The sequence below is a fragment of the Anopheles arabiensis genome, chromosome 3 (genome assembly GCF_016920715.1).
Source record: "Anopheles arabiensis isolate DONGOLA chromosome 3, AaraD3, whole genome shotgun sequence".
In the NCBI taxonomy this organism is placed as follows: domain Eukaryota; kingdom Metazoa; phylum Arthropoda; class Insecta; order Diptera; family Culicidae; genus Anopheles; species Anopheles arabiensis.
In genome coordinates, this window is record NC_053518.1 from 15,607,978 (window position 1) to 15,893,676 (window position 285,699).

Sequence of the window (285,699 nt, forward strand, 5' to 3'; positions counted from 1 at the left end):
TTTGCTTTCTTATCAAAGCTCTGCAAGAACGCTTAAACCCCCTTCCGATCCAATGCTCACATTCCTCACCCATTAACCACACACACACACACACCGGCGAGCAGGCACACGCACATTCTTGACCCACTTGACCACCATCCAAAGCATCACCGGAAGCCCATATCAATGATGCTTTTTTACGCCCATACCACCTGTCGCCTTGTTTTTGTCCCATCGCTCCTCTCCTTCAAATTAATTGTCATCGAACGCGAGAACGCCAGTTTTGCAACGACCGGTGTGGGGTGGAAATCAGCGTCTGCACCTCGTCTCCACGGCTGCAAAATTCCAACTGAACACGATCCCTCGGCCCATTTGCGGGTCATCACTTCCGGCCCATCAGGCGGCACCATCATCTTCATCAGCTTCAAACATTGTTCGGCGTTCTTTCTTCGTGTTTTTTGTGAATGCGTGCGTGCTCAGTTTTTGCGGTTGCGAGGAGGAGGTGCTACCACCGCCGGATGATGATCGGATGGATCGCTCCGTGTAAGGGTCGATGGGATGCGACCCAAATATTTGCACGCATGCTTTTGTCGATGTGATTTGTCGGATGCTCCCCCCCCCCCCCCGGTGAAGGTTTTTGGGGTGTATAAGATCTAATGAAGGCCGTCTCCCGCGGCCGACGAGCTTCAAGTTCCGGTCCCGACGGCAATGAAACCGGTGACCGGCACTGATCGGGAGGCAGTCCCTTGATTTCCTTCCACCACGCTGCTGATAAATCTGCGTGCTTTGTTTGAGTGGAGGGGAAGGAGATCGACGATCGATCGCCAGGGAAAGATCGTGATTGGAAACCGTGAGATTTTCCGCTTGCTCGATTAGACTTTCAAACGGATTTGGGCAGATGATTTGGAGCTGAAGGGGGGTTTATTTTTTAAAGGTGGTACACGTCCGGAACCGGTTTTCGGATACATTAAACGGTGGGGTATGTGTGTGAGCATGTTTACATTTTTGTGAAGCTCAAAGTCACAAGAATAACTGATAAAAACCAACTGAATAATATTAAACAACGAATACAATCGCACCAATGTGTCCTTAATGTGCCGCCAATCGCACGGAATTTGTTTTAATGCGAGCTTCTCCGTACGTCTTTCAATGCTATTGTTTTAAAATCCCATTAACCTAGAGAGTCTTTTACGCCATTTTATATTTTTGAAAAAAAAACAAAAATATTTGGTATGTCCTTTGTTTGATTGAGAATTTCGGGAATATATCACATTTTCCCTTAAATAATCGTACAAACTAACTAATTAGTTTAGCTGAAGTTATGTGTTCAAAATAGAAATTCTGTTCTCAGAACAAGGTGTATGTAATGATGATTTTAATAAATCAACACTCGTTCAACTCAGTCTTACCCACGAACTGTTCTAGAATCTCTAGTAAAGCTTTCAAGTATGAGATGGATATTGAAAACAGGTCATTATTATGTATTGAAGATTAGGGCTCGACTCCTTACGGAATCGAGTCGGACAAAAATTCTCTATAGACTCATTAGAGTATCTCTCTCCACGGAAATCTTTAGTAAAAGGCGAAAGATTTATTCGACAGTTGAAGAGAGATCAGAGTGCAGTGAAACGCTCCGAACCATTGACCGCATGCCACACGAACATGCTTTTCTAGCGATGCATAAAGGATAGCTGATTGTGGTTGACCTTGAGCTTCCTTACGGTGAAACATTCCTTACAAACATTTGAGGGTCGAAATAGCAAGTCAGCGAAGGAACTGTACCCTTATTTATAAGTGAAAAATAGGGCAAGGAGTTCAAAGCACCCCTTTTTAAAGATGCTTGTGCCAATGCCAAAAAGCCCAGCAAACGAAAGATGGAGGAATAATGCAAGTAAAAACTATTCTACATTTGGCGCAGTTTCGCTACGATGCTGTGTCGCTAGCACCTAACACAAAGTGTTTATCTGGGGCAATAGCTAATAATAGCACATTTACATATCTACATACTGATGCTGTGTTCGCTCCTTTCTTTGTCGTAGATTAAATTCCACAATATCACTGGATCGGTAACGCGAGGCAAAAAAAAAGAAGAATGGGAATACTTTGGGATAAAAGAAAAGCTCAATTGTGTGCATGAATTTAAACTCAATTTAGAAAAAGTCATAAGAAAACACGGAGAGAGTGCTATGATTAAAAGTTAAGAAGGCATTCGAAATTGAAATCGTACTTTTTAATTTATGTTTCAAATTTTAAACTTGGAAAAATAATCAAATCCTTATTTGCTGATCGGGCGATGTATCTGTACGAGTATCTGCTGATATTACACGAAGATCTGCACTGCTAAGCAAGAGAACTTGATAGTACACGACGTAGCGACGGTTGAGAAAAGTATACATATTCGTGTATGCTTTAGTTCAATCCTCACATGTGCGCGCATTTTATTTATATATAAAAGTACTCGTTATTTTTATTTATTTGTACATTTGGATTTAAAAAATGTTAGTGCAATAAAACAATGCGGGACGATTAAATGTAAAAGCTTACAAATTGGTGCGGTAAAAGTGGCTCTGGGTTTGTTTGTATCGGTCTGTCCTCATACACCCGTGTTGCGAAATGCTCGCGAAACACGGGTAACACGTTTCTCTCGCATTTTCGATGCTCTCTACCGTTATTCTATTCTCACTTTGCGTTCTATTCATTGAAAGTGTGTTTGAAAGGGTAGGCAAAGAACATGTTTTTATACATCGCTAGAGAAGCATGTTCGTGTGGCATGGGGTCAATGGTTCGGAGCGTTTCCCGGCACTCTGATCTCTCTTCAAATGTCGAATAAATCTTTCGCCTTTTACTAAAGATTTCCGTGGAGAGGGATACTCTAATGAGTCTATAGAGAATTTTTGTCCGTCTCGATTCCGTAAGGAGTCGAGCCCTTATCTTAAACACAAAAAATAAGTAAAGTAAGTATTCTGAAAAGACTTCTTAAACAATATAACTAGCTATAACAGTACTAATCAAATATAGGGAAATAGGGTTATTTCGTGTAGAATGTTCTGTTCATCCATCTGTCTCATTACTTCATACGCAGGTTTAATTCTTCACAATTATATATGGTTAAAAATTAACAACGTAGTTAATACATACAATTTAAACAAACTTATCTAACAAATTTAACCAATGCTGTGATTATTCGAATTTATTGCTATCTTAACGTAACAAAACAAATTAACTAAAAAAGATTATAATAAGAAATGTTATGCAGCTACGATGCACGATAATTATTGTTTTCACAACCTCTATCTAATCTTCGAAATATTAGAAAACACATATGAATTCTAATATTTACACATCTAGCTTATCTCTTTAATTGTAGAAAATATAAACAATATGTAATAATAAGTTTGTCATTACAAACAATAAATAATAACTCTTTTTTATGTAATAACCAATCGGATTTTTTAAAGAAATAATTCATAATTTTCAGAAATCTTTTGTTATTATCATTATAAAAATTATATTTTTTATAATAATTGTCTTATATTAAATAAGATAAATATGTTGAAAACTGGCTATCGTAGAAACTTGTAGCAGAAATAACTTCATAAGAAAGTATTCGAGCTCCCAAATAATTTTGTTAATGCGAGCTAAATTTTAGAAACTTTGATAGGTAGCGATAGGTTTGATAGGTAGCGAAAGCGAATATTGTTGTCTCTGGCATATATGTCCTTAAATTGGTACGTTCGTGAACTTAAACCCATTACACGGACCTCGTTAGTCAACCAACAATAAAGTCATATCGTAGAAGAGTTCATTAATATGAAAAAGTTCACTTATTTATTTAATTTTTAAAATAATTATTTTTTCTTATTGCAATCAAGGCAGAATAAGCCTATTTAACAATTGAATTGAACAATTGAACAATTAATCAATTGAGATTGTTCTTTTGGTTCTACAGCATCCCAACTGTAAGAACACAATAAGGTTAATTGCCAATAGAACAATACTTTATTTGGTTCTTTAAGTTCTCTCTTATCCAAGTTTTGGTTTATAATCAATATAAAAAATAATTCCATAAGCAATTTGATAAAATGAGATGAATGAATGAAAAATTAGAAAAATTTCTTGATGTATTGACCTTGCAATAATGGTCGATTTATAACGGTACAATATTGCTCGGTTTTTTTTCGTAAAAGGTCTTTCGAATCATAAAATTGCGATAAACCCTAGAAATTTAATGTTTCGAACTGATTTATGGACAATTTATGTGGTTATACATGAACATGATCGTTCAACTAGTATATTTTTGATTAGTTTTTTCTATGTATTATTTACTCTATTAAATAATTTCATTCAAACTATGCTTTTTAAATGAAAAATTCAACTATTCCATTGGCTATAAGTACAAAACTTCCCACCCTGCATGTCATTTTAAGCCCGGAAGGGTAACACAGCATTGAAACGCCGATGATGCATCAGCGTAAACCTACTTAATCGACTTCCGACGCTGGCCCTCGTTAAGCATCACCGCCCGAACGGACCCACCACCGGTAAGCACCTAAAGCCCTCTGAACCTAACAAGGGTGCGAATCTCATCAAACACCCCGGATAGCATGATAAGCAGAGGTTTTACTGCCCTCGCTCTAGCTGCACCATAAAAACCCCCGAAACGCTCGTTCACACCCGATCGTACGGGATACGCACCCAAACCGATCGGTTTCGATCCGATATGGGAGACAATTTTCCGGACACTCCGAACTTCAACGGCTGCCGAACCGTGACCGCAAGTGAAAGGCCGCTGCCCGTTGTTTGATGCCGGCATTGCATAAGCACCCAGACACCAAAAACGAAAAGAAACAATCTTCCAGCAGAGACAGAGAAAATAACAGTTAAAACAAAAGTACTATCGATGGAAAAGCAACAGAAGGCGGAGGAAGGATTGTTGAACGGTTGACGGCGCATCATGGCGTATAAACCGTGCCGCCGCCACAAACGGCACGGGGGTTTTTTTTTTTGCCAAAACGAATCCAAAAAGCACCACTTGTCAAGGCCACTTTCGAGCCTGGGGGGTTGGGAGAAAGTGACCATGGGTGGCGGTGATGATGATGGTGATGTTGTCGGCACAATCGTGCCACTCGGGAAAGACAGTGGCGACTGTGGCAGATTTGTCGCGATCGTTTTGTCGGCAACAAAACGGTCACCGGATCGTACCTGAGAAGTGGACCGTGGTAGACACCTTTAGCTCCACTTGTTTTCTGGTGGATGGAAAATAGTCGGCCAGTGGGACAATTTTCATACCCGGTTGAGGTGTCCAAATAGGGACGGATCGAAGCGATCAAAATATTTGCTTGGACACAAACAAATTCAAGTAAGGGTTTGAAAGAGTAAAGGGAAAATGGTCTAGAAGTAGAGCGCGTTGCTTCTTGGACGGCGGAGCCATTGCCCCAATTCTAGAGATCCTATAAACTCGAAGAAGATGACGATTACGGAAGGTGACTTTCGTCTCTACAAGTCTCTTAGAAAACGGATTAGATTCTTCGGCTCTTTTACAGCGTGTAGAGTTGTGTACTCACTGCTGAAGCGTGAAATCACAAGAAAATCTGTATGTATCTTCATGTATGTATTTAACATTGTCGTTAGTTTTCGGCTCCAAAGAACCATTACTTCGTTTCATGCGTAAAATGTATTCCTTTTTAACTTGAGCAATGTGTATTTTCTAGTCCTCTTGTGCCCAAACATGCTTTCCTTCCCTACCTTAACGTTATTTGCTAAGCTAAGTTGTACTAAAAAGGACATTTTCTAAATAATATGAGGGCAAGAGACTGAATCGTTTAACAGAATTTGGTATAATGAGAGATAAACTAAACTGCTGCAACAGCTAGATCTGTATACCCCCCGGCGGTTCCTCTATGCCCACGCCCATTGCTTGCCATCGCCCGTCGCCGAACTAACTATGGATCAGGTGACCCGCTTACTTCCATGTGCGGATCATACAATGAAGTTCACTCGCTGTTCGATTTCAACTACTTATAATCCTTCAAAGACCGGTTGTACTCAAGGCGATACTGGCCTATCTCGTAATTGTTTTATTTGTGTAAACTATGTACACATATTTGTATTAAGATCATTCACCGGGACTTATATTGTCCAGTGAATTAATAAACAAAATGATAATAATAATAAATGAAACAGATTTTTAAGAAATGTTAAAGCTTTCAGCCAATGATCGTTGCACAAAAATAAGGATAAAAAAGAGAATAATCTGATAATGATACGTGAAGTTCTAATAAACGTTATCATCATCAGTTTGGCTCTAGAAACCTGCCACAGAACAGATCTTAACTTTATAATTTGTTACAATTTAAAGTAAAAAATCTAAATTGGCACAATTGCAACTAGTATCAACTACATTTTCCTTACAAATTTCCTCTGCGTATATTGAAATGAATTAAAGAACACCAGATCTTATCAGTGCTAAAGCTGCAATTATGTTCTATTTTTTAATAAAGAAAAACTGCTTCCATACAATTTAATGATAAAATGAAGATCAATCGATTGCAATACTGCTGCAGGTTAGCATTTCTTCCAGTTATACATTTCCACTTCACCATCGCACTTCACACAGTTTTCAAGACAACAATAACCCATAGTTCAAGATCGTCACACTTGGAGCATAATTTGCTACCTGGATACAAAGTAGCTTATCTTGTCATAACTTCAGCTACCTTCCTTTTTTGTAGCACCCTCTCCTCTGCTTTTTGCCACCAAACAAACATGTAAGCTAGCCAAAGCCACTAAAACCAGAATCGTCTTCACCCGTCCGCCAAAGCCCCTGGTGCAAAAACAAATCACCATCGATAAACGGGTGCGACTGACGCGTGCGCGAATATCACAGTGACGTGACGATCGTTCTGGGAAGCACTAAAGAGAGAGAGAGAGAGAAGAAGGTGCAAAAAACATTCCCTATACCACATTCGTTATGTATTTATTCAACGGTCGGCCTGCTAATGGGTCGTCAACAGTTGACAACAGCAAACATTGCCATTGGCTTCGTTGCTGCTTCTGCTGATCTGAGGCGATGGTTGTTGCATTCCGATCGGAATGCGCGGTTTGGGTTTTACCGGCGCTTGCAGTTGGTAAGCTCAGGTGGATCGCGAGGTTGTACGTGAGGTTGGCCTGCAATAGCTACTGAGTGGGGGATCCTGGCGAATAGGTCCGGGGTCGTAACCGGTCTCGCTGGGGAACGTCAAGGTGGCAAAAGCACTGAACAAGTAAGCAGGCAGTGGATGTTTTGTGATCCACATGACACACGCCATTGGCACGCGTTGGACGACGGATAGAGCTTTTCGAGTAAGTGGTAATGTTATTCGGAGAAATATTAACGTCAAACTGATATTTACGATCATTGCGCTATGGATTGAGGTGTTTCACAAGAATTCACCACGAAGTATGATGAAATTAAGTTATGACAACATAGATAATAAAAATGTTCCCCAATATCAAGCAACATGTGCAGTAATTGCTTGTAATTTGAACTATTTTGAAAGGCTTTTTTGGAAGAGATATTAATATGCATAGTTCTCTCTTATATTGATCGCCTTCGGGAATTTAGTTAATGTTGATCTCAATGATGAATAGCTGCAAATAATCAATCTTTTTTGTTGTGTGATCATCTAAACCTCATTATATTAAAGATAACAGTTGCGATGATGCGATCCCTCAATCTCTCAAACTTTGACAAACAAACCTCAGTTCTGATTTACTCATTTGTAGTTCATTTTACTATTGACTTTAGTTTTACAAAATATACTACTTCAAAATAATAAGAATGACTTGAAAGCCATATGAAAGAATCTTTAGATATTCAAATGGAAGGATCTTCACACTGATCAATATTACCTGATCTTCATTACCAACTGACTTCGTAACGCCTTATCTCAGAATTCTCTGATAAATTGTCCTTTCACTTGCTATATACTGCTCCTACAAGGTCGGACGGGAACGATTGTGCTTTGGTCTTTTCTCCCGTCGAAAATATGTGACTATCCGGTAAGGTGGCACTACTCAATAAGTGCTGAGAAAGCATGTACATTAATTATAACGCGTAGTTCGTTAATTTTTACAATCTCTTTCATTCAATCACCAAATGCACGCTACATGCAAATATAGGGTGTAGAGTAAGGAGATATAATATAATAATCCTTCGAGCTTTTACCTTCCGAAACCGTCGCTTGGTGTATTAAGAGGATCCCGGTTGGGTTGGTTAAAATTGAAATAAAAGAATAAATTAATAGTTAAAGGTAGAAGAAACATGTTAAAAACATGAAATGATTTTCTATTCTTATACTTAAAACTACAAAATAAAAGCCATAGTACATAACGCGGTAGAATAGCTTTACAAAATTACTCCAATAAGCGGTTTGGGATGGAGCATTTCTTATTGTAAAGTCAATATTAAGAGTAAGCTTTGATTAACCCAATAATTTCATACAAAAGCATATTAAACTACTGTTACTAAGAAGAAGAATGGAAATTGTCGCCAAACAATCTCAAACAATAAAATGAAATGCACATAGGACAAAATTCAATAAAAAAAAACTTAAAAAGATGGCCAAATAAGTTAAATTAAAGTCAAAACGAATAATAAAAATAAACACTATGCATGAGGCATGAAATTCATAATTTAGTATTAAACGATCATTTTTAAGCAGCTATCCATTCCAACACTTGTAACAAGTAAGATATCGAACCACTTCAGTTCCTCCTTTCTATTGCACCATTCCAAGCTGATCACGCACTCAAATCATGCTCAAAATTCCCGACACCCCACTTAGGTTCGTTAACCACCAGCATATTCGATGGCAAATCGAAGCAATCGAAGCTTCAAGGAAAGCCAGGAGGCAGCAATCAATGCACCCTCCGCCCCGCCCCAAATGCTCACGTGCTCACTGTCCACGGATAGTAACCACGCGATCATTGATCGAGCCAGCCGCTGCCGATCGATGAATGAGACACGACCGGTTTCGGCTGGAAAGGCCACACAAACCCAGCTGCTTTTTACTACGACGGCACACACCTGTCTCGAGCGCACACGCACACAGGGCAAGGTTGTACATTTTTATGAATGAAATCAGGCCCGTCCCTGTAACCCACGCGCTACCTACAACACGCTCAGCCCTGCTTCGGCCATTCTCCGCGGCTGCCCACACAAGATCACCGGCCGCCACTGTCCCTGCGCCGGTTCGGTAATTTGAATTGTGTGGGTAATGGAGCCCTTTAATCGAACGGCAGCAGCTGTGTAGTTGCGTTTTTCTGCATGTGCATCCGTACGTTGCACATTTAATTGCAGCCCTGTGGGTCCGTTTTACTCTCCGCGGCTGCTTTGCCGGATGTTTCCGGTCTTGGCATACCAGCACACGCCCTTTCCATTACATTGCGAAAGTTCCGCTACGGTTCACAGTGCGGTGCATTTGCACCTTCTGTTGCTTAAGCTCACCCTTTTCGCACCTAGCAATTTTCGGCTTTTGGGCAGCATTCAGGTGAAAGTTGGCAGACGGAAGAACATGACAACGTGGTAGGTTGCTTGTAAGACACAAGAACGGGTCTACAATTACCACACAAGGTAAGGTATTCAACAAAAGAGACACGGATGGCGCGATGTAGAAGATCTACCCATTACAATCAATCTTGTAGATGTGTAAAGAGTAATGTACGTGAGGTGATATTAGTATTTTTAATCTTAAATAAGCAAGTAACTAGAATATCTGGTTGATATAGCTTAGATATGGAATTTGTGTTGAATGGAGAACTGGGTCACGACGCCTTGAGACTGTTGCAAAACCGACATGAAACACTTACCGGTCCCCACAAGGCAGCTTTAGCGACACGACCGCGAACACCGTGCGAGAAGGGAAGCTCTTGATCTCAGCCGCTGGAATCATTCTGCTACTGTTTGGAGTTGACGCTCATGAACACCATAATCATTAGTAGCTCCCACACGTAGACATAAATGGTGGCCACTCGAAGCAGTAACTTCTTGGGCAAATTCCGTAGGTGGGACTTGAGGACGTAAAGTAAAGTGGAAATATTTTTAGGGCACACGCTTACCCACACAATGCTGTAGGTACTGGTAACAGTCGATCTCTTGCTTGGAAGTGCTCTTAGGCTTCTACTTACGTAAAAAGACGTTCTATAGATGTACATTTCCTAAAATGATGCCGCTTGCAAGGTTTAAAATAACTGCTAGTTTTCATGGTAAAGAATCATCGAAAATTACTCCAAAATACATCGACCATTCTTGAAGATCATTGCTCCATAGGCCCTAGGATATTGATCGGTAACTTCGAATGATCTTATCGGAGATTGATGATCATCAATAACTCCTCGTTTCATAGTTTCAAAGCGGCTGGAAGTGTCCAACTCAATCCAGTTAGGAATTCCGGAAATTATATTCATTCTAAGGTTCATGTCGTGGTGTATTATTCTGCCATACGCTGATACGAATAACTCATGAGAAGTTCCCATTTCTTTCAGGGCATGTCCAAAGCAAGATCATTTTCTCAGTCTTTTGTAACTTGTTTAAATTTTTCTACGTAAATCGTGGTCTTCAGAGCGGTTTCAAAGAAATATCAAGAAAATTGGCAGGCGATCTTGGGAAAACAGTTCCGCAGTCCCGGGTTTAAAGTTTCAAGCATTATGTACTGCTGTGGATTTGGATTTATGTATTTAAAAGCCCTGTAATGCAGAAAAATAATAAGGATATTAAAAATGCAACAATCTTATTTCATTGGTCTTCATTTCTGTTTGCTTCCTTCATACTTTTCCATTTCCTCTAAGGTCTAATGTGCTTTGTTCCTCTCCGTTGTGTGAAATTAATTCGGATGTTTTTTTTTTTACAGTTTTCATGTATCACAATACGACTTTTAAGAATACTATTACTATAATATCAATGTAACGATGAATTGTTTCGAAGACTTTCATGCTCTTAACCCGTTACTCTATCTTGCATGTATTTTGATCTTGTTGTATCTTCGGAATTGGATTTTGTACGCTTGAGGTCGCTTTTAATTCATCAAGGATCAATGAGATGCGAACGTGATGACTACATTTAGCTTCATTTTACATGCAACGTGTTTGCCAACTGCATCCAGATAACATGAAATGATTTTAAAAACATATCTAATAATTATTACAGTACAATAGCAAATACAATAAACGGATGTTCGCGCCCTACAAGGCATACACAAAACATACTGAAATAAATTCCCATTCCCATTCGAAAATTGAACATACCACGTTTACCTTCACAAACTCTCAATGTGATCGTACTCGTAGCACCAAAACTCGTGCTTACTGTCCACCTCCTTACACTCAAACTGTGGATAGAACCGCCCGGGAAGGATCGGTTTCACGTTCTGGTAGAACACCGTCTCCAGCTTTTGCAGCATATTCGCGGACGACATCGTTACGCGCCGGGCACAGGGCAACACGTGATCGGCCTTGCGCAGCAACATAAACTCATCGAGCTCGAACTCGAGCAGATCGGTCCGACGATTGTACACCTCGCCGTAGCTGTACGGGGCCCTGCCCAGGTACAGCTCACACACACGCCCATAAATCGATGGCACATTGACGGCACTTTCCAGCAGCAGCAAATGCTCCAGCAGCAGATGCACCTGGGCCAGCCGGTTAAGCCGCAGCTTCACCTCGTCCTCGTCGAAGTTGCTCAGCAGGATGGACTTTTCGCGTACCCGCTCGTCGGCCGCCGCCGACTGAAAGAGCAGCGTGGCGCTCCGTTTGCTCGGAGCTCCGTGGTGCGCATCGTGCTGTGGACCGTTGCCGGTTGCGTATCGTGATTTGCGGGTGTTGGTAACCTGCGGTTGGAAGAGCTTCTCAAACTCCAGCTCGTAAATGCCTCCTTCGGTGAAGATGGTGCGGTAGTCGTTCATGAGCTTGCTGAAACCGCACTCCAGCAGCAGTTCGTACGGTTCCGAGCCGGTCAGCAGCGGGATGGCCAGTCGGTCCTGTATCATGGCAAGTATGAGCTGCGCAAAACGGGTACCATTGGTGGGTATGTTCTGTGTGTGTGTGTGTGTGTGTGTGTGCGGGGGTGGAAAGTGGGAAGAAAAATGATTAGCAACATCAAGCCGGAAAACGGGTTTGTGCTGACTACTTTACCACAATATTGGAATGAGTGGATAGATGAAAGATGTAATCGATTGCGGCTTTCAAATCTTCATAGCTGGAACACACTGAAATTGCGAAAATAGGCATTTATCATCAAAATATTAAACAGAACATGATTTTCCGATAGGCACTCACGTGTTAATGCATCGTAAAGTCGCTCCATTACGTCGGTAAGCTTGCGTTTCTGCACTAGCGATACCATGTCGATGATCGTGGAAGCATTATACGTCACCGGTTCAACTTCCAAAAACGACGACAGAATATTGTTCACCTTTTGCTTAATGTACTCGAGATCCATTTCGCTGTAAAATTGAAATGGTTTAACATCAGCATATAATTCAATGCTCACCAGCTACTCACGCTTCGCCGCAGACATCGTTCCGCGCGTAGCCCGACTCCCGGTTGGCCCGGATGTCCATTATCCGCTCCCTCATCATCGCTAACCGTTGCAGCTGCTGCCAGAAGTACTCGGCCGGTGAACTCCGGCTAAACGCACCATTGTTCACCGGGAACTCTTGGCTCAAGCGGACCCGCGCATTCCGCTCGATGGCAAACGTGGACCCCTCGCCCATCGTGTTCCAGCTCAGGCGAAGCGTAATCTGTGCATGCAGCTTGCACCACTGTTGGATTTGAATTTTGGGACTAAACTTCATCCCCTCGCCGGCCCGCTGCCGGTGGATGTCGATCAGCTGACCGAGCGTAATGCTGTTCGATGGCTGCACGCCACTAAACCGCACCACTCCGCGCGTAAATTGACGCTGATTGTTCGAGGCTGCGGTAACCGACAGCTGCAGCAGTACCTTCTGCTCGCTGTCCGTACCACAGCACAGCACCCAGATACTGCCCCGCCCGATACGGCACTCCAGGCTTATGAAGGCCTGCAGCAGCGAGCGAGCCTTTTCCGTGCTGAGCGGTGCGTACGTTTCCTCATCGACCGTCCACAGGTTCTGCACACTGCTCTCCTGGTACTCCTTGGAAAGGTTCATCTCCTCAAACTGCTCGAAGCTTACGTCCCGCAGCGGTGATCCGGTCAGGTCTAGGCTGGCCGAACCGTTGCTGTTCGGCGATTGCTTCGGCCGCACCGCGTCCATCTCCGAGGAAAGGATGTGGTTTTGCACCTGCAGGAGGAATTAAAGTTAATCCTTTATCTTACAGATAGTAAACAACCGTCTTACCTTGCGGAAGGCGAATATGATCTTATCATCACACTCGGTCAGCGAACGAATGTAGGACGGTGGATAGTAGTATTGGAAATCATTGTCCTCGAATTTACTGCGGAACAGCTGATACACGTTGGCTAAGTCGCTCATTTTTGCTTTATTCTGTAATAAGTCTATGCCGCAGCAGGAGAATGAAAATATGTAAACAAAACCTTTCAAAGCGGCTTCGGTTTGATTCAAATCGAACAACTGTCAAAAGCTGCAAAGCGCGCGCGCCTTTTCGCAGGCCCAAATAACATTTTAGTGTTGAACAATTGGGCCCGTCAAAAAAGGCCTTTTTGGTTGATTTGTTTTATTGCAAATTTTACCTACAAAGAAAAATTGATTGACTGCATTTACTAGAATTAATAAATCTTGTTTTTTTTTCAGTGGTTTTATTATAAAGATTATTTTATTGAAACTTTTCCGTTTCTATTTTCTCAAACAGCCCTTTTCTCCCATTCGGTTATCGTTTATCTGTCAACGTGCAGCAGGCCATCAGCTGCCTAGCCTTGTTTTGTAAACAATCGGCAGGGCGGAATTCTCTCGTGGCGGAAACAATACCCTCGTTCAAAAAGTGTCCCACTGCACGTGGATTATGTGCCTAGATTATAAACTTGTATAGCCCTTTTCTCACCATGTTAAAACCTATCCTCAACCAAATCAAAGGAAAGCGTGTGGTACTTGCCAGCGGATCTCCACGGCGGCAGGAGTTGATACAAAATTTGGTACGTGTAATCGTTGCGTGCGAAAGATTGATTTGCTTGATAAAGCATGACCCTTCTCACAATGCCCTACAATCCCATTGCAGGGCATCGCGAACGTTCACCTCTGCTCATCGACGTTCGAGGAAAACCTTGACCCAGCGCAATACTCCTTCAGCGACTATGTAGCCATGACGGCCCTCGGTAAGGTGCGGGAAGTGTACGAACGCCTCTCGAAGGATGATGCAACGCGCCCGGACGTGGTGATCGGGGCTGACACGATGGTTACGATGGATGGGCAGATGTACGGCAAGCCAAAGACACCGGAACATGCGTTTGAGGTGTTGAAAAAGTGCGTAACTAAATGATTGATTGCCAAGACTGCTTCACTAATATAATTTCAATCCACAGGCTCGTTGGGCGTACGCACGTTGTTTATACCGGGGTGGTCATAAAGTATCGCGAGCGGGAGGTCAAGTTTACCGAATCGTGCAATGTACAGTTTGGTAAAGCGACCGATGCTCAAATACAAGCGTATGTCGACACAGGTGAACCACTGTAAGTCCCGGGTGCCTGCACTCCTTGCATCGAGCTTTTTAACGTTTTTTCCTCCTTCCAGGGATAAAGCTGGTGGATACGGCATCCAGGGGTTGGGTGGCAACTTTGTAGAACGAATTGAAGGCGATTATTTCACCGTTGTCGGGTTGCCGATGTACCGACTGTCGGTTGAGCTGTGTAAATTGTTTGACTATCAGGTAGATTGAGCATGATGTTGGCATAAAAGTCTAGACGAAGCTTTAGAGAGGCTCAACACTATTGTTCTTTGTTTAGTTGTCTTATCAATGCCGAAGTTTTAGTCCTATTCCACAGTTGTATCCTAAACACATTGCTTCTAGTTATCAGTGTATCTTGACATTAATTTCTACAATATTAAGAAAAAAAAATTAAGTACTGCTAATCGAAAGCTGTCTATGATGCAAATTTCTAGGTTTGACAACTCACGTCCCAGAGAACCCTTGGAGTGGGAGTCAGGATGCATTTGAATGTTGCAAGAGATTCTGCAAGAGAAATTCTTTCAACAAAAGAAGCAGAAAATGAAGACCAATATTTCTGCCAAAGTAAATTCTCTTGCAGCGCAACTAGTCAAATGATATTGTTTAAATACAAACTTGTATTCTAATCTGAATTTTAACGCTTGTTATCATTCAATGCTGCTGGCTATGACAAGGGCTAGCTTAACAAGTATGTAAGTAAATTCCAAGTCCCTCACTAATTTCAGAACAGATGTAGAACCTGTTCCGAATTGGGAGGAATTGCAGAACCGTAAAATGGTCGAAGCAAGACATAAGATCCAAATAGGTGCCGAAGAAGTACTAGCTTCAGTATTGGTTCAGGATCTACTGCAGGACCAATTACATTACATGCATAGGTATAACACTAGATCATAAACCGGAGTAGGCAAAAGGTCAAAGGTCAGCTAAGACTGGAATATGTTCACGAGTTATTCCAGGACTTAGATCAGTCCAGGATCTGTTCCAGGATCATCCCAGTCACATATTTAGGAAGTGTTGCAGAATCAGAATAGGGTCAGGGAATGTTCTGATATCGGCATCATATCGTCTAATATGTTCTGGAGCCGTTAGATAACTGTTATATGTAGTCCAAGACTCGTACCCGTAGAGCACTACCGGACGAATCAGTGTGCGATATATGGCGCATTTCGTGTGTTGCTGGTGTCTTCTGGATCGCAGGAGCTTGTGGAGCCCGTAGTAGGCACGACTTCCTTGAACAATGCGCCTTCGGATTTCGCTGCTTACGTTGTTGTCCGATCGTACCAAGGTAGCAGAACTCCTCTACCACCTCGAGACTCGTCGCCGTCAACTGCTACTCTGCTTCCAAGTCGGGCTCTATCACGTACAGAGCCCTCGGCAAGCAGGTACTTTGTCTTCGTTGCATTGATCCTCAATCCAATCCTCTCGGCCTCGCGTTAAGGCCGGGCTACATTGATCGTACTCGCACGCGTAATTTTGATTTTCACTAGCGCATCTGGCGGCGGCTGACCGAAGCATTTTGCCAAACAATTTGGAGCCGCTCCAGAAAATACGTTAATTTTCCATGTTTTTTACTTAAATCGGAGGAGAAAAGTTTTGTAAAACGTAGATATACATGTCTTGCACGCATTGCATCCATTTTTGCAATGAAAAACGATGGAAAAACTACTTAATTTTGAGATCCGGCAGGTCCATTCCCTCGATGACCAAAAAAAGCTTCCACCAGCCGCCGCCAGATACGCTAGTGAAAATCAAAATTACGCTTGAGAGTACGATCAATGTAGCCCGGCCTTTACAGTCGGGTGTACGCTTCGCACACCGCCGCAGTTGTACGTCCGATGATGTCGATGTCATCCGCGAAGCCAAGGAATTGGAGAGATCGGGTGAAAATCGTGCCCCGGATGTCGAAGCCCGCGCTTCGCACGACACCTTCCAAAGCGATGTTGAACAGCAAACAGGAGACTCCGTCCCCTTGCCTCAGACCCCGGTGAGATTCGAACGATTCCGAAAGCATGCTCGTCACTCTCACCTTGCACTGCACCTCGTCCATAGCGGACCTCAACAGCCGTATCAGCTTCCCAGGGAATCCGTACTGCTGCATGGTGTTCCATAGCTCATTCCAATCTACAGGCTTAGATCTGTATTCAACTAAAATCAAGTTATTATTTAATAAAAGAAAAGTCCAGAACAGCACATAACAATGAAGACATTGACAGAAACAGAGACACTGATTTGGCATTGCATCTGGACGTTAAAGAAGGACATAACAATTAAAAACATCCCTTGCGGAAGAAGTACAGTGACCGGAAGTCTGTCATCATTCAGAAAACGCCACAGTTGCAGAGCAAGTATAAGATCCACCCGGGAGAGATCGTTGATACAAATCATTCCATAAAATTACAATATCTATTTCAGTATAATATTGTTTTTTGTTTGCCATTCTGGGGTTCCTCTCCTCACCCCCTCCCCCATCCTCCCTCACTCCGCTCTCTGTAGTGCATTGCTTCCTTTCCGTTTCTGTTTTTTTGTTCTTCCATCTCAACCGATCTTTTTAAGTAATTTTCGGGGGTTTGCTGGTTGTTTGTGATTTGAGAGGCTTATTTTCTGTTTTTGTTCATTTAAATTTTGTTTTTATTTTTTCTCTCTCTCTCTTCATGCATCATTCTTCACAGTTATGTTGCTTTAGCTTTAATTTCTATTTCTGTTTTTTTTTTGTTTTTTTTTAACTGGACTTTTCGTCGGTTTTGTTTAGTTTTTCGTTTTTTTTTCTTCTTCTTCTTTTCACATTACTCTCTCTCTCCCTCTCTCTCACTTGCTCGCTCGTGTTATACTACCAAGAGGGGCGCGTTTGTTTTGCATGCGATGGCTATCGTTCGTTCGATCCTTAAGATTGTAAATCCCCCGCTCTTACTGCTCCTTACTGGTTGTTGCGGATCCCTTCAGTACGGTGTTTCGAATATGCCGCCACGTGGTTAGAAGGGTTAGAAGAGGTTTGGTTCGTCAACTTTAGCGCAATTACCTAAACCACCCCAGATTGTGTCCCGGCCGTCTGTGTGCAATTGCAGTTTTGGTATGTGTTCGATGGCGGACAATTCTGTAACACATTTGCCCTCCTTACCGCTTCCTATCAGCGTCCGTGCCGTCCGGTTGCTGTTGGTGGTTGTTGGTCGTGATGATGATGATGGTATTATGTGCATTTGTGCATGATTGGAGATGTAAACCAATGCTTTGCGCCAGACGATTGCTACTATCATCAATGCACACTTACAAAATATTCACACACGCACGCACACACACAAAACAAATTACACATATCTAAGTTACCGCAACAGTTAAAGTGATCATATTATCAGTAAACGGGCTCACAACGATACATCCTCCGTTCGATCGTTTGTTTTACTGGTTCCAACTGCTTTCAAGAGATTTTTTCTTCTTCCAGAGACACACATACTATCTCCCTTGTAAAGACGTTAAGTGATATTTTTCCTTTCTTTTAGTGTTGTTTCCTTTCTTTAGTGTTTTTTCCTTTCTTTTAGTGTTTTTTTTTCCTTTCGTTTAGTGTTTTCTTCCTTTCTTTTAGTGTTTTTTTCCTTTTAGTGTTGTTTTGCTTTCTTTTCGTGTTTTTTTCCATCCGTATGTGTGTTCTTCCGACTTCCTAGCACACACGCCCACTGTACTTTGACTGTATTTTGGTTTTATGATTGCGATTGATTGCGGGGTTGTTATGTTCTCCTCATCTACAATACCATCTCCAGGGAAAGGGGGATTTTGTTGGTTTGTTGATCGGGTTTTGTTTCCGGTTTTGTGTGTGTATAAAATATGAATATCTGCGTACGCCCTCCCCTACACCCGCACACTCCTTTTTCTCCCACCCCGTCTACCCCAACGGAAAACCCCCATTCCAGAGAGAGAGAGAGAGGAGAGAGTGTGAATGTGTTGCTTTATATTATTTATATTTGCGTTTGTTTCTTTTCTTTCTTCTTGTTTCTTCCTTCTATTAAGTGCTTGCTTGTATAGTTTCGTGATTTTAGGTAATATTACTCGCTCTTCTGTATATAGGGCCAGCCATATAGATTATGACTATTTGTGTTATCAATACATGTAGTAGATGCTTGCATTTATACGTCACGTTTTTTTCTTCCTTCTTTTCTCTCTCTTTTTCTCTATTTCTATTAGTTCACCACGTGTATGTGTGTGTTTGTGGGGGGGTTCGTCGTTTCATTTTGCTAATTAAATGTACGCTGTGTAGGGGTGTTAGAGGCGTCGTCGTATGCATTATTATTGCGTGCCTCTTGCTTCTTCCTCACCGTATAAATAGTTACATAGATGATATTCCCGTTTCGTACGAACGCAGATGCAGACATAGAACGGAAAAGGCTTGGGAAATTGAAGACTTAAGACTGTATATCAACAACGAAACAAAGGGTACGGTAAATTAATATGTTGCTTCGAGTGATTTGAAGCGCGATTGCAAACCACCTCCTCCACCTTCGATGATTTTGCACGTGTTTTACTTTGCGTAAGCGGAATGGCGTTTCAATGTGCCCAAGGGATGCATTTTTGTTTTTTTGGCAGTGACTGAGAGTCCCTCTTCACTGCACGGAACAAATGATGATTATTTTTCAAAGAAACATACACTCAAAACCATACCATGAAAAGAGGTCGCACTTGGAAGTAACCAAACTGTTATTTTGTACCTTTAAAACAAATAAGTATCTACTACCACGTAGGCAAATTCTGTTCCGCAGCTTTTAGTAATGGTTGGGGTCGTCTCTTCGTGACAACTCTTTGTCCCTCTCTCTCTCTCACTTTCCCTCTATAATGGTTGTTTTTATAGTATCACAGAAAAATTGTGGCCACATTCACACGCGTTGACTCATTGGTAATAAAGTGGTTTTTGAGCATATTAACCCGAAGGCGACCGGTAAAGTATACGAAAATGAGAAAAGAATTGACAAAAGAAAGGAATGGAAAAGGCTTGATTAGCAAGCAAACGTGTTCAGCCCTATCTGTTCCATTAACACTGTTAGCTTCCTTCTTGGGCACAACGCAAACGCTACACAAACTTTAATAGTTCTTTTTCCGATATTAATTTCACTTGACGTACTTAAAAAGATGTAACAATTGTTTTCCAATAGTGTACAATACAATACAATAATGAATTTTGGCAAGAAATTGCTCCAAAGCAATCGTTCGAAACATAAAACACTGCAAAAGAGCTCGTTAAAATCATCGAAGAGAAGGTTCACTTCTTGCCCAACGTGAGTTTACAACGGAAAGAGATTGCATTGCTAAAGCGGTTTAGAGGATACGTACGGATGCTCATCACAGGCGTTTTTATGAATACAGGGCTTTCCAGGAGTTATCAGTAGCTGTGGGACCCCCCTTTTATTGACTCCTTCTTACGTGAAATGAACTTAATGCAGTGGGAATTGGACTCTATAGCGGCCAAGTCGGACAAATCCAATAGGAATTCCCCTGTCCCAAAACGTTGCTATGAAGTTCACTTCCAATAGAAAAAGAGACAAAGAAGTGTCACACAACTATGAGAACCATTGGAAAACCCTGTAAATGTTGAAAGGAAACAATTGGACCTAACATAGTTCTCTCTTCGGCTATACAAAGCTGTGTTAGGCTGGCTTTTGGTTTTGCATTGGCATGTTTTTAGGGCGACGACACGTACGGCGATTGTGTTTGTGAAACAGAGTTGTGAAATACTTAAAACAAAACAAAAACGTCTAGGAGCTTGAAGATCGTGTGTATCTTGGGCTTAACTTGAGTTACGGGTTGTTTCTATGCTATATAAGGAAAATAAATTATTGATATCTTGCGGGGTTGGAGAGAGGTTGTGGAGGAGCGAACGTCGCGCGCCTGTCCACGCTACCTTATATTGATGATTAGCTAACTAACGAAAACGGTGGAATGGTCGACATAATGCAGTGCGCGCGCACAGTGGCCAATTCTCGGAACGTGCCTCCTCCGGAGCAGTGACGGACGGCCAAACTATAAGGACCAGGCGCCACACGGCAGGAGAACCGTCTATTGTCGGAACGAACAAAATTGAACTAAAGCGCTTATTGGGAAGAAACCCGGACTGCGACCGTGCGCGTTAGGGTATTGACTATTATAATTTAACTAAAAGCTTGTTCTATGTGGGGTGGGGCTCTTGGTGTGGGGATCATATATCGCTACGATCACAGCGTTTCAGAGTTCTTTGCGTGTAGGGGGAGCGCGTCGAAGCTGTTTAGGATGTTGCCCGTCGCAGCTGAATTAAAACTAATGGCAAACGAAAACAGAGACAAATCTGGTGTCCTTGTGCTGTGTTTCACTGCCTGTGAAACCGGACGAGCTAAATCTACAAAAGCCATTATTGCACGATCCTTGTTTTTTTGTTTTGTTTTGTAAGAGCCATTCTAAAAACAAGTTCTAAAAGTAACAAATGTCTTACTATTAAATTTGCTATTGTTGACGCACACACGTTGATGCGTGCTGGTTTGGTATGGTTTGTAATGTAAAGCCTTCGGTTGTTTAAAAAAAAACATTCAACTCTGTCAGTCGCCAGCATGCCGTATACGTGTGTGGATAGCCATAGTTCGGAAAAATGGTATGGTAAATCGGATCCATTCTGCTATTGTAACGCCTGTGACGAATGCAAATTGGTGAGCATGTGTGTGTTTGTAGGATGTAGCGAATATTAGGCCCGTTGTTCGCATTCCCTCCGAGTGCCTTTCCCCAGTGCTATTGTGTTATTTGGTTTTATCTCATCGATTCACAACATTATTCATTGCAGTAAAGTTTGTCGCCGTTGTTCCTTGCTTTCTTGTTTAATAAATAGAGTACGCAAAAATTAGGAAATCGAATTCAATCACATATCGTACAGTGTGTGTCTGTGTTTCACGTTAGCGTTGTTGGTGATCTCTCTCTCGCTTGGAGTTTTTTTGTACAACCCGACAACCAAGAAAAGGACGCGTGTGATAATGGTCGCCTAATCAACTGGATAACACGCACGCACACACTTTGATGGGATCTCAAGCTGATTGTTAGAGTGTTACAGTGCGTCGTTTAGATGGCCACCAAGAGGGGCCTTTTTGTGTAGTACCATTGCTTTCCTCTCCAAGCACGCGTGTCAGCGCTCACAAAATCAACCATTATCCTCCGTTTCACTCTCCTGCTTTCGCCTACTCCCTATCCCCCGTATCTCTTTCTCTAGTTTGAATTATTTAATTTATTACAATATATTAATAATGATCTACGGTCCGACACACAGACACTGGGCGCGTCGGCGAACTATGATCATACAGTGTCGCTGTCCACGTGTACGTGTTTCCCTCCAGTAATAGAGCAAAAACATAAAAGAAGGGCAGCAGGGACACCACGGCTAGTGCGCAGCCCCCTTTTTTTCTAAAACCAATAACCTAAAAAGTACTTGATACAATTTCTATTTCAAAATCCACTCCTTGCTACGAGGGGGGAGGTTAGTAGTCGTGGCTTGTCGTGCTCCAAGTGAATCATGGTACGTGCCGACTGTATCTAACGCCGGCAACCGAACGAACTGCAAGGGGAAAGATGATTTGTTTGCAGATTTACAATTAAGTCTCAATTTCAGAAGTCAAACGATGGAAAGAACCTAATACAGCAATAGTTAAACCGGCAGCAGTAAGCTAACCTTCACTTGCTTCTTGGTGTGTACGATTCTTTTTAAAAGAACAACAGAATGTTTACTTTTTTTTAATTCAATAGCAGTAATGAAAAGTTAACGTTAATTAATAGAGCATTGTTTATGGGCTGTGGTGTGATAAGGAAGCTTTCCAAGTTTTCTTTCCATTGCTTTGCAGTTACTTAACCTGCGATGTTACTTACTCGACCCGCTAGCACAGGATGTTCCATTCGGCATAAAGCTCTCCCGCATTTGCTTTCCCATTTCTCACAGTATTTTTTTTTTTTTTCATCCAATACCCCTGGCAGTTCTGGCCCGCCAACGTTAGATACCGACCTCGGCATGAGCCTTTTTTTTGCTTCGCCTCAATCCACAATTCACACACGCAGCGAACAACCCCTTCGAGGCATGGTTTTGTAAAACATAAAGCCTTGTGTCTCACACTGTTTAAGGTGTATGTATGTGTGTTTGTGTTGTTGAGTAACCTTGTTCCTTGTTTCTTCACTGTTTCATACTGTCTGTCTGTCTGTCTGTCTGTGTCTCTTCTTTTCCCCACGAAATTGTCCCTTCTTTCGCGTTTCGATACTCTGCGCTCCTTCACGCCATATCAAGTTTATATGTTTATATCTCTCACGCTCTCTCTCGCTCTCTCTTGCTGTCACTTGCTTAAAATGAACACTTTAACTGGTGGGAATTTTGATAGTTTTATTGCACGCAGCACGAGTTCTTGTGGCCGTTTTTGTGCTTTAACCGTGACTTGGGCTTATACTTTTCTAGGTAAGATAGTTGTTTGGCATTAATAGCACCTCTTCGTTTACTGCAAAGATAAAGAGGAGAAAGAAAAAAAAACATTAAGATCAGCTCACACAGGCGCGGATAAAGTTGCAGTCACTACTTACTCTCTAATCAATTCTACAGCTGCCTCGTACTTAAGTCCTAGTTCGATCAAAGCCAGTGCCACTAGCACCGGTGCCCGGCCCAGCCCTGCCACACAATGGACCGCCACGCACGCTTCCGGATCTTCCTGGAATCTGTACAGAAAGCTTCGATTTATTGGGGGGGAAATTGCGCTTCTCTACCCTGAGCTGGGTCGCGAGCTACGCGGCCACCGTACGAATCGGTCAAACTTACTTTTGCTTCAGGATCTCGAACCATTCCATCACGATCTCGTTCGGCGGGAAGGTACCATCCTCGAACGCTAGATCGCGCACGATGATACCGTGGTTGGCCAGCTCCTCGATCTTGTAGCTTGGCTCGCACACGCGCACCACAATCGAGACGTTATGTTTCTTCAGCTCCTGTGCGGTGGGTAAAGGGAGATTCGTTAATTGCGGCCCAGGTCGCTCTTTCTGCTGGTAACAGTGATGACTGATACTTACAGCAATGTACGATAGAATGGTTGCATCCGAGGGCCGATCGGTGATCAGGAATTTCATTCCCTTAAACTCGATCCGCGCCGGTGCGGGTCTGATGTCCTTCTGGCGCATGATGACGGTTGTCATAAAAAGCTCTCCTGCACACGACTACGAAAGGTAATAGCCGCTTTTTACAACCGACGGGGTAGACGAGCCGCGAGCTTACGCAGGGAGAGCGTCTGTTCACTGGTGCGGTTTTTCTGAGGGTGGGGTCTTATAGACGGAAACGGGGTGGAAACAAAAAACTAACGACGCCTTACAACACAATCGCACAACAATCGCTCCTTCACAGCGCGTTGCTATCTCAACCTCAACCTCCTCTCTCCGATGCTTCTTCTTCAATGACTGTGGTGCGCGCGCTATACAATGTTACTGCTTCCGAATAGATACAATTTTCATCACAAGTACAAACTAATATACGTTTAAAAAGAAGGCCGAAACCAGAAAGCTTCTGCCCGCACACCGCTTCAATGGGGACGCGGCACACCGGGGGGATGGATGATGTGGTCCACTTAAAACAAAAAACAACTTAAAATTCTCTTATCACAATCTTTTTCGCGTGCCTTTTTTCCTTCCTTTATCTCTTGCGCCCGGTTGGCTTTAACGGTTGATTTTGGGGATGGTTGACACAAAAGATGCAGTGTGCTGCTTTTGCCGATCTGTTTTGCAACTTTTAGCCGCAGAACGAGAGCTTGTTGTATATTCCAGACGCACCACCCGTGTGTGTATTATCTTATCTTTTCACCGGTCTTGTAGTGCTGGGGTAGCTGTGCTTTCTCCGAGATGCCTGATGCCTGACGGGAAGAGGTTGTCACTTGACCAGCAACCAGGATCGAAACGATGGATATTACTTTTTTACGGTAATTTGTGTATGCTCCTGTGCACACAGTCAGCAGAATCACTCGGGCGCTGTGCGGTGTATTGGAAGTATTGCAAGCACAATTTAACGTAGCAACCGTTGCTTTGCTCGGCTTAGGTATGGTATGCTCCGTTATTAAGTCACAACAGCGTTGAACGGAGTAACACAGTAACTTTTACGCAGCAAGCACAGGTAGAATCTGTTTTCGCTGATAACCACCACCACGCTGATGCGAGCACTCTGGAGTCTGTGCCGCCTGGTGCCGGTGAATTATCTTATTTTCTTCCACGACGCTTTAAATACACAGACACACGTGCTTATCTTTTATCTGATCAGGGTTGTGTTGCAGCCGCAGGCGTTCTTCCGAAAACACACACCTGGCTGATTGGCTACGGAGCCGAACGGTGACGGAATTAGCAGGCAGCAGATGCAGCAGCTTGCGCGGGCGCAATCTTTCGACGCGTTAGTAGTAGGTTGGTTATAAAAAAGTGACAAATTTGTCCGCCTCACAGTAAAGCTTGAAACACGTATCTAAAAGTAGTTTTCAATCGAAACATCTGAAACGGAGGAAGAAACATATTGGAAATTGTTAGCGATGGCTTTACATTGTGTTTAGCAATTTGATCACAATCCATCGTAATTGATTAATCAACATTGGAATTAAGATTAAACTACATTTTTACATTTATCAGATAAGGCTAATAAACTAAAGGAGATCACATTGTAAGTGTCATTTTTACAAAAAACGAGCTACAAAACATTCAAGGACACAGCAACAAAGTGCGCCTCAAGTGCACTCGAGCAAAACACAGACGCATTTTGCATTTCCTATACATTCACACAGTGGCAAACAGCACCAGCATCATCCATGCATGTTGCTTCCCCTCTTGTGCACTTGAAGCCACTTGAACCAGCTCACAATGATCAATACCAAACCCGCTCACACACACACACACGCTCTTGTTGGCTTTATGCTAGATTAGTTTACACCAACGCGGAATAGCAAAACAAAAAGCTGTGTTTGATATACGCTACGCTGCACGTACAGCACTGCCAGCAAGCAAACGAGCTCAAAGCAGCCTACACATTGTTTCTGCAGCTGCATTGCGCGAAATGCAATCGATAATGGCTTTAAATGAAATTAGTTTCCATTACGCCATAAGCTGGGCGCGATAGCGGGGGTGTGTGTGTGTTCTGTCACAATCCGCGTGATACAATTTATCGGGTGATCTTTTGTAAGCTTCTCTCGTAGGGTGTGAATATACCCATTTAAAAATGTCAAGAGCCTGGTGCTTTAAGAACTTTAGCAGATGATTCGATTACAAACATAGCACACCAATAATCATCAAATTTAATTAAATTTAAATTCAGAAGCTTATGAGCATAATTGAAAAACAAAATTAGAGCCTCGTTCATTGTATTTTTTACTCCTTGTGTTCATTGAAAGTGTCATTATTCTTAGAACATTCAAAAATCTCATCAGATCTAGTGTTCTGAATCTGATTCAGGCTCATGAATCCGAATGAATCTTTGCAATGATTCAATGAATCTGAATCCCCATTGGAAAGATTCATGAATGTCAAAGATTCTCAAATCTCAAAAGATTCATGAATGTCAAAGATTGATTAAATTTCGAAAGAATTATGACTTTCATAAGATTCATATATCTCGAAAGATTTACGAATCTCTAGGGATTGATAGATCTTCAAAAAATCATAGAGCTTGAGCTTCTTACTATTCTTCTTCTTGGCGTAACAACCTACGTGGGCATGCCAGCCTACAGAGGCTTTCGCGACTTCTTGGCATGTACAACACAGCCGAATAGTTTGTTTTGCTACGGGGAGTCGGTCCTTCCAAGGTTCGAACCAACGGCGGGCATTTTGTTAAATCGTAAATATTTCTAAAATCATACATCTCTAAAGATTCAAGGATCTTGGAAGATTCATGAATCGATAGAGAATCATGAATCTTTGGAGATTCACGAATCTTTGGAGTTTCACGAATCTTTGGAGATTCACGAATCTTTGGAGATTCACGAATCTTTGGAGATTCGCGAATCTTTGGAAATTCACGAAACTTTGGAGATTCGATTCGAGATTTGAATCACTCATCCCTGAAGATTCATATGAATGAATCCCTACAAAAGATGCATAAATCTGATCAAATTCACACAATACTAAAACTAACTAATACACACTGGCAACTTACTTATATTCATCAGAAACCCAGCAGACTGCACGAGTTCAAACGGTTGCTCTCAGGAAGCTGCTACGCTACTGGTTAATCAGTTGTTTCGTTTTGACTATATCGCGACGTCGGCTAAATCGTCGGCCAAAATTTCGGTGGAATAGTGTGTTGTTTCGCTCTCCTTTCCTCCCTCGATAGAAACGGGTCCGATGTAAGGGGGATCACGAGACGAGCAGAAGGGTCGCTTGTTGTTGTGTCTAAGGACTTCGTTTACGTTCACGTTGGTCAGGATGATGTTGGCGCTTGTGTGTTGTTGGGGGATTGTTTTTAGCTGTGTTCTTTTGCCTCCAAAGAATATAATCTTATCCTGTGCGAGTGCGTCTGTATACGAACGATCGCACGACGTCTTTGCGAGGGTAGTACACCGCGTACCGCCCCCTCCTGGCTCAATCACTGCACTTTGTCGCCGGCTGGCTGGATGATAATGGATTGAAGGTTTTTGCTTGTTTGTTTACTATTCTTAATAGATCTATTTTACAATCAGTCTCAATCTGGAAAACAGAGATAAGAGGGAGGGTCGAATTAACGATCAGGTTCAAAAGAATGCTTAGAGAAGTAGCACACACATGGGAGCGCCCTTTGAGCGATCCCACTTCCCTTCCCAGCACACCTACATGTTGTTTTCTGCCGCCGAGTTTTGCTTGCAGTTGTCGAAGATGGTTGTCCACTTGCAGCAGCGTAGTTTGTTCTTGCAGAACGTGCAACGAAACGCCTCGCACACAACGTTGTAAAGAGCCACACACACACACGCAGCAGCAAACGATGGGATTATTTAAAGCACACACACACACACTCACATACACATCGATCATAAAGCGAATCCAGAATCCGGGCAAGTGCACTCTCCACCAGGCGATGAAGGGATGGCACACGTTGGGGATGCGTTTTCGGTTCTCTCCAAACCAACAAAACAGTTCTTTCCGATCGGGAAAAGCGACGCGCAACGTAAGTTGTGAAAACGTATGATGCTCGAATAACGCTAAGCTAATCCCTCACATAGAGGATTGGGGCGATATGGAGGATGCGGGATGGATATAAGAGTTTGGACGATCTCACTCCGTCCACTGACTGACCCAATACTCTCCCTGCCGCACACTGCGCGTTGATGATGGAGGTAATGACGATAATGATCGTGGTGATGATGATGATGACGATGCTTTTGCTCCCGTGGCTTCCTTTCCGATTTTGTGTCTATTTTTGCTTTTCTCCTCTAGCAAGGACCTCTACACGCGTGTCCGTGTGGGAGGAGGGTGTAACCAACACACAGACACACACGCTCACACTTGGTTGGAGGGTGCTTACGGTGTCGGCGGCTACGGCAATGAATAAACACCGCTCGTGTGCAATTCTTCCTTCTGCTGGCGACGATGCTTCGCTACGACGTGCAGCACTTTCTTCTCCAATGTACGCTCCAGCTCGGGGCTTCTCATTCAAAAGCTTCGCTACCCGGGTGGCTTGTGTGTGTGTGTATGTTTCAGATCTTGCGCGAGACCTCCTTCCTTACGCAGCAACCACCATTCGCGCTTTCACGGGAGGATCTCCTCGCCTTGCTCGCTTTCTACCTCCACACACGCCCTCTCGCTCTCTCTATCACACTCTTTCGTCCAGCACACACTCGCTCTCTCGTCCAGCTAAAGCAGCTACAACTTTCTCCAGCTCGATTATCCTTCTTTCCCGGGAGGTATGGGGCGGCGATGGGCGGCGTCGGCGGCGGCGGTGGTGATGGTGATGATGATGGTGGTGGTGGCAGGGAAAAAGCGCGCCTTTCGCTTATTTGTGTTGTGCCTGGCAGTATTCTGCGCTGTCTAGCTGAAACTCCATAGAGGTTGGAACTAGCCGCACCAGCTGCAAAAAGGGGAAAATGGGGGAAAAGAAAAGAAAATACAAACGACACATTAGTGAAGGGCTACTACACGTTTAAATATATTTTGTTGTAAAATTTAAAAAAAGCCAGGACCTGAAAATCAGTCCGAACGTTTTTGTGCGAATTGAGCGAGATGGCCTTGCGTCAAAGATAGCGAAACATAGACGTGACCGAGTTTCTGTGAGCCGATGGCATAATTTAACAATTTGTTGGCATTGCACCAACACTGCCCCCCGGTCCCGCCGTGGGATAAAATGGTGGTATCAAAACAAAAGCGATGTGCCCAATACTGCTGTGCACTGCACTTCCTGCTGCTCGTACCAGAAATGGTGCCAAGGACAATTTAATTGCCTAGGGGGGATGATTTTCGGACAGCTTTTGTAGCATGAAGCAGCAGCTTCTGGGGCATTTCACCAACATCTTAAAGTATTTCACCGGGTTGCATCATGGTACAATTACATTCGGGGAAAAGAGTACAATCGATATGAATGAAATTTTCTCAGGGCTGAATATGTTGTCTAAAATGGACCCAAAAGATTCCCGATAACACATGTGCTTTAAGCTTGTTTTCCTGACCGCTGCTCAAATTGCCAACTGGCGCCAAGCAACTATAACTCACGACCCAGAAGCTAATTTAATGGGATGATGCAACTGCAAGCACGAGCACGAGTTACGTGCTCTCCTTGATGACCCTGACATAAATGGGCGACAGTCTCGAACGATCCTAACTAAAGGGAGCGGAAAGCCACAAACTACCCAACCATTACCGATTTACCATGATCCAGCTCTGCAATGTGTAACGACTTGTTTTTTTTTAAGACCCAAACGTAGTCAAACAGATTTTTTACAAAAGAACCAGCAGTCTTGTTGATAATATTGCCGGCTCCTACAAGGTCGAATTTCCGAAGAGAAAAGGGTACGGTTGATACCATAAAATGAACCTAACAGGAGTTTCTCTAGCTATCTCGACACTACACAAGCAAACACCTGAGGAATACTTGTCAGTGATATCAACGTAAAACATTGGATTGGACTTGGAACCTAAAACCTTTTGAGAGATGTCTAGAGCATCCCTGGATGACCATAGATCGATAGGATATAAAAGTAGTTAGAAAAGTCTTCATAAACCCATTAATTCGATCATTTAGTGCCTTTAAAGTCTTTGCATCCTGAAGTTATTGTAGCCAACCTTAAAGCAAACGAGTTTTATGAGTAACATACGATAAATGTTGTTCGTCTGTAGTTATTTCCACCACTTTGACATTGATTCATTGTAAAAAGTTTCGAGCAGGAAAAGTCTGTTTGTCCAAACATTCACTCTATCTCTTACATCAGGGATATCTGCCACTGACTAGGCCAACCAAAATCCATAGAAGATTGACATTCAAGTTTAAATACGTATTGAGAGCTCGGGAAAGCAGGAAATTCAAGAAAGAGCTATATTGATAACTATGCAGTTATCAAGATGACACAGTTGTATGCTCTAATGAGGGTTTCCAAACATTTTTTTCGAGAACCACTTTAATTGAGGTTCTACATACAGGTATCATTTTCCAAATAATTACAGAATGGAAAGGAATTTCTCCAACAATTACATGGCCACTTCCACACGCAAACACAAATAGGTCCATGAATACAATCTGGGGTTGAATGCCAACCCCACCGAAAGTGCTTCAGTTTACGTCCATTTTTCAAACACGATTCTATCTTATCTCTCCAGCCGTCGCCAACGCCAAGTCCCCAGCACGCCCCAGGAATTGCACACTAGCGATTGCGCAAAACCCAGCGTCGCCCCGTGCATGCACAGTCTAGAAACTTGCGTTAAAAAAAGCTTTGGTCGAATCACGCCACTTGAACATACTGCAAAAAAGCCAAACAACGAAGAAGGCGATTTCTTCCAAAAAGGTTTGGCTTTGGAGGTTCTATACTAGACATTCCAACACACACACAAGCGAGCGCGCGCGGTAGAATTTGATTGTGTACAATTAATTTTAATCGCAACTTACCCCTTACCACTCCCCCCAGAGCCGATAATGTTATGCACAATCTATTAATATGGGTCTGATTGAAGCTGCAAGTGGCGGGAACGGGAATAAACAAAATACTCGCCACCAGCACACAACAGCACACTTTACTCCTTCCATAATTGTCCCCACAATCGGTCTCGGTTTTAATTATCGAACAAACTTGGTGTTGGTGCAGTTCCGATGCGAACAACAAAACAAATCTATATGCGGGTGTGGGATGTGTCAGGTTCAAGAAGGAGGAGGAGAAGTTGGTTCGTTTCGCGCGTTGCTTCTAATCATTCTACCACGACGATGCTTCCAGAGCTCACCCATTTGACGCATGATCGATCAGTGTTTGTATGTGTGGTTCGTGTTTGAGTAACAAAACATACTCTCCACACAACCACCGATTGATGACTAACAAGTAACACGACAATCAGTACTACAGACCCAAGAAGAGGAGACAACCGGAAAGGAAGTAGTTGTGACGTGTGTGTGTGTGTGTGTGTGTGTGTGTGTGTGTGTGTGTGTGTGGCCGTTGATTTTAAATCGAAAGCGAAAAAGTAGAATTTCCGCCACCGAGCACAACAAGCGGAACAAACATAACGTGTGTATAAAAGCACTCTACTTGAACTATTCCGACGGAGGATGGTTTGGCGGTACTACACAGGAGGTAGAGTCAAGCACACGATTGTCCTCCCTGCTAGTGACGCAAATCGTGGAACAGTTGTGCATATACAATACGCAATACAAACGCCTCACAAAACACGCCATTGATGGCGTATTGTACCGTTTGGCACTCGACGCTCACACCACCATCAATGGGACACACACCAGTCTGGGGACACACTGGCACTGAAAGAGAGCCGGGGACGAAGTGAGGAAAGCATCCTGGCAAGAGCTCCCCCGGGAAGTCAATTACAAATGCACCCACGGGCGGAGAACTCCTACTGCTTCGAGGCCACAATCAGCTAGTGGGTGATGGAGAGTTTCAGAGGAGACGATAGTGATGGAATGTTTGCCTTTTTTTTGGAATTTCAACAATTTACAACACTTTGTTGATATTGTAGCAGTGCTACAACCGATAACAAATGAAATACTTTCCTGACAACATTCTCTAGCAATCCTGGTGCTAGGTCCTACATTCTACTTGCCACTGCTTGGATGCTTTCCAGTGGCAGGGATTTACCACTGGAAGTAATGTTATCCTTTCTAGGAACGCGCAATAAAACCTTACATATATCGAATTAAAATTCAATAAACCATTGGTATAGATCACCCCATTCCACACACTTTTCAATCGTGAAGTGTGCAACAGTGTGTTTTCTACCATCGCACCATGACGTCATTGGACGTAGGAACGGGAGATTTCCAATTGGATGCCACACGCTGATAGGACAAAGCTGCACCAAAACAACCCACACAACAGCATCTACGTAACCTACGTAGTAATAGCTAGAATTGCCTTGCTCTAGTGAAAATCCAGCTCTCGGTTGCAACATGATTGCTCTCTCACTCTCTTTTCATTGGGGTTGCAAAATTACAACTTCAGCAGCTCTCGTAGGGGGATATAGGTCACTCGCGAGAGAATGCAGCTGTAATCACGTCCTATTGGAATCACAAGCGGCAGGATAATCGAGCAGAGTGGAGGATGTACTGTACAGTGAAGTCTCTCTAAAGGTGAACCTGGAAGGGCTTAAACGTCGGAGAATGTGATCTTCTTCTTTGAGCACATATTGGAATGTTTATGACCTTCATTCAACGGTTCAACTTATGCTAGCTTAGAGAAAGGTGTCTTAGAGATACATAAACTGTGTCACAAATGACAAGATCTTCAAAAAGGCCTCATTTTACACAAACAAATCAGCTTGAAATGACTATAGATTAGAGAGACTGCACTGTATTTGCATCAGCGCATCCCCTTAGTCATTAGCTATCCGCCCACCATCATCATCATCATCATCATTCTAGTTTGGTCTGTTTCTTTCGCATTGCACACTACACCACAACAATGTCATGTAAGTGGGAAGAAAGCAAAAACAGCAAATCGTTGCGCAACAAAACGGAGAGATGGACGCTATAAAGCAAAGCGGTGAAAGCGATTACGCGCGGATTCACCGTTGATTCACCAGCGCCACACCACACTGTTTGATGGAGAGCTTTTAGTGGTCCGTGTATGAGATGGAGTAGAGGTTGATGCTTCTCACACGATGGTCGGATGGAGGATCCCTGTAACATTTCGTGCGCACAAATGGTGGGCGCTAGATGCATCGGGGTAGAGTGTAAATTGTCTCTATTAAAGGGTGATTGTGAAATGCTAGCGATTACCCCCCCCCCCCCCACTCATGCGGGGTGAAATGAAGTGCATGATTTTATGCTATTATTACACGGCATGTTAGTTCTAGTGATGATAGTTCATTTTGTGGCGAATGTATTGCTGTAATCCTTAGCAAATCCTTTCACATGGCACTTTAAGATCTTTGAATGCTAACATCTCAAATATAATATTTGAACAGATGTTCATGTATTAGTTGAATAGTAAATATATCGCGTAAGTTTACTTTAACATGAAAGAGCCAAACTTCTATTAATTCAAAATCAATGTCTCCAATTCACAACATTAGAGGGTTCCGCTTGAACTTTGAGGAACATTATCCAAAATTAGGACCAATAGAACAAAAACTGAATCGTCCCCTTTATTAGGTCTTAATACTCCAAAATTAACTTGCAGTCAGTTTTAGCTGCATGGAATGTAATGTAGAACTGACAATTAATTGGATTGTGATTGTGGCATGAAGACAATTCAGGGAGGAGCATAAACACAGGAATCTCCAATGTAGAATAACTTGTGTTTTTTCAGTCTTTCGGTTTTCTTATGCCGAAAGTTTTCAGAAGATCTGAAGAATATTTCAGATCCGGATAATCCTTTAGATCAGCTGACTAAAAACGTAGAAATTACTATGCTATAGATAATATCAAGATTTCGGTGCATAGCCATAAATTCGGAATAGGTTATAATGTTTGTTAATTCTAACCCAAACCCAAATGTAGGACCTTATGTACAAGGTTCGTCATCATGTTTTCAATTTTGAAAACCTAAACCGATTTGAACAAATTACTCCATCTTTCCTTCGAAAACGTCAAATCCTATTCAAACGATAGCAGCAAAATCGTAAAAGACATAATGGATCAGATTCTTGTCGGTGTGTTGCCGTTGTTGAATCGTTGATTAAATACAAGCGATCGTAACTGTCGCTTATAATCCATCAGCAACCAGCAGCAGCAGCAGCAAAATGAACCCAGCACGTAAGAGCAATTCTTGCCCCATTACCCCATCAATTATTACTATTGCGCATCTTGCACAGTGGCACCCCCGCGCGCGCGTGAACGTGAAGCAAAATTCCGACCGGCCGCCAATGAATGGTTCGTGCGATGGTTGGCGAAACATATATATAGACCTCAGCTGTGTTACATCGATCGTTTCCCGAGGGAGAAAGGATCGCCTTCCGCGCCCAAGGAACGCCAACAGCGGTTACTCTACTACTCCCGGGGCCCTGGGCGCAGAGTGTCAATGTACTACACACACAGCATTTGCGCACAGACGAAAACAGACACAGACACACACATGAAAGAACCCCGCGCGAGAGAACTCGATCCTCCTTCACGCGCGCTAGTCGATTTGCAAATTCGTTACAAGCGGATCTGTTTTCACATTTGTTTTTTCGCTTGTTCTATACTACCTCCACACAAATGTTCCTTCACAGACACACACACACGGAGGGTGGCCTACGGTCGGCCCGGTTAATATACTACTAGGTCACCTTTAGCGTGAGATACGATCTACTGAAGTCGCCACCGGCACCGCCACTCGATGGGTGTCGATCACCACCACCACGCCGCCATGCTCCGGGGGTCTTTGCGCCACCTTCACGGGCCCCGCATTTTCTCGCGTGTGTTTTGCTCGCGCGTACCACACTGCAACGTGATACGCCCGGACGATCTTCTCGCCGGACCGTTCGCGCGTACTTTGCCTTTGCGCGCTTGTGCGTCGTGGTGGTCAATCAGAACATCCGCGGAGCGCCCCGTGATGCGAACGTGCGAAAATAGATCGCACAAAGCCACGAACAAAACAAAAACAAACCGCAAAACATTCGCCCCCAAAACTGTAGCAAAAAAAAAAAAAGAAAAACACTCCAACCGGCCCCCATTCTGTTTGTTTTCGCGATCGTTCTACGCGATCTTGTTCGCATGATCGATTTATGAAGGATGTTTTTGTGTGTTTTTAATGACGTTCTACGTTCGCATTCGCAGCAATGCTGGAATAATTCTCTGTTCAGCTATAAATCAAACCTGATGATTAACTCGTTTTGTTTTGTTTTCTAGCGCATCACGAACAAAGACGCAAATGTTCGCAAACACACAAAAAAAACGTCCTTTTTAGCAACCCTTATCAAGTGCAACTCAGAAGAAGCACACTATCAACAGCTCGATAGAATTCACACCAAAAGGTGCGATAAAAAACAACCACTTGCCAATCAACAATCACCTGCATGTCTAGTATAGATGCGACCATTCTGGCCCTGGTGACGGCAGAGCAAAGCTTGCAAACTAAAAGACCCCCTCGCATACGTGAGAGCGAGGACCCAGGGGTAAGATAACCAGGACGGAGGCTTAAATCAACCGCAATATGACAAACGCCACCCCCGCAAGGTGAATGAAGGTAGATAACACACCACAAAAATATTGAAACAACCCGAGGGCAACGTGAATCATCACTGTTCGTCTGTTTGTGCCGTCGTCTTCGTTATTGAAAGAGGGCTTTAGGTGAGTAACTGGGTAAATGTTCGCATTGCGCAGGTTGTATGATACAAGATAAATGTAATGTAATTCTGATTACAGTGAGATCACACTGAACACTTACACTAAAGGGCAGGCGTTCGTACGGGCAATGATCGACCCCCTCCGCCTTGTATATGAATATCCTTGAACTCCTTCACGACTTGTTTTTTGACGATTGTACACAGAATTAGGGTACAATAACTGCTTTCGGCACACTTTCAACTGTACACTCAGAATCTCTATGCTTAGGTTCACAGTATCATTCAGATCACAGTATCAGTTCACCAAACACTGCGTATGGACGCTCATGTAACGCTCTCCTTGAAGAACGCTTCCTGTGCACTGACGGTTCGGCGACGAATGGTTGCGTCCTGTTCGCGGTGGCGCGCGGAAAGCAGGACAACCACAACAACGCTCTGCACCACTGCTGCCGGGTGCAAACAGTAGTACGATCGGATGCTGACGATGGTCAAGATGTCGTCGGGACAGTGCCCCTTACTGTCAATCATGTAAAGGAAGAGGAACCTCCGTATGCTTTTTCCCCTTGTTCCCCACACTCTATTGGGACTGTTTCTTTTTCTGGTCCTTCACTTTTGTTGGCAAATGTTTATCTCCCACGGGTGAGTTATTCTTCTCAGTATGGTTCACTTGTTATTCTGCCTATATCTCGCACGATGACGCACGATGAGAAATTATGGAAATGATGGGTAGGAAGAAGGTCGACAAAACCACTCAGTTTGCAACGGTCGATCACACGCTAGCAACACACAACAATAATCACTTCACTTCAGTTTAATCCCCATACAAACACATTGAATCGTTTATTCTTCATTTTAATCAACACCATTCAAAAACAGGGGTAGTACTATGATGTGTCAGGAGGCAAGTAACTTGCCAACAAGAAAAATATCACCACACAAGTTTAGAATTTCGACGGCAAGAGGTTTTGGGAATTCCCCATTCGCTCACTGTCAGGCTGACTTTAGACGTCAACGTCAGAAGCCTACTAAAATGTCGTATGAATTCACGAAAAACCAGTCCTCCCAACGTGTATGAGAGGATCGTTCTATACGGAACAGAGCGATCACAAGATCCGTTAGATTCGCCAAGGCACAATCACTGTTTGGTGCCACTGGTAACAAGATGCTTATCAGCGATACAATTTCCTGCCGTACGATCTCAGCTGTGAACAAGTACTACGCGGGTAAGCCCGGGACGTGTGCTTAGACACTGCGCGCTGTGTGCCCTGCCTACTATCAAACGCTGATCTTGCGGCTAAAGCGCGACTGACGAACCCCCCCTTCCCCCTCCCTCGTTGGTGTGCTTGTGTGTTAGAACCTGTTCGTGGTCGTTCGAGTGGCGCGCGTGGGAGATTTCATGCTTGATGATTGTGACTATGACCACACACACACACATGCACTCACAGTTCACACAGTTCGCGCACCAACTACTATGCGAGCGCTGTGGCAGTAGAAACCTCTCACACATACACACTCACCCGTGTTGCACGTTACTTTCCGGGTTAAAATTAAGCGAACATTATTCGCAGCGCCATCCGTGCGCACTACGGCGGATCGGAAACCCAAACAACTACAGACAGTTCTGGGCGTAGTACGACGATAGATCCGGTTGTGATCGCGAGTGTGTAGTAGAACGCGGAAAGGGACTGTGGTTCTGTGTATGCGAGCGTGGCAGCTGTTCAGTAGTAGTGAGTTCAATGTTTGCGTGCGTAACTGACGGTTGGCTCGTCTACCGTAGAGTACGTCGTGTGCAATAGAACGGAACTAAGGTTCGATCGAATACGGTTAGTCGCGCTGGCGCTTGCAAAGCGTGCGGACGTGCGTGTTGATTGCCCAGTGGCAAGACGGTGAATCTGAAGTAGGTCGTATGCCTAACTTTGTTACTTGGATCTGACAGAATGAAGATCTTGATATTTTATTTAGATAAGAATATCCTAAGAATAGAAATTTCGAGAACATGAGACTGTGTATCTTAGAACCTGAATTAGAAGCAAAAATGTATATATCTTTACATTCTGTTCTCAAGATGTCTCGATACAAGAATGATACTAATATATTCCTGAGGTAGCCAATTCTGACACTCAAATAAAAGTAATCCCTCTAAACACCTTGAAGATCTTTCAGAATTGTTGTTTTGGTTACTATCGCTTTGCAAAAGCTATACAACCACAATCAGCTAACATGCAATATAAATTACCCGGTCACGCTCCACCTCCGTTCAATACAGTAAAGAATCCGGATGTACCTTTCCGCTCCGATCACTTCCACGTTATTCGTCCGTGCAACGTACCACAATCACATACCCACCCAGTCAACAGATAGTACTGGAATGTACGAAGTGGCTATAGCACCACTGTACCAATCTTATCAGCAAACAGCGACAAGAAGATACTTTTTTCTCTGAACCAACGAACTCCAACGAAAGAATTTTTCCATTGCATAGCATTGCAGATAGTGGATGTGCATTGAAACATTAAAAAAAAGAACTGGAAGTTGTCCCAGCGCATCTTAAAGTACGCCACAGTACGCGTTTGCTTTATCAAACAAAACATCTGCCCAACGGTTGATGCCGTTCGAACGATCGAACGTACGACATAGAGGAGTTCGAGAAACTTCCGCCCTTACACGAAGTAGTAAAGTGAAGATCACATGTCAGAAAGAGGGGGGAGCAGATCTGGCGTCTATCTCCAACGACAATTCCCGAAACGATTGCCATATTGGTGGTGTGCATAGCGACGCCTTTGGTTCGTCTTCTCGATCTCAGCAGCTTTAATTTCCCCCACTCGTCAATCATCATGATGGCAAAAGTCGCACCCAAGCCAAAACACCCAAACAACACAAACCGAATGCCGCTAATGACGCGACGAATACTACTCAACGGTGATTCGTGTTGTGTGTTTTGTACGATGGTGCTTCGAAGTCAGCATTCTTTGGCGCTCTGGACCTCGGGTTGTTGTAAGTCAGATGGTTTTGGTTTTGTTTTGTTTGCACTTCTGAGCAACTGTTGAAGCTTTGCCAAAAGATCTTACAAGACAGAATGCGTTGCTGCTTTTGCGTGATATACAGGATTTATTTACAGGGTGAATTTGTGAGTCGTTTGGAATTTAGATGAGCAAAACCGTACTTAAGAACAACATCAAAGTGGGTTATTCCACTCCAAAAGTTTTAAAAAATGTTAATTGAAGCATGAAACTACATGCTTTCTGAAGATCACTTCAACTTTCCAGAGCAACATTACTAATGCATCCTCTAATGCACGGTTGACAGGTTGTTGCGCTTGTCACCACGATTCTAGCCATTTGCCAACCGCAGTACTGCGCTGTGATGTATTCAGAACGTCAACCGCTGATTGATTTGAGGATGTGTCGGTCAGTCTGTTCTAGCTGCGACATCAGACATCAGAAATGATGCAATTCAAAGCGAGCATTTGTCTATTTTTGGAGGCACAGTAAAGGTCTGAATGGAATTCCATTTCATCAAATGATATAATACAGAACCTAACCCAATAAAAATGTTACTTCATGTGACAAACTGTCTATCTACTTCTCCTTTACTTATCTTTATACAAACGGACGTGCAGTTTGTCACACAACCAAGCACGCAAAACTACAATCTTGCATGTTTCCGCTAGGGAAACCCATTCGATCATAAACCTACCCCACATTTGTACCGCAAGTCAGCGCAGGCAGCAATAAAAACACTACCTCCTCGATCACATGATCTTCGCTCCTCGGGGAAGGGGAGAGATGGCACATGCTTTTTATGTTAGTAAACAAATAAACCCTCCGTCGTACCAGCCGTACAGATTGTTGCGCTACTTTTCCTGGCGGTGCTGTTGGCGGTAAGAAATGTTCAAATTGTATGTGTTTTTTCTCGTCTGTATTCTAAAAGCATGCAATATTTTCGCTTGTGAGACACAAACCCCGGGGGCCCAACAACCGGACCGGCCTTGAAATGGGTACGAAATTGGTTTAAAATTAACCACAAACAGAGGAGGAAACGTTTTCTCTCAGAATCTGAGGGTAACAAAATAATAGTGTAAACAAACCACATTTTCTGCAACCGAATGTACATTTTCTCATTGCAGTGGGTTGTGTTGTGCATGGTAAATGATTTTACAACTAAACTAAACATTGTTTAGCTGGCGCATGCCAGCTAGTTTCATTTAGGATTGGATATAAAGTAGGAAAATAAGGCAAACGTGGTTCATAACCACTAGTAGCGATCGGGTTACAACCCTGAAAACCGACCCGCAGACATGTCAGTCAAAACATTTGCAACAAGACACTGACTGGGGGCACGTTGTCTCTTACTATAAAACAAAACAGACAAGCGACCCGTTATGAAGGACTTTGAACCTGCAAACTGTTTGTATTTATTTGTTCTCCGTCGCAGTATTTTATAACTAAGCTACTTTTGAACACTTCAAACTTGCATATGAGTAAGTTGCAAAGTGGACTGCCATATGTTTAATAACATAAACAGCACATGGAAGGTATGATGTTCAATATCACTAACAAGTTAAATATCGTTAAGCCTTCATCTATTGTCCAACCCAATCCACTCTATCTCTTAGAACGCCTGACGGGCGCATGTCATCTAATCTAAGCTACCTGGTCGCGTTGTGAAAGCAATAACTCACTCGAATCCCGGTTCGCCCGCAGTCGATACACACTTGACTTTGACGCTGCAAAACTGCCGACACATGACACAACCACCAACCACCCCCTAGCCCAGCTCGGCCAAGGCGAGAGACGTAATAATCGCAACGGCGTGCAAAAGCAACGTGCTACCCTTACTTCGCACCTGCTTCGCCCCATTTTGCCCCTTTCTACTTGTCTTGCTACACCACAAAACCCATGTCCATGCCCTTGCCGGTGCAATGGAAAAGGTCGCGGACACGAGCATCTATCCAGAGTGTGTTGCGTGGTTCTCGTTTGGCGATCGCACAAAAAAGGTGAACAAAAAAGCCAAACGTCAGGAGAATAAACGTGATTATTACACACAAACCGGATATGCATACATACACGCACACACGCGCGTGGAATAAACGGAAACATTAGAGAATCAGCTCCGTCATGTGGTTTGCCTCGTTAGTCTTCCACGTTCCGGCACCGTTAAGTGATCGATTGCGGTTAGGCCGTGCTCTAATGTGTTGCAACACGAAGGGAAGGAGATAAAAAGGATGTTACGTTGGCTGTTCCTCTTTAAAAGATGCCATATGATTATTAATATTACTATTATTTTTATAGGGTTTTCCAGAAGTTCTCTCCAGAAGCTGTGGGACACATTATTGACATTAAAATGACGTAAAATGAGCTTAATGTAATAGGAATTGGACTTTATACCTTTCTGATTGGACAAATCCGATAGGAATTTCAAAGGAGCTTGTCCAAAAAGAGTCCCTTAGAGTCCAATTTCCACCATATGAAGTTCACTTCTAATAAGAAAGAGTCAAGGAAGCGACCAACAACCATGAGAACATGATTAAAGGACACTATCAATTAGTCAAACAGTAATACTTTTATGACTTGTTTGTGATTTGGCAGAGGATTGACATTCGAAGAGAGTCCTTAGAGTCCTTAGAGTTCAATTTCCACCATATGAAGTTCACTTCTAATAAGAAAGAGTCAAGGAAGCGACCAACAACTATGAGAACATGATTAAAGGACACTATCAATTAGTATCAATCAAACAGTAATACTTTTATGACTTGTTTGTGATTTGGCAGAGGATTGCCATTCGAAAATCCAGAAACGGATTTTATCGTAAATTATTCATTTAACATGCCAAAAGGAAATCACCAAAAGGACACTGTAACAACATGACAATTCTAGTTATAGGTGTACTAGGCATACTTGGAAAGCCTAACAAAAAAAAACCCAACTTTACTCGTTTAAAAAACGTTAAACGTATCAGAAGAAGCAAAATCTACATCCTTCATATAGTCATGAGAGGTTTTATTGCTAATATGGAAGAATGCACAAGTATGTATTGAATTTGTAAAGAGATTCAAACATTATCTTCAAAGTTCGTAACAACTTTTGATTGGTATAATCGTTATCAACACATTCCACACACTTGCTTGGAAGAATGTACTACTTTGAGATAGATTTAGATTTCCGTTCATATTGCGCTAATAAAAAAAAATCACTAGCTTTTAAAAGGAGGTTTAGCTGAGCCTCCTTGAGGCCGAGGCTAACCGATACGGCTCAGTCAGCTAATACGAAAATCCGCCTCAGATTCTACTCCTAAAACCCACATTCCATTTTTGCAACATTCTAAAATATTCCTTCCCAGCACATGATCGGGACTATTCTCTTCCTCTCAAGCTCTCTAACACCTAATCAACACCGAAGCATCCATCATCTCAGTATCAATGATTCATCAGCGAAAGCAATTAGCAGCCCTTTGGTCGGTAGTGCAGACACGAATTAAAACCTAACTGCGCCATCGTGCCGCGCTTTTTGCAAAGGTGCAATTGACATTGAGAGCGTCATTTTCACACCCCCGCCACCATCCCGCGTCCATGCTCACTGTCAATCGATACGACCGGAAAGGGTGAAAAAATAGAACACACAACGACACGGGGTTTAACCTTTCGCTCCCTGGCAGGACTTAACTGCGCGACCCGCCCTTAAAATAAATCACCAATCCTTCCTTCTTCGTGGGAGCAGGAGCTCGTGCGGTTCGTGCAACGGGATGAGGCTTCTTACCGTTGTGGTCACACACAAACACACCACAGGCGCGGGTCTCATATAGGGCTTGCGGAGCCACGGGACACACACGCGCGGCCAAGATTAGCAGCTCCGCGCGCGCGCGCGCGCCATTACCACCTGGAGGTCGGGGTGCATCGGACCGGTGCAGATATTGGCGTGTGCTGCCAGTATATATAGATCGTCAATCATAAGACGAAATAGACGAACACACACATACTGGGGCGATAATTTAAGCATTCGTGTTTGAGCGCGAGAGTTGAAAAGCTGTGTGGCGTTTTAAAATAAAACAACAAGAAAAAACCGCCCTACACAAAACCGATCGATCTTCATTAGTCCCAATTTCGATCCTCTTTTGGCGGGATTTTCTTTTTTCTTTTTTTTGCATGACATGTAGCATCGAACCTTCTATGATTGACAGGTTTTATGGCTTGGGGTGAGAAAAAAGAAAAAAAGCCGACGCTGTAACGCAAAACAATATTCATCTTCGGCGAAAGCATTAATATTTAAATTTACACCGCAAAGAATAATTGTTTCACATGCATCAAAAAAGCAAACTTTTCCCTCCATTTCCCACAGCACAAACTCTACCCCGCTGGATGCAGGGGATGATGAAGAGAAGCGCCTCGCACTTGTAATTACAACCGAATGGGGAGTCCCAATCGAGAAGGTGGAAGTTGTTTTTGTTTGCATACGAGTTTAGAGAACAGAACGCATACATCTCGCGCCCCATTTCCGGTCGCGACACCAATTTGCACTCGCGGATGGCAAAGAAAATACATTACACAACCCCTGGCCCGGGGACCGGACCGCTTGTCAATATTTTCCCAGATAGAAACGACCGAGCGGTAAGCCCGACAGCAAGCAACAAAAGGTCGGCAAATAAATAGAAAACGTAATAGACAACAACGTCCTCCCACTCTCCCACTGGGACGCTAATTTGCCGACACTTTGCGCTTGGGGAAGGTGGTTTTGCGCAACGGTCCCCGGCAGGCTTTGGCGTTTGCAAAATAGACTTCATTTCGATTCCTTACTGTTTATCTCTCATTTGCACAGGAAAATGGTGTATCGGCCGTTGGCCTAGTTTTGCTGACGGAAGTCTTTGTGTGGGTATATGAAAAATCTAACAATTCATTTATCTCTATCTCAAAACCGGCTCGCATTTGCCGTGAAGATAATTGCCACCCACTTTGTTGCTGTTGTTTAACGCACCACACACACACACACAAAGTAAAACCAGGACGCGATGGTCTAAATTTATCATTCGCTTTGCGAGTTGCGAATCGAGTTTTCTCGTCCAAGGCCAAACACACATACACCACCGTAACAGGACGCGCAGCACCGTACCGCCAAGGACAGCGGTTTGGATAAAGGGCAGCTTGAAGAACCAGGAAATGGCACGGGATACGGGAAAACGGAAAATTAGGTTTGCGTGATTCTGCGTCGCATAATTGCCGCACGGGGCGAACTATTTTTAGACTGTTTTGTTGAAAAGCAAGAAGTTTTCTCCTAACAAACAATAGAACAATAAAATACGAGCTTAAGGTCAAGATGAGGAGGACCTGCTTTATATAAACTACTCAGGCAATAAACGATGCATTTTTTTTTTTTTGCTGAGAATAGAGTCTCCTACAAAGTATAAACTTCCATTGTCACAAACTTTGTATTCTATCCCACAAACACCACATGTTTTTGCACATGTTTTTTTGCTTTTCAGCACCGTTTTCTCCATGTGCACCTAGCAAAGCACACACAGCAGCAGCAGCAGCAGCAAACTGTCACCAACCAAAGGTACTGAGTAACTGGCGCCACGTGCCAGCGGGTCCATTTCCTGTCCGCGTGCGAGAAGGTGTTTTTCTTGTCCCCTCACAAACAAGCTAACGCTCAATGGAAACGATCATCAGCACTGGAGCTTTCATGAGGGCGCAATTGTCACGTTACGCCCATTACACGAGACGAAAGTCCAGTGTCGTCCAAAGGTCAAGTCGCTACCGGAAAGCTACCGGAATGGTGTGGAGTTTGCATTCGAAATGGAGGTAAAAACGTGACGGGAATGGTCCGTACCTAGAGATGATAGAGATCTGCTTTCTATTATCTGTCAATTACTTCGAACGTAAAACAGCCGTCCATAATAACGAAGAATAAATGGCTATCTGGTTTGAAGTGATCTAAGCTGAGGTCCTCCTTCGCCGGTCATGCAACGGAAAAAGAGCCTTTCTTTTCCCGGGGGAAGTGTTGGTAATTAAAAGAATCTTCCAATAAATGAAACGATCGATCCATCATTCTAACCGCTCAATGGGACTGTAATACAGGGTTTTCCAGGGGTCTTTATAGTTTTGAGACACTTGCTTGACTCTTTCTTATGGGAAAGATTCTGATTGGCAATTTCTATTGGATTTGTCCAACAACAGTACTATAGAGTCCAATTCCCATTACATTAAGTTCGTTTAATGTAAGAAAGAGTCAATAAAGTGTCCCACAGCTATGAGAACTTCTGGAAAACCCTGTAAAGAAGTTAGGACTAAAAAAATTCCAGGAAAAAAACATTCAAGAAGGAATGTTGTAACATACAATTATTTGTACAGTCCTTCTCGCCCTCTCGCCCCAACATGGTGCATGATGTAACAACAAAATATCAAATGGCACGCGAAATTATTGTCATGCCAAAGGTTGGCCCGGAGGAAGAAAAAGGCCGGCAAAAGGCTCCAGTTTTTCATTCCCCGAGTTGTGATGCAAACACACACACAAATACACTCTTACAGTCATTATGCGTCCTTTTCAATGTTGCTGCTGCCGCCGATTATTGATTTTTTTCACTTGTTTTGTTTTTTTTTTCGCGTTGGATATTTTTATCAGTGCGCTGACGCTCGTCAGCGGAAACGAGTAACCATCCCCCCTCGGCAGTTACACACAGCCCTAGGCGCAGGCACGAAGAAGGAAAGGCTACACGACGTTAAGGAGCGCATTTGACCTTTCCCGATCAGTTCGGTTCCACGAAGGACGAACGCGGCGGCAGCAACCCGAAGCCCGCGTCAAAGTGGGCATTGATAGAATGACCTATTTTAATGGTGCTTGCGGTGTAGCGACGACCGAGAAGCCACCACGGGAAGATGGATGATGAGATGGTCCTTCGTTGCTGTCCACCCGCTACTTCCCCACATTTGCACACGCAACATACATTATCACCATCGATCGTGGGTGGGTGCGTGATGGATTCCCATTAGTCTGTGGCCCCTAGATGGAGGATGATGGAGGCCGGGGCAAGAGATGGTGGAACGGGTTGACACATACACCGCGAGTTCGGCATATTTCGCCATCCAAGAAGATACACTTACCTAAAACGAGAGAAAGGGCAAAAGGAAAACAATCATTATTATGAACGTCAAGTCAGAGTGGCGTGGCGTGACATGGTTACACATCAGGGAGGAAAATAGGAAATGACTTTCGCCGTTAATCTTTGTTTCTTTATCGCCTAATCGGGAAGCGCGTACACACAAGGACACAATTGGAGACGGTAAAAGCCGTGGATCATTATTTGAATGTTAAACGATGAGATGATAGTACGATCAGAACTGTTTTTGCAATACAGTAATTGCTTAATTTAATATTTATGATTGGGAAAAGCACAATTCAATTAATGTAATATGATCTACTTTGCAATCAACAGCTCTGCTTTTGTCACAGTTGCTTTCGTAACAAAGAATCGGTCACAAATACTCGTTGGAATAGTTGTTAGAGTGGTTACAGGTAGCTACAAAAAAGGATGAGGTGAGAGGAGGATTTTTTGTTATTGAAAGATATATTCGATTCAATATATTCAATTTTATTGATTGAATGATTGAATTTAAATCCGCATTGTCAGGAAGAACTTTAACTTGAGAAACTCTAGGAATTGGTTACAAATTTTCCAATTCTTTGTATTTGGAGACTAAATTGTGGTCCTTATTTTATCTGACAAAGTTGATACGTTTTCAGGAACTTCTGCGACATGGTCTTGGACTTTTGCAATATAATACGGCATTATCTCACAACGCGCCAAGCAAGTGTGCCAACAGTTTCTTCAGCCGAGTTTACCCAGACAGTCCTACCCAAAGCAAAGAGTTGCAGGAGTTGCAACCAAAGATTGAAGCGCTGTGGACAGAATTTTTGTCACTTTGCCTAATTACCAAGGAATTATCTCAATTTGTTTCTTAGCCAAACATTAAGAAGCGTATGCCATTTTTTATGGATTTGTTATGGCCCAGAATTCCAGAGGTTTTATCCTACATCACTCCGGCCTTCTAGTCCTCAACAGGCTAGTTTGATATTGTAAAAAAATCCAATATAGGGGGCCTTCACGATTCTAGTTAGTTTTTTGTATGGAGTTTGACAGTTGGAGGCTGAAATCATGTAAACAATCCATACAAAACCACACAAAAAACTAACCTGCAATTTTCAGTCTAGATTATTCTAGCCACAAAGCTAGAATTAGATTCGAGAACCTGTTCAAAAACACGGGTTTGTTTACATTTATCCCAAGGTGCCTTAAAGAAATCAGGTGATCGAATCTGGAATCAAAGTGTATGTAGTCCAGGTGGTCTCATAGCATTTTTTATAACCAATTTTGAACATCACTTTTTGACAGAACGAGTAAAAACTTTTGCTCCAACGAGCTTTCTGGAGACTTGACGAATACTCAAAACACTCTTAAAATCTTCATTCAGAAGCAGAAGCGATAAAAATCAGCCTTCTAAATTCATACACCTTAGGATAAGCCCACCTGTATATTATACTCACTTCGATAGCTGCTCGAAAACTGCTATACAATGCAAACAGCTGACAGGCTGAAATTTAAGCCTACGAGCTTCAAACGGAAAGGGCCCCATAGACTGTAAATGCGAAGTAGTAATTAAGTAGAATGCCGTCAGAAGAAGGCAACCACACCATCTTGACTAAAAAAACAATATAGTATGTTATTGATACATTCAAGATGTACTCAAACCTGATTCTCAACACAAATCCAGGCACACGGCAGAAGTTGAATCCGAATACAAAGATACCTAGAGTTCTCAACACGATATCAAGGTCGAAAAATTACACTAAGTTTAAAAGTACATCAGAAAGTTTAATTCCAAAGTTTGAATAGGCGCTATCAGTTCCATCACTATAAGACATTGCAAATCGAGAAGATTGCGAATAGATATGAGATCTACAAAATTCATCTTTTTCGTAGGTTGAAACAATAGACTCCTGGGCAGAAATACAAGGTTTCCTAAGAATTCTCGACAACTCTCCAAATGTTTTTGAACTCACAGTTTTTTTTTTTGTTACCACTATCCAAATTCCGAAAAATTTGTTCTCCAAAATCGAAAAGAGGATGCTAACACTTGCCTTAGCTCACCTCAATTAGCATCTGTGCGACATCTTCAGATATCTTCATACTCAAAAGTCCCTAATCTTCAGATATCCTGACATTGGATCCGAAAACAAATAGAAACTGATACTGTGCTAAGCAAGGCAGTGAACCTTTAAAAGACAATTGAGATAAAAATGCGGGTTAGTTCATTTTCTTTTCAATTTTTCCACTTTTTATCAGAATCAAATTTAATCGTCCTTTCAATCTCTGCGCCCATCTTTTGTATCCTGCCATAATTGCAGCTCCACTGATCACATGGATCACAAAGTGTATTGACTTTACATGAAAGTTCAATGTACTGCGCCGCCCGGTCCGGGTAAAAGGCCTGCCCCGCTTATGTTGGCCTGACCAGCGACAAAAGCAAAGGGAGCAAGAACGAAAACAAAACACAGAACCAAACGCAGAACCCACACACACACACCCTTGACACATGGCCCACGGTCTGCCATCCCCGCCCCCCCCCCCCCCTTCATCCTATCGGAGTTGCAGGGAGAGATCGTTGAACTTTTCCGTGCAAGATGCAACCAAAAAAAAACAAGAGCTGCAAGGAAAAGTCGGTGCAAAACAACAGGCAGAAACAACACACCGCGCAGTGCAAGACGTTTCGGTTTGGTGCGTCACCAGCACCAACCGGGGCGGGAAGAAGCATTGCATTGCACTCTTTGTCCGCCAATGAGGAAGTGCTGCAGCGTCTGCCTGTGGCCACGAGGGCGGCCGAGAGCGTATCCCAACAGAACGTTAACCCTAAAATGAATGCGAAAAACTGCGCGCGCAAAATGCACTCGTGTGTGGGGCGCGTCACAGAGCCAACGCGTCGGGATGCGTTCCACAAGCGAACGCGCGCACGCAAAAGAACGCATGCATGAAGCGAATTGGAAGATAATTTCGATGCATTTTGTGTGTGTGTGTGTGTGTGTGTGTGTGTGTGTGTGTGTGTGTGTGTGTGTGTGTGTGTGTGTGTGTGTGTGTGCGACGGAGTGCAGTTCTCAAGGGGAAGGTTTGTTTCCGACACTTTGGCAAGGGTCATCGGAATTGGGCAAGTAATGGCAAAAGGTAAGAAGAGCAAATTGGAGAATCGGAGAATGTCTTTTGCCAACAAAACGTGACTTCATAAGGAAAGTTCAATGGCCTGATGTTAAGCACGTGTTGTTGTTATGGAAATTGAAAGAAATATGAGTTGAAACATTCAACATAATTTTAACCTTTCATTCGGCGTACCATTTTGTGTTAGAATTATGCATATTTTTTCATTTAGTTTAATAACAGCGTTCCACAACATATTGAAGAACATTTTGGTGCCTGTTTGAATGATTAAAAATCCTTCTGCTGATAAAATAATAACCCTATACTTGATTAAATGTCTACCAAACTTCCAGCAAATAGCCAACCGCATTGTAAAAAATAATCCATTCCTGCATTCCATTCATAAACCTGACCAAAACAAGCAGGCCGTTGCACTCGTCGGATGCAATACACAAAGGAGGCCCGGTGCAATCAACACCAACCCTCCCCCCCCCCCCCCGTGTGTGTGTGTGTGTGCGTGTGGCTTCCATTGAAATGGGGAACTATCCCACTGTGGCTGGCGCGTTATTCATCCTTTCCCTCCTGATATGCACTCGCTGCACTTTTCCTCTTGCACCTTTGCACCTGTATGGGAAATGGGAACAGAGTATGACTGTTGGACTCATCATACGGGGAAAAAGGTGAATGACTCCTTTTGCAAAGAAAAGAAAAGGAATAAAGGTGCAAAATTACTTCTGTACTGCACTGTTGCCCCAAGCATGGTGCAGCCATTTCTTATTGGAAATCATTCAATGACGAGAATCTGACCATTTGTTTGTTTCGTTTACAGTTTAAGTTGTTATTTTAAACATTAAATGTAAATAATATTTTTAACAAAACTTTCTTTATATGTTTCCTAAAATTTTAAATTAGTTAGGTTTTTATCGAATGAAAAAGCAATTGATAAAAAAAGGATGAAAGCAGCGAAACCAAAAAAAACGATGAATATGACGCAACTTTGGGGCTGTAATTTAATCAAAATTTTCAATCAAAAAACAGGGAACAAACGTACATCAAAGATTACAGCAACAAGGTGGCGAGGGGGAGGGGAGTACTTTGAAGCAGGAGAAGCACATTTGCCTCTCGGCAGGAAGTGTTTTGTTACGCTGCACGCATAACATGGGCAGAAATGGGGGGGGGGAGTGCAATAACCTGGTTCAAGGCCAATGCCGCCGTCTCGTGTTTGCACACTGACGAAATGGTCCTCTTTTCGCTTCCAAAAGACCGTAAGTGTGTTTGTGTGTGTGTGTGTGGTTCCCATTTTCTGCGAGGTTTCCATGCGGAGCTTTGTTCGTATTCTAAGCATGCCAAATATTCTCCCCAACGCCACCATATTAGGAAGAAGTTTTGGAAGATTTAAAGAAACAAACTCCGAAAGGACTCTTTGAAGTCTTTTTTGTGTCTGTGTATGTAAAGTTGCTAATACAAAAGCGGACGAGGAGTTAGATTGTAAGGAAAGGTTTAGGAAGGATTCCCAAAATTACTCTTAACAAGTGTATGCGTGTGTGAGCACGCTACAGTAGGCATGTACTGTGCGGTCGCAATGTAAGATATTAAGTGAAGATAATTTAATTCATTGTCGGCATTGGTTTCATCACTCGCCATCGTCTGCTGAGTAGCACACTTGTCCTTCGACAATAATTTGAGCAGAAGAGCAGGCAAACGGGAAAAGGGGGATAGAGTACTGAAAACAATACTCCGGGGTCTGGTAGGACCAGACAACAGACGACCGAAATTTAATCCTGATTGTGGTTTCTGCCTAGACCACATTACAGTTGTTGCTAAAAATAAATCATCACGTTGGCAAATAGATAATTCAAGTTTTTCTTAAACACTGCAGTTTTTTTTTATAATTTAAAATGGTTCTTCTTGATACCAAAACTGACAAACGAACAATTGTCTAACTACAATATGACATGTAGGTTGTAAATTTTTGGATTTCATATCACAATAACAACCATATTTATACACTATTTACTATGTTATCCTTTATCATACTACGGAATACACAAAAAACCACCATATAAGTGGAAATTGGATTTGCAAAAATTTGCATTATTTATAAATTATGAGGTCCTTTCCGTTTAAAGTTCGTAGGCTGAAATTTCAGCCTGTCAGCTGTTTGCATTGTATAGCAGTTTTCGAGCAGCTATCTAAGTGGGTATATTATACAGGCTTATCTCAAGGTGTATAAATTTAGAAGGCTGATTTTTATCGCTTCTGATTCTGAATGAATATTTTAAGCGTGTTTTGAGTACAGGCGGTCCCCGAGATACACGGTTAATAGGGACCGAAAACGGCCGCAAAAAACCGCGTATCTCGAATTTCCGCGTAAGTCGAATCTCGTGATTTCCAGCTAAAATATCACAAATTTTCGTGTAATTTTGCAAGTAGGGGGCGGTTTTAGTCACTTTATGAATTATTTGATATGATTCTGACTGAATATAACTGTTTTAAACCTTTTGAAACAGTTTTTAACATTCGATCAAAACGGAAATTCTTTGGCAATTTGCAATTGATGTGTCAAATCAGTACAATTTGCTCTAAGAATTGTCAAATTTAGAAAACCGCGTATCTCCGAATCCGCGTATAAGAGGTACCGTGTATCTCGGGGACCGCATGTATTCATCAAGCCTCAAGAAAGATTGTTAAAACATAAGTTTTCACCCATTCTGTTAAAAACTGATATTCGAATTTGGTTTAAAAAAACATGCAATGAGACCACCTGGACTACATACACTTTGGTTCTAGATTCCACCACGCGATCTCTTTAATGCACCTTGGGGTAAATGTAAACAACACCGTGTTTTCGAGCAGGTGCTCGAATCTAATTCTAGCTTTGTGGCTAGAATAATCTAGACTGAAAATTGCAGGCTAGTTTTTTGTGTGGTTTTGTATGGAGTGTTTACATGATTTCTGCCTCCAACTGTCAAACTCCATACAAAAAAACTGACTAGAATCATGAAGGGCCCCTGTATTAGAAAACACTTTTTAAGTATTGATTGACACTTATTTTAACTAGATTTTTTTGTTAATTTTTGTTTTTTAGGTTTTTTGATATTTTAATTATAATGTGTTAGTAAAACACATTATTAATGATTTTGAGAATGGACCTTTTGAAAGCCACACCCCTAATGGTCAATTGATAAAAATCAAAGAACAATAAAAATATCTCCACTCGATTTTTTTTTTTAATCATATAAAATTGGACTGTAGATACTCGAATTGATTAAAATTGAGTAATATCAATTAGAATTATTAGTAAATTAATATGTAGTTCGATATAAATTAATATGAATTGTGTAAAACAAGAAATATATTAGCTTAGGAAACACATAAACCAATTAATTATGCCAAAGTTTTTCTTCCAACGCTTTTAGTAAAGAAATATGCAGAGTAAAAAAAATTAAACAATACATCAAAATTCTCCAATTAAATATTTAAAGCGCATCGCTGCGTACGGCTTCTTTTATGGCACGCACTGTAGCTGTCCAACCGGTTCAGGGATCGTCGACCGGTGCCGAAGCGCTTTGTCAGTTTTTCGGGGAATAAAAGGGGAATTGAATAGTGTCTGAAAGTCAGTGTGTGTATGTGTGTGTGTGCATACAATACTTTTCAGCGGCCAAGGGTAACACACAACAGCACAACTATGCCCCGTTGGCCAAAATTTTGGTAAAGTTCCTGAATTTGAAATTCGACCGAAAGCGGCCCTTCCACAGCCCATTCGCAGCCAAAACAGCAAAAAAAAAGCCTCTCAATGGGAAAAATCAGGGGGAAGAACTCGCAAACACCGAATGACCTACGCGCAACGGGCCGCAAATCGACAGGCGGAAGGAGACGGGAAATTTTGTCTAGACGGATAAAAAATGCTGTAACCTTAACATACTAAAAAAAGAGGCAAAAAAGAGGTCCCCCCCCGATGCAGGAATAAGAGAGAATAGGAGTGTTAAAAGGGAAGCCACGATGAGCAGCAGCAGCAGCAGCAAGACATGCGTGCAGCGGGTGTGAAAAGAGGAACGTGACACAAATAAAGGGACAAAAAAGGAAGGGAAAACACTTCAACCGTGTACCAACCGAAGCCCTGCCCGAACTAAGAGGGAAATAGGGAAAAGAACACCGTCTGGATCGGTTCCGTTCGAGGATTGCGAGAAACCGGTTCGGAGTTTTTTTTTCGAGCATGAGAACATTTTAATCAATTTTTGATGAACATTTTAACGCATTGCCTTTGCAAAGCATTACTAGGGGAAGCCTTCCTAAGCATGGTAAAAATGGATAAAACCACCAGAACCTCTGTAACAATCCTTCTTTATCGAGCTAATAAAACAAACTCGATGACACGAACGAGACAATATCGCGCGAAGACACAATTGCATTTGATCAATCCGCAAGACTTGGCGAGAGAGCAATAGAGTTATTTATGGTCGCATACTGTTTGGTCACGCCATCATCTGTTTGATGTGTGAGAATGTCCTTGGCGAATGATATTTTTATGCTGACCGGGGTAAAATAGCATAAAATGCTATCACACCAAAAGCACCGATTGTTTATCCAGTGTAAACAAACTCAACCACAGCGCGCGCTGGTTTGCTTGTGTGTCCGTGTATAAATAACGGTTGAATATGGAAGTTGATTGCAACTTTAAATCGGTGATAATAGTTTATCATTTCGAAAGACTGTTGCGTGTCCGGAGCCTATTTTGTTTCATTTGGTGCAGAGCATAAAAAGTTTGAAGTTTGTAAGGACGCAAAAATGTCAAACAAAATTGCTAAATTCAACAAGAAGTATGGACAGCATATAGTTAAATGATTTATATTTACAATAAATATTATAAATATCAAGTATGGAGATAATACATTGATAAAATCGACAAAAAATAATGATATACAAAAAATATAAAGCAAAAACAAAAAAGGAACAAAACATCGGAACGAGTTGAAATGAATTCATAATTGATATCGCAAAATGCTGTTTTGCAAACCCAACTTCAAAGCAATCAAAGCGAGCTGTGAACAGTTCAAAAAGATAAAGGAGGGAGGGACAAAACGGTCGATGGAAGCGAGTTACCCTAGGCAACGTAGAAGCCACAATCGTCAAACATTATCCTTCCCTTAAAAAAACCCCGTGCCTGAGATCTCGCCGAACTCATCATCCCTACCCTACCGCAACAACATCAGCGCCACACCATACACCACCCACTTCCCCACCCGTTTCGAATTTTCGCGGTTGAATTCTTGAGAAAGATAGAGAAAGAAACCCACAACTGACGGCGGACCGGGTGTGGGTTGGATAAGTTGGAAATTCGATCCACCAGGGCCCTTCTCCTCCTCCTTCCGTGGTTGCAGAAACGAGGACAGAGACAGAGAGAGAGAGAGAGAGAGAGAGAGAGAGAGAGAGAGAGAGAGAGAGAGAGAGAGAGACAGAGACCATGGAGAGGTCTGCACCGTGCAAACTGTGAGGTGCGGTGGCCAGGAATTTTCTGCTCCACAAATCTAGGACACGGTACGATAGTTTTGCCCCCCCCCCCTCGTTTGCTTGCCCTTTGCCCCCGCTCGGCTGCTCCAGAAAGGGGGACAAGCGTTTCGCGTTTCTCTTCGCGATGCGGGGGGCTCTCTTTGTTCTTGGTGTAAAAGTTGAGGAGTTGAGTGCTTTTCAGTGGATTTGCCACAACTTCTGGTGTGGTTCTAGTGTGTTAGCTACGATTTTAATGGCAAACTGGATAAAAACAGATTGATTATAGATTTCATGAAAATAAGCTCCAACTTTTTAAGCTGATCCCCCCCCCCCCCTTTATCAAAAAGGTCAAGAAAGAGTTCAACGGCTTTTATAGCCTGTAATTTGTGTTCCCAAAAATAACTCCCTGAATAACAGATTTGTTTCGCCCGTCGCGGAGTTACAACGAACCAACCTTAAGTAACCCTGCACTTCTTTGCCCTCTTTACATCCCCAATTCCTCTTCGAAGGTCCTTCCATCTTCTATCTCTCTCTCTCTCTCTTTCTCGAACTCACAACGGTAGTCCGTACAAGCAACAGGGAAGGATCGATAATCCCAACAACGCCCATGGTCGAAGGAGAGAGTTCGCCGCTAGCTGGAGGAGTTCCTCCTCTCGGGTAAACCATTCCGTTTCGGGAAATTTAACCACTTAAAAGGGAAATTGAACGTGATTGGAACGGTTTCCCTCCCCTCACGAATGTGTCATAATCAAATCTGGCGTTGTGTTTTCCCTACACCGCTTTTCCAGCTGGTAAAGCAAACCGGGGGGGGCTTCCTCACATCAAGCACAGTCACAGTCTACTGCGTTCCTGGACACACCGACACACGAGAGTGGGATTTTCACAGTCTGTAACCGGGTTGGCAACAGAGCGAACGCGCGTGTGTGTGTGTGTGTTGCTCAAATGGTTCACGCGCAACCACAAACATCCCCCCGCCAAAAGAGCAATAATTCTACGTTGGGCGAAACATTGTGCGGAATGCTTCAGTGAACTGGTCTGGGAGACCGGGAGGAGAAGGAGGATGATGTTCCGTGGCAAGGAATGCGCGGCAATTGGAGTGGAGCTGGTCCAAACGTCCAGACGTATGGGGCGAGACACACCCACTCGGAGCTTATTATGAATTTATACGAGCACATGCCTCCCCCTCTTCTGCCTTTCATCCGCGTCAAGAATCCCCGAAACACCGGAACGACAGGGGTTGAACGACGCGGTTTCGTGACAATTTGGAAGGGGAGGCTTTTTTGGGGGAGTTTGCGTCACAACAGGCAAAGAGAGGCGGCCATGAGGATGGTTATGATGATGATGGTCAATCGTTACAGCGAGACGCAGGTGTATTCCACCAATAGAAGAGCAACAGTGCGCGTGCATTTTGTTTGGCTTTACTGAGGAATTATTTTACAGAAATAGAACTTTCTGATTTTAATATGAAATAACTAAAATAATTGAGGTCACAAATAATGACATTTTTTTTTATTTGGCATTCTAACCAGAATCGAACTCTAGTTGGCCTATTACGAGCTCATCGCCGACTTATCAGTTATCAGTTATAAAAGTGTTTCATTTGTGGCTTTAAATTTGTGCGAACAGGAATCTTGTTAGAAACGATTAACGATAACCATTTTGTATCTCTTAGTAGACTTGTATTGAAGGTAATTTTGAATTTTAGTAAACGAGCCAGAAAGATACCGATATTAGTCATTAGTAATTAAGTAACAGATGATAAAGGTTTCATAAAAATGAGGATGCGCAAAACATACAGGCATGTCTCCTGCATATCAGCAGATCGATCAGGTGCCAATCTCCAAACAGCGCCTTGCGGATCACTCTTGAGAGCTTGTGAAGATATTTTCTATTTATTATTCTAAGAATTATAAAACCTCGCTTCTTTTAAAATCAGAATTGGAGGTATTGTATGTTTGTATGTATAAAACCTCGCTTCTTTTAAAATCAGAATTGGAGGTATTGTATGTTTACTAAAAGGTTGTTTATTATTACCTTTTAGTAAACATACTTTGTGCCAATGCGGACGGTATACTGAAGACTTTGAAGATCCCTCAGCCTTAGGAATGATCGTGTGAGATCGCGAAAATGATTTTTTTAGTAATTTCCCAAAAAAAAGATCTGACAATTCTTTTGCAACACAAACAGCAACAAAAATGTAAGGCTGTACTTTAGTATTTGCGTTCATATTAGTGGTGCGAGCTCGAAATCGGAATTAGAATTGACTCCAGAATTAGAATTTGCTCCGGAATTAGAATAAGTTGAATTGAAATAAGAAGTTCCAGAAGTGAAATCAGTCCGGGAATCTCTATGAAAATGAATCGTTTACAAGTAAATTTTGATTATTTGCTGGCTTTAATGCCTAGCATAATTCTTATGGTTCAATCGTAATCCAATCGTCTATTCTTATGGAGATGCCGAAACTGATTCCGATTGCGAAGCCGATTCTGATTTAGGAGCCAATTCTGATTTAGGAGCCAATTCTGATTTAGGAGCCAATTCTGATTTAGGAGCCAATTCTGATTCCTGAGTCGATTTCGATTCCGGAACCGATTTAGATTTCGGAGCCCATTTCGATTTCGAAACCGATTTCAATTCTGGAGTCCATTCTGGAGCCGATCCCGGAATCGATTCTGGAAACTGATACCGGAACCTACTATCCGGAATCGATTCCAGAAAACTTCGAAACTAGCCGTAATTGATTCCATAAAACTTTGAAGCTAGCCGGAATCGACGAAAACTTCATTTTCCGCATTACCAGCTCATATCAATTACAACCTGTGGATTGTCCATCTAAATGCTGTGATAAATTAATGTGCAATAATGCCTGTCTCTTGTCAGAAATCTAGGAGCAAATTATACTTTACTGAACTTTACAGAGATATGTTATCATATCATCGAGATATTGTGATTTTATCAATGTAGATTGAGTATTTTTTTAAATGTCGTTGCATATAATTATAATTAGTAAAAAATATATCTTGAATTACAAAGTTCCACTTTTATTACTTTTACCAACATTAGTGTCGGTTTTTTGCAATAAATAGGACAACAATTTCAGACAAAAAAGAATCACACATTTGATCAACATTACGACGGGTCCAAAGACGTAATTTTGATGTACTTTTAAGTCTAAAAAATGTCACAAAAATAGATAAAAATCGGTTCAATTTTCCCATTTACCGAAACAATTCCTCTACTGCACAGCATGAGCAAAGTACAATCGTCCAACGTTCGTCGTAGTTTCCCATGGATACAAGGGGGAGGTGATAACCATTCAAAAAACGATCACTGGCGGCAACGCGCTGTGGATGGGAAGCATGTGACAACACCCTCAACCGCCCAACACCCAACCCAGAACAAACAAAAAAAACTGAAACTGGAATTAAAGTCAATTCCCATTGATTTCGAGATTCAGCACGAACACCAACACCACAACACAACCAAACACCACCACCACCACCACAACCAATCATCGTCATCACTTGCGCCCATCGTGACCGCGAACCGGTGGCAGAAAAAAAGGGGGGGGGAGGCAGAGTTCGATTGCCATTGATTATGGGTTCGAATGGAGGAAGAAACCCGGTCCAATAAGAACAAGAAGAAGACCGTTTTACACGAACACGTTCAGCGTGCCACCCCTCCCAAAAAGCAAACCTTAAACGACTAAACACACACACTTATTCTTATCACGGATTGAATCGTACGCGAGCATCACACAGACGAAAAAAAAAGGTTTAAACACAACTTTGCGCGCTGCGTGCAAAATATGCAACCGCCAATGGAGGGGTGGTGATGGTAGTGGATGTTTCGGCGGGGGTGATATGGCGCCGGGGAACACATTATCACGTCCAATTCGGACTGCCGCACCGCCGCGGAACCGCTTCTGCTGCCTGTCTGCCTGCCTCTCTGTCGGTGTGTTTGTGGACCCGGAGACTGTCGGAATTTTCTAGCAGTTTCTGTACGTGCAATCGAAGTAAGCTGCGTTTTAGGGTAAATGAGGGCCTTCATTTTTTTTGGGTAAACGTTTTCACACAAGGACATTAAACATAGTAGACATAGCAGGAGGGAGAGAGAGACTGATACTCACCACTAAAGCCATACACATTGAATTAGCGATTGCAACGGGATGGAACCGCGTGAGCTGACGTCGAAAGAACCCACACACACACACGCACGCACGCACGTGTCGTCCTTGTTGGTGCTGGTCGGGGGATACCGGGGGGAAGGCGCACTTTAGCTAAATGGCCACCACACCTTACACAGGACCGATCAGAACGGCACGGGGACGAGCTAAGCCGCCGTCCTTAACAACACACCTTGTTAACGCGCACACACACACACGCACTGTCACACGCTGGCGGACACGGCGACACGCTTTTCTTTCCCGTGTTTCGCAATTTTGCCCGATCTAACACACAGCACCACTTTCACCAACTTCTCTCTCTCTCTCTCTATTGCAAAGTGTCGGCGCACAGACACACACACTCACACACGCACGCACACGTTTTGGACACCACCAGCTGCGCGAGAGGCACGGAGGAGTATGGCGCTTAACTTCTTCCTTTCCTTTTCCCTTTCTAATTTCACCACCGACTAGCAGCGGCACAGGAGTGGAGGATCTTCGCAAAACCTTTGGCGACGCTGTCGTGCTCCTGTGAACATTCACGGAAAAAAAGACGACGCAAAAATATAATAGATGCACACTCCTAAAATACAAACACACACACACATACACAGAGGCGCGCGAGCGCAATTTTTCTTCAGGTGATTGAGGGGGAAAATTTGGAAAAATTCCCAAAAAAAAAACTCTCGGGCTGTACTCTCTCTATTACACACTCTGGGCACACTCGTGAACTGACTGACTGACTCTGCACGACAGGATTGTACGCGTTGTCATGCTCTGTGTGTGTGTGTGTGTGTGTGTGTGTGTGCTAGACAGCGCAGATGTCTATAGCGATGCCGTTGCTTCTATCCTTTTCCTTTTTTCTGTCTCTCCCTCTCACTCACTCTCGCGCTCTCTCTCTCTCTCTCTCTCTCTCTCACTCACTCTCTCTTTCACGCACTACATCCAATCAGATGGAGAAGCAGTGTGCGCGGTGGTATGTGCGGTGAGACAAAGGGAAACCTCACACGCGCGCACACACACGCCCAGACGAAATCAGACGCAAGGCGAGACCTTTACGCACACACACACTGGCACACACTGAAACACGCTGAAACTTCTTCGGAAGACAACCTCCCCCTGCCTCTTGCCCCCTCCATATTCCACCTTCCAAACCTTCTCTTTCTTTGGCCAGTGAGAGACACCTACTTGGATTGGAGGAGACAAAAAAAACGGAAAAATGAATGGTGGAATATCCCTGAAAATCCCAAAAAAGGACAAATGGTGTCGCACACACACATAAACGTTTTTTTTCATCCTCAGAATTGATGAACCCAGAGACTTTGGCCTACGAACGAGGTTTTGACAATGGCGGCAATAAAGTGACTACTTTCCCTACTAGCAGCTACCGTGCTGAAAAATCGGTTGGCCTATCTTGACGTTCTCTTTTCTGCGCCTACTTTCACGTACAATTTCCTTGGGAAAGAAGTAGGAATGTGTGTCCCAGGGCACCTTAGAAATTCTTGCACGAGAATGGCGTAAAAATCTTGCCCATAACCCCTGGGGTCTGCTGCCTCGTTGGCGTACAGAGAAACGGCGACGGAGCACACTATTCACCAAAGACAAAATCACAAAACCCGCACACACACACACACACCTTTTTTGCGTGAAAATTTCGTGCCGAGCAACACTTCCGGGGGACCGATTTTTCTTTCCCAATCGCTTGCACAATTGCTTGCTTTCTGTAGATGGAAAGAATGGGGGCGATGGGGAGGGGCGGCTGCACAACACGAGCCTGGAGAGCACGAGACGACGGACGCAAACCACAACCGTTTCCGCACACGGGAAGATTTCGAACACGATTTTCACACACTGCTCGCACGACGCACGCACCCGAAAGTGGAAAATCTTCTATCTCTTCTTCTTCTTCTTCTTCTCGTTGCTGCTGCGAGTGTGTGTGTGTGTGTGTGTGGAATTTTCATGTGAAAGTATGTGTGTTTCGACTACCCCCGTACAACATGGTGAGGGGTTTTGACGTTCGAACATTGCTGCATCTCGCTCATTTTCTCTAGCCGTCCTTTACTCGCTTACAGTGCTCGTTTCGAGGGGTGTCTCCCTCCCTCTCCCACTTCACACCAAACACTTCGTCTACCTTTGACCAAGCCACAATCGGTTTATGACAGTGGATCGAGTGACGGAGTGAGTCGTTTCCTTTGGGCGAATGGTTTGTGTCTGAGGGGTTATAGATGGCGCCACTGTTTTCCACATACTGTGAGCACATAACACAACGCAAGAAGAATGGGCTGCTGCTGAACTGTTGAATTTTCCACGTGTTCCATGCGTTGGTGACTCATTCATGTCCTTTTGTTTGCAGAAGCAACTTCTCCAAGGCCCATTCTACTTGGTTTTGCAACCATTTGTCCACCTGCAACCATTTGTCGATGAATCATCATCGCCAACGATTCTCTCCACCATCGTGTCCAACCAAGTGCCGTATGAGTGTTCGGCTGCGTCCCGGTTTTTCCTTTGAAAAACGATGACGCAATCAAACTTTCCCTCCAATTCCTTTGTCTCCATTCGCCCATCGGTACGGGAAAGGGTGGAAATATCCCCTCGAAAGCCTTAGCCTTAGTTACGTCATGGAAAATCGAAAATTACACCACCATTTTTTTCGAGCTACTGCGCACTGCAGCTCAACGGCGGTGACGACAGAGACGAAGAGCACGTGGCGTTGTGAAAAATCGCTGCAATGTTTAGTGGAAAAACGAACCAACGAAAGGACGGTTTGTTTGTTGTGTTTTTGCTAACCTTTACCCTTATCAATGGTCTTTTCCTGTGGGCGTACCCCGGAATGACGTCGCATGACCTACCTGCTACACAATGCTGCCATGTGATTTGCGTGCGCGTGGCACGGTGCGAATGCAATTAACGTTCTTGCTACGACGTGCTCGGATGCTGCTGTCCATCAACAGGTGGTCTGAAGGGAGAAATAGGAAGATTCGAAGGTTTTTGTGTGTTTTGAAGCATACAGTTAAACTAAACTGCACTTGGTGCATTATACGCGTGCTTCGTATTCCGATAAGCACGTGTTAAATAATGGTTGTCAGTGCAAGAGGAAACGTGTAGGAAAGTGATGAAAGTGATTCTTCTTCTTCTTTTGACTCAACAACCGTTGTCGGTCAAGGCCTGCCTTGTACCCACTAAGTAAGTAAAGTGGACTCGGCTTTCAGTGACTTATTGTTACCATAGCAGGATAGTCAGTCCTACGTATGGGGACTATTCGGGGACTATTCGCACGCACGGACTATTCGGGGCTTGAACCCATGACGTTCATGTTGTTAGTCGTACGAGTTGACGACTGTACTACCAGACCGTACAAAAGACATATATGGAGATTGGTTGAGTAGGTAACTAATCACTAGATAAAAATATAATAATCAAAGTAATAATAACAAAGTTCGTTAAACAAATGAATCACTATTCTAATCAAAAATCCAATTAATAAATACAATAAACAAGAATTATGTCTTGTTAATGCTTCTAGCATTTTTGGCTTAAATTTAGAAGAAAAAAAATCAGTAATTATTTTTACTGATTATTTTGCTGATGTGATTAAATAACGGATGAATTATTGTACAAACAAATACGCAGCCCTTAACAGATAAAACCTCCTAGAAGCTCTCAAAAGGTTGCAATTGTTCTAGGCCACGTGTGTTGTTCCGTTTCTTCTAGGATCAGCACTAAATGCAGCTGCAATGCCACACCGGACGGACTGTGGATAATGCAGTGGAAGAAATGTGCACCGCTCAGATGTCCTTGGGAAGCCTTCTCCGCTAATCTTTGGTAAAATTTCTCGAGAAGCTGTACCGGTTTGGCAAAGAGCAAAGACTCCGAGCATTAATGCTGGTACTTTAATGTTAGTGCCACGATTAATCCCCGACAACCTTTCCTGGAAGGATGAATAAGGCGTATTAAACCTCCTAAAACGAGTACCTTATAAGACGAGTTTCTTCCACGATAAAAACGATTGAATGTCTTTCGATTCCTATCAGGCACCTTCTTCTCGTATGTGGTTGAAGATTGAAAAAATTGGGTATTACACTATCATACGCAAATGTTCAAAAGTTTGCATAACGTTCATATTAAAAACAGGTTATGAAAAATCTATTTTTCATGGTCATGAGCTTATGAGGTTTTGGCTAAGTCAGCAACCAAAATTTGACACCTTTATCAGTCGAACTCTAACCGTGAAGGCCAAACGAGTGAAGCAACTTCGTTTAGAATCGTGCGCGATCAAACAACAGCGCCTCGTAGCGTCTAAAACGAACTCCTTGTGGCAGTTTGTGAACGTCTTATAAGCCTATCCCGGCATCTTCTACAACATCTTGTCAACATCAAATTAGAGGAAGAGGAAGAGCGAGGGAAATGTCCAACAATTATGTCGCAAAAACTGTGGAGAAATTGATAAAAATCGAAGGTAGAACTTAAAAAAATGCCTACACGCATGTCTTGTTCCGCCGTGGCGAAAATTCGGGATATTTGACGAAAGGCAAGGTCGCAAGGTCGTAGATTTATTTTTGCAAGTACGCTTACACAAAGCTTATCTTTTCAGGGAAGTTTTTTTAAATGTGTTTTTGCAAAAAAAAATAAAAAACAAAAATCATCGAAAAAATTAAATGTAAATTATTTAAAATATTCTTCTATATTTCGGACCGCATTAGAACTTTCAAATTTGCTAACTTTTTCTGTAAATTTGCAATCTGTATTTTCATGTTTTATTGTATCACCTTAAAAAAGAAACGAAAAGAATAACACGTTCCTACAGCTTCCGTTGCCGTTTCTACGGCCTACTCCCTTCATCCAAATGCCTCCGAAAACGTTCTCTGTCTGTCTATTGCAAGGAACGGTGCATTACAGCGTGATCGCGCGCGCACCACGTGGGCCTCTTTCTCCTCCTGTGTACGCAATCAGAGCGGATCATAAGCGCGTGTTGTCAGCCGTGCTTCTCGAGCAACGAAAGAGTGTCCAAAGCATTGTCCAGGTTGCACGGGAAACCAGAAAAGCTCGTCAGAAATAATTGACAACGTTCGGGGATGTGATAGCAATGGAAGAAGGTGAAGAGGAAGGCTCTTTTTAACACCACCGCGTGATTGACGCGTGATTTGCGCACAGTTTTGCGCGCCAATTGCGCGTTAGTAGCGCTTTACTACGCTTTCCAGTACTAGGCGGCCGTACAGTGTTAAGGACACGGATTTGTGAAACGGGGTTATTTCTTTTATTTTACTATCTCTCTCCTTCTCTCTCTCATTATCTCTCTCTCCCTCTCTATCTCTGTCTCTCCAATTGCACACACCTGCTGCCGCCTCGCTGGGCGTCAGCTTCACATGATTTATCTTAACTGGTTCTCTCTTCTCTCTCTCCTCTTCTCTGCGTCTGAGACACTAGGCTATGTTGCACGATATGTATGCGGTCTTTGATGAGCAGCTGAGTTTCTAACGAACGGATTTTGGGGGCGGGGAAACAGGGGCTCTGTGTTGTTTTACTACTGTGCCATGCGTCTTTGTTTACTTTACTGTGTTTGTTCCATTTTGTTGTGTTGTTTGTTTGTTTGTTCGTAAGTAAGCAACGGTCAAGAGTGGATTTCTATGTAAATGGTCCTTTGACCATTCATTTCTCGAATGGAGCGGGCAAGCGGCTTTTGTTCCACGATTGAAGGAAAATGTTCAACAGCTACAAAAAAACGAAAGATTTGCAAATGTTTCTACGCAAATTGTCCTGATGCTTGTTTGTGTCTTGTCTCTTTGCGCACTGCCTAAATGCTGCGATGCCGGACTGGGGCCAAGTAATGAATGAGAAACAACTGCACCCTCTGGTTTGTAGTAGTAAAAACTATATCCCACCGTACAAAGCCGTACGCACGGAGCGCTCTAAAAGCAATAAAACTCACTAAAACTAAATGCTCGAAATGCGCACGAGCACGAGCATCCTGTTCTAAGTAACGTTTAAATTCTCTCCCTCTCTCTCTATTGTGTAGCGAGCGCCACTGCCTCTTCTAGAAAGAACTAGAAAGGGATCTCTAGCAAAAACTCTACCAAACACAATGTTGTTTTAGTTTGCTTTTTTTTTTAAATTGTTTTTGTTTGTTAATTGGGTGAGATTAATTTCGTTAACCTATTTACGTTTTTGTCTGGTTTTTGTTTCTCACAATCAAACATTGGAACATTTTTGTTTACCTCCCCCTGGTTAAACGTTATAATTTTTGTTGTTTTAGGAGAGAAAGAATAAGCAATGCACAAAAAATCCAACGAGTCCTGTTTCGGGGTTTGTTTGTTTTCTTCTTTTTTTTGTTTGCTTCATTACACAAAAACTTGTTACGTGTGGTAATTAATGCTACAAATGTTTTGTTTTTTTTTTTAACTCTGCTCGAACAATGAGTCTTCTACCTTTTAATTTATATATGCGAAACTTGCTAATCCAAATCCGAAAGCATACCCACACACACATAAGCTTAGGGTTAAATTTTGCGCTCACGCTTAACTTGTGGACCCCAAACTGTGATATCAAGCCAAACACAGCGGGGAGGGGATTTTTTGTCTTTACAATTTTGGATTATAATTCGAAAGAAACGGGTTTAATAATTACAAACGAAAGAAAGTGGTAAAAGTAACAATTTATAACAAAAAAAGAAGCATTCACTACTACCTTGCTTAGTCGCACTTCCTTCACAATCACATCCTTCTGCTTGCTCATTCCAATTGACCGTCACTTGTTCCATTCTCTCTCTGCTTTGTTCGCCTATTATATTGTAATGCATTTTCTTCTAATTAATGCTCACAGCTCCATTAGTTTCAACCATGTGTTTGTTTGTGTGTGTGTGTGTGCCCATTGCGTCGAAAGGCTCTAAAAATCTGTCCTCTTTCTCCTATTGCACAGCACTTGTTGGCGCGCGCGCCTTGGGTCAAACACGCACACGGAAAGAGCAATCATTTCCACCTACTATTAATAAGATTCGAGCCAGTTTTGTGTTACCATTTGAGTGTTTTTTGAGATTAAAATGTAGTCATTTGTGTGTGTGTGTGTGTGTGTGTGTGTCGCAACAGCACACTTTCTTCTTAAAAAACAATCACTAGGGTATGTGTTACCATTGCCGTAAAAGAAAGGAATAAGAAAGGGTTGGGTTTTCTACGATGTGAGGGCATATTTATGCTTCTGTCGCTTCCGGAGCGCTATTTCACTGCTTGGTGGTGGTGTTTATGTGTTCGTTTTGTGGGGTGTTAGAATATCTTCACATTCTGTTTAGCAAATTGTTCTACTAAGACCTAAATAAACTGCATTCATCTATTCTTTTTTGACACCGTTCCGCACTGGACTGTCTAAAACAACCAACAACCTGCTGCTGCTGCCGTTGTACATTTCCGTTTCACTAAAATTGCTTACATTCCTTTCCCACCTGCACCCTCTCTCTCTCTTTTTCACCACTGCACAACTCTACAGTACCACCACGACGCGAGCCGGCCACATTTTGCTAATAGTTTGATATAAAAAATATGTTTGCTTTAGATTTACCGGATCTCTCTTACTCGATTTGCTATACACAACTACTTGCGCGACGCGTGATTTCTCGAAAACACACATCCTCCCATTCCACTACTTCCCTCTCTTCTCACTCAACTCCCATCCCTCCCGACATCACATTATGTGCTGGACTCTCAACACAACCTCCGCGTGAGAATCAATTGTAGTTGTGTACATATTAATTATAGGATCTAGGTTATATTGCTATTACATCTGTGTTATACCCTACACACTCATCAGTTCATCAGTCCATATGCCGCTTCTCCAGCAACATCCCGCGGGCGGGCGCGTATCTCCTCTTCCTCCTCCTCCTCCCTGTACAAGAAGTCCAGTGTCCCGTATCCAAGGTCCATCGGGAGGATGTTTTGAGGACAGCAATGGGACTTCTTAAAAGCTAAATGCACACACAGCAATCACTTGAACACACGCACGCAACAATTACACGCCAATGCACTCTAATGCGCTTATTAATTTTTTTCTAGTGAGGAGAGGATAATGAAGAATGTCTCCGTTTCATCGTCCAAATATTTACCCAAATGTATTTGGAAATTTGGCGACTAGATGTAACATTCCCATTTTTCCTTTTCCTCAACTGGTAAGACATGTGTTTTTCTGTGTAATCTTTTCTCTCAATTTCCAGACACGTAGCACGCAGCATCACCGTGGTACAGCAGAAAGTGTTGCAAATTCGCTCACTGACCGGGAATTGCGATAGAAACGACCGAAAACGTCGATAATAATGATTATTATTTCCCGTGGAATTGGATTTGTTTTAATCGATTGAAACCATTCCATAGTTCCGATTCTCCGAGACGACGAACCCGCTCTGCGCCGTTTCTCATGGAGATTGGGTTAGGAGAATTAAGCTTAGAAATTGAGGTCCATCATCCCTACAAGCCCCCTTACCAGCATGCAGCAGGCAACGAGGATTTGCTAGAGACGAACAGTACGAATATAAATGCACCACCATCGTTCCTAACTCCCAAGTGGCCCTTCGACATCCTAGCTCCGGCTAAACGTTTGCTCCGGCCGTGGACGACGAGGCGGAAGAGGCGGATGGCGACGAGGACGAGGAGGAGGGGGAGGCAGACGGCGAAGAGCAGCAGGTCGGTTCCTCCTCGGGTAGTACGCTGTTTTTGTCCAGCAGTAGCTGCAACGATTCCGGCTGCACACTGCCCACACAATCGCTGCCCGCAATCGTGGCGAGGCAGGAGGACACCACCGGCGACAGCACGGAAGAGCTGCGCCCCGACGACCCGTCGTGGCCCAGCTCGACCGGTGGCGGCAGCGTAGTGGCGGCTGCCGACGAGAGCTTACGCGCCAGCGCATTCGTACCGACAACGATGGTGGACGCCGCATCGGTGCCGCCACTGCACGGCTGGTACCCGCCGTACTTCAGATCCTTCGAGTTGGTGCGCCGATGGCGCAGTATGCTGTTCGAATCTTCGATCAGTGATTTGATCCCACCGAGGATACCGCTCGGCCCGCTCGGTTCCCCGACCCCCGATCCGGCCAGCGCACCGGGCGCCAGGTTTAGCAGGTTCAGATCGCGCGAACTCGTGCGCGAATGGCCCTTCCCGTACTTCGACTCGAGCTCCTCGTTCAGATCGCTCGAGTGCTTCATGTTGTTCAGCTTCGCACCGGACATACCGCCGCAGCCCGCCACAGCCCCGATGTTGTTGTTCTTCAGCACCGCCACGTCGTGCGAGAAGGAACTTTTCCGTGACGAGCCGCCACCGGTCACCAGGGCGCCGGTGGAGCTGAGGAACTTGTTGGCAATGTCGTTATCGAGCCGGATGATAACATTGTTTGGCAGGAAGGAGAACTCCTGCCCGTAGGAGTAGTTGCGCGTGTGCCGCTTCTTCTTCGTCGGTGCTCCACCGGCACCGCCGCCGCTGCAGCTGCTGCTGTAGCCGAGCTTCACGTGCTCCGAGCCACTGCTCGAGCCCGGCTTCAGATGGTTCAGGATGTAGCGTATGTTGCTCGCGCCGCCCGACGCCAGCGAGGGCGGCTGCTCGCCGGCACTGTTGTGGTGCTGCTGCAGCGCGATCCACCGCCCGAGATGGCCGGAAGAGGACGTTTGCTGCTGCGACTGCTGCTGATGGCGATGGTGGTCGTTGTTGTAGTCGTGCGAGTTGTTGCGCGTGTGGTGCCGCATGAACCGCTTCAGCTTCCAGTCGTGGAAGTCCACCTCCCGGTTGGTGGCCGAGTTGCTGCGCTGGATTTTGATATCACAGGAATTGCTGCGGTAGTGTTTGCGGGTGGCCGCCGCTGCCGGCGGCAAGCGGTACGGTTGATGGACACCGTCGTCGTATCTAAGGAGAAAAATATAATGTTATTGGTTTCATTCTTTCCGACGAATCTTTATCAGACTAGCAGCTAGCCCGTTACCTGTATTCCAACTGTATGGTTTTGGAATCGTTCCGCTGATGGCGGCTAGCGACCAGAATTCGCTTATTGTTCTCTGCCAGTGCGTCCCCAGAAATGCATTCACCATTGAACGGAACCGCAATGTTTTCATCCAATGTACTCTTCTCCTCAAACACTGCCGGATAAAAATGAGTTAAAAATCGATCTATCCTTCGCTAACAAATCTCAAACTCACATTTGTCTAAACTTATAATCGATCCAACCAGCTCGTTCGTCGACAGTGGGTTCATCTTGTCCAGATTTTTTCGCCTTCGCACCAGCCACCAGTCAATGATGAAGATCACCAAGGCAATGATTTTAATTGACGCACATAATCCAACATATCTGGGGGAAAAAGGGGAAATTAAATCCCGTTTCCTGGAAGTGTCCAGTATTGCAACTTACTTGTAGCGGAACTTTTCAATGTCGTAAATCAGGCAGCGGCCTCCCTTTTCGCCGCAGGTCGACTTCCACAGCAGGCAGGAGGAATCGATCAGATTGCCAAACACGATCGGTGCCGGGATGTAGCCAAACAGACGGAAGATAACAAACTGCATGCCGAGCGCAAACGAACGTTCCTCCTCCGACACGGACCTACCGAAAAAAGCAACCCCCCCATCGTGTATTAGTAAATTGTGCAATCGGAACTAGTGGTGGGAGCTCGGGATCGGACCTACCCGATTCCGGTTCCGTGTTCGCAATCTATTCCGGAGTCGATTCCGATGTTGTAATCGATTCCGATTCCGTATTTAACTTCGGACCAAATTCCGGAGTTGACACCGAAGCCGATTTCGGAGTTGACTTCGGAGCCGATTCCGGAGTTGACTCCGGAGCCGATTCCGGAGTTGACTCCGGAGCCGATTCCAGAATTGATACCGAAGCCGATTCCAGAGTTGATACCGAAGCCGATTTCGGAGTTGACTTCGGAATCGATTCCAGAATTGGAATTGGCTCTGAAATCAGAATCAACTCCGGAATCGGAGTTGAACTGGGAATTGCAATATGCTCCGGTAACGGAATCAGAATCGGCTACATAATTGGAATTAGCTCCGAAATAAGAATTAGTATTTTAATTTGAAACAAAAAATTTCATAAATGAAATCAGTCAGGGAATCTCCGTGAGAATGCATCGTTTACAAGTAAATTTGGATTCTTTGCGGCTATCAGTACGCAGCATCATTGCGTCCAAACGTCCAAAATGGATTCCGATTCCGGAGCCGATTTCGGTTCCGTTTTCGGAGCCGATTCCGAATCCGAAGCCGTTTCCGGAGCCAATTCCGAGTCCAGACTCGATTCCGATTCTGCTTCCGGTTTCGAATCCAGAGCCGATTCCAAATCCGGAGCCGATTCCGAAGCCGATTCCAAATCCAAAACCGATTCCGAATCCGGAGCCGAATCCGGTTCCGTTTCCGGCACCAGTTCCTATTCTGGAGCCGATTTCGATTCTGGATTCGATTCCGGAACCGATTCCTAAATCGGCTCCGGAATCGATTCCGGAAACTGATGCCAGACCTACTATCCGGATTCGAACCTACTATCCGGATTCGAACCTACTATCCGGATTCGGATTCTGACGAAAACTTCATTTTTCCCATCACTAATCGGAACCGCAACTTCGCGTGGACCCTCTTCCTTACCTCAACACTATCATCAGCAGAGGCATTTGCGTTGAAGCCACGACGAACGTCATAAAGAACAGCAGTATCAGGAAGGGATAGATCGTCCGGCACGGTGTGTTGCAAACGCCGGCAGTAGCCACCGGCACTACCGTGACCTCGGCGAACGCTTCGTGCGCGTTCAGCGCCTGTGCCTGTGTCCCTTCCGCCCCTCGGTAAAGGCTGTTGTTAGTAACGTTCGCTTGAACGCCTGCAGGGAGAAATTGTTTAATATTCGAACAAAACAAAAATCCAATCACTCCATATACTCACAAGCACAGTTGGTGTAGTTCGAGCTGGACGAGAACGCGGTGCAGCCCGCATGGCACGGGCTGAAATAGGTCAGCCCGTTGTTGCCGCACACCGGCTCCACGTCGTACATGTGACACTCGCAGCCGAAATTGCACGCCGCCGTCAGATTCACCTGGAACGGTTCCACGCTGTGGGCGGAGCTGTTGTAGTACGGTATGGTCGTGCCGGCCATCTTGAGATTCTCGCAGCCCAGGAAGAACAGCAGCCCGTAGCACGACAAACAGATCAGATTCGAGATGAGCACAAACTGTACCGCACCCTTCGGCTTCAGCTGGAAGCGCTTCAGTATGCAGCCACCGATGAAGATGCCGATGCAGGCACCTGGGACGGCAATCGACCCAGTGAAGACGCTCGCCTGGCTCTTCCCCAGGCTGAACTGCGTCTCGAGATACTTCGGCAGGAACACGACAAAGCCGGACACTATCATCAGCTCCATGCAGGCGCCGAGACAGGTAACGATGTACACCGGGTTCGTTACCAGGCGCCACATGGACTGGGGTATATCTGCAGGGAGGGCGAAAAACAGCAGTGACACAGTTAATATTGGTGCATCAACCTGCATCACAAGTGTGGTGCAATATTGGCAAACTTGGAAACGGCCACACATTGAAAACAAAGCACAAAAACAGGGGTTTAATTTCGGAAATTTCGTTTTTGGTGGACCCAATAATCAAAACTTTCCTGGCGTTAGCTTCCGAAAAATCGTGCCCCACCGGAGCAAAACAATAATGTATGTCATTTAAATAAAACACCAATATCATAAATCTACCTTCCCCTGTCCAAACATACCTTTAATGTCCTTTCCATATCCGGTGTCCTCGCCCGTTTTGTTTGCCTGCGGTGCGGCGTTATTGGCACCGTGGCCTGTTTGTTGTTGCTGCTGCTGTGATGGCAGCGGCTGCTGTTGCAGAGTGCCCGTTTGCTGCTGCTGCTGCTGTTGGGCGAGATTCGGCTGCGATCGGGGCAAGCTGCTCGAGTTGTTCGATGTTAATTGCTGCAGCTGGGGTAACCGCTGTTCGGCAATGCGTATTTTCTTCTTCTCGCGTGTCAGTACCTGTAAATCCAATAATCAGTCGGCAGAGGGAGCCGGGGAGCTTAAGTCAATGAATTATTGGGCCGCAATAAAGTGCGACCGGGAGAAATTGGATATTGCCAGGGCGCGCAATATTTTGGTCATTTCGACTCAGACAACGACCGTGAAAAGCTCGTTGGTGTAACACATACCTTGGGAAAGGAGAAAAACGGCACCGCCACAATGATGAGCAGGATGCCGCACACTAAGAAGCCGCCCCACCACATACCGACCCATCGTCGATCGTCAGGATCTGTCGAGAGAGAGAGAGAGAGAGAGACAGAGGGGATGAGAGATCAGGGGCACAATTTATGGCACGTTGTTCCGGAGGAATGTTTCTTTCCGCGTGGAAACGATTCTTTTAATGCGTTTAATGCGGAAATTGGCCCATTCGAAGTAACAACTACTTACCGATATTGATATCGCTGCCGGAAAAGGAATCCATATGGAAGGACAGCAGATAAGCGCCGAGCAGGAAGCCAAGCACGGGACCGAACGCGGCCATACTGTACATAGCACCTGAAAAGGGAGGGGTTCATGGAACATAAAACGTGTTGGTTCCTTCTTCTGGCCGTTTTGTGGGAGCACAGGCACCACGATTAGCTGCAAAACACTTACCGATATACATCGATGAGCTTTCCTTCCGGACGTGATCGTCCACGTACGTCGTGCCGAGCGTGAACAGGGGACTTCCGCCGCCTCCGAGCAGTATTTGCGCAATCACAAACAGTATCACAGGCCCGAAGGTGGACGCTTTACTTTTCAAACAGTTGTCACCTCTGCGCACAGGAAAAAAAAACCCGGTTAAGGTCAAATAACATGTTAGAACCGAGCCCGAATGGGCACTCCCCACCACACTTACCGTAAGTTGTGCGACGTGAGCGGTGGATTGGACAGGCTGTTGGAGAGCCGGCCCAGGCCCATGTCCTGCTCACGTACCGACACCAGCCGGCAGATGTTGTCGGACGTTTTATTGTCAATCAGTATGCCCGGGTTGGGCTCGCCGGTAAAGTGGGGCAGCATGAACACGAGCGACCCGATGCCCATGATGACGGCACCTTGAGGGAGGAAAGGAAGAAGGGGGTAAGAGGTTTGTGTGCTTGGAGTAGTGATGGGAAAAGTGAAGTTTTCGTTGGAGTCGATTCCGGTTAGCTCCGAAGTTTCTTGGAATCGATTCTGGATAGTATGGAACTCCGGATTCCGGATAGGAATCGGAATCGGCTCCGGAATAAGAATCGTTCCACGAAAATCGTTCCGGAATCGGCTCAGGAATAGTAGGTCCGGAATCAGAATCGGCTCCGGAATAAAAATCGGTTCCAGAATTTGTTCCGGAATCGGCTCCGAATTTGTTTAGAAATCGGCTCAGGAATTGGCTCCGGAATAGACTCAGGAATTGGCTCCGGAATCGGTTCCGGAATTGGAATCGGATCCGGCATTGGAATTGGCTCCAAAATCAGAATCGGCTTTGAAATCGTAGTCGGTTTTGGCACCTCTATAAGAAAAGACGTTTGGGACCAATAATGCTATGTATTGATAGCCATAAAGAATCACTTACTTGTAAACGATCTTTTCTCACGGAGATTCCTGGACTGATTCGCTTTCAAAATTCTTATTTCAATTCAAGAACTGATTCTCATTCCGGAGCTAAATCCAATTCTGGAATCAATCCTGATTCCGTTACCGGAGCAAATTGCAATTTCCAGGACAATTTCGATTCCGGAACCGATTCCGATTCCGGAACCGATTCAGATTCTGGAGCCGATTACGATTCCGGAATTGATTTCAGAGCCAACTCCGGAATCGGCTCCAAAATCGGATTCAATTCCGGAGCCACTTCCGGAATCGGCTCCGGAATCGGATTCGATTCCAGCATCGAAATCGGCTCCAGAATTCATTCCTAACACGGAATCGGGTAGGTCCGATTCGTAGCTCCCACCACTAGTTTGGAGACACATCTGGTGCGGTCAATCCCCCCAATTACTTACCAATACCGATCCACACGGGGATGTGGCGCCGGCTGCCAAGGTAGCTGACGAAAATGACCGTTATAACGTTGCCAATTTCGTAGCTGGACGCTATCAGCCCGGACAGGCTGGACGGTATTTCGAACCGCTTCTCTATTGTCGTTATCACTGAGTTAATGTAGCCGGAGCTGAGCGCCTGCTGTAGCGTCACGAGAATGGAAAGGAGCAGGACAAACACCTGGAAGGGAAGGAGGCAGAGCGATTACAGCTTTGTTGGCTTAATTAATTTCCTAACACAAAGCAAATAGCATGGAAAAGATTTGTTAGAACTTTTATTACACGGTCATGCCACTTTGTCACAAGCTAAAGAAGAGGAATTTAATTTAAACAAATGATATTAAAATAAGGATCAATGTAGGAAAAATTCCAACATTTTTGCCATTTTACACCGGCTGACTGTCCTTAATCGATTCCAAGAAATGGTGGCATCAACCCTTTATCCTTCCCAGAAATACCTTTCTCTGCCATTTGATACAGCAACAATCTGTAACAATCTGTAGCATCATTCTGCGCTTTTGCCCTTTGACCCAAAAGCGTACCTTTATCCGGGCGAAATGTTGTACCGCCGATGGTCGGCAGTTTAGGATGCCACAGTCGCGCATGTAGTCGTCGTTGATCAGCAGCACGTTCGGTAGCGGTTTGTCCCGGTCCATCATCACGCTGCTCGACGGCTGCCGGCTGTGGCACTTGATGACGGTGTCGGCGGTCGCCGTGGCCGATGTTGCCGTAGTGCTGGCGGTCGTGGTCGCTGTGTTGACCGACATGGGCAGCGATTCGGACTCGGTGTCCTGCGGTATGTCGGCACTGCTGTCGTCGGTCTGTGCCTCCGAGTACAGCCCGGTCATGGCGTACATGGACTCGTTGCGCCTGCAACGAAACGGTAGAAGTTGTAGAAGAGTTGTAACACGCGGACATGGGTATCGATTACAAGCTTTGACATTACACCCACGGCCACCACGAAGAGGAGTACTGTGCGGCAAGTTTTGGAATTGCGCAGCGAAATTGGACACATTTTTCATCGTTGAGACACATTTTACATTTGAGACATCGTTGAGACACATTTCTCTTAGATTTGGGGCGGAAGTGACCCTTGTAAAATAGTCATTTCAACTTTTTTTTAACGCAACATTGATCGAATGATATCTCATCATGCCCGAGAGCTTCTTCTCACTCACCTATGACCTTTGCGTTGGCTGTTGCCACCGTCGATTGTTCCACCGGACGTTGTCATTTTCATCCAACGGAAAGAGTTAGTGCTCCGCGAAGAATAAACCGTATTTTAAAAGCTCCACACAACTGCACACACCGGCTCCACAAAAGTGCAGCTGCAACGGAGGAGACGGGGAGGAGGAGCGCAGGATGATGGATAGGTAATAGATGTGCACACTTCCGGCTCAAGGAAGGCGACTCTTGCCGCTCTGCAAGCCCGTCCGATACTGCCAATGGTCGACAAGGGCCGTCGGATGAGCCGCTATCATGTCTTCTGCTTCGAGGTCGTATGTTCCTAGGCCTAGAAACACACACTGTAGCAGCAGCAGCAGCAGCAGCAGCTTGGCCGTCCTATTGTTGCAGTACTTCCGGCGGGTTTGACATGAAGAAGGAGGCGACACACCGTGTGCCGGTCGGTAGATGGATTAATTATTTCCTGCAAAGAGAAACAAAGCAAAAGCTGTATAGACACGATGTTACAAAAGGCTTTGGAATACAAAAAAGGGCTTATTAAGGGATATTGCAGCAGCAGCTAATTATTTTACCAAGAAGAATTTGTTGGAGAATATTGGAAGGAACATCAGCTACGGAAATTATTTTCCAATCGACATAAATTGCCATGTCGCTGTCGGGCTTTTGGCGCACCTGCGCGCGTAGCAATATGAAGAGACTCTATTTTTAAAATGAGGAAACATGGCACCGCGAAACTAGCTTCTATTAAATTCCCATCCCGGTAAGGGACACGCGACACCTAAACGGTAAACGATTGTCCACAGCTCCAGCTCCCAGTTGGCAACATCTCTATCACTGTGGAGTTGGCCATGACGACCAGGTATGTCGTTGCCACGTGAACGTCATCTCTGGGGGATTTTGAAAGGCTCGCCGCCGCGCGCGCTTGCTTAAACGAATCCAGGTTAACGACCATTTAATAAGCAATTTGGTGTAATCGCAACCTGGGCTCCACAACACCGGTGTCCGGTACATTTTTCATCACCACGCGCTGTAATATATAGAAAAGCCAAGTTCTAAAAGTAGTAGTACGCCGCCTCTCTTCGTCCAGGTTACATAAACAAACCTTTTGACATGCACACACACGGATCAATATGGCGGAAAGCAATGCTAACGTGACTTTAATTTGGTGCACAACACCCTTGACGTGTTCTAGTGGGGACCTACCTACCCGAAAAGCGCATGCTGTCAAAAATGGATGATAAGTGACTTTCACCCGATACTGCACTGGCGCGGTTTTTCGCGCATCGTGTGGTGTGTTTGTGCCAACAAAATCGAAGGTGTTGATGCTAATAAGCGCTCAAGCGCTGTGACCTAATTGTAAGTCTGATGAATTCACACCGACCGACACTTTTGGGGATGGGAGGGTGGTGCCAAAACATCCAACATCCGGTTACACGTAGCAGCAGCAGCAGCACATGTGCTCGCCACATTTGGTGGCATAGAGAACGTGCCTTTGGTACTGAGGGCAATCGATGCCCTACGTCGCCTAGTCATCCTCCCTCTAGACACATTTCCCCCAATGTTGCAGTGAATTTCCGGACGCAACCACAACCGGATTGGAATGCTGCTCAACGATGTGCTATTTTGCGGAACAACAACAACAACATGTACTGTTGGATGTGGTCCATGTCCCCCCAAAAAAAAAACCGTAAAGCGTTCTGGTCTACCTGCAGCCACGCTCTGTTTTGACCGATGGGGATCAATTTAGTGCCAACACGGTTCCGCGTTCGGTCGGTGCCGCAATCGTAAATGGGAAAATGTGACGAGGTAAAGGGAGGGAGCGGGGTGGTCTTGATGCACCCATCGATGATGTGGGCATATATTGCGAATCACAAAGTTTCGCAATTAATTATCGTGGCGAGTGAGTACTGCTGCTATCGAAACACATTTGCAGAGATGTCACTCTTATCGGTTTGGCGCTGTGTGTTCGATTCGATTGAAATGATTAATTGAATGCGACCGGCAGACATGTAATGGAAGTGCATGGAGCTGCAAGATAGACATGGCAGTAAATTGAGCCCTGCGTCATTTTTGTTCGCATAATTCGCATCATTATTTCTACTCTCGTATTATTAAAAGATCCGGATCTGTAAGCTGTTTTAGCAGCCGAATCTATGGTATGAAAGCTCCCTCTTTCTGGGAAAAATATAGGGCTAGTACAGTGATCTACAATATCCGACTCGCTTGTCTCATGCGGCTCTTTGCTGTCTAGATGGCTGCTCTGGCTGCCGTTAGTATATTTCATAGTACTTTTAAACATTTTTACTCTTGCGTTATCTATTTGGCTCTGCACGAACGAGCATTTTTGTAGAATTAGGCACTCCATAGCCTAGTACATCAATGGAAGACGTGTACTTCCCCAAGCGGTCCCGTGGTACATTCGTCAACTCGAACGACCTAGTAACTGCCTGCCATGGGTTCAGGCCTCATATGGACCGTTCCCCCGTAGCAGGGACTGACTATCCTGATGCGGTAGTACTGAATATGTCTCGTTACGACACGTTACATAGTGTAGTAGGACGTTACGCAAAATAGGAGAATAATAATAATAATAATAATAATAATAATAATAATAATAATAAGGGGACCCTTTCCGTTGTAAGTTCGTAGACTGAAATTTCAGCCTGTCAGCTGTTTGCATTGTATAGCAGTTTTCGAGCAGCTATCTAATTGACTATAATATACAAGTGGGCTTATCCCAAGGTGTATGAATTTATAAGACTGATTTGTATCGCTTCTGCTTCTGAATGAAGATTGTAAGAATGTTTTGAGTATTCGTCAAGCCTTCAGAAAGTTCGTTGGAGCAAAAGTTTTCACTCGTTCTGTCAAAAAGTGATGTTCAAAATTGGTTATGAAAAAATGCTATGAGACCACCTGGACTACATACACTTTGATTCCAGATTCGATCACCTGATTTCTTTAATGCACCTTGGGATAAATGTAAACAAAACCGTGTTTTCAAGCAGGTACTCGAATCTAATTCTAGCTTTTAGGCTAAAATTTTCTAGACTGAAAATCGCAGGCTAGTTTTGTGTGTGGTTTTGTATGGAGTGTTTACATGATTTCAGCCTCCAACTGTCAAACTCCATACAAAAAACTAACTAGAAACATGAAGGCCCCCAAGAACAGAATAAAGACATACCCATATAATTAGATTGAAGAAAGGAAAGCCTTTTTTAATACTGTACAGTTCTTGAAAGAATTTGTGAAATCATATGAAAATTTATAAATTTAGTTGGACCTTTCTCATTGAATAGTATGTAAGTCAGTAAGAAAAACTAAACCACAAGAGGTTTCTTACTATCAAATAAAGCAATAGTTAGTATGAAATATCAAATTTTCAATTATAGCGTTCTCAAAACTAACATACACGCACTTTTATTGCCTCAGTATGTTTGTTTTGTTTTGTTTTGAAAAGTACGCCCTAAGGTAAATAATACAAACTTCAAAAACTTGTTCATTCCAGGATTACAACATTATCAGTTTCGAAAAGGATGTACAATAATTGTATAAACAAAATATAAAAAAATAGACACAAAACATACGGAGTTTGTATTAGTCTGTACTTACAGGCTAGCTAAAAAGCGAAATTGTAATATTTGATTATACGCTAATCTATTTCCCTACGTAAATTACCATAATCGTCACCAGCAACATCCGTAACGTAATCAACATTTGCGGCGTTAATTAAATCACTCCCAAAAAAAAAAACTTATCTACCTTAAACTCTACTTCATCTCATAAAAATTAACCATCGAAAAACTCGCTCTCCCTCTTCCAAGAAAAGTGCAATGAAAGCCCGTGGGCAGAAACGCTTCCTACTTACGCTACAAATACACGCTTTCCTATCAACGAACAGATAATCCGATTCCAATTTCCATCAGTACACGGCGCACAGGACTATGGCGCGAACTGTCGTAAGTATACTAACTGTTGGGGAAGAATGTAAGATCTCTCGTCTTTCTCCTCCTCCACGACGACGGCATTGTACGTGACACACCCGTCCGTCGCATACTGTCCACAGTTCTTCCTCCATTGGAACGTGTACCACTAACTCGCCCTTGCTACTTGGTAGGTTAAAGGGCATACATTAATGAAGCTCGTTGTGGCGGGCGGGCAGAATATCTGCACGCTCATCTGCAGTCCTTGGCTCCTTGCATTCGCGTGTGTGGGGTGTTGTGGAGCCAAAGGAACACAAACAAGTGCTCCCGGACAGAATTGGGGTGGTTTAGTAGGAGTGTGTGTGTCTGTTTTTTCCTACTTCCTGCTTCTGCTCTCACAGAAACAAGAGAGACAGAGAGAAGGCAAGTTCAATGACCTGGCGGCTAAAGAGAAAAGAGACCAATATCCGGAACCAGACACATTTGCCGTCGCGTGCCAGGAGAGGGGGGATGATGATGATTCTTTCATTTGATTGCATACGATGGTGTGGAAGGTTTGTGGGCGGGGGAGGTGGGAGCGGTCAAACGAGCGTAAAACGAAGCATATAACTTACGTTGCTAGCGAGCAGCAGAGGCAGAGAAGTAGTACAACGATGGCGAAATGGTCGCGGTGGAAATGGAACGTAATGTTCCCCAAAGGTATTTTCGTCCCCAAAGTGTATCTCAATTCTATTTCTCTGATGAGGGCAGAACAGACACATGGGTACACACACACACACATAAAACTTCCGTATACTGCTTGCTGTTCGGGCAGATCCCGGAACTACTACAAGGTACTAAAAGCCAACTCCATCAAACACTGGTGGAATCGATTGTTTGCCATTCCAGACACTAAAGCTCTTTTACTGTCAAATAGACCAAATGATGGTGTTTGGGTGCATTTCGGATCCACCAAATGGCCTCAGGTAAAACTCCCATAACTCCAATTCAATCTCGTGAAGGGGATATGTCCTTTTGATAAGGTTTTTCTTAAAACAATTTCAAAAATAAAACAATTTCTAAAACTGAACTTACTATCAGAGCACCGCCTAACCTGTCGATATGCGCGCACAGAGCTCGGCTCTCTGTTAGTAAAACAGTTTACAATTGCAAAAAACGACTCCCACCTTCCTCTCTCCCATTTTTCTCCCCCAAGCAATCGGGGAGACAGATGTGCAAATGTTGATTTAACGACATCCCATCATGCGACACAATTTGCCGTAAAACTTCAGCGATAGACCACCACCAACACACCAATAGCTACTAGCATCGTTTGCTGGGGCATGTGCAAGAGCTTTTACAGTAGAGCTTTCGCAGTTTTTCAAAGGCGAACGAGCAACGCAAAAAGATTTTTAAAGCACGCCAAAAATCTAAACCATTTTTAGGACACGCGTGTCAATCCGTTTTGCCACTTTTCTACAAAGCCCAATAGTACCCGTTCTTCGCCCCAAAAATGTAGATGACCGAAAACGTCAAACTTTTGCTCACTCAACCCATCCTCCGCGATGCGGATAAAGCGTGCCTTATCTTGCTAATCGGTGATGGTCGTAAACCGGATCGAGGGCTGTGTGTGTGTTTGTGTATTTAATTAACAATTTTCTCAACCTTACATGTGCTCCGAACGATCGGTTGTAAGAAAATTTAAATGGAAATGCTTGCCAAACGGTTCAACGCAGTGACAGGTTTTTGGACGATGCAAAGTTGTTGCTGTTGTGTGTAAAAACGGGTTACTTTTAGAACGATTCCCTTGTCCGGCAAGGTGTTGCACACAGTTTGCAAAGTTTGGAATGAAAATTGGCGATGAAATCAACACGGTAAGAACATTGAATGTTTGTAACTTTTTTTACTCCTTTTTTTGTTAGCATAAAAAGAAACAATCTGCAAAGCGCCAAGTGAACGAATTTAAATAAATTTATTGTGCCTGCACACGCATCGCGTGCTTCAGCGAGCAGCAAAACAGCACTTCTGTGACAAAATAGTTGCGCGCTTCCGCTTTTTGCTAAATGTGACTTACTACTGCCCTACTGTTCACACACCGTTGAGCTAGTTTTGACCTACCGCAACCACAGTTTTCGTATTATAAATTGCAAAAGTTCTCTTCCTCTCTCTCTCTCTCTCAGGGGGTGCGTGTGCATTCGGACCTGGGCAAAGAAAATATTCCTTGCCCGATTTTGCTGGGATTGTGTGGAATAATTTAAAACAGACTTGCTTCCCCTTCCCCGTTTGGCCTACATCATGGGCAAAAGGTAGCAAGAGCCAATCCGGAGAGGTTTTGGATAGGTCGTCGTACGCCGGAATCGTGATGTCCTCGGGGAGTCTCTTTGTGACTCCGCCAAAAAGGAAGAAATTAAATAGAGCGACAGAGAATGATGCAAAAAATTGAGGTTATGACCTGAGCATTCAGCTTAGCAGCACATTCACTTACTTACAGTGGAATCCGGAAAACGGGGAAAAACCGTGCGAGGAAGTTGCATTACGAAAAAGCTCACGGAATATGGCAAACAGGAAGCGTTTTAATCTTTTAGGGTAGAGTGTGCAATAAAAAAATTTTGTTTTGCAATGTTTTAGATTTATGTTTATAGATGTTTCGCCAGTTTTCTTTGATTTGTAGCTTAGTTATGTGTTTGTGAATTCTTTTATTTATTTATTTATTTATTTATTTATTTATTTATTTATTTATTTATTTATTTATTTATTTATTTATTTATTTATTTATTTATTTATTTATTTATTTATTTATTTATTTATTTATTTATTTATTTATTTATTTATTTATTTATTTATTTATTCATTTATTTATTTATTTATTTCTTTATTTCATTTTTAGAATGACAGTTTTTCACTAGCCGTATTGTTAATTCTTTCATTTATGATTTACGTTTTATAAATGATTTATTTATCTCTTGGTCAACTAATAATTTTGTTTATCTTTTATTTGTTCATTTGTGTATGTGGTTGTTTGTTTCTTCTTCTTCTTCTTCTTCTTCTTCTTTAATTTACGTCCTTATTGATGTTTTTCTCTTCTTTTCCCAACAATGCACATATTTTATGAACTTTTGCATAATGTTTATAAGTTATAAACTTATTTAATCCAATGTAAAGCAAACATAGTTTTTCGAGCTATTTCGAATTTGGATGAAAATTAAGTGAGGCACACAACTCAATCGATCGCATCATTTAATGCATTACATTCTCTTTTTTCCGAATTTGCCCCCCCCCCCCCCTCACATAATCACCAAGCGACCGTTCAAAAAGCGTAAACATAAACATTTCACCGCGGCCGAACGAACTCGATTAACAACAGACGACGAACATCTGTTTTGGACAAGCTGAGCATTTCCCTTTTTTGTTCGCAAACAACAAAGCGTATATAATCTCGTAAAATTGCCGGTAGGTTTAATCGGGAATAGCGCTTGGTTGCTTGGTTGTTTATATTGCCGCCGATGGATCTGATCGGGATCGAATATCCATCCGTCCAGCCCCGCGTTTGCGAACGATAAAGCATTGCGCATACTTCGGACACATCGGAGAGGTGTTTGTGTGCGCGTACCAAACCGTATACACGGTCTATCAGCGTCAATAAATTTGACTCTAGTTTTTGCGCAATACTCGTTTCGTTCAGCACCTCCAGCAGCCCCCGACAGCCAAACGCTGCCAATTAGTTTACCGTTCGTTTGTGTGTGTGTGTTTATATATAGAGCTCTTGAGCCGGTGAAAGGGCATTGGGGGAAAATTGGTAAAGGAAACAAACTGTGTCAAGCTCTGGAGAAGGAAATTAAGACATGTTCATTAGTATTTCAGCACCGCGAAACCGCGAAGTTCCGGCTCTATAAAGTTCATCGATTAAAATTGTAAACAACATTCAATTTGCAAAGACATACCGTTTCCAGCACTGTAAATTCATTGAAATAAATAAAGCGATTGATTATTTATGCATTCGTTAACGAGTAAAAGATCTGGACGAATGGGTTAATCACCTTTCGAACATTTTTTGGATTTCTTTTCTCCTCCTTTTTCCCGTTGATTGTTACTTGCTTGAGCAAGCTGCAACATCGTTAAATCCGTCGGACGAATGCATGATTATCGACGGGAGAAATTACGCATATTGTGAAATTCGCAAGCGCAAACAACTCTCCCCAATGCGACAAAAAAAACGTGAAGATGATAAGCGAAAGGAACGGGTAAAATCAGCCGAGGGAATACATTTGTTGATTTATATTCAGTCCTCGTCAGATGCTATTAATTAGTGATGGTCCTCGATGATAGAGCTGTTTACATATTATTTAGACATTTAAAATCTCAATAATTTAGTTGCATAACCCCTTATTTGCAATGCTTCTAATCTTGTTTATGTATTGCACGAGTAATGTTCATAGTTGGCGACTTCTAAATGTCGTTTTTACATTGTAACAGAGTTTTTTCAGGGGTTCTCATACTTTTGGGACACTTTTTTGACACTTTCCTGTGTGAAGTGAACTTGTTTTGATGTGAATTCGACTCTATGACACTCTTATTGGACAAACACACTGGAATTTCCTATTGTATTCCACATAAGCCTGACACAAAAGGGATACCATAGAGTCCTTCTCAATTCACATTAAGTTTTCCATCCGTAAAAAAGAATCAAGAAAGTGTCCCAACTCGTAATAAACACAACGTAAGAAAGAGTCAAGAATTTAAAACAGTGTAAATAAAATAAGTATACAATCAAGATATATAAATCATATTCAACGCAACAGAACTATGAAACAAAATGAATCAAATAACGTTACCTCAAACAACCGAAGTCTAGCTTATCCCTATTATCATCAACAGATTATGACAAAAGAACATGGAGGCCACAATGAATAACGGTACGGAATCAGGCAAGAATTACAATATTATTGCCACAAAAATTGCTTCGAAAACTGTGCTTGGACTTCATAAAACATGAACCATACTTACAGTCACGACCGGTTCTTTATTTAACAAATTGAACGGAACTCCCCTCTGACCGACCCTGCCTGTCTCCCTCTCATAGCAACTTTCTTCGTGACTTTCATCTCATTTTCCAAACCATCGTGACCTTCGGTAGCCACACGATATCGCTCCACAATACTAACCTTTCCCATCCTTTGACTTTGCGTGAGCACGCAATACACAAACACACACAAAAAAGGAAGTTAAACTGCACTTGGCCAACACAACCGACGGCCAACCAATCAAGCAAAATAACTGACCAGGGACAACACCATGGGACCCATGGGTGTGTGGGAAACAAAATGCATCAAACGCAACGGCACAGTTTTGCAAAGCGCATGCATTTATACATGCAACAAGAGGCAACAGAGAGGAAGAAAGAAGTTATGGAGAAATAAAATTAATTTTCATTCGTCGCCCCCGATGGGGGTGTAGCGAGGGAAAGGTCAGTAGGTATTTGGTACGATTGGTCTCCAGTTTCTCCTGACGCTTTCAGACGGATCCCGGTGAGTGAAGTCCGCTGCACACGCACACAAAAGGCAATCGTCGCACACCAAGGTTCGTTCGTTTAGTAACGGTAGTTAATTAAATTTGCATAGCGACACACACACACACACAAATGTGTAACAAATACCCACAGACACAACAATAACAACACTTTCTGGAGGGAAGCTGCCAACGAGGGAAGACATTGGAAAGTGCATCCGGGAAATGGATCCTGCTTAGCCTTCTTTGACTGTACCTAGGGGCGACCGGCAATCCATCGTACCTCTCGTGAGATTGTACACACTGACACACACACACTGTCCCGATGGCGATTACACTGCAGCTGAGCAAACCGGCGTGGAGCGTAATTGGAGCAAAAGTAATGCGGAACTATAATGCAGTGCAAGCGAAATAATCGTCGGCGGCACACCAGTAGTCACGACTGGTGGTGTGGCGCCCTTGAAAAGCCTCCTCCCCCCCCCCCCCCCCTTAGCTCGTGCGGGTCGTTATGAATGCACAAACAGTGAGCTCTCAGCCACACACACACACACGCCCCAAAAGGTCAACACGGTCGGATTTGAAACAAATGGTTCAAGAAAATGGATGCTTCCCAAGCATCCCTCTCTTGTGCAAGGGCGCACTTACTCCTAGAGTGCGGCGCAGTTGCAACAGGTCGTCGCTTCGACCTACCAGTGCCTTCCGTTCGTTCGGTTGGTTTGTGTGTGTGTGTGTATGCTGCACAGCCGGGAGAGAGGTCGATCAATCAATCCCTGTCGATTGTGTGGTGTCGAGCGAACGTGAACTTTTCTGTTTTGCGTGACATTTTACAGCGCGCGACCAGCGTTAGAAAGAAGAGAGGAAAAAAAAAAAGATGTACTGCCTTGGCTCTGCACCACTTGAGGAAGGAAATGGCGGGCACAGAATAAACGATCGATTGCAATGCAGCTTTCTTTCGAAGCTTCGCTACATCATGCGCTAGCAGCCCCCAGCTGCTGCTGCTGCCTGCAGAAGACTAGTCTTGCATGAGTAATGCATTTTTAATGCCACTCCAATCCACCGCCGTGTGGAGACGAGTACGGAAGAGAAGGGGCTGCTCTCGGGGCTGCACACCGGTAGAACTAGATTGCGTTGTCTTTGACGGTTTGCCACTATGTTTCGGGCGGAGTTCTGACGGTCGAAATTCCTAGCACGAGAGCAGATGCACACAAGGTTGCTGCTGGGCATGTAAATGTGACCTAGCAGTTTGGTTTTGGGTTGACGGTTCGTAAGTTTACTCACGTCCAGTTTTTTTCTCGGTTTTTGGAGCGGAACATTCTCTGAAAGGTGTGTATGATTTTTACCCTGGAGCTTTTTTCTTTTTGGCAGCAGAAACGGGTAATGCATGTGGGCAGAATTCATAACACACCACTACATGCTTTTGGATAGCAATTTAAGGTTCGTTTGAAATTATTTTGAGAAGGTTCGAAAAAAGCAGGGGACCTTGTTGAATAAAACATTAAAAAGGGTATTTTTTAACAATAAAACTCTAAAAAAATACTGGAAAATGACAAACAGTTTTTAACGATTCATTGTGAAAAAATCCACATGGTATAAAAACCATAGGCGGAAACCGTTAAACGCTATTAGAAAATAAAAAAAATACAACTTGTGAACTTTTATCATACACCATGGTGATTTTCTTCAGAACAGGCAAGAACAGTTAATAAGTAAATTAGTATAAAACAACGATAGACCACAATAACTCATACAGCAATACTAAAGTTATAAAATAATACAAAAGAAAACACAAAAAAATAAAATATTATTTCAAAAATTATGAAACCAACAGGAAACTAGATAAATTACAGGAAAAATGGCATCACTAAACAACTTCAAAATTGTGTCAATATTTGTCCCAAAGAGTATATTTTCTTTATACATACAAGTTTTACAATAATTTAAGTAATATTTTACATCGTTGATTTGCATTTAGTTGACCTGCGAAGATTATTACAAAAAAATAGATTTATTCATTCCATTACAACAGCACACCTTGATATACTGGTATATGAGAAATATTTATAAAACACAAATATACTCGAAAAATGAGCTATATTTGAGTTTAATCTTATTAGCACACAAATTAAGGTTAAAAAACAAGGCTTCCAACATGATTTTATTACAATTCTTACAGAATCATATTTTCCCACTAAAAAAAACTGTTACGATGAGTTTACACGTTTCTCGCAAAAATTGCACTCTAATTTTTATTTATCACTTCCCATAAATATTATCCCGTCCCACTCCCGGGGCATTCCTTGCCTTCATCCCAGTCAAGCTCATACCAACCTCGATTGCTCAGCTTCCGAGAAACCCTTAAGCCCTGCTGAATACTTTGCAGCACAGCTGGGGTCTTTTCCTTTCCCTTGCGCTCAACCAAGCCCATGAACAAGGCAGTCCAGGGCCAGTGCGTGTGCTTGGGTAGTGCATGCCACAAAAATAAATCGAATTGACATCCCGCTGCGCAAGACGATGACCATTTTACGCAATTTATCAGAACAAGGCTTCACTCTGTCCAAAGTTCCCGAAGCAAAGAAAAAAGCTCATCGAAATCGAAATATGCAACAAATCACCAAAAAACCACAGCTCCAGCCAATAATTCAGCATGGATTCGGTTTTTGTTTGGTGCACAAACAAATTCCCATTTCATACGCACGAAGCATTCCTTTCCTTTGTACTCTTGTTGCTTTTAAAATTTATATAAAAAACGACATCCTGTGCTCGGGAGATTTTAAGTGTGCACCGGCGGCTTCGGGGAGCTATAATTTGCTTTATCGTTGTAAGGATTAAATTGTCTCCCTCATTTTCTCTGTGGGGCTGTCTATATCGAGACACACACACAGCTGATGGCAAGGGATAACTCGAAGGATTCGCCATAATGATAATGCGGTGGTGGAATAAAGCCTCCAGGGAAGGTTCTCTCCGGGGGCTCGTACTAATTAAAACTTTTAATCGTGACATTGCTTCATTAGTGCTTTCAAGTCAGACGGCAATAGTGAGAGAGAGAGAGAGAGCCCAAGCACTGCGGCTTTCATAAATATTTTATGCTTGTATGCCTCCTCCTCTGCAATGCTCAACTGTTGCTAATTTTTTGATGTTGCAAAGAACAAAAAGGTTCTAAACAAAATTATTGATTTTTAGCGCAACTCACACTGGGAAGGGCTGGGCACAGAAATTCTTATTTTATATACACACAAAATAAAATCATTTTACGTCCATCTGAATTCTTCCTTACTAACCGCACGAGCATAAATGTAGAGCTCACAGCATTTAATCTCATTTCATAGCAACGTATCGTCGCATCGGTCTACAGCTGGCTGCACTCAGCTGTATATGAGCTTACTGCACACGAGAATCATTGCACCCGTAGTGCAACGACACCGAGAACCGCTGCAACACTCCTCTCTATCAGCGTCCTCTGTAAGTGTGCGTGCGCGTGCATTCATTATCGCGCTCGTAGCCTTTTGTTCAGCTGGAACGCTGAACACCACCTCATGATGCATATGCTTCTCTGATTCCATGCGAAAAGGCCTGAGGAAGGTGTCTGAGAGTGAAGGCAGAGAGACCATGCGTCACTCTTTGCACCACGAATCTGCTAGTCGTCCGAACACAGTCCGATGCTGGTTGACGGGAGAAGTTTGACCTCGAACGATTCTCGTACGGTATGCGAGTGGTATATTGGTAACGGTTTGATGATTAACATACAACGGAACCGTTGTCCGAAGGCTAATCAGATTACTATTCCGAACAAAGAAAGAATCGTAACAAAGAATAGTATGTGTGTGTGATTGTATAGGATGGAAAGTATATGATGGGAGGAGAGATTTTGCAGTAGAAATATTACTCAGATTTATTGGAAGTCGGTTGAAATGTAATAAAAACACCTATGAAATTGTCAAATTAACTTGATATTAAATCAAATTAAAATCTAATCCCCATATACAGTATGGTACCGTGGGATAAATACCTTTTTATTCGGTATTTATTTTTTGGGGTTTTACCGACTTTCGATTTTCAGTTTGGGCAAATACATGATCTCTTTACCTAAATATCTAATAAATTGTATTATACTCCTAACGAGAAAATGATTCAACAACTTCATTGAGGTCCTACAATCAGATGTTGGAAGGACTAGATTTCCACATCTTCAATCATTGAGAGCAAATATGTTTTTCCCAAATTAATAACTCGAAGATTTTTATGGATTCTTGAAAGGAAGTCTTATAAATAGGTTGAAAACGCGATTAATCCAGCGCCTACTATATTTGGCAACCTCCAAATTAAATCTAAAAGATTGAGATACGCTACTACTAAGTAGTAGTCAAAAAGGGAATTGACAACTATTGAAGGATCTCTTAAAAGCATGTTTGGGTGGCTGGCAGGATACGATTGCTGGGGCATGTTATGAGGATGAGAGTTATGAGCATGAGTCCGGCCCAACACCAAAAAGGTGTTCGACAGCGATTCCCAGTTAGGCATAAGGCGAAGGAGAGCACAGCGAACTCGATGAATGGATCAGGTGAAGCGAGACCTGTAGGAGCTGCACCAAGGGACCGAGCATCCTGGAGAATCATTGTTTACCGGGCCATGTCACAATAACGTGCTCTATCGTGAGTAGGCCAACAAGAGATAGAGATAGAGATAGAGAGAGAGTCATACAGTAAGGACATATTTTCCCCTAATGTAATGTGTTTCCTTTCCAACGGCCAAGCAAAGCCAAGCCGTATTGCTAATGGCTTTAAACAAGGATGAGCAACTTTTTCGATCTGCCGGTCACATTTGTAACACAATCATCTTGGCAGGCCACATTACAATGATTCTCGACACGATGTAATGATGTTTTCTATATTCTACATTACAGCTATATCGACACAGCTTCTACTGGGATCACTTAAACCCCAATTTACCTGGGAATTACCCATAGAATGTTTCCCAAAATTGAAATTACTCGATTTGGTACATCCCTGGTTATATATCGAGCAAATCAACTCAATTCCCTTACAATACAAAACAAAATTGGAAAAATGAATTAATTAGGCACGGACAGAACAACAAAAAAAAATGAAAATAGCATTCGACGAGTGATGAGTTAAGTGGTACCATAAATCATATTCCACCCAAACTGCACCATCCCCAAGGGTTTCCAAGGACCCCCCCCCTCTCCCATCCCCTCTTGTCGTAACAGCGCTTTTGGCACACGATGAAATTGAGGCGACATCAATTCGGACCTGAAGTTTTCCTAAAGGTTTCTCTCGTCGGTGCACAATTAAATTGCTTCGTTTCAAATTTTGACAGGCCCAAATTTAATTTCTTAATTCCGCTCCGTTGCTAGGGCGAGGTAATTAATTAGCACCGCTGAGGTATCGCCGCCGCTGAGGCGAAGGAGCAAGACTGTGAGCAGGAGTAGGGCGGCGGGATGCGAAAGTAATTGGCAGAAATGTAAGTCCAAATATAAGTAGCATAAAAATAGCAAAATGGTACATTTATGACTAAAGGCCCAGAAGTGACACAAGGATTAGAATTGGAGCGGTGTAGTTTTATAGTGTAGGATTGTAGAGGTATTTGCTGTGTTAATTTATTACTTTTTAGAATCTCTAAAAGCTTTCAATTATGTTTAATGTAAAATGCAATAAGAATGTGGTAAACTATTAATGCACTAATTTCTAACATTTATCTTGATCTTCATAAACGAAATAATAAAAAAATAATGCAACGAATAAACAATAATCTACTCCCTTTTCGAAGAGAAAGTAACAGGTGAACTGAACACCAAATTTATGGCCACCAAACAGAAATTAAGTCGATCGTTCAGATTTCACAGGCATTTTGCACGAATTTACCCATCCCATCGCATCGCACGGGTTGAGTCGGGTGGTCGGGATCGTAAAACGAACGACACACGCAAATTTTTTAACGACTCAACAACTATGCGGGCCCATTTGCATTCCACCTTATCGTGCCCCCCCATCGGGCGCACGATAGCTCACAAACCAAAGCGCGCAGCAACTGTCCTTCAAGGTAAGCAAACGTGAAATAAAAGCTGAAGTAAATGCTGCCTTCGCAAGGTAATTCATGCTGAGAATATTGTTCAAAGCTCATTTTGTATAATCTGATCGTAACAATATGGTCTGTACTACTCGTTTTTTTTGGGGGGAAATAAATGGGATATTTAGAGCAAATAAGGGCAAGCCACGTGTTACAGCAGCCATAAACAATTGCAGGATTTCAGTTAATTTGTAAGCTTATTTCACCCGCAATGACTCATCTCATAACACACCACACAGCCACCCATTCATTTATTCACAGCTTATGTTTATTTATCTAACGGTCTCCCGGCAAATAGGCTAACACACACACAGAGGCGTATTTCATCTTCTGCAGTGACATAAATGCTTCTTCCTTATCGTAGCTCTTTTAAAAACAGATTTTTATAATCTTCTTGAGACATTGTCCCACCCGGCCGCCGTCACAACAGCAAAACCACCTTCTTCACTTCTGGTTTATGGTTTCATTTTAAGCCTCTAAAACAAAGAACCACCCCACCGAGCGTAGTGCATCAGGCGGTCTGTGGTGGTGGCCCCTTTCTGTCCCCATCAACTGACTGACGGACGGACGGACGGACGGTGTGTTTCTTGTGTCAGGGAGCGGGTGGCAAGGAAAATAAATCCCGCGACGTTACTGCTGAAACTGAAAACCTGGCGCCACTCGTCAGGGAGTTTGTGGCAAAGCAGCCGAAAGGCAACGGCTAAATTAGCTTAGAGCTTCCTTTTCATGTGTGCGTGTCGGTGTGTGTTTGAACCTTACACCCCGCATGACCTCATAAAACGGGGCGCGCGCAAGTGGTTCGTGTGCCGGCGCACAAATTAATGCAAATAAACAACGATTGCCACACACACACACTGGTAGGGGGTTAAAACTGCAGGCCAAAATTTTACCTTTCTTTTGTTTTTAAAGGGTAATTTCCGTTTTAAAAGAAGACGATTACATTGAGGCTCTTATGCATTATTTGCATCAATAGTTGCAAGTACTAAAATGCATTACAGAGTTTTTCAAGTGACTTTCGAATGTGCACATAATTGTTCACCGCATCCAAGATGTTTTTCAACGGCTGTCAAATGGTGTATTCGCTTCGAAATGGAATATCAGTTTTGCATGATTTTCAACACATAACAAAGAGCTGTCAAACTCAATCCAGCTGCAGTTATGTTGAAAATCATGCTGAAGAAATTGAAAATTATTATGATGGAAATGAAATGTCAGATCGAAGTGAATCAACATCTTACACGCGGTTAATAACAATGTTTACATTGGAAATTGACTTCGAACCCCATTTATTGTAAAATTTTTTTAATGTAATTTACCACAAAAAAGATATAAAAGTGAATACTAGAGTAATTTGCCAATTGTTGCAGATTTACACTGTTTCCGGGTCATTTTCTAAAGAGAAAAGCATTTTTCAACATTCGCAAGAGGTTTTTTTTGAAGCCCAGCTGTCAGATAATGACAGCTGTTGAAAATCATCTTGTAAGTTTTTAAAAGTGCCGTTCAAATTGAAAACTGAGCCGCAAGACATGTCATGTGTGCCTTGTAAACATCATCGCTATTAAATAAAAAAGTGTATGTATACTTATTGTTAGGCATAAAAATAATAAATAATGTCAAGAACTACTGATTTTAAAAATCTATTCAAAAATCCAATTGTAGCACACTTACAAGTATGTACTCCATATTCTAGTATTGCACATTTTCAACCCAATTATTGCACCCTTTCCAATAAATCCATTCGTTTTGATCGAATTCAGTCGAAATATTTTAATTTGTGTTAAAAAAAGTGCTCTTATCAAAAATTCAATAGTGGAATATGCGGCAGAAATGTTCAACATTAAAGGAAACATGCTAGTTTTCATCAATGTTTTATAATTATTTGGAAAAACCTTATGAAAGTTTCATATCTATGTACACCTGAAGAAGTTTTAAATAAATTGATAACATTAACTGATAATTATGAAAAGGTATTTTTTAAGACTAGAAAATTGTTTAAAATACTTGAAAAGCCCAGGAATCAATGAGAATAATGCCATTAACCTAATGATTCATGACCAAGGTAACTAAATACCACAAAAAAAATGTGTAATTATTGAAACACCGAAGATTATAGTTAAATAGTATAAAAATAAGTAAAAAAGTAAAACGCAAAATATATAAAATCAAAACACACAATTACGAAACAATCTAGAAAAATGTAAATTAGCCCAACTAAAGAAGAGTGTGTGTACATTTAGGTTAGGCACGACAATTTATTGCTTCCATTTCCATGCTTCCTCTCCTAAAAAAGACCGGTGGTTTTAATGCTCTCGAGACGATGACTAATCCATCCATCCAAGTGCACATTACATGCTTCCGTAATTGATAGCACACACACACACACTCAGCAACGTGTGTTTGGCGCCGACTTTGTGGAACCCTTTTTGCCTGCACGCAGTAAACCCGGTGGAACGTTGCCTGCATTGTAAACTCTTCAGCATGACTGGTTTAAACAAACTGCAGACAAAACCCATAGGGGAAGGTAGGTAAAGACGGACACGTTAAGGGAAATGGTCAAAATCTAAGGATATATAGGTGCAACGACCATGAAAATATGCATACATTATCTTACACTCATGTTTTATCAGAAAATGTGTTGAAACTTTTAAGTTTCCATTGATTTTTGCGTTTTTTTCATGAATGAAAAACATGTTTTTTTTTGTGAAGTTTTGAAATGTTCGGGTAAGACGGACAGCTGATATAGGAAAGATGGACACCACGAAGGGTAAGATGGACACCTTTAGAAAACGTTGGACATTGAAAAGTTTTACAGTATTTTAACAAATTCTATCGCTTTCCACGTCCTGGTACGTTTATAAACCAATTCTAGGCCAATTGCAACGACGATTCATTCAGCCGTGGTTTTAGAAATTGTAAGCACCGCTTGTAATATATCGTAGAATGCAGCATCTAAAATGTATTGAAATATCGCGCACTTACAGCTGACGTTGCTTCAGCTTATAGAACAACAGTCTAGAACTACCTTTAAGGAAATTACTACGCGAAAAGACCACGACCCCAGTATTTTTTGAAGGACTTAATAGTTTAATCCATTTTCCACCATGTCAAAATTCAACATTTAATATTTGTAATCCCATAGAATTTCTCATCTTTTCCTAAACAATGTCGTATAAATGCATTATCTTTTTATTGCTTAAAGTTGTCCAAGTCGTGAGAAGATATTGGATTTCATGAAACGCCTCATCAGCGTCGAGCGAGTAATAGCATAACGAGTGGCTACTATTTTAACCGGTGTTTCATTTCTCGCTTATTTCAATACTTTCTCTAGTTACTGATTGATTTATAGCATCGGAATACCCTTATTTAAGGTATTTGAAGAAATCTATTCATCACCAATTGATATAAGAAGTAAAATAAATCAATAAATTCGGTGTCCATCTTTCCCTACAGCAAAGTGTCCGTCTTTCCCGTTTTGGTGTCAGGATGTTTAAACCACCAGAAAACAAGATATTGTATTGCTTTCATTCTCGTTCTTTCGCCAGTTTTTTCATTAATGATCGCGACAACCCATTCATGAAATAAAACTTCCGGAAATATAGACAATACAAGTTGTAGAGCTTAAGATCGGCAGTAATCAAATTAGATCAACAAAGGTGAAAATGATTGAAAATTTGTTTTGTTCGTGGATTTAACCAATTTTATATATATTATGCCAAAAATGTTCTCAAATGTGTTGTTGTACCTTCAGTTTGGATTCTACATGTTTGAAATACTCGAAAATTACATTTTTCATGCATTTACGAGAAGTGTCCATCTTACCCGCAGTGTCCGTCTTTACCTACATTCCCCTACACTTACTGCTGGTGAACTGCATTTTGCGGTGTGCAGTGCGACATGATTTTTTGTTCTAAAGCAATCCGCCTTACAGCCCTTGGTAACTGAATATGCGCTATTCTTGTAAAGTTATTTGAGATCTTTTTGAGAACATGTTTAAATCCGTCTAGATTTACTTTTGCACTTTTGCCAAAAAAAACATCCCCCCCCCCTTTTCCGATATACTCGAAGGCGTCAAACGATGACGAACGAACGCGAAAAGGTGAATGAGCCCACACAATGTTTTATTTTCGCTTGCCGCTCGCGGCCCCACCAGCGCATACTGAGGCGGATTGAGTCGTTGGCGGTGAAGATTGTTGGATGCAGTGTGTAGGTAGTGGGAGGAAGTTTCTTTTGGGAAAGCAACCCAACACCCGCTTCTCTCGGTGTTCACCTTGACTATTGTGTGAAGTTAAAGCCGGTTTTTACCTGTGTTTTAATGTTTCGAAAGGCCGCTCAAGGTTGAACAGAAGAGAAGGAGGAGGAAAAAAACTGTCGTCGTCGTCGTCGTCGTCGTGTAATGCCGGATCCGTTGTGTGTGTAAGACGATTCCTGCAAGAAGGGAAAGAGAGTGTAAAAAGAAAAGCTTTTTTTAGTCGCACAATCGTAAGCGGAAAGTATAAAGAATAGTTTGTTTAAATCTTAAAATGCTTATTGCTGGAATAGATTCGCTTTACATCAGCTGCTAGACGGAGCAGAAAAAATGAAACATTAAAGCGTCTCGATGTTCCAACACCACCACCACCACCACTTTTGCTTCCCCAATCCTCCTCCCTCCGAGGCTCTTGATCTATTTCCCGCGGTTCGGGACAGGAGATGATGAGAAAATGTCACGATTGTCGGCGAGTGTCATATTTTCTAAAGCTGTAACAGACACCGAACCACCGATCGTGAACTCAATAGAATGGGAAGCTGTGCACGCACACTCTCTTTGTAGCGGCGGCAATGGCAAGAGCTCACACCGTTCCGATGGCACACGGGCACAGACGGGACACGGCCACACAATGCCCCGGGACAAGGTGCCATTTTACACCTCGGAATTTTAAAAACAGGTGGTTCCAACAAATGATACCTCGGCCCGATCTTTCCCCACGTTCCGCTAACCCAGTTCGATGCAGAACGACGGCAGGTGAGACTTGACTTTTGTGGTGCAGCGCCGCAGTGGTTAATTTTCACCGTTAAGCTTCGTATTGCGAAAATTGCCAATAAGACAGTTTTTATGACATCTATTACGTTTCTTCTTCTTCTTTTTTTTCTTTCTTGCGGCATGTGCTGCACAAAAATTGGGTCACACCATTCCCATTTCTTTCTCAACTGTATCTGTTTTTACGGGCGATAACACGAATCTGATTGGAAGGAAAAAAATAGTGATCTTTTTTCCAACTGTAACTTTCTGGATACGATTGGAGTTACGACGTTGGCAAAAGGACTCTTTATTTCGCCCAAAGCTGCTGAAAATCAAACTATTGCAAGTGTTTTATAAGCAGTCGGTTTTATCATTCATGGCGCTAAAAAATCCGTCACTTGTCGTGGCGGCTTTTGTTGAAAGAGTGACCTTTTATCGTTCACTTAGCTTCGATCGGGATCCTTCGGTACTGCTCGTCCCGATCAGTGGTAGACGCTGACCACACTAAACCTTTTCTGTGTCGCCCTCTTTTGGGAATTACAGGAATTAACGCGGTGCCAGCGAATCGACCGTTAATAATTATTAACAATTGGTGTTTAGTTTGATTGAAAATGAATGTAGCTAATGGCTGCCAAAAGCAGCTGAGGGTCGTTCCTAGGATAAGAATTTCAAAAGGGTTTAACTTCAGAGTGCCAGAACTATCATACGACAAATGCTAATTATCAAAACCTTTGAACCACCAGAGAATCATGAACTCCAAACAAGCAGCGTGTATGAAATACGGTAAAAAAAATCAGTCGTTGCTGCTAAATTTTGGCTTTAACGCATCAATTTTGGACAGTGGACATACATTTTTGTCTCCAAGGCATTTATTTATGCCTCTAACGCACCTACTATTTTTGTCCTTAAGTTAACGAAAGTTCTGCAATTGACACTTGTTGAACTTATGATAAATTTACAAGGTATTTGAGCAAATTTATAACAATTGTATTTTTACATTACAAAAACACTACAAAAAACGTGTAATTTGATTGTTTTTATGAAAAAATTAAAAAGATTTAACATATTCTCAAACAGATAATTTTAAAATGCTCCTAAAAATGCATGCCAAAATTTTTCACTACATTAACAATATATAATTGTATTTGTTTTGTAGACAGATTTGCCAGATAACCTATACCTAAATAAAATTTCTGACATAGGGATAGCAATTTTAATATTTTAAATTCTATAAATTAAATTACTATTGCTTAACTTAAATTGAATAATTTTGGAACACACAGTGTGGAGCACAAGGTTATTTTTTGTTTGCAAAACAATTGACCTACAGTAAAAAATTTATGCCTTAGAGGCAAAAGTTCTAACAATCCGTCAAAATTTTGCGCTCTAAAGACAAAAATAGGTGAGTCAAAAAATTAAAATTTAGCGTTGCGCTCTAACCAACTAAGAAATCAAACAAAAAATGAATTCTGTTGACTGTTTTGTTATTTTTGATGTGTTCTTTTATTGGTGTTACGTGTGGGCGCTTTTCTTTTTTGACTATTGTTCAGTACCTTTTTTTAGTATTTAAATCTTCTACTTGATTCAACGTCCTAAGCGAGCATGCCTTCCTATACATGCTTTCGTAATTTCATCAGTACCGCGCAGTCGTAGTCAGTTCTTGCTACGAAGGGGCGAATCATTGTGGGTTCAAGACCCACAAGCATTTAATTAAATTTCATAAATAAAAATTATCCTTTTAAATTTTTTAGTGATTATCCCATGTTCATTTCTAAGTTTATTTCATTTCATTAAGTTTGATTACAAAAGGTCGAGTTAGTTTTACTTTTAAATTTACTTGATTTACCACTGAGATACAAGCAAAACATAATTACAAAATGGTAAGACATATCGAAACAAAAGAAAACTTTAAGCATTAATTTCAACGTTTAAATGTTTGACAGCATACACTGAATGAAACCGTGAAATGGCTTTAACAGAACTTACGATCTAATCGATCTTAAGCTTTTAATGAAAAATCCCATTGCCATATCATTGCCATCGCCACGATATCACCACTTCTGCACCACCATGCTCTAATTTGGATCCGAATTGGATCCGTGTAAGATTAAGTGATACCATTACGAAGAAGAAAAATAACAACCTCGGCTAGCCGAAATTTGGCTGAATCGCTTTTCTCTTCAAGGTTACTAAGCAGCAATCCTAATGAGTAAGGCGGGTGGGCGGCTGAATAATGAATACGCTCATTCATTTTCAATGACAGACGTTTCATGTACCGCGCGCGCGGAATCAATAAAACCGATTGCCGCCGCTGCGCGCTGCACAAGGTTTACGCCTTTATTTATTCGCCCAGTTCTAGTAGCAAATAGTAAGTAAGTGGATTACCCACCTCTTACCTCGTTGTCGAGAGGGTGAAGTAGAGGGGAATTGGTATTGATTTGTACCAATTTACTGTGTCGTCCTTAGCCTGTGTGCGCCTTTCACCCTAGGTGCTGCAACTTACTTGCACAAAGAGAGTGGAGGGCACACCAGCGTTCCAAACGATGCGCTTCTGTATGGAAATTTAGCCAAGGGTATGAAATTACAGCTCGAAATTGTTACAGCACTGTCGGTTCCGTCAAAAGTGAAACATTGATGGACGCCACCACCATATAGCATTCGAAATTTGATCCATCCTTCAATTGGAAATGACAAACAACGCGCTCGGTCGAGCTTACTCCACACCACTTTGTAGAGAAAGTGCAAGTCGGGACTTATTTGTAAAAAAAATGTTATCGAACGGTCGTATGGGCGCGCGTACCAAAATATGTTTCACCTGTGCAGTTACAGTGCCCTACCGAAGACACTCACCCATCAACAGATTGCTCGTTTTGGGTGGGAAAGCTAGCGAAATTAAGACACTTGATAGGTGGTGTTTGGAATTTCTAAAACCATGCCAAACCAGGTTGCTAACATTGTCGATGTGAATAAATTATTTAAAACGCATTTTTTTAAAGCAACGTCATGATTGCACACAATCGCTTCATTATCAAGCACAACAGTCCAAAAGTAGAGTAGATGCGTGCCATTTAATTATCATTGTATCACTTAATAATTGCGACAGATCCAATTTGAAAATATGCGTCGTAAAAAAAATTAACATTTCAACCATTCCCTCCTTAAACACCTGTCACAGCCTAAGCTCCATCGATTGCTCTAGCTGATTGATAATGGTTTATTTATATTTGAAATATGAACACAGAACGCACCTAAACAACTCCCTTAAGCAACATCGTTCGCCATATGCTTCGGGGAGTGTAGAGCCGTTCCGTTACCAATGTCGACCATAGTCTTCAGTGTTATTGGATCATGCTTTTCATGCTACAATCTGCTTGATGGTGCATCTGCGATGCGTGACAGTGGCTCTCTTATGATTTCATTTCTTATTCATAGTCAACCGAAAATACGACCCTGGCTTGCAGTAAAGAGAGCGCAAAACACACATCAAAATGTCGAAAACACAACGGACCGAAAGGGTCATCACTGGTTGACAATTGAGAGGCATCATGTAAATTCTAGCACTGCGTAGTTTACTCGCACGTGCTCATGTTGCGTAGTTTAAGAGTTTCAATGCACGGAAGTGTTTCCGTATTCACGCACTGTTACAAGAATTTGATAAGCGCTTTACGCGTTTGTTTATGGTTTCTTGGTTATTGTATGACATTTCGACCACAGGACTGAAGCGTAAAGTTAGACATAGGCCTAGAAAACGGTTTGCAAACCAAAGTGAGTATAAAAATGCAACCCAGGAAAATAAGGAACGTCGTAGCTTCAAATTTTTGTAGGATATCAACTATGGACAAGTTCTTTTTTTATAATACTATTTAATATAAAACAATGATTTAAACATGACATGAGTTGTCGATAATTTTCCATTAGGTTGCTTATTAAACGGTAGAAAATTTGAAATAGTAATCACAACTCTTAATTATAGTACATACTAAGTATCTATCAATTTCCTCGTATTTTTTCGATTCTACGAATCTTACACAATTCAAATCAAAAATATTACCTGCATTGGTTTAAAATCTAGTACAATCATAAACGAGAAGTTTAAGTTAGCCTACAGGGCAGTCTTTCGAAGCTGCACTTGAAGGCAGGCGATAAGAATGACAACAAACAACGAAACATGAAAAGTCCTTTTAGGCTATCAAAATGCTTAAAAAAGGGCCTTTAACTTTACGCTGATGGTAAGACCCGGTGTTACCAAGTATACAAGGGTTTTCAGGGGTTGCCATAGCTTTGGGACACATTTTTGATTATTTCTGATAGGAAATGAACTTTATGTGATGGGATTTGGACTCCATTACACCATTTTTGGACAGTCATATTGGAAATTCCTATTAGCATAGAATCCCATCATATAAAGTTCTTTTCCAAGAAGAAGCCAAGAAACTGTCCCACAACTATGAAAACCGCTGAAAAACCCTGTAACATCATTTTAGAAAAAAGGAACTGTACGTTTTTCTCCCATTGCCATAATAGCTACGTGCGCTCTATGTCATCTGTTTTCTACAACCGACAAACTTTCTGCAATAATAAAACGGAAAATTCGTGTAATTCAATCGCCAAAGCATAAGAAAGCAATCAGGCAATAACTCACTCTCGCGGAAACATTCCATTCCAGCACAACAGAATGTCATAATCGTACGGTTAGAGAAGGCCCACTTTTGTCGTCTTCTCACACCGCTCGGCCCCCCGATCGTGGAAGACACTTCAATCGGAATTTTTATGACCACCAAAATGCGTGTACGCACCACCACGAATCCAGGTCTGCCATTAACAATAAAAAACTCCACTCACCCACCCCCGACGAATGATTCACGTAACCACCACCTTCACCAACACCAGAGCAAGGAGGGAGGAAAAGCCGAACGTATGAAATGATTGCGCGGCAGTACAATTCAACTCAATCCCCATCTGGCCCCATCATCATGGGGAAAACTCACGGAAAAAATAGATACGACAAAAGGTACCCAAACCAACTCCCACCCCTGTTAGCGTCGGTGCATATGGACGCGGTTGTCAATCAGTGCTGCCTGCTGCTGCGCACACCAGCAGAGCGAACAGTAGAGGCGGCGGCGAATGGAAATGGTTGATGCTTTGACGCAATACATCAATCCAATAAACGTGCCACCCATGGTGGAGGTGGTAGAGGCCAGAAGAAAACCCACCAATTCTCTGGCCTCTACCACCTCCACCACCACACGGGTGTCGCAAGGATGTTTAATATTGTGCGAAAAATTCCACCAAAAAATTGGCCCATTTCGGGGTGAGGTAGCCGAATTGTTCGACACGCTCGAAAGAAATGCAAAAACGGGCGGGCAGTACACACGCAAACGCTACACATCAAACTACGGACAAATGTATCTTGATGTTTCGCTCCGACCAACTCAAAAAAAAAAACAAGAAAGATAAAAATGGAAGTTAATAAAACAGGATCTATTTATGAACAATTATTGACAGCATGGCGCATTTACCGCCCGGCCGCGTCTGGCAGAAACACACGCTAATGGCACGTGTTTTTATTTTTTTGCTACGTTAAATAAGAATTTTCCTTCCCATTTCGCCCATCGCTGTCTTACGACAGGCAAAAGGAAAAGTTTCTCCTGCGCTGCTGCGCTTCTATTTTCATACGTCCTTCGAAAGTCCTTCCAAAGAGGGAGAGCGGGCAGCGTCGTGATGCTCACACAGGTGGCATACCACCACCGCGCAGCTTCTTTGTGCGTTCGACAGCTGTGGAGATTGGGAGATGGGTCTTGCCACAAGTCTAATAAAAAAAACTAGACTACAAAATGTCGTGTGAACGTTTGTAACAATTCATGCCAAACATAGCAAAATAATTTTGTCATTAGTTTAGGGACAAAGAAAATTCGTACAAATGAAAAATAACTGGTAAATAATAAAGCTTACGTGGTACCACTATTTGTTTACACCAGGGTGATCAGCAATATTCCATTTTGTCAAAGCGTTGTTTTATTTCATCTAGAGAAGATTAGCGACACATTGGTTTGTTGCTTATATGTTCTCACACATCAAAGGACACTTGTTGCCACAAAGCTGCGCTTAGAATCGAGATACGCACACTGAGTCATAATGAGTGGAATGAGACAAATCTTTCCAGTGAATGAGTTTAATTCAACAAGTTAATTGTAACTCATTTGTGATTGAATTATTTGCAACAGCTAACTCTTTCAATAACTCTTTCAATAGCTCAATAACAGCGTTCGTTTCCAGCGGTCGTAATTCAATCGTGTGTCAATAAGTTGTCCGGGGGATAGTTCTGGATTAGAGATGAGACTCCTATACATGGAAGTAGGTCATTTGAAAGGTAACAACTATTTCGAGAGCTCGATGAAGGAATGGAAGGAACTCTCCATACGGAATTGCAACTCATTTACAGATTTTTTGAATGATTCTGCATGAGAGCGAGTTAAAGATTTAACTCACCATTTTAACATTCGTTCTGAATTGACACACTGAGAATTACTCCTATCACTAGTTTATGTTACCAGGATGATAAAATAAGTTCTGCAAAATCATTCTTACCACACTCTCTTAACTACAAAAGAGATATAGACAATATTCTTTGAACTAAACAAATGTACAGGTAGTCCCCGAGATGAGCGGGACCTCTTATACGAAGATTCGGAGATACGCGGTTTCTACAGGCGTTTTCTTTTTCCATCCCAGTGTGGTTCATCATATTTGATTACAGCAATTTTGTAAAATTGTTATTGTGTTAACGGGGTTGATAACACGAAAATGAGTGATTTTTTAGCTCGAAACCGCGTGATTCGACTTACGCAGAAATTCCAGATACGCTATTTCTTCTCGGTTCGCAGTAAGAGCGTACCTCGAGGGACAACCTGTACCTTCAACACTGAAAATCGACTCAAAAAGCCCTTCGTTCAAATATGGCCCCCTTTCTACACTTCTACAAAAAGACCTTAAACCCAATCTAAATTGACCACAACATAAGTATGCATTTACTTAAGCAAAACATAATCTAATCTAGGTCAATAGCAATTTCCATCTCAACCCCTTCCTCTCCAGGACTTGATCGTTTCTGCCGCATTTACTGATCGTTTTCTGCCGCACATTCTCCTTCCCCTTGTTCAATTGGCGGCCTGCATGAAGCGGTCTGCCTCAAGAGATCCCAAGACATCCCGACCGTGATCTGCTAACTCGATAACGCAACGGACGACGGTGGTGATGTGGAAAACGATGTACCAAGCAATTAGTTTTAATTAAAGTATGCCGCAAGAAGGGAGAGAGCAACATCGACGACCAGCATCCAAGTGGGGCTAGCCCTCCCATTAAGCATTGAGAGTGCATCTACAATAGCAATAGCCGTACGTACCCCGTACCCCTTCAGTCTGCCACACTAAAGTAAGCTAGATTAATGTGACCTCTCTATTGAAGAGGAAGAAAAATGTGGTTTTAAGTCAACGAGAGAGACAGAGAGAGAGAGAGAGAGAAAGTTGAGTTTCTGATGTAGATCCCAAAAACATAGAAAATTATGATAAGAGGTGTATTTTATGATGTTAATTAAAACATCTACAATGATTCACTGCCCACTGCATTGCACGTCCCGTCCCAATCACTTTGCTCAACATGAAGTACTTTAAAATACCAAGAATGCTGAACATACTGTGATACCAGCTGTCCAAATGTACTGCCCGAATACCAACCATATGACATAACATTGGAGGTGTGTGTGCCTGCTCTATAGAAACAAACATTTCATAATACTCCAACCATGTTATCAACAACAAAAAAGAGGCTACATTACCTGCCCTAAACACTCACACACTACACCACGTCAGAGCTCAGTGGGGCACTTTTTTGCTGTTGTTATTGGTTTGACGTAATTAATTGCTATTTTTCCAACACTGTTTTCCAGTACCGAGGAAGACAAATTGAATCACGTATAAATTAATCGAAACGCACAGTTCCGAAACGATGGCAATTAGCTATTAACAATTTACGGGCGCGCGCGCGCAAAACCCTTGCCTCTCTGCTTTGTGTGTGCGGGACACCATGGAAGGTTTGGAGCTCGCAGGTCCTACGTAACCGTTTCTACAGATACGCGCCGCTGCATCGCCCAAAGAGCAACGGTTGAATGAATTACAAAAGCAACAAAACGCGTACAAACGTAAATAAAAGGGAACTGACACCGCCCACCAACCCCACACGCGCCCAGAAGATATTTCGAGTTTATGCGTAAATTTTCGCTGTACTCTCCACTTTCAATCAGCAGAAACATGCCCAGGGAAATAAAGGTTAATTCAGCTGCGAAGATGAAAGAACGCGCATCCTTTCCGAAAAGGATCGAGAACAACCCACTTGCGGGGTGTTGACGGGTGCGGGGGCTCTAAAAATATTCTCATCATCCGAGAACTTTTCCAGGCCTTCGTCGTTCAAGTTTTTCCCCGTGCTTGATTGAAAGAAAAGCTCCAACTTTGCATTTGTTGGGCGAAGTTCGTTGAACTGGCTTAGAAGTGTGTGCGTGATTGATATTGTGTTAGAAGTGTGTGTTGGAAACTTTCGTAATGTTACACCATCAAAATAAACTTAAATCAATTTTTCACTTGAGAGGAGAATTAAAGCTCTATGTGCTGATTTACATCAAAATATAAGGGCATGTATGAAGAATTGGCAGAGAAATACTTTCACAAATAAACTCAAAATATCGTACTGAAACAAGTTCTTTAGAAACTCCAATACGATTAATGTTCTAACACCTAAATAAGATTGATTTTAGCTACCCTTTTTTGCGTACCCAATCCATTAGCGTTCATGTATGGGCGAACCTTAAGATTAACATCCACTCCCAGAGAGCAAGCGATGGAATTTGCTTTTCAACACCACTTCAACCTGTCAACCCGGTACACAACACAGGGTGGCCGGGAAGGTCAAACTAGAAGTGTGGTTCTTGAATGCTGCTATTCTCGTACGGCCATCGCAACCCGAACGATGTACCAATCTAAGGATACAAATGGAAAATAAAAAGAACATTGCTACATTCATCAGGATTATTGCTGACGTTGACCTGCCCTAACACACTCTGGAAAATTAAGATTTTTCGCACAAACAGTCGATTGATTTTACAAATTATAGTGAACGAGTCAACTTAGTCCAATGATTTATATACTCTATACAATTCTAAACTAGTTCGAGTTTGCTATTGGACAGATTCTATAGCCTTTCGCGTACGAAATGCCCAGCACGACAACTTTCCGGGAGAAAACGTCAGCTCACGACTTAAGTTCTCCGGCATTAAGAAAAGGTCAGCCCGAGGGTGCTTCATCAAACAGGCCACATTGTTGACTAATGATTTCCGCCTTCTTGATCGAAAGTCATGATTTCGTGCGCAGTCGTAACGCAAGTCGTGGGGCACCCTCACTGCACGTCCATTTCCGTCAGGCTCAGAGTGATTGCCAGGCACAGTTTTATAGTTCAAAGTGTATCCTTCTCCTTCGTTTTTTATCATTTATTTGTAACATTAAAAATAATCTACTACACTAAAACGAACCGATCATATGATAGTAGTACACAGATTGAAGAAAGATATCATTAAACAGCGCTAAAGGTGATTGCATTCCAATACAAATCACAGCTTTCTTCATTGTTACCTAACGCTGATCTAAATCCATCTCATTTCATTTCACTCGAAACACCTCCTTTCCTCTCTCAGCGAACACTATCCCTTTTTCCAACCCATAACTCATTATCAACCGACGTCCAGCAGTGAGGAGGGCCCATTACTACTCACCAGCCGGAACCAGACGTCATAAGCACGAGCGATTCGGCACACAGCAGCAGCACTAGATGTGGGCCTATCGCGTTGAACTTGTTTTGGAATTGACGATCACGAGCAGCTCGCGCTCGTGATTTCGTCACTTGAGAAAGCAACAGAGCAACTGGGTTGGATGGCTGGTTGGATGGATCGTTGGCCAGATATATCGGCCGGCGGCGTTCGGCAACATTGCGCACGGGCCCGCCGCATTACGGCAAAAGGTTCGTCGCCGGATGGTACCGTACAGTAGAGCAGCAGCAGCAGCAGGAGTGGGTGGAGAAAGCACGGAGTTTTACATAATGGAAAGAAAAATTAAAATTCAAACCGACAGCGCGGCTTACGAGGAAAAAAAAAAAGACGGCCAAGTCGGCCAAGACGAAAGGCAAGACTTTTTGAGGTTTCATCCGGTTTATGTCGCGCTATCGACGTTCGAGTTCGAAAACAAAAATGCGGTGCGGGGTCCGATTGAGTGTCGATTGAAGGAAGTGGTATCGTTTGTCGTTAGATTGGATAGATTGTAGGATTTTGTTTTATTTTTGTATCAACGTTCAGACCGTATAGGAATAATTGAGATTGATATTGAAAATTGGATTTAAAACACAAAAAAAGCTTGTAATGCTTGAAGATCCAGTATGAAGGACGAGCATTAAACGTTTTTTTTTATTTTACTTGTCAGAGGCTTCGATCTATTTGAAAACAAGTCCAAATATGACATTACACCCGAAAATGTATTTGCTTGACATGAGATTTGAACTCACTATCTATGATGCACTAAACCGTCAATACCGTCACTACACCATCGGGCTCACCTCGTTCAGGCGTGGTAAAAATCGTACTGTTTATTCAGTGGAAGAAAGGCAAACGTTGTCAAGCAACCTTTAAACACATTTACACACAAAAGAGTAAATGTAATTTTAATTATAACGCCCGAGCAACCCACCGAGGCGAGAAGGTGGTATCACAATTTTATGGAATGCTTAATACTCATCTCCATTTGATTTCATAACTCAGAGAACGGCACCAACCGATGGAGATTAAAAAGAGAAACATTTTTATATAAACAAACTAAACCTTGCAAACATTTCAACCATATCGCCATATTGTTCCAGCTGGCGATGAAATCATTGATGGAACGGTGTAGTAGCGTCCTTCACGACAGCATAACTATTCGGACGGTTAATGTCAGTCCATATTGACTCGTCACTATTTTAAACATCCGATTCATAAATATGTGAATAGATGTGTTTGCTTGTGGGTGCGGTTTTTTCACAAATTAAATAACGAAAGGAGAAAGTTGTGTTCATCGCGCCACAGTTTTAAATGTGTAAGATACGTTTCAAAGGTGTTAAAACGTTTCATCTTAAGCGTGGATTTATTAAGCAAAATACTTAAAATGCTGAATGAAGATAGCATTTACTTGTGTGTGCCATTGGAATACAGCAAACGACAAATTAGGTTATACTGACCACCAGTTTACGGAGTGCGCACTAAATAAATCTGTAAAACAATGAAAACACAGTAAACCCACACAAGTACCCACACACGGACATGATGTACCAACCGCAGAAAACAATCATTGCCTATGTTCGAGTGGTATGTTTACAAAATAATTTCATCATGTTTCCTCCTCCTCAGTGCCTACACTAAAGCACGAGACGCTAATTACCCACGGAGAAATCTAACGGCCCGCGGGTGTGAGTGAGTCACGTCCAGGTAGTAGCCAACCACCACAACCGAATGGAACTAACTACACACCAACTCCCAAGCAGATAATCACAAACATACACACCATCAACAAAAAAGGGCAGAAAACACAATCAAACCCGTTTCCTTGCACAATCAGCACAAGAAAGAAAGACCAGCGGCAGCTCTAGCGCTGTACTTGGTATGAGCATTGACGGCACACAGTTCTCGGGCTGTGTAATGCTCAGTGGGCATAGACGCTAAGTGCGTACACCTCTCCCGGCCGATCTTCCCTCAATCAGTCGCGGATCTTTTTTTTTTTTTGGTTTTCCCGATGTCATGAAATATTTGAACAACGCGTCGCACACGCTGTGCTTGAGCTGTCTTTTTGCAGTTCATTCAACTACGAGGTGTTTTGTCAACAGCTTCGTACAATGGATGTTGTTTGTTTTTATTTTTCAATTTGACCGTGGATCGTTTGCACAAGTCATCGTTCACAAATGGAGGTGCAAAACATTGGTAGAAGGCAGTAGCGGAGATTAATTCCAGCCTGAACGGAGGTCTTGAGATGAGAAAGATTTCGAGAAAATTTCGATTCAATTCGTACTGTAACATCTAGGATTTTAGCAAACAAACCATAGATCAATAATTAAAATATTTTTATCTCATTTATTTCATTTGATTAGTATCCAGCAGGTTCTGAATGGTAAAATTACGGCTAAACATGTGACATACAAATGCATTAAAAATAAGGTTCTTAATGGAAATATTGCTCTTCTAGTGTACAAAAGAATGTAATTCTAAAACTTTGCTAACTATGGGGCCCTTTCCGTTTTAAGTTCGTAGGCTGAAATTTCAGCCTGTCAGCTGTTTGCATTGTATATCAGTTTTCGAGCAGCTATCTAAGTGAGTATAATATACAGGTGGGCTTATCCCAAGGTGTATGAATTTAGAAGGCTGATTTTTATCGCTTCTGCTTCTGAATGAAGATTTTAAGAGTGTTTTGAGTATTCAAGCCTCCAGAAAGCTCGTTTGAACAAAAAAATTTCACCCGTCCTGTGAAAAAGTGATATTAAAATTAGGTTATAAAAAACATGCTATGAGACCACCTGGACTACATACTCTTTGACTCAATATTGCATCACCTGATCTCTTTAATGCACCTTGGGATAAATGTAAACAAACCTGTGTTTTCGAACAGGTACTCGAATCTAATTCTAGCTTTGTGGCTAGAATAATCTAGACTGAAAATTGCAAGCTAGTTTTTTGTGTGGTTTTGTATGGAGTGTTTACATGATTTTAGCCTCCAACTGTCAAACTCCATACAAAAAACTAACTAGAATCGTGGAGGCCCCCTACATTTAAGTTAATAAAAATTTAAGATAATGTAAAAAACAAGAATTCATTTTCAGTAAATTTGTCATTTTTTCGTCTTATCTATCGCTATTTTAAGCTTTGTACCTCTTGTAAAAGATCAAAAACGAGGTTTGAGTTCTACTTGATTAGGTTTCACTCACTTAAGACAAGTGACGTCATAAGAGACATGAATGCACACTAGACTGGAATCTGGAATCGCTACGATACTAAGCCGAGCATTTAACAGCTTTACCAGAAAACCTACACGATCAAGAATAAACCTTATAAAAGGAAAAAAAAACCAAAAGGTAGTATTAAATAATCTAGCGCAAATATGTAATCGGTTTGATGTGTTGGTTCGAAGCAACAAAATGACGAAATTAAATGAGACGATGATGATTGTGTTTGAAAAAAAATCCATAAACTCAGTATTTTTGACTCAAAAGAAATTCAAATTAACATAAATATTCAAATAGGAAATAAAAACGAATTGTTACTACTTAGACGTCTCTAAACGCCGCTGTCACAAATAACACATTAGTGAACCGGAAAGAACAACATAATAGTGATGAGAACAGAAGGTGCAATACAAACTCTATCTATCTTTCGTTTTTCAGCTTTACAAACTAAAACACCAAAAGCACCAACCAACAGCAACAAGCCTTAACGTTGCAGGAGCAAAAAAAAAAACATAGTAAATAACTTTTTTTATTCCAAAACGGGAACTTTTACATGGCTTAAGTGTAGCGCCAGCATTACCAGCAGCTGCTCATTCATGCCAGGCCAGTGTGCTCAGTGTCTGCAGCTCGTCGTGGAAAAAATGCCAGCCAGCGTTTGGGTTAAGAATGGCAAATGCTGCCAGAACGACGACCACGAAAGAATATCGTCATTTCCATTCATACACTGGTGCTCGCGCTTTCGCGTGATCGCGTACGAATTACGTGGCACACGGAGAGGAACAACTTCTATCGTTTACAGTGTGTGCGTTTACTGCCCAGCGATGGCGATAGATGGTGGCGCGCTTTAGCAGCAGCTTCAGCTCATTCTCAGCTGCGATTGGAGAGATGAAAGGAGTTTTTTTTTGCACCAAACTCCATGCCTAAAGTGCTATTCAGTGTTAGTTTAAGTGAGGGGAGGCTACATTTTTCTACTGAAATCAGTTCCAGACATTGAAGACATTTTCTTCAGACGGCTGTAAGTGAGAGATAGAACGCTCAGACGTCTGTTAAAAAGTACAAAAAATAAAAGGTTTTTAAGTCTTTTGTGCAAATTTTTGGCAATCAGCTGCTATGTGTTTCGGAAATGCTTCCAAATCAATATTATTTGAAATAATGCGTTCAAAAACTGCCAAGACAAATGAATAATGAATGTATAATCCCCACCACTGCTCATCATCTGGGGATTGCCAGTTCCACAACATTCCAAAGGGGCCACCCCGCATTTGTGGGAGTCACTCCAAAAAAAAAGGACATTGCGGATGGTCCTTCAAGAATAAATGACTCTCGCGCATTTCCCATTATAATGCGAGATTTTTCGGATCCAAGATGATGCGCTACATCTTCATCGTTATTTCGACTCCACTCCACTCGAGAAGGAGCACACAGACACACACACACACCCACAAAAAAGATCATTGTTCGAGGACCGTTCACCGTTTTGGTACGATTCCCACCGACACACACACACCAAAATCCATCGAACCATGATGATGACGCACTAAACCTGCAAAAGCATTTGCTTACGCTCTCTGTCTGCCCATACTCCCATACACGCCAGTGTCCAGTCTCCAGAGAATCAATCGGTGAAAGGGAAATGTTTATTATCTCTACATTCTAGGAGAGAAGGTCCCCCGGGGGAGGGGCTTGGAGGTAGTATAGATGGTTCTCATCAGTCATCCGGCTCCGGTAGCTGGTAGTCCAAATGCCACATCGACATGGAGTGGAGTTCATTTCGCCTTCTAATGGTTCCACCACGAGCGCCACTTGAGAAGAAGGATCTCAATAGTATACACACACACACACACACATGTACCAGGCTCGTCTCGTTAGTGGACAAATCCGGCCACAGCCGGGCGACGGCCAGATTGTTATAATTATTGAACCAGTGACGCATTCATAACGAGGGTTTGACAGTGGAGCGCGGAGAGAGTTGGAGGGTTTTTGGGATGAAATCAATAATCTAGAAAACCCTCCACTTTTATTGCCATGCTCGGTAGTACCTGCTTATCGAAAACCACAGCCACCACCATCACCATCACAAGGACACACAGGCGTTCCAAAAATAAAACCTACAAGGATGAGGGAAAAAGAACACGGTGGAGCCCACTAATCGTAATAACCGGAAGGTGACTTTGTGTGGCATAAATCGAGAAAAAAAAGGTTGTACACCAATCGTGGGACGTAAATATTGATTCTAAAAATGTCAACCTTGCCTTTCAGATGCTTACAGGATCCTTGTACAGTGAGGCTGTATATGATATGTTATGCTGTCGACAATATTGCGGTGGTGAACATGCCTTCAACGGTGCTTTATTGTTGGAACAGAACCGGCCCCAAAAATTCTAGTAATGTATCGTCAATATAGACGTGTTGTTGTATGTATTCTATAGGACGTGTGGCTGTTTTATTTTTAGGAAAGAAGCATGATACAGTGATGGAAATGATTTTAAGCGTATCCTTGTTTCTTGGTTTTCATTTTGAGTAGTCGATATATTAGTCAATATTGGGACCCTTATCGATTCTAGTCAGCTTTTTGTATGGAGTTTGACAGTTGGAGGCTGAAATCATGTAAACAATCCATACAAAACCACACATAAAAATAGCCTACAATTTTCAGTCTAGATTATTCTAGCCTCAAAGCTAGAATTCGATTCTAGTACCTGCTCGAAAAAATTACAAAACAAGGTTTTGGGCCCCAAGGCATTTATCCCAAGGCACTTTAAAGAGATCAGGTGATGGAATCTAGAATCAAAGTGTATGTAGTCCAGGTGGTCTCATAGCATGTTTTTATAACCAAATTTGAACATCACTTTTTGACAGGACGAATGAAAACTTTTGCTCAAACAAGCTTTCTAGAGGCTTGACGAATACGCAAAACACGCTTAAAATCTTTATTCAGAAGCAGAAGCAATCAGCGTTCTAAATTCATACACCTTTGGATAAGCCCACCTGTATATTATACTCACTTAGATAGCTGTTCGAAAACTGCTATACAATGCAAACAGCTGACAGGCTGAAATTTCATCCTAGGAAAACGGAAAGGGTCCCAATATCATATTTACATTTTGATTCAAATATACTTCAGATATTTTTAAAAATTAAAATTTTAAACACCTAACCGTGTGTTTTTGAATGAATAATTAGTTCTTGACTAAAAAAAGGAGTTTGTGGTGGATAATTATAAATCTTGCTATTGTAATAATGTTATGATAATGACATTTTTATTAATAATAATAACTGAGATGTCTGATAACTAACTCTGATAATAACTGATCTTTTGGAGCATTCAAATTAATGTAACGTGCCATAAAATCATGCATTGAGCTTCAATCATCATTAACACTCTGGGCGCTGGCATTTTGCATCAGCTTTCTGCAGAGAAAACAGAACAAGATAAGAGAGCGATGAGAGCGTTTCATTGGCTTACGATCGTTCACTCTCTTTCCGATCCTCACATACGATGCCACTTCTGCAATATGCGCTCTCTCTTTCTTCCCGCTGCAATGCGCTCTGCTGAGAGTTGCTGAGAGACCAATCACAGAGAAGAGGAGTGAACAAAGCTGTGATTCCAAAGCGAGCCATACAGCGCCCAGAGTGTTAAATCCAAAATAAGACCGCTGAGAGGGAGAAGCTCAATAAACCTCCAATGAAGTACCTCCATCAAAAAACTAGACAAATCTAGTTCTGAGTTCAATAAAGTACCGATCAGAATAAAACCACCTCCTTATGAATAATGGTTGCGCTTATACAAATTTCCTGCACTGTATTTGATGAAATGCTTGCAATGCAAATCATAAACTACAAATACTGCGTCAGACGTTGCCACCAAAAATATGTGTGATATCTTACGCAGACGACGAAATGATAGCATTCATAGCACAATCTCCCCTTCTTACATCTACCAACACGCCCTATTAAAAGTATATAATTAATTTATAAAAAAATCACATAATTCAAAACTTACAGGATATGAAAAACGCGGAAGAAAAAAGCGCTTCATTTCCCAGCGTGCGTTTGATACATGTACGTCAAAATACCTTCACCCCAAGAGCACCGCAGTTTTCATTTTCATCACCGCAGAAAACTTTCCTCACCACCAGTAATGCCCACTGCCCCCATCCAACCCTACTCCGCGGCCGCATGGAAGGGTGATCTATTATTCATTTGCAGCAACCCTCGGTGCGGCGGTGTTTCGATGAATTTTCATTTTCCCGGCAGCTAATACGAACGAAATTTTCCGAAAAATAAGCCCCCTGCTGCCACTGCTCGTCGCCCGTGGGCTTTTGCGGGCATTGATGTACAATTTAACATCATTCGTCGTCATCGTCATGCTGATTGGCGCCGCAACAGAAGGGCCCCTGCGGAGAGAGCGAAGGCTCGAGTTTTGGAACCGTCGCCATCATATGCGACCAAGGGATTTTGCCACTCAGCAACAGTCTGCGGGCGGGTACGGGCATTCCAGTGAAAGGTATGCACCGTCCCCCCCATCAAATCCAACCCTCCCACGCAGCAGGGCAGGGCTGCGAAAAACCGATCCCATCCTCCCACACCTACTATTTCTTCAGGTGGAGGCAATGAATACCTTTTGACATGGCACATTTTCATGCCACGCTATGAGTTTGCAGAAAAAAAAGTTGGGTTTTCCTCAAAATTTTCACGCCCAACACGGCAAATTACAGGGTAGCGCGATATTCGCTGGAGATTACTGTTAGCCCTAACAGGGGAGGTGTGCTTCTGTATCCCACTCCGAGTCGAATAGTTAACACTGCCAATCTACGTTCTTACTGTCATCGTGTTATCGTGTCACGCGCATGATATGAACTTTTTGCCGATGAAGGTACAAATTACCTAAATACTCTGTTATTTTTACTACAAACAAACAACCAAACCTCGACTATCTTCCACAACAACCAACGACAATGGAAAAAGCAAAGCAAGTAAACCAATTTAAGCTTCAAATTACACAGCCACAACGCAAAGATCACAAAGTTAGCCTTCGTTGGGAAACGCGCTTTTAACGTATTGCGCCGTTAAAGCTGACATTTAAATTAATCTTTCACCTTAAAATGTCATTTTGCTGGTAGCCTACCTTAGCTAAGCAGCTGGTAAAGGGCACTACCACACTGTCGTGTTGCTGGACCCAACCGCGGACAAGGTTGTGACCGGTTGTTCAACTAAATCCCGTCGAGCAGTGTAGCAGAGCAGATAAGGGCTGTGAAAACAACCCTTAGCGTACAAAGCACAGTTGGAGTTGATGCTGGCGCGGTTGATAAGACGAAACCACAACACAGCTCACCAGCAAGAAGTAAAATCTTCTGGATTGACAGTCCTTGCAGCATGTAACCTTGCGCCGTTGATAAGGCGACACATGTCACGGGTGGTGACCGAGGGACCGAAACCGGACAAGAATGTTGTCGCGAGACACACCGTGCATGGCATAAGCAAACTGTTCTACTTTCTAGCATCCGCCAGAAGCGGTACAATTTATGGCCATATCTAATCGTTCTAACTAAAATGTGTCAAGCAAACAAATCAGCTTCGGGAGGGTGAGAGTTAGAGAGATTCACCATTATCGATTGCTATCTGGAAGAGCTACCACTACTATGAAGCGGATCAAGTGCCCGGAAATTGACAACAGTGAATTATTGCACCATTTTGTACTACTCGCATTTACCCTCTTTCTAATATTCATGGGCACTGCAAGTTACATCGGATCCATCAGTCGAAAGAGTTGCTGCAGGAAGTGAGGCTTGATTTAGACAAGTGCGTGGTTGGATGGGGGGGTCCATTTCACTACAATCAAGCAAATCATCGTTGTTTTGGGGTGGTTTAATGTAGTTGTGGCTGTTAAGTGGGCATTAACATTCACCATGGCGCTATTCGCTTACAGTGGTGATGGTAGTGGTGTGATCATAAATAGTACGCAACAGTATGTAATAGTCAAAGCATCTATCTCGAGAGCACATGTACTGGGACGTAAACATTACACAGATGGTACTTTCACGGTATCATAAGTGAGTCCAAGTTATCACAACCGTGCGTTCTTCCTTAGAACGTTTCCGACCGACGGATTGAACACAAAAACATAGTACTGATAACGGATGTAAATGTATCAGAATTTTTAAGAAGAAAAAAAACTTTGAAAATATTAAAATATTAAATAAAAATTACAAACTTCTAATTCGCGTACTCAACCTGATCGAGTTTATGCTTCTTTGGAGTATTGTTTTATCTAGAAAAGTTAAACACAGTAATTTTGCGTATTGATTGTATTATAATGATTTTCCAGCCACAATAACAACCTAAAATCGATTGACAGGGTTGATCAGAATAACAATTTCGGTAACACTTTCTTGGTCTATTTCTTACGGGAACTTTATGTGATGGAACTTGGACTCTGCGGCACCTTTTTCCAGGTGGATTCTAAATGAGCATGTAGAAAAAAGGGTTCCGTAGAGTCCACTCTACTCAAGCCGGTCTCGTGGACTTAACAACATGCCTGTCATGGGTTCAAGCCCCGAATTGACCGTGCCCCCATACGTAGGACTGACTATCCTGCTATGGAGGCTAATCCATAAGTCATTGAAAGCCAAGCCTACAAGTAGTGGTTCAAGACCGGCCTTGACCGACAACGAATAGAATAATAGAAGAATAGAAGAAAAAGAAGAAGAGTCTTTTTCTAAAGTCCTAAAACTTTAGGACTAAAGTCCTCCACAAGAGTCGCAACATTTTGAGAATCCATGCAAGACACTGTAATGCAGCATCAGTTATAAAAATCCAATATGGCAGAACGCAACGATCAATAAGGTGTAAAGAATTCAACGCGGTTTATACGATACATAATATAAGAATATAATGCAGCATGTCAAAAATGTCTATTTAGTCTATATATATATAAATCTCGTGTCACGGTGTTTGTTGTGAGCAAACTCCGAAACGGCTGGATCATTTTCAACGAAACTTTGCACACACCTAATGGTGGTATGAGAATAGGTTTTAAGACTTAAAAATCGTTCAGATGTTACACTAAACTTAATTTAATAATGATTTTCTAACTCCCATACAAAGAGCAGGATTGTTGTTGTTACAGCACTTTGACACTTGGTGTATGGTGCCTGACGGTTTACACTCGATGATCGGATCCTGAGGGGATACGGGCACGATATAACTATCCCAAGTAAAAAAGCAATAATGGAATATTTTAGTTTTTTTCGTAATAACTCAGTTTCTCGGGCCAGCTAGTAGTTTCTATAATTTGAACTTAATTTCTATAACTTTGATGAATTATAAAATCCACATTTAAGAATTCAAAATAGTGCCCTTACCATTCATAAGGTTATGTAACAAATCAGGGTATTAGATAAGTCATAGATCATTAGATCATTGATATAATACCATGTTTAATTTTTAAAATTGTACAGAATAGGAACAAATAAATTCAAATCGCTTTGGATTAAAGCAGAATGATTCGTATGGCTTAATACATACATTTTCTTTCCTTTTGAACGTTGTCGTCACCACTATGTAATCCAGTGCAACGTTACAAAACCTCTCAAAGAGAACAAGAGCTTTCAAACGCATTGTAGAAGAAAAAACACATATTTATAATGCTTCCACAGGTATTTCCGTTCCATTTTCAACTCAACTAACCAACAAAAGACAGCACAACAGTCTCACACTATCTGTACCCGGTCGCCTTTACTAAAACCCTGATTGACACACCAAAAAAAATCTACTTCTTGTTACCTGGGGTTTTTATTGCCAAAAAAAAAGAACAGATCGTTGGCACATACTCCAGAGCAATTGCTGTTTACAGACCATTTGTTTTATGGTAATTGTATGCCATCTTCATTATACCCGAAAGGATGCCCATATCCTTAGCCCCTTTTCTTTTGTTGATTTTACGTGCTTGCAAGCGCGCTATAATGTGTGTGTGTGTGTGTATGTGTACATGTGTCCAAAATAATCATACTTTACTCAGCTTCGGAATCGTGTAATTTCACTCTCTAACAATAACTGCAAGGTAAGATACACACGTAGAAGATCCGACCGTAACGAGCGGTAAAGTTTGAGAAAAAAACACACTAGCTAACCGCTTCTCTATCGCGTCTCTAATCACAGCACACCAGTGGTAGCGTTTGATTTTATTTACCTGAAATTAAATTATGAAACACCACGAAATGGGAAGTAAATGTAAAGCAACCAACCACTACCACCACCACCACCACCGCACAACACAACAACGAACACCCCCGCTCATCGCTGGCGTAACGCATCTGATAAGCCAGCAAGAGACCAGCAGCAGCTAAACAAATAAACAAACACACACAGCGTGTGCTCCAACAGCATAACGCGCAGTAGGCTGGAAATATGAAGAAAAAAAACGCATTCACCGAAAACTTTGAAAATCACACCCCTAACCGCGTCGATTGAGAGTGGAAAATGCCATTACGCAATGATGTGCCGGTGGTGAGTGGGGGGTGATGATGCAGCGTGTTGTGTTGGCAGGGCAGCCCCAAAGAAAGTGCGTATTCCGTGCGTCTTTACGACGTAGTAAGACGCTCACACACATACACAGAAACATGGTTGGTTAGACAGTGCGCGCACACACGATTCACGGTTCAGCGGGCAAAATGATAAGACAAAACTATCAAACCAACAAACACCAACTACACTATCCGTTCACAATCCGTTACGGGACAGCATGCGGAAGCGATGCTCCGTCAAATCCGTTTCGAAGCCGTGCGCACCCCGGGGGGGAAGAGGGTTCGTCGGTTAAAGGGATTCGATGGAGCGAGCAGCCGCTTGCCATAAACCATCCATAATGCCATACGCACTACACATGGTGACACAATATCACAACACCACCAGTTGTTGTCCACAGGGCCTCGATTGTGTTGTTTACTACTATTGTGTGTTGCCCAACAGCAGCAGCAGCAGCACACGATCGAGCTTAAACGGCTCGATGATTGACGGTCTCGACTACGCCTACTCAATTACCGGCGGTGGTGATGGTAGTAGGTTGTTGGGAGGCGAGACTTGCGAAGGCTTGTCGTTTGAAATATCATACGTGTTGCGATCTCTGCTGCCTTTCCACAACAAGCTTTTCAAACGCTTGTTGTTGATAGTCATCTTTCAACTAGTGATGGTTTATTTCCTTTTACTAATCAACAGCTGGGGCTTTACACCGCTATTAACACACATTGCAATGGTATTAGAAGAAAATGTTTCTGGAAATTCATTATAATGTGCTTTTGTGTGATATAAATCATAGTAAATGACGTGAAATACAGGAACAAAAAACAGGAAGAATAAAAGAGACTATACTACAGCATGGATGCGTTTATGCTGCTAATTAAGGTCTTGGACTTATTTCAACTTCAGCTAGCAAAAATTATAACTGAACGATTCTGCATCAGAAACAGCTTTTCGCAACAACAACAAAAAATTTATTGGTATATATTTGTAAAGAATAACAATTTCTATACATACGAAATCAAAAATTCTACTCCAACGGGGTGCAATCATCATTTATGAATGTTCTAAAATACAATTTAGAGAAGAATCATACTCCTTACGAGTACACACGCACACCGCTTACAGTCGGCACGTGACTTTTTTGGCCAAAACAACACCATAAACCAACAGCGCTCTATTGGCTCGCAGACCCTTTTTCCGGGTTTCTTAAATATGAAAACAAAATCAAACAACTAAAAACATTTACCCATAAACGGTGATGGCGATGTGCCACAACCGCGTGTGAGTTACAGTATGTGCCCAAAATGCAACCTAAATGCCAAAGCAGCACTGTGCAGCCTGTGTTATAAGCAGTGCTGCAGAATGTGATGAGCATCACGAGATGTTCACCAACGAAAACAATGAGCATATCTGTGGTAACTTGATGCTCATTGCTGATACTCAATGAAAGTGCGTCATGACATGTCAGTGAACAGTGCTGCCAAATGCCATTGTTTCAGTCACCATGACTATAACTGAAACGAAGCTCAAATCAGCACACGAACACAATTGAGATGATCAGTGATGAGACTCAAACAGTTGGAGGACATGCTTGATGACATTTTGTTTAGCTCCCAACTCTTGATAACTCACTTGGTCACGACATTTTGTGTCGGTGATAATCACGACATTCTTGGAATATAGTTGGCGTTTGGTCCTAAGCAACAAAATGGGCATTCTGTTTCGCTCTGGCTGCTTTGATTGTCTGTCGGGTCAAACAGAGTCAGAAACCATGCTCATTTTGTTGCTTGGAACCACTCATACGCACCACATATCTCCCATGACTATCGTGATAATCATCGACATAAAATGTCGAGACCAAGTGACTGACCAAGAGTTGGTTGCAAAAAATGTCACCATGCATGTGATAGTCTCGCAACAACTGTTTGAGTCTCACCTCTGATCATCACACAGTAGAGCACGTGACGCTGACATTATTTTGTTTCAGCCAGAATTTGTCATGAATATGTCAGTGACATTTTGCAAAACTGATCACAGTAAAAAAAAAAAAGTCATGACGTAGAGGCTGACCAAGCGTTGGTCAAAAAAATGTCACAAAACATGCATTAATCACACCAATTGTTTTGAGTATCACTTCTGAATATCAAAATTGAGTACGTGATGCTGATATGGATTTTGTTTCAGTAAGATTTTGTATGACATTGAAAGTGACATTTTGCAGCTGGTTAGAAGTGGCATGAGGTTTGGGATTACAAAAAAAATGTTGTTGAAAAAAAAACGAGTTTTAAATCCAGCTTTCAAAATAATACATTTCTATCGAGCTTATAAACTCTTTTTCGCTCCGTTTACTTTTCACTTCACAATAAACCCATTTTGCTACCCTACATTTTAATCTAACCGTGGAGTGGCCGCCAGAACAATCTCCTCTAACGAACCTGTCCAGTTTGTGATTTCACCCAACTCCATCATGTGACGATGGCCGCGTGTAATATTTTTTACCCACGACCCAGTGACCACGGGGAAAGGCAAGCCATGTCAATGACAGGTTTCCGGTGCGAAAGTCAACCTCCTTCGATCGTGCAACCCCCCCGCGTTTTGGTGCGCCATCACCATTTTCTAGTGCGCAATGTTTTTACTACAATATTATCAACTTACCTCTCAATTCTTTGCTCCAACTAAATGATGAAACCTTTCCCCACCGGACACGATTCTTGCTGAGACAAATCGCTTTAATTTTACACTTTTTACACTTCTCGCCTCTTCTGGGCCGCCTGACGACAACAGGACAATGAGAATTCACAAATTTCACCGATATTTCTTCCTACTGCACTTTGTTCACACTTCGCAAGCACTGTGAGACCGATAGAGACAAGAGCAAAAGAGAAATGAAACCTTTTTGCCACGCAGATTAGAAGCATACTACATTTGCATGCCCCCAGCACTGGCAGCCTTCTCTCTTTGTGCGCGCAATTCATTCACCTTTCTCAGCGCAACAACAATCTCGTCAGGCGAAAAAGATTATAAATACAAAATCACACACTTTGTGGGGGGATGTTGGTTGAACCAGCGATGGGCGCGTGTAGCCCTCTACCAGCGAACAATCACGGCACTTGTTTAGAGCACACAAACACACACACACACACATGGGGGCCCACCACTACTACTGCAGCGCGTTACGCGGGCACGTATGTGCAGCATCAGCAAAGTAGCCTTTGGCATGCTTTGATGCTCACACTCTCTTGTGCGGATGATGATCATCTAAACAACGAACCGCAGCAACAGCAGCAGCAGCAGCAGCCACGTTGCCATTGGATTCACATAGTACAGACAAACGCCAACACACCAACACCAACAGTTGCAATCAAACATGCGATAGATGGAACCGAACAAAAAACTAACATAAAAGCAAACCCAACACCACAAAGCTAATCCTTTTTGGGTGTGCTATGTTTAATTGCTCGCGATAAAACAGGTCCCATAAAGAGTCTTGCATTGATTGTTGTTCCGTTTTTAGTTTTGTTAGATATCAAATAAATTTTATGTTATTTAATCGACTTTTTGGGATTTTTCTCTTCATAACACTACATTACATTAAAACGTTTCTAAATTTCTTTTACATAAAACTAAAATTATTTGCATACTCTCCTAGCTTCTGTTACAACCACCACTAGCAAAACTGCATTGCCCCCACGGCACACATCCAACTCGGTCTTACTCGGTGGTGTCCCGGGACAACAATCAGCTGTGCTGTGTGCTATGGCTACCGGTGTTGGGGTGCTGCTGCTGTGATTATGAAACATGACCGTGGCGGCCCTCCCATTCCTTTCGCCCTTGTCACCCCGATAGAGCACATGCACAGAACGACCAAAATAGACGACGATGGCTGTGGTGTGTGCACACCACACTAGTCCTTGGTGACATATTCGAAGAAAATCGATCATCGATGGAATCAGGTATAGAAAAACAAAAGGCACGAATGAAACTACAAAAGGTGTAAAACGCAGCGGCACACTTTGTTGCTCTCGCGGGAGCATATGCTCCTGACTGCGCCAACCAGTCGGAAAGGTGCATTTTCGTCTTGCTTGAGTGCCTAGTTGTTGGACACTATGTTGGGAAAGAGTGAGGAAGCTTTAGGAATAGCGTGGTGTGCGACACAACAAACAAGGCTCACAAGCAGATAAAGAACAACAAATACAGGGGACAAGATAAAAGGGGTTAAGATACTTGTGTGTTTGTGTGGTGTTTGGTGGTGAGCAGAATTTGTATTATTTCTCGTATTTTTTTTCTACAATTTTAATTTCTGAACAAAAACCTTCCAGCTTTCGTTCAATTTTAGAAAGCAGTAAATTATTGATGAACATCACTTGCATTGCTGTTGCATTTCTTCTCTTCTATGCACTGTGCAGTTGGCCAAAAACGGAGAAAAAAATAGATTTTCTCACAACATTGCACCAATATCGTCAGTTATCTTAAAACGCAGCATAAGAAATCATATTCGACGGAAAAAAGGAGACACACACACACACAGACATTTCACCAGCATTCGCTAAACAAAACATTCACACACTCATGGCGACACATCTTTCCTGCTTTGGTTGGTCTGCAGCAGCTCCGAAATAGCAGAACTGTTTCACCTCAATATTTGCCACTTTTGATCGATTAGATTGCAATATTTTCGCCATTTCAATACGACAACACACTTACACACAAGTTACGTAACGTAAATTAAGTACATTTTTGATGATTTCGTAGAAAATTTTCACTTTGCTCTCAACACGGGAGCGCACAGACACGTCCGACCGTCGCAGAGGAAACCCGATTTTTGACAGCGATCCTGACGTACACGTACACACAAGCTCTGCACGCTGTGTGGTCAATTTCTTTCAGCATAGAAAGCTGAAGGCACGCACACACCGATACGGTTGACGGAACGCGCGCGTTCCCCTGTAACAAATGTAAAGCAGCGTTTATACGGGGTGACAGTCTGCTTTCCATCGGCTGCTAGTCTAGTTTGCAGGTTTGTGTGTTTCAAAGGTACAGTTGGAAGTTAAAAGGTTGGAAATTAGAACAGATGATTGTTAAATGAGCAATTTTGTTTTTCGTTAAATGTTCGTTTAGGAAAAGAAAGGAATAAAACAGAGCTTTATGCTATTATTGTTAACATATAATTCGAAATAAAAATAAAGAACGTTAGAGAGCAATAGTATGGCATAAAATTTGTTTACGCAAAACGCACAAAATTTGTCATTATACGCATGCGCTATCGTACGGGATCGAGCACAGTAGCGTTTTCGCGTGTAGCGGATTGTTTCTTTCAGCCATAGCTACCTCGTAAACAACTCAATTATTAACGTGCCAACTAGTGAACTACCCAACTAGAAAAGACTCAACCAGGTTGGTTATACTGTATTTGCATGTGTCGCTTATGATGATTTGGTGGCCTGTGTTTTATGTTACTGAATACACTTTCATTTATGACCGAATAAACAAATTAAAGGAACTCTGTTCTTAGAAATACCTTGGAAGTTTTTTTTATTTAACAAGTTTCTCTTTTATGCGACCGTTCTCGTCAATGGATGATTTGAGACTAACTAAATGAATCGATCGTTCCTACATATATTAAACTCTACTTCGATCACACAGCTACTTCGTTTACACAAATTTTCATTAAATTTATAATAGTTTCTACGTCTGTATTTCTCTCTGGATTTCCCTTTCATTAGCTCTCTCTCTCTCTCTCTCTCTCTCTCTCTCTCTCTATCTCTCTCTCTTTCTCTCTCTTATTCTTTGCTCTCTATTTCTTTGCTGTCCAACTCACAGTTGAGCACGTCGTAGATACATGTCCTCGTCAATAAGTATTCTCCAGAATGCTCGTTCCTTGGCTACAGCATCCCTACCAAGAAGACACCTGATTTCCCACATGATGTAGTCTCTGATTTCACTGCTGGCCTCGTAGTTTGAATGAACGACCATTCAAATATGTATTTATGAATATATAGATAAATAATAATAATATCAATTTCTCTACCGCCTCAACTCATCAGCTTGGGGGAAAAGAACTTTAACCCCTTCAAAGTTCTACCCGAGCAGTGCTTGGGCTGTCCTTATAGGATTCCTAAAAAATGTTCAAATTTCGTTTATGTTCAAACACGTTCAAGCTCAAAAATTCAAATAAATTTTAAAAACTATTAACGTATTTGCTCATAAAAGTGCTTTAAAATCAAGAAGTGATTATTTGTTATGAGGTTTGCTATGTGAACTCGTCGCAAAATGTTACAGTAACAAGGAAACGTGACTTCTAATTTGTGGCTACATAAAATTTGTATTGAACAAATAAACTTAAATAAATAAAACGACTTCAGATAAAATAAAAAAAATCTCGACTATTCTGGCAGGAATAGTTCCAGCGATACAGTCTCGTGTATGCGCACCTTTATCATACACACAAAGCGCCATCTATTGTACGCTAGCAAAAGCTATAAGTATTCAAATTCGGTAAATCGGTTTGGTAAAAAGGCTATCGCACGTGTTTCTTTTGTTTTGGCATAAACGTTGAGATTCTAGAACTGTCGTTTCGGATTACTGTTTCCAAATACAATTTCGAATTAGCTTTCAATAACCTACCGTCCACAAAATATTAAAATACCATCGGAAAGTCATCGATTCAACATTGTACATTTATACAACATTTCAACCAATTTCCTAGTTCAAGGGTTTCAGTTTATTCAAATGACCTCTTACACACTATATAGAGTCTACAAGTTTGGTTTTTTGGCAGTACATACATATCCATTATTCCTATAAAACTGGTCATTATCAGTGCAGGGTTATGACATATCGAAGACAAAATGACTAAATACAAAAAAAAACTGAGCGGCAACGGCTCTTAATACAGCTTCAGTCACAATCCTGAGAATCATTGGACGATACAGAGAAAGAGAACACAACAAAAGGAAAAGCTACTACGCTACGACTGTGAAACAACATCAACGATTCTGGAATCGATCCCACCGAGCCGGCTACTAAACTGCTACACCTTTTCTAACTGACTGGAACTTACTTTAAACCGCTGCACGAAGCGCGCTCTACGCTATATGATTATTAATGTTAATTTTACATGATATTTTGTGTGTGTGAATGTGAGAACCATTTGCCTTAAATATCAATTAATGGGAATGCGCGGGAAAACGTACAAACAAACACGACTATTATGACACTTAAGAGTACTGTTTGTTGTATGACTTTAGAGCAATGGTGTTGCACAAAAAAGCTGCATGTTGAGATTGAGCATATCTGGTCGGTCATCGTTTGATTACGCGCTCAATACTTTTCCATCGCGGCAGGATTAATATGCCCGTTCGATGGCACCTTCTGTTGGCTTGTCGTGTTGTCCGTCTGCTTTTGATGCGTCGCCGTATCGCCGTTGGTGATCGTTTTGGGCGGGATGTAGTAGAACCAGGCGCCGAAGAAGAACAGTATCGAGCACGCCTTACCGATCAGTGCCAGCAGTAGCATGTATCTGCGTAGAAAATAGAGAGAAGAAAGTTTGCTTAGCAATGGGCTGATAACACGGCTGGCGCGACACCGCGCACACACACACTGCTTACTTGCTCATGAACGCGTTATCGTAAACCAAACACGCGCCGTGATCATCACAGCTCGACTCCTGCCACAAGATGCACGTTTCGTCGATCAGCCGGCCAAAGATCATCGGCGCAGGGATGGTACCAAGCACGCGCACCTTAATCCACTGTATCCCCAGCGCGAACGAGCGCTGATCGTCGTGCACGCACCGGAGCGTCGCCGACAGGGCCGGCATCGTCGCCAGGAAGGTGAAAAACATCACCAAAAAGCAAAGCATCACAAAGATCCACAGATGGTCGCACCGCGATTGGCACATCGTGTTGACGGCATCGTAGCTGCCGCCACCGTACAGCGCACTCTGCTCGCCGTGGAACGTCGCGTTGATGCACGTGCAGTCCCGGTACACTTTGGCGTTCTCGAGATTGATCTCCTCGCTGCACCCGGCATGGCACGGGGAGTAGTACATGATGCCGTCCGCTCCACAGATCGGTTCGTAGTTCCGTCGGCTGCAGGCACAGCGGTCGTTGCACGCGTTGTCTAGATTTTTCGGCAGATAGTAGAGATCGCGCGGTTCCGTCGAGCGGGCGTACGGGGTGTCGAGGTTTTCGTGCGGAAAGTAGGGAGCGGTAACGCCGGCAAACGTGAGGTTTGGACAGGAGAGGAAAAAGCATACGGTAAATAGGGCGGCGAAAATCGTCGCAAAGAGACAGAATTTGATGATGCCCGAGCAGGAGAGGTGTAGCTTTTTCACCAGATAGCCGCCCAGGAACGTTCCACCACCGCCTGCGGGTACGGTAATGATGCCTGGAAAATTGGAAGCAAAAAGAGATAGAGCGAGTTAGATTGGACTAAGACAATTATTGGATATTAGGTTTCGATGAAGAAGTCCCTAAATCCCCAACAGCTTCTAGTTTCAGCAACAAACAGCTCGACATAGTCAACGTATCATTAAAATCTGCTTAATTTATAACGCTGTTTAGTGCAGTGGAATTTCTTCTTTCTATGTAGTCAAATCATTCACAGCATATTGAAATAGATCTTACGTGAAAATAATTTTTTGGAAGATCGTTCTATCGTACGAACTTGTGTTGAAATCCAAAGCAAAAGAGGTGTAAACGTACAATGACCACCATTTTCAGTTATCCCTATTGAACTTTATGTCAGTTTAGAGTTACAAAAAAACTATTACTACACTGCAATATCAGGAAACAGTACAAGAGATGAATTTATGAAGATTAATGCAGATAAGATGAAATTTTGGATTGTATCAGAACAAGGACCAGTTGGTCGAATGTGAATAAACAAAAGTCAGCGCTCAATAAGTAAAGTAAATAAATAGAAATTAAGTTCAACGAGTTAAACGACCCTAATATGAATGTATTTCAAACAAAAATTAACTCCCAACTTCATAAAAAAATTGTGAATCAGCGAATGCTAGGTAATGTTAAGTAAGGACTCTAGATCAGTGGTCTCTAACCTGTGGTCTGTGGACCACTTTTGGACAGTGGCGTCAATAGACGTGGTCCGCGAAATAATTTATTTTTGAAAAAGAAAAGCTTATTACTTTACATTTCGTACATTTTTTTCCTCACAATCAAGATTAAATTTTCAATAGGCTGTCTAGAATAAGATATAAACATATCAAAAACATTGAACTAATTTAAAAAAAAGGTCCTCAATGGATAAGGGCCGCGGCAAATGTATTTTCAAAGCCAAGTGGTCCACGATCCTAAAAAGGTTGAAAAGAATGGAAGAAACTCGTGAGACTAATTTATTAATATATGATAAAAATTGAAAAAGTGTAAAAGCACACCTCATATTGCACACAATTACACGAATCTTGTACTTCTTCTAAAAATCATTGGAGCTTTCAAAATTTGCTGAATTAATCTGACGATTTTATCGTGTTTTTACATGTACACTATATTTTAATGAGTCACATGGTATAAGTCGAACGTTACTATTTGGTATTATTTAAAAATCTTTTACTTCTAACAAGCTCGAAGAATACACATAAAGTTAGTGAGTCATATTCAGTCAAAACATTGTAAGAGGTCCTCAAGAAATCTAATAAAAGCAAATATAAATTCTACAAAAACAAAAAAAGCCAAATTCTCATGAGAAACTCTGTATTGAAAAAGAAATTCAAATGAGCAATTTGAAGGTTACAATTTTGAAAACAAATACTGGTAAAATAATACAGAGTTTTCCAAGCCACTTTCGAATGTGCACATAATAAGTCACCGCCTCCAGGATATTTTTCAACAGCGTGTATTTGCTTCATAGCGAATTTTCAGTTTTTACACATGATTTTCTACACATCACAAAGAACTGTGTCAAACTCAATCCAGCTTACATGGTTTTCCAAGTCACTTTCGAATGTGCACATAATTATTCAACACATCCAAGATGTTTTTCAACAGCTATCAAATAGTTTATGTGCTTCAAAAAGAAATTTCACTTTTAACATGTGATTTTCAACACATCAAAAAGAACTGCCAAACTCAATCCAGCTTGAGGCGTGTTGAATTTCATGCTGAAGAAATTAAAAATTATGATGATGAAAATGAAATATCAGATAGGTACAGATTAACATGTTGCACGCGGAGAATAACAACGTTTACATTCGACACTGGCTTGGATAACCCTGTAAGCTACATCAATTCAACAGGCTTCTTCAATATTAACAAGCATTCGTATGTAACGTTATCATCTAACATTATGATATTTGCTTGATTAACTTAATAAACGACTAATTTTACTCTTAATAAACCAACAGGTAGAACACGCATAACACAAAACTACAAATGATTCAATAGATATCTCCCCTCAATGTAATAAATCATAAATACATTCCGACGTACAATAAGAAATGAATCCTCCCTACTAAATACTATTGACATTCCAAACCGATCACACTTACCCATCAGCAGCGCGGACCAGACCGCCGTCACGCTGAACTGGTTCTCGATCAGCTTCGGCAGAAACACGGCAAACCCGGATATGACCAGCCCCTCCGATGCCCCGGCCAGATTCAGGAAGAAAAACGTCGGATTGCGTAGCAACGCGAGCAGCGCCCGCGGAATCTGCTTGATCTTGGTGAACGTTTCCTGGCTCCGCTCACCGTCCCCGTCGTCACCGCCCCGGTGAGCTTCCGACACTTTCTGCAGCTTCTCCGAGCCGGGCAGGGCGGGCGGATAGGCTAGGATCGGGACGGCCAGCAGCAAACAGAACGCTGCCATGAAAACGAACCCAATCCACCAGGCCCCCACCCATACCTTGCTGTGGGGCGTTAGACCGAGCCTGTCCGAAAGAGAGAGCAAGAAGAGGGAGTTAGTACGAGAGAAATTTACAGCGGAAGCCACAAAAAATAACAGGGAAAAGGTTAATAAATAGAATAATATAGTACTACATCCACCACGTGATCCTGCAGGTTGGGGTGGTTGGGTGTGAGAAAAACTAACGGTGCGGGCAGGCATCGGTACAAGTGCGTGTTTTTCCGTCGGTTAGGTTGTGCAGATACGGATAAAAACTCCATTTTAATGGCGGATATCCTCAATGGTGGCGTTCTACTACACCTTCAACCCAGGGACACATTGTTCCGGACATTCCAGAGCTGTCTCTCTCTCTCCCTAGTAGTCACGTTGTTGTCAGGGGTTTCTTTTTTCACACCCACAGTTACGATGGTTACAATCGTAGTTACCGTTGCAATTGTTCGGGAGCGAGCGCGCGTAACACGGACACAACACAAGGACGATGCCACAAGGACAATGCTTCAGCACGGTTCTAAATGGCAATATTGGAACCGTGTGGGTGTGTGTGTGTGTGTGTGTGTGTGTGTGCGTGTGTAAGTGGGAGTTGTTCGGCCCGTTCCGAGTCGCTGGACCCTGGGCCCCGTTCGTTTATAAGCTTAGTTTTGTTCTCTCTACTGCACAAAATGACCGTATGGGACTTTTTACCAAATCTCACCGGCATCCCAAACTATCTACCAACAGTACGTCATCTACTGAAAAAGGGCGAAAAAATGGAAAACTCACAGGAGAAAAGACAATTAAAAAATGATAAATGCACACACTCAGCGCACAAACGGACAAACGCGGGACTGTGTTGTTGTTCTATGCAGGGTGCCATAGAAATGGCTTCCCCGTGTCTGCTAGGATCAACTGACTGGTTTTGTCCTTTACCCAATCCATTCCTCTTGCTCACACACGCGCGGCAGTGTGCATTCACGCGCGAAACAAACCCATTCGCGCGCGGTTTCGGTGACGTTTTCCATTCATTAAAATCAACTTTTCCCATGGATTACAAATGGGATTTTGGTTTGCTGTGGGGTTGGCCGCGCTGCCTGCTTTTTTGGGGTTCATTTATCGATCAATTGTTTCAGCTTGCAGCAAGTGCACACGAAACGCAGCGTTTAAAATGCAGCGTACTGGCAACATTCGACCGAGTAATGCGGAGGAGTGAGTAAGGGGCCCCCTTTGCAATATAGTATCAGGGGGATGCATTTGTGTGTGTGTGTGTGTGTGTGTGTGTGTATTTTTTTTTTTCATTTCTCAAGTGTCGAGCGTTAATTAAGACCACAGGTGATCATCAATCATTCGCGGGGAGAATCGATCGCAGCCAGGCAATTTATCTTCTAACGCGCGGAAAAACGATTAAAATCCGTTTAACAAATGTATTTGCAGTGGAATTGTGTCATTGGCTGTGGCGTATGGGCAGGAGAGACACACAGTTCATTTAAAAATTAGCCACGTCAATTCAACACGTTTCGGAAAACGGATTTTAAAATGCGATATTTGTTAAAGTAAAGGCAGTTTCAATGCTGCATTCTATTTTGGATTTATTTTACCTTCAAATGCATTGTAAATTACATTTTTATTCATTTTTATCATATGATTGGTTGTTTTTTATTATTTAAAGCAGACAAAATCTCTGTAAATATAAAAAAGTTGAGTTAAGCTCTTTCAAACATGATTTGGCATACAAAATAGTTCATTGATGAATTAAAACGTTGAAAATATTTTTTTACAAATTTTCAATTTTTTGCGTTTCAAAGTTTTGTCGAATACAATAACTTAAAAATGAAAAACCGATTATTAGAATATAATATTAAAATAAGGTATCAAAGAGTATGTTATAAGAGTTATCAAAAAATAAGGTAAGGTAAATAAGGTATAAAAGAGTATGTTATAAGAGTTATCAAAAAATTATTATAAATAATATTAATAAAAATAATAATAACAATAATAATAATCATAATAATAATAATTAAAATAATAATAATAATAATAATAATAATAATAATAATAATAACAATAATAATAATCATAATAATAATAATTAAAATAATAATAATAATAATAATAATAATAATAATAATAATAATAATAATAATAATAATAATAATAATAATAATAATAATAATAATAATAATAAAAATAATAATAATAATAATAATAACAAAAATAATAATAATGATAACAATAAACATAATAAAAATAATAATAAGAATAATAAAAAATTTAAAGAAACAATAATAAAACATAATAATACAATTTATACTCATAATGATCAAAAAGCGAATAAAAAATAATAAAGTTAAAAAAATATTAAATAAAGTTTTGTAAACATTATATAAAAATAAACATTCGCACACTTACAAACATTTTTTGAACATAACAATATACTGAATCTATGCAAGCAAACTAGAAATTTCAATAAAATATACGAACACATGTTAGCCAAATCAAAATTCCGTCTTTTGAAAAAGATGAGAAATTATATTTAATCTAAATAAAAGGGACTAAATATAATAAAACATGTCAAAGCTTAAATCTAGAAATAAACAATTAAAGATGAGCATTAATGTAAATAAAAGAATAAAATAATATTTTAAAAGAATTGTAAAATACAATAACAACATATATAATAAAAAGTAGTACAATATTTAAAGAAAATGCAACAGCGCAAACATTTGCAATATGTAGAACATAAAAAAATCCTAGCTAGTTTTTTTGCATGTCCTTTCTGCATGCTCTCAGTATATCGCCCCTAAACAGAGTAACAGACTATGCAAAAATGCTTATTACCTTTTCCGCAGCATAACGAATTGCTTATAATGGAAATGCTGCGAGAAAAGTATCTAGAGCTGAGCTGTACGAACACTCGGGCGGGCCTCACACCTGTAACATCACCACCAACGGCTATATAGTTTGTGGTGGAAGGTTGATATATTTTCCCGGAACAACATACACCGCACAACAGCAACAGCGTTGTCGACCGTAACACAATTTACTCGCAAACGCCAATGCACTGGCATGAACCTGGAACCTGGTGGAAGATCGATCATTCCATCCCGTGGTTGGTGTATGTGGCAGCCAGTCGATTTTTTTCGTTGCCTCGAGCCAACTGGTGCTGTGCTATGACACGAACAGGAAGCAACAGGATGAGGGATTCTTCTTAGCTTATACCCCCGTTGGCAGTTTAGATATAAGAAGGTGAGAGAAAGGTTTTGAATGTTTGTATATTTTTTTAGAGTAAAATTGTTGATTTTATCATAAAGCAATGCACTGATCTTGACATCTTATTTTATTTTGCTATATTTTGTGCATCATTAAAGACCTAAATTGTTAAGAGGCAAAAAACGGCATTTTTCTATTCGCCACATTTTATCACCACATTCGTAAAGCGTGTCAGACGTAGTATAGCTGCCGATTCGCTGGCCCAAATTTCATTCTTTCCGTCCCTACTCGCTCACTAACGTTCGACGAGCAGGATGACGCCAGTCATTATGATTTCTGAAGGAAATGAACCATTTCCCCCCATGCAACGCCCGTAATGAGTCCAATGAGCTCCGCTGCCGGCATATTACCCTTCGTCTCTTCGCATCTGCACCACCAGCATCACTATTCGGGGTTCGTGCTTTATTGCGACGCACTAGCATCACACTGCATTTTTCGATGTGCCGTGTTGCGCGTTACAGATTCCTGGCAATTTTTCGGACGATAAAGCCTCCGAACAATCTCCATGGTCTTCTCAGACAGGGAGGAAAATAACGTGCGACGATACGGATCAACTGCAAGATGTTACCTTGTCTGTGGTAAGGTGTTAGGTGTAGACTAGGTGGTGCTTTAATAAATCTGTCATGCCTTCCCCAAAGAGGTCGCACATGTCTGGCCAAACAATGGGTTTTGCACCCTGCACCAACTATCTTTTTTGGACCGCGTACGTGCAAGACAACAACCCAAAAATGCTCATATCACCACACTAAACGGACGATAAATGCGGTACGATCCAAGGGATGAATTTTCCACGTAATTTGAATTTATTAATATTAGATGCAACACGTTGAGCATGTGCTATGTTTGTGGTTGTTTTTTTTCTTGCAGGGGGAAAAAGGGAAAATTCATAGCACATTTGTGGCTGTGAACTATTAGGGAAAGAGGGAACACCGGGATGTGAATGTGCATATCGATAATGATGGATGAGCTTGCAAACAAGCAGATTAAAAGCAGATCAGTCTTTCGATCCGTATGAATATTTTTACTCGCTTTAAAGAAAAACGCTTAGCGCCGGAATGGTGAGAAACTTACGTGGTAGCATCGACGACGAACATATCGGTGTAGAAGAGCAGCAGCTGGCCTCCGATGACATAGCCGGCAGCCGGTCCAACCACCGCCATCGTGTAGTAAATGCCTGTAAATGGGAAAGATGACACGTTAGAAGGAAACATCGTTTTTGCGAGGGTGGAAAAAGGGGAGTTATTATTTAAATTATTCATAAGCAGGCTTGGAAGATGGGAAAATAATGATAAACACTTTTTTAAAAGGACAGGATGTTAAAATTTATTAACAAAAACTATATTATCAATTTTTTTAAAGTAAGTAAAAAATAATCCCCATTTCAATTCATAAAATACGGTCACCTTTTGCTCCATTTTCTGGCCCATCCGATTTTTCCCAACCCTCACCAATCATATTTCGAAGTTGAAAGGGACACACAATTGTTCTTCAATTTCGGGCGGAGCCTTCAAAACCTTCAATCAAAAATCAATCAAACTCCACTGGCACTATGAGAGCGCGCATAATGCACGTTGTTATTGTTCCTTTTATCTCTCCGCCCTGACTCACTTTGTCACTAACCAGATTTACGCCAGCCAAGCGACACCGTAGTAGTGAGATGAAAAAATAGCTGCAAAGACAAATCTAATCAATCGACAAACGGTCCTACAACCAAGTGCACAAATTATAGCCAGTATCCACCCCACCACTACTACTTAAGCATCGGGATATGGTTTCAGCAGAAAAATCACAACCCAATCCATCAGCGGGAGATGCCAGCCTGTTTTACCCAATCATTCACCCAATGCATACGATTGAAATTCGATCTATTCGTACGTACAAAAGCCAACCTCAATTGGTTGGGTTCCGTTGATAATGGGCCCCCAGGTCCGAACAGTCCGTTGGAGGTGAGGAAAAAAATTGATGTGAAATTTTCCACCCCAAAGCACAAGTGCAGCTGCGTCAAATAGGACATTTAAAGAGTTGAGCGCCTCTATGTTGCGGTGCAACTCAGGGAAAAAATCATTGTGCCGATTGAAGATTAAAGATAGTGTTGTGTTGTGAGCAATTGGACGGGCGATACAAATATGGAAATTGAAAGTTTTATATGAAAGAAGTTGTTTGTTTTGATAATTTTAAATATTATAGAACATGATTGCAGGGATTTTTGTTTGTTTGCCATAAGTCTAAATTACTAAAAAAAAAAGAGAAATAATACAAAGGATCCTGGCTTCGTAATTAACCATCTTGAGGCTACATAATAGAGCTAGATGAGCATGAACACCAAAAATCTTCTTCTTCTTAGGCACTACACAACCTTTGTCGATGAAGGTCTGCCTGTATCACTAGTAAGGTTGGCTTTCAGTGACTTATTGATTTACCCATAGCACAATAGTCAGTCCGACGTACGGGAGCATGGACCATTTGGGCCTTGAAACCATTACAGGCATGTTGTAAAGTCGTACGAGTTGACGACAGTACCACCAGACCGGCCCCACTAACATTCAAAACGTTTAAAACGACTTTCTTGGATGGTTGGTATACGACCTAACTGTAGTTGTCACACAACCGTCTTCAAAAGATCTGCCTAGTGATCTATTGTTTCATGTCGAACAGTAAAGAAAGAAAATAATACCATTGTTGGGTTTACTAAACCTTCTTTTTAAACTTCTGTAAAAACTACGGTGAAGAACAAATGCCAAGTCTGATAAGCGCATTAAGCTACAACGTGACACTAAGAAACAATATCCTGTAGTGGTCATTGCCGTAGAATATGAACAGTAAAATACGAGAGACAACATCAGTTCTTGTCCTGTGTAAAGTTAGATTTATCAATGCTTATTACAATCGTTGCCACCTAATTTTGGCTCTAAGGCATCATTTTTTGACAGTGCGTATCAATTTTTGCCTCTAAGACATCAATTTTTGACAGTACGCATCAATTTTGACTCTAACGCTCCTATTCTTGTCTGTAAGCCATCAATTTTTGACTCTTGTAGGAATCATGATAATTTTACAAGGTGTTTTAGCACATTATTAACAAATGTAATTTTAAATCACATAAACAATACAAAAACCGTGTAGTTTCTTTTTTTTTGAGAAAAAATAATGAAATTTTATAAATTCTAGAACCGTTGTTTACACCTACATGCCAAATTCTTCACTCTGTTAAACCTTCCACTATAGTTTCCACAGTAAAAAACGTTAAATTTTGTAAATAGAGCGATTGACTCACAATAAAAAATTGATGCCTTAGAGACAAAAATTGATGCGCACTGTCAACAATTGATGCCTTCGAGGCAAAAATTGTGATATGCTGTCAAAAATTGGTGCTTTTGTGACAAAAATAGGTGAGTTAGAGTCAAAATTTAGCGGATACGACTTTAACGTTAGATTCCGAGATAGATTTAATGTCGATAACCATGCCAAATGGTCCGGATCAGGTGAAGCGAGACCTGTCGGAAATCGGGTGGCTACATGGCTGAATTGAACAAAGTTCTCTATTTTTGGTTACAACGTTTTCTTTTGAAAATGATCGGTCTTTATGACGTATTGAATCTCTTTACTAGGAGAATCTAATCATGATGAGACTTAGTTTCTAGTACATAAATGAATTCTCCGTAGAACTACGTAGTTGGTATTGGTCATTATCGGGACAAGGAATCTTATTGTTTACTCCAAAATATTATGTGATCTTGACTGTCGATAGTTTATTAATATTCCATTAATTTGCAAATCAGGAATTGAGTTTTACATGTAATATATTTCTTAGGGCAGTCACGAAGTTTTCTTTAATCGTTATAATTTCCTCAATTAGTCTATGCGTTGGGAAAAAGTTCTTGATACGTGAACGAATCAATACAGCTTTAATTTTTCCAATAAATAAAAGCCGTATTACTTACCCAAAGTTGTATGATAACAAAAATCCGTAGTCTATAGTACCTTCGAGCCTTTCTCTTCTCTGTTGTTTAGCTTCTACAGTGAAATTTGTTTTGATACTCATTTTATGCAAAAACTTTGCTGTGTTATGTTTTTTTTTTCTCTGGGTTATCTTCTTTATGTCAATCTTGTTCCATAAAACTGCATCACGATATGCTTTCTTTGCCCTTCTTTCGTACTTCCAGCGGGGGTTACAGGAAACCGTTTTGACGCACCATTTCACACAGGGTTAATAAAAGGATGCTAATAAAATTATGATGAAGATGTACGCATTTTTATCACCCTTCAGATCACGATGACCCCCTTTTTCACTACCAATATTCCCAAACGTTTGCCCAGTTCGCAAGTGTGTGCTGTTCCACGCCAAACACAAAGACTCGAGCTCAGGGAAACCCTCCTACTGTCTTCGAGAAAGTAGAATCCACAATAATATGGAGGGTTTGGTCCTTCGCTGCGACAATAGCCACCCACCTCGATCCCGGATGATGTTAGAGGAAGGAGGAATTTCTTCCCTACCGCTTCCCGAAAAATAAGAAGGCATGATTTTATTTGTACGCCCTCTGCCACCCTTCCATATTCTCAGCGTGTCCCTCTCCCTTAGATCGTCGTTTAATTTCACAATCAGATGATTTATTTTGACAGAAGTGATTGCAAAATATTTTGATCCTCCTTCAACGGTGGCTGCTACTGCTGCTGCACCTCAGAGAAGGGGCGACAGCAGAAGTGTGTCGCAAAGATTATACGGTGAGTAATTTATGGTGTTCATTTGCGAATAGCTTACAACAGTGGTTGGCCTCCGACACCGACCACCTCCCGGGGAAGGTTGCCCAATGTAGGCCACCGTTGCGATGGAAAAGCACAAACAAAGAGAAAGAAGCCTCTAAGGAGAGAGGGGCGCAGACCGATGCATGGTGTGGCATATTTTAAACTGCGTATGCAACCATTTGCCCGCCTTTGCATTGGTTTGGCGCTTTGTACTTATATTTATGGGCCGTATATGGGACATACAGCTACACATATTCATCTAATTTACACCACCAGAACAATACTCACCCAAATACACGGAAGACATCTTCTTCGAGACGTTCTCGTCGATGTAGGTAACGCCGAGGGTGTAGAGTGGCGATGCACCCGCACCGAGCAGCAGCTGGGCGGTAAAGAAGAACCACACATTCCACGACAAGTTTTCACTGTCCGATGTCGGGCCTTGTCCACCGTTTGCCAGCGGCGATACTGTGTCATGGTTGCAACCGACCAGCTAAAAGGGAAGGGATTAAACAGGAAGGGAAAAGCAGGAAGTCAGATACATGCCAACAAGCAGCACAGTTAAAGAGAAAAAGGAACTTATTCCTTCATACATCCGGTAACAGTACATTGCCAGGGTGTACCAGGTGAATAGAGCCAGTCGGATCTGCCCGGCAGGGAAACATGTCGACAAAGTGTGCTTTTTTGCTACCTAATTACTGAATGCTTTTGAGTTACTATTCTTGTCAATAGTCTTAAAATGAGATGAAGAACACTATTGGATTTGTGTACGGAAATGGTAGTTAAGACAATAATAGTACATATTGATGAAAACAATGATATTTATAAAACACATGCGATTGTAAATCAAAACTTATAATTTTAATGTGAGAAAAACAATCAAGGAAAAATAAATAAATAAAGTAAAATAATTGTGGTCAAATGTATCAAGAAATGAAGAAACGAAGTTATAAAAATAATCCTTGCAAGTAAACCACTTAAAAAACACAACAACATACTTCCAAACTGTACGCTTTAGAAGAGAAAACATGAAAATAATTGAAATGATAGCATTTACAGTACGAAAATAATGAAGAAAAGATAAACACTAGTAATAACAATGAAACATAAAGAGAGTAATATTTTCAATAACAAAACTGAAAATAAAAATGATATTGCTGAAGCTTTGTTGATACAATTGATAAGTTGAATTAAAGTTTTTTTATGAGTTAATTGTTGTTTGGCCTAACTTTGCTGCTTATTTACTTTGCAAGCTCTTTGCCTTTATGTCTTTAATTCTAATTGTCCCTCCTGAGAAGCTATTGGATATCATGCTCAATGTGGCATTTTATATATTGTTAACATCTAGCTGCGTCCAATATTATTCTACTCTTTACCTGTTGAACTAAACTCACACCATGATTAGCGGCATACATTAAAACACCATTCTCCATTACATTCTTTGCAATCACGCTACCTACCTCCGTTAGTGCCTCCACGGATGCGCCCGTACCGTTGGTCACTAGTGCGGTTGCCAGCGTGCACACGTTCTGATCCGAATTCGTCGCCCGATACTGGCCCACGAGAAAGTGTGGCAAAGCGAAGACGAACGCACCGAGTCCCATCACCGCTACGCCCCATCCGATCCAGCGCGGTTTCGAGGCACCAAGCCGGCCGCCAAAGTACGATACTGGCACGAGGCACAGGAAGGACGCAATGTCGTAGCCACTGGCCACCAGGCCAGTTTGGGTCGAGCGTAAGCCGAACCGCCGCTCGATCGTTGTGATGACAACGTTTATGAAACCATTGACTACCAATCCTGAGAAAGAGAGGGAGAGAGAAAAATACAAAGAATAGAGAAATACATGAAAAAAAGGAATCTTGAGTGTTAAAGTTGGTGATGTTAGGGTGTCCGAGAATTATGGGAGTCTTGGGTAGGGAAGCACATTGTTATGTGGAGCAGCATTAACACACAGGTTGTTCGTGTGCTATCATGAGTGCGAAAATGTAAAGATTGTAAACATCCGGATAGGTCAATGGTCGCTCAAGGTTTGCGGAAGAGTAAGATTCCTTCAAAATACCGTTAAAATTCCATGTAATATAGAAGAATACGACGTTAAATTGTATGATTATTGTACTAATCATGATGTTCCAAACCTACGTTCTAGCCCAAAAGTCATTGGATTCCTGCTTGGTCATTGAAAGCTTAAAAAATACTGTTTTAAGAATTAACGTTACATCAGGGCCTTAGTTTGAAGGTAACAGTATAGTTGTTTCTAATTATTTTGATTTCATAAGAAAGGTGATTAGACAAGAAAGGTTATTAAAAAAATAAATTATTTTAATGCTGATTGAGAAAAAAACAACGTAATGATCGATTTATATTTTCCTTATGCAGGATTTACATTACTTCCCTTAAGAACTGAGTTTTGTTCACTTACATTAATGGCAGATATTACATTGGCAGATACATATTTTTAAACTAAAAACCTACGCTAAACGAATATATTTCCTTCAAAACCTCACGTCACCACATATCATGAAAGAACTTAATATCATCGCGGTTTGTCGTATCGAAAGATACGTCGACTAAACTCTTTGTCCCTTTGCAACAAGGACTCTACTAACAAATGCAGATCTACGAACAGGCGAACGCATTGTTGCAGCCGTTTAAAATTTAAATTAAAGCAGGTCAAAGGTCTGCACCGACAATAACTTACAAATTCAGTTGCGCACAAGGCTGCTATTCGATCTATGGTCTGAGAAAGCAGCTCAACTCAAAAACCCAGTCGCGATGGACGAAGATGAGACTTTTAAATGTGAGTTCCTATATACGTCTCTTAAACGTTGCGCGTTTCAGCCCTAAGATTGGCGATGGAAAGTAAATGCTACAGGCACAAGGTTTAGGTAAAACAATATCAGCCTCTGAGGACGGTTTTCATACACTGCTCTGTCTTTTCATTCCTCTATAACGCAAATTAAACACCTTTTTTAAACAATTAAAAATATAGGTTATGTATATATTTGAAGGAGCACTTACATTAATTAACAAATTTTCATTAATGCATATTTTAACTTCTAATCCTAAAATAAGCTAAATCCTACTCATCTACTACAAAGAAACGGTGTACATTAAAATCTATTGCCTTTTTGTACTTAGATAATTATATTGTGTTGATACTTTTACTTGCAGCCGTTCTCTAGCTATCTGCAGACCTGGATAATTTGAGAAGTCCTGTGACATCATCTCGCACGACTCAACATGTTCGATCCGGATTCAAGCCTCATATGAACCGGCTCCAGCAGCAAAAACTGACTATCCTAGGGCTACGTGGTACTAATATTGAAAGCCTGTGTTGGACGACATGGCAGCTTAGGTTGTTACACGTAAGTCCTCGCGTCAAAAATAAGAAGATCCGGATTAACGTAGTAAGAAGCTTCAGTCAATCTTAACGTTATGCTCCGGACATACTGAAACAAAAACAGAACATGATGATTTACTTGTAATTAGTGCGCTATCCATTCCTTCATACTTACAATACAGTTGATCCTTCTGTTCTTATGATCAGCATGGAAGAAAGAACGATCAGGTAAGGTTTTCCCGATTGTTATCGGGATAAATCAATGCGATTCAAATTTATAGTTTTAACGTCAGTCGTTCAAGGCTGTCAACTGAGTAGCTCGTGTTCTTGTTTTATTGCTGCGATGGTCAGTCCGATCGATGCGCTTTTTCATTATTGGCTGGTATAATTGATAATGGATCAGATCAGGATCTCCTTATGTGTCGTTGCCCATTGGTATGGAAATTTGTTCCCTTCTACGAAGCAAGCACACAGTTTCCTGGTTATCAATGTATTAGGCCCATTTCGGCTTGACTTTCAACTCTCGTTAATATTTTGCTAGCCCATAATCCTGCAGCGATGTACGGTAACACAACAAGAACTAGGATGTTATGTGCAAAGTATTATTAAATAGTGTCAAGCAACTTGCTTTAACGTGTTTTCCAGCTGAAAGCAGCACTTCCAACTTTAGATCATGTGTTTGATCCTCTCTCAATGGTGTCACAGGATGATACGTTGGGTTGGATATGCGCGTATAATTGCATTCGGGCGAAGAGGAACTGTTACAAAAAAAATGACAATGTCACTCCATTTCCTTAACAGGAAACTAAAAATTGTAACTATACTTACATATTGATATATGCTTTTCTAGTTTCCAAAAGTTGAACATACTCGTCAGTGTCTGAGTTCCGTGATAAAGTATGATGTAGATTACAGCTAGTACTTTTCCTTTTTGACCTTGCTCTTAACCTTGACTTAGACAAAAAATTCAGCTGATAACAATTATAACTGATAACAATAATCTCTCTCCGTGTTTTCCTGAGTGAGTATTGATTGCGTTGATTTATGAATGATTTAGTAATCTTTCTGTGAGCTTTTCACAATAAAACTAGATATAAATTTCTACGTTGAAGTTAGACACTAATGTTAACGCTTTATTCTACACTGAGTTTGTACGCTGCACCATTACGCTGAATTTGTTGCATTTGGTTCATCGATCGCATCGTACAGAATCGGTTGCTGAACCGAATCAGGTTTGCTATCCCTCTTCGTTCCCTACACAGTTTCAAGGTACAGTTTTTGAGCCATAATAGAAATGGAATCCATTGCTTCCTCCAAAAATAAAATAATTGGAATCCATTTCGACATAGGCTGATGTGCACCGGTGTAGGCCCAGGATCAGTTGCTGGATCGGGACAGTTTTGGGATAAACTGAAATAGATTTTAGTACAGTTTCTTTTGGCGTGCAGTCTGAAGCTAAGTTACAGTATGAAATTCCGTTACGTATCTCTATAATCAGGATAATTAGCTAATTGGAATAATCTTGTCTGCAATATTATTTTTGTCTTGTTTTCCTTTTGAATTTTCTTTAATTCAGAGCGTAAGTTACTCTTGAGTGTAATGCTATGAGGTAAAAGTTATCAGAATTATCTTTATCAAGGATTTTGAATTTTATATATAAATTATTTTTTCCACATGTTTGTGATTATCTGCATAGATGGTAAATTAATCGCAATGCATCTCTATTCCTCTCTAACCGGGCTGTCCATTCTACGTTTCTTTCGTATGTCCTGGATACGGTTGGCATAGCCCTCCTTTGCATAACGATACATTTCTTCGATCGTAGTATTAAGTATATAATTTTTAGCACATTCCAGTACCTTAACATCTTCATCGTACTTTAACCGTTTTTGCCAGTGGTTTGATTCATCAGCATGTTCAGTTTTGAGTTTCGCAATGTTCTTTTCATATAGTTTCAAAGTGTCGTTTTTAATATCGGAAATTATTTTCCTAGATCGTGAGTTTAAACGTTTAGTATAGTCTATAGTTGCAAGATTCACTAACCATCGATGCTGACTTCTATCTATATCCCCACCAATTTTATGAAATACATTAACAGACTTATCAGTTAACTGTGTGTGACCAGCGTGTGTGGTTATGCTATCGTATACATCTGGGTTTGTGGTTTTCAGCTCTTCATCGACAGAAACTCGCACAACATGCGCTTGTTGTAGGCCAGTGAAAGGTTTAACCTTTCGAAACGCCTTGTAGTTACTAGCTCCATATTTGATAATCTTATCAACAGGCAAACGAGTAACTTCAACTCCTTTTCTCACCTCGCCGCCAAACCGAAACGTGTGTTGAAAGCGTGAAAACAAATGATATATAGCAGATCTTTCATCTTCTGTAAAGGGGTTTCCCTCTTTATCAATGGACGCTTCATAATTAGTATAATTCATCTTTTTTTTGGCACCTCCAACCACATCATGGTTTAACCCAAAACGGTGCCAACCATATCTAATATAAAGTTGCGTGTTGTCATCATGCTTAATCCAATTACTTAACATATATCTGAAAGTTGTCGGTGCCAAAGCTCTCAGTTCTGGTATAGCCGTAGCTAGTGCTCCGTATAGACAATTGTTGTTAAACGTGTCTACCTGTGTTTCTTCCTCTTGTGACACAGTGAAATGGTTATCTTTCAGTTCCAGATGCACCTCGGGACCGCCTTTCCCAGATTGAAACGATTGCTTTATTCCCTTTTCACCATGAACGGTGATTGTGAGACCCGTTATCGCAGGATTTTGCGCTTGCAACAGTTTATGTATCATTGGGGTACAGGCCCCGACACAAGTCAAATCCATTGGGACATTCTCCCGGATGATGGTGGCAAACAATGATGGATTGCGGGTTTTGTGCATAATCTTCAGCAACTGTCCGTGATATTGATCGGTCAGCTGACGCTTTGTTTCAGTTTTCATATCTGGCCGATTTATCTTCTGTTCGTGTTCCTTCTTTAGACGGTGCACTTTTTTGGCTCTATTTGACTCTGCCATGCTGCGTGTAATGTCTTTCAACTCTTTTGACACAAATGATGTGGCCATTTTAACACCCATTTGCAGCACTGGATTGACAACATGCTGCGCAATCAGTTGTCCAACGTGTTTACTCAATGTAGTTTTCCATTGATCGATCATTTTACTCTGAAAGCGCTCAAAATCTTTCTGATTGTCCTTTTTTTCCTTCGATGGAGCTGAGTGCTTCTCAATATTTAAGAGCTTTTGCTTTAGTTCGGTGTTAATACCATTCAACAGGTTATGTGTTGCATTGCACATTTTACTGATTTGTGCAGCACTTTCTACAAATTGCAGTACCCGGCTTAGCTGACTGATGAATACCATTGCGCTGCTAGTTGTACCAGTTTTTTTACTCGCATTGATGATGCCTTTCATCACACTTTGGCACAGTTCCTTACTATAAGATAGAAATATATGCCCCATATTCTGTTCCATCATATATATTTTTGTCAAATCATCTACAAGAGCTCTAGCACTGTTCTCACCGAGGAGATCATAAGCTTTGCGTAGGTTTTGGATTAGCTCTACAGAATGATTTTTCACCGTATCCTCAATACCTGACAAAATATTCAATGCCAAAGAATTCAGCATATTTTGTAGATGATCTTCAACGATCTTATCTACGGCCATATTTGCCAGAGCAAACGAAACACCTTCAGCCGTTTTGATCGCGACACGTTTCGCTGTCTCCTTTACGACTGTCCAACCACCAACCGCTTTGATGAGCTGCTTTCCTGTCAGCTCAGCTACCTTTTTACCACCATACTCAAGAGTTGGACCGGCAATTTTATAGCCTATGCGGCACATCTTAGCCCCACTGGAAAGGTACATTCCCACACCAGCTGTAGCGATTGTAAAAGCCAGACTCTGCAGCTTATGCTTGCCATAGTCTTGCCAGCTAAAGTAACCGGACATGCCGGCAGTAACGGCGAACATGATGTCGCTGACTCCTTCACTAATCAATGCGCTCCCAACGTGCGTCATAAAACCGGATGAGCAAACCGTTATTATCGCACCAATGACTATTTGTGCTACACCAAGGGCTGCTACTAGAAAGGTTTTTAATTTCATTTCTAAGGTCCATTTTTTCTCCACCAGTTGTAAAACATGTTCTAAGCCGTTCGTGATAAAAATGCGCATCTCATCGATGTTTCCAAAATTATTTTGGCCATAAAACTCCACGATGGATTTAAGTTCACCGGAAGGTACATTTAACGTTGCTAGTAAGGACTTCGACTTACTAAGCACATCCTCGATATGTTTAGTAGTTCCTTTTTCAATTAATAGTAATTTATTGTTAAACCATTTTTCAATCGCGATACCTACGTCATAAGATTCGACAAAGCCATGCTTTACGTCGATTGATTCAATAGATAATTTTAAATCAGCAAGACTTTGTCGTTTTTGTTTAAAAGATAGATTATAATATATTTTCGTCACGTCATAGAAAGGATTTATTGCAGAAACGGTTGATTTTAAATCAAAAATATTCATGTAAGAGTTTTCATTAATTTTACGAGGCAAACCCTTTACATCAATTGACCATTCAGTTTGTAAAATAGGGTCACTAGATCTTAGAAGCAGTTCCGATAAGAATACCGGGACAATCCACTGATTCTTAAGCAACGCATCCAACAAAACCTCGGTATATTCTACGGACAAACCAATATCCTTAGAAAGCTCGCTCTTCAATTCCTCCTCTGACCACGTTTCACCGTGGATTGCTTTAATTGCACTTTCATCGATCATACGCGTAAGCATAGGGTGTCTAACTATCTTTTGCTCGTATAGATCGTCAAATAACACTTGATAAGGATCAGGGTGCAACTTTATACGAATGTCACTACAATCCTCTTTTTCTAGTTGAGTTGATATGTTTCTCAGAGTTAGCCTGTAGGCGAAACACGAAGCAAGGACGTTTCTTATGACATTTTCATACACTGGGCAACTAGGAAGAAAAATTGCCTGTTCATAATTAACTGTTAAAGCTAATGTATTGCCCCTTTTTTCCAGAACATTTTGCTTAAGAAGTTCAGCAACAATGTTATTTGCTTCACTAGTTGTAATTCGTGTCTTGTTGGTAATATCCTGCACTGTAATAGAATCGAAGACAGAGAACACACAATCGTCTATTCTACTCTTATCTATAGTCGCTTTTTCGTTGAATGATAGCACACCATTTTCTACCAGGGAGGTATACTTCCTTTCACCAATCGTACGGATGAGTTTCTCTTTCTCAAAGTAATGCTGCGTTTGTCGTTCGTGTTTGATCAACAACATCTGATGCTTATCTAGCTTAATGACTTCTTTTACCAGCTCACCTATCTCTACCTTTTGCTTTATGACGTTCATTAGTGCGGGATCTATCGTTTCCAGTCGTTCTTCATTTACTCTCACATAATGTTTGACACTATGAAGCACATTTTGTGCGATAAGTGCATTCCAAAATTCACTTCTGTTTGGAAATGAAAATGATCTACGAATATCTGTGAGTAATTTTTTCTCATCGATAGCGCCCCTTCGGTGGTGTAAGAAAGTTTTCAATTTGTCTACGGGTATCCCATACTCGGTGTGAAGTTTCTGAATCCGAGCAATCGGTATGTTACCAACTAATTCAGCCTTCTTTATCACGCCGATTCGGACAAGGTTTTTAAAGATTATTTCAGATAGATCTTCCTTGATTTCGTAATTTATAAACGATGCAGGACTTATGGCCTGACCCAACATGTCGTCTATAGATTCTAAGAACAATGAGTACAGATTTACCAGACTTTCTTTTTGCGCTTTATAACCCTCATACTCTTTAGTCATAGTTTTTTGCTTTTCTACGACACCTAATGCATGCATTGTGTTCTTAATATGCTCATCGAAAAGCGTACCAGCAGAAGTTAAGTCGTTTTGAAACTCCGTCATGTTTATCTTGCCGAGTGACCGCGCATATGCACGATAGTAATAAGCGGCTTCGCAGAAATAAGGTTCATTCGAGATAACTTTTCCAAACAGCTGCAAAGCTGTATCCCGATGATCTGATTCATGTTGAGAAATGTATTTTCCCAATTTAATCATTTGTATGGGATTTTCTTCGACCCAAGCTGACCAATTTTTTGCGCTACTAGCTTGTAGATTTTTAAATTGTATCAAGAAATTATCTAATAGCAGGTTTAATACCTGTTTATCCGCCTCAACTGATGCTTTTCCTATCAGGGCATTGTTTTCATCCAACCAAAACGACCATTTGTCCAAACAACTTTGCAGCAGAATCGCTTTTACCTGATCTGGCGTTTTATCTAAACTATTCCGTAACTGTTCGTACAGATTTTTGAATGATTTAAAACAGTTCTCTTCCGTTTTAATCGTTGTTTCGTAGTAAGTCTTTATAGCTGCTAAGCGTAATAACTCGTCTGCGTTTCGCTTTAGCTTGAGGCTATATATCTTAAAATTACTGTGTGATTTCCCGTCCGCCACCATTATTATCATCCGTCCCGATCCCTTTTCACCCTTTCTTGCTGCTCTTCCGAAAGCTTGTTCTTCAATTCGAATATTTGCAGGAAGGTATGTTAGTACCACATGCAAACCACCAGCCTTCTCAAGTTCATTGGATATTTTTATATCCGTGCCGCGACCTGCCAAATTGGTGGCAATAATAATGTGTCCAGATTGCAATCCATCCTTTGGAATAGTCAACTTCTCATAATCTCGCTTATAGATGTGAAGATTTTTATGCTCCTCGGAACCTAATGTCAGCTGTAATGCTTCAACATCCTGGACAGTTTCACATATCATAAGAACGGATCTTTTTTCAGTTTTGATTTGTTTAGTAACCTCCTGGCGTATCTGTTGTTTCCAGTCCTCACTACTTGAACATATTATAGATCCATATTCTTCAAACTGTTTCATTTTAAAAGTGGGAACAGTGACAAAATCCACATCATGTATCTTCTTGAGGAGGTCTCTTTCTTCGTTTGTTCCTAGCGTACCTGTTAAACCGTAGAGCAGTTCGTACTCTTTAAAATATGTAACATTTGAAATGAAAACCGCCTTTAGGCTCAGAGTGGACAGCTTACATCCATGTTTAAGCTGCAAGAATTGATGCATCGCTTCATCCCACTGCGAGCTAACCTGATCGGTGCCCGTATCTCTGTCGAGAATAATTACATTTGCATTACGGTCGGTACCTGTCCCAGATCTGTCGACGTCCACCACGTAGTATTGACCCGGCACCATGTACAGTGCTGTTATGGCACTAGATATCCAACCGTCCAAATGTCGCTCCACGAATGCTTTTAGATAATTGGGAACTGTGACATAAGTTTCACGTTCGATCCGCGACCAAAGTAAGAAACTTAAACGATCTTTGAGTTTTGTAAAGTCTGGTGAAAGTACTTTATCTAGCTTTTTGCAATCGACAGCTTCGACTAACAATCTTCCTGAATCATTTATTATTTCAGATTGTATCAACCTTTCCCATATAGTTAATGCATCGGATACGCTCAAAACATTGTCTAGACTTTGGATATCCTCTTTCTGGATGAGGGCGTACATGTCACACAGCACCGACTGTTTGATATCTTTCATAAGTACATCTTCCGTTTGATCTGTTGGATTGTTGACAATTTGCCAGATGAATACGAATACCGATTCTAGCTTATCCATACCGGCAATATCATGCGATAAATATAAGATATTGTTTCCCTTATCGAGCAACATGCTGTCCACCTCATCAACAATTACATTCTGGAAACTGCGGTCTCCCAATACATTTTTCCCGTAAACTCTATCTAACAGATAGTCACGCTGAAAATTTCCCAAATCTCCATAAATAATCTGATTCGAAGAGTAGGCTTCTTTTCGCTCTTCTATCACTTCGCTACAGTTGTGGGAGGCGCTAAATCCAAACAGTTCATAGATGTCCTTGTTCTCATCTGCGTCTCGCTTGGCAAGTACCGAGGAGCTAGTGATAATGTCTACCTTCTCCGCAAGGAGAACTTTTATAATTGTAATCGCTACTACGATAATCGTTTTTCCTTCACCGGTAGATATCTGGGCTAATGTGCTCTTATCGTTTGCCAGCAATGCCAACACTGTCAATCGCTGGGTGTCTCGTAATCTGAACCCCCGCTTAAGCTCGATTGCCCTATCAATTACAGCGAGCATTTCCTCAAAAACGTATGCATTTGGTTTTTTTATTTTATCCTGGAACTGTTTAGTCCATTGCTCTATGTCTTCCGGCAAGAAACTGGATACTTTTTTCGTATTGAATGTTGTCTCGTTATAATGAATATTTGCCACCGAATTTTCAATTCGTGACAAATGCCTCACTATATTACTTGATGTGTTAGAATTGCCTTTTATTATAGCTACTATCTGAGAAACGGTAAGTTGCCTTGAGTTTATTGTGTATTTTCTATCCATATTTTGAACCCATTCTTTCACGCTACAACGCTTAAAAACGTTTAATTCCTCAATGCACAAGTTCCACTTTTGGGTATGGAAACAATTTAAGATTTTGTTCAACTCAGCATGGGTAAGCTCGTTGCGCTTTCCTTCCAACGATTCAAACAACATGCTCATCAGTTTATCACCGAACGTGTTTTCGATGGATAGCGCGTAAAAGGTAGCAGAGGATAAGCTTGCCAACTCCTTATCCCACGGCATCAGAGATTTAAACTTACAGGTCCAATAGTATTCTTTGAGAACATATGGCCACTCTGATAGTTCGAACTGATCAAGATTAACTGATTCTATCGGAATACTACTCAACAAGTGCAAGATTTCTTCGACACACTGCTCAGAGCATGGACTTTGATCAAACTGAGCTGCAAATACTAGTAAAACACCCTTATTGTCTATGTTTGACATGTACTTACGCCATTTTGACTTGTCCTGCAGCTGTCTTTTGAAAAAGTTCTCCAACTGCAACAGTAACAACTCGTCTGTCCAATTACTTTGATTGTATGCAGCAACAATCCATGAAAACGTGTACCGTTCCTGTCTTGAATGGGCACTGTGTGCTAGTATAGAATTGATCAAGAAACACAATTCGTTCGATGACACATGTCTTCCTTCGAAAGAAAAACGCTGCAAAATGTTTTCGAACACTCCATGCTGGCCAGTATATTTGGGAGAAATGTTTTGCAAACGTTGAGCAATTTGGTTCCTCTCCTCATCTAAAAAGAATTCAGAAATCTTTCTAATTACTGCCTCATCGTCCGATTCGTCGAATGCTTCCTGTTTAGAGGAACTGTTTTGGTACAACAACTTTCGCTTAAAATTAGGTACAAAGACGTACTCAATCTGCATTGTGCTTACTTCTGTTAGAATTTGTCTATAAATACTATCCTTGTGTAGACGCTCTTCTTCTAGCAGACGGTAAGCTTGGTTGATTTTCAGTTGAATGAATTTGTTAACCTCCAGTAAGACATGTATCACAGTCGTAGATTCATGATTATGATTTTCTATCAGCTCAATTTCATTGTTCTCGGCTCTAGCATAGACCCGAATGTTCACGTTGAAAACATATGCCAAAAGCACTCTATAACTTTTGCTCATTATTCCTTCCTTCTCTAGACTGATCTTGAATATTTCTTGTATTTTTCCATCGGCACAACATCTCTCCCAGTTATATTCTGCATTTCTCTCTACAGTAAGTTTATCGTACAGAGAGCTTAATGCCTTGTCGTTTCTGATCATCATCTTAAGATCTTCCGGCAATGTATCGTCATCAACGCTTTCATACCACAGGCGAAGTACTTCATCATTTTGTTGCTTTTTAAGTTCGGCTTCTAATGATTCAATGATAGTGTCAATGTTTTTTTGCTGATTATCTAAATAATCATAGTATTCATCGTAAAACTGGTTCACACGCTCATCTGCAGCTTTTGAGCTGTATGTTTCCAAAATGAATGTTTCTACAGCACGTTTGATCGCGTTGTCACTACATTTCGATACCTTTACACCAAATTCTATGATTGTATCTCGTTGTTCTGTAGAGTTGTCAAAAATGTATTTATTCAAGGAACCAAGCATAGGATGATAGATAGTCTCATTTTTTTCCTCCGTTTCTTCCAGATATCTCGATACATTATCTGCTGTCAATGCGATACGATTCACCTTTGTATGGTATGAAGGTAATTCTTGTGAAGTGTCTCTTAAAATTGTAAACATATCCTTAGCCTTTAACATAGCTGCAACAGCTTCGAGCTCAACATTTCTATTTTTATCAGGCAGAGTAGTAAAATTTGGTTTTAATGTTTCAAAAAGTTTAATTAATGATATCAGCTCTGGAGCACTAACGATGCTTGTCTGAAGCTGTAACCAATCATCTAGATTTGAATTTTGGTTCAGAATATCAAATATCTGCTTTTGATTAGCATTATGTCTTGAGGTACTAGGCTTAACTAAATCGAATTGAATCTGTTTAAACGAGCCTTGAGATATTTTTTTATGGTGTTTTATGTCTAGCTTGGCGACTCGATCAAGATTTGTATGTTGGCTATCATCAACTTGCTGTAAAGTGTCGTATTTTATATACTCAAGCTTCTGCTGTACCGATTCTTGCTTTTCGTTCTCGATCCGCTGTTCTTCCAATCGTTGCTTTTCTTTCTCGGATTGCTGTTGTGCTAGTTGTTCGTATTCTTGCACGATGCGCTGTTGCTTCAACTGCTGTTGCATTTCCAATTCCTGCCTTTCTTTTTCGATCTCTTGTAAGTATTCAGAAAATGCCGCAACAATGCGAATTCTAGGAATAGATTTCTTTCCGATAGCTTTGGAATGATGTTGTCTTTCCCTTCGAGCCTGGGTGTTATTCCTATCCCTGTGTTTTTCCTGCCAGGTTTGGACGTTTCTTGACGCTCCTATTTCTGCATAAATATCATTGCCGAAATTTTCCTTATATGGACAATAGATTCTGTTCGACGAACTGTCGGGATAATAATGCACTTGAAGTTTGCTATTTAAGTCTGTTCCATAAATCGTTGGTTCGGTCAATAACCATCCCAAAAAGCCTATATCCCATCCATTCTTGCCGTGCCTACCATACGGTCCACCGGTGCCGTTATTACCATTATTGCCGTAATTTTTGCTCGTGTTGATGTCAAACGTACGTCCATCGTTTAAACACTGAACAATTATTTCCCCAGGAAACCCTCCCTGACCACCCATGCCATATCCTCCACCTGGTTTTCCATGCTGCCCAGGTGCTCCCTTGTACACTAGAAACGAATGACATTTAAAATCTGTTTCCCAAAACGAAAATATTATTTCACCACCGTCTTGCCTGACAACTTTTATGAAAATATCAAAAAACAATCCATAATCAAACTCTATATAATCCAATAGATGGCCTGTGTGAGTCGTACCTCTGGCTTTATCGTGCATCCACTCTACCGGAATGTGCTGCGCCAAGTCAAACATGTTAGTTACAATTCTGTGTACTAAGTCGATTCGTTCCCGTCTGCCCCACATCAAACAATGGGGAAACATTTTCTTAAATTCTGCCACTGTAAGACCTTTTCCATCGGCCCCATCGTTTCCCTCACCTCCATTTTGACCACCACTGCCATTTCCACCATTTGATATTATCGTCAATCGATCAGGATCTTGGATTGAGTTCGCCTGCAGTAAGATGTTACCTCCACTTTCTCCAGGATATCCATCGTTCCCACCTTTTCCGTGACCGTTTCCTTCTTTGCCGGCATCGTTTGTGTAAGTGTGATAGTTATCTTTTCCAGATACATTCCAAGTAACTACATTGATCACTTTGATTTCGTTTGCCAAAACTACTAAATTTAGCCCACGCCATACATCACCGGAAAGATCAGCATCGATCTTAAGATTGATTCCAGCAAAGATACGAACCTCTTCTATGGCTGAGTTAGCCAAGAGAGCTTCTACGCGAGGTTTAATTTCGCTGAGCACAATGTGCTTGCCTTTCACTTCGATAACCGTTCGGTTATCAACACCCTTCACTTGAATCGTCACCTCTTCAGGTTTCTCCATCATGAAATTAAAGTATAAGACTCACCACCCAATATACTGTGTTTCAAATGTTGGATTTGGAAGAAAAGTGATATGCAAAAATAAAATAATTTACTTTTATAATTAGCCCTAAATTATCTCTTGATTTGATGTTGATTTAATGAAACCTTGGTTTAAATATCAGCCTTGAGATGAAATTAGGACGATATTTGACGTTTGGCACAATAAACCTTCAGACCAACGAAATATATTTGGTACAATATGGGATGTTAGGTAAAAACATATAACTATACATGCATATTTACAAAACAGAAATAGTAAAGATCTTGATTTTGTCAGGTGTTAATTAATCAAATGATAAGCGGTTTAGGACACTCCTGAGGAAGGCCAAGACCGCAAAGCGGTTGTAGCGCCGGATAAGTAATTAATCAAACAATTTTCACTCTTCACTATGAATTATCTGATTTCAAACAATGCACACATACAACTTTTTTGCGTAATGTATAAAAAAGATTGCAATCGTTGAACCTCTTAACGATCACCGGTTCCTCGTGGAACGGATCACCCCGATAACACGTACGTTAATGTTAACACTAACAGCCGTATCGTCAGCAGCAGTCAACAGAATGATAGTTGTAAAATAAAAGAGACAAACACCATACACGCAATATGTACGGCAAAGGATAACGATTTGAAAACTGCGTACGTTTCCGCATACAACGAGCTCTTCACGATGTGACACTACGTTAACAATATAACACAATGCTTAAACTGTGACTCAACGGCTGTCTATTTATACACAACTCGGAAACGTTAGTTTCTGCGAACAATGCTGACGGTGACTTCTTATCTGCTTGATGTTGCGGTTTGTCGTACGACTACTAGCTAATGTTATAGGTTTTGGTCGTAGGTTCAATGTTGTGGAGGGCAGTATTGAGGTTTACAAGTTTTACGGATTTGGGTGCTAGTGCCATTTTTTCTGTGACCATATTTTTTTTTCTTAAATTTTTCTTAATTTTATTTAATTATTAAATTTTACATTTTATTAACAAAATAATTACAATTACAATTAATTTTAAAACATTCCACAAATAAATTCGTTCGAATTGTAATTAGCATGCCGTGCTTAGAAACAACTTATTATTTCATTTCATTTGATAGAAGAAAACTCAACACCGTGGATAGTTTTGATTATCAAGGGTATCATTGGAACAAACTAAGCTCCACCGTTATCTTTTTCTTTTGTTTTATCAATAATTTGCCCCAAGTCTGATTTGCAATACGACTTGATCATTTATTGTAAATAAAAATAATTAAAAAAAACAACAATACCACAATCATTGCGGAAGAGTCAAACGGTTAAACGGTCGCTATGCCCAATTCAATCTAATCCGAAATTAAACCACAAACATCACTAACCGAGTTATAGACAATGATAACGACGTACATAATTTAAGATCCCTTAGTGTCTTTACGACTTAAATAGAAAGATCAGCATGCTGTGGTAATGTGGTCAATCTCATCATACGCACAATTTAGACAATTATCATCAAAGTCCTGGTGCCATTTTTTCGACGACCACTTAAACCTCAAGATAAAAATAATGAAACTCACGCTTCAATTCAGTGACCTAAACAACGAGTTAGTTCACATTAATCTTCACACTTTTACCAACATTAACCCAGTGAGTGATTATTTTGATGTAACCTTTTTAACTATCTATCGACCAAATTATGCATCTTTATTGTATTTGTCAAATTAAAGAGATTGAAAGTGAAAGAAAAGTTCATACAAGCTAGAAAAAGATAGCACACCAAGTATGCACTGTTGCTATAGGAAACTGCGAACACGATTGAAGATCAAGGCAACACCATACACAAATACAGGGGGTTTCAAAAGAATAAATATCATTTGCCATTGATCTCAACACCTTTGATTTCGATGTCAATATTGTCCACGTCCTACTACATACATGCATCCAAAACCCCTGTAAGAGGGTAACAGATTTTATAGGTTGTGTACATAAACAGGACAAACACATAGCGGAATTTTGGGCAAGTGTGCCATACGGGGCAAGAGTGCCAATTAGCATTTTTCTTAAAAACTTTAGTTTAATGATCAATTGTGTATACAGTTGGTTGCTTTCCAATGACTAGGTATACTGAGCCGAATTTCATATAGACCAATCGATATTTCACATTGTTTTGAACTGATTTATATTGAGTTTCATAATTGAGCAGAATATTATAATTTTTAAATCCAACCAAATAAGTTCTCAAAATTTATGCGAACAATCAACCGAGAAAATATTTACACCACCGTATAGCTGAGAAAACGTGAAATTTTTTGTGGGGTTAGTTGAAAAAAACTTTCTTTTTGTCACTGAAAAATTCAATTTCAAAAAAGTTACAACTTTTGGGGCAAAAGAGCCATCTCTATTAGGGACAAGTGTGCCACCATCTTTCATAGGCGCGAGCTGTAAAAAATGTAAACATTGTTGTAGCGTTCACCGGTATGGTGCGCTTGTACGAGCGGATTCTACTCCGGAAAAACAGACCAGCAACAACCCATATTGCGATACAGTTTGTGATGAAAAGGGGTTCATTGGTGACTCAAGACATGTAGGAATACATACACTAGTGGTATAAACGTAATAATTTCCAATTATCTAAGAAATACGGTTATTTTAATCAGGTGGCCGCCTTGCCCCATACGAGTGGCACTCTTGCCCCATAGCCCAAAAAACAACGTCTTTTTGTACCCTTTTTAAAACGCTTGAAAAACTATTTTGTTTGCACTTTTTTCAAGCGAAACTCATTTATAAGTAAGGAAATAGATGTAAAATGGTTATGAGACTTAAATCGGCTTTTGAAAAACACGTTTTAATGAGTTATAACTTGAAATGCTTAAGGTGGCACACTTGCCCCAAATTCCGCTACAGAAAAAAATGAAGGGACTATCAAAAATATTCTAAAAAGTTTTTCAAGTTAGAGAGGTTCTCTGTATATTGTTTTCACCTGCAATTCAACTGTTACCTTATTCTACGTCACATTTAGTGCCACAAATAGGGTCGGTTTAGGTCATTGGTCGGCAAATTTTGCGGCACAAAGAGCAAAATTCAATTAAAAATTGCCAAAATGTGTTATAGATCTTAGGTGAGAAAAAAAAACAGTTAGAAAGCAAGGAACTACAAGAGACATGCGAACCGAACTTTACTGATCACCTGGATAGATAAATGATAAACTGTAGGGTTCGGGTCAATGCATCTTCTCAGGGGATGCCTTTTAGTATCTCCTAAAGAAAGGGAACATTCTCGAACAAAGAATTTCGTAGGTGACAACTATTGTTGGCATTGTAGTTATGTTTTTTTGCTTCGTTTTTTGCTAGCGAAAGGACAAGGAATGTTTCCTTTTACAAACTGTCGGTGATTGTGCGTGGTTATTGTAGATTAAATTGAAATCTTGTTCAACCGTAAGTGTGTGGCTCTTCCAGTAGCTGATCTAGGATGCCGGAGGCCCTGAGCGATAATAATAACGGCATCGCTTTCACTAAAATAAATGGAATTGTTACAACCTTTGGTGCTTAGTGCGCGTTCGTGTTAAAGCCGCCAGTATATCCACCAAAGAGACAGTGCATACGCAATGAAAAATAACAAAACATACATTTTCAAGAACGTTTTATGTTAGACGCAGTGTAACAAAAACTTAAAAAATCGACCTATGATCTGAGGAATTATAAGCTAAACTTGAGTAAACAAACAAACACATATAAGAGAAAATACTCATTCAATTTGCACGATATTTAAATCTATTAAAAAAAGGTAATTTGTTTAGCATTTTAGTAGAATATGTAGAATATGTAATAGTTAGAACATCAGAAAAGTAAAAGCAGAGAGAATATTTATTTTAAAAAAATTGTATCATATCATTACAACCTATGCTAAACGTAAATATAACTTTTATCAATTCTCAATTAGATTGAAAAACTGATTTATAATTTTCGTTTAATTTGGTTTTGTTTTTTTTTTGCATGCAACGATATCTCTATCATAAATATTGTTATGCGTGCAAACTTGAATGATTATATCTCCAGAACGCTATGGAAACTGTCCCTTAATTTACTTAATGCCTTTCATTAGGTTTATAAATTATAGTAGGGAAACACATATGAATCTAATTCCGATACCTATTGACAACCAAATTCTTTCTCAATAGATGTCACACACCCGAATCGAAATACGAAACACTAGACATATAATTCACTTCCACGTGTAATGTTGTGTATTGCACGGGGACCTTACTTTCACCACAAAAGCAGTCAATCATTTGACGTTTAACGAAAAGCAAAGAACAAAACATTGAACAGAGAAAAAAACTGGTTGAGAAAAATTGCCATTTTAGTACACTTCAGCTGCACTCAATGTTTGCGGTTGGAGGTGAACCGAGAGCAACATTCTGCAAAGCTATTACTCTAGCTGCATAGAAAAAGGGGCCAATTTTACTCCATAAAAAATAGGCAAGCAGCCGTACTATCGAGCGTATCTAACCGAACAGTTTAACCTCCTATTCTCGGCAATCGGCTGGGCTTGGTTGCCAACATGCTTTCCCCTTTTTCCTGGTTGACAATTTTTCTACACGCTTTTTCTGCTACACACCACACTACACTTGGTCATATTTTACGCATTTTCCTTGCCCACGAATTGAACGAAATGGAACGAAGTATTTTGTCATGAGAGAGCTGGCAAAGAAGATTTGTTTGTCCATGACGATGTTTTCAGATCGCTGATTCGTACAATTTGGCAAAACTAAATTTTCCTCTTATCTGGACGTGTGTGGCCTGCTGGCTTGCTGGCTTGCTATGTAGTGCAATGGAGGGTGCACTGGTGTTTGTTTATTTTCCCTACTACTGTACTACGTCATGCAAAAGTATCCAGAACAATCATCAGATTGTCTTTGATCTGATAGGGTGAATTGTTTAGTCACATGTTTGGAGGTTTATTTGCGAGCAATAGCAACAACTCGAGGTCAATGATTCAATGCTTACACGAAGTCGTGTTTGAAAACCCTTTTTGATTTTAACATAAGTTTGTGCGTTACTCACTGTTTGCACAACAACTTTTTGTTTGCTCAACTTTCAATAGAATAGTAATTTGCATAGTTCATCGTCACGTATACAATTACATAAATTAGAAAAATCGATGGATTAGTTTGTTTGTAAGCAGCACTTGCCTAAGACCTAGAATGAACGCATGTAAAGTATTGAAATTGACCATTGAAATTATGCTGATGAATATTCCACAACAACAAAAATGTATCAAAACGTGCTTAAGTATTGAGATAAAACAGACAAACATCAACAAACATCGAACAATACAACATCGAGTACAACTTGCGCTAAGCCCGTAAACCCATCCACACAAGTGTTATCCTTTTAAAACACAATCCGTACCACCTGCGTACCTCCTCCATTTGTGGCGTTTTAAAGCGTGCTTCAACATATAATAAGAATATTAACCAAACAAGCTCACCTTTCAGTGGCACGTGCCACAGTGTGCAGTGTGCAATAATAAATAGGCCTCATATTTCATTCCGCTTATGAACGATTGAACAGAAATGCAATTTCGTGCCAAACCCACACACGCGCGCCCTCCCGCGGCAACTTCTGTCTATCAAGTAACACCCGTCATCCATACGGAAAACCAAAGCAGGGCGGGATGTATTTTCGCACGGGCAAACATGGTGAAAAGTGGAAAGCCATTTATGTGCTAAACGGAAAATTTAATTTCCTGTGTATCGCTAAATTGTGCGATTTTTATACCAGCAGCACACGCTAGGGGTAGGGCCGAAGGTAGCGCGCCCTTACACTCACACGCCCGATGCACTCGAGCTGACCTGCAAAACAAAATAAATCCATCAACCGGCCACGTGGCAAGCGCGAAACACAAAGATCAACAAACCAGACCGGTGAGCGAGCAATAGAAAAGGAAACAAAATAATGCAAACTTTGATATCACTTGAAGGTATTCATGGGAAACCCAAGGAATGGGGAGAAAAGAAAGATATCAGTTCCAAAGTGGCATGAATGCGGCCAAACATTAAGTGCGTAAAAAAGGGAGACGAAAGTGCAACTCAACAAGCACGCGTAACGTTCAAACTTATTTTGTGTTCTTGCCAAACAACCAATGAAGAAAGGAAGCCTCCACGCCCCCCAATATCTAAGATCAATTCTTCAATCTTCATTCTAGTGAAACGTCCAATCAAAAGCCATTTGCATCACACTGTGTTGGTGTAATAATTCAATATTTTCGTGTCCTTTTACCAAGACGACATCAGCGCGCTAAGTAACAGACCGATTCCTTCTCCGAATCGATGCCTGAACCGTTCAATGTGCTGCTATGTCAACGTACCGTCGTCGACCACCCCACACACCCCGGTCACCGAAAAATATGCTTTTCCTTCCCGTTTCCGTTCAAGTGTAACAACAACACAGAGCAGTGATGGAAGCCGTTGATCGCTTGTTGACATGTTTTCTTCGCCCTTCCGTTGCGAGGGTGCGTCCGACCCGAGGTTCTAACCTGTGTTTACAATGTGATTACTTTCGCGACGGAAAGCGGGACGGGACCGGCAAGGGTGCCGATTAGCGTTTTAGCAACGGCTATTTGGAAATTTGAGTGGCTTCGCTTTGCTTGATAGCAATTTAAATGGAAAAGTTTGATTAGCGTGTCGATACTGTGACGAATAGAGGTTCAGAAAGGGGGAGAAAGTGTGTCGTTTTCAATACAAATAAGAAGTTTAGCAAAAAAACATTCATATTTGTAGACAAAAATGCACATACATAATAAGGGCTAAGAATAATTTAAAATTTATACATAGTTTGTAATATTTTTTATTGATACCAATGGTTTCCTGTTTCAACCTAATATAATAAACTTAATCGAGGGTTTATCGAAACTCTGAGATAAAGTTCCTGTATACTACCACCCAATTGGAGTTAATACATTTTGTAAAAGTAGTTTACCAATATTGGGGCTCTTCACGATTCTAGTCAGCTTTTTTATATGGAGTTTGACAGTTGAAGGCTGAAATCATGTAAACACTCCTTGCAAATACACACACAAAACTAGCCTGCGATTTTCAGTCTAGATTAGATTCGAGTACCTGCTCGAAAACATGGCAAAAAGGTAATGTTTTCATTTATCCTAAGGTGCATTACAGAAACCAGGAGGTGGATTATAGAATCAATGTGTATGTAGACCAGGTAGTGCTCAAACAACCTTTCTGGAGGCTTGACGAATACTAAAAACATTCTTAAAATATTCATTTAGAAGCAGAAGCGATAAATATCAGCCTTCCTTGGGATAAGCCAACCTGTATACTAAACCCACTTAGGCGGCGCTCTGGGACCAATCGAACGAGACAAACAAACACGACTCTGTTCGATAGGTGCTCTGTCAGCTGTTCGATGTCTTATAGACCTGTCATGATGCACTGCAATACGCCTTTCTTTTCGTCTCGAAAATGAAGCATTTTCATTGTTTAAATGAATATCCACCTACAGGGGGAAGATTCAACTCATAATTTACTAGTTATTCACATCTATAATAATATAGAAATCATTCAATTTTAATATTGAAAAATGTAAACAAACGTCCATGCCAAAACACATACAGTGCATACACATGGATTATGTACACACAATAGTTTAATACGTTTCAATCCTTTATATTTGATGTTATAATTGATTGAAAAGTTTAACAATAATTATTGATAGCTATTTTAAATATTTTGCACGCAATTTTAAGAAGAAAAAGAGACAAACTACGCAAACAAACTTAAAAATGTCCCGAATTGAATTCTATCTACTGTAGCTGTGAAGCGTTTGACAGCCAAGGTACTCACAGCACAGGTGGGTATCGAACATCACAGACAGAATCAACTGACATGTTCGACTCGACGTTTGTCTTGTTTGTTTGTTTGTGTCTGACAGTGCACCTCCATATGATTATATGGGTTTGTTCGTGTCGGATGTCGTGTTCGATTACTGCTAGAGCACCGCCTTAGATAGCTGCTCGAATATTGCTATACAATGCAAACAGCTTACAGGCAGAAATGTCAGCCTACGATTTCAAAACGAAAGGGGCCCAATAATAGATAACTAATAAGATAACATGTAGGTGAAATCCCATGTGTATTGGTAAAAAATTTCTTAAAACTGTTTGATTTAGATCAGCAAATGTATCTAGATCGTTAATCATCACGGACTCCCTCATTATCTTTGATCCGAATCGGTTAGGACTCCAGAACATATGATGGGAATGGTTTTTAGATAAGTTCCAAGAATCATTTACCTATTCTGGATTCTAACCCTGACCTCTTGTATAAATAAAATGTTTTAATGAACTCAGGATTGGTCCGCTATCTCTTGTCGCTTATTTAGTGATCAAAAAATTAATCATATTATTATTAGTATTGACTTATTGCCATATTTATTAACTTGCTAAGAAGTACCAAACAATTGGCTTGGCAAAACATTATGAAACACCAACTGATGGAAGTGTTTCCAGTATTTTTTTTCCAAAAAAGGCTTCAAAATAAATGCTTTATTCCGAAACATCTATACCTCATTTATTCCTCCAAAACTCAGCCATGCCGAACTGCAATAAATGGTGAATCAAAGAAAAGTATGTCACTATCCCTTAGGCCGTCCAGTGCGCCTTTTTGTTATTTAAATTACTAGCAGCATCAAACCACCAGCGATGACCTCCTTCCAAAGCCGTAGGTGTGTAATGTACCGCAGAAATTAATAATATTCCCACAAACCGTGCCCGGCAAACCACCATTCACACAACTCCATCCATCATTGCCGTGAGCCTTTCCTTGATACCAACGAACCAATTCCTACCATACTTGGGATGGCAGGTTCACTAACCGGCCGCCGTGTAAAAGTCGTCGCAAATTGTCGTCACGCTCTACCGCTTCCGTGGTCGGCTGCTGCTAGAAAATCGCCGCAAGGAAGGAAATCTCGAATAGCACTCCTTCTTTTTTTGCTGCAGAAACGTGTACGACGAACGCAAGGTACACATTCTTCTGGCTGGCAGGGAAGGGGTTCGGCAAACTGTTGCATCGTTACCGACGAACGCAGCAGAAATGTTTGTCCCGAAATGTCGATCGTACCGAGTGGTTGGTCGGGCTTTCTTCCTTTCATGCTATCGTCAAAGGGATCAACGAGTAAAGGCAAAATGTGTGTCAACTACCGGAGGCTACTTCTGTTGTCCGTTACGCTATCCACCGTCTAGGGTTGTGTCCTTTCCTTCCTTCCCTTGGATTGAGTAATCCCTTCGACATGACACTAAGCTGCGTTTGTGCTCGTTTCTTCTCGATCCCCTCTCGCTCCCTTTTACTATTATGAAATACAGACAGTTTTGAATGGATGGAAAAACATACTGAAACTGTTCTCCGTTTTCCATTGGAGTACACTTTTACAATTCGTTGGTATTTCCATTTTTTTTAAAGTCCTGCAACAACAAATCATAACAAATGCCTCAATTTCGAAGGATTGTGGTCGATTTTTCACGCCATTTGTTTAAAAAACAGTCACACACACACATAGAGAAACCCCGTCCAGCCAAGAAAGATTTCTTTCTCACTCTTCTCGGACGAAGCATGTTTTTCTGCCAACAGATCAAGCGTGGCGCTCAAACTGGCTTTCGTCTGGTTGCAGCACGAAGCAACAACCGAAGTGTACGAACGGCCCGGGAAAAAAACAGAAAGGTACACCACCGGAAATCTCACGTTGCACAATAAGTTTGAGGATTTCATGCAATCTTTTAAATGTACGCGTGTTACTTTATCGTTCGTTACTCTGGCAGGGATGAATCGGGCATGCCGTTCGAACACCTTTGGAATCTCAATTACAGTCATTTTTATACAGGTTTCTTGCTTTCCCTGTGGTACATTTTACATTTGGATCGTTTTTTTCTTCTACCAAATTTGGAGCAGGGGCAAGAGCTTTTTTCTCCATGTCATTACAATTTCAAGCTCGTGTCTCGACATTTGCACAGTGGGAAAATTGTGTTAGTACAATTTTACAAAAAAAAATCACAAGATTTTTTCAAGAAGGCAAGAAGAACTTTTGTAAATACACACAGATGATAGAATTCTTTTTGGATTTTATCATTGAATTAGTATAATTTTGATATACTTATGGTTTGTTTTTGAGTCATTCAAAACTCAACTTCATTTGCATATTTTTCAGGTTTAAGTTAATTTACTATTAAATTTGCTGCAATAAATTTTCATTTCTCCATTTAATGTATTTGCTACTTTAACCGTTTGATAGTTAGTCTTCGTATTCATTTCTACACTTACTTACTCAAGTTTTTATATCTCTTTTGTATGTAAATATTTGTTTTTGCTTAAGCAATACGGCAAAGCCGTCCCTACTGAATAAAAAAAAATGTTTTTGCTTTCTTATTGTGTTATTCTTATATGTTTCTTAGTAATTAGTAGTTTCGTCAGTATCTTGTAACTACTACAAATACTAATTGAGTTATGTTATACTAAGTACGGTTCCAATGCACAGCTTTAGTAAAACAGAATGTACCTTTTTTCTTCATTTAGTTTCGTATATTTTCCAATTAAATGTTTTTATTTGTCATTAGCTACTGAGGTTTGCGTATTCATATTTCATTTCATTCACTATCACTATTATTTTTTTAATATTTTAGTTCTTTTGACGTATTGTCTATTGTCTGTAACGCTATATTAAACTGTTATGCCTTGGGCAGTTAATAGAAACACTCGTAATTTATGCTGTTAAAGGTCACAAAAGTATTGAAGTATTTAATTGAATAAAAAGAAAATAAATTTAAATAACGATAATGTTTCTAAAATCATCTGCTTATCAAACACAATATCACATGTCTGCAACATACTACATCATTTAATTTCGCCTAGCACTGCGTCGCCCGAATCTCACAGTGCAGTCATCAATACTTTGAACCAAAGTAATGTAACGCTCAAGCAACAGAATCATAAGTTAATGCTTTTAGATTTCCTTCTCCAAAATAAGAAGGTGCTGCTGCGAGGGGTGCATGAACAAAAAGGAAAACCGATTGCCGATAAAACGAAGCTTATGTACATTGCGATCCACAATTTAGCACGACATTAGCGCGAACATAATGCGGCCGCACTCATGCGCTGGCAGGTGTGTGTGTGTGTGGATGCATTAAAAGCCCTTCCAACCTCCCAAACTAGGCGAGAGAGGGTTGACAGGACTCTCCCACCCTTTGGCACGAGTTTTTTTTCCTCCAGGCACCCTCGAACGGCACACGGCGGATTGAATTTAAGCGTGTGTGTATCGGCGTCAATACACAGTCAATCCTGGCACTTTACAAATGACATAAACGTGACTCGACGTAAAATCGAAGCATTCCGCGTGAGGGTTTGCCTGCGCCAAACGCCAGAGAAAAGCGATTTTACGATCCCACTCCTATGCCACCCAATACCCGATTGGTGGCATCGATTTTCTTCCCCATCGAGATGGGACGAAGAAAGCGCTACCATCTGCCCTGCTGGTGTCTCAAGAATCTGCAGCGCTGCGATGCTGTTAGAATGGGGACATATAAAATCGCAGTGCTTTGGGAAAAAAGGGCAGTGGCGGACGCCTGTATCTTGAGACTCGCGCTGGCGAGCTCATTGTTTTTATAGCTCCTCCCGTCCCGTCCCGTCCCGCTGTTTCACCGGCAAGGCAAGGAAAGTGTCCTCTTCCCCGTTTGACAAGGAGGTTAATTTTTACGCCGCAAATAAACCGCACTAACCCGTTGGCGTCCTCAACCAGGAGCAGCCGTCGTGCCCGCTTGCTGTCGAGTGGTTCGCATATAATGGACGGCACGCGTCTTATCAGTCGGTTGCGATCACTTCGCTTTAATAAGACTCATCCTACTGCGAGTAAAAAGGAGCCCAGGCCCTGGGAAGTGCATCTCTGGACGGAGATATGCCCCTCGTCTTTACTGCCATCGCGATAAGAGCTTATAATAACACGAAACAGCAGTAGCAGCAGAGGCAGCTAGAATGAAACTCCATAAATAGAACCACAGTGTCCGATTTGGGGTGTGCGGGAGCTCGGCGGGAGCTGCTTCATGCAACTGGCTCGATGACGCATCTGAATTTGCTGGCGAAAAGTGCTGGAAAATCCAGGACTCACACACTTCGCAATCGCACAATCTGCAAGCAAAGTGTTCCTTCCTCCCTTGCGTGCAATATTCATCCGCATACTACGGCGGCACGGAAGGATAAATCACGGAGCGAAGATGTCGCCCGATGGCATAAATCAGATACGGGCGGCCACTTTCACTGCGCTTTACCAGACCGCTCGGGGAAAACCCTGAGATTCGGTGATGACAGTCGTAAAAAAAGGGCAAGGCGGAAGCAAACGCCGCTGTTGTGTCCGCGCTTCCGTTACGGAGGTTAAATCGTGGCCACGGGTAACACTGCAAGTGAGATGAGTGAGCTGGGAGCGGTTCATTCCACACACTAGGGTGTGTGTGTATGGTTGGGTGGAAGTAAATAAAAGAGAAAAATCGGCCACAGTTTGAGAGCAAGATTGGAAAGTAAATATGAAAAAAATGGAAAAATCGTGAGAGTGTTTTATCAAGGAAGTTTTAATGAAGAATTAGATGAAACAAAAAATGAAACGATATGAACCGGAATCTCGTTTCGCTGTATCAATAAGTGTTGATAAAATTTGACAACCAACTCACGGATAAAGTGTTTGAGTATTTGTTTTACTTCCTCGGTTTTATCTCAATTTTTCTTTTTGATTAAAAGGTCGTATAGTTCAAGTTTAAACCTTAGCGAACTTAAACAAATAATTTCGTTTCATTTCACTGGTAAAAGGACGTGAATGTATCCGATATCGGGAAGACAGATCCAGACAGAGTTGCAGAGCCGGGGTGAAATGAAAAGCAATTCCAGAATCGGTATGGATTTAATATAAGTTCCAGAACCAGCATGGGTTTAGTATCAGTTCTAGATCCATTATGGATTAAGTATCAATCCTAGAGCCGATATGGGTTCAGATCCGGTTAAGAGTCAAAATTCACACTAAGGATCAGCATCGGTTAAACTTCCAGAATGGCCATCAACCAAAAGTAATCAAAAAGAGTCTTAGCTCAGCAACGTAGATGGGAAAGATGAATAAAAAAAGCAAGTAAATATCACTAATTAAGCAATGAAAACAACGAAACGCAATAGTCAATAGATGTCGCAACAAATTCGTCTTGTCATCTCCACATTGGACCTTGTGGATATTCTCCAACTATTTGAAAGTTGGACTATTTCAAACTATTTCAAGTTTGAAACGCATGGTCAAATCAACAAAGTTTTGCATGGTTAGTGAGATCATCGTGCAGCTCACCATAGTAAGTTGACTCCTCCACTGGTTTTCCATACATATGGAGACACACAAAGATCTCTACATCTTTCTCTCGAATGTGGTAAAGAGAGTTTGATGGGATTTGCACAGGCTTTAAGTCTTAGAAGAATATATACATTCTTGTACCAAACAAGGTCTACCTCCCTATCATGTTTTTTTTTTATATAAAGGCTTTGAGCCTATTGCATTCACCTCTTCTTATCCTTCTATATCCTGCTTACAGCCCCTCAGTTTTCTAATACAAGGCATTTCCTCCATGTATTCCGTTCTTGTAGGAACAGAAATTACTAACCAGTAGCCTACCGGGCGGCCCCATATTCCAGTATCGAACCCATATATTTACCAATAAGAATTAAGACGCGTGAAACTCAACGAAACTTCACGAAAACTTGACGAGAATTTTCATGTAAACATTACGTATATTAGCTTTCTTTCTATATTTGTAACGTGCTTTAATGTTGTTTTCAAACATTCATCACAATTGGAAGCAAAATACATTTGATATATCCTCGAAGTTTACCAGTATCTGAAGTACAGATCATGCTTTTTCCCAAAGTATTTGTAAAAATGTAAACAAAAGCCCAAAAATAAAATAAAAAAGATAGCTTTTACCTGACATTCCACTTGACATATTTAATTCTCATTAAATTAGCCAGCTAATGGGTGACCAAAAGAGCCAATGAAGTGGAACAGTGCAGTACCCTTGTGCACGCACATTCGAGTGCCATCGGTTTCCCGCCATTCGTAACAACGTCTCCCTGTCCTACAGCTCTACTAATCCCATCCCCCTCAAAGCACCAACGTGATCGAAGGTAGGCTCGCAACATTTACCGCTCTTACGCATAACACTCTGTAGTCCATGATTTATGACAGCTCCCAATTCATTAAATTTGTCATTTAAAATGCAATAACAATCAGGATGACAATGACGTAACGGGCTCTGGTGTAGTTGGCTTGTTTACAGCATCCCACTCAACCCCACCAACGGAGGCTGCAATTGAAAGCCACGCACACGCCATGACTAACAACGGATTACCGGGTGTATGTGTACTGTTTGAATGTTTTTTTTTATTCTCCTCATGCTCCATTGCAAAGCCCTCGTCGTTGGCGCTTTTGTTCTGACACACTGTCACTTGAAGTGCGAGTCACAACAGCGGCCCAGCGTGAAATGATAAATGGACTCGGTGACTCCCATCATCTCAGCTCAAAAACACTGCTGCAGCCCCCTTTCGGGTAGTAGTGGTGCTTGATCAGATGGAACTGGTATCACCCGCCCGCCCAGCATACCTCTATCTTTTCCTTTACTGATTGATACTGGTCAGTCGCTCCGACCCATCCGCCCCCCCCCCCCCCCCCCCCCTGGCGCACCAGGAAAAGTGATAAATAAGCCGATCACAACGGACACCACGTGCAGCCCCGAGTGCAGCCTCATTTAAATGGTGCTTCCAAACGGATGCACTTTTCAACCTGAGTGTTAGTATAGGCTGGAGTGCAACAGCCGAATTGCCAATCCGAAGACCGAACCGGGTCAACAGGCTGCACCAGAGACCGCAGGGCTAACGGAGTGTCATTAAAAACACTAAATGGTCCATTATTCGAACCCGCGTCAGCGTTTGGCGGGGATGAGTACGTTTTTATTAGCCGGGTGTGCTTTCAAAACCTGTACGTCCAGCTGTAATCCATGGTCGTGATTTTCCGTACCTTAAAGCCTCATAAATGTCGCATCAATTTATGATCATCATTCATCAACTGATTACCCATTATTGGGCTACGAGTGGTCCGTAGAGAGAACCATAAAGCTGGACTCTAGTTTGCGTGTAGTGTTGTGGTGGGGGAAAAGCCTACGTACGATTATTTTTATATCGCTTTCAAACTCGACCACTTCCACCAGTCCAACACGCGTAGAAACACTTGTTGCTTGTGGATACTGTGCGCGTAGAGAGGAATAGAGTCCGAGTCAGTGTATTAAAGTGACTTCCCCTCAGTACTGTCGCAACCGCAAAAACCCTTTCTATCGTCTAATGACGCGCTGTAACACTGCACCACCGTTTAAATCCGGGGGGTGCATCATATGGTCGTAAAATCGGGTCGTAAAATAGGGGCTAATCGAACGAGATGAGTGAACGCTTAGACAAGCACTGTTTTCGGAATAATTCTTATTGCACGCGCGCGTGTGTCATTTCAGTGCGCTGCGCGGTACGGCACAATTCTCTCCTGTAAGTGTTAGTAATTGAGATTTATGTGATTTTAACCAAATTATTCAACGTATTGAAACGAATAAAATGCATAATAAAGCATGAATGCGTTTTTTTTTCTTTCGAGTTCCTATGATACGAGCTCAAACCTTTTGGATGGTGATAAAGTGAGACCAGCCCACATTTATTAGCATTAAGGTTTGGTGGGGATGGATCCGTTATGGAGTCCAGCCCATAAACAGAGGCTCATAAATCATGCTGAACGCCGCCAAACGGGTGGCCGGTTGCGATTATGTTAACGTCCCAATTGGGCAATAATGGGATGTTTTAAAGTAGTAAAGCTACGTACTAACAAAACCACCCGCGTCTGAGCTAAAGATACGTTTAGCTGTGACTAAACAATTACCGTGGAAGTTCTTCGTGAACAAACAGACAAAATTAAGCATGACACTTGAGGCTTTTGTAAAAGAGATTTGTACTGATTCACATCCTGGTAGGACATTTGCTTGTTATTTCCGACAAACGAATGATGCAAAAACATGCTTGTCCAACTTTAGAATCTCAACCGTTTAATAATATCCATATAAATCGTAGTATGATCTTGGTTGGCTCATTGTATATCCAGGCCAGACAATCTACACATCAATTTAGACTGTTGAGTTTCGTTTTGAAACATTTTTGATAGCACAAAAATCGGTAATGTTGGTTGTATTTACACTTATTTCTGCACATCAGTCCATCAATGTCTCTTTTAAATACGTTACATATGCCATAGATTGCAATGATTTCACTTAAATTAAATCTATCGCGAAGTACAGTGGTGGTCATCAAAAGTCAGACACCTCATATTTGAACTTGCCATCTCATATGAGGACAGTTTTTTAGACAACTTCTATGTATCCTTTTTTTCTAGGAAAATACACGTCGTTGGTCACACTCTTTAGCTATATTCCCACAAAAAAAATCGATACTTTCTTTCGAACGATATCTTTAAAAATCTTGAAAAAAAACACGCTTAAATGAGAAAACATATGTACAATTTATGAGTTCTACAGTAAGCCGAACTATCTAGACATTTTTTTCAAACATAATTCAGTTTTATCAAAATTAAACATGTATTGTTGTAAATATTCATCAGCAGGAATCAAGTATTTCAAAATTTAGATAAGTTCCTTGGCACACAACACACTTCCGCTACACATATGTGGTCACATTCTTACTATCGAAACTCTCTTTTCTCTGAGCAATAATTAAAGTAAATTAAATGTTCAATGTTAACCGATCGTTATTGGGAGTTCCAGTGCCGTCCAATTCTAGAGCGTCAATCTAAGCACTTTTCTCTGCTCTTTAAGAAGATATCAGTAAGAAGTCATAAAGCGTCTTGCTGTCTATGTCAACAGGCACATAGGTTTTTGAACCTATACGAGACTTCTACTACTAGAATACAGATTGCCCTACTTTCCTGCAGTATGAAAATAACCTATTATACAGCATCATACAATTTAAATGCCAATTAGGTAGTTGATAGTCAGTTTCAACGCGAGTGAATTTCTTTAGAAGAAATCTTCAGAATATTCCTATCCAAGTTTTGGACAGTTTTCATATCTAAACCATTTTATGATAATTGTTCACCTATCTCCCGAGCTGAATTCTTCACTCCCGCTTATCACGATGCACCCCAAAAGGGACATTTCGATTGGAAACTTTGCCATATGTCACAGCCACACGCTCGACGTCGAATTGACCGGACGAACGATTAGATAGTGAAAAACTAGCGTAGCAACTTTCGGAACGCCCTCATCTCATAGTCCTGGAACGGAGCGTGCCGGGACACTTCTGCATAGTCTGCAACATGTACGTAAAAATAGCCCACCACCACGTCTCCGGTCACCCGCTCTTTCACCCGAGATGAAATAAACGGGATAAGAATCCTGCTTCACCGCTGGAGCTTCTGTCCAGGACAGGCTAATTTTGGGTCACTTTTGTAAGCCGATCGAATCGGTCCAAACTAAATGGAAGAGGGAAGTGAAATGCGACCTGAATTACCGTGGTTGAGAGATTAGTTTTGGGCCTGCTGTACAAACCGACACAAGCAATCACCATGAAAAGCATCGATTTATGACTGCTTATTTCCGTGTTTTTTTTCCTACACTTCTAACCTAACCTACTAAACCCCCTCGGAACTGGTTGTTGCGTCCGCATTTGTCGACAGCAAACAGCTGACGGGAAAGCGGGAGGAAAATTGCCTCTCGACAAACCGTGCAACCGAGGGAGCCTTGGTGGAAAAACGCAGATGTTCCAGATACCTGAAAAAGCCCGACCGTAAAAGTCACAAAGCATTCACAATTTAATTTCTTCCCCTCGCGTAAATTCCCTTTCTTGATGCCCGCAAGCGGACATTTCCTCCCTTCGCGCGTTGAAAATGGTTTGTTTACACGCATAAACAGCATATGATTATCACCTCGTAATGTTTGAGTGTTAATAACGTTGATCGGTGTGGCGGGGGTGAGCCGACGTAGGAACTAGTGTCAACCGAAACTCCCCTCCAGCGTTGGTTTCAAAAGTGAAAGCGAAAATATGTCCTGTTCTTGTAGCTCCCCCAATGCAATAGGTGCGATGGTATCTTCCCAGGAGCAGTTGCTCCTTGAGGGATTAAATTCAATTTCATTCCTTTATGCGTAAGAAGAAGTGGTGAAATGAGTTCGTATTAGAAGGTATTGTTGGTGTTGTCATTTGCAGTACCTCGTGCGATAATTGCGGTTACGATTGGTTGTATGGTTGAATTGATGAATGTAGCGATGAAAACGCATATCCAAACCATTGATAAGTTTGTTGAACTTTGGGAAGTGATTGGGCTATTAAATACTATAATGGAGGTGTAGAAGTACTGAATAGATTGTACAACTTCTTATTGAATTGGCTCGATGTTTCTATCAATCTAAGAAAAGTTGATTCTTTTTGTAATTCTAGCTGTAGAACATAATGGTTCATCCAATGAAAATTTACACAACAATAAGTATAAGTAAGTATGCAATTAGAGAGCATCAAGCGTACATTTTATAAGAAATATGATTGTCAGTCGGGACAAATAAACGGTAGAGACGCTATTCAAACAGCTTCATGTACTTATAAAGTTGGTCCCAAATTACCAACTACGCAGCTCCAGTATACATGATAAGGTCGGAATTTCTTTGTTGAATACCTTACAGTTACAGGATATAGTTTTTAAGTTCAATTAAGGATATACAATGAAATCTCTCTAAGATGTAGTTTCTTGAAGATGAATCGTTTCTTTAAGATCAATATTTTAACGGTCCCGTCATATTCCACACATTTGATGTCTCTTAAAGTTGTAGATCTCTCTAAGGTGAACATTCTATAAGGTTCATATGAGATTTGGCAGCCGAAATTCTCTAAGATAATTTTTGAACAACAGTTCACAAAAATATTGATCCAAGGAGGCCAGGTTTTTTCGGTGGTTTCTTGGAAACTTCCTAGCAACAACTTCATTAGTTTTCCTTAACATGAATATAAAGATTCGCCTTAGATAGATTTGACTGTAGTGCATTAATTCAATTAATAAGTACGATTTTGGATGAGCGGGGTCCGGTGACAAAAGCGTCAACTCGCACGACTTAACAACATGACCACCGTGGGTTGAAGCCTCGTGTGGACCGTCCTCCGCAGCAAAGACTGTCTTATCCGACAACGTGGTATTTCGCATGTTTCGAGAGCCTTGAAACCATGATATAGTAAAAAAGGCCGGAAATAGGTAACTTTTCTCGATTTCGCGTTGCCATGGAAAACGGTGATTTTGACAGGAATTTTCAAGCAGCAATCGTTTCAATGGAAATAAGGCTAAACAGGGCTAATGGAAGATGAAAGTGGTATGGAAAAATCATGCCAATTAATAGACACAAACCCAATGGATGCAAGATAATCGAGTTCAATTAGGTAGTTTGGACTCTATTCACATCCCGAGGTGGCTAAACTGTGTGAACGATTCCGCATTAAATAAATACACTCGAAAGGAAAATAAAACAGTCAACTATTCGAACAAATGCATTACCAGACCATTAGTACCAAATAAGAAAATAAGTACATACGTAATTGCAAGTACTAGAGAACGCAAAAGATTTCACCAAACACACTTAACCAACTGCTAAACATAGTTTATCACTGCACTTTTGTAACCGGCGATATGAGACGCACTAAACTGAATGAAGACACGCGGATCGGTTAACGAAATCAAAGCCTACTTCACTTTCTTTTTTGTAGAATAAATCACAACCGTAGCTTGATAGCCGCACAGTGTTTAATTAAATATTGCTAAACAAACAGGTAAATTAATTCCCTTTATTAAAAAATAAATGATTCGTATCTTGCAAAGCAAATACGTTCACAAAGATACACCTTACCTTTCGCAATTATATCACGCCCAAGGTAGTAACCGATTTAAAATCCCATACGCTTCCCCATTCCCCGCTCGAACCTGAGCCGACACACTTTTTCGGTGCTGCGACACTTTAAAACGTGCACAAAATATTCGCCCGCACGCATTGCTTAAACACTGCACATCTCCTTCCATCTCACACTTACCTTGCACGGCACCGGCCCAGCACAGCCAAAACAGGGCCCACTTGGGCGTCATGAACCGCTCCATCCACTTGGGGCGCAGCGCAAACCACCCGCAATGGTAGGCGCGGGGTGGCGGCGTCGGAGGCCTTTGCAATGCCGGCTCCTCGTCGCCCGCCGCGACCTTGATCGGCGGACAGCCGCCTTCCTCCAGGGCGATCGGCGAGGACGGCGCACCATAACTGCCGCCGCATTTGGTCGACTCGGTCTGTACGGTGGTGCCGCCGGTTGACGGTGTGGTGGCGGCCGAGTTTGGCGCGTTGTTGCTGCTCATCTTCACACTGTCGTCCCAGCTGGACGTGGTGGACATGTTGATGAAATGAGGTGAAGGGAGAGAGCGCTCCGAAACTCCGAAACTACGTACGCGTCACAACACACCAAGCGTACGGACTGGACGGAGTATTACGAAATGGACACACCACTCTTTTTCTGGAACGCTCGAAAACCTTACTTGCTTTTTGATTAACACTGTTTATCCTTTCCTGGTGGTGATTAATGGAAAGGACGGAACGGTTTTAATTAACTAGTTAATCCTCAACTCACGGCCAAGGTCAATTACAACCAGTGGACACCGTGCAAAAGTGCGTTTTATCACTTTCACCAACTTCAAACTTGAAAAGGCGCATCAAAAACTACCTCAAAACGGACAAAGAGGAAACTCAGGTTATTGGGGAGATGGGTCTTATCACACTTTGCACACCGGACGCGGATTGTTTTTGAGGGCCTCCGTTGCGTTCCGGATTGTTTGTGTAAAATTATGCAAAATCCCTACACTATTTCGAACATTGACTGACCAAACCTTGGACACCGAAAGCCATGCACACCGTAGGGGAGTGAGAGACCTAGCTCCCTAGCAACGTGGTCCACACAGTTCGCTGTGCTCAGTTTCCGATATCAATAGACAGCTTACGGAAAACTTAGCAACCTGCGGCGACGTTTCGTGTCACCTTAGCAGGGAAATGAAAATATTTGCTTTAAACCCTTCTTATCGCACTTCTCCAATGATTGGGGTTGCGTTGAATAAGTTGCACTTTGTCGTTGGCCGTATGGAGCCACTCCACATTACACACTTCAGCAATCAATTCCGACCACCAAGGATCCTCACGATGATCCTCCAATAAACCCAACACACACACACTCTATCCGATAGACGGTCCGTTCCTATGCTCCGTCAGCCAGGACGTTCCAGCGCGAACTGACGAACCGACGCGTTTGGCATTGCCTTGGCGGAGCATACAAGTCACTTGTTTGGTTTGTGGTGCGCAATCGTCGCAGCAATGCCAGCACACGCGGTCCGTGGCCGATGCTAGGCAACCGGGAAGACGACGACTTCGTTGTCCACCAAAACCCGAAACACATGCGTACACGACCCGACCACGGTCTCGGCGTACCGGTCGAGATGAAGGTTGAACGGAAACTAATCGGAAGCTGGCTTGTTGCGGGCGTTTTGAGTGCGATGCAATGTAGGGGCCGTGCGAGCGCGTGTGCCAGTGAGTGCACTCCAGCAAGTGCAACCACACTGAGGAAAAGTGGAAGACGTACACGAAGTGGAAGGTGTGAATCATTGGTGTCTTATCGATTTGAAAATTTATTATTATTTTTTTGCCAGCAGTGTTGGAGTATAATAATTAAAAAGTTAAACTAATTTATTTTAATAATTAAACAAAACTAATAATTCTCGCAAATTATTTTCTCTCTTTTAATTATTAATGATTTAAAACAAATATTACAAACATTTTGAATAACATTTTTAATCATTGCAAAAGTTGTAGGATTTTCCAAACTTTTTAAGCTGTGGCTCTTACTTTCTTTAAAGTTGACTTTAGTATTTGTAATTAATCAGAACAACTATGTTTTCTGGTGCAATTTTCCGAAAAAAAAGATATTATAATTCTCTCTATATAGGAATGAATATTGCAGGATTTATCAATGCTCTCGAATTTCTTTACCATTGCTAAAAAAAATACTTTTTTTGATATCATACATGTTTATTTAATTATTTATTTATTTATTTATTTATTTGTTTATTTATTTATTTATTTATTTATTTATTTATTTATTTATTTATTTATTTATTTATTTATTTATTTATTTATTTATTTATTTATTTATTTATTTATTTATTTATTTATTTATTTAGTTATTTATTTAGTTATTTATTTAGTTATTTATTAAGTTATTTATTTAGTCATTTATTTATTTATTTATTCATTTAAAATTTTCCGCCAAAGTGGCTTAACGAAGTATGTGCTTAATGCTAGTTTACGAGAGGACGGGTGCAGATTACACGGACGGGAGGGAGGAAAAATCACGAAGACGAGAACGGAAACGGGACACAGGGACATTGAAGTCAAACAAATGGTAGAAGTTGTTGAAAGCCGATAGAGCTCAGAGAGAAAGATCGTACGAACCGTAGCGGGTCTGGCGGGATGGGATAGATAGGGGAGGTCTGTCACAAAGCCGACGAGAGGGGGTATAGAGAGGAATGGCGGATGGGAGGGATGGGACATTAAGTTCATTTAACAGTAGAGCTGAGATAAACGTTGCACTGATGTGAGCATGTCTTTCTTCTTAGAAGGCGACAACGGATAGGATATGAAGAAAGGGATTGATGGGAACCGGGAAGGAAGCGTCGAACAGCTACTCGATTGAACTTACGCCTGGAGGAGACCAAACAACAGCGGCGTATCCAAGGATAATTCGGACCCAGCAGCAGTACAGGGACTTAAGGATTGCGGATTTCGGAAGCGAGTCTGTGCCATAAATGCCCGGGATAGTGACCGTTCGTGTAATGCTGGCTTACTAGAGGCCACTACGGGGGCTAAAGACTACGGTTTATTCCTTTACTTTTTCGCGAAGACTGCAAAGAGTTTTTATTTTTATTTATTGAACAATTACGTACAACATAAGGACAAATATTAAATTCTGAGCCAATTTTCCCCGAAAAAAATGTTTTTTGCATCTTCTTAACGGTTCTAAGAGTTTACACGTACCATTTATTTCCACAGAGCTGTTTGAAAAGCCTGATATTTCTTAGTATCTCTCCAGTAGATGCTGATTAATTGTATAGATGACTGAGGAAATAAAACCCCTTTGCTTCAAACATATCGTCTACAGAACCATATTTGATTAACCAACTGTTTGAGTTCGATCAATGTGTATCCATCACCCCTTAATTTAATCCACATATGCAAAAAAGTGCCCTCGTGCGCTCCTTGTTTGATAATGTTAATTCACACCTGTAGGTCATAAAATAATAATGAAGTTATTAACAATCAAAGCTCAAATTCATCCACAAGGGAAACATTAGAGTGCCGTACCGACTTTTATTCCACTCAGTGTGCCCGGTGTTAAGCTGCCTTTGTGAGTGCAAAGAGTACTTCATGTGAGTGGGTCACTCACTTGTACGTTCAACGGTTTTTAAAATGCAAAAAAATCAGCATCATCAGCATTTCTGAAGACTAAAATAATCACCATTTCGACAACACATTTCAACACGTACTAACTACACATATTTTTGGGATTACACGGCGTGAGCTTCAATTTACTTGCTTACTTATCCGGCGCTACAACCGCGTTGCGGTCTTGCCCTATCTCAGGAGTGTCTGAAACCGCTGTTGTCTCATGTTTTAAGTCGTAATAAATAGATAACGCATGACCGTTTTTAAATGTCTCTTCATAAATAGAAGACAGATTTTACCAGAAGCATGAGCGCCATTAATAAATCTGCAAAATATTGATGATGTGCTTACTGATCTACATAATTTATTCATTTCTCCAATTGCACCCAGGTAAAAGTGTTCAGTTTTAGGTAGCGCTATTACACAAATTTTGTAGAGATTTTACCATTCAAAAATAAAGCGAAACCAAACACTTAACGGAGGTATTGCTTAACTGCCTAATATACTGTTAAAATATTAAAAATAAGTGCACACAATCGAGCTCCTCTAATTGTACGCATTGCAAAGCGATCCCAAACACACCGAACAGCTGTTATGTCCTCCATTGGTGGCCTGAGAGCACGTCTGTGGCACACTGGCCATCAATCGTGCGCAACCCTTAGTGATGACCGATCGATTGTTGTTGTTAACTGTAATTAGACAGTAAGTAGATGTTAGTAAACTGTACACTAAACGTCCCGTTCGCCCTACTACTTACCATCAACGCGTTTCACAGACAGACAGGCGTACTGTGCATTATTGGGTGGAATCGGAATAGCGATCCCGAACCCGATCGGTGCCCCTGGCAGTGGCGTCGGATGGGTTGGTGGTGTTAGTATGGGGGAAGCGGACGTGCTGGACGCTGGTGGACCGGGAGAAAAGGTGGGATGGGTCGGTGGTGTTAAGATCGGCCCGCCAGGTGTGGTGCTGCCGATCGTCGTTGTTTCCGTTGGAGGAGTCGGTGGTGTAATGGTTGTCGTGTCGGGCTCAACTGTGGGTAGTGTCGGTGGCGTTATGGTTGTCGTACCAGGTTCAACTGTGGGTAGTGTCGGTGGCGTAATGGTTGTCGTGTCGGGCTCAACCGTCGGTACACTTGGTGGCAATAGGGTGGTTGTTTCCGGTTCCAGTGTTGGCGGTGCGACGGTAGTAGTGATCTCTGGGGCGATCGTTGTAGATGTCGGTGGGTTCGTTGTGGTAATGGTGGACGGTGGACAGCTTGTCGTCGTCTCCGGCACTATGGTAGGTATCGATGGTGGTGTAATGGTTGTAGGTTCCGGTGTTGTTGTTGTTGTTGTTGTTGTCGTCGTTGCAGGAGTCACGGTTGTTGTGGTAGAATCACCAGGGAATGGTAGCATCGGTCGGTTTGGTCCACATTGCACAATCTCCATCTGCGTGGTGTCACAATCTTCACAATGAAAGCACATCAGCTGCCCATTGGAGACTTAAACAAAGGATAAGGAAGAGATACACACTTAACACAACCATCCATTTATTGGCACTTACTTAACAAACTTACTGCCCACAAAGCACCCAACGAGCTGAACAACCAATAACACCTTATACAAGTCACCCATATCGCAACGGAGCAACACGCTAAAACACGATAGCACACAACACGTTATCCAAAACTGCAGCTCCGACGAGCGTTCACTGTCTGTTTTATCATAAATTCTTCGATCCCTGGATGGACCCTGATCCGGATTAGCATTTATTCGCACGCGGATAGGGTTTGTCCTTTTTTTATCACATATGCGCGCACATCACACGATAAGAGCTGCGATTGAATCAGTAATTATTTTTAAATCTCATCGATTCCTATCTGCACGGCTCAGGTGAATCACGCGCTCCCCGCCGGGACTACGTGCAGTGTTGCAATAGTGAAGAGGTGTCGCATTCGCGTACCACAATGTATCTGTATTTGGCAGCTAAAAATTGAAATTTCCAGCATTGATAAGTAGATAGACAGTTTAAGGCTTGTTTATCTACGTTCAGCTTATCCAAACTATTAGAAGATTAGTTTCGGTATTTTGTCAACAGGTCTCTTCGGACACACGTGTCGTCTGTACTTTAATTGGAGGCGAAGATAACGGTATATCCAGAATGTACCGAGTTTTTTTGTAAACACGACCCAAGGTTACCTTTCAGTTCCGATACATAGTTAAGGATTAAAGGCATCGGTTTTGTCTTGTTTTGGCACCTCAACATCATTGTTTCACACGCATCAACCTGAATCATGCCTGAATAGCACCCATGAGAGTTTAAGGATTTCGTGATATGTGTTTATCAACTTCTGATAAGACGGTGGTGTATCTGTGGTTACAATTACAGCACACCATCGATCATCAGAGCGGGTTATGACAGGGTTTATTTTAATCTATGAGTAATAGAACCCCTAGGAAGTTGCAGTCGTTTAGTCAGTCGTTTCGGGCGGAATTCCGAGCAAATGGCATGCACTTGGTTCTAGAAGCAAAGGTCAAAGGTTAACCTAAAAACAATATTTTATTCATCAAACTTTAACTCAATGAATTCCCAATTGAACCAGAATTTTCCATTCATTTAAACCGTTTTTATTTTCTCTTATTATTGTTTATTAGTTTTTCTACGATCATTTGCGTAAACTTATCGGAATATGGGCCTGCGATTTGTTATTACCAACAATTATACGCAATGAACAGACGTTCATCGATCTGGAGCGTATACCACGCGTGGATCCAGTCTTTTTAGATATTTAAGTATCTTTAGGTGTACAGGCTTGGTCATGAAATGGCCTCTTGAACACCAAGCGATCCCAGCAAGGGAAACTAGTATCGCCTGGAAGATCAAGTGTCGATTAGTCCGACTCGAAACAGTATCCATGCCTCAGTTCTGCCTATCCATTTCGGCAAAACCATGAACTTCTTAAACGATGTTTTGAAGGCCACAGCGCCAGTCCAAAGTTACTACATGGCGACCTAACCCAAAATCAAACTTATTGCAGAATAACAATAATGATAATAAAAGGATTCATTTAATAGAAAATAAAACTGATCCGTTATTATATGCAGTAACCTTTCCTTCTCCTATCCAGGGGCGGTACTGTGGTACAGTCGTCAACTCGAACGACTCAATAACTTGCCCGTCATGGGATCATGGATTCAATCCTAGAATGGACCGTCCCCCCGTAGCAAAGGATTGACTTATCCGGCTACGTGGTAATGAATTAAATCTCGAAAGCCTGTATAGGCATAGGCCGGCATGTCCGCGTTGGACGTTACGCCAAATAGAAGAAGTAGAAGATCTATCTCCTATTCAATTAGATTCTTAGAATAGCCTTTTTGTCATTTTCCAGTACCAAGGATGATCATGGAATCTGGGAGGAACAATTTTGAAAGTTATACAAGATTAAAATTATTAATAATATCAATCACTTGATGCATCAAACGTCATGCTTCAAAATAATGTTTACTGCTACCTCATAACCTTGATTTAGCTCCAATCGTTCCCTATCATACCTGCCAACGTTCATTCACGATGGAATCAACGCTATAAAAGGACTACCGTTTCCGGTGCGGAAAAAGCAACACGTGAGAGCAAAAACCCGAACCCAACTTCCGGCCTTGCGAGAAAGGGAAATTAGAAGCACGGCTACAACATCACATCGCATGCGCTGCGTTTGGGTGACCCAACCATCACGGTTTCAAGATCATCACGGCAGTTTATTGCCCGCGAGATAAGAGCGTCGCACTCTGGCGGCTTTCTGCTCGTGTACAAATTAACCCGAATCAGAGTACAATGAGGTTCATTTATCCCGGCCCCCGGTCGCCCTAAGCCGTATTTAGCTGCATCTTCACGGGATCTTGGAACTGTTTGGGCGTTTGGAAGAGGTTGATCAAAGAAATAAAGAGAGTAAAGAGAGAGAGAGAGAGAGAGAGAGAGAGAGATAGAGAGAGAGACATTAGACAGCAGTCCGCGAGCATGTCATCGGTTAATCGCTAAAGAATGCATCCCGTTGTACCACCACCATCATCACACACGGAGGTGGAGGGCGTTGGTTGATTGAAGGGATTTGGACAAACTGGGCAAACGTATGTACATCTCACCGGGCAGAACGAGCCCATTGCATTGGTGTGATTATGCGTCGCTGCTGCTGCGTTTGTCGATGCGTTTAATAACTTAATTATATGCACAGCGGTGCCCCGTGGAGGCCTGAACCAGGGTTTCCTTCAGACCGTTTCTAACACCAACTTGGTTTAGATGTTTAGCAGCGTGTTCGGTTGGAAAGTTGTTGATTTTTCTGTTCCCTTATGCTTGTTCCCGATGTTGTTACGGTACGGATTGTACGTGTGCAGCATACGGTGCAGTAAAATGGCTTAATTAAACTCTATCCCACGCACAATTTATTTGAATGCGTAATCGTTCCATTTACTGTGGGATGGAGGAGAGCGACTGAGACGGTCAATGGGGCGCACACAAAAAAGAATTAAATTGTTGTTAATGTGTGGGAATTTGAGGATGCAAATTTCAACACAAATTCAATCCTTTTTCAGATAGTTGATTTTTTAAATTGTTGAACAAATCAAATTCATTGACAGAATGATTGCTGATGTTTAGCGTAGTCGTGGTGCTAACCATTTTTTTCTAATTTTCGAATCCATTTGTCCGAACTCCTCCTCCATGTATGCATCTCCGTTAGAATCGATAACGACCCTTGAATAATGCTCAAGTTGAACTAAAACATATGCGTGATATTGTCTGATGTAGATCTTTTATAGAGGAGCGAACGACCAGTGCTGCAAAATGCCATGAGCATCACGAGATGTTCACCAACGAAAACAATGAGCATATCCGTGGTAGCTTGATGCTCATTGCTGATACTCATTGAAAGTGCGTCATGACATGCCGAACGTGACGTGCGGGCGCTTGAGTCAAACGTGAAACTGTTTCAGTCCGCAACACTCATGACTGAAACGAAGCTCAAATCAGCTCACGTACACAACTGAGATGATCATAGATGAGACTCAAATAGCTGTTAGATGAATCACATGCTTGATGACATTTTGTTTAGCGCCCATCTCTTGATCACTCACATGGTCACGATATTTTCTGTCGGTGATAATCACGACATTCTTGAAATATGCTTGGCGTGTGGTCCAAAGCAACAAAATGAGCATGCTTTCTCGCGCTGTCTGGTTTGATGGTCTGTCAGGTCAAACAGAGCGAGAAAACATGCTCATTTTGTTTCTTAGAACCACTCACACGCACCACACATCTCCCATGATTATCGTGATGATCATCGACAGAAAATGTCGCGACCAAGTGACTGACCAAGAGTTGGTTGCACACAATGTCACCAAGCATGTGATGGTCGCACCAACTGTTTGAGTCTCACCTCTGATCATCACAGTAGAGACATGACATTTTGTTTCAGCCGGAATTTGTCATGACTATGTCAGTGACATTTTGCGGAACTGATCACAGTAAAAAAAGTCATGACAAAGTGACTGACCAAGCGATGGCCGCAGAAATGTCACGAAGCCTGCATTGATCACACGAATCGTTTTGAGTATCACCATTGGTTATCACAATGGAGTACGTGACGCTGACATGGATTTTGTTTCAGTCAGATTTTTTTTATGGCATTGACAGTTTGCACATTTTGCAGCACTGAGAACGCCAGCAATTGCAAGAAAAGAGCGCCATGTAACCCCGTGCGTTCCAATCGAACGGCGTACGCTCTCTTGCAACGCTCCATGCGCATGTTTGGGGCGTATGTTCAGGGCGCTCTGTAGCTGTTTGGCTGTGGTTGCTACAATAACTCAGCACATTGGCGCCAACTTCTCTACGCGTTGCCGATTTGAAACATTTGATTTTTTTAAATTTGTACCGCTCAATTATTAAAATTTGACCTGATAAAAACCATTACGGAAAAAGGTTGAAGCTAGCAATGTAATTAGTTCGAGGATTAGATTACAATACAGACTGGATTGAAGGGTTTTGTGAAACCAATTAGGATTTGGCTGGCACATACTTTGCTTTGCTGAACTCATTTAAACTACTGAATCTACTTCAAAATAACTAAACAGGTCCATTGCTTGACCAACCTGATGATTAAACACCCGTTGTCATTTAGATGGCTTATTCACCATAAATACGATTAGCGGAAGATCTCCTATAACGTAGAAGCGTATACACAAATAACAACGCCAATAATTACAACAGTTCTCCGTTTAAAAGTGGTCCTTAAATATTCATCTCCCCTATTGGTTTTAGACTTCCAAACGTCCTCAGATTCGACCAATAAGTTTGATTAACTCCAAAGTTAAAAAAAACAACAATGTGCTAATCAAGTCCTATTCAAGCAATCAAATGATAATAACAATTTACCCCTAATTGAATGTTATATACATACCAATGTCTCATTATTTTACCTTTTCCATAAGCCAACTAAACTCTATAATCAAACAGCCTTATCGTGTAAGTAAGACTGTTGCTGAATACTAACCTATATTTGAAAAATCGTAAATTGTCAAGCAATTTGAACCAATGAACTGCTCAACTAGCAAATAGTTCACTTTATGGTTAAATGTACTTCACTAAATTTATTAACCAATCTTCATCACCCTCATCACAGCTCAACTGTGTTCACTGGTCTGTCGTTGCCCTTTCGATTGCTCCATTTGAAAAATGTAGTTTGCCATCGCTTCCGATTCGGCCCGCTCTCGTCGGGTAATAAACGGACGATACACAGCGCGGTACGTGTAGAGCAGCGATCCCGTCACCAGAATGGTTCCACCGACGACTGCCACCGGAGATCCTTTCAGCATTTGGAACATGCGCGAAATAGCGGGCATCGACATGCTGCAAGTAAATGGCGCACATTAACATTCTTTAACGTGTATTTTGATATCAAACACAACTTACATTGCTGATTTGTTTTGTTGTTTACGTTCCTTTGGAGGTAGTAGTCGCTGACTCGGTGGCGGTAGTACCGGTGCGTTGTTGTTGCAGCTGCCGGAAGGTTGGTTGAAACACGTAAAATCCACCGCCGATTCCGAATACCGAGATAATCAGCAGTTCCGGTATGCGCGATCGACCGTATCTCATCCTAAAATGGCAAAACAAATGTTAGTTTAACACAATTGTTGCTTAATTTACGAGCGAAACGAACCTGCTGCCACGGGAGAAGAAACAGTTTGTTTTGATGTCTCTTGCATAACAACAACCGGTCCGTGTGGATGTGAAGGACACACCGAGCACGTTCTCCGGTCACTGCGTTGACAGTTGAAAAGTGTATGGAATAATTTAAAAAATGACCGTTTCATCGAAAAAGGAAAATCGCATAACGTACGAAATGATTTTAATTTTTTTTTGTATTTTAAATTAATGAAATAGTATCATAATTGGTGAAAATCATTTAAAAGCCGTTTCTTTGGTTAATTTTTGGATCAAAACTCACATATAGAAATCGCTCTCTCTTTCACAAAACATAATACAAAGAGCAAATCATAGTTAACTGTGCAAAACAAAGTAAAGCACATGCTCATCGAAAGACACGGCGCTTTTCAAAAGAATGTACTTTCTAGCATTCTCACAAAGAGATCCAACATTTCCCAGATTTCCACTTCAAGGCTACTGGTTGAATATTGTAATCTTTGCTCAAATGGAAACATCACATCACAAAGGGTATGTATGCAAATACAACTTGAAATAAAGTACGTTACATTTGCAATAATCCACAATTCAGTTCCCTTGCAGCGATGAGAGATGCCAAAGCAGAAGAACAAACAAATCTTCCTACTCCCGGGATGCTTTGTTTCCTGCCGGACGCTGACACTCAACATGCCAATTCGGCGGACAAGATCCAACAAGAGAATATTGCATTGGCTGCTGTAACCGTTTCCGCCGAAACGAGTTCCTACTCATCTGCATCCGAGCGCAGCAGCAACAGCAACGGGGAAACCGGCGATAGCGATATCACGCTCAACGACATTGATTCGTACACACGTTTCGAAAACGATCTCATATCAATCAGCTCAGACATGGCGCAAAGCAGCCAGCCGCTAAGAAAACGTTTACCGCCGGCCAAAAAGCGAAAGTACGATTACGTTGAATCCAAGGTGAAGCAGTACTTTAAACCACCAACAAAATGCCGCTCCAAGCAGGCACAGTCGCAATAGGAGAACGCAAGGGAAGTGTGTGTGTTTATCGGGCGATAGTTTATTCTAATATTATATTTCATTTATAACATCTTTCCTCATTATAAATCGTATTATTAAATATAAAAAAGTAGTTCCAATTTCCACTTCTCTGTCCATTATCAGTGGTAGCGTTTGGCGTCTTTCAGCACGCGGACGGACACATCATTCGACAGGACGGACAGATCGACCAAACTGTCGTCGGTGAGGGCGCTAATGTTGTGCGCCAGTGTGCGCTGCTGACCATCGGCCGCTCGTTCGGCGTACTTAATACGCCCCTCGTGGCGAATGACCATCGTGGGTGAGTTGTTGATAAGCTTCTGCATCTTTTCGCCGCCCGGGATGCGCACCACGTTTCGCTCATCCAGCACATGGGCCCGGTTCGAGCTGATCACACCCTTGCCCGGCAGCGTAGACGTGTATCCTTTCAGATTGACGCCATGATTCTCCTTGCTGCTGCTGCCGTTGCTACTGCCAGTGCTAATGGCACTGTCCCGATTTTCGCTGTGCAGCACATCGATTAGGTTCATGTTGTTGTGGCGGTTGATCTTGGTCTGCAGCATGCTCTGGGGCGTTTGCTTGATGTAAGCGCCGATGGGCGATACGATGTGATCAAACTTGCGGCCCGCCGGTACCCGCAGCTGTGGCAAACGGCTGACCGGTTTCTTGAACGATCCCGACGAAGTGACCGCCCCGCTGGGAGTTGGATGCTTTGGAGCGGCCGTTTTTCCCACGCTAGAAAACAGTGTCTGCTTTGCGCCGCTGTGTGAACCGTGGGCCATTTTGGCACCGAAGCTTCCGGTAGGTGTCAGATACGACATGTGCGATGTTCCTGACGGTGTTGTAGCTCCCTTTGCAGCATACTTATCCTTCGGTGTGTGCAGCATTGGACGGGCACCGTCCTCCGAGTCGGAGTTGGTACGAGACTTTCCCAACTGGCTGCTGCTTTCCAGCTGCTCACGATACAGGTACGAATGTTGCGACTCCTCCCTGCGACGTTCCTCCTCCTCTTGCTGTTGCTTCTTCAGTGCCATCAGCTTCATGCCCTGCTTCAGCATAAAGTCCGTCTCCTCGAGTGTGTCGTTGAAGCGGTCAGGCATTTCATCCATCACGGACATTTCGTCCGGGTAGTTTTCGGTCGTCTCTCCATGCTCATCGTAGTACGAGGGTGATCCTTCCTGTTCCAGAAGGCTTTCCTCGCGCTCGCTGACCATCGACTCTAAGGGGTCTGCATTATCCAGCGTTTCGTACCCCGCAGGTCCATGTTCATCTACCCGCTCTTCCTCACAATCGCTCGTGCTGCTGTCCAAAATGATAACGTGTGGCTGCTGCTGCTGCTGATGCTGCTCCATGTCGTCCAGCAGCGACTCTCCTGCCTCTCTGGTAGAGTCCTTACTGTACCCGGATTCTTCCTCCTCCCGTTCGTGACGGGTACGATTATCGACCGCCGTGATGTCGCTCGTCACACCCGAATCCATATCCAGTATGCTGCTACGAGCGTAAGAATCCGTCCCGAACGTATCTTGTGCCGTCCGGTACACTTCGCTGCCACTGATCGCCGAGTTTCTATTGTCCGAATCCTCCACCGCCTGTTTGGCCGAGATGAACGTATCGAGGGACGAGTTTTTGGACGCTTCCGCCGAGGATGTTGTTGTTTCCTCCAGAATTGTGGACGGTCGAAGCAGATGCATGCGCTTGACGGGTGAAAGTTCAACCGCACCACCACCACCACCACCGGGCAGTATTGTGTTTTCCCACAGTCCGGACGGTTCGTCGATTTCCTCCAGCTGCGTTACATCGCCCAGCAGCGTTACCGACCCTGGCATGGTGGCGGTTGCCGGTTTGTGTCTCTCCTCCTTCACACTCGTGTCGAACCCGTTCACCTTGTCCAGCACGGCACATATTTTCTCCATCTCCTCGAAACTTGTGTCGGATATGTTGCTTATCGAGTCCCGCTCGAGAAACGTTGAATCGTTACCGGACTGCGACACCGGCGCCGACCGGGCAGCGTCGCGAGAGCCACCCTCGGCGGCAAGGAAATGTTCTTCGCACGCCTTTTCCTGCATTTCCTGTCGTTTGCGCTGCAGCAGCGCTTTGAAGCTTTCCTCCAGCTCGAAGGAAGATTCGGATGAGGATGAATCCCGCGCTGCCATCGTTTGCTGAGTAGGAAGTTGTCTGCCAAAAAAGAAAAAAAAGGCACAACAATGTCCGCCATGAAGCTAACAATGCTACCTTGCCACCTTCGATTGTTTTGCGATACTTACTGCAAGTTTCGTAAATATAGCTTCCAGTCGTTCAGTGTGGGCGTTCCGTACGTTGGCGAGGTTTGGGTCTGTTTCTCACTCGGCTGAGACATACTACGGATGCACGGCTAAATTCACTTCCAAGAACGGTACAAATAATTATCTGCACAGCACACAGGGACAGGTACACGGCGTACGCTTGGTGTTGTTGTTTGGCTGGACGGTTATTTTTGAATGCATTACAACGAGCGACGCCGTTGACAGATGCCCGACAGTGGGATGTTACGTTGGGTTATTAACATTTGACAGATTTGTAAAATTAATTATTTTTAATTCAAACTTTATGGAAAGTTTTAGGAATTCAAAGATAAGAAATGAAATGTACTGGTAAAAATCGCACTGCACTTATTTTACAAACGATATTTAAAAAATAAATATTTCAAATGGTATTGTTCCATGCGGACTACCCACTGTGTTGTCGGGATGTTGACAAAAACGCTGTTTTTGTCATCATAACTTATTAAAAAAAATGTAAAAAAGCACACAAATTGTAAATGATAAAAATTGCCCCTCGAAAAACCAGAATTTGATTTGCAATATTTATGCGTAATTAATTCTTTTAGAAATAAAATCCGGCATAGAAAACGGACCGTTGAACCATGACAGCTGTATGTTTTTTTTTTTCTATTTGTTTACGTTCACGTCAATTACCGCGAGTCGACAACAAAGATCGCAAACGATCTTGACGAAATTTCTAAACATTCCCGTGTAAATCGTTCCTTTTCCTCCCCGTTCTTCCAAAATGATGCGCTTTACCCGATTTATGCCATCGCTCGCACGCCATCGCCATTACACGACCGTAAGTTTCACACCGACCAAACTCAAATTCAATCGAATTCGCCTCTCGCCAACCTTTGTTATCGTTATTATCGCTTACATCACTCCGTAGAACATCTCCCAGCCCGTTGCGGTGCGTATCGTGGAGGTGGGCCCGCGGGATGGTTTGCAAAACGAGCCCACGATTCTGCCGGCCGCTGTCAAGATTGAGCTCATCAATCAACTGTCCGAAACGGGGCTGCGTACGATTGAGGCAACCAGCTTCGTTAGCGCCAAATGGGTACCGCAGATGGGGGATAATGCGGAGGTGCTGAAGGGCATCAACAAGCTGCCGGGCATCTCGTACCCCGTGCTAACGCCGAACCTGAAAGGATTCCAGGCTGCGGTAAGGCTTTAATGCTCCGATACGGATCGCAGATTCAAACAATAAAAGCTAAAATTGCCATTTACATTTACAGATGGCAGCCGGTGCCGAAGAGGTGGCCGTCTTTGGAGCCGCTTCGGAAAGTTTCTCGCGCAAAAATGTAAACTGCTCGGTTGATGAGAGTATTGCCCGGTTCCAGGACGTTATGGAGGCAGCGAAAAAGGCGAACGTTAAAGTACGCGGATACGTCTCGACGGTAGTCGGTAAGTGTGGCCTTGCCTTCATGGCAATGCTTTCCCACTATTTTGCAATCAAACCTGCTCACTTTTCGATCTCGCAGGATGCCCATACGAAGGTAAAATCAAACCGTCCGCCGTGGTGCGCGTGGTCGAGAAGCTGATCGAGATGGGCTGCTACGAGGTGTCGCTCGGCGATACGATCGGCGTCGGTACGCCCGGTTCCTTTACCGAGATGTTGCGCGAGGTGACCAAGATCGCGCCGGTCAACATGCTGGCTGTGCACTGTCACGATACGTACGGGCAGGCGCTGCCGAACATTCTCACCTCGCTGGACTTTGGTATCGCGGTGGTGGATGCTTCCGTCTCGGGACTGGGCGGATGCCCGTACGCAAGGGGCGCCTCGGGGAATGCGGCAACGGAGGATGTGGTTTACATGCTGCACGGGCTGGGTATCGAGACGGGCATCGATCTGCCGAAGCTGGTGAACGTGGGCAAGTTCATTTGTGAGAAGCTTCAGCGCCAATCGGAATCGAAGGTGAACCGTGCCATGAGGAAGAGCAATCCGAACGCTTGCTAGAAACCGTGCAACCTTAAAGGCTCTGCACAGGCGGGTTAAAGTGCATTTACTAGCGTGTAAGATTTTTAAATCCATCTGATGGATGTAACGGTCTAAAACGAACATCAAAGTTCAATCAAACATTTATACAAAATATTATTTTTCTACAAACCATTTTTAATGTAAAAAAGGAACGAATAAATTAAACCGTAATAGTCAAACCACAACCAAAACGCATCGCAGTGACGCATTGTGACACTACAAACTAGTGATGTGCTCTTTGAAGTGCACCCACGACTCCGGCAAAATCCGAACCACTGATTCCGCTCGGAATTGGAGTCATCCGGAGTCGTCCGTAGTCGTCCGAAATAATCCGGAGTCGTCCGAAATTATCCTGAGTCGTCCGAAGTCGTTCTGAGTCGTTCGGAGACTCTCGGAGTCGTCCGGAATCATTCGGAGTCGCTCGGAGTCGTCCGGAGTCGTCTGGAAGCGGAGTCATCGGGAATCTTCCAGAGTCATCCGGAGTCCTCCGGAGTCCGACTTCGGGCAATTCCGGCCATCTCGGAACGATTCCGAACGACTCAGAACTACTTCGGACGACTAATTCCGCCCTGAATTGGAGTCATTCTGAGTCAGTCGTTCGGAGACGTTCGGAGTCGTCCGGAGTCTTCCGGATTCGTCCAAAGTCGACCAGAGTCGTCTGTAGGCGGAGTCATCTGGAATCTTCCAGAGTCATCTGGAGTCTTCCGGAGTCCGACTCCGGGCAACTCCGGACAACTCGGAACGACTCTGGACGACTCCGGGTGGCTCTGCTGGGCGGACCTACCTTCCGGAGTCGGTTCCGAAATTGTCGGAGTATGATCGGAGTCGATTCCGGATTTTTGCCTCCCATCACCCATCACTACTACCAACTCGAGACGCTCAACATGACGTTCTGGCCTAGGGCGTCTGCGCAGACTCGAACTCGCGCGCACACGGGGCCGCCGCACGGGGTTTGCTGTCGCCGTCCGACTCGTGCTTAAATTTAGTTGAGTTTCGGTACCGCATCGGGCTACACTCGTGACCGCGCAACACCAATCCTGCACCGATCGAACAGCGCGCGAGTGGCCAAGAATCCCCAATCCATCCTTCCGAGCCGACCGAGTATGCACCTAACGACATAAAAGAAAAGTCCCCCCCACCGAAAAAAGAAGAAAACGAGAGAGAGAGAGAGCGAGGAATCCGAAAGCAATCCGAGACGATCGAGAGCCGAGTTCGAAGGGAGTTACAGTGTAAGCAGGCAGTAGTTAGTAGTAACCCCCCGCCCTGTCTATCGATCATCTGCGCAAGCAAAAGTAGTAGCAGCAGTGAGCTGAGTGTGAGATAGTGTGCGTTTGCAGCACAGCGTGAAGAAAAAAGGATACCCACTATTCTCGAATTTCACAAATTAGCGCACAATCCCAAATTTTGCGCAACAACCCAGTGGTGCGTGTGGCGTCGTGGTGGTGCGTCAAGGGATCTCATGTTCCATGCGTCGAAGATCCGAAAATCTTGCCAGTGAATCTCACGCGCGACGATCACGAACGGGGTGACACGACGAGGAGTGGTAGTGGTAGTGGTCAAACCCTCCTCTTCCTCCCAAGAAAAAGAGAAGAGAAGAAGATATTGGGAGCTTAGTTTATTTTTGCCCGCATTATGACTCGTTGTTCCGCCGCCGAGGAAAGGAAAACCAACAGAAAATAAAGGGGTGTGTGTGCGTGATTGTGTGTCTGTGTGTGTGTGCTGCTACTACGAGAATGTTCCGCCCGCAGAAAGAGAAATCGTTGTAAAACAGCACGGAAAGCAAGTGATTTTTCATTTTACAAGATATATTACACCTAAATCGGGCGGAAAACCGTGTCTACCCCAAAAACGAGCGTATGTGTACGCGTGAGTGTGAGTGAGTGAAACTTGAAATGTCTGTCCATTATTGGTGCGCTGCTAAATCATTATCGTGCTGCCATAGCGCCGCCGCCATCATCGTGTAAAGGCTGCAAACCCAACAACCAGTGTGGCCAACCAGCCAGCCAGCCAGTGAGAGTGAGAGAAAAGCTGGAGCTATAATTATAAAAGGTGATAAAGAAAAGATCGCGCTTTCCTGGAATTGATCATTACACTTATTACACTACAGCTACAGCTAAAAATGGGGGCCAAAATGGGAGAGGGAAAGGCCAACATGCACCGAAGACATCCCCAAAAAAAAGGGGAGCAAGACACAGCGAAGGAAAGATGATCTTGCGGCGGGATAGGATGGTTCAAGTTTTTCCGCCAGAGAATCTTACAAGTGTATGTGTAGACTGGTGTGTGTGTGTGTGTGATCATGTATTGTGCTAGTGCCCGTTTTTCCCATACCACAGCTACGCAACAACGTGTGTTTGTGTGTGTGCGTGTGTGTTGCAGCGGCACAGCCCCTTAAAGATCTTCACGCGACAACGGGAGATTCTGCTGAAGATCAGTAAATTATACGCAAACGCACGGGAGTTGGGTGGTAGTGGTGATGGACTAGTGAACGCACGGTTGGTGGGCAAAATCCGCTTCTCAGAACCAAACGATGCGCGCGCGAAAGAGAGAAAGTATTAGCGGAAGATATTTTTAAATCATAGGCATACCGATCCCCCATGCGAAAATAAAAAGGGAGTAGTAGTAGCAGCGGCCGCCCGCTCTTCTCTTTGGGGGCCGTATTAAACGTTACGCAATCCAAGGCGAGCGTCGTGGCCTTCGATGTGTTGGTGTGTGTTTGTGTGTGTGTTCGTTAGATTTCAAAATGAACCAGAGAAGTTTCTTATTTAAAAAAAAAAACACACACACACACAAACGCTCTGATCCTGATCGTGGAAAATGATCTCCACCACTTCGTCGCCGTCTTACGCCGTTGGGGCAGGCGCGCGTTAATAGCATAATCGATTTTCTCGAAACAGCAAGCAGGTGGAAAGAGGAATAGCTGCGTGAGGAATGGGTGGTGCGGAGCAAACATGCGGTTCTCCAATAAATGTAGAGTGTTGATGGAAACCTGTTAAGCCGCAAGCGGTATTGCAGTAAAGTAGCGCACACGCACACTGCTGGAAAATGGGAACACATCTGTCGTTCGAGCGCGCACGCGGGGGCCAATGTCAGCGTGAGACGACACACTAATGGAACGCACGTGGCAACGATCGGTCGCTCTTTGTGGAGCGTTTGACAAACGCTGGTTGAGGAGGTTGAGGTTTCACACGTTTGTCTCCTTGAATATAGTTTGTGTTTTTTTGGGCTAAATTAAAGAAAATACCAGTTTCCAGTTTCCAGTATTTTTCATACTTGTGGGACGCTTCCTTGACTTTTTCTCATTGGGAAGTTAACTTCATATGATGGAAATTGAACTCTATGGGACCGTTTTGGAACGGGCAACTTGGAAATTCTTATTGCATTTGTCCAACCAGAATGCTATAGAGTCCAATTCCCATTACATTAAGTTCATTTCACGCAAGAAGGAGTCAATCAAGTGTCCCACATCTATGAGAACTCCTGGAAAACCCTGTGTATAAGCTGTGATTTTCATGATGAGTTCAATATCTTTAAGATACATTAAATGCAGATATTTTGGGAATTTATTTAGTAAGAAATGGACCCCCGCTAAAGACGCCATAATGTTAATTTCGTGTTAATTTTCTCTACCATCGTCCTGTGCTGCCTGTGACGTACGAACCTCCGTAGGAATGTGCATTTACATCTCGTCCCGATCAATCGTAGCACTTGTAAAACATCTCCGCGCTCTCGATCTCGTGCAAAATTACTAAGTGTTACACACACAGACACCCTAATATGTGTGTGGATGCATGCCAAAGTTAATACAAAGCCGGGAGAGGCGGCAAACATCGACCAAACGACGAGGAAGTTCTTTGTCACTTTTTGTTTGCATTGTTCACCGCGATCATCATATCGGCCGCTGACCGTTGCGGTCTGTGTGCATGTGTGTGTGAGTGTGTGCAGGAAAAGTGATGGTGGTGAGCCTTTTATCTATTTTTAAAGCCCGATCACGCGTTGACGTTTTGCAAGAAGAGATGTGTTGGCTTTTGGACAGTGGCTGACGCTGCCGCTCGGTTAGCTACCCTTCACCGTCTGTCACGTGTACGGTAGATGAGAGACATGGGGAGGGGGTTTCGAAAAAAAACAGTGGAGCAAATGATGTGGTAGAGCAAACCACAGCTAACAAGTTTGCTATTGCGATAGCTTCTACATGACTTACATACTGAGAAGTCAAGTGTTTTAAACAAAGGAAATTCGTTTTGAATTGCAGTTTTTTTCACACGAAATAAAAAATTCAAATTCAAAAGCATTCCATTGAAAAGTTTGAATTAATTCGAGGAACATACATGTAGTAAATTTAAGCCCTGCTCATAATACAACACTGTGCCGTTCAAACTGATCGATGCATTGCGAAGTCAATGGAGGCGCATGGTGCCTCGTGCGTGCGGACTTGATAAACAAATAGATTGGGTCAACAATAGTTAACACAGTTTAGTTATAATCGAGAACGGGTGGTTCCCCCACATACAGTTGTGATTTTTGAATTGAAAAAGGGGTATGCCATTCCTGGAACGAGCCACTGTTATTGTTCCAAGGAAGAAGATAAATAATACCATAAAAATTACTTACATTTGTGTATGTGATTCCGGACTAGAACGATAATGCCCATCGAATGATCACTGTTTTTCATGTAATGATCTCATATGAACCGTGCCTCTCGTACATAAGGTTTATTCTGTCTATGATCAATAAGTAGCCAAATCCATCAGTGGCACAGACAGCCCTTTACCAATAACGGTTGTTGCGCCAAAATAAAAAAAAAATACAAAGAGAAGAAACAAAAGGAGCTTCTGTAATAATCCTCATACGGTTTGATATTCAAAAACATAAACTATTAATGTAATAGCGACAACATTGAAAAATAATCAGCTTTTACGCTAAAGCAATAGCAAAATTGTGGAGAAGAGCATCGAAAAGACCCCTGGTTTTGCCCACTTGTTTTGTCTAGGAAAAAAAACCTAGAAGTCTGTAAAAAGGCCAAGACCCTAGTTTTGGCCACTTGGAAAAGGCTAGTAGTTTGTGCAGAAGATTCAGCAACATATAAAAACACTCAAATTGTAATTGCCTAATACACCAATTCTGATAAGATTTGAACGGATAAAATCGATTCCCATCAGAACTTAAAAGCAGCGCTCGCTGGTTAAATTACAGGGTTTCACACTTTATCTCAAGACCACGGAACCCCTTCCCGAATCTGTCTTAGCCAAAGCCAAGACTGCGGTATGATGCTTGAAAACGTTGATGATACCTGAAAACGTTGATGATACCTGAATTCATCGGATGCAATGCTGAATCTGCGGCACATTTCTCGAACACACTGGTCCGCGCCGAGCGTACTGAAAACAGTCAATAATTTTTTCGTGTTTTACCAAAAAAGATTATTTACACAGCTTAAACTACTTTCTTAACACTTGTAAATATTTTAATTAAAGAAATATGCATTCACTCATTTTATTAAATTGTCTTTTTTTGGTAAAAAAAACGAAAAGGATAATTGAGTGTTTCTAAAACACTGATGTACACAAAGGTTATCCGTGTAAAAAAATATTCGACCGCATGTCCTCGGCGCGGACCAGTGTGTTCGAGAAATGTGCCGCAGATTCAGCATTGCATCCGATGAATTCAGGTATCATCAACGTTTTCAGGTATCATCAACGTTTTCAAGCATCATACCGCAGTCTTGGCTTTGGCTAAGACAGATTCGGGAAGGGGTCCCGCGGTCTTGAAATAAAGTGTGAAACCCTGTAAAGACACAAACATGAACTTTTGATACCAAAAAATAAAAACAAAAGATTTAGTTGAAAAAGTAACCCGTTGAGTTATGTTATATGTTACACGTGAGATGAAATCTCGTTAAAATAGTAAAAGTTTTGCCCGATATACGCTATTAATGGGGACCGAAGGCAATAGCGTATCGCTAATATTAACGTAAGTCGAATTTCACGGGTTTAAGTCAAATTATAGCTATTTTTTTTAATAATTTTGCTCTAAGTGGTACGGTTTAGCCACACAATCAGTTAATTTATTTGAATTCAGCTGAAGAAAAAATAGATTTTTAAAATCAACCAAAATGGAATTGATTCTGAATTTGACGATTGATCAGTACAATCAGAAATCAGTACAATTTGCTAAAATAACTTTCAATTTTAACAAAATCGCATATATCGCCTATAGCGTATAGATAAAACTGTTTTTAATACATGTACAGTACATATTGGATAATTTATGCACTTTACATTTATTTATAAATTGTAATATGCATGAATAGTGAAATAGTGATCGATCAAATGCGAATAAATAGAAAATAATATTAATATTATTTGATCAAACCTAACTTGATAGCGTAGAATATTTGTGAAAAAATCATCATCAAAACAATGAAAAACTAGGAGGTTTTAAATATAAACATTGGAATAATTAAACCGCATTCAAAACAAACCAAAAAAGCGAATAATCCGACGACAAATCCCATAAGTAAATATCCAAACATTAAATTACAAAAAAGCAGGTCCCATTGGAAAACAGTTACAGCCTAAAAAAGGCTAATATGCCAGTAAAAATAATTGTTAATAAGTACTTACAAGCAATTGGGTTACACAGAGGGCAGAGCCAACGAAATGAAACATATGATCAATCGATTTCCCCCCAGCCAAGCCCTCTACCGGGCGTTGCGCGACGGCATGGGCGATAAAAATAGTGAACAGAATTTAGTGCACAAGGTCCCGCCAAAAGCACGTGGGTGTGGCGACGGCGTCGTCGTCGGATGACTATTTATAGCCTGGCGCTAACGATGTATGTTTGTAATCAAACGCGCGCCCACACACACCGTACTACCGATGCTCTCTCCACCGACACCGATCACTGATCGCCATCGATACATCGGTGGTAGTACACAGAATTGGGAAATTTACCCGGTTTTTGCTCTTCTCTCTCCTTCTCTTTTTGTTTCCTCCTTTTGCCATCCAGCGTTTAGGAGTTACCGTTGAATGAGCCGCTACCACCATGTCGCACCTCTTCCCAAGCGCCAAGGGTGATCAGTTGTGTCCGCTTGGTTTCCATCCGCAAGTGCGCTGGCCGACGCGATGTAAGCGCTGCTTTCGCGACTACAAAGAGCACGGCAACAAGCGGAATGGGGACGATATAGCCGCTTCCACGCCGGTGCTGCCCGGCTCAACACAGTCACGGTAAGTGGTGATCTCGCGCGTGTGTGTGTGATGGAGTGTTTTCACGTCAAATTTCCCCCCATTTTGTTAGTAATCGTGACAGTGGCAGTAGCACCACACTGGACAAACCGGTCCGAAGCTGGACCTCGACACAGAACCTGCTCAGCCCGGGCGGTAGCAATGGCGGCAGTGGTGCCAGTGGTTCCCAGAGCTTCCAGCAGCGTCCTGCCTCGTGGGCCTCAACGCCCGACCTGGACAACATTCTGCAGACGGTGAAGGCCGACTTTACGGTCAACTTGCCGCTGCCCAGACGGCGACACACGACAACATTCGACAATGTTAGTAGAGATTTGTAGAGAAGTGTGAAAATGAAACCGAAATGATCTTAACGATGCTCCCTTTTTACAATGCTTAGCTGGATGAAGTTGATTCGACAACGGTGACCATTAAACGGCCCCCGCTGCCACCAATTCTGAAGGTGGAAAGTGTGAAAAAGGAGGACAAGGTCGAGCTGCAAAAGCGCGAAGACAGTGTGGCGGATATTGTGATCGAGAAGGGCGACTCGTTGGCGGAGCGGGTGCGCAAGCTGAATCTCATAAAGCGGCAGGGCAGTATAGAGCGGGAAACGAGCAGAGAGCGCTCCGTGCCACCAAAACAGGAGAAGTAAGTGTCCATTTTGTACTTAAGAAACAAAAAACACTCCATAATATTTCTTAAATCTCATTCACAACAGGGAAGAGCCACCAGTCGTTACGGCGAAGGTGGTCCTAAAGCCATCCCTCAAAGCAGAGCCGGAAACGGTAGAGAAGATCGAACGACGAAGACGTAGACCCATTCCAGACACACCCGATTCCAGTGTCACCAGTTCCTCATCCTCATCCTCTTCCTCCTCCTCCGCGAATACCTCCTCCAAGGTAAGCGCAAGCAGTGCTGCCAAACCCTCGGTAACGTTCGCCAGCACAACACAGCCAAGTGCCGCCTCGTCAGGCAAGGAATCGCACACAAGTGAGTCAACTGCCACGACCCCAACTAAAACCATCATCCGAAGGCGACGCACCGACGAATCCTCCACACCGTCAGCGTCATCATCGTCTTCCACGTCCACCTCCACTTCAACGTCAACCTCAAAGGCGACGCTAACCCAGTCAAGCCCCACGATATCGTCCTTCCAACCCAAGAGCACCATTCGCCCCGCCAGCGAACCGCAGGTCCCGAGTACCAGCAGCGATGACGTCAAGTTTCTCATCTCGATCAAAGACAAGAAAGCAAAAGCGGACGACGAGCGGTCGATCACGACCGAAACGACCGAAACGACGGAAGCGACCATCGTGGACCACACCGATCTGCGCGAGCTGCAGGAGGAGAACGAAAGTCTGAGGCGCGAGCTGGACACGGTCAAGGCACGGGCGGAGCGAGCCGAGCGGGACAAGAGCGACATACTGCTGCGGCGGCTCGCCTCGATCGACACCGTGTCGAACAAGACGGCCGCGTCGGAGGCGCTGAAGCTGCAGCAGAAGGTGAACGAGCAGAAGCAGCTGATCGACGATCTGCAGGACGAGAAGAAGTTCCTCACCACCAAGCTGAAGGAGCTGTCGGCGGACATGAGCGCCCGGGGCGGCCGGGGCATCGAGGAGCAGCTGCGCCAGAAGCTCGAGCAGGCGGAAACGCTCTGCGAGGAGCTGATGGACGAGAATGAGGAGATCAAGCGCGAGCTGCGCAACATGGAGACGGAGATCGAGGAGATGCACGACAACTTCCGGGAGGAGCAGGCGGACGAGTACGCGTCGCTGAAGAAGGAGCTCGACCAGACGACCAAGAACTGCCGGATACTGTCGTTTAAGCTGAAGAAGTCGGACCGCCGGATCGAGCAGCTCGAGTCGGAGAAGGCGGCGCTGGGGGCGAGCGGTGATCTGGCGGCCAAGATTAAGCAGCTCGAGGACGAGCTGAAGGTGTCGAACGAGGTGGCCCGCCGGCTGCAGGCGGAGCTGGAAAGCTCGGGCACGGCGCCTACCTCGCCGACGAAGCGTACGCCAAGCCTGGGCAACATTGGCAAGTCGACGTCGGCGGACAGTAAGATGTCGCGGGCTTCCCTTACGCGCGGCGGCTCGCAGGAAGATCCGACCCAGCTGCTGCGCGATCTGCAGGACTCGCTCGAGCGGGAGGCGGACCTGCGGGAGCAGCTGAAGTACGCGGAAGAGGAGGCGGAAAATCTGCGCCGCAAATCGTCGCGCGTCGAGGACGAGAACGATTCGCTGGTGATGCAGCTGAAAAAGATGGCAACGAAGGCGAAGAGTAAGTGATTTTTTAAAGGAGGCTATAATCAATCGCAAGGGACTAATATTTGGCCTCTCTTCATTACAGCAAAGAGCAGCATCTTCTCGAAGGCAAGAAAGCTGAGCCCCGCTCCCACGTCACGCTCCAACGCCGATCCAGCTCCGGTTGAAAAGGACGAAGGCATCTCCGACGAGGAGGATCCGGCAGAGTTACGCCTTCAGCTGGAGCTGAACGAGCAGGAAATGGCAGTGTTGCGGCGCAAGATGGAGGAGCTGGAGCACGAGAACAAACACGCCCGGGAGCAAATCAAGGATCTGCAGGAGAATCTCGCCACGAAAACGAAGGAGCTGGGCCGTAAGGTGCCATCCGCGCTGGGCAGCAAGTCCGGTGTGAAGGATCCGTTGGAGGAGAAGAAGATCACCGTGATGGAGGACGAGATCAGCGAGCTGCGCAAGAAGTTGATCGAGAAGGATCGTGAGTTTGAGCGGTTGCAGGCGGAGATGGCGCTGGCCAAATCGAAGGGCGGTAAATCGCTGTCCAAAACGAAGTAAGTATGCCCTCGATGTCACGATTTCTCGGACTCTGCACTACAATGTACCTTACCTCACTTGCAGATCACTTGACGCACTCACCGAACAACAGGTACAGGACCTGAAGCGACAGTTGCAGGTGATCGAGCAGGAGGCGACGGTACTGCGCGCCAAAACGCAAAGCCTCGAGCAGGACAATGAAAAGTATCAGGCCGAGATCAAGAAGCTACAGGCCAAGGCTAAGCCAGCCGGGGCAACATCGGCGGCAGACACGAAGAAGCTGACCGACTCCATCGAGCAGCTGGAGAAGGAGAAGCAGGAGCTCGAGGGACGACTGAAGCGCATTGTGCAGGAGTCTACCAGCCAATTGCCGATGCGTCTGGCGAAGAGCCCGAACGATATGCATACTAAGCTGCAGCTGAGGGTAAGTTTTAAACTAGTTAGAATTGATTACTACAGGTTATTCAATCATATTTAGTGCAGTTATCCAACTCAAGGGGGGATTACGACAAAAGTCGTAAATAAATTCATGAATTTTTCTTTAGAAAAATTTCAGAAATGTCGTCTGCTCAATCATTGGACCGACTTGAAGGGATATTTTAATCGCATTTAACGATAACTCTCACTTAAAAACTGTTCAAAATTAGGCGCTGGCGTTAGCATCCGGCTCTGGTTTTGATCAAAACCTCATTTATAGTTACTATAGCACACAACTAACAAACGATTGTCCTCTTGTTTTAGAGCGTTTTCTTAAACAATCAATAAGTTTTCAAAGTGAATCAAATTCTAATTATAATCAACATTTTTTTAAGTTGTGTTTCTTTTTTATTAAACTTCAATGTCCAATGTCCTTCTTTTTAACTGTCTTAGCACGACTGGGACGAGAAGGGCTTGATTGATAGCAAGATCACGATCATTTAGTTCAGTGATCGATAAGCTTTGCGCTATTGAGAGTCAAATTCTTGATAAATACTGATAGAGATCCAGGGAAAACACCGAATTCATGTACTCAACATGTGCAAACTGCAGTAATGTATGATGGTTCTAAGAAGGCAAAAGAGTTGCCATATAGAAAGCAAAAAGCCACATGAGATTTACGAGCAATACATTACATTCCTGGCCTACACCTTCCAGAGCTGCCTCTGCGTAAGACTCAGCCATGTCTCATCAAGGCTGCGATAATTCTAGGCTAGAATCGAACGAACGTCTATACCGTGCTGCCTATAATGATTTATCCCTGAGCATGTCTATTCTCGCTGCCAAACACTTGATTCTTTGGTCAAATGGCGAAAAAAAGTGTAGAATTATACCGACGTAGGTCTTAAAAAAAGGTTTTCACTTGAAACCTTCTACCACGTTCATATTTTGAAATAGATCATTTCTTATTAGCGTACAATACGCTTCTTTTGTAATATTACTTGTATCTTCTTTCAATATGTACTCAACTAGTTTGATTTTAACCATTCCATGTAAAAATCTAAGGGTAAGGGTGATGTTACCCTCTAACTTCCTATGAAATGCCTCCTTATACTACATCTAATAATAATAATAATAATCGTTCTCAGTCAAATATTCTTAATGATGTGTTGTTTTGTAGTGCCTCTTACAGTTTAAGAGCTATTTTTAATGGTTTATTTAAAAACGTATTTATTTATGTCTTTTTATTCTAGAAAATGGTTGAAGACAGTGAATTGGAAATCGACGAGCTGAGAGCGTTGGTTGGTAAAGCCGGTGCAATGAACATAGCCACGCTCGAGAAGGAAAAGAAGCGACTCGAAGCGGAGCTAACCGAAACAAAGCAACAGCAAGAGAAACTAACCACCGAACTAAGTAACTGAAGGAAAATTGGACGAAAGCGTTTAACAGAAAAGTAATTTTTGTATATTTTCCATCCCAATTTTAGGCACACTGAAGAAGGAAACGCTTGAGCAGCAAACATCAAAGCTGAACGAGGCACAGCGAACGGTGGAGAGGTTGGAGGATGAAAACCGAAAGCAGAATGACAAGATCAAAACTCTCGAAGATAAAATCACCAGAATAAATACAACAGTATGTGTAGGAAGGGTAGAAGTTGTATGTTCTAAGTAAACTGAATGTTCCCTTATCACAGATGAAAACGGCAGAATCGAGCAAATCGTTGCTCGAGATACAGTTGAAGGCCGAAAAGGAGAAGCACACGGGCACCGAGCGTGATCTCGAGAAGTTGCGCAAGGAAAAGACTAAGCTGGACAATCGCATCAACGACCTGGAGAAGGAGCTGCAGCTTTCCAAGAAGAATGCCGAACTCATCAAGGAAAGCCTCGAGCGGGAAATGGCGGCACTGAAGAGCAAATCGGCCACCGGAGCAGAGGATAGTGAATCGTCCAAGATTCTGCAGGATCTTAAGAAACAAAATGAAGGTAAAGAGAGTGTTTGACATTACACAAATCCAGAATTGTTTCATTTTTACATCATGCCATCGCATTTGCAGAACTAACAACCGAGATCCACCAGCAGAGCAGAAAATTCGAAGAGCTGCTACAAAAGCACGAAACCATGGAGGAGGAACATCTCGTCACACAGGCACAGCTAGCGGCGGAGCGTGAAAAGTTGCAGGAGCTGGACAAGCTGAAGAACAAGCTGCTCCAGGCGGAGGCGATCGAAACGAGGCTGGTGAAGGAAAACACCAACATGAGCCGCCGGTTGGTGGAGGTGCAGAAGAAGCTGACCACTGCCGAAACGAACAACGACAGCCGGTATGCCAGCATCGAGCTGGAGAAGAATCGCATGAAGACAGCGCTGGAGGACAAGCAGCATGACTACGAGAAGCTGGCGAAGGAAAACGAGATGAACGCGTACCAAGTGAACCAGCTGAAAAAAGACGTAAGTCGATGGGATGGGATGGTGGTTCCATTTCCTTTGATAATTCATTTTCCGTACATTTTAATTCCAGAACGAAGATCTGCGTGGCAAACTGGATGACTATGAGCGCATTAACAAGGCTCAGAGGACGCTTAGCGAGCATAACGCTCACTTGGAGCAGGAGCTGAAGAGTGTCTACACGAAGTGAGTTTTAGAGTCCTTATTCCATTTGATCTTTTTTGATCATATGCTCCCCATCTTCATAGGCTGGAAGCATCGGAGATGAACGTAAAATCCGAGGTGGCAGCGACTCGGCTCCGCTACGAGCAGCAGGTCACCAATCTGCACAACGAGCTGACCGCAATGCAGCGACAGTGCGAACGGTTTAAGCGCGATCGCGACACGTTCAAGCAGCTGGTCGAGGCTGCCCAGAAGCAGATCGGCGACATGAAGGCAAACCGGCGCAGTCTCGCATCCGTCACGAGCAGCAGCGGGGACGATGATGACAAGACGAAGATAGTAGCACTGGAGCAACAGATCGGCTGTCTCGAGGACGAGCTGAGCGAGGCACGTCTCGAAGCGAGCAAGGTACGCACCGAGCTCGTGTCGGAGCTGAGCGCATCCGAGATCAAGATTTCGGAGATGCAGTCCAAGATTAACGAGCTGGAGGAGGAGAAGATTATGGGTAGCGGCAAATCGAAGGTCCCGGGTACCAAGACCCGCCTCGAGCTGTCCTGGCAGAAGGAACGCGAAGAGCTGCAGCGACTGGTGCAGGAAACGTCCACGCTGGCACGCGATCTTCGCCAAACGCTGTTCGAGGTGGAGCGCGAGCGGGACAAGGAGAAGCTCGAATCGAAGCGCAAGATCGAGCAAATCAAAAAGACAACCGAGGAGGAGATCGAGGAGGGCCGCCGCAAGGTGACGGAGCTGCAGAGCGATCTGCTCGAGCTGCGCGATGCGCACGCGAAGTTGCGCACCGCGAACGAGAAGCTGCGCCGGGATCGTGATCGTTACGAGCGCGAGCGGCAGGACGCGACCCGCAAGCGGCTGGAGGCGGAGGGTGACCGACGGATAGGGGCGCTGCTGCAGACGGTGGACGAGCTGGTGAAGCTGGCACCGGAGCTGCAGAAGGTTGCGCCAGCCAAGGATTCCCACACGACAAGCACTGGAAAGGTAAGTGCAGGAGATCACTACACTATTTGGAGGAATTTCAAACGCCATTTTTCTTCTCGCCATCTCACAGACCATCACAGCTAATGCACCCATTCCAACGCCGCCGATGCGTCACAAGAGCCCCTCGCCGGGGCCGGGTGGAGCCGCGCAGCCGCCACAGCAGTCGATTTCTACAGTATTAGCCAGGCTGGCCGATGCGTCCGAAGATCTGCGGCGTTACCAGCGCATGTGCGACGAGGAAAAAGACAGGGAGCGGGCACGCCGCGGTGGAATGCGACGGTAGGAACTCACGCACGCCTGTATTTTCCCAGGAATTCCAGTAAATTGCAATTCCACTTCTTTCCACTTTCCAGTGCTGCATCGCAGGAGAACGACGCAATGCATGAGAACGTCCCTGGGCGGCCAGTGATGCGGGTGAACCGTAACGGTGGCAGCCTATACAGGAAGAGTCTTTCGTTGGATCAATCCATGCAAGCTGAGCAGCAGGGGGTAACAACGGACACTGACTCTTAAAACTTCTCCAATGGATTACACTAATTCCATTTCGGTATTTCCCTCTTGCAGCTTATCTGGAAGGAAGGTGACGATAGTATGTCGTCGCTGCAATCGATCGACTCCGACTATGGCATGATGCGCCGGGACTCCAGTCTGGACTCGCGCCTATCGACCGGTTCCACCCAGAGCGACATGCCACGCATGCGCAAGAAGAAGCGCGGCATTATGGGGACGCTGCGCAGCCTCAGCCTTACCCGTAGCAAGGGCACGGAGAGTGACTATTCGGTAGGATCTAAAACCTTTATATGGAAAGATTGAATTTCTAAAGCCTCTTTCTACTCCCCGATAGCATCAAGGATCCGATTCCGACCTGAGTCTGGCGGGTGATATTCGGTCGAGCAAAAGCAATCTGAAGGGAAAAATATCGGGCATGTTCCGTCGGGCGGGGTCATCTTCCCGCACCAACAGTGCCGAGGCGATCGATCGCGAAGTACAACGACCGGTTGCAATCCAGACGCTCGGCAATGGTCCTACATCGACCGTGCCGCCAAGGCCCGTGTCTGCTAGTACACCGCATTTAGCTAGAGTAAGTAGCATACAATCAGTTGGTTATGGATGGGGAGAAGATCTGCATTGTACGATCGTTCTACATCTTATTAGGCTGGCAAACCTCCCACACCGTCCATGGCAACGGCGCAACGAAAGCGGCTCAGTGCTAACCTTCCACCAACGGGACAGTCGTCGGGCGGTGGAGGTTAAGGAAGGCAACATGCACGGCAACATGCGGCTCTACTAGCTGAGGCTGAGGAAATCAAGACGGACAATGTTTTATGACATAAATTCGCTTCGAATCATTGTCGATCTCTCCATCATATCCGTACACGTTCACACACACACACACACACTCACTCACACTCTCACACAATAACGAATTAAATGCAAACGTCCGTGTCTATCGTTTAATAGGGGAGTAAAAGTGCACTTTTTTAAATTGTTCATCGTGATACTGTTGATAGCGAGAATGAAACAACCGAGAGCAATTGTTTAAATAAAAAATAAAAATAATGTTCCACTTGCTGTTTTACGGTGGGTTGTTTCTTAATGTGTATAAGTTTGTGGTAAAAATAAAAGGCACGTTATTGAAGAAAAATGGTTTCGATGTGGAATTTCGTGGAAAATTATTACTAAACACAATAGAAAAGTAAATGGATGAACAGTTGAGAAAGAAATGTTTTTACCCGAAAATCTACAACTGGCTCCTCATCGAATGATGAAGAAGAGTCATGACTTGATCATGATCAAGCTGATACAGCTAACAACAAATGGACCACATATAAGAAACGAAATACGTAACCAACAAACGACTTCACCAGTAAGATGGCCTTGCTTGTCTTCTAGCCAACCCAACACTAGACTGGACCCTCCGAGGCTCGATGGTGAAGATTTCGGGAATGAGCTTAGACTCCAAGTCTCTTCAGATTGACATCCATCAGCAGAGACACTTCCAAATTGATTGCTACTATCAATTGCTACCACGTTCCGTTAATTTTCGGTAACTACAAGAAGTACAGACACACATGTGAAACCAAATGGGAATTGAGTAGGGGCTGGAAATGCTGTCTAGCAACCAGTAGAGGTATACTGCGATATAAGACCCTAAACGGTCAACTGATACAAGGTCTACTAAAGCACCGAGCGGAGGTCGGTGACTCGAGAATTAAGGCTGAATCTGCAACAATTTACTCACGAGCGGGAATTCTGATCTTGGGACCTCCGTTGGTAACAGGGCCCCACGCCGCCGCTTAGTCCGCGTAGTGTTTGATTCGCTAGCGCTGGTAACCTAGGACTTCAGGAGTTACACCCTCCATCTGAGACATGGACTACAAAGATCGTCGGAAGGAAAAGCTAAACAAGTTCGCCCGGATCCTGACGAGCATAGGACGATCCACAAAGTAAAGCCCAAGCTGAGGTGTCAGAGGAAGTACCCTAAACGCGTCCTACGAGATTCCAACAACATGCAAAAGAACGGAGCGCTTGTGGCTCGCTAAGTTAATAGAATGGTGATGTAAACAAACCTACCTTTACATTTTTCTTGATGGTCGCATTATGCAACGGAAGTTTCTTGATGTAAAACACAAGTTCAACTGGTAAAACTACACTTCCAAGCAGCAAAATTACGTCGCACATAAAAAACTTCCATGATCCATGAAACCACCAGTGCTACTACTAGCTTACTATGTGGAAAGCTACGGTCATCTAAAATGACACATTGCAAAACAAAAGTGAAATAAAAAGATATTCAAATAAAAAAAAAATAAAGATATCAGAAAAAAGCTAGAAAATTGCGAAACATGTACAAAAAACTAGAAACAAAATTACGTTTCAAAAATTGTTTATTTTTTTCGAGCGCCATGCACTGCTCGAACACATTGTCATCGTGCGTTCGAGCAGCAGCAACCAACTGTCAAACTACTGGCTGTCATAACAAAAGACGAAAGAAAAAAAATCAATTCCATAATCAACAAAACGAAGTGGAAGAGCAGTCCACAACGGAATAACAAAGGCGAGAAGAGCAGCAGCGGCTGACGGTGTGCTTTTCTGCGTTGGCCCCGGGGTTTTCCCCCAATTCCGTGTAGTTCACTCTCGAGAAGAATCGCGAGAAAAGTAAAATCGAACCCGCAACCATCCAGCTCCCTGCCGTCACCGTACACCGTTCGCAGTAGCTAGTCGATACCAAGTGTCTCGGTCCGCCGCCTGTCCGGGGGATCCACACGGGGAGCCTGTTCCGATCCGGGCCAACATAGCCCCACCGGGCGAGGGTACAGCAATGTTTAGGCGGCGTGCGGCGAAATCGGCCCCCAGCCACCAGCAGCGCTCCCGGTACCGGTTCCTGCCCGCCGTGGTGCTGCTGGTGCTCGCCCAATGGTGCCTGCTGGATGCGGTCGTTACGGCCGAATCGACCGACATCGAGCTCGATGCGAAGGCAAACAAAATCCATCAGATCGATTCGCTCAATCTGTTGCTTTACACCTTCCTGCTAACTTTGACGGTGCTAACGATATGGCTGTTCAAACATCGGCGCGTCTCCTGGCTCCATGAGACGGGGCTGGCCGTGATTTACGGTAAGTGAAAAGTGTCTCCCAACATGCCTTTTCCTTTTTTTCCTCTCTTCCCAATTCTGTCCTAGCTTCAGTGAGTGGCGTGAAATGTTACGGTGCAGTGTTATCAAAACCACACGAAAAAACCAACGAAACTAAACAGGAAGGAGAGCGAACCGGAAAGAAAATCGGATTATTCCAATATTAACGCGCGGTCTGTAATCAATAGTACGGCTGTGCGTCGCCCAGCGCGTTCCCATATGGTACGGCTGTACGGGGACGGATCATTTTACAGTGCTGATAGTGGAAGGGGACATACAAAGCGGCGGCAGCGAGGCTTGAATGACTAATGCGTTTTGCGCAACGGCAGTACACACTGTATGGTAGTGCGATGTGTGTTCCTCCCCTGCATGGCCTTCTAATGGTCATGTACGTACTTGCTATATTTACTTTTCGTCGCCAGCTGCAGTTCACGGGAAACCGGCTGTGATAATATAACCACCACAATGTGCACTCATATGTAATTACTTACGAAGAAAAAAAAAGGTTTTATACAAATTGGTGTAACTGTTTGATAACAACGGTTTTTTGTTTGTTTTTTTTTCCTTCTTTTCTTCCCTTCCTCCACCACCAGGCCTCATCGTGGGAGCCATCATCCGCTACGCCGGCACCACCACGCCAATCATACACGTTTCGGTGGAAGCGGAACCGGATGCCAAGTTCAACCAGAGCCTCCCACCGGACACGCTGTGGCTCAAGTTTCCGGGCAATCTTCCGCACGGTTCCGACCAGCCGGTAAAGGCGAACAAAACGTACACGTACAGCTTTCGGGGCGAGCTGGGCAATGTGGAGGAGAACGAGATCGACCTGAAAGCCACCTTTGACCCGGAAGTGTTCTTCAACATCATCCTGCCGCCGATCATTTTCCACGCCGGGTACAGCTTGAAGCGTGTACGGTTTAGAGATGTTTTTTGCAGGATTTGGCCGCGGATTACTGATTGAATTACAATTTTCTTTTTCTTTTTTAGAAATACTTTTTCCGCAACCTTGGTGCTATTTTAATGTTTGCCATCATCGGCACCACACTGTCGGCGTTTTTGATCGGTGCGCTGATGTATGGTTTCGTACAGCTGATGCCGAAGCTCAAGTCGAGCTTCACCTTTCTGGATACGCTTTACTTCGGGGCACTGATTTCACCGACCGATCCGCTTACGATATTGGCCATCTTTAGCGATATGCATGTGGACGTGAATCTGTACGCGCTCGTGTTCGGCGAGAGTGTACTGAACGATGCCGTTGCGATCGTGCTAAGTGGGTGAGTAGAATAAGGATTATTGTTAATTAATCAAATTTGACTAATTATTGTATCTTTTGCGTGTGCAGCGCTATCCAAAACTATGGCGAACATTACTCGAGCAACGGCGAGTTTGAAGGGCACGCGTTTCTCCGCTCGCTGGGCGATTTCTTCAGCGTGTTTGCCTTCTCGCTGCTGATCGGCGCCTCGATGGGTTGCGTGACGGCAATGATGACCAAGTTCACGCGGATACGAGACTTTCCGCTGCTCGAGTCGGCCCTGTTTGTGCTGATGTCGTACAGTACGTTTTTAATCGCGGAAGCGGCCGAGCTAACAGGTAAGTGAAGCGATAGGGGATTATTTGGACGTCTAGAGTTACCTTTTATTATATGTTTTAATTCGCAGGAGTGGTCGCGGTACTGTTCTGCGGCATCTGCCAAGCGCACTACACGTACAACAATCTGTCCGATGATTCCCGTACGCGCACGAAGCAGATATTTGAGCTGCTTAACTTCCTGGCCGAAAACTTCATCTTCTCGTACATCGGCGTGTCCATGTTCACCTTCCCGAAGCACCACTTTGATCCGCTGTTTATCTTTACCGGTTTTGTAAGTGTTTCAGCTTCATGAGTGCTTCTATACAATATTAATGTGTGCCTCCCTTCCACAGATGTGTGCGGCTATAGGGCGTGCTGTAAATATTTATCCCCTTTCAGCCCTACTAAATATAGCTAGAAAGCCAAAGATTTCGTGGAACTTCCAGCACATGCTGTTCTTTGCCGGTACGTTGCCAGCACGTTCACGTACACTAAGCGGTGAAATGTCTTTAATGTCTTTATTTTATGTTCCTTCCTCACAGGCCTACGAGGTGCCATGTCCTTTGCACTGGCGATTCGCAACACGGTCTCCGATGCAAGGCAGGCAATGTTAACGACCACGTCGCTCATTGTCATTACGACCGTGATCATCCAGGGTGGGGCAGCAAACTTTCTGCTCAACTGGTTAAATATTCCGTAAGCAATAGTGTTGCAGTAGGGTCAAGCGAACCATTCATTTCTAATGTCTCGACGACTCTTTTCAGTGTTGGTGTTGATGATGAAACAGAAGTTCTACCCTACCAAGGCGTCCGAAGTGTAAGTAAAGCAAAATTATGTTTTAATTATCGGTTTTTTTTATATCTTCCATTGCACTTTAGTGTTGCACTGTGATAACAAACGGTCATAAAGCCACGCTGGCTTAAATAATGCATCTCTTTTAAAATATTGGTTGTGCTAACCCTATTTTAATTTTACAAAAAAACCTCACCGAATCAAAACGAACGCTCTGCTTGATACAATTCGTGAGGAAAAAAAAACTACTCTCGAAAATAATTCTAAATCGTTATTATTTCCATAAACAATGTACACCACTGGCGCACTGTTCTCTCACCACCACCCCCCTTACCAACACTCACAACCCAAAAAAGGTGTACAATTCTATGGAGAACACAGCTGGGGTATGTGTAACGAAAACAGAGAAGAAGCATGTCCTAACGCATTAGGATTGTTGTTCGTTGTTTGATCATTAGCTAGTGGAGTTGATGAATGATATTCTAGTATATGTGCATGCCTGTCTTCCTCGCCTAAATACTGTTGTATGCGTGCGTGCGTATGTGTTAGCTTCATTCGTTAATCGATCCGATCGGCCGATTTTCTTCCAGTTGCTTGCCTCAAAATCCTACTCCTATGCGTGTTTGCGTTTCCATGGTTTCGTCGCTTCTTTCGAATGTTCCTTTCCATCTTTATCGATTAAGCGTTGCTTAGCTAGTGTCACTCGTCGCATACAGCAGTCGGTGTAGATCATTACGCTTTCCCCTTTCACCTTTCACCTGCCATTTATTTGTTTTGAAATAGCGTATTTGCACCATTCCCTAACAGCAACAACAACAAAAACTAATCCAACACAAATGTTTCTTCATCATTGCTTTTGCGCACATTTCGGCACACAAATCCTGTTCGGTCGGTTTAATTTTAAAGTCGATCGACGTTGGTTTAAACCTTAGCCAACTGCAAGTTAATAGGAGGGCAAGTTCTCTGGTAAGAGGCGTTTATTAAATTTTTACCTTCAAAATTGTGCTAGTTAAATTGAAAAGTAGTATGCAATAGGTTTAAATTAGTATTATTTATTAGATTAGTTTGGTAGGTTGTATTGGAAAGAACATTTAGTTAAAAAAGACTTAGTGAAGACGATTCTTTAGTATTATTTTGTGCTTTCGGAGAACTTAGACCCCGACTCGTGATCTACCCCGCCAACACACGTTATCATGCATTTTCCTATTGTTTTATCATACTCATCACTGCTAAAGTCACGTTCCTTATATGTTTGATTTGTTATTCATTCCTCCCCCAAACCCGTTAGCCTTGGGCTTTTATTTAGAATTGTTACGCTACTTTGCTGTTTAACTGTTTGAGAGCTTAAACGCCTGTCTCCAGCTATCTTTAATAGTAATGTTTCTGTTTTACTTTATGCGCGAAGGATTTGGAAAATCCGGACAGTGAGGGTGCCACCACACCGGGAGGCACAAGGAGAGGCCACGAAAAGGCCGTTTTAGCTCGGCTGTGGGGCAATTTCGACTCAAGGTAGGAATGTAGTGTTTTAGTGGTTGATTCTTACTATTACTAATTCTAATTTTATGCCCATTTTCAGGTACATGAAACCCCTGCTAACCCACTCCCGTCCAACATTGCTCGAGACGCTACCCGTTTGCTTGAGCCCGCTGGCTCGTCTGCTTACCACCACCGAACAACTAACACAGGTGTGTACAGAAAAGCTTTCCTCCATTGCTGCATTATTGCTAAACATTTCATCCACAACATTCGTTCATTCAATTGTAGGACGGGCCAACGCGTCGCTCGGACTCCGATTCCGATCTGTGCATCGACGACGATGATCGTGCGTCGCGCGGCGGTCCCGCCGACGGTACCGGCCGAAGGAATTCAATCAATCGCGTAAGTATACGCCTCGTTTCGGACGATCGCAGCACGATATTTGCAAGCTATAAAAACCGCGACTAAAAAGCATCCGTTGCGCCATTGTAGTGTGCGCATAAGAGCAGATGAGCTTGTGAAAACTAAACCCCCACTCACACTCGTAGGGAACAATTGCATTTTAGTGTTTTTGTAGTAAAGGAAGAAAGGAGGGGGTTAAGTAAGGAATTTTAACATAGCATCTCCTGCTCTCTCTCTCTCTCTTTCTATTTAACTGCGGTTGGCAAACGTAAAAGAAAATGCATGAAATAGTTCTACTAGTACTAATACTAACTCATAAATACACATAAATACACTCACATTCACACTCCCTCATCGCCCAATGGTAGGCATATAAGCATTAGAAGGAAGAAGCGTACAGTAATTAAAAATTATGCGGTCGTGCCTCGCTTGCGGTGTGCGCATTTGCCCGTAAGCGTATTTGTTTTTCTTGTTTTGTTTGGTGAGTGTCTCGGGATTATTGTTACAAAAAAGGTGTATTAATGGGTAGTTAACCCCTACTATACTATAACGGTGGTATTTATCTTTGTCTAGTCAAATGGAAACGTTTAGTTTAAAAAGGAAAACGGTGTAGCAAGTTGCTTTTTCTTAGCAGGAACATAAAATAAGCGAAATAATTGTATAATTGTGCATAAAACAGAAGCGTATGTGTAGTGTAGATGAGGCTACCCTCAAGTGAGGTGCCCCTAAAGTAAAGACTGGCCGTTTAAGGAATGAATGGCGATAGAAATTTTCTGCCAGTTTTTATACCGCTAGGGGCCTATATATTGGGTCGCATTATATTGAATTATTGAACCTTACACAGAGAGAGAGAGAGTTGAAGTAGTATCATCCAGTGGGTAGACGCATAGATTACATTCTATGTAAATGAATAATGTGAATTGTTGGTGCAGCATTAGCGTGTGTACGTCCAGAGAAAGGCCACCAGTAGAAGAGTAACGATTATTTTTCTTAACCTGAATGATCTACTTACCATTAACCGTTGATTTCGTTGATTGTGATCTAAATAATGTATCCCTATTTTTTGCATGCATGCGCTTACCTACGTAACCTACGACCCCTTTTTTCACGACCCCCAATTTTGACCCAAACTCCCGCGTCTGTGCACTGTCGTGTGCGTGATTCAACTGTGTATAATTGTTCTTACTATTGGGTGTCACGTCGTCCCGTATGTATGCGTCCAAACAAATCATAATTTCAACTCGCAACAATAACAACAACTTAAACAAAACCAACAAATCAATACACTCGCACATACTCTCTTCCGCCTTGTGCTATAATTTCCCCACAATCTACTACTATCGACAACAATTGCCACCGACAACTCTCCAACTACTACAACTGCTACTACTACTACTACCACTACTTCTACTACTTTCTCGTCTGGCGAACTCCCGTTTCGGCCATCGATTTCACACACGAACCTAAACTAATCACTAAACCACCAATACTACAACACAACCCGTGCAGCGACAGCAACATTCCGATGCGGCACACGAAGCTAACGATGCGATCAACATACTAAGTAGTTTGGGATCTAATTTTATGTGAAATAGTAAACCACCATCCGGTTATTTGGCTGGTATTTGGCGTATGTTTGCAAACAAAATGGCGTTTTATATATATGGGGTTATGCTTTTTGTTTAGCTAATTTTCTTTTTTACTATATTTAGTTTTGTTTCGGTTGCATGTTCTCTTTCTTTTTCTAAATTGCATTTTCATTTCACTGTTTGCAACAACATTTTATACACTCTTATCCTTTTGTTTCGTATATTAATTGGCCTTGTAACGTTTATTCTTACGATTGTTTTTCTTTTGTTTCTTCCCATTTTTACATGACTCTTATTTCGTCTCTTTTCGGTGCGTTCGTTGGTGTGCAGCAGAAACGTGCTGTTTAAGCTGATTTTTGACCCTGTTCCCTAGTTTTCCCTCCCTCTCTCTCTCCCACCACCCCCACGAATTGATTTGCTCAACAGATGTGTGAATGCAGATGTGAACTTCAAAAGTGAAACGAGCAAAACTCGATCAAAAAACGTGTTAATGTTTTGCCATAGGGTTTTATTGTGTTTTTTTCTTCTTTGGTATTATTTAGCATAATTTTAAGTTTACAAAATTACACTATCCTGTTATTTAGTGTTTTAGATTCGATAGTTTTTTTTTTCATTATTGGGGTTTATGGGTTTTTTTCTGGTTGATTGTTTGGTCAGCGAGGAACGACAACAATACAACGACCCTTCTGTTTATATTCTGTTAAAGTCTTTCATCTAAAACATTCATTTATTGTTTAACAAGGTTTTCCAGGTCAGTTTCGAATGTACACATCATTATTCACCACCTTCAAGATGTTTTTCAACTGCTGTCAAATTGTGTATTTGCTTCAAAATTAAATATCAGTTCTTACACATGATTTTCAACACACCACAAAGAACTGCATCAAACTCAATCCAGCTTGAGACGTGTTGAAAATCATGTGGAAGAATTGAAACATTATTATGATGCAAATACAACATGCAAGTAAGCAACTGAAAAACATTTCGCAATCAATGAAAAATGTTGTAGATATTGAAAATTGACTCGAAAACCCTTGTATAACTGAATTGGTAACGAATTATGTTTAATTTTGTAGTATTCAGGTATCATTTGTGGAAGGAAGAAATATGAAACCAATTTTAAAGTAATAATTATGAATGGTACAAATAGAAAACATGTTATTTTAAAACCGATCTGGCGGGTTCTGTTTTAAGAAGTTAATCAGTCCACTTTTTGTTCCGCAATTCGAGACGATTTTGTGCAGTATTTGATCCAACCAAACTGTTTTTAACAATAATCATACGATGCAGCTATTCAGCTCTCTTGCAGCGAGTTTTCTCCCCATTTTTCGTTCTGATTTTGATGATTATTTATCGCTACTACTTTTGTTTGTATTTACCCGCCTGTTTTTTTTTATTTACAAAGAATCCGTTTTTATAGTTACCCCACACGATTAGTGAGTAGTAGATTGTAACTTGAAGAAGAAAAAAAAAGATATACAAAACTCCCCTCTGTGATTGGTCATTGCTTTGAAGAGGCAGCAAAGCAGCAGCAGCAGCAGCAGGAGCAGTAAAATGTTTCGACTTTGGTAGATTGGATTTAAGAAAGAGAGATAAACAAAAACAACATAAAATCGTACACTGTACTTAGTGCGTGAGTAATACACACAGGTTTGAACGTTCGTTGATTGTAAAGCTCAAACGTATAAATTGTTAACGCTTGCCAATGTGTCAAAGAATGTAATGCAACACAAATATTGATACAATATTCCCGTTGAAAAAAGAAAACCTCCCCAAAAAAAAAAAAAACAAACGAATACGCTCCACTAAAACGCTGCGTCGAGAGAGTGTGTGTGTGTGCAGACATATTGGTTTTAATGCATTATGAGTTCCTTAAGTGATCTTGCTACTAAAGCAGAGGCGCATTGCGTTAGTGTACTATCCGGTTAGCAGTAATTCAAGATAATTAGATATGGTGAGTAGATGGGAAAATACAGATACTAAAGGTAGATTTGTATAGCAATGTGCTACGTTAAGAGTTTCGTCGAGCTGTACGTAAGTCACCACCAGCTTCACCGTAACCTCGATCGTGATCGATACTAAGCCGACAGTTTGACAGGAATAGTAAACGAAGGTGCTAGCTAGACGGATACGATGGCGGAATTAGTCAGTCATCAGCAGTACTCGATGCAGCTGCAGATTGTTTAGTTAATTCGTACGGAAAAAAGGAAGAATCCAAACAACCAACTATTATGTGCATTAAATACACTGATATTAAATGAGACCTGTATTTGTTACTACTTTGTATTTCCTAGTTGCGCTATCATAACCTTTTCTCTTTCTCTCTTTCTCTCTCTTTCTCCCTCTCTTTCTCTTTTTAACGTTTGTAACGTCCGGATGTGTGGTGTTACTACTTTAATCCGAAAATTGAAATGCTTCTCCGACGGACGTTTTTTTTAATGTGTTATTGGTTTTCTGACTAAAAATATCGTCGTTTTTTTAACGATTTAGCTAGAAATCATGGACGACAGTGATCTTGGGACGTTCCGTGTCTCTTCCTCTAGCAACATTGCTAACCGCATCATACAGCAGGGAAGAAGAGCTAGTGGAAAAATATTCCATTTTTAAATTAGATCATCCATTAGATATTGATATTAAACTGCCATCTTAACAATGAGATACTTAGCTCCTAATATTAGTTAGCTGTACTGCTGCATACGTGAAGTTCTTGTTTGTGACTGTGATATTTTAGGGACAAAAATGTTGCTGTTCTCAATTGTTTAGGCCTCTTTTTTCAAATTTTGCTGTTAAGTAAGTATTTTATTCTATTGCTGAATTTTTAATTTCATAAAATTTATCTAATACGCTAAACAATGAAGGTTGTTTTGTTGCAAATACAAAGCATGCAATGTGTATTTCACTTCTACATGAAAATAAATGTAACACAGCATTAAAGTGCTTAATCAAATGAAATGATTCGTAGTAGAATTTCAATAAGTTTCAAATTATCAACAATCGATCTCCAATTTCGATCCATGATAGTATAACCGTCTCGAATATCCGTCAGTTCAAAATCGATCTAAAAATCTTGCCCTCTAATTTCGAAATCCTCTGTGTTCTACTGCTGTCAAAAGTGACATCTGAGCCTATTATGGCCCAACCCGTTTTCTGCTAGTTTTGAAGCTCCATTTCGTCTCGTAGAGCGCTTCAGCATAAACACGCAGAAAATTTTCCTACCAGCGCGTTTTACGGTAAGTAATTTAGGGTTTTTCGCTAGTTTTCTTTGCTTACTGGAATGCTCCAGCCATTGCACTTCCATTGAAAGTAAAAATTGGCTAGGAATTCCGCGCATCGCGTGCCAAAAACGTGCGCTAACATTTCCTTGTTTTTCGCTCTTTGTGTATTTTTAGAGTGCTTCCTAGGAATCGATAATCTCGCCCAAACACACACACACATACAAAAACATACATCCAAGATGCCTACCATCAAGCTGCAGTCGTCGGACGGGGAGATTTTCGACACGGACGTACAGATCGCCAAATGCTCCGGCACCATCAAAACGATGCTGGAGGATCTGGGCATGGACGAGGGGGACGATGAGGTCGTGCCGCTGCCGAACGTCAACTCGGCCATCCTGCGCAAGGTGCTACAGTGGGCCACCTTCCACAAGGATGATCCGATCCCGGTCGAGGACGACGACAGCAAGGAAAAGCGCACCGATGACATCAGCTCGTGGGATGCCGACTTCCTGAAGGTGGACCAGGGCACCCTGTTCGAGCTGATCCTGGCCGCGAACTATCTGGACATCAAGGGGCTGCTGGACGTGACCTGCAAAACGGTGGCGAACATGATCAAGGGCAAAACCCCGGAAGAGATTCGCAAAACGTTCAACATCAAGAACGACTTCACGCCGGCCGAGGAGGAGCAGGTCCGCAAGGAGAACGAGTGGTGTGAGGAGAAGTAGTAGTGTGGCGGCGGCGGCGTTTCTTTTGCTTGTTCTGTGCAGGATTTGCAGCTATATCTATGCGCTCCGGGGTCGGGTGATTGTGTTTCGTGTCCAATAAGCATACGTTATACCTTCATGTAGATCGATAATCCATCTGATTGGTTAACTAATTTTTTTGTACCACCATACTTGAATTTTTATTTTACTCGGTTCTATGAAGTGGAACATGAATAAACGCGTTTCTGCTACATAAAACACAAGCAAAGCGGTTTATTTTCCTTTTTGATGTTGTAGTGTTAAAAGAAATTTCCCCTATAGGAGTGAGCAGCATAATATAACTTTTCAAAAGGAATCGATCGTGAATAAACAAATCAATCCAAAAAAGGTAAGTAATGGACTAGCTTTAGGTTGCTTATTACAACTTTATATTAATTATTGTCATTTCTTCCTCATAAAGGTGCTTGTGTCTCTCCAGTATGAACAAAATTGTCGAACAGCTGGATATATTTGCTATAATAAGTTGAAACAGAAAAGAATATGACGCATGTAAGTAAACAAACCTGTACTTTTTCCAACATTCTTTATTAACACTGAGTTAAATTGTTTGCAACCATTTTTTCACTTTTTCTGAATGTTTTCCCTGAATTACACATTTTAGGCCCAAATTAGGCCCTTTCTCTATTTATGTCATGACATCATTACTTCTAACGATAATTCGTAATTAAAAAAACTAAAAATATCATTTACTTCCATTCTTCCAGTTATGTTGGTAGTAAAATGTACGAAAGTGATAACGAATCATAACATGAAACAGCTACACTCGCAATTTGCATTAAACTATTCTACAAAAATGTACATCAATCGATGTAGAATACTTTTTCAAATTTACAAAACATAACTCAATTCAATCAATAGTTTAATACTTTCGCAAGTAGAGTGAAAATTCTGATAAGCAGATTATAAATTGGAGTGTATATAACCATTAAAAGAGATACAAATTCCTGCTTATATGACCATTTCAATATTCCCTTAATTAATAAGCTAAATATACAACTTTCCTAACAAGTTGAAAATGGTCAAAATGGAAGAGAAATGCATACTCCAACACAGGGTTTTCCAAGTCAGTTTCGAATATAAACGTTGTTATTCACCAACGTGCAAGATGTTATTCCACGTCGATCTCTCATTTAATTTCCTTCATAATATTTTTTAATTTCTTAAGCATGATTTTCAACACTTCAGCGGGCTGCTGCCATCGTTTTTTCACCGAGGTTTGCCGGTATGATCGCATCATTCGTGGACAATTTAAGTGTTGAAAATCATGCTGAAGAAATTAAAAATTATTTCACTGTGTTTCGGGTCAGTTTCTAATGTAAACGGCGTTACAGGGTTTTCCAAGTCAGTTTCGAATGTAAACGTTGCCATTCACCATGTGCAAGTTGCTAATCCACATCAATCTGATATTTCATTTCCATCGTCATAATTTTTAATTTCTTCAGCATGATTTTCAACACGGCTCAAGCTGGATTGAGTTTGACACAGTTCTTTGTGGTATGTTGAAAATCATGTTTAAGAATTTAAATTCTTTTTTGATGCAAATACATCATTTGACAGCTGTTGAAAAACATCTTGGAGGCGGTGAATAATTATGTGCACTTTCGAAAGTGATTTGCTGTTAATAGTAACACCCCGATGGGGGGAAAAATAACTAAACAACCTTTACTTACCCTGCTAACACGTGCGGGCGATGTATTTAGATAAGCATGAAAATTTATCAATATTCAATTACCATTTAAAAGATAGATTAGATTACGCAAAAAAAAAAAAAAACACCCAAACAAACGGTCACAGTTTTGTGATAGATTCGAATTTTCTTTATCTTTGTAAACTGGGATGGATTGCATATATTTTGTTTCCCACTCGGTTTTGTTTTGTTTTGTTGTAGATATAGTAAGTAAACCTCCCGTTGTCGTCTTTAGAATGGTTTGGAGTACCGCAGAGGGTTTCGCAGGCAGTGTGGTGTGGTGTGGTCTCGTTGATATACCTCTTTATCACGCCTCCCCCCCTTCCCCCAACTAACGTGCCCCGTTTTAATTCGACCGGCAGCAGCTACACCGGCAGGTGGTGGTGGAGCTTCATAAGTGAAATGCGTGTCGCCTTTTTTTTTGTTCAACAATTAAAAGCGAAAAAAGGAAACAAATCGCACATAATCTTTAATGTACCGGTGCCTTATCACAGTTCATGGTTCCATTGAGTTGTTCATTTTGTGTGTGTTTTGCTTTTTAGAAGAAGTGTTTGGTTCGGTGGGGAGATGTTCGGCAGTTGCCAGTTCCGCACCTTCCCCATTTCAATGCAAAACGACCCTTAGGCAGCTTCGTTCGCTTTCAGCATCGTTTTCATCTCCACTTCCTGCTTGCTGTCCGGTGACGAGTGCTTTTTGCCCCGGAAATGGCTTTCAATGTCTTCCAGCGTGCGGCCCTTTGTTTCCGGCAGGAAGAAGTACACGAACGCAATGCCGAGCATGGACAGGCAGCCGAACAGGATGAACACGTTCGAGTTACCGACCGTTTCCACCAGCGAGGGGTAGATCTTGAGGATGATGAACGACATGGTGTAGCCGAAGAAGATCGTCAGCCCGGACGCAAAGCCACGAATCTTGGTCGGATACACTTCCGCATTCATCGAGAAGGGTAGCGTAAGGAAGCCAAGCGTCGCAGTGAAGATGAACGCCACCAGCAGCACGGTCGGGATCCAGCTAAGCGACGTTCCCTTCACCGGATGGATGGCACAGACCGCCAGCCCGAACATGCACGTCGCCATTCCGAACCCGGAGAACAGGGCCGGCGGTCGGCGACCGAACTTGTCCGAAATGAACGACATCAGCACGGTGGTGACGACACGCGTCAGCCCCACAAACACCGCGCTCAGGAACGGGTCGATCGCAACGCCCGCCTCGATCGAGAAGCTGGCCGCGTACACGATAATGACAAAGATGCCGGTAAACTGCTGGAAAAAGAAGAACGTGCACATGATCGCGAGCGGTTTGTACACTTCCGGCTTCTTCAGCTGATCGAGCTTCGACTTTTTGCCATCCTGCGCCGACCGGAACCGGGCAATGTTGTCCTCGAGCGCCTCCAGCTCGGCCCGTATCTCCGGATGATTCTCCTCCTTGATGGCGCGCACCACCTTGAGGCAGCGTTCCGCCTTCGGCATGCGCTTCTTGCTCACCAGCCAGCTCGGGGACTCGGGCAGCGGTATGACGGTGAGCAGCGACACGACGGTAAAGATGCCACAGATCATACAGACGAACCGCCAATCATTCTGGCAAACGGTACACGGGAATGCACAAGAGAGGGATTAGTGAACAATTGCATTGCTATTGTGCCCGGTGCGGTTCTCAATCAATTCCGAGCGGGCTGATAAGCTCGATTGGCGTCGTACACCGCCACCCCTCACCTACCTTGAACACATAGCCGAGCGTGTAGATACTAAGCATGCCGATCGCGGTACAGAAGGCGGTCAGCAGCGTGAGTCGTCCGCGAAGATTTGGATGGGCGACCTCGGCCGCGTACACCGATGCTGGAGTGCTAGATAAGCCTATCGCAATGCCTGTCCGATTGGGGTAGGGGGAAGAAGAGGCAAACAACAACAACAAAAACACCGTATCATTAGTGATGGCCATTATGTTTTTTTTGGGGTGTCAAGAGGCAATAGATACTGCGACGGACGGCAAAAAAAAAAAAAACAGATAAAACTGCCGACGGTTGTGACACACACAAAGGTACGTACCTATAATTATACGGGCCACGATTAGCTGGATAAAGAGGGTCGCACTATCGGTGCGGCTCGCGAACGACATGATGGCCCAGGAAACGATCGATATGATGTTGATAAAGTAGAGCGTTTTTTTGCGCCCGACCTTGTCGAGCAGGTAGCCGGAAAGCAGCCCCCCGAACGGGCACATAATCGACGTGATGGATGCTGTGTTTTTTTTTTTTTCAAAAAGAATAGAAACGCAACAAAAAGTGTAAATTGGTTGAGCCTTCCAAGCGCTTCCAGAAGAAAGCACGTGCTCCCGCGTACACCTACCGAACCACGTGGCGTCCGATTCCGTCAGCACCACCGAGGTGGTCGAGTTCGTTAGCTCGATCATGGCGATGGACGGGAAGCCGATGCCCATGCCGGACGAGATGATCGTAATGTTGGCGACGACGGCCGTCACGATCTGCACGATGGCGGCACGGCGCGTCAGCTGCGTCAGGACGGCATGCGTGGGGCTTTTCGAGGGCGATTGCGGCTGCTTTCCGGTCAGGGCGGCCTCCACCTCGGCCGTATCTTTGCCGCTCATGGTGTGGTGTGTATGATGTCCTGGGTAGATGGAGGAAGAAGAAAAACAGACCGATTAGGTGAAGAATATTTTTGAAACGCGAATTCGTACGTAGTGTGCGGTTGCTAGGGTGGTTACAAGATGGCTAGTACCGATACCGGGGCTTGCTACCTGTTGTTTGCTTGTGACGGTTTAAGAAGCACACGGCCCTGGCTCTTGTTTTTAGCACATCGGAACAAAACTCCACCGAACACCACGAAACACCGAACGCGAATAAGGCAAAAGTGATGCTGTGTGCCCTGCCACACTGAGGGTTCGTTTGTGTGTGTGTGTTTTTTTTAATGAACCGATTATTCCAATCTGCGAGGTAGAGCGATTAAAGCTGGACGCAGCATAATTCGTGCGATCCGTTTTGGGGCGCTGTTCGAAAGGGAAGCATTTCGCTTGGGTTGTTACTTTTCCTCAAAATCAAAGGCGATAAAAATCGCCACCATAAATTGCGCGAATATATTGACGAAACCGGTCCCGCGGGAATGATATTTGAGCAGAAGAAGCGCTTGCCACTGGAGCACACTTGTCTCGTTGTGCTGTTTGCCAATCAACAAGCGCAAGATACGGCGCATTCTCGTCTCTTCGTCCATCTTCTTCGCTGCTACGCTATTTCGCGCAAGATTAGGGCACCTTGGACCTTGGAGGGGAGACTTTTCGTTAATCACGCTGTCCGCTTCGGGACGGCACACGTTCCAGTTGGAACCGGTATCGAGGGTTTTGATTGCTGCTGCGGTGAATATCTTTGCCTCCCGCAAGAACCTCCTACCGGTGGGCCTGTGCGGCTTGCTGAGTTGCCTTTGAAAATAATTGACCTCAATCAATGAGCTCTGCGGGAGGGGGCTGGTTGCCGAATGGGTCGAACGGGGGCTTGTTTTGCACACGTCGGCCGTATTTGTGCGTGTCCGTAAACATTGTTGTTCCGCCCCATGCAAAGCCCCGCGTACACGGGAACCGCAAACTTACCACCCAGGCTGCTGGCGCGGGGCTTGAGGCTTGGCAATGTGTTTATTGCTCCGTTCAGGCTTGGCTGGTTTCCAGCAACAGACACACACATACACGGTCGGCGCAAAATACGATCGGTGGATCTATTTTTCCCCGTCCGCTAATTTGTGATAGATTTAACACGTCTTTTTTGTTAATTTTCGTGTCACGTTTACTCTGCTCCTGATGAGTCAGCCGCCGGCGGCAGGGCCTACTGAGGATGATCAGCTGTCAACAAAAGCACCGAAATCGACTCACACACACTCAAACACACGCAAGTACGAGCATAAATGTTTACCAATAATACCCCGCACGGTGATGTTGTATGTTCCGGAAGGTTTCGTTCGCTTCTTTTTGCGTTTTGCGCGCGCTCCCCGAGAACCGTCAGTTGCGCGAAGCATGCGCAGAGAAAGCAAAACGTAACCGCGAATTGGCGGATTTGAACAACAAAAAAGAAAAAAAGAAAAAGAAGGTCACACGGCGTACGGTTTTGACAGCCGCTTGGTGCTTGGTGGAGTTTGCAGCGGCCAGAACCGCATTGGGGCCGCTTTTTCAAATCGAACGATATTGCCGTTGGTCGAGCGATATTTGAATACATCAGCATTTTGAAGTTTAAAAATAATCAACGGTTTATTTGGTAATTTTTGATTTTTAAAGCTATTTCAACAAACTAGAATTTTCCGTACGCAAAACGTAATTGCTACGTAATACCACCCAGCACAAGCAGTTGAAGGGAAAGATTTACGCAAACAGGTGGCGCTTAATAGTGGACGGAGCGGAGGACGCGACAAACAAAAACCCTCTTCTACCCAGGCTGCTAAGATGAATTATGATCAACTTCTGCAAAACGCTGCTGTGGCGCCATTATTGTTTAACACGTTTAGTCACGTGGGTGAACCAACCCGACGCGTTGGTGCTGAAAACCCTTCAAAATTATGAGCCAATTAATAACGGTACAGGAGCAGGTCCCTTTCCTGGAGCCGTTAGTGGAAGTTGAGGAGCACTGGAGGAGCTCTCCGCATAAGCAGTCCCCTACAGAACGGGGTCTTGTATGTACGACTACCATCCAACGAACCGGTACCGTGTAACGCGTCACAGTTGTCCACCCGAAGGTCACTCCATGCTGTTGACCCAATCTAATGCCGCAACAACAACAAGAAGACAGGGCCAGCTCTGTGTACGAATGCGAATCAATTACGTTTTATGAGCTGCGGCGGCGGGAGCGGTAGTAGGAGACAACCGTTATTAGCTTCGGTCCTCTGCAAAGCCTGAAGTGGGCAGCCGGTTTAACCTTCATTGGGCCGACTCTTTTTTTTTTTCTTAATCGATTGGTTAGAGATGATTGGCCTCAAAATGAGACAATTGTTGAGGCGTCAAGTGTACCCAACCCTCACCTCATTTTATCTGAGTTCTTGCTGAGTACTTGCTATATAAACGATGAAGTTGGAGCAAAGTTCTTTAGCACTAGAATTAAGCCCGAATGTGTAACAGACAAACAAAAAGTGCCACTTTTCCCGCTCTATTCTTCTCCGGCATCCGGCTTTTTTTTGCTCTTCTTTTTTCGAACATTGTTGATAACAAAACCACTCATCATCATCATCCACATTTTGCTGCTCTTACGTCATTAGCTCAGGGCGTGCTGGGGTTTGGGGTTGTGCTCCACTATCATTAGCAGGTCGTCGCCGATGATTGTGAGGATCAGCTCTCAGCGGGCCCTGTTCGTCCATTCTTTGACTTTATTCTACCTCAAATGTAGCTTCGGCCATATTTTTCAGCTTGCTGAACTGAACCATCTTCCTCTCCAGTTCGGCCTGTGCCCATAGTATCAGCTTGAAGAGATGTTCCATCCGTGCGGAGGGCAGTTCCCGGTTGTCCCAGAGCAGTAGTGCCTCGTTGACTGTTCGTGCGACCTGATCTCGATGCTGCTGCTCCAGTAACGTACTAAACGAACTTGATGAGTCCGTATTACGAGTCTGTGGCACCATCAACAGTAGTGCCATGGTGCGCTCAATCTCACTGGCCACTTGCTGCGTACGTCCTGGACATTCCCATCGCACCGTTTGTGCGTAGTGGAGCGCATCTTCGACCGAACCAGCCCGTATCAGCTCGATCAGCTGGAGTTGTTGAAGGCGGAACAACATCCAACGGTCACTTTCCGCCAATCCTGGTGCGAAACTGTCCACCAAATCCATTGCTTCCAGTGCGTTGCCTTGTCGGATGGTTTCGATTATCCGGGAGCGGAAGCCTATCGAACACTCATTTACCGTTGGTGTGGTGTTGGATTCTTGGATGAATTTCTCAGCCGCCTCTTTGAAACCCGCACCGATGCAATAGTTCACAATTAGTTGGTTCAGAGATCCCTTCATCGGTGGATATCCTTGAAGCCGTTTGTTCCACTCTTCCACCGGTTGCGTCTCAGGTTTCGGTTTGGTTGGATTCATTTTTTGAGGTTCTTCTCTCTCTGGATATCACTGTTTTTAGGGGGCAATCTAATAATTTTCTAATTGACAGCAGATGTGTTTTATGGCAAAGAACCCCTTTTCCCTGAAAGCGATCGAAGAAATGTCCAACAACCTTCCAACGGCTACTAGACACGCCGGAAAGCGAAATCGTCTACCCAACGGGCTGGGCGAGAAATTGTTAACACGTTTTTAACTTCCTTTTTTTGGTTTTGGCTAATGCATCACTTTCACTTTTATATTTCCCGTTTGTTCCCGCGCGGTTGCTTCCCTGACTGGCTTCAAAAAATTCACTCGCCAAAGTGCTGAAATGCACAGACATTTTCCGAAACAAGATTGAGGGACCCACGAAATACACACGATCGAGTTGCCCTTGACCGAAACTACGGGCGACCGGCCGAACATTCTTATGGTGACACTGGCGGATGCGCATCTGCTATTAATAACCGGGACGGTCAAACAGCACTTGCGATTCGGTTGCTGTTTTTCTTTTACAACGATTAACATTTTTTACATTAGATTTTACATACTAAATCTCTGTTTCTGTATCGATGTTGTCTTTTTTTCGTTTTTTTTTTCTTCCTGTTGCCAGGTTCGAAGTTTTCGCGAGCTCGTCTCGTTCTTGTCGCCTTGCGCCGAAAGCGAAGGCGGATTTTGCACATCGGGTACAACACTCTCTGGGGCAACGCATTGTGCGGAGGTTTATCAAAACAGTGAGCAGAAGTACTTAACACCACACCGAACCCCCAACCATCTCACCCCCTTCTTGAGCCCGCACACCGGGTTACACTTACGCTTTGAGAGAGAGAGAGAGAGGGACACAGCACGCAAAAAACTTTCTGCGTTGATTTCGAACCACGCGACGGTCAGTTCGGCGATTTGGCAACTGCTCGGCTCACTATCTCGGTTGCGTGCGTGCCCTACACGGGGAGCGATCAAACACTAAAGTTCGTTCGCATCATCCGGCTAGACTAAATACGCGGCATTATCATCCGCGTGTGTTGTGCGCGCGCTCGGTCGCGCACTCGATTCCCGAAGCACCGAAACGCACACTATAGTGATGGGTTATCTGGAATCGCTTCCGAGCATTGGTACTCCGGCTCCGATTCCGGCTAAATCAAATCGACGATTCCACTCGGAGCCGTTGAGAACTGTCCGGAACCGTACGGAACCGCTAGTCGGCAGCAGGAGTCGTCGGAGCCGTAGGAGCCATTCGGGGCCGACCGGACACGGGTAGTTTTCTGAAGCACTTCAAACATAAGCGGTGTAAGTAATACAATTTAATACAGTCTTTAACCCCGAGTTACGCGAATAATGCGTTCCAGGGACATTCGCGTAACTCGTAACTCGAATTTCCGCGTAAGTCGAATCTCGTGATTAATTATTAGATATGAATTAATTAATTAATTAATTAATTAATTAATTAATTATTAGATATTATTTTGACTGATGTTTGACAATTGATGTGTGAAATCAGTACAATTTGCTCGAAGAACTGTCAAATTTAGAAAACCGCATATCTTCAAAACCGCGTATAAGAGGTACTATGTATCTCGGAGACTACCTGTATACAGCGATTTCAAACTTTTAGCAAAACTGCAGTTTATTTAGAATTTGGCAATTGTTCGAGGAAATTGTACCAATTTGACGTATGAACTGTCAAAACTAAAAATTCGCGTAACTTGAGTGTTGCATAACAAAGTCTATTAAATACAGAAGTCGATGTATAGCTCGATTTTGGTCCACCATTTTCAAAGCTAAAAGAGTGTTCACAAACGATTCCACACAACCAAACACTTTTTAGGGCCAATTGTGCATTTTCTGCACAAAACCTAGTGTAACTCTACTTTTCTTTCTCATGTCATTGTCATTGAGTAGTTTTCTTTCAGTAATTCATTACTTAAAAAAGACCACAATCACGAATCTCTTTAGCTGCACATGATTTGGTCCCAATTTTGGGCACTGATCTTGTTACAATCGATAATTGCACTATAATTGTATTTTTTTTTATATTCGTCAACTTTTTTAAGTACAAAATTATGAACAAACGTTGTAAAAATTACCGAAAATGCAGTCAGACCACAGCATGCACCATAACTAAAACCTCAATGCATGCTACGATGAAGCTATTGAAGCTTTTTCATCTAACTGTCAAAACTTTCCCACGTTTTTTGATCAAATGTTCTGGATGACTCGATAGCTGTATTAAATAGACTTTTATATAGACTTTGATTGATGTATTGCACCTACCTTCCGGAACCGCTCCCGATTTTGCCACAGTCTTTCGGACGCTATTCCTATTTTTTGTTGGATTTACCCATCACTAACGCACACACGAATGGCCGCAGCTGGCCGTGTGTGGCTTCGTGCGCCGGCGGGGACACACACACGATCGATCCCCGGTTCTCACCATCACCAGCAACGGGGCGCGCAAAACTGTGAGTGTGTGTATGCGGTTTTTTTTTCTTCTTCTCTCTGTTCCCTCTATCATCACCATCCGTGCCCGGATGAATGAATGTTAGTGACGGCACGGCAGAATTGCGTGCGTGTGTTTGACACCCGGGCGAGGGTTGGCGGCAAAACAAACATTCAAACGGGCGCCTAAAGCACGTGCTACGCGCGTTCGCTCAGGGCAGCATAGTTGCGCCCGGGGATCCGCTAATGTTGACCATCCTTGAACTTGATGGATTTATGGAGCGGAGAAGCAGGAGCACGGTGCCTCACAGACACACACGGAAGCTTTGTTTTCCCTGTGTCATGTCGTAATACGCATATTTTGCGGTGTAAAATGTTTGAAGTTGATGCCGGTAGCACACTGCCAATGTGAGCCAGACTATACTTCATTCATACTTCATCGGAGGCGGCTCAATCACAGAGGGATGGGTGGGACGGGAGATTAAATGGCATATGGCTAATTACAATAATTACGGTCATATCGGGGAGGGCACAGTGATTAAACCACTCGTCACTTTGTCAGCGACGATAATAATGCCTTATCGTGTGTGGTTCGGTACAATTAGCGAGCATAAATTCAGTAGCTTAGCTCCCCGAGACGCACGCTGCCTGCGGGTTGGGTTGGGTTGGGTAATTTATTGTACTAATTAAACGATTAAACGAGTTACAGGGTTTTTTTTAATCTTCTCATTCTTTATTTGCTCTCTATATCTCAATCATACACACTCGGTCGGTGATGCTGGTAAAGGAGTTGATGGGAACTAAACAGTCCTATTCCGTCGACAAGATATGGATGTTTGTGTGTTTGTGTGTTTCTATTTCCTTTATCGGACACTATTAATGCTATATTAAACTATCAAAAACGTATGCGTTGAGATACTATTGACCACATAGTACTATTTCTAGGGTTAAGGGGGTAGAGGTGGACATTTAAGTTTTCCTTGACGGATCACAGATCTATCGTTGATCACAGAGCGCGGGCTAAATTAATATTAACGATCTACTTCTCTTACTATTCCCAGCAGTGCCGGTTTCAATTCGAAATCCAACCGCCAAACGAGTAAACCGCCCGGCCTCTTTCTGCTATGCTATTTTGCTGAGTGTGTGCGTTTCTCCTGGCGCAAGATTAACCACAACGACGCATTCCAAGTAAACCTAATCAGCGCATTCCTTCCAAATTAGGGTGTATGTGTGTATGGTAGTGTCTATGCGTGTGGCGCTTGACTCCAAACGCCACCAGCCAAAGGATGGTCACCACGGTTGCGTACTTCCAACTGATTGACATCAATTGAACCCAATAATGGTAAGCGAAACTCCGGAGCAGCAAGGGGACGCATCTGCGTAAGCCGCCGCCATCGCACGCTGTGGCGGCGTGCCAGTAAGCCGGCCTCTAAATTGGCGTCAACAAAAGCGCGTTCGCACGCGTTCTCGTTCGCAAGGCGCGCGTGCCGCCCGGGCGTTCACACGCTCTCCGACGACAGATTGCTCACCTCGTCCTCCTCCACCTCCTGCGAGGGCGTGGAACCGTGCGACATGCCGCGGAAGTAATCCTCAATCTCCTGCAACGATTTGCCCTTCGTCTCGGGCACGATGTAGATGACGTACAGGACGCCGAGAAGCGAGACGGCACCGTAGATGAGGAACACGTTCGCGCTGCCGAGCAGCTCCACCATCGTCGGGTAGAGCTTGATCGTGCAGAACGACATCAGGTAGGTGAAGAACACGGTCACACCGGAGGCAGGCCCACGCACCGCTTGCGGGAACAGCTCCGCCAGCATCGAGAACGGCATGGTCAGAAAGCCGAGTGTGCTGGTAAAGATGTACGTCAGGATCAGCACGGTCGGGATCCAGTTGAGCGATTCGATCGGTGGGAAGTAGCTGCACAGTGCCAGCCCAAACATGCACACCAGCATGCCGACGCCGGAAAAGATGGACGGTGGTTTGCGGCCGAGCGTGTCCAGGATGTACGCGACCAGCATGGTCGCGACGACGCGCGTTATCCCGATCAGCACCGTGCAGAGGAACGGGTCCATCGAGACGCTCGCTTCCGAGGACACCTTTGCCGCGTACACCACGATCACGAAGATGCCGGAAAACTGCTGGAAGCCGAAAAAGCCGATAATGATGCCGAGCGGTTTGTACACCTGCGGTTGCTTCAGCAGGCGCAGGAAGCTTTCCTGCCCGGCACGGCGCTGAGCGAGCACGTTGTCGCGCATGCGCATCAGCTCCTTCTCCACCTCGGGGATGCGCTGGCTGTACGCACCGTAGCCGCGGATCTTCTTGAGCGATCGTTCCGCTTCCTCCTCGCGATCCTTCGACATTAGCCAGGCGGGCGATTCGGGCATGAAGAGCAGCAGGGCGAGCGACAGTACGCAGATGCCGGCCGCCAGTCCGGCCACCAGCCGGAAATCGTCCGGCACGGCGTAGCCCATCGAGTAGATGAGCAGGATGCCGACGGCAATGCTGAGCGACGTTAGCACGGTTAGCCGTCCGCGCATCTTCGGCGTCGCGATTTCGGCCGAGTAGATCGAGGCCGGTGCGCTTACCAAACCGATGACAATGCCTGTTTGGAAGGGAAGGAAGGAGGTGAAGCGTCAGATTAGTCACAAAATGAAGTAAAGCCGGCTGGGGGAAATTACACGCCACTTACCGATGATGACACGCGCGATCAAGATCTGGGTGTACATCAGATCAAAGTTGGTCGTGCTGCAGACGGCGATCAGCGCCCAGGACACGATCGAGAGTACGTTGATAAGCATGAGCGTCTTCTTGCGCCCGATGCGATCCAGCAGGTACCCGGAAACGAGCCCGCCCAGGGGGCACGCGAACGAGCTGATGGATGCTGTAATGAGAGAGTAAAGTAAAGAAAGTTGTTTGTTTGTTAGAGCTTGTTGGGTAAACTGTTTGCAACGGCTGCGTATGATCTTATCTAACCACCGGTAGACGTTGGATTCGTTCTCCTTTTATTGCGGTGCGCTACGTCTCCATTGTCCATTGACCCGACCGGGGTGAGTAAGTGTACGCTTTTACTTGTATTTAACTACTATCAGCTTGGAATTGCTAAAAAACCTAGGATTTTTACTTTTCTGGTGTACAAGAACTCTTTTCAGTTTTGCTTATTGAAATGTATATATCCTAGATTTTAATTTTCGCATTTATATCTATACATCTATACAGTATATAGACTCTTGTACTATTTCAATCTAATCTTCTATTTATTCCTATATTTTGCAAACACGTTGAATAGTTTTATTTCTATCTGACTTCTTTTTTTAAATTTATCCTTATTGGTTAATTATTTACTCCAGTTGTTACTTAGTTGTCTTTTTTATTTATTTGTTTGGCACATTGCTAATTGCTCTAGATGTGTTGGTTTCAATATAAGAAGAACTACGGTCTCTGTTATGTTAAAGATAAAAGATTGTTTAAAAATTAACTTTGTGATGTTTCGGTTATTTTTTTTTTTCATTGTTTTTCTATGTTTTTCTATCAAATTCCAATTATCTTTTAATCATCTGTATTGTAATTCCCTGATAATTTAAAGCACAACTCCTTAGAAAACTTCTGGAATGTTAATTAATCAAATTAAAGGAGTTAAATTTGATTAAAAATTATGTTTATCTGTTGATAAAATCGTATTGCATGCCAGTTAATGTATTTAACTTTCAATTTAAGCCTGTTTTTGTTACAAATATAATCAAATTCTCAAATTTTAATTTGAAACATGAATATCCAGAAAGTGAACATACAATATTGTGTGTCTATGATATAATATCACAGAATACAATACAAAGTACAGTGAACCCTCTCTTATTTGAGAGGCGATGGGACTGTCGAATAAGAGGGGTTTTCAAATTACAGAGGTGGAAAGTGAATGAAAGGTCAATCCAAAGAAGAAAGAGACAGAACATTTAGTATGCAGCCTTAACTGTTGCTATAGGAAACTGCGAACAGGATTGCCAATTTGAGCATACATCATTCAATAACCATGGCAACACCATACACAAATAAGAGGAACACAGATTTCAGAGGTTTTCCAAATTAGAGGAACAAAAATGTACTGGAAATCAAGGGACTGTGCAAAATGTTCAAATAAGAGAGGTTTCTCAAATTGGAGAGGTGTCAAATAAGAGAGGGTTCACTGTATATACTTGCGGAAGTATCTAGTTCGCTAGTACCGTCGTACCAGCTGTGTAATATCAAGTGATACAATTGTGCTAACATCTGCGACGCTTGTCATAATAGTTGATACTTTTGTTCTATCAAATGAAAAACCCTGTATCGTGTACAGGGTTTCAAACGATTTATTGGTCAGTTCCCATGATTTTTTGGTGCGTTCCCACGATTTTTTGATCGTATCCCGTAGATTTTTGGTTCGTTCCCATAATTTATTGGTATTTTCCGATTGGATATCAATACAATTGGACCAAAAAATTCTGGGAAACGGCCAAAAACTCGTAGGAACGCACAAAAAAAATATATGGGAACCTATCATGGGTTCTATCAAATGAAAACCCCTGTATCGTATAACATACCAAACCAAAGGAGCCTCTCTCAACCAATGATCATTTTGCAGATCAACAGTTCAAATATAACTAACGTGCTAGAACCATACAAATTATGACTTGAAGAGTTGTACAGTTGTACAATGTAACTGATGTGAAAAAAACCATTGAAATATCTACAAATGTTTTGTTACTTTAAAATGAGTTACAATTATGAGTTTCATGTCCTCACTCGTGGAGATGGAACCCTTTCTAAGTCATCCAATTAACCATCATGCCACAACTCGAAACACGCCTATCCTGCTCACTCGGTCTTGCGATATTTTTGGACATTGACAAGAATGCTTAATTGACAATGCGATTGATGAATAAGTCCTTCAACGATTGCCAAAAATTGATTCGTTTGCTCTTCTCCACGCAATTGATTTGTTTCAATCAAGACGCCCAAAACAAAACAAAAAAAGAAAACCATGCTTACCGAACCATGATGCCTGGCTGGAGTTCATACGCATCGGATTGTCCTCGCTGGTAAGCGCGTGCAGCGTAATGGCCGAATATCCCAGCCCCATACCGGACGACAGTACGGTCAGGTTCGCCAGTATGCTCATGATCAGCTGCATGCGGGCCCCGTTCGTGTGCGCTTCCTGCGTCAGTATCGTCGTGGCCATCGTGGTCCTTCCGTACACCGGCACGTCCTGCTGCCTTTCCACGTCCGGTTTCCATTGCTTTTCACTTATGAGCGAAATGAAGCTCGGCTGAATGTAGTGCAGATTGGAGGGGGCGGTCAGCTGCTCGCGTTCCTCCTCCTCCACAGTGGACGCTAGATCGGCCCGATCCTCTTCCGGCTGCCGTTGCTGGGTGGCTTTCGTCCCGTTGCCCATTATCTCGCTCTGTGGGTCACTGTGCAAAAAAAACACACATTGAAAACAAAGAATAATGCGGGGGGAAAGATTACATCAGCTCACGCACTGGCTTCGTCACCACGTTTGTGACCGTGTGAGTTTTCTGTCATCTAAACGAAGTCCCTCATCCCACCCTCCCTGATGGGAATAGGGAAGATGGGGCCAAGACTCCCCTTATCGCGTTATCAACCATGGGTGATCGATGCTGAATGAAGCACAAACAACAAATGGGAGATTTGTATGGGACAGCATAACCCCCCGGCAGGGCTTGTCCCTGTTGTGACCAATAACATAACACAATAATAATAATCGATCAACAAACCAATGATAATGTATGGTGCGATTGGCGATGATGATGATGATGGTGATGGTGTTGTAGGAATCTCGCGATTCTCTGTCCTGATAACGGGGACCGGGGACCTACGCGCGCAAAGTTAGCAACGACCAAAGGGCCCGCAAACACATCCTTCGCACAGCACACAGCCTGCGCTCGAGAGGTGTGGTCGCTGAAGGCAATCTGAAGTTCCCAGTGGGGTACGGCAATCACAAAAAAACACCGCGGGGCGATAATGGATTGTTACCGTGCGCAGTTGATGAACGGTAATCAACGCCAATCGGCATTAATGAGGTGCCCATCATGCGGTCGTGCATGATGGTGAGTGCCGTTTAGTGCATATGACGCTGCTGCGATTGCAGTTAACCAGGGCACATGGAGATGCAATGCATCCTGGAGCGTAGCGGGAGAGCGTGAGAAGGCGCAGAGGGAATAACATTTGCATGTGCGCACGATCGCATGCGGTGGACTGCTGCGTTGGACTTGGTTCTTCAAATAGGAATGGGATGCACATTAAAACGAGTTTCAAGCGACTGCACGCTTAAACGTATTCATACAAAGAGCTTAAAAAACTAGAAATTCCAGCCATAAATTCTCCCAAACTCCCTATCGGAACTCAACGCAGATCATCGTAGACTTCAAAATGACGTGGACGGCGGAATTCCGGACATTCGATTCTCTGGACTTTGGTACATCGATAGCACTTATCTTACCAGGTAGATTAAAATGCAATTATTCGTCCCACTGATTGTGTGTGTATGTGTGTGATGTGAACCGTAGAAGCATTCCACATTCCCCAAGCAAAGCTTTTTAATCTCACTTCCCTCATGGTTTCTTCATCGTTTTGAAACATTGATCTTCGTGCCCTCTTCGTCTCGAGGACTATTCAATTTTTTTTGGTTAACTGTTGCCCCCTCATCTTATATTTGTTTATATTTACAGTAACACATGCAATCGTGTTTCATCATCTAATCATCAAAATGCTGCTTGCGGCTGACTCCACAATCCCCCAAAAGGGCAAAAACGTGGCCGATGATCCTGTTACAACACCAGCTGAACATCAGCTGAGCTCAGGGGCCGCGTCTTCGCGTGTGGTGATAATGACCTGATAGGTTTGCCGTAGCGCACCACCGGGTATGTAGTACATCAGATAGGATTCAGCGGTCAATTCTACAGACAGTTTGCAGCCGGCCTTTGCTGGCTGAGCTAAATTTCTTCCAACTGATCCGAAACCTGCTCTCTATCAGCAGCTGCCTCTATCAGTGTGTTAATTTATGGGCCTAACTAATTGGCTGGCTAAAAAAGGGAACAAAAGCGCGTTCGCAGTACAAAAGATCAACGAGGTGATCTTGCACTCACGTAGGAGTTGCATGGAAACAGGGGATGTTTTTTTGTTTCTGGAAGGAAGATCTCTTACAAAAAATTGTTAAGACCGATGGTCTTCATTTCCTTACGACTAGATTGTTTCGAAAATGTTGACTGGAATCCCATCCAGAAGGCTGGTGGGCTAAAACAAGCATCGAGAGCACTTACATACAAGATCAACAAGCGTGATCACGCAGCAATTTCATGGGAACAGAGGATCTTCTATTACTTGGAAGAAAGATCCCCCCCGAACACGATTCATACCAGTGCTCTCCAGGTCCTAACGGCTCTGTACACTGTCTCGAAACAGTTCCGAAGGAATTCCTTCCAGAAGGTAGATTGCGTCAAAAATGACGTCGTATTTCCTGATAGCTTAATCATCGCACGCCGCTTCCACACGCAAAATCCATCAGGCATCCTGCTTCTGTGGCTGCAAAAGGTTAAAGACATCACCGGTCCGCCGTAATCTCCACCAGCATTGTTCTCGCCGGTTCTAATGCCCCATCCTCGAGGGATCGCGGAATGCATGTGCGTCGTAGTTCTTTCTCTCTCTCTCTCTCACTCTCTCTAATCCGTTCCACCTATGCCGCCAGGACGCGGACTTAGAACTCTCCCGGAACCCAACGGGGAGAACTTTCCAGAACCTTGCCGCTTTCGTAGGTCGAACTTTCGAGAAGGACTTTTTTGCCACGCGCAAGCGTGTTGTACCGTAAACAAACCGTGTTTCTGGAACTGGCATGCGCATCAGACCAACCAACCAAAAAAAAAAAAAAGGCAAAGACGCGTTCCAGTGCGATTGATTAGCGGGATGCGATGCGTGAATGCCAAGGCCGTAAAAGGCGGCGCTGGGCGCGACCGGGATAAGGAACACGGAACATCTCACGGAACACAGAGGATCCGGACGGAAAAAGGTACACTAATGGCAGGGCTCGGTGCTGTTATCAGGAGAATGCCGGCTACGGGTTCTGCCGTGGCTTCCTTTTACGCCATTAGTTAACATTATGAAATAGTACTTATCTACTATTTCGGGAGTGATGTCTGGGGTCTTCTTGTACTTCTTTTTGTTCATACTTTTGCTTTGTTTTGTCGCGGATGAGTTCTCCCGTGTCATCGTCCCCCGGGCTTGAGGCCCAGCTGTGTGATGTCCCTGTGATCAGAAACGTAAACAGAGCGCCCACCACAATGGAGCGGAAGAGGCAAGAAAAAGTAAGGCCCCGTCCACATCAAATTAAAGCATTCAACCATGCCAAGCAAAGCACAAACAAACATGCTGACGTTATAAATCAGAAAAATAACGTAAATCTCGGAAGACAAACCCCGGGGATGGGCGAAGCGTGTCTGTCTGTCTGGTACGGACCGGGTTCTGAGTGCGTGCTGTAAATTAGTGGATACGGGTGGATCACGTGAAAGATATGGATCACACAAGGTCGCGAAAAAGACAAGCCACTGTGGTAGTAGCGTTTGGGTGATCCTTAATCTCATACAGTGATTAACGGCTTAACTCGGACACCCAATTTTTGTTCATACATTATACGAAATGTGTGCTAATTTTACTGTTTTCTGTATATTATCTTAAATAATGTGTCAGAATATCGTCTTGACATATCGATGAGGCTACTACTTTGGTATTTTGGTGCAAAAAAGCATTTATAAACTAGTGGAATTTGTGGCACTGATGCTCTTAACATAGGTTACATTATTCGCACAAGAAGTACCAATACAGCCTTTTGACTAAAATTATTGACTAATAACTAGATTTATCCCATTTCAGCATCAAATTCTCAATTATTAGCTAGCTTCATGTCTGTCCGACCTTCAGTGGACTTCATTCATTTAACCCTTTTGACTTTTGTACATGGTTTGCCAGATTGTTTAAGATATTGATTGATTGTTTAAGATATATCTGATTTTTGACAGAATCATAGTTGAAGACAGTCCGCATAGATGTGTGAAGACAGTCAGCCACTTTCCCAAACTCGATCGAATAGGAACGATAGTTGCCGTTGCCTAGATACAACGGTTGCTTTAATTTATTCCATGAGTATCCTGCTCAGTTATACGTACAATATGGCACTACACATCCAAGGAAACCACCATTTAATGCCATTTTGACAATTGCTACGATCGTTCCCGAGTTCGATCGAGTTTGCGAAGGTGGCTGAGTATGTGCATAAGTGTGTAAGTGTTATTAATCAACAACTATTCCGGAACTATTCCGGACAAGGAACTATTCCGAATGCCTCAAATTCTGAATATATTTGAAAATCTAAGATGTCCGACTTTAGGGTGCCATCACTGTACATGAGTTGGGCGCATGGGATCACGAGATCATCACTACAGTAATCCGGGCTAAAGTTACGAGTAATGGGAGAATGGGCCAGCATGCCCGTCTCACCTGCAATTTGAGGCGTATTCCACGTCTTCTGGTACGTCTCGCCCGGACACTTATCGGAGAAGGTACAGCACAAGTCCCAGTGTTGATAAAGTACGATAAAACAATAACACACACAAACGAACGATATCGTGAATTTCAAAAGGGTGTGATGTTTTGGTTCATTCATTTACCCATGCCGCTTCAAGTAATTTCATTCCGATCCCCTTTAATTGAGCGTCTCCGAAATTGAACCGGATGCTCGTGTCTGCTCAGAAGGATGTGGGATTTCAACGTTTGGAATGGAATGCTTCCAACAGGCCAAAAATATATCTTTTCCCCCCTCCGAGCGGCTGGGCTGGGTCGGCTGGGCTGGGTCGGCTGGGCTGGGTCGGCTGGGCTGAGGGCCAATTTGTTAGAATGAATGCATGTCCACACATTCCCCAGATCACCTCCTCGCCATCTCTTTTTCGATCAATCCCGGACAAGTTTATTTAAATAGTCACCAGTAGTGTGTATACACTCCCCGCTTGCCACCGCGTTCCGTTGTCTGACGAAGGTGACATTGCGGAGAAAATACGTCGCTCGATCGATGCAGTGATCATCCCACCAAAGCAGCCTAGCCCAGCACCGATCGGTTAGTAGTAGTGGGTTGCCTTTGCGCTTGCATTTCAAGATCAACCACACACACGGACACGGACACGGACACATACACCCCACCGCAACTCGATGCACTTCCCAAACCCCCCCAGAAGTGAACAGGTTTTGTTTTGCTCGGGTTGTGTTTTGCCCGCGCAGTCCGTTTCACTCCAAAACTAGTTACTGAAGGGCTTTTTGGCGGCTTGAAACCTACCTTCAGAAGGGTTTGCTGCATTCACTGGTCGAAACTGGTCACTAAACACGCCAAACCAAGGCGATTCGGGTATTACTACACTCTACACAGCTATCTTTTAAGTGTTTTTTGTTTGTTTCGTGGTTCACTTTACTTGGTGTACTTAGACACTTCAGACTTTACTAACTTTTAGTACTGCTGGAATGGAAGCTTTTATACACTGGCACTATTTGTAGCTTCTAGTATCGCGGTGGCGGGGGTAGCACTTCGAGCTGGAAAGGAGTTGTCCACTCTGCGATGGCCTACCTCCGTTTGGGTCCCTGTCCGATCGTAGACTGTGCTCGCAACGGTCGCCGGTCCTGCCTAGTTAGTACCGCGGTGCCGGGTCTGTCTGATGCGCGCACACTCCACCACCATAACTCTGCTATCGCGCAACCGTCCTCACTCGCGTCGCACTCTTGGCGTGCTGTTCGGCGGCACTGGTATCAGCTGCGATGGACAAGTACTCTCTCTGTCTCCCTATCTGCCTCTCTTTCTCTGTGAATGCTCTGCTACGTATGTGTCATCATCATGAAAACACTTGCAAAAGTGCAAATCGTTTCAGGACAACGACGACGACGTTGATGATGAGTGTGGATTTGTTTGGCTAACGGTTAGATGAGATTAGCCACGGTTGGTGCATTTCCTGGCCGTTCTTGCTTTCTTTCTGCCACCTCCCCCTACTTTTTTTTTTGTTGCTGCAATTTGTCACTTGAACAAACGCTGCATTTAAGGCGTGAAATGCTCTCTCAAACACATGACTGATCATCAGCGCACTATAAACACACAATCGCTTGTGTAAAGAGGTAATAATCATACCGTTCCAATCGCACCGCATACCTTTTTTTCCGCCGCAACTGCTCTGTGATGTGAGTGGACAACTGTGCCCTGTTCTGAGGGTGTGTGTCTTCTGCGAGGGGTACTGGGGTGTGCTGTAATGTCCAAGTGTTTCTTTTTTAAAACACGACGTAGTGCTTTATACACACCTTCCTGTTTTGTTTTTTGGTTTTTAATGGACAACCGAACGTTGTCCAAAAATATTCAAACCATTTTATCTTATCCGAAACTGGACGCCCCCGCGTGGCTGTGTATTCATTCAGGACAAACACACTCACTTCCTCATTGTTTCATTTGGGTTGAATGATTTTGCATGTTGTCTTCGGGCGGAGGAGTGGGGCAATGATAGGCATACTACCGAGTTGCAGGGTAGGTCGCGTCGGCAACACACCATCACCTGGGCAGATAGCATAACAATAACAAAACAGGTGATGCTGCACGAGCCGCCCATTTTATCAACATGTTTCTTAGATCGTCACTTTGTTTTTTCTGGCATTCTTATCGATCTGGTTTTTTCTAAGGGAGCAAATGTCCTTATTGTTCTGTTGTTTACTGTCATCGCTGAATTTTGTTGCTAATTGGGTCATAATTAATGGGCTTATACATTAACAGGTAACGAGCATGTTTGCGTAGCGATGAGAGCATTGAAAACTATCCGTTCCTTATATGTCGTAGCATTTGCGTAAAAAATCGATTTATGAATGTTTCAACTTAAATGATTCAATGTTTCAAAAAGATTGAACAAAAATTAAATTAATTTCCTGTATAAGGTAAATTATTGATTTGTTCTTCAGTAGTGACGGCCGTATTTTTATGTGCATTTTGGTAAGCTCAAGAGAAACAAATCGTTTTGTTTCATATTTAACTGCTTCGTGTACATTTTTGGACGTGTTTGCCTACCATAACGGATGGAAATGATCCCTACTTAATTGTGAAGCAGTTTTAAGGATCAATACGAGTATAGTTTTTTTGCAATAAATAAAAATAATCCGAACTTGTTGCCATAGTCGCAACTAGCATCATAGACATCGGCTTCTATCTTTAGCTTTAACGGACGTCGCACGTGGCACCTCGCGCTGATTTGAATTTAACGACAGAAATGTTAGCGCCATCTGCTGGAATCAGCTAAAAGTAAATTAGCGCCATCTGGTTGTCAGTTTAACTGAAGCGTGCATTTTGAAATGTTCGTTTCAGACCGTTGTCGTGTATTTTTTTTTTTACAAACTTTTAAGTAAGTATTTAAATGATGAAAAGGTAATCTGAACTATGTGTAAAGCTCACACTAGTATGCTGAAAGGAAATAACTTTTCAACGTCAATGATAAATGATGTTCAAACGACGAAAGAAGACTATCTATTGCATATTGGTTTACTCTTCTTTTTTGACGGGGGTTAGGGCTTCACTACGGCGATCCTATCCGCGTGTTGCTGCTGGTTTGTTAGCTTCCATGGTGGTGAAGCTCAGATACATTCCTCAAACCGGATAGCAGTTTTTAGGCAGGTCCTTGCTTACCGCCACCAGACAAGCTGCATCTTTTAACGAAAATTATTAGAAGAAGATGAATCGTAAGGAGAAAGGCTGGGGATAACAAAATGAACAAAAGCAGGAAAGCTAAGAGGTAAGCTGACCAGACAGAGTAATAAAAAAAACGGAACACATTGTAAAAAATGGGATATTGGATTTTCTAAAAAAGAGCAGAATTCAGCTAACATTTGGCTTCACTTTGAAACAATACAAATTTATATTGAATTTATTTTTTCTTCTATTTTTTCTTCTTCTTCTTCTTTGGCTCAACAACCGATGTCGGTCAAGGCCTGCCTGTACCCACTTGTGGGCTTGGCTTTCAGTGACTAATTGATTCCCCCCCCATAGCAGGATAGTCAGTCCTACGTATGGCGGCGCGGTCTATTTGGGGATTGAACCCATGACGGGCATGTTGTTAAGTCGTACGAGTTGCTACGAGACCGGCCTTCTATTTTTTATTTTAAACAAAAAGTTTAATTCAGTATTTATTTCACTTTATTTTGTTTAGGACAATGGTCCGACTTTTAAACTAAATTAGAGATTGAGGGTTGTTTTTAGAACACTTCCTTAAGGCGTTTGGGGCATGTAATATTGCCTTTCTAATACAAATTTCTCACTCACTCACTTCTCTCTCTCTCTCTCTCTCTCTCTCTCTCTCTCTCTCTCTTTCTCTCTCTCTCTCTTGTTGGCCTGCTCACGATAAAGCACGTTTGTGTGACATCGTCCGGTCAACAATTATTCTCCAGGATGCTCGATCCCTAGCTGCAGCCGCCCATCCATGTAGACACCCGATCTCCGACAGGTGATCGCTTCACCTGATCCAGCCATCAAGCTCGGTGTGCTGTCCAAAACATTGTTGTTGTCCGTCATCTTCATGACATGCCGCTACCATCGTATCCTGCCAGCCTTCGCCACCGTCAGAAGATGCTCGGTTCGCCAGTCAGCTCAGCAAGCTCGTGGCTCATCCTTCTCCTCCACGCGTACAATATGGCACATGTTGACGGCGGAACACGGGCCAGGCCACGCGAAGGAAAGGCCTTCATTGTCCTAAGTTTCAACCGGAAACAAGATTATTGGAAAGGATGGGTTTCTGCCCTAAAGGAGTTATTATCATCAATTCTGCATTAAACTTTCCGCTAGTATTCACGGTTCGTGGGAATCTATGCTGCAAAAGTGGCACAATTGATACAATAACTTTTCGGATGGGGCAGAGTGACCCGGATGAGACCTAAAGCAAATCCTAGGAAAGGCCGTGACGTTCAAAAAAAATCGAGACGTTCTCCGTTCAGGTTCTGAAATAGATCTAACGTTTATTTAACAAAAATTGGTTCTTATATACTAACATGTTTGATGGTGTTGAAATGTGTCCGTACACGTTGTTTGAATGTATTGGTGCCAGTGCGTGTGAAAATATTGTGCCTTTTTTCGGAAATCCATGTTCCTTATTCCATGTTATTTTCCTTATGTGTTCGTATGCAGCTATGTTTATGCTTCAGTTCCACGCATTCTAGATTGATCCTAAACAAACTTGAAATTTTATGACCTCCTCGCTTTTGATTGGTAACTGAAAGGATTCATTACCTGCTGCATATGCACGTTTCGTCCTCGCGCGCATTTTTTCCTAATTTCTTTCCACCCGCCGGATGTACCAGCTCTAAAAACATTTTTTATTACCCTACGCCTTGTCCGTGTTGCTTACGCTTATCGAACAACTCAAGAGCGGGCCGTTCCCAAAAATGTATGTTTATTTAGGCCAGCGATCTTGTTCTCATACGATAAGTTACAATAGTTTCCAATTCTACCCAAACTTAACCGTGGCAAATGAAACATTTCGTTGCAAATTTAAAAATCTCCAAAAAACCTACCCGTTGCTACCGCAACAGCACAAGTGTTCATAAAACATCCAAGGAAACCACTATTTTATGTCATTTTGACAATCGCTTCGATCGTCGCCGAATTCGATCGAGTTAGGGAAAGTGGCTGCTTGTCTTTTTTGAAAATCCGATATCCCATTTTTATCAACTCTATCTGGTCAGCCTAATACAGTTCCATACTCAAAATGATGAAATATCCTGATTTCCGAATTTTAGGGTTTTAATTATTATAAACACATTTACAACGATAAGGTCATCAAAAACCAATGGGAGCCAAATGATAAGCTTTTTCTCTCGATTTAATTATTGTTTTTATCCCACAGAGTCTGATAAATCTCTTATCAAATCCGGGGTTTTCTCATTTTCTTGCAGCCAAGTATTGCTAGCATGAATCATATGAAATCCACCAATCTTCTATCTATTGATCGCGTTTTATCTTAACACGAAAGTCTCCCCCTTACACACGTGTACGCGAAATTGATAATTAAACGGATAAAGATTCATTTACTCCACAGATCACATGCGTATTTTCTCAGCCTTGGACCAGTTAGGATGGGCCTCGGACCTCGGGCCATTCTTCGCGTTGCGACAAAGTTGCGAACGATACGATCACGTTCCAGCCCAGCGTCCCACATGGTGGCGCAGTTAATTGCTACTAACAAAGACACAACCACACACATGTGGGGTAGGAAATAATATCCGCGAAAGGTAGACAAGGCAACACCATCAATCTACGCCGGTGGTATGAATGGTGCCAATTATTTAGCTGAAGGTGGTAGATCATAAAACCAAAACTTTCCTGTTCGATAAGGGAAAGGGAATTGAATGTTTACCGGGCAGCCGTGTATTAATACGAGGAAGTGGACGGGGAGGGGAGGGAGATGTATGATCAGGTGTTTCGGTTAGCGCCTCACGGTATCCAAATCGGTAGCTTCGGGCCGTCCCGGGCCTGCTGGTGGGCTCGGTTGTAATATATCTATACAGCGGCTAGTGGTGAATCATCATCGGCGCTATCATTCGGCACACAGTGTGTCGAGCGACATTGGCGCTCCAATAAACAAATGACACTTTTCGAGCAATTATCACCGGCATGATACCCCGCTGCGGATACGCATAAAAATAAATCGTAGCGCAAAGGTTTGAGCGAAGATTAACACTTTCGCGATAATTTCTGCTAATCGCACGCAATCAGAATTAGGAACACCTTAACGTTAGCCTACACACTTTGGCCGCAGTGAGTCATTTGCTGGGCGATCAAAGATTGATTGATTGGAAAGTGTGTTATTCGAATCGAAATCGAAAAGAAAAACAAAAATCATAAATTAAGAAAAAGCAATGCTATTTCTGGAATAGGTACTTGATAAAACGCGACGGATCAACAACACAGCTTTTGGGGACAAATGTTTACCATCACAGATTACTTCCAGAGGGGTAGAATTATGTTTTTAACGCAACCAACTGTGTCTTATCAGCCCGACACGGTGACAGAAAACCGGGGTGTGTCTGTATTGTTGCCCTGGTCATGGGATGCAGATAATTGTCGGAAGATCTTTGATAATTACAATATCTAGTGTGTCATACTTTTTTTTATCTGGCTTGCTTGTGGAAAGATAAATATTTCCATTTTCACCGTGTTGCCATGTGCCACGGGGACTTTTGGTTGGACCGGGTAAATAAGGGAACTGCATTTGCATAACATGGTCTATGTTTGGCAGAGGCTTTATGCGTTTTTGAAGTTGTTTTATTTAGTGTAAATAATGAACTAAAAGGGATTTTAATCAATTTCTTTGGGAATCAAACATTAAATCAACTAATTAGATAACAAAAAAGAATGAGAATCACTTTAAGATCACTAAAGAAATTGAGTTAAATTCTGACGGTAATTCCCTCGATAGATTTGTACGCTGAATATTGGAATTAGTTACTGCATAAGAATAGACATTGTGTCGGTTCAAGGACCGGAGCACGTTCACGAATCGTTGCAGAACCGGAACAAGACCTGAGACAGTTACGGATTGTTTTAGATCATCTGTTCAGAAGCATATGGGACTAGAAGTAGATTGGTGTGGGTTCTAGATCGGATCTAGGAACAATAACGATTCAGGAACGGTTCTAGGTTCAGTTGCATGACCTGAATTATGAATTCAGTATCAGTTCAAGGACCGATATGAGTTTACATTCAGTTCCATGACCTGCATCGGTTCGTGATCGGTTCCAGGACTGAAAAAGGACCAGTAACAATTACAAGACTGGTATGGGTTCAGTATCAGCTACAGGACTGTTGGATGGATTCAGTGTCAGTTACAGGACCGGTATGTATTCATGATCGTTTCAAGAACTGGTATGAGTTTCAGTATCTGTCATAGGGTTCCTATGAAACTGGATATGTTCCAGAGATATTTCTACAGGATATTCTGGTTTGGGTCAAATAGAAATAGAATGAGCCTAGTTTCAGTTCCAAAATAGGTATTAGGCGTCATCCATCAATTACGTAACGCAAAAATCTCCCCCGGTCAAACTTCGTTTACATGTTTTTTATTGGTTTATTTAATTTTTCTGCCACATTTTTTCGATTAAATTAACTTTAAAAATATATGTTGGGCTTTGCGAGTTCTTGTTTAACATTAAAACATGGGTTGTAGATGAGATTTTGTGAATTTATGGCATAATTATTTGTGTTTTCGACATGTATAAGGATAAACACTAAGAAATCATTTATTTTTCCTATTTTCACATTTAATCCTCATTATCTATGAGACACATGTACAATTTAAGTGAGATTAGGGCTCTTACTTACATCATTTCAAATTTCAAATTCAACCCTCGTATGAACCGTATGGCCCCCTGGCGATGACGAACTATTCGGCTGCGTGGTACATGTCTAGCGAAATCCTTTTTAGGCCGGCATAATGGCAGAGGTTGTTTAGTCACGAAGAAGAATGCTCGTTTACTACTCGTTTGTCATTAGATAAAAATAAAATAAAATATTTTATTTTGCGTTACGGAAGAACAGTTTAACTACCTTTCTGCTCTATGTAACAAATCGTAACGTGTAACCTCTATCAGCGTTACATAGTTGATGGATGACGCCTTAGATCTTGATGTGCGCCCTGTAACCGGATTTTATTACCGTGACACTACAAACCATATCCCAGCGTTATTTAGTAATTATACAAACACTCTTAAACCTCCACTATCTCACTTATCATTAATAAAGCAGACTTATCTCTTTCCAAGAAAGCTCATTCATCATTTGTTCTGCCGAATGGTTTAGTCTTGGACTAACTGGTACAATAACAATTTACAAAGAGCTCAATGTAAAGCCATTTCCTCGAACAGTAGTCTGACTTCGACTTGGACTGTGTTTAAGCCTAACAAGAACGTGTGAATAACTACTTAGCTTATACTTAAGCCACCACCAGCCAATTTTACACCCAGTAACGCTAAACAAACAGCCCACAATGTAACCGGGCTCAACCATGTCATCACGTCATCGTTAACAAACGGAACCACCCACTCAACCATTCCTTTTACTAAACGCGCCTTCAACACGCCTACAACACTTTATTTCCATTTCTTCCTTAAATACAGTGGCGTTAGTGAGATTGTAAAATGCTTATCGATCTAAAATGTCAACAGTATTTTTTTGTCTCCGAATTAAGCCGCACCCGTTCCGAAAAGAACCGCACTCCTCCTATCACAGACTAGTGGTTTCGCTTATCTAAAACTCCCTCGGTGTTTCCCAGGTGCCCCCCGCTGTCGGGACCGTTACGCCTTCGAGGCCTGCTTGTCTACTTCGGACGCATTTGCCTCCTTGCCGCCACGGAAGTAATCCTCAATGTCCTGCAGCGTTCGGCCCTTCGTTTCTGGCAGGAAGAAGTACACGAACACGATGCCCAGCAGGGCGACCAGTCCGAAGAACAGGAACACATTCTCATTACCGATCGCACTGACCATCGTCGGGTAGCTCTTCAGTATGATGAACGACATGGTGTAGCCGAAGAAGATCGTCAGCCCGGACGCGAAGCCACGGATCTTGGTCGGATAAACTTCAGCGTTCATCGAGAAGGGTAGCGTGAGAAAGCCAAGCGTAGCGGTAAAGATAAACGCCACCAGCAGTGCGGTCGGGATCCAGTTGTACTGCGTGTCGGCCACCGGGAACACGGCACACGCCGCCAGCCCAAACATACAGCACGCCATACCGAACCCGGAGAACAGGGCCGGCGGTCGGCGACCGAACTTGTCCGAAATGAACGACATCAGGATGGTGGTGACGACACGAGTCAGCCCTACCAGCACCGCGCTCAGGAACGGATCGATCGCAACGCCTGCCTCCACGGAGAAGCTGGCCGCGTACACGATAATGACAAAGATGCCGGAGAATTGTTGAAACAGGAAGAAGATGCACATGATCGAGAGCGGTTTGTACACTTCCGGCTTCTTCAGCTGCACCAGCTTGGAGGACTTTTTCGTCTCGGACGACCGGAACCGGGCCACATTCTCTTCGAGCGACTTGATCTCGGCCTTTATCTCCGGATGATTATCCTCCTTGATGGCGCGTATCACCTTCAGGTAGCGTTCTGCGTCCTGGGGTCGCCGCTTGCCCACCAGCCAGCTCGGTGACTCCGGCAGGGGAATAACGGTGATCAGCGACACGCCAGTAAACACGCCGCAGATCGTACAGACGTAGCGCCAGTCCTCCTGTGAAAGATATGGTTCAGTTTCAAGGGGGCTTACAATGGGCGTGGCTGTTGCGTTGGCGCCTACCTTGAACATGTAGCCTAAAGAGTACACCAGCAGCATTCCAATGCCGGTACAGCCGGCCGTGAGCAGCGTCAGACGGCCTCGCAGCCGTGGGTGTGCAACTTCGGCGGCATACACCGAGGCCGGCGTGCTCGAAAGCCCGATAGCAATACCTGGAAAGAGAAAGGAGGCGCCACCCCGTTAGTTATCTTGCTCTCAGTCGTTATCAAGATCGCGGCTTGTTCCCTGCATTGCAGGCACATATTGAACTTTATCATTCCGGAACATTGAAAGAATGCATTGAAAGAAGCGTCTCGATAGAGTACAAAGATGTGCATTTACACCACCCGAAAAGAAACAAAAAACCCCGAACAACACTACCTACCGATGATGACACGTGCAACGATCAGCTCCACAAACAGTACGGATGCGTCCGTACGGCTGGCGAACGACATGATGGCCCACGAGATGACCGAGATGATGTTGATGCAGTAGAGCGTGCGCTTGCGGCCGACCTTATCCAGCAGATAGCCGGACAGTAGCCCACCGAACGGGCACATGATCGAGGTGATGGATGCTGAATGGAACGCAACAGAACACACATTAGGAATCTGCTGACACGGAGAAGGGTGCTTTTTCTTCTTTCACTTACCAAACCAGCTCGCTTCCGACTCGGTCAGCACCACGGACGTGGTGGAGTTGGTCAGCTCCATCATAGCGATCGACGGAAAACCGATGCCCATGCCGGACGATATGATCGTAATGTTAGCGACGACCGCGGCTATAATCTGCGTGATGGCGGCACGCTTCGTCAGCTTCGCAATGCCCGAGGAAGCCGACGCTTCGGCCGCCTTGTTCGCCGATGGATCGGCCGGCATGTTGGAAGGGGTTTCGCGTGCTTTATCCATACTATCGCTCCTGCAAAATGTGGATAACGGGGAAAGGGAAATTGTAAGATAAAAACGCATCAAAACACTGTTGCAGTGAAATAATGTGTGTATATTTGTTTGACCCAGCAAGTCCATTTTGCTTCACAATGCTTCAAAACGATTCTAACTGTGCTATTACGGTGGATCGTAAAACTATATTCCGACTTTACGACTAACACAACACGACGAGAAAAATGGGAACAGTAATAATACATCCCCTGGTTGGCCGTTTACGAAGCGGATGTTGAAAATGAAGTCGTTTACATCGAAACTGTGGACACTGCAATGTTTCTTATCTCCAGTGTACAATCGACAAAGGAAATTGTGTTTGTTATATCAGTGTTTTAAATCATCTGTAACGTGTAAGATCGTTTCATTTCATTTAAGTGCTTACAAAAGGGACTATATAAGCCTATTACAGGACTGGAATAGCACAGCAGCAAAACTACGATAGGATTAAGAGTAGATCCCAGGATGAAGATGTATTTCCAGGACCTATTATAGGACGTAAAGTGTATCAAGATCATTGCTAGAACCGGTATTGATTCGAGATCGGTTTCAAAACGGGATAGAATCACTTTCTAATACAGGATCGATTCGTAAATGATTCTAAGACCCAGAGAGGATTGGTACCAGTTACGACAGATCCGATACCTGTTCTTAGACCAGGATATACTTCAGATGGATTCCACGATCGAGGATAGATTCAATATTTCTTCAAAGATCGGGATAAGTGCAAGTTGCAGTACAGGAACGAATCCACGATCGAGAGAACATAGGCTCAAGATCACCATCGTGATCAGAATAAGTTCAGAATTAGTTGCCTATAGCATATGACATATAGCCTCAGTAGCTGGTCTGAAACCGGGGTACCGGGGTATAACCTCAGAAAGAGGAGTAGAAGTAGTTGTAGGACCTATTTCAGAACATAAAAATGATCAAGATCCAGTTCGTAGGACTGTCCCGACAGTTGCAGGATCATTAATACGTCTTTTACAGCACTGTATCGAGCAGCAGGCATCGAGGAACTGTTTCAAAACGATAAGATCGAGTTCAGTTTGCTTGAGCGGTATTGGATTTGTGATCACTTGGTGAATCGTTAACGTGTTGCAATTAATTGCATGATCCTCTTATACTCAGAGTATATTGATGGGTCTGACTAAGGTATTTATTAATTATTATTAATTATTTACACGACCAGAACAGTGCAATAAACGTGAGAAACCATCAAGTTTTGACTAATTATCTTTAAAAAGGCCATCCCAAGAAAGCCTAGATCAGGAAAGGATAACATGATCACCTACCAAATTTGGAAGTAATTTAACTTTGAATATTTAATTTATCATTTAATGTTAAATTAAAGTTTATTCAACAAGTTTCTTCCTAAACAAGAATACAATCATCCTGCTCTATTTCTGCGTCCAGATGTCTAGGTCGTCGCTGCACGTTATTGACCACCAGCAAAAAGGACCATGATTCAGGTTGATCCCCCCGCTCACCCGGAGGCATCCAAAGCCGGCAATTGCTATAGACATGCTAATTGCTGAAAATATGCACCACCCACCATGTGTCACCATGTGTTCCCGTAGCGTAAACTGCGTAAATCCGATTCGTCGCACTCAGTCTGTTTGCCCCAACAATTAGCTACTCATCGAAAGTCTTCCAAGAAAAGATACCACAAAACGGAAGGAGCACTGGCTTCCAACGACACAACCTTGTGGTACTAGAATGTACTGTGTTGGTGGTACTGATTGATAGTTAAATTGATCCAAAGCATTAGCATCGTCGCACTTTCGTTGTGCAATGGTCTCAGGAGCAGAAAACGGGAAAAAGGCAGATCTTAGAATCTGTCCCACGTGCCCCATTATCACCGGAGGATCGAGCCGCCTTCAGAGAGATTGACCAACCCCGGGTTGAACCAGTTTCGAGTGCTATCGAGTGCGGAGAAACAGGGTACAAGTAAACAGGGCGAGTTGCACATACCGATATGGTGAGATGTGGAATGTTTTCTTTGCCATCCCGAGCTGTCCGAGTTCCGAGAGATTACCCGCGCGCTCTCTTGTATAATCTACTAGGCCAGGTGTAATGCACGATCAAACATTAAAGGGATGAGGTACGAGGAAAGTGTGTGCGATGCCAAAAGGGGGACCTTACACGGGTCAGGTTCAGGCGCTAAAGGTTCTGTTCCCAAGTCCCCAAGCCGCTCAGGGTGGGTTCACTTTATCTTGGCCCGATCGTGCGTTGTTATCTGAAGGCTCGCGCCGGTGTTCGCAGGGGCAACAGCTGTTGCTATCACAGCTATCGCAAGATCGTCCGTCAACGTCACAGCGTTGTTTTTCCAAACCGTTCTTTTTTATGGCCGATGGGCGCGTTATTTTTAGCCCACTCGGCTCGGGTGGCTTTTGCATACCTTTTGCCCCAGGGCAGCTTTCTTTCGATGCACTTTCCTTGCCCTTCGCGGAAGATCGCACCCGTGACATAGTTTTAAGCCCTAACGCAGCGCAACCCTGCGTTTCCAGTGTCGCGCAAACAACGGGGAAACGGGCAAATATTTATGTCCTCCACCGAGGTTGAACAAGCTGTGTGGGGGTGTGGTAAAAGGGGGGGAGGGCACCTTCACCCTCACTATCGGTAGTTAAAGGAGCGACTAGCAAATAAAGATAGATACCGGTTTGCCATAAGCTCAAGATTGTCTGGCGAGAAGATAGATAGAGAAGACGAGATGGGAAGGTTTAATTGGAAGGTTCTGATTGTACAGATGCATTTTTCAATGCCATTAACCTCCTTCCCCCCAGTCGTCGAACCGTCGGAATCGGTTTTATGGCGCCCCCTTCTTCGGTACCGTGAAGGGTGTCCTGGTGCCGGATCTCGTTGGGCGCAGTGGCGTTGTTTTGTTAATCGTGTTGCTCTCGCCTCGACCATCGGATGATGATCAAACTGGTATCTTCCCTTTTAGCCTCTTTTGATGAGTGTGGGAACTTGAAGGGGGGTCTTCTTCAAAAGGGGGAGATGCTCTGCATAATGAAGCAGAGTCTCGCAGTGTCTCGGAAAAAAAATCGCTCAATCATTATTGACTGGTTAAATCCCGTTTTGTTTGCTTTTGTTGGGGGAAGAAAGAAAGATCAACTTGCAAAACCACCTTTCGATAACCTTCGTGGGGTGTGGTTTGAGTGGGGAAGTCCTTAATTTGTTTTTCTGTTTTCTGGGACACCTTCCGAACACCTTAAAAACAAGTGTTTTTAAGAGGTAAAACGTTAAATTTGAAATTCAACAAAAAATGCTCTTAAATTTACAAATTAAAGCAACATATTATTAAATGTAAATTATGCTGAATGGCACACAATATTCTCTAACTAATTGTGGCAAACTGTATTGCACAAACACACACACACGGCCACATTTACAATGGCACACAAACACTGTGTGGCAAATACGAAACAAACAATAACCATATTTCCTCGAACAGTTTTCGGGGAGGAAACTGCCAGACATTTCTTTTTCCCCCAATTTTCTATTTAATCAGTTGGTGCGTGTAGCCAATCTTGCGTCTGATCTGATCCATTCGAAACAGTGAAAGAAGATGCACATCAGATTTGTGGAGCTGGAAATGATGGCTTTATCATCTAAAATAATTCATTTTAATTAAAAAAAAAGCTTTTTAAAATATTTTAATTAATTAAAACTTTCAATTAATTTCCATAATAAATCAAACCATAATATATCATATCTTCAAAAGGACAAACGATTAAAGGTTACGACCAAACACATAAACCACACACCCTCCAACGCACACAAGTGGTTAAAAATTTAACCATAAATTGGCCTTTCTGAATACAAAAACCCCTTTTTTACAATCCTCGAACGATCCTCGAATCCGCCGAACCCATCTCCATTTTTGCCCCCCCCCCCCCCCCCCCCTCAGGCTGCTTGTTGCCATTTATAATTGCCCGATGCGATCGCATCACCGAACGTTCCAGCTTGATTATAACAAATCACCTGCGCGATAAATTTTGCAAAAAACCCTTTCACCCTCCCCGTTGATGTTCCCTGGTAGGGGTCGAGGGAGAGTTTAGGCGCAATCCCGCTTACTTGTGCTTACCGCTTGGTCCGTCCGTGGTGTCCCCTACACGAAAAGTGGTCCTATATTATGCGCCACACCGGTTTCTCTCTGCACGGTGAAAACTGGCCACTACACGACTACCGTGCGAAATCGACTCGCTCGACGCAGCTTTGCTTCGGTGCTGTTGCCAACCTGCCTGCTCGGCCTGTTTGCCCAAAGCGTGCGGGCCGATACGCGTCACGACACCACGTTCACGAGGCGCCCAAAAACGCACACAAACACACACACACACAAGCACACACCGAAACTTGGGCCGGTTTTAGTTTTTTGTTGTCGTTGTTGGTTGGTTGGATGGTTGGGTGTGGGGTTGGAAAGGCCTAGACACACGCGAAACAGCACACCACGCAATCAGAGGCAAAGGCACCAACACCGAAAACCACCAGAAGGAGGAGAAGGAGCACTTGCAGACTTCCTTTCGCGACGATCTGCTCAACACGACTGGGATGGCTTCGATGGGCCGCCGATCGTATTATGCTCGGGCTCGGGCTGTAACCCGCCCGCGCTTCAACCACCCGCAAACCCTCAGTCGATCGTCATCAACAGCATCATCATCATCGTCAACCACCGTCGTCATAGTCATGTTTGCCCGCGATCTTCCTGCCATGCCTTGCACACACTCTCTCAGCAGGCGCTGATGGAGACGCACCACCTTCCAACGCGCAACAGCCCCAGCGCGTCCCGGTGCGTTATATGCCCGTTTGTCTCTCTCTCTCTCTCTGTCGACCCCCACTACCCTTATTTGCGGGCTGCTGCACTCGATGGGTGTTTGGGTGTGGAATATATTGGGCTGCGCCGGTGTTATTTACCCCGCTGTGAGGGCTGCGCGAATCACCTGCGGCTGCGCGTGTGTCCGCGAGAGGAAAGATAAGAGAAGCGGCAGCAGACGGTGCGAGCGCACGGTTTGCAGGGCAAGGTCTACGGTTACGTTGGTGACGTATCGAAAGTGCACTACCCCCACGTTCCCCCCCCCCCCCCACAGAGTCAGCTGTTCTAATTTTGTACTAAAAATTTAAATCCCCTTTGCGCATAAAAAAAACCACGTGCGGTTACAGTCGTTTAAAAATCAAAATTACACCTTACAGGGGGTAAACACACATCGAAAATCTGCATCTGAAACATTCTAGAAATGTTCTAGAAGCCACTACCCACCCAAGCTTATGTGTGCCATTTATTGTTGTTTTCTTCTGTGGTTTGGTGTTTGGCGCGCATGTATGTACAGATAGAGAGCAAAAAAAAGGTGTTTATTTGTTTTTTTAAAGCCACCAACATCATCTGCCTTACCCGCTTAGTACACAATTTCTAGCAAATTTCCCCACCTGCCAAAGCCCGAAAACAAGCACACACACACAATCGACACAAACACAACGATTCAGAACGGTTTGCTGTTTTTCGTGTTTCCCGGCCAACCCGGTAACGCGAGCGATGAAGATCATTCTAGTTCCTGCGGCGGCAGACGTACAACAATGTGGCTCAATTCATTGCCGGTAGCCCAATCGACGCCGATCTCCAGGGGAGATACCTTTCTTTTTCGTGCCTTTGTGGGCCTGTTTGAGCGCATATTTTGAATCAAAAAGGGTGGTAATTTATAACGAATTAATCTGCAAAAAAATGTGTTTTTTTTTTTTCTCGCTTTCGTTTGAAAATAACACACAGAAAAATAACAATGACTCACGGGTAATGATAATGGATCGGTAGCACAACAAACGGGACGGTACCATTTAGTACCAAACCTGGTAGATTATCCCCGTGGTAGCGATCGTGTGCTCGGCAGTTTTAGTTTAACCAGCAGCACGTACGATTGTAACGATTGTGCAATGGCTTGCAACGTATGATAAGAAGAGCAGACTAAACGTATGCTTCCAACGTTCATCTCGCAGCGGGCCGTGCTATACTAATGCTGGCAGTAATTAAAATACACACATTTATGTCTTGCCTACCCGCTGCCCGGACAGAACCTTGCGCGTTGTTCTAGTTTCGCGTTATTAAAGCAACGCGCATCAAAAAAGGGACCGATTATCGACGCGTATGCGCGTCCTTGATCCGTATCAACTCCCCTAGAAGGAATGGGGTTTAACACGATCGGGCAATGGTGCCAGAACAAAAGTGGTGCCAGTGGTATCAATAAATGGGAACATAAACCGTTTTGTACGCGCGTTTATGCAGGCCCATGGCGATATGATATCCTTCGAAATCGGTCGCAACCGAAAGCAACCGGTTTTGAAGCTGTCCGCATGTTCGGTGTACATCATCCGGTAGGTGCCGTCCGGTTTGGCGTGACGATTTGGGTCAACCTTGGGCGGAAGAAGGTCAGCAGGGCAGAACGCGCAAAACATTTGCTTGTGAGCAGGCGACATAAAAAAGCGAATCTTTTAAATGTTACACATCATGACGAGATCGTTGCCCTCGCGGCTGTAGATTGCTGTTTCTTATTTCCGTGTTAGCAAATTGGTTTAAATGCACATTTTATGTTAATTAGACATAATTAAGCAGAACAAATCAAACCACCAGCGTGGATGAAGGGGAATTTTATATGATCACAAGATTAAATGACTAAATTGACAGGTATCAACAGGGGTGCCCGCTCATGTCGCGTTGATAAGGCCAGCTTGGTAACCTGTCCTCCAGGATACTCGGTTTATGGTTGTTGCTCTCCTTTGTTGGTTCTACTCCATTTCCGATTGGTATTGTTGCACTAGATCTGGTTGAGACACTGTTTTAGTTCGGAGGATGTATAATCCCCAGAACTACTCAACCAATAGAGTAGGAGTAGTAGTATCAGTCTGGATCAGTCCGAATCAATCCGGATCTGTCCAGTAATGTCCGGATCAGTCCGTATGAGTCTGGATGAGTCTGAACGACTCCGGTAGCGTCCGGGCGAGTAGTTTAGGTTGGCATAAAATTGTTCCGATAGAGCGTTTTTGTTATTTACATTGCTGCTCTTCGACCTCAGCTCTTGTCGAAAGGCTCTAAACGCAACATATTCATGCAGCGCAATACATGAGTCATACAGTGAACCCAAAACTGCAAAGGTTTTGGACGCCTCTGAGAAAGAGGCGCTCCATACATTTATGATAAATAATTCCTATCATTCCAATCAACTTCGGCATCGTTCCTCTCTTGAATTCTTGATTAGTACGTTCCTTACAGTACATAAATCCTTACAAATCCTTTTCAAGGAGAGGAATGATGCAGAAGTTGATTGGAATGATATGAATAATTTATCATAAATGTCTGGAGCGTCTCCTTCTAAGAAGCGTCCAAAACCTTTGCAGTTATGGGCTAAAGAGCAGCAATGGCAATACAAACAACCCTATCGGATCAGTTGTATGTGACCCACGCGAGATCGATTGATAATAATAAACACTGACTTACCTGATAACTGTTTGCTGAATGCCCACTCCCCCTGTTTGCGCATCCTCGCTGTACGTGACCATCCAATTGCCGTTTGGTGCTAAACTTACTAGAACATTTCGCACATGCAAATAGCTGCTCATTCGTATGCAGCAGCTCGTGATGTTTTAATCCCTTTTTACTGTACAGCATCTTTGGACAGTACGAACACTGTATCTGTGGTCCGCCCGTGTGTGCTTTCCGATGAGTTGTTAGATATGATCTGTGAATACAACAAGGACTTTATAGACCAAATGTACTATATCGCAGATATTTATACCAATTCCAGCAACTTACCTAGTTACGAACGATTTTCCACACTCCTCACAACCGAACGCTTTGCCGCGCGTGTGCAAATGCAGTCGGTGTGTGCTTAGTTCCAGCTTTGATTTGTATGCTTTCCCACACTCCTGACAGAGAAACATTTGCCCACTGTGCCGATAGTAGCTATGGCGGCGTAGTCCATGTCGACAGGAAAACGTTTTGCTACAGCCAGGCGCGACACAGGCGAAAGGTTTAAGCCCATTGTGTTCGTTCAGATGGCCCTGGTAGTAGGTGGGTAGCATTGTTTTACCACATATCTCACATATTACCACGTTTGATTGTGCTTTGCTGGGCTCCCCTTGCGCTTTTGTATCGCTGGAGTCGTCTGTTACTTCATGACTGCAACTATTAGTGGTTTCGTCGTCTTTTTCCATGACATTTTTGGTGGTGGAATGTCCATTATGTGAATCACCCCTATCTTCGCCGTTCAAAACATTCAGCAACATATTATGTACATCCCAACACGATTCACGATATTTGTGAAATTCTCTCACCTTTTTAGCACAGCTGCCGCAGATACGGCATGGCCATGATTTATTCGTGGGATTTATCTGCAAGGTAAAAATTAGGAATTGGTCAATTGGACAGGAAAGCAAAGGGGAACCGGAGCAACTGGTTTTACTTACAACCAAACCAAGACAAAGGTTTATTTGCTGGTAAATCTGATCGTCCTCAACGTTTGAAGCGGTGGGATTAATGCACAATCGACAAACAGTTGAAAAATCGTTCATTTTCAAGACTTTTGAAGAGAGTTTTCCCGGCCCGGGTGAAACTGTGCCGATTTGTTTGGATTTTCACAGCACAACAACAACAAACTCAAGGTAGCTGTAGAGTAGCGTCAAGGTTGCTACAGCGAGATGTGCGCGATGCGTTCCGTCGATGAAAATTGATAAAATCTTTGAAGAAAATAATTAAAACGAATTGATTTGCTCAAGAACGTATCAAATTGTAAATAATAGAAGGGCTGTTTGCACTAAATATGCTCTAATCATGCTCTAAATAGAAAAAATCAATCCCAATATATTTGAAGCGTTTCATCGACAAGTTATGTCGACTTGAACGGAAGCGTTTGCTGTCAATCCCCTTCTCTGAATGTCAGCTGGTGGTAGAAAGGCGGGAAAGACCGTAAACAAAACAGGTCACATTTTCCCAGTCCAGTAAAAGTAATTTATTTAATAGCTTATTCAATTAGGTTCTCTTCTACCAGCGTGCACGAAAAATGTCCGAAAACATTGACGATTTGGATGTGGACGAGCTGGAACAGTTGCTGTTAGAAAATTACAAAGAAAACGAAGCGGAACATGAACGGGAACAGTTAAATCGCTCCTCCTCCACCGGTAGCGGCGATGATGGTGGTGTTCCGCAACGGAAACTAACTCTCGAAGGATCCAACTTTCTCGTGGGTGATACGGACAGCAACATTAGCCCGGAAACACCTTCAGCAGCGAAAGCCGAAGCGCCCGTGACTGGTGACGCTGATCTCGATTCGTCCGATGATGAAGAAACGAGAAACTTTCTCGAGCGCAAGTACAACCAGTACGGACGACAGATCAACGATTTGCTGAAAACGAAGGAGGCGGAAAAAACGGACCAAGCCCTGTCGACATGGGTCGATCGGAAGCTGTGGCAAATCAATCGCAGCTCGCCACAAACACCTTCGGCAGGGACTGGTGGTGCAGCGGAACAATCAAACACCCCCGTTACGAAGGCAACTGGACAGCTTGGCACCAGCAAGCCTACCAGCACAGCAACACAGTCCCCTGTCGGCAATGGCAGCATCCCGACCGTGTTTCAGGCAACCGTTCACACCGATCCCATCTTCGGGCTGCGCATAGTACATCCGCTCATATCCAGCCAAACGCTCCAGGAGCGGATGGAAGGTAAGCGGGCGGTCCCGTTCATGCGGCTGCGCAACTTTATCGAAACGGTCGATCTGCAGCAGGACTGGGCAATTGGCGGGGTGCTGATTAGCAAATCGCCCACCAAAACCACCTCCAAAGGCAAACAGTTTTCCATCTGGAAGCTGAGCGATCTGCACGGCGACATCAAGATGGTGACGCTGTTCATGTTCGGGCAGGCGTTTAAGGATCTGTGGAAAACGGCCGAAGGTACGGCACTGGCCGTACTGAACCCGAACGTGCTGAACAATAACAATGAAAAAAGCATCGAGGCCACGCTGTCGATCGATCGCGCTACGAAGGTGATGGTGCTGGGACAGTCGCGCGATTTGGGCACCTGCCGGAGTCGCAAGAAGAATGGCGATCGCTGTACCTCCATCGTAAACTTGGGCAAGTGTGAGTACTGTGTGTACCATATAAAGCAGGAGTACAACAAGGCAAGCAATCGGGGCGGTCTGCTAACGTCGACCGGTGGGCGAGGGTTGAACGAGCTGCGGAACAAGGTGCTCGGCAAGAACGAGGTGTTTTACGCCGGGCAAAGCTTTAGCGCGGTAAAAGCGGTCAAACATCCGAAGCAGATCGAGAAGGATCGTAACCGCATGATGACGCTGTCCGATTACTTCCGCTCGCCGTTTGAGGGTGCAAGTGGGGGAAGTGGTACGTCCGGGGCTGCCTCCCCATCATCATCATCATCGTCCTCGTTGCCGTCTTATCGTGCCGCTGCGCTCGTCGCCGCCAAACCGCCCAAATCGTCTGCCTCTCGGGTGGAGTTGAACGTTGAGCAGCGGAAGAAAGATTTCCAACGGCTGCAAAGTCTGGGCGTATCGACCGAATCGCTTCAAGCACTGAAGTCCTCCACCCCAGCAACGACGCCATCGCAACCGACAACCGTCTCCCAAAGCGGAGGAACGCCATCCTCCAACTCGTTAGCAACTCGAAAGTTCAGCCTCGAAACGGTACCGAAACTGAGCCGCGATTCGTTCGACATCGATTTCACCGCCAAGAAGGTGTCGCTCAAGCAAGCGCTCCAATCGCGGGCCCGTGCGGCGGCCATCATCAAGCAAAAGCCGCTCGAAAAGGCGAACCCGAACTTTATCAAGTACCGCGGGACGGAACAGGGCAAGAAGCGGGTGCTGGAGGAGCTGTCGAAGTCGAATGTGGCCACACCGGACGGGGAGGAAAATGCGGCCAAGCGCCCGAAGCTGCAGCCCTCCGAGGAGGACGAAAAGGAGCGGGCGCGGAAGGAGCACATGGCACGGATCATTGCGGCGTCCTCCTCCCACCAGGATCTGGTGGTGGCGAGGGAAAACGAACACCAGGAGGAGTACTTCAAGTCGCTGGAGCGCAAGGAAGCGATGGAGGAGAAAATGCTCAACACGTTCAAGATGGCGTGCAAGGCGGTCAGCTGTGCGCAGTGCAAGTACATTGCGTTTTCGGCCGCCGACCGGTGCAAGACGGAGGGCCATCAGCTGCGGGTACACGATGCGGAGAAGCGTTTCTTCCGCTGTGCCGATTGTGGCAATCGGACGGTCAGCTTGTTCCGGATACCGAAGGTAAGTTGCAAGGCTTGCCAAAGCTCGCGCTGGGAACGGTGCGCCATGATGCGGGAGAAGCGTGGCATACAGGTAGGGGATGTGCTGTCGATACGCGGCGACGAGGAGAAGTATTTGGGCAGTTTGGCGGGCGCTAGTGCAAGTTTGAATCTGCTCGTGCCGGAGGAGAGCTGAGGTTGGTGCACCTAGGAAGAGAGACTTTGTGTAAATTAAGGCAAGATAAATTGATTGAAATAAATGTAAAACATGTTGACTGATACATAAACTCACCTTCTTGGAGCCTCTTTTACAGGGCACTACGTTCTCATTGTTTCCATTTAGCCCTCTTGTAACCGCTTTTTTATGTATGAATGATGCTTTTATTGACTCTTCTTCCTACGAGAGCACTGAATACAGTTTTGTATACCAAAAACGATGCGAAATGTCTGAGTGTTTGCTGGAGCTATTATCGGTTATCATTAACTTGTCAGTTTTCTCTGTTCGAATATCATCACTAGGCGCTAAACATGGGTGTGTTTGTGTTTCTTTTGTTTTCGTGTTGATGAAGATGAGGTATTACCGTTATTACTGATATTTCGCTGAATGATTGTTGGTTTAATTTAGTTGTAAAAATGATGTTGCTTGCGAATAAATATATGTGTGGCCCCCCGTTTCCAACCATTAGGGAAAGCGTGGCCAAAAATGAGCGATGAATGAGAATAGAAAGTAGTTGAGAGCAGTGCTGCAAAATGTCACTGTCAATGTCATGAAAAAATCTGACTGCAACAAAATCCATGTCAGCGTCACGTACTCAATGGTGATAATCAGAGGTGATACTCAAAACGAATGGTGTGATAAATGCATGCTTCGTGACATTAATGCGACCATCGCTTGGTCAGCTTCTAGGTCATGACTTTTTTTACTGTGATCAGTTCCGCAAAATGTCATAGTTATGACAAATTTTGGCCGAAACAAAATGTCATGTCAGCGTCACGAGCTCTACTGTGATGATCAGAGGCGAGACTCAAACAGTTGGTGCGACCGTCACATGCTTGGTGACATTTTGTACAACCAACTCTTGGTCAATCACTTGGTCGCGATATTTTCAGTCGGTGATCATCGCGATAGTCATGGGAGATATGTGGGGCGTGTGAGTGGTTCCAAGAAACAAAATGAGCATGTCTTCTCGCTCTGTTTGACCCTACAGACAATCAACAGATCGACAAAAAATGTCATGACCAAGTGAGTAATCAAGAGTTGGGTGCTAAATAAAATGTCACCAAGTATGTTGATTGATCCACCAACTGTTTGAGTCTCACCTCTGATCATCTCAGATGTTTACGTGAGCTGATTTGAGCTTCGTTTCAGTCGTGAGTAGTGGTGACTGAAACAGATGCATTTGGCAGCACTGTTCACAGCCGGAAAAAAGTCATGATTATGCTTGTGGCGACATTAAGCTCAGCTTGTGAGTCAGAGATTCCCATTTGACTCAAGCACTCGCATGTCGCTTTCCGCATGTCATGACTTACTTTCATTGAGTATCAGCAATGACCATCAAGCTACCACGGATGTGTTCATTGTTTTCATTGGTGAACACCTCGTGATGCTCATGACATTTTGCAGCACTAGTTTAGAGTACATATATTAGTAATGGCCAGCAACTCTTCTGAAGGGAGTGTGGCCTAATTTTTTTGTATATTGCCCTTATACCTAATTCCTAAACGATGAATAATAATGGCCTTAAAATGATGCGCAGGGAGCCAAAATTCCGTCCAACTTGGACGGAAGGCTACTATGATTTGGTTGAATAGAGTAGGGGACAGTAGTAAATTCTTTGTCGCTTTTGGTTTCAATGCCAAACCCCCCTGGTGGTTTCCTCTAAGCCAGATGGGGTGTGTGTGTGCCTACAAAGGAAGGACAATTTAGTCTTGTTTTTCTACTACGCGCTACGCCACCGCTTCTACTGCCGTGAGGTTACAAACGTTCTGTTATGGAGCATGATGTGAGATTACAATCAGTCTGTTCTGGAATTGTTTGATATTTGTTCATTTCGTTCTCTCGTGTTTGAGTATTTCATAAGGTGAGTGGGTTGAGTCCTAAGTAGAGAGGTCCTAATAGCGAGCAAACAGCTAATGCGTCCTCTGCTCCAGAGAAGCAGTGCTCTAGCTAACTGCAGACTAAGAAAAAGGCTTTTTAATCGCCAGTGCTTTGGTGCGATTTGCAAGGAAACACGGGAAAGAATAAGAATATTTTACAGCCCTGCACTGTCCTGAAACCTATCCTTTCACCATGGGATGGGGCGCAGCAGACAGAACTAAAGCGACTAGCAGAGCGCTCATGCGTCATGAGACTTGGTGTGTTGTGCCTGTGCTACCGTTACTGCTAAGGCAAGAGGGAAGCTTTCTTTTGTTACGTTTTGTTTTGTCCTTTACTTTACCAGTTGTTGAGAAAATCAAACCCTTTACTGTTGCCAAGCAGGCTGTTCAGCTCGTCGTAGTTCTTGTCGTCCTCCTCCACGGACGAGGACTGCGCACGGTGAAGGCACTCGTTTTTGGCGCTCTTGGTGAACAGGTTCACCTTGTCGTTGTCCGCATCGAACTCGTCCTGCTCGAGCGCTCCGCCATCGAGCTCGTCACTGCCATTGATCGAAGCAGCCGATGCGGCTGTCGTCATCTCCAGTGCGGTCGACTGGTTGAAGATGAGATTGTTAAACTTGCTCAGGAAGCCGGCCCCGGTTGCCTTGGTACCGTACGCCTCCTCCGTCAGGATGATGTTCTGCTCGCTGTCGTACGCCGGCAGTTCCTTCGCCTTCGTCGCTGCCGCCCCGTCGCGCCCCTTCGCCAGCGGACCGCCGTTCGCGTCGTCCGGTTTCGGTGATTTGAGCAGCAGCTTCTTGGCCAGCAGCCCGGCCGCCGCCTTCACGCTGACGTCGTGCGGCTTCTTCGCGTCCGGTTCGGCCCGGTCCGGTGGGAAGAGGGTGAGATTGATTTGGCTTTTGGTTTTGTGCGAGAACGGCGCCGAATGTTCGTCCCGGTACAGGCCCACACTGTCGTCCGTGATCACCTTACGGCCGGTGCGCACGTACTGGAACGTTTGCAGCCGTTTGCCATCGTACCGGTTGGCGTTGCGGTCTTCCTCCCCGCCTCCCCCGGTGGTGGGATCGTCATCATCCGTGCCCAGGATTCGCTGCAGCGAATCGGTCGATGTGGAAAAGTTGTCAAAGTACTTCAGTGCCAGCTCCGGCTTGATGATGGTTTCGTTCACTATCTCCATCTGCTCCTCGCGGCTCAGATCCTCCCAGATGTGCTCGTACGCGCCGCGTATTTCGTCGATGTCGAGGGCGATCTTTTTCGAGATTTCGTTCAGATTCGCAAAGTAATCCGACACGTACGTGCGGTCCAGTGTGGAGTCCATCGTGCGCCAAGGCTAACTGCGGAATGGGCGGTGGCGAAATTGTTTAGCGGGGCTGTGCCTTACATTAGCGCCCGAAAGAAAGAGGGCCCTTTCGATGCGGTTTCGCAAGCGATGGGCGCTCGCGTTCACCAGATGCCAATAGCCTCTTACGCTTATATAGATGGCAATCAGAGCGTGTCCGACACTGGGCTATGGTGCTGCTGCTGCTGCTGGGGAGGAGAGCTGCCCTTTGGTATGTGATCGGGTGCCCCGTCGATTACCCCCGCTTTAGCCGAACCGTGCGCGAGTGTTCTCGCTCAATTAATTGACCGTTTCATCGCTAATACCCAGCCCAGCAGATACAGAAGCGACTCAATCCCCCCACATACACAGGCACACACTACACTCTAGCCTAAATTAAAGAACGCGTTTGAGAAGTGGAACGCCTTTTTGTTGGGTGAAAAACTATTTTGTTATGACACTGTTTGACGTCGCCGTCACGGTAGGGAAGAAAAGGTAAATATTATGGCCGACTTGAGGGTTTGCGTTTATGCTGCATGGTGGAGAAGCTCATTGGCCGGATTGGCCTCGTGACGATACGTGGGGACAGGGAAAAGAATGAAAAAATCTTCATCTTTCAACGAATTTATAAGATTTTGGATTAGAAAAACTAACAAACGATTAACTTGGGATTAAATCCTATTTTAGCGTGTAATTAATCATCATTCTCGATGTAAATAAACAGAGTAAGCCATCCTCCGCATGCTGCACCGAAAGTAATATGCAGAGCAAAACGCATGTTAGCTTTCAATAAAATTATTTGTTTTATTGGATAACACTAAATTGGTTTTGCTATCGTGAATTTGCTGTAGGGCGTATCGTTTTGTTGCTGTAGCCAATTAGAACAAACACACTCATGGGTAAGTATCTTGCAAGAAGCGGGTATTTTGCTCCTCTAGTCCTCATTAACCTGTAGATGGACACACCAGCGATGTTCTATTGATTTGTCCTCTTTTTAGAGACGGAAAAAGCTGTATAACCAATAGTTATGGCAGATCGGAACGCACACACCTGGATGTAGATGCATGAATGCATATCCTCCCGTTCGAGAAGCTTGATGAACTTTTTCTTCCCTTTACCACCAATGCCAAACTATGATCCCAGGTGGTGTGGTGTGTCTGTATTGTAGTTGGATTTGTTTTGTTTTTTTTTTTCAACGGTCTGGATTTCTCTTTATTTCGCGAAGGGTAATGCTCTCCAGGGGTTTTAAATATTATTTAGTTTGCTTTTCATTTCTACAGCAGGGTGGCAGGTGTGGGATGATATGCCACCGTTTAGACTGGAGCCTTCTCGACCAGTTTGAACCAGTGTCCGCATTCGCAACGCTTCGGCTGGCCCTAAAATGGAACAAAAATAGAACACAAAGGTGTTATTTATATGTGCGATGGGTTGCACTAAAACGTTGATTTGATGTTGAATTTGATTCTTCCACCCACCTGGTGCAGCCACATCCACTGGACATAGGTCTGGTCTTCCTCGCCTGGAGAAGACAAAGGAAAAAGGAACGTTCAGGTGAGATCAATCGATCATGCACGATCCGACATAAGGGAGGGGCGTTAGTCAACACTTACAAACACAGCCGACTAGACGAGCATCGAATGCCGATGGAATCAGGTTCGGGCTATCCTTGGTGCCCGGTCCGCGCTTGAACACACGCATATCGAACGGATCTGGGTTGCCTGCCTGCTTCGCCAGCAGCTCACGCTTCTCGATACCGGTGGCATGCTCGATCGGGTCGTTCATCACTGCAAGAGAAAAGGTGCATCAGCCGAATGCAAACCAAAGGGTCAGAGAAACGTTTTTCTTCCGCTGTGCCGGATCCTGCGGCTGATAAAAAAACACCATCACGTCGCCTCCAGCACAGCCAGACAAGTGTCAAGTGTTGCTGAAGAGCGGGGGATGGGTCGCCGTACAGCGGGAAGGTGTTTTAGTGACCTTCCGGACATTTTTTCGGTCCAAGCTGGTCTCGATTGATGGCGATCGTACTTCCGGCACTGCATATTCACGCCTTTCATCCTTTTCCGATGCGAAGGATGCGGATTTTTGCCCTTCCAAATTACGTAAGCACACATACACAGGGCCCGCCGCTGTCTCTCACTTCGGTCAGACAGAAGTTTTCGATCGCTCCATCCGTCTCACACACACGCACGCGGAACGACGATGTGTGTTGTGCAATATATTTCGGGGGGCACCGAGAAGAACTTACTTTTGCAAAATCGAACGGGCGTGTAGGTCACGTTTCGCTTGGCCGCAGCCAGCACAATTCTTCCGCACAGCGACGCCATTGGTGTGGATGCTTTTGCACGCGACGGGGAAACGATGTGAAAAAGTGTGCCTTTTCGTCGTCGGCCTGGGATTGCACTTTTCGTAAAGAGTTTTCTCACCGACTGCGATTGCTTTGACGTGCCGTGAGAGCGCGCCCAAGGTTGCTGGCGGGCTGACGGATGAAGGTGGCGTGACCGCGTGTGACGTTACGCTGGATGACAGAACGGCTCAGCTCAAAATGGCAGTTGTTTGCATGGGGGTTAAAAGAAAATAAAGGAGAAAAGGAGAAACAATTAAAAAGTTTGATATATTTAAAAAAAGATTGTTTGTGCTATAGAATATTGAAAATTATTTGATGAATCAACAATTCTTTATTTTACAAAATTGTCCCACTGGTTGATTTAAATGATAATGTAATTATATTGATCGAAAAATGAAATTTACACTGTAGGGTTGAGGGATCATGTAAACAATTCGTTGAATTTGAGAATCGATTTGTTGTTCTAGAAATTCCCATTTTGGTAGTGTTTTTGTGTGTAATATCAAGTGTATGTTTTATCGGTAGTTTCAATTATCTCAATGGATGTTACAAACAATTCGATTCGTAAGTATAGACACTTGTAAGATATGCTTTTCCACTCGTTTTGCCACAAAAAAAAACATCAAGCATACACAATTACCAGAACAAAACAAAGGTTTTATTCATGTTGTGCATTAAATCCCCCATCTCTAGTCCTTGTCCAGCTTTTTGTAGTGCGCAATCTTGACGCTGATCGCGTTCAGTATCTCCTTCGGCGACATCTTCTGATCGTCCTGGCAAACCTTCAGTATGCGCCCGCACTCCTGTATGAAGTAGCCCAGCTCCTTCTCGTCCACCGTCCGCTGGTGGGTGCCCTCGTGTGCCGGCGACAGGCATTTGTTGGTCAGCTGCGTGATCTGCACCTTTTCCGAGCTGAACGCTTCGTCCAAATCGAACAGCTCGAGTGGTGGCGCCGCCAGATCGCTAAAGATCGGCTGAAACACCTGTGCGAAAAAGGGCAGAATTCCCCATACGGGATGAGACATCGCCACCACCAAAACGGCACGTTGACCCGCGAAGGTCAAACGGCAGCCGCGCTCGGTACTTACCGCAAGCTGCAGCGGCGGCAGCGGTATCTCGAACTGCGGTTTGATGATCTTGAGCGGTTCATATTGCACGTCCAGCTTCTCGTACGTGCCGATAACATCGCGCAGCAGATCGTTGTTGATCGAGTAGAGCGACATATCGAATAGCTTCTTGAAGTCGGCCGGTATGTCGTAATCGAGCGAATCCATTAGGCAGATCTTGGGCTGCTCGGCCAGATAGATCGTGTCGGGTATGACGGCGTAGTCATTTATCTGTGAGGGCGAGAGAGGGAAGATATCGAAAAGAGCCCTATTTAATCATTTTTAACGCGACGGTACCGTAATACCGCGACGCCCGTACCTCCAGGTCGTTAAAGTCGGACGGTTTGAATTTAAACTCATCCTGCAGCACCATCGCCAGCAGACTGTCCCACAGCGCTGTGTTGACCTCGTTGCTGATGTACTTGTCCTGGAACATGTGTCCCGAACCGATGGCGACCAGCTTGCCGTTGTTTTCGTTCTGATAGTAGCCGGCCAGCGGCCGGTTGAACGGGTACACTACCGGACCGGTCGTGAGCAGCACGTTTGCCGGGCTAATAACGTTCATTGTCGCACCGAACGGATACACAAACTGTGCGGCACAGGAGAGTAAAAAGAACGAAAGCGATGAGAGAGAAAGAAAAAACCAGATCCGATGTCCAGGAACCACGTGGCACGATCATTAATTCTCCCGCCCTCCGAGATCGTGATCGGTTTAAAAATCGATTTGCCCACCTCGACTTTGTATTTATCGTCCATGAAATCAAACGACGTGAGAATGCTTTTGCTCCCTTCCAGCAGCAGATTGTTCATCGTGTCGCAGCTCACGCCGCCACTGATGAGGGCCTCCTTTGGGTGGAAATATTTGTAGTACTGCGGCCGCACAACGACATCTGCAGAGAGGGCAAAAGAAGGGTTGGGAGATGTGAGGATACTTTCTGAGCAGGAAAGCAGGAATAAGGACAGCGTTCTGTTCATACCGTTGTTAATGGTCATGCCATAGTCCTCCAGCAGGAAGTTTACGTTGGTGTTGAACTGCACTTCACCGCCCTCGCCCAGCAGCAGCAATAATCGTCCTCCATCATTAATATAGTCCTTAATTAGTGAGACGAGGAAAATTACTTGTTTTTTTTTTTACGTATTGCAACAGCTCAAATGACACGGCCCACGGCAAACGCTTACCTTCAGATGCTGAAACTCGGTCTCGGTAAATTTCTCCTGCGGTCCCGCCAGCACAAACACGGTGGCGGATTTTAGGATTTCGGGCGTGATCTCACTTTTGTTACTACCGGCGGGGCGGAAAAGGGAATGTTAGGATCCCTCTTAGCATACTCCCGCGGATGTGTGCTTCCCTCAACACATACCTTTCAACGCGATGGTTCACCTTCAGCTTTCTGTGCAGTGTCTTGTAGTTGTCGGCCAGCTTAAAGAGCTCGTTCTTCGAAACGTTGAACAGAATCGTTGCACTGCTCATCGTGCTGCGGGAAGTTTGTGTCTTGCCGCAGGTAATCCAGGTACTTCTTAATCACACACACACACACACACGCCGGTAGAGCTAAAATTCTATACCGTTGTAGGTTTATTCCAACATTCGGACGCTTTAGAACCAGCGCTTCTTGCTGCTTGCAAGAAAAACGCACATAAACAACAACGTCACGTGCCGAACGCTTCGAAAAACGTCCTACACGCAGAAAATCGCCGATTGTTTGGCAAAGGTGGGTTGCTATGGCAATGGTATTACGACGCCTGGCGGGTTAATAATATGAGCTGCTCCGTCCGTACGGGCGTTACGGCGAAGCGTTACGTGACAACCAACCAGCTGCGCCACGTGTGCCGCCACCGGGGGGTGCGTATCACTGCCATGGTGCGATACGGTAGCGTATCGAGCACATCTATCATTTGCGTAATTTTCTCGGAAGGTAACACATAGTGACTCGAGTTACTATCGTAGGTGTAACAAAAAAAAGAAGTTGCTCCATGCTGGAAATTTCCAAAATCATTTAAATGTCCTTTGGGAGCCATTATCGATTAAACGATGATTAACAAGCACAGCTGCGTGAACGAAACGCACGTGGTGTGTGTGTGTGCGTGTGTGAAGCACAGCTACAAAAAAAAAGATAAAAAAGGTCCCGCAAGGAGCTATTTTAAAAAATGGTTCCTTTTTTAACGGTCGTATTTTGCTCGCAACATTTCCTTCCAGTGCCTGGAGTCTTGTTAGCCATTTTTATCCGCTCCGCGATGGAGCTAAATTTGTGTACGGCTGCTGCAGCTTGCTTACTTGGTTTGTGACAGCGGTTCAAGAGGCAGCAAGTAAGTAAGTATTAAATGAAAGTGTTAAGCAATTTACGACTCTGTCAGCTTGGTTACGATTCATTTATCTTGCCCGTAGGATCGCTTACACGAGCTCTCTCTCCTTTTCTCTTGCTGCTTCGTCTTAAGACGCGGGTCAACACCAGCCCTGACACCATCCCTCGAGAACGTTACGCGAATCGTACGTACCACTGGCCAAAGTAAATGCAGATGGTACGGAAATACGGAGGGCTTGACCGATCGACCGGCGAACGACCACGACGTCGTTCACACTTGGCCGGGGTGGTCCACCACGTTTCCCGGGGCTCTGCAGTTCTTAGTGGTCTTAGCATCTGTGGTACGATAAAATCATGTTTAACATCTTGTATTACTGGCCCGCACTCGCGCTCTCCTCACTTCTGCCGCCTGTGGTGCAAATTCTATCGCACCTTTGGCTTTGGCAGTCCCCGACATGGATGGTCGTTTGCTCGGGCTGCACCAGGAACTTCACGCTCGATCGAGCTGTTTTTGGGTGCACATTTTAGGCATTCCCCTTTGCCAGTCCCCCGCAAAAGCTCTAATCGGTGTATCGAAAACCGATTCAGATAGTGCTAATTGGTAAGGGGTGGGGTAGATACTCCAACCCGTTTCTGGTGCTTCCGCTGGAAGCTGGACGAGCTCAGACGGGAAGAGGGTGGGTGGGAACGAGGGAAATCCGAAACCAATCGGTGGGTTCACGGTGGGTCGGCGGCGCCGAAATTCGGCCAGGAAACGCATCGGTTGGTGTGAATTTTATTATTTTGCAACCATTCGCCTTATCGCGTTTGGCTTATCTTCGATTTATGGCACCCGGTATCGATGGGTGACAGTGTACGCGCCTGGTTCTCGCGCGGTAGGTATCGCGGCCCCTGCGTCTTCCGCGCCGTTACAAATGCACGCCCTCGTACAAGGCTTCGTACAGGAGAGGGGCGGTTGAGAATGGGCGCGATTTTGCGAGCTGTCTGTGTGTGTGTGTGTGTGTGCGCCGTTGTGTTGTGTATGGTGGAATGAAATGTAAATGTCTTTCGCATCGCGTTTTAACATTTGGCTCCCAATTAACCCTTGAAGGTGTATGTGTGCAAATCGTCTTTTGGGGCAGATTTTTGTAAAGATAATTAGTGTTCTGCTTTGAAGGATGCATTTTGGAGGATATTGAGTATAGCATGCAGTGCTGTGATAGACAAGACCAAAAGAATGTTAGGTCAAAACGCGAAATATGCCAGACTTTAAAGATCCAGTGTGTATGCAAGCTATCTGTTGTTCGCTGGTGCGCTCTATATTAGAATTCAACTCCGTAACTTGGACGTCTACTAGAGCTGTTCGGATCAATAGACTAGAGTCGATCCAGCGTGGGTTTAGTAGATGTTCGGATCCTTTCACGATTATCGCTTCACCACTTCGACAGCTAGAGACAACATTTTGTCGGCATGGAGATTAGTGGAGAATTAAGACTAATTTCAAGTTTAGATATAATAATTTAATATCCGTTGAATAATTGCCAATAAAATGCAATATTGTTAAACTCTTTTATTGGTTTTGACCCAGTCTCAGGTGAATTGTTTGAGTCATGGTGAAGCCATCGGACGATAACGGCCATAAGGAATCGATAGCAGGAGATCGATTGAACATTTGTTATCATGTATCAATGTATTGTCTTGTTATGAGCGTTTAAAAACGCCCCTGAGTAGTGTAGTATATCAATGTATATTGACATAAACTACCAGAAATAAGACAATGGTTGTAAAAAGGTAGTAAAAATGTTTGGAAAAAGAATCTTGAATTCACATGAGTCGATATCTGACATGATCCGATGCTTAAATATTTGTTATTTGAGCTGAATTAGCAGAAATTGCATAATTGTTTGCAATAGTTTGTGTTTATTTTGATGTACTTGGCTAATTATTTATTCAGTGGTTTTAAAATAATTTCTATATGGGAGAAAATTCATACACCAAACGTACTAAAAAGCAATGACAAAATCAATGGTATAGAAATGTAAACACAACAGGAATAGTAGAATGGTAATATAAGGGAGCAATATAAAATATTGTTTCGTTTTTTGCACCATAATAAGTGTAAGTCTTTGTTCTTGATATTCGCGATCATTTTGTGCAAACCTCGACACATACCGTTCCAAAATTATGTTCAATAGCTTACGTTTCATCACTTTTCGAAATCCGGAAGATCGTTGGAATTGGTTTTGGATGATTACAATTGCCGAAGTTTTCAAGTAATAAAAATAAATTTTATTTTCTAAAAAATCTTAAATTTTCATTTTAAGTAAAATGAAACTAATACAATACTATCCACTTTCACCTCAAGAGTTAACGAGCCTCTTTACACCCCTTTAGCACGGTTCACTTCGCTTCGGTCAGTGGGGTAGATAGTGTGAACTTATTTATGCTGGTACTAGCGTAAGTATCGGCCACAACCATTCCAACCGGCATTTCGACGTTTAGTACACAAAGAAGAACAAAACCACCGTTCCGTTCCGTACACCTTTTTGCACAAGGAAATGCACTGCCACGGCCACCAAGAAACATGGGCCCTAGTGTGTATCTTTCTTAAATGTATATTTGTTCGAGCCTGTTACCAATTGTTGTTACAAGCGACAGCGAATTTGACAGTTTACATCGGCCCTGGTACATGGATTCGATTTGTAAGCTTTGTTGTAGCTTCGTTGCGTTACATTTGGCACTTTTTGAAAGCTTTAGCAAAGGCAAATAAAAGCAAAAACGAAAGCGCAATAAGTACCTACTGCTGCACGGACACGATCCACCAGCGGTCCTGTTGCGCCCAGTGATCGCGATGCCACGCGGTGGTAAGGGGTACGCATAAATATTCCACCCCGGTGGCACATGCTGAGCGTTGGGGGAGAGCCTGCCGATCGTGTGTGTGGATGGTGGCGTATGGTAGGTAAAGATCGGTGCTATACAGCTCGATCACCAAGCTAATGCTGTTCCCAGCTCTTTGGTTCTGTGTCCAGCACCTGGTGATGGTGTTGGTGTGTGGGATGTGAATCTTGTGCCACCAGGATCGGCTAGAGAATATGGAGCGATCAAGAACGATCTGCCCTAGCTGCAGATAGGCGCCGTTAGAATAGAAAATAGGGTAAAGGGAAGCACGAAATGAAACGAAACAAATTCTCCTTGGGGAGCCGTTTGGTTTGTTTCTCTTCTTTCTTCTCCTACATCCTCTATTCGCTCTGTGGCCCATTGTCCCCGTGGTTTAGTCGTTCCCTTGCTTGTCTCTTCGAGGGGTTATTTATTCCCAACAATTATGCTGCTCATGTTGTGACATAAATTTTCGTTAGTACTATGCTTCTCCTCTTCCGGGAACTCGGCTGGAGCTGCATGGGGAGGAGGGGACTGTTTTTGGTTCCCCCAAGGGGATGCCCATGCTCTCCTACTCACCGTGTAGGGAAAGTGCTGAAGTGAGTTATGGCTATTTGAACTGATTTGATTTTTATCACCATCGAAGATCTGGCGATCGTTTGCCTTCTTTGTACCATGCTGAGGCATTTTTTTGGGTTTTGGGAACGATTCGGTGGACAACAAGTGTGATCTATTGTGATTTGTTACAGTTATTTGCAATTTAAGCAGCAGCACGTCTGTACATTTTTTATCAGTTTGATGGATGAGATAAGTTGATTGCTTGCTTGCTCGTAAAGATTTAGCGAGACCTTGGGATATTACATTGACCTTGATTGGATAGGGGCTAATTCTGATTCCTTTGCTTGCTAATGCGGATGGAGCTGCTGACATTCCGAAGCAAAAGAAGGGACACTTCTTCAGGCTTTATTTTCAAAAGAAAATATGGCCTCTATGTTTGTGAAATAGGAGTAACTTAGTGGGACGCTTTGAGAGAAAAAGCCTTCCAGCGTATGCGTCGTTAGGCAAATATGAAAATAGCAAATGCAGTAGTGTCCCACAGGATTGTTGCAAAGTAAGCAACACAGCAAAAAAAAAAAAAAAACAAAACAAACGCTGGCACTCGAAAGAAAGCAACAGGAGATGCTCCTTGTCCATGTTACTTTCTATGGTGCTGCGAAATCATATGCCGCTGCCTGGGTCCAACTCAACCAACCGACCGACCGACGATGGATCCAATGGATCACAATCCGACGCGAATGTTGTTTAACCGTAATCGGATCCCCAACAAACTAATTATACTCAATAGAACGCTCAGCTATGCCGTGTTGTGCTCGGCTCGGGCGGGCCGTGGATCGTTGAAACACGGGTGGAAGCTGAAGCGGTCGATTCAGCAGCGTCCGTGTGGGTGACAAACGCGTGGCTTATCGCGAGATGCACATCGACAGCAAATTAATTTATGCACTCGTCCCAACGTCCACATCCACTCCCCCTGCATTTCCTAGCTGGGGTGACGCTTGGCCACTGTAAACAAATGGTTTGAGCGTGAGAATGTTTTGGAAAAAAGGGGGGCGGATTAGCGCTTGTGTGCTGACTTGCGGAGCTGGTTGGATCATGTACGATCGTACGAAATCGTGGCATTTCTTTTCAGTAAGAATTACATCATCTTTCAATTGGAATATTGTTGGAAGTGCTATTAGAACATGCCATTTATCATAGCTGTTGAGTGCCTTTTTATATTGAGTAGCTTGTTGTTCTATTGAGTGCCTAATATCATCAGATGGCACATGAACGAGTTACTGGGTTTAACATTTCGTCATGTTTCATAAATCGTATTAGTACAGGGCAGATGTGTCAAACTCATTTGTACGGCGAGCCTCCCCTTGTTCACACAAAAATCTATTTGTGGGCCGCAATATGTACATCGAATATCGATGATAAAGATGTCCCATTGCAAATATAGATTGCGTTAATCATAACTTCGTAGCGTCGCAGGACGCATACAGAACCCTCCGGGGCCTGCTTCAGGGTTTCCCGGGTTTCTGATACTTCTTGAACAACTTCTGGCGAAAACTGGATGATGACTTGATGGCTCTCTTGTTGGAATGTCTAATATCCAATTTGCAATGTGTTGTTTGCAAAACAGTCCAGAAAGTGTGCCAAAAGTATTGGAACTCCTGAAAATCGCTATAAACTCCAGGATAGTGTACCCATTACAGTTCAATTGTTAAAAGCTCACGAAATCCGTTCTAGAGATGATCTGGATTCGTCTAAGAGTCGGCTTCTCAGTACCTCTTGTTCTCTTGTACTAGCTCCATAAATTGTCTTGATAAGATATGTTGCTACGCACGTTCCAGTTCAGCATCCTTTTCAACGGTTTCGTTCTCTAATTACCGTCTTTTACTGTCCTTGATCTGGCTTCCTCTTGGGCCAGGTCAGTAATTTTTGAAAGTCTTAGTGCTTTTGGATTCGTAACTTATCGGTCTGAAGGGTGGACAACTTTAAAGAAAATATCTATTAGGTATTGATATCATAATGTAGGATTGTGTTAAGAAGGCAGAAGAGCCGTAATTTTTCAATAAAATCCAGCGGCATGTATCAACAGTATTCAATATCTATTTGTTCTAAGAAGACGCAGTAATTACAATTTTATTTGAGATTTGAGCTGGAAGTTTATTCGATGCTTGTTCGATAATATTTTAATCAAATAAATATTGAAAAAAAATAAACCGTGTTAAACATTTTATTTGAGTTCGACTAATCATAATCGTAAAAAAAAAGCATAAATAATGTTTTTCGTTAAATCCCTGATTTCATTGACAAGCGCTATGGTTATCATTACAATCCGACTGACGGTTGAAATGCATCTTTTTGATAATTAAAACTGTACATTATTTTAAATGCAAAACAGTGCAGCTATGAGTGCAACAAATCATCACTTGATCCTTCCCTATAGAGCGATGTTGGATGTGGTTATCAGACAGACGACAGATTGGACAGGTTGCTGGGGAAAACGACGACTGTCGTGCGCCATCTAGACGTTGTTTTTTACCCTGTACCCCTCACGGTACGAGTCTAGTGTCAGGTGGGTTTGAATGTGTCGTCCTCAGCATCAATCAGTCCCTCACGAGTTGGTGTTAGCGTATGAGAATAAAAAAAAAACGAACGGAATACCACCAGTACCCGATGGCCTTGTTTCCGTTAGTGCGTTGGCCGGAAACCGCTCTGGAAACCGCTGACGGATGCGGTCGGCGTTGCGTTGCGATGCGATGCACCAGCTCCTCTCCAGCATCGCGACCGAACGGCCGAACCGTAAAGACGATCGGTTGCGGTTGTGTGCCCCCGGGGTCGGCTCCAGCCGCCTCACTGCCTCACAGAGCAAGGCGGAAAGCTGTTGACATCTTCCAAACGCAACGAAACCCCGATAGTGCACGGCAACGCTTTGTGGCGGTGCTCGCCTAGGAAACCCCGTTTTCCCGGTTGTGCGCAGGATGGTAGTTGCGAGTAGTTGCGAGGGAGTTCAAATAGACAAATGCAACCGGCTGGATTGCTTCTCGAATTGCCATTTTAACTTGCTTTTGTTTTAGGCGAACTGCAATGGAATTTTTCATCGTGGTGATAGTGCGAAATTTGGGAGCTTTTTATAGTGTGGAAGGAGCTAAAAATATCCATTAGTCAACAAAGATATATTGTGTTAAAACGTTAAGCTGAATATGTTTTTGTTAATACGGAAAACGCTAATAATTTCATATTTTTAGAATAAAGTATATTTAGATTTTTTTTAATTATATTTTGAAGCTTTTGCTGTGTAATGTTGCTGAAATGAGTAATAGCATTACATTTGGTAGATTTCGTTTCAAGTCTATATATGGCAATACTTTAAACTAACAGAAATATTTACCCCTATAACTTTCAACATCTCTTGTCTCTATAACTGATTGTAGCCTTTGTAGTGTTTTTGCTAAACTGATACATTTAGGTAATTTATTTAGGGATAGACCTGTAATAAGCTTGAAAACGAACTTGGCTATCTATAAGTTACTGATGTTTTTTGTTTAATTTCAATTATAATTGTTATATTTGTTATAAATTGTTTGCCAAAATGGATGGCCAAAACAGATATCTGTTCTCAGGGAATTTTTTTCCCTGTGTATTTAAACCCTATTTCGGGCGTACTCGGTTGCTTATTGGTATATTCATAGTAAGAAAGTCAGCACTTTGTATGCGAGGCTCGGTGCATACGGGACATGAACCTATACTACTACAGTCGTAGTATCACGAGACCTTGAGTCCTTATACAATTTGTGTTTATAATTCATTTACATCATAAACTTCATAAAATTCATGAAATAAAACCGTACTTTGAAACATATTGGACATGTGTTTCTAACATCAACAGAAAAAAATGTTCCAATATGCGAAAAAAGCACTCACACCCACATACATTGGCTATAAACGATAAATGGCAAACCGTCTCCATTTACTACCGACTTCCATTTCTAAACCATTTCATTTCATGCCCCGAAAGAAGAGCAAGGTCCCTGCTAGCGGCAACATGCATCACAAGTGAAAACATTTTAGAAGGCTTCTTTTAATAGAAAAGCAAACAAAGCAAGCGACGATTGATGTGCGCTCCACGTTGTTCCTCCTCCAGCGTGATGTGTGTTGCAAACGAACGCATCGATGCACTTTCGGGACGCGGGTGCAGAAATCCTCTGCTCTGTAGGAAATGAGATATGGCCCCAAACAGCTCTCGCTAGCGTTCCGTGTCGCTGAACAGGAGGAATTGTAACGGCTCCTTTCTATCGGAAAAGCTACAACGCTTTTCAACCCGGTGGAAATTACACCTTGCGTATCGTTTATGTACAGTGGCTTCCAGAATTTGTTCGCATTACTTGAGGGGCATGGTAAGAAATTTCTTTTGGGAGCTACTGTAAAATAGAGTTTTCTTTTAAATATTGTCATTAGGTAAGTTCATACAGCACACATTAATAAACCGTAAATTCTTTACCTGACTTTGGAAATGAGTCAATTGGATTCCAAATGAGCCTGACTAATAAGAGTGCCATATAATCTACTTCCTACTACACAAGAGTCAGTAAAGTGACAGGTTTAACACCAGCGTGTCAAAAGTATGTTTTCCTGTGTTAAACAGTGAAGAAAGTGTGACAAAAGTAACAGAACATATGAAAAATCCTGCACAGTGTGAGAAAAAGATTCGTTTCGACTTTAAAGCTCTCAGGCACGAATTTCAGACTGTTTAAAAAATTGCAGTCTTATGAAAGTATTCGCCACTATAGGTGTGTCAACTATGGGTGAATCAGCTTTGACTGATGACGTCCTAAGGTTGTAAGCTAATTTTCGTACTATTCATCAATCAACATAGATTGCTCGAGTAAGATTGCTGCCGCTTCCAAACCAATTCCAATCAGACAAAATCCAATTACAATCCTATATGAATATTTCGACTTCAATTTAATCATAATATCATGGAAATAGAAAATCTTAAAAAAGGACGGCAGCTATGGTTGAATTCATACGACAGAACTGAACTATTTTTGATGCCATATTGATATTTTAAAGATACATTTTTACAATTCCTTTCAATTATGAAAAGATTAATGGAAATTATCACATTTCAACACTTTTATTCTGGCCTTAAAGAAGGTCTTTGTCCAAAAGGTTTAAAAGAGATTTAAAAGAGAGAAGCACTGTACACAATTTTACCTCATCACAATATTTGTTTCTAATTTTAAGGACAATAACAATAATTACATTTTCTGTTCATTTATTTTGTCCGTCACTGTCACCGCTCAAGCGCATTTTCCGACCAAGAGAAGGCGGAGCCAACTATGATCTCAAAACGGGGCTGGGCTTCTCGTCGGCTTGGGTTTACATAACTGAGATATGGCATCACCAAAACTACGCAACACGCTGCTGCGTCCCGTGCCCAATGGCGTCCCGTGTTTTTGGGCGTCCTTTTTTCGGTGACACGGTATGTTTTAGGATGATTTGTGCTATTGCGATTGCGTGCGCTTTTGTGGTATTGATGAGAGGGAGAACAATTTCCATTGAAAATACACTCACACACACACGCTGTGGCAGAATCGCAAGCGACGGTTGTCAGTGTTGTATATTTTTCACAAATATTCAAACAGGATAAGGTAAAATTACATTTCATGAAGCACTAAGCTGTCGCTGTGTAAAGGTTCTGTATGTTTGAGATGTTTTTTTTTTTTCATTTGAAAAATTGAATAAAATTCACAAATTTGCAACACTGTAGAAAACCATCAGCGCTCTCCAAACAATGTAAATTGGTCCTAGAGGCCAGGGAACCTGAAAGTGTTCTGATCAATTTCAAACGTCCTGAAGCATTGCTGTTGCTGGCTGTAGTGTATTGCGCTTTTAAGCTCGCTGATCGGTGGCATTTAATTTGTTTTGCGAAAATTAAATGCATACGAGAAAATTGCCTCTCGGTGTACGCCGCATTCCCGTAATCGGATACGCGGTCCGTTGCGAGGATGATGTGGCCGCACGTGACGCCCAGAGAGGGACCATGTGCACGCGCAAATGTGTGTGTTTGTAGTTGGGAGCATTTTGTTTGTATTTTTTTACATTTTTAATTTTAAACATCCTTATGGTGGAACGCTTACGCATGGCGAACGTACGGCGAGATCAGCTTTCATTTGGCGTTATATGGGCATTGATAGCACCAACTATGTAATTAAACGATTAATTGTATTAAATGATTTTGTCAGTGTATTTTTGATGGCGCTATGGGAAATACGAGCAAGTGATGTGTGAATGATCGTGCATTCTGAAGATGTTATAATTAATAATTGTGTAATTTTATACGTTGTATTACGCAAGAATAGATCATTTGATTGGCGTTTCTGTATTACTTCGTTCATTTTGTTTCTTTAATCACATTGATTAGAATCGAATTGGAATTAATTACACAATTAAAGAAATGCGTTAAAAAATAGTTAAATAAATATAAATAAATATTTATTTGTACAAAATTGTTGTAAAAAACTGCGTTGCGCCATTAAGAGAGCGAATTATGTATTTTTAATCTGGCTGTAGTGCTATTGTATTTGCTTTACGAGGCCCTATTTTTCCAAATTTATTTACATGTTTACTATTTCCCTTTTATTTAGATTATTTTTATTACGGCTTCGGCTTAATTAATGTTAATTTCTCTTTTCCTTTTAATTAAGTTTAAAACATATTCAATTAAAATTATTAATATTAATAATCCACTTAGAGGCTTTTGCTAGCTTTTTTCTGTGTCATTCCAAAGATGATTCCCGAAAATGGTTCATAATTTATTGAGCTTTTCCGATAGATTATTCGTCAACTCGTTTCATAATTGTTTGATAAATCTTTTCCAAAAATGATGTGTTAAACAATATTAGGGTGATATCAATAAATCGTGGTAATGATTCAAAAATTGTAGGAAACGGCCAATAAATCGTGGGACGGCTCCAAACCCACCATAAGGGAGAACGCATATTCCAGGCAAAATGTCAGCGGAGAGGACACACTAGAGTAGCAATTGTAATGATCAATTCAATGCCTTATCGCTTGAACTGCTACTGAAATGAAACTGGTATACTTAATCAGCATATGGAAACCTCATCCTGGGGCTTGTACATAGAATATGAAACCTCCAATTGTGCCAAACGTTTTTGTTGATTAATTAATGCCACGAGCACCACGAACCCCCGGAAGGTCTGAACATCATTCCGATTAGCTCGCTTGAAACGGGACCGGAACCGCTACTCAGCCATCATCGTTGTCGTTTGCTGATGCTTCCGCGCTGTTTGTTTGACCAGCTCGAGAGCGAGAGCAGCATTTTAATTACAATTTACAAATGCACCTCCCCACACACGCACCGCACCGCACCTAATTATCATCGTGTGGTGCTGCAGTGTCCACCATCGCTACCCACCCATTCCCCCCCCCCCACTCGATGGGTAATTGTGCGAAGAATTGCTTAAATTAACGCCATTAATCATCCGCGTGTCTCACTCGTCGGCCGCTCTGTGTGGACCTCCACCTCGGTGGGTGGCACGGTTGTGAAGGAAAAAATGACACAAAACGGCAAATTTTTTCCTCGGCAAAGTACAAACAACAACGTGCGGATGCCATGCAGGGGGGTACGGAAAATGTGGAAAAAGTTCAAATAGAAAAATGCCGCCATCGGATGGGTGGTGGGTGGGTGGGGCGAGTAGATGCGAGATGATGGGCCACAATGCGCGGCCAGTCCCTGTGAAACTTGTGGAAAACTTCACCGTACGGGTAATTCAACACCTTTTTGCCTTGTTGTGTGCGGCTCGGCGCGCTGGAAACAACTGGGCAAAGACGCCCCAGTGTCAGGCGAACAATGGCAGAAACACACTCGCAACGGCAAAGGATGAGACGGTGCCGCTCCATTCCACTCATCCTTCGGTTCGGTTGGGGGACCATTAAAACACGGTCGGAATTTTCCCGTCGCTTATCGCAAGGTGACCATCGGTGATTCGGTGTCGTGCGCATAGGGAAGCGCAGTGTGCAGGGAGGAAAGGATTTTTGCGCGTTTGGCTGCGACTTCAGCCGCTTCAGCAGTCAGCAGCGCGCGGAGACGATAAGAAAGCAAAAAGGAGACACGACAACCCACCACCCTCAGATGAGGCAAAAAGGGCAAGCAAAATGCGATGCATTTAATGCAGAAACCGACCGGTCGTCGCGGCTGTAATTAATTATCACATTTATCGGATTTGTTCATCTCGCGTACTGTAAACACTTTTGAGTCGCAAAGGGTGTGGAGTAGGGTTGTTTGCCGTAGATCGGGGGCCACTGAGGCAAAAGAAGGGAAGGGGTGATGGTGGTGGTGGTGTCCGACTGCGCGTGTTTTTGTGTACGTACTGTTGGCGTGTTTAGCTTTCTGCGGTCGGGTGTAGCTGCTTCTTCGCTGCAAAAGGGACGCGTTCCGTCCGTGTAATTGCAGTAATCATTCTCACATCATTCTTCTACTTTGTTTGGGTGTGTGGTTTTTTAGATGGCTTTTTTTCTTCTTGATCTTACATGATTTACCTGACGTACAAAGCGTTTAACATGAGTTACGATCTTTGGTGTGCAGTTTTTTAGGGTAACCATCTTTAGTTTGCTTTAATAGCAATTAGACAAGTAAAGGATTTCGCACACAATCAATGTCCTTTTGAAAAAGCCTGCAAAATATAACTTTGTTTGGCAATTCAAATTAAAATTTCATTTTAAATTAAAAAAAGGTATGAACTAGGTTTGTTAGTTCAATGTACAGTGTATTTTTTTTTTTCAATTTGCAGTAAAGCACATCAATTGAATCTACCAGGAAACTAATTGTTTTCTATAGAACTTCTGGGGTATGTTTCGTCTGGAAATGCTGTCAATTAGGAACGTTGTAAAACTTCAGAAAAGTTGATGATACGCTTTGTAGTACGCTTGATGATAACTACAGTGTAGTTTTTTGTTTATATGATAATATATTCAATGATTTTTCTTTCGTACTCAGTGAAATTCTTCTCTTCTAGTTCAACTCACAGCTTAAAAATTGTACACAAGTGAACTACAGTCAATCATCACAAATTGCGCTATAAATTCCAATTTCTTTAATTGCATTACAAGGTTAGACACCACTAGTAAACAGAATATAATTATAGGTATGATGAGATGGACTGATGCTGGAAATATGGTTTAGTGTTTGGTCGCTATACTGACCTCAGCAAAGAATGATTTGATAATTTGATTAGTAAACTTTTCTGAGATTTTTGCATGTACGAAATTCGGTTTGTCTAATAATGTTGAGCTTAGTATATCGGTTAGGTATGAGCTTACGGACTGAAAAGTATGTCAGATCCCTTACCAAACTATGGTTTGATAAGTGTAGATGTGCGATGCGTTTACCTGATTTGCCATAGTTTTGGTGTTTTCTCAAAATTGTTTGAATGCTTCCCATATTTTATGGATTTGTCCCACGACACATGTGAACTTTTCCCTGGTATTATGCATCATTTGTATTGATAGGATGATGCCAATAAATAGTGGGAACGATTCCAATAAGGAAAAGGTGAATAAGTCGTCAGACGAACCCAAACAACCAAAAAATCATGGGAGCCCTTGTATAAATGATCATACCAATGTGGATATCACTGTGCAGAAGGCACAAACATACACGACGTAGATGTTAATAAAACTAAGCTTTAGTATTGTTGTCGTCTCCTTATTTTGGTTATTGTTTGGAGCAAAATTATCATTTTAAAGGGGTTGTCACTTGATTTCGCAAGAGTAGCAACGTTTAACGCAACTGCAGCATTTAACACAGGGCAAGCGCATCAGTTGTTTTCAGACCGGCATGTGTACCGTGCTTGCGATATCAACTGCGAAGGTTGCCTTAAGCGTGATGCCGTTCTAAAAACAACTGATACGTTTGTCCTGTCAAATGCTGCAGTTGCTTGCAACGTTGCTACGCTAGTCTAATCAAGTAAAAAACCCTGTATATACCTCATCCTAGCTAGGGAATTGGCTGTCCCTGACTGACGGGTTAGTCGATGGTGGATATTTAGTTCGCCGTATGGTGGAAACAATCCTTCGGAAAGTTCAATCCTAGACGAGCATTGCATTTAAAGGTTACACTTACTTACTTACTTACTTACTTATCCGGCGCTACAACCGCTTTGCGGTCTTGGCCTGCCTCAGGAGTGTCCGAAACCGCTCACGGTCTCGCGCCTTCGTCTGCCAGTCCGTTATCCCGGCCTTAATGGCGGACGCCTCCACGCCATCTTGCCACCCCAATTTGGGCCTACCACGCCTCCTCTGTCCTTGTGGACGGCCTAAAAAGACTTTACGGTTACACTAAGGGTGCTTATTGTTGAGATTTACTTAGCCTGTATAGATGGATTATCCGTCACATAATGCCGATATTCCGGCGGACTTTGTAATCCATAATTGATTAAGATCTGTAAGACGAACGCAATAGGAGACAATCATGTGCGTTCTGAAGCGACCAGGATATCGATATTTGATGAGTATTAATTATAAAGATTTGGTATGATTTTTAAGTAATTTCAAGAAGCCAAAACGTAAAGCTCTCTACAATCAAAATAAAACAAATATTTTATATTTATACTACTCGTGTTAACTGAAATTTCTGTCTTTATTTTCCGTCAATTGTAACGATGTTATTTCCATGATGTTACTACATACATTGAGATGTTCATCACCAGTTCCGATTGAGATGCCGCTATCATTTGTCCTGATGTCCAGCGCCAGAGCGTGGACAACACAATTAAACGCCCGCAAGATGAGGCCGTTTGCTTCCTCCGGTTCTTCCGATGGCCCGGGAAGGGGGTCAGTGAAACACCAACCCACCAGCCCTAAAAGCCGAGGTGTGGAAATTCTGCGAATAATTGCGCCTGCGCACACTCCATTCCAGGATGGGCACACACACACACTCACTCATTTTCCGGGCTCCATTTCATGCAGCCGATGAGGGTCCACCATCCGCCGGTTCCAGTGAATCGACCTGACCATGACACACACACACGCGTACACTTAAACACACACACCCTGTGCACCCCGCCGAAAACAATGCTTGTGCCGTAGGGTGGTATGGGGCTGGCCGGCGTGCGAAGTGAAAGCTGATCCGTGGCCGGTTTCGATTTCCACTCGGATTTGGCCGCGAAACCGCGACGTGCCTGTCGTGACAGAAGACATGAGCGCACGTCGACGCACGATACCACCGTGGTGTCGATCTTGATTTGAAACGAAAAACGAAGCGGCCTCTCGCCACCCCTCCCCATCGTTGCGGCTGACCTTCCTTACCTTCCTGCCCTAGGGCTGCCCGTGTGTCTGTCCCCCCAAAAAGCTTTTCGCGTGCCATGAAGAGGAAACAGGAAGGCGCAATTACTCCCACAGAGAGTGTATGGAAGAGACAGGGAGAGAGAGAGGTGGTGGTGGTGGTGTTGGTGACCTGAAACGTAACCTACCGGAACCTTCGAAAGATCATCTCCTTATCGTGTTACTAATTAAACTATTAAATTTAAATCAGTTTACATTCAGCGGTCTCACTCACTCCCCTCCGTTGGGTGTGTTGGGACCTGAAACTGACCGACCGCGTGCCAAGGGTCATATCACGCATGTGCGTGTGTGTGTGTGTGTATGCCCAGCCTGATGGAATGTAACAAGCTGTATAACACAACACAGCAACGGGTCTTGTTGAGGTTTTTCCTCTTTGTTTCGTGGGGAATTCCTTGAAAATCGGTGTGTCAACCCGGTGTCACACGCGACTGATTCTCAGTTTCTCGTACTGTTGGCATGTTTTGTTGATGTTTTTTTTCTTCTTTCTTCTTTTGCCTTGTCGTAGCCTTGTTGTAGGTGTACTATATTCTGTTACATATCTGTTTTCAGCTGCTTTCTTTTTACAAAGTTTGTCGTCCTTTTGTTTTCACGCAATCGAACATTTGAATAGTGGCGATACAAAAAGCTAGCAAAGACTTTCAACACTTGCGCAACGAATGAGAGCAAAAGCAGCCCCTTCACTGGGACAGTCGAATTACGTCGAACCTCCCATTAACTGTGTGTATTTTGTTGTTGCTTTTGTTTGCCAAAATTTAAATGATCGTATGTTAATGTGTGAACATGTTACCTCTTGCGCACAACAGCACCACCGCACCACCGTAACGTAATACAGCTCCATTTCACAGCGCTGCAACCGTGCAAGGTGGTTGGCTGGCGTAGATAATGTTGTTTTAAGGAGCTGAGATGTGGGATACACCTTGTGGCTCATCAATTCAGCAACATTTTTGGTTGATATTTGATTCGCTTGCCTACGTTCTGGCAAGAGTGCGTGTGTTATGCACGTCGGCGACGAAGAGAGAGAGACAGAGAGAGTTGTTAACATATAGATTCTTGGTAATTGTTATGTTCTACCAGGGTTTGAAGACTAGATAATCTACAAACAAGGATATTTATTGTGGTATGGTTTTTTTTATAATCCACTGGAACTAATTTTTGGGTGAAGCAGCTGATGAACATATGAAATTAGTAGAAGGATTTTGGGCAGTCGTCAACCCGTCCCGTCATGGGTTCATGACCCGAATAGACTGTGTCCCCATACGTAGGGACTGACTATCCTGCTATGGTAAGAAAAAGTCACTGAAAGCCAAGCTCACTTCTCACTAGTGGGTACAGGCAGGCCTTGACTGGCAACTGAATACTGTCATCCAAACCTTCTGTAGTTTATATATTACGAAAACCGTTCATCTGTGATGTACTGTCCAAATTCAGTAATGGAGGAACGTCAGTAATCTTCTAATTTATTAGTAAATGTGTGCATTTTACTTAAACTGTCAGCCAGATACCTAACATGTCAACTAAACTCAAATAAATGGAGATTAGAAAGCCTTCATTTATTGAATTGCAACTGTACTCCACGTCAGTGGCGGATCTAACGGTAGGCAGACTAGGCGCCGATTTAGGGGCCCCCAGAAGGATGGCCGTTGGGGCCCCAAGGCTGGCGAATCATTTGCAAACCCCCCCCCCCCCTCAGCAAAAATTTTAGAGCCTGTGACTGATGATCGAAGGGGCCCCCGATTGTTCAATCTCCCAACAACAAGTTAAGTGCCGCTACTACCCCTCCCCCCCCCCACAACAACATTTACCATTTACAGGGGGCCTCAACTCGTCTTTCCGCCTAGATACCCTTAATCCGCTACTGCTCCACGTCACTGTCTGCTGCGTGATCTTCTAATGCTAATTTTGCTGCATGATCTTCTACTGCCAATGATATCGTAGGCGGCCATGAAGCCTAGAAAGAGAGTCTGCGTAGAGATCTGTTGCTCTAGACATTACTGCATCACTTCAAAGTTTACCAAGAGGCAAAATTTTCTATGTAGTGGAGATGTCTGCTTCAAACCTAGCTCGGAAGTGGAAGTATACAGAACAGAAACTTGGAAGATATTGTATATTGTGTTAATTTTGTTGAGTTGTTTGTTTTACATCTATTTGAAATGTGTTCGTTCAATAGTTCGTTTCAATGTTTTCGTTTAACCGTTCGATACTGGCATGGTTTTAGCCATTGTAACAAGCGTGATTACCAGTATCGCAAAACAGTTCTTGGCGTATTCAGTTCGTTGTTTGTCTTAAAATTTCGAATTTCCTAAGAACCACAAGGAATGCTGATGATCTACTGAGTTTTCACGGCATGCACTGCATGGTATAGAGCTACATGGACTATTCAATGCGGTATTTGATCAATACTTTTTATCAAGTCTTCAATGTTTTTGAAAAATTAAATTGGATATATTTTTTTGTTTTATCAAATAAGAATATTTTTTGAACTCATGAATAAAGAGGTTTGGATTTTACATTACCTAAAATGTCTTTATTTAAATGCTACTGTCCTTTATGCCAGAGTATAACCGTTAAAGGCATCTCATTCAATGCAAGACCACACAAAAAGTACATAAGAAAACACAAAAAATAGAGCAACTAGAAACATGCCGCCAGAAGCAACGGGTACGAGTGGCAAGGGCTCAGCAACTGACCCGGCACACATTTCATTGAGAAGTCGTAGAAATTAAATTTTCTCATAGATGAATGACGTCCGTGTGTGTGCGGTAGGCCACACCGGGAGAAGGGACACCGTGCTCGTTTCGATGCGGTCATATGCATGTGCTCCCGTTATGAATGAATGAAGGGAAAGCCTACGAATGGAGCCTGTTTTTTTTCGTCGAAGGCACCAACGAGCGTGCTCTCATGTGTGGAGTGCATTTCACGGTACAAAGAGGAGAGGGAGACGGAAAAGCCAAGGCTTCTGGTTGATGGATACCGACGTTTTGGGACGTCTGTATGAATTTATAGTTGCCTTTTTTCCCCCTTCCCTTTTGGTGCCACTTGCCTTCTCTACGTCCTGACCGCAAGTCAAACATTAGCCGGACGATCGGTGGGACGTACAAGACCCTGCAGCACATAAAAAAAACCATGGTGTTAGTTCATTCATGGATGATGGGAACCTTTGCGCGCGCACACACACACACACACACACATTGGCGAACAGGCACCACGGTGTGGCACATCATCAGTACGGTACCTTGTACGGCGCGGCCCCCTGAAAGAAATGGTTCACCACCACCGGGCAAGTAAGGAACGTGGTGCGGGTGATTTCCTGTGTCACCGGCTTCGGACGGCTGTTTTCTGTCTCGACGATTACCTTCGTCGGTTCGGTGGTAGCTCCATCTCGTACAAGGGCCCCGGGGGCAAACAAAGCAGGCCCCGAAACCTTACAACTGTTTGGGGGATTGCATGGGATGCATGGGCCACGTAGCGGATGAACCGTGTTTGTGTGCCTCCACAGGATGGATGCACTCGAGCAATCCTGAAAATGGCCTCCTTTACCTTTTACAGGATGTGTTCGGGTGTGTCTTGTGAGTTGGAACGTGGAAGACAAAGGAAGCAAATGAAGCAGCATAGAGGCTAAACGTCAGACAGTGCAAGTGGTTTATCGTCGTCGTTAGGAGCAACCACGCGAATTGAAGCATTAAGAGGTTGTAGCTTAAGACGTAATCTGCGTTTTGCAAGAAAAGCGCCCAAATATTTAGGATCATTGACACAAACTAATCGTTTTTGGCATTAATGGCAATTTTCAGTATTGTGAGCATGGTTTAGTCAAACTATGCGCCTTATACACTTGTCGACAGTTTTTAGATGAGTAGTCAAAGGAGGCGTCGAAATTGCGATTTTCCAATTGCACGTAAACCGTTTTGAACATTGCCCTCCAATTAGAAAAAAGATCATAAGGCATAATCGCTATCTTTTTGATGCAGTTTGGTTCTTGTTGCCAAAAACACATGATTAAAGACTTTTATGATTTTTTTCGTCTTCCAAAAAATGAAGAATAAGAAGAGACCCTGTTCCCTTACTTTTCATAGCGATGAAATACACACTAATAATCGACTTGTTTCACTCGACTGGGTCTGAGGCTAAAGCAGGCACAAAACACCAGTGAACCATGATAAAGCAAAGCTTGACCGATTTAAAATACCTTTTGACATTTCGTGGCTTCTTTCACCAGAACTGCTGATTTACTGGGAAGTTTGAAGGCATTAACAAAATATATTTAAATGTTTTCAAACAATTTTGGTTTTACTCTTGAAACTGATTTAGTACGTCCCTTTAACACTTTTCAACTTAACCAAGGGGATCTTGGCACGAGGGGGCTTTGCTCGCGAGAGGGCGAAAAGCAACTTTTATCCTTGTCGAGCGAGACGATTTTGACTTTAAGTGACTCGGGTTTTGGTGGTGGACTGAGTGCCTCATCATCCCGTCGAATGACGCGTTGACTGACGTGGACCTAAACAAATATTGGCTCTGGTAAGTGGCGGTCTGTTTCCGTCCCCGTCCCCGATCGCAGTTCCGTTCCGGCGCATAAGGAAACTTGTCCCCCAGCTTCCTCTCGCTAAGATCCTGTGGACATTAAATGCACACACAAGCATCAGCATCATTGATGTGTTGGGCACTACTATTGATGCTGCTGCTGCTGCTGCTCTTTCGCACATACTTCATGCACCAGATGCCGTGCATTGGTCCGATGTAGGAATTATCTGCACCGCTGTAGGAGAGAGAGAGAGATCAGCCTTGTACTTCCTATGAACCATCAAAAGGATGTCCCATTGCCTTTATGTACACTTTCAGCCACTTTTTCGAGTGCTAGCCTCTGGCAGCTTCTTGGAAGCGATGTAGCTACACCGTAGATTGTATCCTCACGATTAGAGACGATGCACTTTTGTGCACGGCAAGGGTGTGCTCGAGCGTTACAGGGAAAATGGCAGCAAAATGTGTCGTGCTGCAGTTACAATGCTCTAGTTGTGAGAATGAGGGACTCTACCCAAAGAAGGAATAAAAAAAGAGCTTCCCTGATGCACGTTTCGCAGTTTTGGGCTCGGGTTTGCTAATCCGCCTTTAATCTGTCGTGTCCCATCTCTCGCTCGATGCCGAAGCCAAAGGAAGGAAAGTTTTCGTTGGTTCGAATAATGGGAGAATGTGCAACCGAACATTCCAGGTGACGGGCGCTTCCGGCCAAATCCATCCATTCAATAGAACGTCGGGCAGGTACCTGTTCCTGCCAGGATCATTGTAGTTCTTCTGAACGATGAAATGAATAAGGTGACATATATTCCTGGGAAAGCGAACGAGGGGGATTTAGAGGTGCAAAATGGAGTGTATCATCGTGCGTCCCTGATGAGAGCGATTGTTGTTTCCAGGACGGCGGAATGTGATGGCAAAATGATTTCCATCAAAACGTAGATCGTGAGAAGCGGTAGGATTCGATGGTGATAAATTAGAAGTTGGCGTTTTAAAGTCTCTTCATTTGGGCAATTGAGCGGAATCAGTCTGTTCTTAGGGTTATTTTAAGACGTTCTTGACAATTTAATGTGTCAAGAAGATTGCATTAAGAGAGACAGCTTAA

The 285,699-nt window shown here is 43.0% G+C and overlaps 19 protein-coding genes, 1 long non-coding RNA gene and 2 other non-coding genes across 40 annotated transcripts; 8 read left to right on the forward strand and 14 right to left on the reverse strand.

The window, feature by feature from the left end:
- Nucleotides 1-1,481: 1,481 nt before the first annotated feature.
- On the reverse strand, nt 1,482-1,601 carry LOC120905264. The gene has a single exon (XR_005739898.1). It is a non-coding gene; the product is annotated as a U5 spliceosomal RNA (small nuclear RNA).
- A 1,177-nt stretch (nt 1,602-2,778) lies between these two features.
- LOC120905263 lies at nt 2,779-2,898 on the forward strand. Its single transcript, XR_005739897.1, has one exon. It is a non-coding gene; the product is annotated as a U5 spliceosomal RNA (small nuclear RNA).
- An 8,036-nt stretch (nt 2,899-10,934) lies between these two features.
- On the reverse strand, nt 10,935-13,752 carry LOC120902718 (protein zwilch). Of its 2 annotated transcripts, XM_040311698.1 has the most exons (6): nt 13,332-13,752; nt 12,517-13,274; nt 12,292-12,458; nt 12,148-12,221; nt 11,263-12,047; nt 10,935-11,110 (listed from the first exon to the last, which is right to left on the reverse strand). In XM_040311698.1, the coding sequence occupies exons 1-5, from the start codon at nt 13,464-13,466 to the stop codon at nt 11,274-11,276; spliced, it is 1,908 nt and encodes a 635-aa protein (XP_040167632.1). In that variant the 5' UTR covers nt 13,467-13,752; the 3' UTR covers nt 10,935-11,110; nt 11,263-11,273. The 2 variants fall into 2 exon arrangements, with proteins under 2 accessions (XP_040167632.1, XP_040167631.1); XM_040311697.1 differs by having other exon boundaries at nt 10,935-12,047.
- Nucleotides 13,753-13,869: 117 nt separating this feature from the next.
- Nucleotides 13,870-14,875, forward strand: LOC120902719 (dTTP/UTP pyrophosphatase). The gene is made up of 4 exons (XM_040311699.1): nt 13,870-14,083; nt 14,167-14,411; nt 14,471-14,617; nt 14,679-14,875. Exons 1-4 carry the CDS (start codon nt 13,994-13,996, stop codon nt 14,821-14,823), a joined length of 627 nt encoding a protein of 208 aa, XP_040167633.1. The 5' UTR covers nt 13,870-13,993; the 3' UTR covers nt 14,824-14,875.
- A 2,364-nt stretch (nt 14,876-17,239) lies between these two features.
- LOC120902720 (protein tyrosine phosphatase type IVA 1) lies at nt 17,240-60,175 on the reverse strand. Of its 4 annotated transcripts, none has more exons than XM_040311702.1 (8): nt 59,943-60,175; nt 58,271-58,835; nt 27,403-28,633; nt 26,750-27,279; nt 23,647-25,098; nt 23,399-23,565; nt 23,167-23,310; nt 17,240-23,084 (listed from the first exon to the last, which is right to left on the reverse strand). In XM_040311702.1, exons 5-8 carry the CDS (start codon nt 23,767-23,769, stop codon nt 22,973-22,975), a joined length of 546 nt encoding a protein of 181 aa, XP_040167636.1. In that variant the 5' UTR covers nt 23,770-25,098; nt 26,750-27,279; nt 27,403-28,633; nt 58,271-58,835; nt 59,943-60,175; the 3' UTR covers nt 17,240-22,972. The 4 variants fall into 4 exon arrangements, with proteins under 4 accessions (XP_040167636.1, XP_040167634.1, XP_040167637.1 ...); XM_040311700.1 differs by lacking the exon at nt 59,943-60,175 and adding an exon at nt 58,917-59,049; XM_040311703.1 differs by lacking the exon at nt 59,943-60,175 and adding an exon at nt 58,917-59,047 and having other exon boundaries at nt 23,167-23,298.
- A 2,850-nt stretch (nt 60,176-63,025) lies between these two features.
- Nucleotides 63,026-121,444, reverse strand: LOC120900174 (solute carrier organic anion transporter family member 4A1). Of its 6 annotated transcripts, none has more exons than XM_040306833.1 (17): nt 121,311-121,444; nt 119,233-119,428; nt 94,305-94,427; nt 74,508-74,977; nt 73,872-74,199; nt 73,294-73,510; nt 72,171-72,366; nt 71,927-72,087; nt 71,720-71,827; nt 71,461-71,561; nt 71,026-71,290; nt 70,198-70,740; nt 69,907-70,135; nt 68,675-68,863; nt 68,466-68,614; nt 68,252-68,405; nt 63,026-68,175 (listed from the first exon to the last, which is right to left on the reverse strand). In XM_040306833.1, the coding sequence occupies exons 4-17, from the start codon at nt 74,567-74,569 to the stop codon at nt 66,873-66,875; spliced, it is 4,005 nt and encodes a 1,334-aa protein (XP_040162767.1). In that variant the 5' UTR covers nt 74,570-74,977; nt 94,305-94,427; nt 119,233-119,428; nt 121,311-121,444; the 3' UTR covers nt 63,026-66,872. The 6 variants fall into 6 exon arrangements, with proteins under 6 accessions (XP_040162767.1, XP_040162764.1, XP_040162765.1 ...); XM_040306830.1 differs by having other exon boundaries at nt 121,282-121,444; XM_040306831.1 differs by having other exon boundaries at nt 74,508-75,001; nt 121,282-121,444.
- A 1,818-nt stretch (nt 121,445-123,262) lies between these two features.
- On the reverse strand, nt 123,263-172,459 carry LOC120903680 (solute carrier organic anion transporter family member 4A1). The gene is made up of 8 exons (XM_040313246.1): nt 172,054-172,459; nt 171,024-171,541; nt 136,886-137,223; nt 135,714-135,918; nt 131,754-131,856; nt 127,085-127,464; nt 124,185-124,965; nt 123,263-124,096 (listed from the first exon to the last, which is right to left on the reverse strand). Exons 2-8 carry the CDS (start codon nt 171,367-171,369, stop codon nt 123,898-123,900), a joined length of 2,352 nt encoding a protein of 783 aa, XP_040169180.1. The 5' UTR covers nt 171,370-171,541; nt 172,054-172,459; the 3' UTR covers nt 123,263-123,897.
- LOC120903681 lies at nt 138,511-140,231 on the reverse strand. Its single transcript, XR_005739637.1, has 3 exons — nt 139,595-140,231; nt 138,942-139,524; nt 138,511-138,875 (listed from the first exon to the last, which is right to left on the reverse strand). It is a non-coding gene; the product is annotated as an uncharacterized LOC120903681 (long non-coding RNA).
- Nucleotides 172,460-174,795: 2,336 nt separating the features above from the next.
- On the reverse strand, nt 174,796-176,344 carry LOC120902065 (mucin-2-like). Its single transcript, XM_040310545.1, has 3 exons — nt 176,016-176,344; nt 175,218-175,940; nt 174,796-175,149 (listed from the first exon to the last, which is right to left on the reverse strand). Exons 1-3 carry the CDS (start codon nt 176,071-176,073, stop codon nt 175,007-175,009), a joined length of 924 nt encoding a protein of 307 aa, XP_040166479.1. The 5' UTR covers nt 176,074-176,344; the 3' UTR covers nt 174,796-175,006.
- A 4,668-nt stretch (nt 176,345-181,012) lies between these two features.
- Nucleotides 181,013-181,510, reverse strand: LOC120901462. Its single transcript, XM_040309431.1, has 2 exons — nt 181,400-181,510; nt 181,013-181,336 (listed from the first exon to the last, which is right to left on the reverse strand). Exon 2 carries the CDS (start codon nt 181,333-181,335, stop codon nt 181,111-181,113), a length of 225 nt encoding a protein of 74 aa, XP_040165365.1. The 5' UTR covers nt 181,336; nt 181,400-181,510; the 3' UTR covers nt 181,013-181,110.
- Nucleotides 181,511-182,001: 491 nt separating this feature from the next.
- LOC120900179 lies at nt 182,002-182,780 on the forward strand. Its single transcript, XM_040306841.1, has 2 exons — nt 182,002-182,161; nt 182,223-182,780. The coding sequence occupies exons 1-2, from the start codon at nt 182,049-182,051 to the stop codon at nt 182,653-182,655; spliced, it is 546 nt and encodes a 181-aa protein (XP_040162775.1). The 5' UTR covers nt 182,002-182,048; the 3' UTR covers nt 182,656-182,780.
- Nucleotides 182,672-203,681, reverse strand: LOC120900177. The gene is made up of 3 exons (XM_040306838.1): nt 203,549-203,681; nt 184,938-185,132; nt 182,672-184,848 (listed from the first exon to the last, which is right to left on the reverse strand). Exons 2-3 carry the CDS (start codon nt 185,027-185,029, stop codon nt 182,796-182,798), a joined length of 2,145 nt encoding a protein of 714 aa, XP_040162772.1. The 5' UTR covers nt 185,030-185,132; nt 203,549-203,681; the 3' UTR covers nt 182,672-182,795.
- LOC120900178 (hydroxymethylglutaryl-CoA lyase, mitochondrial) lies at nt 185,601-187,139 on the forward strand. The gene is made up of 4 exons (XM_040306839.1): nt 185,601-185,775; nt 185,866-186,138; nt 186,212-186,380; nt 186,458-187,139. Exons 1-4 carry the CDS (start codon nt 185,719-185,721, stop codon nt 186,931-186,933), a joined length of 975 nt encoding a protein of 324 aa, XP_040162773.1. The 5' UTR covers nt 185,601-185,718; the 3' UTR covers nt 186,934-187,139.
- On the forward strand, nt 187,934-202,619 carry LOC120900175 (serine-rich adhesin for platelets). 2 transcript variants are annotated; one of them, XM_040306836.1, is made up of 18 exons: nt 187,934-189,003; nt 193,960-194,177; nt 194,248-194,494; nt 194,572-194,819; nt 194,890-196,448; nt 196,518-196,977; nt 197,045-197,384; nt 198,631-198,790; nt 198,864-199,009; nt 199,071-199,359; nt 199,431-199,822; nt 199,893-200,005; nt 200,068-200,974; nt 201,045-201,253; nt 201,328-201,463; nt 201,539-201,754; nt 201,819-202,055; nt 202,130-202,619. In XM_040306836.1, the coding sequence occupies exons 2-18, from the start codon at nt 193,996-193,998 to the stop codon at nt 202,226-202,228; spliced, it is 5,940 nt and encodes a 1,979-aa protein (XP_040162770.1). In that variant the 5' UTR covers nt 187,934-189,003; nt 193,960-193,995; the 3' UTR covers nt 202,229-202,619. The 2 variants fall into 2 exon arrangements, with proteins under 2 accessions (XP_040162770.1, XP_040162771.1); XM_040306837.1 differs by having other exon boundaries at nt 187,934-188,183.
- Nucleotides 203,682-203,974: 293 nt separating the features above from the next.
- LOC120901379 (sodium/hydrogen exchanger 7) lies at nt 203,975-213,388 on the forward strand. 7 transcript variants are annotated; one of them, XM_040309278.1, is made up of 14 exons: nt 203,975-204,591; nt 205,202-205,518; nt 205,596-205,882; nt 205,951-206,198; nt 206,267-206,469; nt 206,531-206,642; nt 206,720-206,873; nt 206,942-206,993; nt 207,326-207,355; nt 207,876-207,935; nt 208,375-208,478; nt 208,546-208,654; nt 208,734-208,847; nt 212,927-213,388. In XM_040309278.1, exons 1-14 carry the CDS (start codon nt 204,297-204,299, stop codon nt 213,041-213,043), a joined length of 2,202 nt encoding a protein of 733 aa, XP_040165212.1. In that variant the 5' UTR covers nt 203,975-204,296; the 3' UTR covers nt 213,044-213,388. The 7 variants fall into 7 exon arrangements, with proteins under 7 accessions (XP_040165212.1, XP_040165214.1, XP_040165217.1 ...); XM_040309280.1 differs by lacking the exon at nt 212,927-213,388 and adding an exon at nt 210,357-211,287; XM_040309283.1 differs by lacking the exon at nt 212,927-213,388 and adding an exon at nt 210,767-211,287.
- Nucleotides 213,389-213,537: 149 nt separating this feature from the next.
- On the forward strand, nt 213,538-214,621 carry LOC120903772 (S-phase kinase-associated protein 1-like). The gene is made up of 2 exons (XM_040313378.1): nt 213,538-213,666; nt 213,826-214,621. Exon 2 carries the CDS (start codon nt 213,891-213,893, stop codon nt 214,377-214,379), a length of 489 nt encoding a protein of 162 aa, XP_040169312.1. The 5' UTR covers nt 213,538-213,666; nt 213,826-213,890; the 3' UTR covers nt 214,380-214,621.
- Nucleotides 214,622-216,212: 1,591 nt separating this feature from the next.
- On the reverse strand, nt 216,213-235,405 carry LOC120905171. The gene is made up of 10 exons (XM_040316020.1): nt 234,964-235,405; nt 229,617-230,038; nt 227,284-227,475; nt 226,100-227,196; nt 221,466-221,834; nt 218,860-219,064; nt 218,451-218,729; nt 218,151-218,342; nt 217,822-217,970; nt 216,213-217,682 (listed from the first exon to the last, which is right to left on the reverse strand). Exons 2-10 carry the CDS (start codon nt 230,017-230,019, stop codon nt 216,726-216,728), a joined length of 3,843 nt encoding a protein of 1,280 aa, XP_040171954.1. The 5' UTR covers nt 230,020-230,038; nt 234,964-235,405; the 3' UTR covers nt 216,213-216,725.
- A 7,335-nt stretch (nt 235,406-242,740) lies between these two features.
- LOC120902804 (facilitated trehalose transporter Tret1-like) lies at nt 242,741-253,501 on the reverse strand. 3 transcript variants are annotated; one of them, XM_040311804.1, is made up of 7 exons: nt 253,349-253,501; nt 252,696-253,273; nt 252,381-252,621; nt 244,612-244,877; nt 244,345-244,536; nt 243,984-244,132; nt 242,741-243,917 (listed from the first exon to the last, which is right to left on the reverse strand). In XM_040311804.1, exons 3-7 carry the CDS (start codon nt 252,500-252,502, stop codon nt 242,985-242,987), a joined length of 1,662 nt encoding a protein of 553 aa, XP_040167738.1. In that variant the 5' UTR covers nt 252,503-252,621; nt 252,696-253,273; nt 253,349-253,501; the 3' UTR covers nt 242,741-242,984. The 3 variants fall into 3 exon arrangements, with proteins under 3 accessions (XP_040167738.1, XP_040167739.1, XP_040167740.1); XM_040311805.1 differs by lacking the exons at nt 252,381-252,621; nt 252,696-253,273; nt 253,349-253,501 and adding an exon at nt 248,988-249,466; XM_040311806.1 differs by lacking the exons at nt 252,381-252,621; nt 252,696-253,273; nt 253,349-253,501 and adding an exon at nt 248,978-249,466.
- A 343-nt stretch (nt 253,502-253,844) lies between these two features.
- On the forward strand, nt 253,845-256,814 carry LOC120903828 (protein MCM10 homolog). Its single transcript, XM_040313470.1, has one exon. It carries the CDS (start codon nt 253,942-253,944, stop codon nt 256,345-256,347), a length of 2,406 nt encoding a protein of 801 aa, XP_040169404.1. The 5' UTR covers nt 253,845-253,941; the 3' UTR covers nt 256,348-256,814.
- A 1,024-nt stretch (nt 256,815-257,838) lies between these two features.
- Nucleotides 257,839-260,041, reverse strand: LOC120902181. The gene has a single exon (XM_040310726.1). It carries the CDS (start codon nt 259,564-259,566, stop codon nt 258,586-258,588), a length of 981 nt encoding a protein of 326 aa, XP_040166660.1. The 5' UTR covers nt 259,567-260,041; the 3' UTR covers nt 257,839-258,585.
- A 685-nt stretch (nt 260,042-260,726) lies between these two features.
- LOC120902182 (cytochrome c oxidase subunit 5B, mitochondrial-like) lies at nt 260,727-262,008 on the reverse strand. The gene is made up of 4 exons (XM_040310729.1): nt 261,812-262,008; nt 261,177-261,350; nt 261,042-261,085; nt 260,727-260,942 (listed from the first exon to the last, which is right to left on the reverse strand). Exons 1-4 carry the CDS (start codon nt 261,888-261,890, stop codon nt 260,880-260,882), a joined length of 360 nt encoding a protein of 119 aa, XP_040166663.1. The 5' UTR covers nt 261,891-262,008; the 3' UTR covers nt 260,727-260,879.
- Nucleotides 262,009-262,320: 312 nt separating this feature from the next.
- LOC120902420 (intraflagellar transport protein 52 homolog) lies at nt 262,321-264,722 on the reverse strand. The gene is made up of 7 exons (XM_040311142.1): nt 264,378-264,722; nt 264,196-264,298; nt 263,994-264,108; nt 263,749-263,906; nt 263,336-263,605; nt 262,999-263,247; nt 262,321-262,893 (listed from the first exon to the last, which is right to left on the reverse strand). The coding sequence occupies exons 1-7, from the start codon at nt 264,485-264,487 to the stop codon at nt 262,600-262,602; spliced, it is 1,299 nt and encodes a 432-aa protein (XP_040167076.1). The 5' UTR covers nt 264,488-264,722; the 3' UTR covers nt 262,321-262,599.
- Nucleotides 264,723-285,699: the final 20,977 nt, after the last annotated feature.

What these genes read in the sequence shown, in the direction of transcription:
- LOC120902718 (XM_040311698.1), bottom strand. Translation starts at nt 13,466, where the DNA reads ATGAGCGACTTAGCCAACGTGTATCAGCTGTTCCGCAGTAAATTCGAG. An exon ending in AACGATGTCTGCGGCGAAGC is followed by an intron (nt 12,459 to 12,516) that starts GTGAGTAGCTGG and finishes TCAATTTTACAG; the next exon opens with CGAAATGGATCTCGAGTACA. An exon ending in CCACTCATTCCAATATTGTG is followed by an intron (nt 12,048 to 12,147) that starts GTAAAGTAGTCA and finishes ACACACACACAG; the next exon opens with AACATACCCACCAATGGTAC.
- LOC120902719 (XM_040311699.1), top strand. Translation starts at nt 13,994, where the DNA reads ATGTTAAAACCTATCCTCAACCAAATCAAAGGAAAGCGTGTGGTACTT. An exon ending in AGGAGTTGATACAAAATTTG is followed by an intron (nt 14,084 to 14,166) that starts GTACGTGTAATC and finishes ATCCCATTGCAG; the next exon opens with GGCATCGCGAACGTTCACCT. An exon ending in GTCGACACAGGTGAACCACT is followed by an intron (nt 14,618 to 14,678) that starts GTAAGTCCCGGG and finishes TCCTCCTTCCAG; the next exon opens with GGATAAAGCTGGTGGATACG.
- LOC120902720 (XM_040311702.1), bottom strand. Translation starts at nt 23,769, where the DNA reads ATGACAACCGTCATCATGCGCCAGAAGGACATCAGACCCGCACCGGCG. An exon ending in CCATTCTATCGTACATTGCT is followed by an intron (nt 23,566 to 23,646) that starts GTAAGTATCAGT and finishes CCCACCGCACAG; the next exon opens with GAGCTGAAGAAACATAACGT. An exon ending in GCTGTAGAATTGATTAGAGA is followed by an intron (nt 23,085 to 23,166) that starts GTAAGTAGTGAC and finishes TTATCTTTGCAG; the next exon opens with TAAACGAAGAGGTGCTATTA.
- LOC120900174 (XM_040306833.1), bottom strand. Translation starts at nt 74,569, where the DNA reads ATGAAAATGACAACGTCCGGTGGAACAATCGACGGTGGCAACAGCCAA. An exon ending in CTCACGTCGCACAACTTACG is followed by an intron (nt 72,088 to 72,170) that starts GTAAGTGTGGTG and finishes TCCTGTGCGCAG; the next exon opens with AGGTGACAACTGTTTGAAAA. An exon ending in GATTATAAGTTTAGACAAAT is followed by an intron (nt 68,406 to 68,465) that starts GTGAGTTTGAGA and finishes TTTATCCGGCAG; the next exon opens with TGTTTGAGGAGAAGAGTACA.
- LOC120903680 (XM_040313246.1), bottom strand. Translation starts at nt 171,369, where the DNA reads ATGTCCACCACGTCCAGCTGGGACGACAGTGTGAAGATGAGCAGCAAC. An exon ending in TTCGTCGTCGATGCTACCAC is followed by an intron (nt 127,465 to 131,753) that starts GTAAGTTTCTCA and finishes TCTTTCGGACAG; the next exon opens with GCTCGGTCTAACGCCCCACA. An exon ending in CTGGTCCGCGCTGCTGATGG is followed by an intron (nt 124,966 to 127,084) that starts GTAAGTGTGATC and finishes CCAATTTTCCAG; the next exon opens with GCATCATTACCGTACCCGCA.
- LOC120902065 (XM_040310545.1), bottom strand. Translation starts at nt 176,073, where the DNA reads ATGGGTGACTTGTATAAGGTGTTATTGGTTGTTCAGCTCGTTGGGTGC. An exon ending in CGTTGGGTGCTTTGTGGGCA is followed by an intron (nt 175,941 to 176,015) that starts GTAAGTTTGTTA and finishes CCTTTGTTTAAG; the next exon opens with TCTCCAATGGGCAGCTGATG. An exon ending in GTCTGTGAAACGCGTTGATG is followed by an intron (nt 175,150 to 175,217) that starts GTAAGTAGTAGG and finishes GTCTAATTACAG; the next exon opens with TTAACAACAACAATCGATCG.
- LOC120901462 (XM_040309431.1), bottom strand. Translation starts at nt 181,335, where the DNA reads ATGTCGATGCCCGCTATTTCGCGCATGTTCCAAATGCTGAAAGGATCT.
- LOC120900179 (XM_040306841.1), top strand. Translation starts at nt 182,049, where the DNA reads ATGTACTTTCTAGCATTCTCACAAAGAGATCCAACATTTCCCAGATTT. An exon ending in GAAACATCACATCACAAAGG is followed by an intron (nt 182,162 to 182,222) that starts GTATGTATGCAA and finishes TCCACAATTCAG; the next exon opens with TTCCCTTGCAGCGATGAGAG.
- LOC120900177 (XM_040306838.1), bottom strand. Translation starts at nt 185,029, where the DNA reads ATGTCTCAGCCGAGTGAGAAACAGACCCAAACCTCGCCAACGTACGGA. An exon ending in CTATATTTACGAAACTTGCA is followed by an intron (nt 184,849 to 184,937) that starts GTAAGTATCGCA and finishes CTTTTTTGGCAG; the next exon opens with ACAACTTCCTACTCAGCAAA.
- LOC120900178 (XM_040306839.1), top strand. Translation starts at nt 185,719, where the DNA reads ATGATGCGCTTTACCCGATTTATGCCATCGCTCGCACGCCATCGCCAT. An exon ending in GCCATCGCCATTACACGACC is followed by an intron (nt 185,776 to 185,865) that starts GTAAGTTTCACA and finishes ATCACTCCGTAG; the next exon opens with AACATCTCCCAGCCCGTTGC. An exon ending in ATACGTCTCGACGGTAGTCG is followed by an intron (nt 186,381 to 186,457) that starts GTAAGTGTGGCC and finishes TCGATCTCGCAG; the next exon opens with GATGCCCATACGAAGGTAAA.
- LOC120900175 (XM_040306836.1), top strand. Translation starts at nt 193,996, where the DNA reads ATGTCGCACCTCTTCCCAAGCGCCAAGGGTGATCAGTTGTGTCCGCTT. An exon ending in GTGCCACCAAAACAGGAGAA is followed by an intron (nt 194,820 to 194,889) that starts GTAAGTGTCCAT and finishes CATTCACAACAG; the next exon opens with GGAAGAGCCACCAGTCGTTA. An exon ending in TCACCAGAATAAATACAACA is followed by an intron (nt 199,010 to 199,070) that starts GTATGTGTAGGA and finishes CCCTTATCACAG; the next exon opens with ATGAAAACGGCAGAATCGAG.
- LOC120901379 (XM_040309278.1), top strand. Translation starts at nt 204,297, where the DNA reads ATGTTTAGGCGGCGTGCGGCGAAATCGGCCCCCAGCCACCAGCAGCGC. An exon ending in CCTACCAAGGCGTCCGAAGT is followed by an intron (nt 206,994 to 207,325) that starts GTAAGTAAAGCA and finishes AACCCAAAAAAG; the next exon opens with GTGTACAATTCTATGGAGAA. An exon ending in ATAGGAGGGCAAGTTCTCTG is followed by an intron (nt 207,936 to 208,374) that starts GTAAGAGGCGTT and finishes TTATGCGCGAAG; the next exon opens with GATTTGGAAAATCCGGACAG.
- LOC120903772 (XM_040313378.1), top strand. Translation starts at nt 213,891, where the DNA reads ATGCCTACCATCAAGCTGCAGTCGTCGGACGGGGAGATTTTCGACACG.
- LOC120905171 (XM_040316020.1), bottom strand. Translation starts at nt 230,019, where the DNA reads ATGGGCAACGGGACGAAAGCCACCCAGCAACGGCAGCCGGAAGAGGAT. An exon ending in CAGCCAGGCATCATGGTTCG is followed by an intron (nt 227,476 to 229,616) that starts GTAAGCATGGTT and finishes CTCTCATTACAG; the next exon opens with CATCCATCAGCTCGTTCGCG. An exon ending in CCGTCACAAGCAAACAACAG is followed by an intron (nt 218,730 to 218,859) that starts GTAGCAAGCCCC and finishes CCATCTACCCAG; the next exon opens with GACATCATACACACCACACC.
- LOC120902804 (XM_040311804.1), bottom strand. Translation starts at nt 252,502, where the DNA reads ATGAGCAGCTATTTGCATGTGCGAAATGTTCTAGTAAGTTTAGCACCA. An exon ending in CGTTGCACGTGTCATCATCG is followed by an intron (nt 244,133 to 244,344) that starts GTAGGTAGTGTT and finishes TTCTCTTTCCAG; the next exon opens with GTATTGCTATCGGGCTTTCG. An exon ending in CTTTAGGCTACATGTTCAAG is followed by an intron (nt 243,918 to 243,983) that starts GTAGGCGCCAAC and finishes TATCTTTCACAG; the next exon opens with GAGGACTGGCGCTACGTCTG.
- LOC120903828 (XM_040313470.1), top strand. Translation starts at nt 253,942, where the DNA reads ATGTCCGAAAACATTGACGATTTGGATGTGGACGAGCTGGAACAGTTG.
- LOC120902181 (XM_040310726.1), bottom strand. Translation starts at nt 259,566, where the DNA reads ATGGACTCCACACTGGACCGCACGTACGTGTCGGATTACTTTGCGAAT.
- LOC120902182 (XM_040310729.1), bottom strand. Translation starts at nt 261,890, where the DNA reads ATGGCGTCGCTGTGCGGAAGAATTGTGCTGGCTGCGGCCAAGCGAAAC. An exon ending in TCGTCTAGTCGGCTGTGTTT is followed by an intron (nt 261,086 to 261,176) that starts GTAAGTGTTGAC and finishes TGTCTTCTCCAG; the next exon opens with GCGAGGAAGACCAGACCTAT. An exon ending in AGTGGATGTGGCTGCACCAG is followed by an intron (nt 260,943 to 261,041) that starts GTGGGTGGAAGA and finishes GTTCCATTTTAG; the next exon opens with GGCCAGCCGAAGCGTTGCGA.
- LOC120902420 (XM_040311142.1), bottom strand. Translation starts at nt 264,487, where the DNA reads ATGAGCAGTGCAACGATTCTGTTCAACGTTTCGAAGAACGAGCTCTTT. An exon ending in GTGAACCATCGCGTTGAAAG is followed by an intron (nt 264,299 to 264,377) that starts GTATGTGTTGAG and finishes CCCCGCCGGTAG; the next exon opens with TAACAAAAGTGAGATCACGC. An exon ending in ACGATAAATACAAAGTCGAG is followed by an intron (nt 263,606 to 263,748) that starts GTGGGCAAATCG and finishes TGTGCCGCACAG; the next exon opens with TTTGTGTATCCGTTCGGTGC.